General features: G+C 39.0%; 2 protein-coding genes across 2 annotated transcripts; one reads left to right on the forward strand and one right to left on the reverse strand.

Moving 5' to 3' along the window:
• Nucleotides 1–13,402: 13,402 nt before the first annotated feature.
• On the reverse strand, nucleotides 13,403–161,000 carry LOC149155753 (uncharacterized protein At4g37920-like). The gene is made up of 6 exons (XM_089445979.1): nucleotides 160,623–161,000; nucleotides 142,819–143,195; nucleotides 142,276–142,444; nucleotides 141,760–142,004; nucleotides 109,544–109,731; nucleotides 13,403–13,727 (listed from the first exon to the last, which is right to left on the reverse strand). The coding sequence occupies exons 1-6, from the start codon at nucleotides 160,807–160,809 to the stop codon at nucleotides 13,568–13,570; spliced, it is 1,326 nt and encodes a 441-aa protein (XP_089302105.1). The 5' UTR covers nucleotides 160,810–161,000; the 3' UTR covers nucleotides 13,403–13,567.
• Nucleotides 161,001–273,147: 112,147 nt separating this feature from the next.
• LOC149155754 (SUPPRESSOR OF ABI3-5-like) lies at nucleotides 273,148–283,971 on the forward strand. The gene is given in 17 exon segments (XM_089445980.1): nucleotides 273,148–273,527; nucleotides 277,020–277,144; nucleotides 277,360–277,400; nucleotides 277,905–278,829; nucleotides 278,917–278,988; nucleotides 279,217–279,309; nucleotides 279,414–279,493; nucleotides 280,081–280,240; nucleotides 280,344–280,431; nucleotides 280,531–280,622; nucleotides 280,735–280,803; nucleotides 280,920–281,058; nucleotides 281,061–281,095; nucleotides 281,369–281,588; nucleotides 281,780–282,739; nucleotides 283,124–283,308; nucleotides 283,417–283,971. Coding segments are annotated over 16 exon segments (3,387 nt in total). The 5' UTR covers nucleotides 273,148–273,527; nucleotides 277,020–277,099; the 3' UTR covers nucleotides 283,600–283,971.
• Nucleotides 283,972–288,358: the final 4,387 nt, after the last annotated feature.

A 288,358-nucleotide genomic window follows, 5' to 3' on the forward strand; every position in this document is an offset into this window, starting at 1 on the left:
AAGGCGTTCCGCGATATGGTGGACCCATCAGGATTATTAAGCGCAGCACATATGATTTTGGGTCCGAAGCCCATCGCAAATTGCAATCGGCGGAATTCAAAGCTTATACATAAGGTGCGATGCGATACAATGGACCCGACGGGACTATTAAGCATAACACATATGATTTCGGGTCCGCTCCCCAATCACAAATCACAATCGGCGAAACCCAACGTTTATACATAAAGCGCGATGCGATATGGCGGACCCACCGGGATTATTAAATGCAACACATATATTTTCGGGTCCAGCCAATCGCAAATCACAATCGGCGGGACCAGGGGTGATGTTGCATGTGACTTCCTGCTGCGATGTGTGATTGCGACTTGATCGCATCGCAACCTTGGCTGAACCAGGGGCCGATTCTTTCACACTTGTTCCTTTTGATTTTATAAAAGTTTTATTGAGGGCAAGATTTGTGTTTTTAGGCATTTCTATCATATTTTCATAAGCATAGCTAATGTTGATTATTTCTGCAGGCAAGGACCAAGAGAAGGCAAGCGAGGTCGAAGAGCAGATGTGTAAGCATCAAGAATGGCTACGGGTAAAAGATGCATGAGCGGATCCGAAGAATACATATATGCAGGTGTACTCTATTTAAGATCCAGCCTTAGGCGTTCACAGTCGGGTTTCCATGCGTTACTTGTGTATTCTGAAAGTGATGTTGTCCTGGGTTTCATCATGAGGAGATGACACGCAGTCATTCTCCTTTCCATTGGCATCCATTCATTCCCCCTAGGAAATAGAACGCTCCAGCAAATGTGACCTTGACGTGTCAGCGGTTTCACCGACCGTTCTACATCTGTATATTTTGATTTGTATATTGAAAAAGGGAGGAAGGTGGAAATTCGAGGGGAAGACGGAGGGTCAGTCTTGTTTTGCATAAATATTACCTCCAGAGATGGGAGGAGGACTTTTTTTTGGGCAGAACAGCTTTTGGATTTATTGTGCTAATAAACAAGACTGTTTGGGTCAAGAAGGAGCCTTTTTCTGATTTATCGTCCTTTTCTTTCATGTGTTTAGAATCAGGGTGTTGTTGTTGGCATAAATATAAATATGTTTTGTTTTTGTGTATATTGGTAACAAACAGTTCGTGACTAGTCTTGGTTATTCAAATATAATTTGTTACCAAGGTTAATTCATGAGTGGTTGTTGATTCGAAACCTTGTTAAACATCAGTTGCAAGTTTTATTTGTATGGAAAGGAATGTGTATTCATGTATGAGTAATCAGATTGCAAAAGCCATTGTTATGCTCCTGCAGGATAGATTAGAATAGTTAGGACTAGCATAAGTAGTTAGAATCAGTATAGATAGGATTTGATACATATAGGTTAGTTGTTTCTTTTATTGATTAAATGGAAGTCTTCCTCTGGGGAGCAATCTTTCAACACCTATAACAATTTACGGGGTCCTTTAAAACCCGTCGAAACTAGCCATTCCAAACGAAAGCAGATCTAATCGAGGCCTGCGATCGGGTTGGTTCCCTTCGTGGGCATAGCGAAATTTCACCATGTCAACAGAGTGTTAAAGACTAATTGTGATGCCTTCATGGAGGATGATATATGAATTGATTATGAGACTACCACATGTTGAAATTTGCAGATGGCATATTTGGTTGAATTGCAAAGGAACAAGCTATTTTGGGTGAAAACATTTTTCTGATAAAGAGTGAGTCTTCATTTGAGGTTACCCTAAAAGTGTTTACACAATGCTTGTGGTTGCTTCATGTGAGGTGGGGGCTTGGTGTGTTGATTACCCTTGGTTGTACTAAGATGGACCTACACATTGAGATCACTTACTCATGCAGTATTACACCTTTGACTTGATGCTTATGTGGCACATTTTCTTTGGAGCGTTAGAGACCTGTTGTGATGCCTTGATGGAGGATGATATATGCACTAATTATGAGACTACCACTTGTTTCATGTAAGGTGGGGGCATGATGTGTTGATTACCCTTAGTTGTACTAATATGGACCTACACATTAAGATCACTTACCCATGCACTATTACACCTTTGACTTGATGCTTATGTGTCACATTTTCTTTGGAGCGTTAGAGACCTATGTGCCACATTTCCTTCAAGAATTGGAGACTTGTGTGGTTTACTAACTTTCTTCATGTTTTGAACACCTGAGAGGTTTGTTCCTTTCTTGGGAGGACAACATACCATGGAGAATCATTAGACTACCACTTGTTTCATTTGAGGTGGGGGCATGGTGTGTTGATTACCCTTAGTTGTACTAAGATGGACCTACACATTAAGATCACTTACTCATGCACTATTACACCTTTGACTTGATGCTTGTTTCACATTTTATTTGGAGTGTTAAAGACCTATGTGCCACATTTCCTTCAAGAATTGGAGACTTGTGTGGTTTACTAACTTTCTTCATGTTTTGAACACCTAAAGAGGTTTGTTCCTTGCTTGGGAGGACAACATACCAAGGAGAATCATTAGGCATCTTGGAAGAAGGTGTTCATCCCTTAATGGCATAGGGACTTTGGATGGAGAATTGGACATGACTTGAAGGCACATAGGGGGAGTGATCATGTAAGTGTGGTGGACCAAGAGATAAACATGACTTCGGACATAGAGTTTAAGCATTGAAGGCCTTTAAAGGAGCACTAGACCTTTCATGAGAAGCGTTCAACCTTGGAACCTTGCATATTGGATGTGCATACCTTGCAGCTTGACATCTGTCACCTCAAGTTGGAGCACTACACATGTTAAGCCTATCTTGTGTATGGTTAGGTCGCTTATAGTGGACGAGGTCCACTTGATATTGTTGCCCTTCCTCATGTATCACATAATTGAAAGGAGAGCATCCTTTCAACATGTCCATCCTTGTCCACTCATGTAATCACATACTTTTGTTAGATATGTGAGAGCAAGAGAACAAGGGTTTCTATGTATTCATGTATGAGTACATAGAAACCCTTGTTCTGAAAAATTATTTTGCTTCAAATCTTCAAATTTATTGCAAAATATTTAATGGCTGGCCCTACAAACAAATTTCTGAGTCCAGATCTTGCCCTCCAGGGTCTAGATCTGTCCCAGATTTAAAGATGTCATTGCATAAAATTTCAGATCTATGTCTGCAAACAATCTTTGAGTCCAGATCTTGTCCTCCAAGGTCTAGATCTAACTCAGATCTGAATATTTTTTTGGCTGATTTCTCAGATCTATTCCTACAAACAATCCTTGAGCCCAGATCTTGCCCTTAAGGGTCTAGATCTAGCTTAGATCTGAAAATTTTCTTGACTGATTTCTCAGATCTATCCATGCACAAGTGAAAAGAGAAACCCCAATACACAATATGTACAAAAAAAAGAGAAAATCCCAAAAACCCAAGTGTTAAAATTCAAATTTATGTTACAAAATTTCAGATCTACACAAGTAAATAGCATATCTATACAAATAATTTACAGATCTGAGTATGAGTCCAACTCCGCTTCCAGATCTGATAATCTAAGGATCTTAATAGCCAGATCTATCAAAATTTCCACAAAATATTTAAAAGATTTTGAAATTTTAGAGAGGTACTAGCCCAAAAACACCCTGCAGAAAAAAGATTATCGTTAGATAAATCTTGAGGCTTATATGAAGTAGGTTCTTCAGAAAATATGTGTTGAGAGTTGGTTGGTCCAACCGAAGACTATCCCCAACTGCTCAATGAGAACCTAAGAGATCTTCTGCAAATACTAGATCAACCATCAAATCAAGTAGAGAAATAGAACAACAATAAAATTCTGAAAAAAATAGAAATACCTACTACTTCAATCAAAATTAAAAGTGTTACCCTAGATCCAACAAACTGAATAAGATACCTGTATTCAAATTATTCTAAGAGAACTATTAATTGATAGTATTTACATAATATTAAGCAAAAATTAAAACAATGTTACCAAAATTCATGAAGATGAACACTACAGCATGTTGAAACCCCAAAGATTTTTGCATTAATTCAAAAAAGTATACAAGAGAGCTTGAGAGCTTAGTACACGATCGAGAGATCGAATTAATTGACTAACAAATGACCTCATATTTAAAGATAAATCCTCGAACGGCTAGTTCAAGTGATCATCATCAAAGCAATCTCGACCATTGATGAAGATCAAAATTTCTTTTAATCTTATCCGTCGAAATTTTAAATTCTTGAGGAAATTTGAATTTTTCAATTAAATGCATTTTAATTAATTCAAAAATTAAATTTTTGAATTAATTTCCTCAAAATTTTGACTTTGTCTTAACCCCAGGGACTAAAGGCTTAAAATTTAGCAAAATAATTAATTTACCTTAGTCCCTGGGCCTCTTAAAATTTAATTTTTAAGAACCGACGAATTTTGCCTTCGGAGAATTTAAATTTAACTAGGACCTAGAATTAATTAAATTTCCAGCTTAGGATTTTAATTAATTTTTTGGCCAAAAAATTTAATCAATTAACTTATGAGGGGATAAATTATTTTTCCAACCCTCAAGACACTTTAAATCATGATTTTCACATTTTTTACATCTCAAAAGGGAAAACCCATTTGCAAAAGACCCTCACAGACTAGCCAATTCTGTGACACAAATATAATCCAGCAAACCAAGCAATTTGTAATAAAATAACCTAGCCAAATAGTTAGGATTATTCCCAAATCACTTTTACATAGACTCGATCTAGAACACTAGGACTCCCTTAAAATACCAGTAACAAAATCCATTCCGGCTTTGGGTAAGTCTGAAGGAAAACTCTGCCGACCATCCAAGAATGGATCGATGAGACAAAAAACCTCCTGGAATGTAGATCGTCACCAGAAAAGTAAGTTTACCTAGGTAATTATATATACGACACAGATCTGCTGAGATTATTTACATTATACACATGCAGAATGGGTTTACATTATAAGATGATGATCAAGTTGATGATGATAGTTGGATGGCACGAACATATCGATCAAGCATTATCCCTTTTGCGAAAAAAGGGGGTGTACTGCTATGGGTCTTTGACACGTAATAGTCAGCATCTGGCTCTACTTGGGGACACGTTGCTGCACTGGAGGAGTGTGAGAATCCAAAATTTGCATCCACGCAACACACAATATAATATAAGTAGCGTCCATCCAAAAAATCATCATCTAATGTTAAGCAGAGGAAAGATATAAACGCTTAATTTATTAACTATCAAAATAACATGAAAAAGATAAATCTAACTACAAAATTAAATACTGAAATAACAAGGCATAAGGTTAGAAATACAATACAAAGATGTTGCATGGCATCATATGTGTTCAATATAGTGCATACTGAGCATTTGCCTGTTTTGAGGCAAATCTGTTGGTTGTTTCTCATATGTGACATGTCCAATCCTGCACCCGGTAGGACTTTTTCCTATTTGATAGTCAAGCTGCTCGCGATCATCCAATGCATCAAATCACTTTCTCTTTCTCTTGCGTCTTTTCTTTGTGGTAGGTTGTATCACTGATGATGTGGAACATTCTACTTGAAAACTTTCAGATGAAGTATGTAAGATATGCGTGACATGCAATTCTTCATTCTACATCTTCTCTGCCAAGAATGATGGATCAGTCTCACAGGTGTCATGAGTTATAACTTGACCTTTTATGACTGGTGGATTAACCATGTGAGCATCAATCTAATTCTTATTAATTTCCATTTTATCTGAGTCACCTTCAATTAGCCACTTTTCAATGGAACGAATGACTTCATAATAAAATGGAGCTTGTCGCAGCAGATAGAGAGGCTTATGATCTATTGATGTTTCCTTGTTTTTTAATCCTCTGACTGATGCTGAAGTTTCTGTACCTGTATTGTTATGGGATCCATTTAGGTGGAGTGTTCAACCTTCATAACACTGACTTCCTTGGCATGGTTTTCATCCATGGTCAATAACTTATTATGAAGACTAGCTTCCATATTTTTTATTACTTTGTCATTATCTGTTTTTATAGTCATCAAGAGTGCATAGAATTCATTTCTTTCTCATGATTTGCTTGTATGATAGCTAACTTATTATTATAATCAAATCTCATGATAGTCATTCCTTCATCCATAGTTGACAATTTGTTCTGAATCGAACTTATTTCTTCTTGATAACTTGTTTCCATAGCAGTCATCGGATTTGAATGATTAAATTCCATGATTGTCATATTTTCCTCTAAGGTTAATAACTTGTTTTGCATAGAATTAATTTCCCTGTCATGATTGGCTTTCATGGTTTCCATTTCCTTAGCATGTTGACTCTACATGTCGGTCCTCATATCCTCCATATTCTAAGCACACTTTTTTGTGGCTACGTGATCGAAGTGTTTAATTTTCATGATTTCCATCTCCTCATCATGTTTTTCCAATTGATTGTACAAAGTTCTCATATCCTTGACATAATCAGTTATAATTTTTTCTTCATTAAGCTCCATATTTTTTACTAGCTATGTTTGACTAAACTACATGTCTTTAACCAACTTCTTTAGTTCTTCTATAAGATGCTTATCATCCTCCCTTTCACTGTCAACACTAATTTGATAACTTGAACCTACTTTTCCACTATCATGGATTCGCTCTACAACGGTACAAGTAGATAGCAGATTCTGATATGGAGAATTGTCTTGAAATCTTTCATTGACAGTTGGATCCTTTACAAGATCACTCTCATTTTGTTGCATAGTATTAGGGGCACAAGGCAAGCCACCTTAATCACCATATCTATCTGTAAAAGCATTGATGATGTCTTATAAAGAAGTGAAAGAATCTTCAGGACAATTCTGAAACCAATTCAAAGCATCACCCTCGAAAGAAAAAGAAAATAGACACATTTTGACATCTTCATGTTTATATTGGGGAGAACTACAATATTTGATTATTGTATGAGTAAACATGCATAGATGCTTTCTAACAGCCACTGAATCACCACCCGAGAACAAAGGCAGTTTATGAATGGCCTCTTCCGGTATATCATGGAGAAAATCAACGAAATGACACGGGGTAAACGAATCATTCATGATGACTTGCTTGAAGGGATAAGGAGGGACCAAATGGATGCTAAAGAGAGACCCCTGCTCAAGAAAATCAAGAGATCCACAAGAAGAGAGATTCTAGTAGAAATTCTTGTAAGAAATGAAAGAAGTGGAGTCGCCAATTGAACATGAATCTAGCTCTAAGATCCAAAAGGAAAACCACTGAATATAAGAGAGGGTTTCTTGTCTGAGAAATAATCAAGGAATAAGTGGAGTCGACACCCAAACAAGAAACGAATCAAAATGTCTAGGTGTTAAAAGTGCAGATGAAACGATTAATGAGATGACGAAAGATAAGGCGATGAAAACAACAAATGACACCAGGAAATGATGTGTCGTTTGATGGGCTAATGAATGGAGGAAAAGATGAGATGATTAAAACGATGTCGAAGAAACCAAAGACATAAAAACTCTATCCCCGACAACGGCACCAAAAAATGTTGTTGTTGCCAGCTCAAATGATAAATATGATATGAGAAGAATGAAGATAAAATGTAGTTGAAGTGTCGAGAATAAAATAACTCCGACAACGACACTAAAAAATGTTGGCATTGCCAACTAAAATGAATGATAGAAAAATGAAAGATGAATTTCGTAAGCCAAGGCCCAATAAATTGGTCCCCGGCAACTGCGCCAAAAAATGTTGTCGCATAGAGTGTCTACACACCGCGACAACGGCTCAGATCGGGGGTTGTCACCTTGATCCCCAATCTCTTCGTTTAAGTTGGCTCCCTACAACAGGGTAAGGGAGGTAAACCCTACGAAAATGGAATGAAGGAGAACTAGTTGGAAACTAGCCAATTCGAGAGACACAGTGAAGCGACCAAGTACTTGATTTAGATTTAGCAAGATTTATAGGATTTCATTAGATTTTAAGCAATCGATGATAGTGCCTTATGGAGTCAACTATCTTGCTAGGAAATTTAGGACCAAGTAATTGACTTGCAACTGCTGCTTGGATGAATGACTATCTTATATGAAGTGCATGTCCTAAAGCTAATATGAGATGCAAAAATCTTGGTTAATTTTAGTTAAGTTTCTATCTAAGTTTTAACCCTTCGATCATTTCTATATTGAGCCTGATTTCATAGTAATTGGCAGAAAGAAGATAGGGTGAAGCACACTAAGGTGTGATTAACGATACCTCTCCTGAAAATCTAACATACCCAGTGCCTCCGGCACTGCAGAGAACTGTGGCTCTAACGACTGTAAGGTCACTGTTTTAAGTACTATTAAAAACAGGTTTCTCAAGCAAAGATGGATTGATACATATCTCTCTATCGACCAAGCTTATGCTTGGAAGTAAATTTTATTTATGCAAAACTAACTTATATGCAAATGCACCAGATGATAAGAAAAAGTTAGACCCAGGGATTAAAAACACTTGTGTTGCAAAAGCCCTTGATTACCAAAATAAAATGTTCGTTTTATTGGATGAAAACTTAAAATTAAACCCCTGAAAATATTACAATTAAACCACAAGCTTATTTCAAATCTTTTTTTATATAATTATAGCTCAAAGAGAACAAAAACTTCTTTGCAATCAATGTCAATAGATACTCAAAAAATATTCAGTTTATAAAACAAAATATGTGCATCACAATTTCATGACAGAGTACTTAATTTTCAGGAATTAGTTTTTAGGACAACAGTAAGAAAAACTTTATGACATCAGCAATATGACAATCAAAACAATAAGTTATCAATGATATCTTTTATGTCAAAAAATTTCTGAAAAGTTTCCAAACTTACCCACATGAATTATAAAAAAAAAAATCAGTTTGTTATGATGTGATTTCCAGAATTATATCAAATCTGATATACTTATTACATTCAGCAATTAAAACATGAAATAAATCTACTGATGAATGCCCAACTCAAAAAATTAATTCCTTAATGTACTAGACAACTTATGAACTGATTTTAAGCTAACCCACATGAAATTTTGTCACTGTTATATTTCAGACTTCAAAAACAGAATTATTCAGAAATAAAAGTCGTTCAAATATAGATCTAGGCCAAATTCTTTATACACATCAAACATAAATGACTTATTAATATATTTAACAATTTTTTTAATTAATTTCAAACCACTTAGATATGTTTTTCACCACTATTAGAAAGGTATATGACTGTTGTAACAAACAGTGAGGAAAAAGATGGTTTAGAGATCAAACCCTTAGGCCCTAAGCCTTGAAAATCACTTGCCCAAGTTGCTAAAAAAAATTCAATACCTGAAACACAAATTTTTACCAAATTTTATGCAAAAACTCACCAATGATTAACTTCATAAAATCAAATATTCAAATAAGAAATGGAGCAAAGAGAATCTAGGGCAAATGAGTCCAGATCTTACCCTCCTGAGTCTAGATCTGGTCCAGATCTGAAAATCTCTTTGAATAAAATTTCAGATCTATCCCTGCAAACAATCTTTGAGCCCAGATCTTGCCCTGCAAGGTCGATCTAACTCAGATCTGAAGACTTTCTTGGATGATTTCTCAGATCTATTCATGCAAACAATCTTTGAGCCCAGATCTTGCCCTCCAGGGTCTAGATCTAGCTCAAATCTGAAGATTTCTTGGCCGATTTCTCAGATCTATTCCTGCACAAGTGAAAAGAGAAAAATTCAATACTCAATATGTACAAAAATAGAAAAAATCTCAAAAACCCAAGTGTTAAAATTCAAAATTATGTTACAAAATTTCAGAGCTACACAAGTAAATAACAGATCTATACAAATAATTTACAAATCTATACAAATAATTTACAGATCTATCAGATTTGAGAAGTATGAGTCCAACTCCGCTCCTAGATCTGATAATCTAAGGTTCTTAATAGCTAGATCTATTAAAATTTCCACAAAATATTTAAAAGATTTTAAAATTTTAGAGAGATACTAGCCCAAAAACACTCTGCAGAAAAAAGATTATCGTTAGATAAATCCTAAGGTTTATATGAAGTAGGCTCTTCAAAAAATGTGTTAAGAGTTGGCTGGTTCAACCGAAGACTATCCCCAACTGCTCAATGAGAATCTGAGAGATCCTCTGCAAACACTAAATCAACCATCAAATCAAGTTGAGAAATAGAACAACAATAAAATTCTGAAGAAATAGAGATACCTGCTACTTCAATCAAAATTAAAAGTGTTACCCTAGATCCAACAAACTGAATAAGATACATGTACTCAGATTATTCTAAGAGAGTTATTGGTTGATAGTTTTTACATAATATTAAGTATAAATTAAAACAATGTTATCATAAATTCATGAAGAAGAACACTACAGCACGTTGAAACCCCAAAGACTTTTGCATTAATTCAAAAAAGTATACAAGAGAGCTTCTGAGCTTAGTACACGATCTAGATATCAGAGTAATTAACTGAAAAATGACCCTGTATTTAAAGATAAATCCTCCAACGATTGGTTCGACTGATCCTCGTCAAAACAATCTCGACCGTTAATGAGGATCAAAATTTCTTTTAATCTCATCCATCGAAATTTTAATTTCTTGAGAAAATTCGAATTTTTCAATTAAATGCATTTTAATTTTTGAATTAATTTCCTCAAAATTTTGACTTTTACTTAACCCCAGAGACCAAAAGAATAAAATTTAACAAAATAATTAATTACCTTAGTCCCTGGACCTCGTAAAATTTAATTTTTAAGGACAGACGAATTTTGCCTTCAGAGAATTTAAATTTACCTAAGACCTAGAATTAATTAAATTTCTGACTTAAGATTTTAATTAATTTTTTGACGAGAAAATTTAATTAATAATTAATTAACTTATGAAGGAATAAATTATTTTTCCAACTTTCAAGACACTTTACGTTATGATTTTCACATTTTTCACATCTCAAGGGGGAAAACCCATTTGCAAAAGACCCTCACGAACTACCCAATTCTGCGACACAAATATAATTCAGCAGACCAAGCAATTTGTAATAAAATAACCTAACCAAATAGTTAGGATTATTCCCAAATCACTTTTACATAGACTCGATCTAGAACACTAAGACTCCCCTAAGATCCCAGTGACAAAATCCATTCCGGCTTTGGGGTAAGGCTAAAGGAAAACTTTGTCGACCATCCGAAAACGTATCAGTGAAACAAAAAACTTCTGGAAATATAGATCGTCACCAGAAAAGTAGGTTTACCTAGATAATTACATACACAACACGGATCTATTGAAATTATTTACATTATACACATGCAAAATGGGTTTACATTATAAGATGATGATAGCTAGATGGCACAAACACATCGATCAGGCACTATCTCTTTTGCGAAAAAATGGGGTGTACTGCTATGGGTCGGTGACACGTAGTGGTCAACAGTACCCAAGAGGGGGCATTGGACCCACAAGAAAATATCAACCTTGCCATACCAATAACCCTTCAAAACAAAACAAAGATACATAATTGAGAATTGAGAACTGTCACCTTGTTAATTAACAAGGATATTAAATTCTTCAAGTAAAGGTTGGGGAATGTCTCTCCAATTTTTACTAATTCTTTTAACATTACCATTGATTGTTTCAGTATGTTTGAGCAGTTCCAACCTATTAGAATTCATATGGAGAAAGTATAATTTTCATATCAAATGTAAAATTCAACAAAACATAGCTTTCAAGGTTGGTAGGATTATAATGCTTTCACTAAATCCTATCATGCATGAGGGCATGTGATTTTTATGAATTAGGACCACCAAGCTATGGGATTTTGCATCATGTAATCATCGTGAAACGAAATATAAACATGGGTCTCCTAAAACGGCATTTATGTGATCATTCTTATTTTCTCAAAAGATAGTGTTAATTTTATATATATATATATATCATGTCCTATTTTCCTTGCATACCCATTTTGGAGGGGTTCACATTTCCAACCATTCCCATTTTGGAAACTTGTACGTGTTTCCATATTTCATGCAACTTGTGTGTGTGTGCGCGTTCTCAATAAATTACCATGTTTATCTTCATGAGTAGATTTTAATGATTTTATACAAGTAAATTTGAGATCACTTTCAACTAAATCGATTAGGTATAGAAGATAAAGGGGACGATTTACCATTGAAGTAACCAGCGATAATAAGTATTTTCAGATCTAACATATACTTGAAAAATGTGTTCTAGGTATTAAAAGTGAGTGGTATTGAATTAAACTTAATAGCTATTATGTTTTTAAAATGCCTTGAGAATTGAGAAGAATAGGGTTAGTTGTGTTGTAAATTAATATTTCACATTCAAATCACCCAAAAAAATAAAACAAAAAAAAATCTTGAAAACCTCGAAGTCAAGATTAAATTTCAAAATTTGCATTAAAAGGCCTTTTTTCAAAATTTTCACAGCCTCAACTTTATCATGAAATGTTTCCAAAACTGAACCTTACATCTTCATCTCTTCCTGCATTATGATAATTCGTAAGAGTTAAATGGTATATGAAAAATATATAAACAATAAATAAATAGTTTACCTTTCATTGACATGAGTTCATTTAACAAGGTTAATCACAACTTTACCATGCCAATCAATAACTCACTAGGCTGACCCAAAATCAACCTTTCAAACGATGTGTTAACCAAAATTTCACTGAGTTGACAAGTAACCAACCTGGATCCATCTTAACTTTGGATCTACCAAGCGTCAAAATGAATCAAATCTCTTTTCACTCTAAAAGAGGTTTGCACCTCAAGAGATTTGATTCCTCTTGGCGCTTAGTAGATCTAGAATTAAGATAGATCTGGGTTTTCATTTAATTTATTTCATTGTAACCTAGTCAAAATATTTTAACTAATAATTATAAATTTTATTTTATTTTAATATTTTATTTACTTTTTTCATTATATTTTATTTTGATTGTTATTATGTAATTTGATTGAGTTAAAATGTTTTCATAACATAACATTACATGACCTAACCTAACCTAACCTAACCTAACCTAACCTAACCTAACCTTATAACATCTATTTCACACTGAACAACAGCGCTCCTCAACACAATCACAATTTCCCACTATATCACATTATGCAACCAACATTAATCTGGATAGAACTTTCAATATGATTTCAAATTTCCCTTTTCCTTATTTACACTCTTAGGGATTAAGGCTTTCGAAAATTATTAGTCTCTATCATTTTCCCCACAAGACATGGATATAAAATCATAAAATCGTGCATATCCAATATCTTACTTTCTATATCATTTTAATCCAAGATCTTCCTTTCTATATTACTTTAAAGGTGACGTGTAAAGCATTCCTTTCAAATGAATGCTTTCGCTTTGGATGAATACTTCTGCAATTTCCCCGGTGTTTGTCAATCAATTTTAAGATGCAAACTACACCTGCAAGCATCAAATGACCATCTTTGGAATACACAAATATAAAACACTTTGTACAACATTTTTGTGGGATTTATCTCTTTGAACAGTGTATAATAGGAAAGGAGAAAAATATTTTTCATGGCAGGTTTTGAAGCCGTATGGTATATGCTATGTAATTTTGTATAAATTACATAAATTCCTCTTCAACGACTTTCTTGAGAAACTCCATTCTTTGAATGACCAACGGATTCATCAATTGTTGGGCTTCTTTGATAAGAGTTCCTTCCTTGTTCATATAGTAAGCATCCAGTACTACAGTAATCCATTTGTGTAGTTCTCCAGGTGTCCTGAATATAGAATGAAGAATCCCAATGTTAGCCATATGAAATCAGTCTGAACATCTTATCTAAACAAGAAAGCGAATTCATAACAATAAAAAAAATCCAGATTGCCAGTACCGTAAGCCCAAATTTCAATTCTCATCTAACAAAATATACCAGGACTATTCTTATGAACTGTGGTACAAACAAGAAGTATGGATGAAGCCTAAGATTGGAGACATTTACAGATTTTATTATTATAATATTTAGCTATGTAATCAAAAGAAAGGATTATGTTAACCACCAGTATAACGGAGATTACCATGATGTTTTTAGTTTGCAACATCCAATAATTTTAGAAGAAAGAGTGATCCGAATTGGATCCTTTCCAACCTGTTGTAAAATTGTAAAAAAATGTAATTGTTTTTACTTTTAGTTGAGACAATGTCCTTCGAAGTTGGAACAAACCATTGTGATAGTTAGCCTTCCAAAGGTAGGCTGTTAAAAATGAAGACTATAGTGAAAAAGGATATCATCAACGAGAGATAAAGAGAGAACTTGGGAAGCTTTAAGGGCAGAGATGAGAACTCAAAAGAGCGTAACTTGCCTGAATATCAAAGGGCTAAGTAGTCAAGAAGCCTGTTCATGAAGAGTGAAGGTGTCTCCAAGCCATGGGCATCTGCAATTGTTTTGCTAGTGAATAACAATGCATAAGATTTCTGAGCATGCATAGCTCACCCATTGCAATGAATTTCCAAAGCATAATAAATCTCCACTGGATCTGTTGATCCTAGTACATTTAATTACTGCTATATGGTGTGTTTAATTGCTCGAATATTTCACTCTGGTAATCAGTGTTGCGAACATCTCGATAACATCCCAATATTATCTCGAAATCACGATTTTTTGGCCTAGCCGATGTTTGCCGATTTTTAAAGATATTTTTATGGTATCTTAATTTTGTCGATGTTTGCTGATTTTTTACCAATATTTTTCCAATTTTCCCCGTTTTTTGGTTTTTCGGACCCTTGCTGATTTTATCCCGATGCCGATGTTCGCAACATTGCTGGTAATTGATGCAAACTTCACCAATTCCCATCTATTCACTGCAGCATCAGAATCCTTTGATCAGTGCCATTGCTATTTGTGGCCACTACCAAAAAAAAATCAACTACAAAATTAAACTCTTCAAGAAAGCTTAAGCAACTTGGACTGGAATAGAATTAGTGATTTAGTTATCCTTTTGTTCTGTGTAAGTCGGCTGACCATTGTCTACATCCACAGGACATGTACACAATAGAGGTGATTGGACTTGGGCTCTTCCTATTGATAGGACAATGAATGATCCTTCTAGCTGTGTAATGTCCTAGGGTAAATTTTTTTGTCATAGGGTTTCTTATTTAGATGAAAGTTTCCAATAGAAGTACAACAGAAATTATTCCTTTATACTTAGCAGATATTTCTTCATATAAATCAACCACAGTATATGTGCACCATTAATATAACAATCAACAGTAGGAGCTTCCTCAAATCCACAATAGTTGGACTGACTGTCCAATAACCAAATTATCCACAGACCAATGATACTATTGCCCAAACAAACAGATCCAACTATAAAATCAAATTGAGCTAAGTCCTGTAGTAGCTAATTTACTCTATTTGTCTAAACAGAACCTGGACTACTACTTAAGCTCACTGGTCTAAGAGTCTAATCACAGCAGACTCAGTTGCTTTCCTGGGGTGCCGCAGTTTGGTCCTACAACAGTTTGGACCTGCAGCCTGGGGCCTGCAGCTTCGGACCTGTGCCTCAGAAAAAACCATGAGTTTTCACCTCAGACAAGCCACGAGTTTTTCCACAGGGATGCCACAAATTTCTGTCCTAGAAGTACCACGAATTCTTGCTGCTTTCTCAGGTCGGTGAATCCCACGATTTCCAGACCAGAATAGAAAGAAGGTAAAGAGAATTTTACTAACTAGGGAGGAATCTTTCACCACCAAAATTAGTAGAAGAAAGGGGTCTTAAAACCCTCAGAGCCTCAGCTCAAGAAAACACATGTAATTGATCCAAATCCATGATGAAAATGTGATTCCAACTCTTCTTTATTTATAGATTACCTCATGGGCGTTTCTTAAATGTGGGGAGTTGCAAGCGCAACCCCCAGTTTGGGATTTTTGCTGCAGACGACCCAAAATTTACCCAATGTTGCCCTAAACAATGGATAATTGGGTTTTCCCCCTTTATCAAGACTATAGCCTATGGAGTTGGATGGGCTACTTCATCCTCCTGTAGAAAATTAATCCATAAGGGACATTACAGTCCCCCCTTCCCGACATTGCTTGTCCTCAAGCAATGGCAACTCTGGGTGCTGTGAAATCTACCATCCTATCCTCCAGAAGGAGGACCTTTTTTTTATGGACATCCTTGTCTTGTGTGTTGTCTGGAGAAATTATGGCCGAATGGTAGAAGCAATCCACCATCCTTTTCTGTCATTATATCAGCAGATTCCTTGACCAGGAAAAATCCCAAGAATTTGCAATTCCACTCTTCTTTCTCCTTGCTAATATCTTCCCCCTCTCTCAGATCCCACCGCCCTTCATCCTTATCTGCTTTCTCCCAATGTCTGTGAATGCATTCATTTGGATAGAGAAAATCAAGTTCAACAACCTGATCTGAGAATCCTGCATTCCAAGACACACACCCCATGGACTAGCAGTTTTCATCTATGTGACATAAAATCCCTCCTCCCACTTTTTACTGATCCATTTAAAATGAAAAGAATTGTTGACTTTATAAGACTGCTGAGTATAAGGTGTTCCCTTGAACATTACAACCACAGGACTGCCATTCGTAGCACCAGCAATGGCACTGATATAATAATTATTCTCCCACTGTTTCATAATCCAATCCTTCTGCAGGAAGACAGCAGAAAGATCATATACTTGAGAAGTGAACCCTGCACCTGATAAATCTACCATATAATCTGACTGATAAAATTTTTTACTTACAGAAGAGCTGGGCTTGCAATCATCGGTAGTTATTTTGTACCTTGGAAATTTGTTAACTGGAGAGTAAGGGAGGCTTGAAAGCTCCCACACACAAAGGACAAGGTGGATCATGCTTCTGAGACTTCGGAGTAATCTGTTCCACGCATTCTGTGTGGTAAACATGGCTACAAGACAATGCCCCTGCAACAGGCATATTGCCAGTCCTTACCATCCTCTGAGAACTGTATGGTGATTTACTTTCACATAATGCACATTTAAGATCTTCATGTAAAGAGCTCGACAGTTTTGGATTCTTCATATCAGTTCTTCCAGCTTGATTAAGGCTTTCATGGTCCCATCCAAAGTCAACACTGCTCCCACTGCTCCACCTATATTGCAGTCTTTGAGAGAATTTGGCATGCTCTGCAAAACTCTGCGTTGAGCTAATTTCAGGAACACTGCCAAAGGTTTTTAACTCAGAATGATGAATGTTGCTATCAGACCATCCAGCTGAAGTCCTTCCCTCTGATAATATTAGCCTGCGGCTTCCATACTTGAGATTTGCATGGACTTTACCATCTAAGGCCTGTCCTCCAAATGTTATTGGATAAACAGGTTTTGACATGAAAGAATAGTGATCAGAAAAGTTGCGATATGAAGGTATGTGTATTATGCAACCATGTTCAGAATCTCCAGCATCTGAATGAGATGAACTAGGCTCTACATTGTGAGGAATTTTAGATGTTCCTTCCAGTCCCTCCTTGGATAATGGAAGTGGCAGACATCCCAATCTTGGTTCCGGACATAAGCAACACAATATTTTGGGAAAAGTCGCCATCTTCTTTTTACAAACAAGAAAGCCCATGTTGTCACCCTGGTAACCTTGCCAAGGCAGCCTGACCCTAAGAAGGAATATTAATGTGTATGCTAAAGACTCTAGAAAATCTTGTTTACTTCCCGTTTTCGCCAAATGTGCATGTACACTGGCATACCTAACAGTACCTCTGAAGACATCAGGCTGTTGAATATAGTCAACATGATGACCTGGTGATGAATCCTTCCACATTGAGGCCAAACCAAGATCTACCAGAAAGAGTTTTTTCTCATCAGAAGTCCAAGGCTGGCCTTCACGTCTCCATGAACAAGTCCTTTTAAATTCAGTTTCTTTTGGCATTGCCTCCACAGCAATGCATGTAACCATCTCTGTAGACATTGCTTGGCCAGAGGAATTCCATACATCCCAAAGGCTAGGTCCCAACATATCCATTACCAGAATATAGAAATCTCCCTGACACCTACTGTCTCTCTCATTACTGTGTCTACTGTTCCACAAACACTCCTGATAGAGATAAGGCTCCTCCTCAGACTGGGGCTTGTTTCCCTCCTTTCTAAGTAACAACAAAATCTTATATGTGCTATTTGATTTCTCCAAGTCACAGGGAAGTTTTCTTTGCAAAATGCTATCTAGAAGTGACACATACTCAGTATTCTTAGGTGTAGAAAACGTTTTGGGTGTTCCAGTCAAATCCCCCTCAACTGTTGAATCTGTGCTTTGATAAGTAATAGTGTAAACTTCATCCCAAAATCTCCGACTGTCATACCCAGGAAAATCTGAACCAGCATTACCTTTGTTCATATGCATCTGGTAGTGTATGATGCATCATTGCCTGGTATAATGTAGACAACCTGTCAAGCTGCTTCCCACCAATGAAGAAGTTCAATCAAGGACAGACATTTGCATTAGGAACAGTCTGGTGGTCTCTACTTCTGATAGCTCCTTTGGAACTGATAGATACATTGTCATTCATAGCAGCAGTTGTCACAGTTGTTGAAGCAAATGCACTGCAATATGACGGATACCCCAACTCTGCCTCATGCACTCGTTCTGCCAAGTAAATTTCATCCTCATCATCATCTTCTTATCCATTCTCCTTGGAAGAGTAATATTATTTCTTAGGTATAGCCTCTCCAATCTCAACAGGAGTGAGATCACGATCCTCATCCTGTTTAACTATTTCACTGGTAGGAGAATCCAATTTTCTCAGTGGGGCATTCATGGAATGAACAATGGGACCAGTATACTTGCCATTTGCAGCTCCAATTTCGGTTTCCGTTGGAACATCATTCTTTACATTAGCAGCCAAGCTTTCATCTTCATCACTGCTATTTTCCCCTTTGTCTAGCTTTACCTTAGTGCCCTGTTTTTTGCCTTTGATTAAGCATCCATACTATAAGGTCTGTCTTTCCTGCAGCTAGCCCAAAAAAACCATTCCAGTTCCTCATGACTGTTTTCCGCTGTGTGCCTTCATCCTCCAATTCAGGTGCTTGTTCAATCTTGGGCATCATGAGTGTGGTAGCCATTATATTCTGCTTAGTGGTAGCCCAAAGGTGCCCTGCCCAAAAACTGGAATTGATATTGCCATTATATTCTGCTGAGTGGTTGCCCAAAGGTGCCCTGCCCAAAAACTGGAATTGATATGCCATCAAAACAACCAGAAGGGGCACTAGATCCGTATAATGATGATCCAATAGAAGTTACATTACTAGTGCCAAAAGCTGAGGGGTACTTATGATGTCTTCTCTAATCATTTGTTTGAGCTGCAATGGAAGGTGCTGATCTGAAATCACCAGCAGCAAGACCAGTAAGGCCCTTATTATCAGCACTAAAGTTGATGTATGGTGATCATGGCCAATAATTCCACACTTGTTTTGAACCTCATCAATATTGCAAGGTGAAGATTTTGAGTTTCCGATTCCACCATGTTCAAAAGATTGATGTCCATTATTCTTTGCCTCTTCAAGTCGCATTCCTTCCAAAGCAATTTGGAGCTCCTTGATTCCCCACATTAGATTCTCCTTATAAGGGATTTCAAGAGCTCTAACCCTTAAAACTTCATTCAGAGAACATGCAACAGCAAGTCTTACCTTTCCATCTTTATGCCTCAATAGCTTGTATTCACCCAAGTTAGTCACAGCTAGAACCATAGCTCTGCTAGAGTCAACAGAGAAGGTGGTTGTCCCACCATTTGTACTTTCCTTGTCACCTCTTCCAACAAACAAAGGACATCTTTAAACGGAGATGAGAGTTGATCTCCTGCTCTAAAAAGCTCTTCCATAATTTTCCCCATCATGTTGTTGTTCTGATTGTAATAGTGTTGGTCCCTCACCCAAATGTCCTAGGGTAATTTTTGTGTCCTAGAGTTTCTTATTTAGACTAGAGTTTCCAATAGAAGTACAACAGAAATTAATCCTTTACACAGCAGATATTTCTTCATATAAATCAACAATGATATATATGCACCACTAACATCACAATTGGGAAATTTCCATAAATGCACCAACTGGAAATTATTCTCCTAACTGATAGCAGTTTATTTGTTTAAAGAAAATTTCAAATAACTCACTGATGCATTCTTCACAAATAAAATGCATTGCGGAAGTAAAATAAGGAACTGAGAAATGCATTGCACACATAATAAAAATGACACCAATATTTTTGGACTAACATCCCTAGGTCAAGTCCCACTAGCACAACCGGTTGAGGATGGGCCTCGCTAGCAAGGCAACCCAGGATCAAACCTCACAGGGGTGGTTGTTCTTGTGCTAGGGGGAGGAGACATGCTAAAAAGTCCAGTCAGCTTAGGGCTGGTGTGGCCCAGGCCAAGTTCAATCCCCGAGTGACTTTGACAGATTAAATGCCCTTGGGTCGCGGTTTCTCAAGCCACAGGTCAAGCCTGGAGGATCACAGACAACTTGACAAACAAACAAAAAAACGTCCCTGGAAAAATCCTGGCAAATATACTGGCCAAAATTATCTAGAGACACCAGATCTCCTTTGCTAAACAACTCGGCCTCTTGTGGCTTGCTCGAACCCCACACTAGCTATTCGCACAGCAGCAGCTTTGAATTCACACTATTGGCCCTGGATAACTCACACTGCCTAGAAATTGGCTCCAATTGAACCCTCTTGCCTCTGGAAGTGACTCAGTCTGCCTCCTAGAAGCTGATCTGGCCTCCAACAACTGAATCCTCTCTCTTCCATCAACTCACACTAGGGTTTTTGGCTATTCGCACTGACTTTTGTGGCCCTCTCTGCAGACAATTCGACCTCCTATCTCCTGCCAATTCAGCACTAGAGAAGTACGGGAAAATTCTCTGAAATCCTACTCTCTGGTTTTCCACTACCCCCTCTCTCTTATGCTCTCCCTCTAGCTCAAACTGTGCCCTCACTATCTATGAAATGGGTAGCTCGATTTGCCAAGAAAACTGATGCTCGATGTATCTCTCTTCATCCCTTCGATTTTCTCTTATAATCTCTCGTTGAGTCTTCAATGGCCATGATTAAATTTCCATCAACGGCTAAGATCAATTAGACTTCATCAATAGAAGTCTCTAGAGCAATCTCGAACATCCTTAATTAATTAACTTTAATTAGCCAACTTTCCTAAGTTAGACTTAGAAAATAATTAAATTATTGGCTAATTAATTTAATTAAGGTGTTTCAGAGCCATATCTCGCGAAACTATTTCTGGGTATTGGAGATCTTGTGTTCCTTAGCCTCTTAGCACCATCTAAGACTAGAACACATGTATGATGCTACCACAAATCCATAAACTAACACACCCTCTTAGTGAGGAAGGTGTTATCTCCCCATCATCTCTCCTCTACAACCTGTAGTTGGACTGACCATGCTACTGATGTCCGCAATCTGTTATACCTCCTTTCTTCACATATCACATTGATTGGAGTCCCTGCCACTGGAAATCGCTATGAAGAGGATAAATTGGTAAACATTATCCATCATGCTATTGCACATACTTTGATCTACCTCACATTGTTGTTGCCATTGCTCCACTGTTATCACTGCATTGTTGCTACAACTACTACAATAGTGAGTATGATCTCACATGATCTCCCTCTTAACAGAACTGGGAAATTTCTTCTGGATGGAAACTCCCTCACAAAATCTCACTTTGGTTGGAACTGCACCTAGGAAATTCGAACTGCCTCTTCCAATCATACGAATCTCATGCAACTACAATTGAAAACTAGATCTCTACTACTCTAATGTGTCCCTGCAACTGGATCTGCAACTATCCCTTGAGTCTTTGATTGTAACTAGCTCTGCTCTGCCTACTAAGCATCTGCTACACCACTATCTTTGCACCTCTCTAGTAACTAACTGCAACTAGATTTGCATTGTCCCTCAAGATCTTACTGCACATGCTGAACACAAATCTCTTCCTGCTACGATGTATTGTGGGCTCTCGTAGCATAGGAATTGATCCATGTGAAGAATAACGTTCTTCCCACGAACCCTGCCTAACTTAACAATCTGAAGCATCATGCTCCCCCTCCATCTGGAGGTATAGTTGCTATCAAGTAAAACTCCTCCAACCTGGAGGTCAAATCATCTATTTTTGTCAAAGTTGTTGTCTGCCCCTGCCCCTTCTTATCCTTTTTCCTCTTGGGACACTAGGTGACGTAGTGACCAAATTCACCATATTTGAAACATTTTTCTTCTCCTCACCTCCTTTTGAGTTTTGTCCTTGACTAGGACCCTTCTTCACCTTACCTATACTTGCAAGGGCCATGTTTTCATCCTACTCCTCAACTTTCGGTCCTTTTCTGCTACCACTGATAGTACCTTTTGTGAGGCCAAGTCTCAACTCCTCCTGAGCGAAGTCACTCCATAGGCGATCCCAACCTGGAATTGTGTCTTGCCCAAAAATAACCTCGACGAATGTGCACCACTCCTTGGAAAACCCATTTAAAGTTGTACGCACCAACTCATCATCAGACGGTTTCTCTCAATGGCTGCAAGTTCATCTTGGACATTCTGAAGTCTGATGAGATAGGAAGTAATGCCTTCACCCTTTTGCATCCTAGTGGTACTCAGCTTCTCCTTGAGAATCATTTTGTGATTCTTTGATGGACAACATCCCACATATCCTTTACTGTATTCTTATCTGCAATATGTGAGACGACATGATCTCAAACACCCTCCAGGACCATTCTGTTAGCTTTGGCCATCTCTTTCTTGAAGGTAGCCAACTGTTGTGGATTTGTTGGCTCTGCCATGACATTTGTCACGAACTCCTTCAAACCATGTTCATCCAATAGGAATTGCATCTGGGCCTTCCAGACACCAAAGTTAGATGCTCCGTCAAGTCTGTCTTGATCCCTAAGTCTTGTTGTGGCCATCTCTGTGAAACTCAAATAAACTAGAGATTAGTGCTAAAAATCTCCTTCTCCTTCCTGCTCGGCCTTGCTTTTTCTACTCACACTCCTTGTGGAATGCGCAGATTTGCTCACTTGCCTCTAGAAATCCTTCTTCGACACTCGCACTATCTGTTACTCCTCTCTGGCCAACTCTCTCTACCTTCCGGAAGTCCTCTGAAATCTAGCTCACAATTTGTTGCTCCTGAAGCACGTGTTGGCTAGACTAGAAACTCTACTACGACCTACTGCTACTGGAATTAACAGATCTCCTCCTGGAAGTTGGAAATTGGAAACCCTTCGGGAAATTCTAAAAATCTACTCTTTGTGCTTTTCTCTTATTTCCCTATTTAGATATGTTATTGCAACCCTTATTGCAAATCTTTTGAGCCCAGTTCTATTCTGCAAAGCAACTGATCTACTCACAAGAACTGCTTCCTAGAAAATCCACTACTTGCAAAATTTGCTATTCGAAATTTCCTCTGAACTAGATCTTGAAATCGAATCTCCTACCTCTGCAATTTGCACCCCAGGCTTGGTCCGCGCAGATCTAAACCCCTGTGCTTCAGACCTCCCTCTGAAAACTGCACAATCTCTTGATCTTTCGCCTCTGAGCCTCTGATCTGATCAATAATGCTCTGATCCCATGTGAAATTTCCTTAAATGCACCAACTGAAAATTATTCTCCTAACTGATTAGAAGTTTATTTGTTTATGGCAAATATCAAATAACTCACTGATGCATTCTTCACCAATAAAATACGTTGCGATAGTAAAATAACTGAGAAATGGATGCACACAACAAAAATGACACCAATATTTGTGGACTAACATCCCCAGAAAAACCCCAAAGGGGAAATCGGTGCAGCAGATGAGGGTTTATTTTATTATTATTATGCAGCAAATTTGAGAGTACAATAATCTAGATTCCGAACTGGCAATCCTTCGGTAAATATACTAGCCAAAATAATCTAGAGATCACAAATCTACTCTACTAAACAATTCAGCCTCCTGTAGCCTACTCGAACTCCACATTGGCTATTCGCACGACAGCCTGGAATTCGCATTGTTGGCCCAGGATAACTCGCACAGCCTGGAAATTAGCTCCAAGTGAGCCATCCTGCCTCTGGAAGTGACTCGCTCTACCTCCTACAAACTGATCTAACCTTCGGCAACTGAATCCTCTCTCTTTCGATAACTTGCAATAGGGTTTCTGGCTAGATGTATCTCTCTCCATCCCTACGAGTTGCTCTTACAATCTCTTGTTGAGTCTTCAACGACCATGATTAAATCTCCATCAATGACTAAGATCAATTAGACGTCATCAATGGAAGTCTCTATAGCAATCTCGAACATCCTTAATTAATTAACTTTAGTTAATCAACTTTCCTAAGATAGACTTAGGAAATAATTAAATTATCGGCTAATTACTTTAATTAAGGTGTTTCGGAGCCATATCTCATGAAACTATTTCTGGGTATTGATCCTGTGTTCCTTAGCCTCTTAGCACCATCTGAGACTAGAACACCTATTCGGTGCTACCACAAATCCATAAACTAACACTCCCTCTTAGCGAGGAAGGTGTTCTCTCCCCATCATCTCTCCTCTACAACTTGTAGTTGGACTGACCACAATGTTGATGTCTGACACCTGTTATAGATCCTTTCTTAACATATCACACCAATTTGACTCCCTGTCACTCGAAATCACTGTGAAGAGGGTAAACTGGTAAACATTGTCCATCATGGTACTACGCATACTATGATCTACCTCACACTATTGTTGCCATTGCATTGTTGCTGCAATTACTACAATAGTGAGTCTAATCTCACCTTATCTCCCTCTGAACATAACTGAAAAATCTCTCCTGGATGGAAACTCCCTCATGAAATCTCTCTCTGGTTGGAACTGCACCTAGGAAATCCACATTGCCTCCTCCAATGATCTGAATCTCCTACAAATGCAATTGAAACTCAATCTCTACTGCTCTATTGTGTCCCTGCAAGGCTGCAACTAGCTCTGCAATTGTCCCTTGAGTCTCTAACTGCAACTAGCTCTGCTCTTCCTACTGAGCATCTGACTACACCCAATTGTCTTTGTGCCTCTCTAGTATCTCACTCCAACTAATTCTAAACTGTCCCTTAAGATCTAACTGCGTTGTTGAACACTGATCTTCTCCCGCTACTTTGTACTATGGGCTCCCATAGCAAAGGAATTGATCTATGTGAAGAATAATGTTCTTCCCACGTTCCCTGCCTAACTTAGCAATCTAAAGCAGCATGCTCCCCCTCCGTCTAGAGGTATAGTTGCTATCAAGGCAAACTCCTCCAACTCGGAGGTCAACTCATCTATCTCTACCGAAGTTATCGTCTGCTCCTGCCCCTTCTTATCCTTCTTCCTCTTGGGAAACTGGGTGAAGTAGTGACCAAATTGACCACATATAAAACATTTGACCTTCAACAGGTCTTTTTTCTTCTTCTCGCCTCCTTTTGAGTTCAGCCCCTGACTCGAACCCTTCTTCGCCTTCCCTTCACCTATAAGGGCTCCGTTTTCCTCTTCCTCCTCAACTTTCGGTCCTTTGCTGCTACCACTGATAGTGCCTTCTATGAGGCTGAGTCTCAATTCCTCCTAAGTGAAGTCACTCCATAAGTAATCCCAACCTGGAAGTGTGTCTCGCCCAGAAATAACCTAAACGAATTTGTATCAGTCCTTGGAAAACCCATTCAGAGTTGTACACGCCAGTTCATCATTAATAATTTCTCTCCAACGACTGCAAGTTCATCTCGGACATTCTGAAGTCTGGTGAGATAGGAAGTAATGCCTTCACCCTTTTGCATCCTAGTGGTCCTCAGCTTCTCCTTGAGAATCATTTTGTGATATCTAATGGATTCTCATATAACTTTACAACGGCATCCCACATGTCCTTTGTTGTATTCTTATCTGCAATATGCGTGACGACATGATCCTGAACACCATCCAAAACAATTATGTTAGCTTTGGCCATCTCTTTCTTGAAGGTACCCCACTGTTGTGGATTTGTTGGCTCTGCCATGAAATTTGTCACGAACTTCTTCAGACCATGCTCATCCAACAAGAATTGCATCCTGGTCTTTCAGACACCAAAGTTTGATGCTTCATCAAGTATGTCTTGATCCCTGGCTCTTGTTGTGGCCATCTCTCTGAAACTCAAATAAACTGGGGACCAAAGCTTTAAAAACCAGAACCGGTGACTAGACCAACCAACCTATCAAAACAAGTTTCAAATCGGGACTTGTAAGATCTCAATGAACCGGTCTCTAAAAAATACATGAAATAATTAGTTTTTAATGAAAAAACTATTTTTAAGATTTAAAACCATGATTCCAAACCAATAGAGATAAAATATTCAAAGTTTGCACATCTATATACCAGGTAAAGGTGAATATATCAAATTGGCATCGAGTGCAATACATATAAACAACAAAATACGTAATCAACGAGGCTCTAAATGACCTTTAGAGTCCAAAAACAATAAGCTATGTTGTCACTAGCCTACTACAAGTCTACATATTAGTGATCATCATGATCACTCCTCATCATGATCAAACTCATCACCACTACTATACAAGGGATCATCAACATGAGCTACATAAATCATTTGACTGTGTGTTTGAGGACTCCTAAAACTCCTCTCAACCTTAGCAGTAGTGGTAGTAGTAACAGTGGAAATAGACATCAAAACTACAAATCACTAATGAACATGATCACTCATGAAACTCATCATTGATTCAACGCTACTAAAAATGGGATCATCAGCAAGAGATACATAAACACCATCTCAGTCAAAGTCTTTAGACTTGGATTGCTCAACCTTATAATATGATAGAAATTGAAAAAATTTAAAATGCCTAACCAGTGATTTTGGTTTGAGTAAAGGGTTCATCTCCTCAACCTTATAATGTGGTAGAAAAAGCTTAGCATGCCTAACCAATTATTTTCCTTTGAGTTAAGCGTACATTCTTGTTAAGGCCATGGTAGAGGAGTTCAACAATCAATACCACCAACATCAACAAAGTTCAAAAATCAATGCCACCAACATCAAGGTTCTTAAAGAGATTCATGCTCTTGATCAAACACCAATCTCATACCCTCATGCATGATAGAATCAAATGGAAACATTGCAAACCCCCAAACCATTAAATCTTGAAAACCATTAAGTCTATTGAATTTTGAGTGAACTCTAAAATTCTAGTTTTCTGATTCTCCATATGAAATCCAATGAGGCCGAAACCACTCCCAAACATCCTGAGTTATTTCATGGTAATGTTAAAAATTTAAGTAAAAGGATGAAAATGAAAGTAAATGTCACTTTACTTTAAGAATTTAACATTACCATTGATTGCTAGTATTGCTAGGGTTGATATGTGTGAGGGAAATGAGAGAGGAGGCATGCTTTTTTTAGAGGGGTTGTTTTTTAAGCGCAACAACCCCAAATTTCCCTCAAAACAACATCAAAACTCACAAAACTACATTTTCTGGGTCCGTAGCTAGCCTGGCAATAAACTAGCTAGATTATGGGAAAATCGCTCGATTACTTCATAAATGGATCGATTTATGGACGGTCAGACCAAAAAACCAATGGGCCACTCAAAAAACCGGGTTTTCCAACCGGTTTGATGGCCAAGGCTAATGAACGGGCCGATTTAACGTTTCCGGTACAGACCGGCCAGTTTTGAAAACTATGTAGGAGACTAGTGGTATAAATCTCTGTCTCCTTCCTGCTCGGCCTTCCTTCTGCTACTAGCACTCCCTGTGGAATGCACAGATTTGCTCCCATTTGCCTCTGGAAATCCTTTGACACTCGCACTGGGCAACTCGCATCTTTCGGAAGTCCTTCTCCGCAATCTGAGACACAATTTGTTGCTCCTGAAGCATGCACTGGTTGTACTGCCAATTTTGTTATGGCTTAATGCTATTGGAATTCACGGATCTCCTCCTGGAAGCTAGAAACTGGAAAATTGTGGAAATCTCCTTTGTGTGCTTTTCTCTTCCTGCCCTACACAGATCTGCTAATGCAACCCTTGCTACAAATCTTCTACGCCCAGATCTACTCTGTGAATCAACTGATATGCTCACTGAAATTGCTTCCCAGCAAATCAACTTCCTGCAAACTCTGCTTTGAGGCTATTCGAACTTTTCCTCCGAACTAGATCCGAAAATCAAATCTCCCGACTTTGTAATTCGCACCCAAGCTTGGCCTGCACAAATTTGAACCCTATGCTTTAGATCTCCCTTTGAAATTGCACAATCTCTTGATCTTTCACCTCTGAGCCTCTAATCTGATCAATAATGCTTTGATCCCATGTGAAATTTCAATAAATGCCCCAACTGGAAATTAATCTCTTAATTGATTAGCAATTTCTTTGTTTACGGCAAATATCAAATAACTCACTGATGAATTCTTCACAAATAAAATACGTTGCGGAAGTGAAATAAAAAACTGAGAGATAGATGCACGCACAATAAAAATGACACCAATATTTATGGACTAACGTCCATGGAAATACCCTAAAGGCAAAACCAGTGCAGTAGATGAGGGTTTATTTTATTAATATTATGTAGTGAATTTGAGAGTACAATAATCTGGATGCCCAATTGGCAATCCTCCAACAAATATGCTAGCCAAACTAATCTGGAGATCCCAGATCTCCTCTGCTAAACAACTCGGCCTCCTATAGCCTGCTCGAACCCCATAGTGGTTATTCGCATGGCAACCTAGAATTCGCACTATTGGCCCTAGGTAATTCATACTACCTAGAAATTGGATCTAAGTGAGTCGCCCTGCCTCTAGAAGTGACTCACTCTGCCTCCTGAAAGTTGACCTGGGCTATGGCAGTTAAATCCTCTCTCTTTCGACAACTCGCAGTGGGGTTTTTGGCTATTCGCATTGGCTTCTGCAGCCCTCTCTGTAGACAATTTGGCCTCCTGACTTCGGCCAATCCGACACTATAGAAGTACTGGAAAACTCTTTGGAATCATGCTCTCTGATTTTTTGCTGCTCCCTCTCCGATGTTCTCCCTTTGGCTCGAACTACACCCTCACTATCTACGAACTGGGTAGCTCGATCTGCCAAGAACACTGATGCTCAATGTATCTCTCTCCATCCCTTCGAGCTGCTCTTATAATCTCCCGTTGAGTCTTCAACGGCCATGATTAAATCTCCATCAACAACTATGATCAATTAGGCTTCATCAATAGAAGTCTCTAGAACAATCTTGAACATCTTTAATTAATTAACTTTAATTAACCAACTTTCCTAAAGACTTAGGAAACAATTAAATTATTGGCTAATTAATTTAATTAAGGTGTTTCGGAGCCATATCTCGCGAAACTATTTCTATGTATTGAAGATTTTGTGTTCCTTAGCCTTGTAGCACCATTTGAAACTAGAACACATGTTTGATGCTACCACAAATCCATAAACTAACAATAATCAACAGTAGGAGCTTCCTCAAATCCACAATAGTTGGACTAACTATCCAATAACCAAATTATCCATAAACCGATGATATTATTGCCCAAACAACTAGATCCCACTACACAATCAAGCTGAGCTAAATCATGTAATAACGAATTTACTCTATTTGCCTAAACAAAACCTGGACTACTCCTTAAGCTCATTGGTCTGAAAGTCTAATCACAGCGAACTAGAAGAGCTGGACCTTAACTAACCAGGGGCAGTGTTAGGACAGTATAAAGGAAGGGGGAAGAATATGGAAATGGAGGAAAAAGAGATAGGAGTAGCAAAGGCACCAGCATAAGGATGAAAACATGAGGACCAGTATTGAGAATCAGTCACTCGAGGCAATTGCTGCAAGGGAAGGAGGCACAAGTGCAGGTTTGTGTGAGCGGACTGGTATTGTGATTGAACCACCCGAGGCATTCGTTGCAAAGGAGGGATTCAAGTGGGCGACATCACAAAGGTAGCAGGGGAACCTGCATCATTAGAGGTTAGTTCAAGAATCTACCTAACCACTTTCTATGCTTACTAACAATAATCAACAGTAGGAGCTTCCTCAAATCCACAATAGTTGGACTAACTATCCAATAACCAAATTATCCATAAACCGATGATATTATTGCCCAAACAACTAGATCCCACTACAAAATCAAGTTGAGCTAAGTCATGTAACAACGAATTTACTCTATTTGCCTAAACAAAACCTGGACTACTCCTTAAGCTCATTGGTCTGAAGGTCTAATCACAGCGAACTAGAAGAGCTGGACCTTAACTAACCAGGGGCAGTGTTAGGACAGTATAAAGGAAGGGGGAAGAATATGGAAATGGAGGAAAAAGAGATAGGAGTAGCAAAGGCACCAGCATAAGGATGAAAACATGAGGACCAGTATTGAGAATCAGTCACTTGAGGCAATTGCTGCAAGGGAAGGAGGCACAAGTGCAGGTTTGTGTGAGCGGACTGGTATTGTGATTGAACCACCCGAGGCATTCGTTGCAAAGGAGGGATTCGAGTGGGCGACATCACAAAGGTAGCAGGGGAACCTGCATCATTAGAGGTTAGTTCAAGAATCTACCTAACCACTTTCTATGCTTACTATCCTGTGCCTAATTAATGTGTCACCCTTCAAATGAGCAGTGATATGGTGACATTCACTGTCTGCACTCATGTAATGCTTAAATGTTTAAGTGTAATCAAATAGGTAGTGCCCTGTTTGAAACTGGGGGCCGCATGGCTTGAGATATCCGAGGTGGGGTAGTAGTAATACATGTTATGCACAGAGCAGTTAGGAGAATACTATGTATGACTGTTTATCCTTAACCTTCAAAAGGGCAAAACCCTGCAATTATGCCTTTCCTACACGTAGACTCGCAGTAAAACCTGCTTGGCTATCATTACTACTCAAGAAATGAATTCCCTGCATGGAGACTAGCAGTAATACCACTGTTGGACAGTCATTACTATTTAGAAAACAAAAACAACTTGCAGCCTTGTCAGTTGACCAAATTATTCCCATCTAGTCTAGTGAAAAACACTTGGGCAATCCCTATGCCTCACACTATTGTTGTAATAGTAAATTCCATATTACCATGGATGCAATCAGGGTTTAACTTCTCTGGGATAACTAATTAACTAAGGGTGGAGATCCCATCTCTGGAGCCCCTCATTGGTTAATGGGTGGAAGCCTCTAGTTGCCCCAGGCTAGTTCTTTGCTCAGACTTAGCACACACTGGAATCCCAAAAATTGGGTGGAGTTGCTGAGCAACCTCAGGGTGGAGGTAAAATCCCTGGAATCCCTAAAATAAGCAAGGGTGGGGATTTTCATCTCTGGAACCCCTCATTGACTGAGAGGTGGAGAAGTATTTCCTATGGAATCCCTGGATAGGACATTGGGACAGGTTCCTTGATGCAGGGTGGAGGTGGTGAAGGACCTCTGGACTCCCTGGACAGGACATTGGCATGGGTTCCTAGGTGCAAGATAGAGGTGGGAGAGGACCTTTGGACTCCTTGGACAGGACATTAGGACAGGTTCCTAAAAGCAAGGTGGAGTTGGGGCAAGAACCTCTAGAATCCCTAGTCTGGACATTGGGACAGGTGGCACAAGCTAGGGGGTGGCAGCTGCACTGTTGACAACTGCCAATGGTTGGGAGGAAAATTGTAAACACTATCCCAATGCCCATTGTGAGGTATTCTATTAATATGATACCCAAAATCATCTAGACAGTCCACCACATATCAGGTACTTCCTAAATTGTATGGCATTTTGTAGCCACTTGCAGTCATAGACTTCGGTGTACAATTGAGCACTGTGGCAGACCTTATAGTCATAGACAATGCTGAACAGTTAAGCACAGTGGCTACCCCATTGATCTTAGGGAGCAGTAAACCTGAGGCAAGGTTTTAGACCTCCTTAAGACTGGGTCACCGAACACTACAATCTGTCACTTAAAATTGGCCTTTATGAAAGCAAGATAGAGCATCTCCTAATGCCTCCATTACAACTTGAGGAAAAAAACAGCCAGTGTTGTGCCCTGAGGACTTTTGGAGTAATGTTACTTATTATATGCATAAATTGGGTATGCAGGATTCTGTGGCTTGTGCAGGCTCTGTTAGCATATGCATATGATAATTCAGTCCTTGGCATCTCCTTGTACCAGCTCTGTTGCTATCGCATTTCCTAGAACTTATTTGTGTTTTCCCTCTCTAATGACTGTGAAGCTGTGGATTTTCTCATACATGAGTACACAGCACGAATAGAAGTTCATATTGAACTAGTTGAGGTAACTTTGCTGGAAATTTCCTCACCACCTACCAGAGAAACTCATGACCGTATATTGTTTCGGTGGTTTCTAATTGCAATGCTAAAACCTGTGCATGACTGTCTGAGAATTGATCATGTATATTTGGTAATCGTTAGATGTTACACCAACCTGGTTGAGCATACACTTCCATAAAGGAGAAAATATTGCCATCACTCATCGTGTTGACTCAGGTAAAAAGACCCAATGAGACAAGGAAAATTTGACACCACGCAGATGCTTAGGTGCATTTGGTTTCCTATTCACTGATAAATTCATAGACCAGGAAAATATGACCAACCCTATTAAGCAATGAGAACCTTTTGAACCCAACACTGCTACAATGCACAAAGAAACCTGAGGAGATGATTTATATCTACTTGTCGTCGGCCACCTTGACCAATACAAAGAGAAATACAGACTATTGTGGTAAAATAACTCTTGGCCAATCTCCATCCAAACCCAAACCACCCTTTCTAGCCATAACTATAACCAAGCTATGTTTGCAACCAGTGTGCACTGTGAAAAAAGGAGCATAGGAGCAAAGGAGCATCCCTATAAACCGATGATAGGTAAACTTGTTACCCTTGTGCATTCATGATTGGCTGCCAATATATAATCCTATCTGGACCTGATGAAGGTGAAAAAGGATATCAACACCAGATGTGATGCCATTCAAGGTTGGGCATGGTGTTGCTATAGGGAATGAGATATTGTTGCCAAATGTGTGGCCTGGTTTCATTACTAAACTGAGTGCCTTGCTACAACAGCAAAGGAAGTAACCTGCCCAATAACTGTCAAACAGTTATTCCACCCAAACCTCAAGGTGTTCATGTTAATGCACTGAAGGTTAATCTTGGCAAAAGACAGCTGACTCCTGAGGTTACTTCAAGTTCATAGAAACCATCCTGAGTTCCAGGAGGACCTTTAATTGGTTCTTCAACGGTTGTTGTAGCCAAGTAATGTGCAGTTTCATCCTTGGGTGTGGGTGGATGCCTTGTTTCATCAGTTATGGACACTGTTGTTCTTCTTGGGGCAATGGCTAGTAATGACTAGTAAGACTGTAAGCCTCTGTATCTGAGATGTAATGTATTTGAAATTAAAATTAGCCAGCTACAGCCTGAACTATAGTTTGGCACACTATTAAGTCAGAGATGATCAACCCTTAAAAAAAAGAACAGAGGTGTGTCACAAGCTAGTTGCTATCTATCACTAAATATTGGTTCCCTGTTTTCCTCATTCTTGAGTAGGGACCCGAAAACTTTTCCCTAAGAGGTTGATGCAGCAAAAAGAAATAAAAGAGCATGATCCACGATGAAAAAATGCAAAAGATTGGCCAGAATATAATAAAGTGCACGATTTCGAAACGTCGTGTGGTACGGCCGGCGGCGTTTTGGTTGCTACAGGCCGAGTTTCGAGGGCCAAAAAGCAAAAAATTATTTTTTTGGCCTTTTTCAGCTAGCTCAAGGAGTGGAAAAAGGGCATGGACCCCATCTAACACCCAAACACACTAATAAAACAATTTTTATGTGGTTGTTAGCTAAATTTAATAAAAAAAATTACAAATGGAATTTTTTAGAAGATGAAAAGAATATAATTCTCTAGAAACCCTATAAGCCTCTTCTTTTCTTTAAAAAGGCACTTCATTCACTCATTTCTCACACATTGTTTTGCAAGAAGAGCTTCCTATAGCAGCAGCAAGGAGTTTATTTGTGTTTTGGAGCGTGGGCAGCAAGAGGAAGGGCGTGGGCAGCAAGAGGAAGAGCATGGGCAGCAGCTAGTTGGGTGAGTTTTTCATTTCCTAATTTTGCAACATTCATGGCTTCTCAAAGTTGTGTTTCAAGTGCCCCTAAATTGGGTGAGTTTTTCATTTTGTATTATTGTAATTTTGCAGCATTCATGGCTTCTCAAAGTTGTGTTTCAAGTGCCCCTAAATCCACTCAAGCAACCAAGCAACAAGAATATTATCCTCTATGGAAGTATGTTACCAAAGTGAAGCAGATGGGTTCCGGTGGTACATGGGAATGGAAGTGCAATTTATGCAAAAATTAAAAGACCTTCAAGGGCTCTTACACAAGAGTGAAGGCTCATATTTTGCATGAAGAGATAAAGGGTGGTGTTGTGTGTGCACATACTAAAAATGCAGAGATGAGGACTAAATTCAAGAAAGAGAACGATGATGCTCAAAGGTTGAAGAATCAAAGAAGTAAAATCGGCACGAGCACTACCAATCCTTGCATGTCTGATAGCATTGAGCCAAGGATTGTTCAAGAAGCAAGAAAGATGAGGGCACTAGAAGTAGAAGCAGAGTTATCAAAGCCATCAACTCCAATTCAAGACAGCAAATTGTTCAAAATGCTTGATAGTCAAGCGAGTGAAGAAGCTGACTCAAGAGTGGCAAGGGCCATATTTTCTTGTGGCATCCCCTTTAATGTGGTTTGATCCCCATAGTGGCAGGATTTGGTGAGAGCGATTAACAAAGCTCCTTAAGGTTAAGGGCCCAAACCGCGAAAAAGTCATAACAGTTTTGCTGAAGAAAAAGAGCCAACTTCTTGATGATGTTCTAAAACCAATTCGTAACTCATGGGGTAGTACAGGGCTTTCCATTATCTCAGATGGTTGGACTGATACAAGATGTAGGCCTTTGATTAATGTCATTGCATCATCACCAAAAGGAGCCATGTTCATCAAAGCAGAAGATTGTTCGGTGAGATAAAGGATAGTAAGTTCATTGCTGATATTTTAATTTCTGCTATTGAACAAGTAGGGCCAAAAAATGTGGTGCAAGTTATCACAGATAATGCACTTGTTTGCAAAGTTGTAGGCTTGATTGTTGAGAGTAGATACAATCACATATTTTGGACTCCTTGCATTGTCCACAATTTGAATCTGATTTTAGAAGAGATTGAGGCAAAAACGGAATGGATTAAGGAGGTCACACGGCAGGCTAGGGAGATTATAAAATTCATCACCAACCACCACCGATCTCAAGCAATATATTGAGAATTCTCCAAATTGGAGTTGTTGAGACAAGGTATGCCTCAAACTTCATCATGTTGCGTCACCTTGTTGAAGTTAAAAATGCACTAATGAGTATGGTGTTGAGTCCAACTTGCGCTGAGTGGAGACAAGCAGATTCAGAGAAGGGAAGTATGGTGAGGAGGGTGTTGGTTGATGAAGATTGGTGGAGCAAGATTGATTTCTTGCTCAAGTTCACATCACCTGCATTTGATCTTCTCCGAGATGCAGACACAAAGAAACCTTTCCTAGGAGAGGTTTATGATGGCATGGATACCATGGTTGAAAAAATTGTGGAAATTATTACATAGGAGACTCCCACTCTTCTTTTGTGGATTTTGATTTTGCTGAACAAGTGAGGTCCATCATTGTTACCAGGTGGAATAGCTTCAACACTCCATTGCACACTTTGGCACATGCTTTGAATCCAAAATTTTATGATGAAGAATTCATTGTTGAAAGCAATGGGAAGAGGAAGGCTCCACATAAGGACAAGGAGGTGGCCAATGGAGTGAAGAAAGCCTTTCAGAGGATGTTTCCAACTTCTTTACAAACTGATGTAAGGCAAGAATTTCCCTGTTTTGCTGCTGGATTAGAGGATTTTGCAAACATATCAGCTTTGGATGAGAGGAGGACCATGGACCCAGTTAAGTGGTGGACTTGTCATGGGGCAAGTGGTGTTCATTTGCAAAGTCTTGCCACTCGTATTCTATCACAAGTGGCAAGCTCTTCATCAGCAGAACGGAATTGGAGCACCTACAGTCTCATTCATAGTGTGAAGCACAACAGGTTGGGATTGCAGAAGGCAAAGGACCTTGTACATGTGCATTCAAACCTACGCCTTGTGTCTCATAGGGGTGAATAATATACAAGTGGACCTTGTAAAGATTGGGATGTGGATGTAGAATGTCTAGATTTAGAGCTCTCTCTTTCTACTCTTGATATTTGTGTTAGTGGTGATGCAAGTGCAACTGGAAGTACTAGTAGAGTTCCCTCTTTCGTTAAAAAAGCATCTTGTTCTATCTTTGTTGATAATGAGGAGGAGGTTTATTAGTAATGATATGTTAATGTAGCCATGATTGTCTTTAGTTCATGTTTTATTTCAGTTTTAGCACATATAGCCTCACATATAAAGGTTGATTTTGGGGTCTTGGATGTAGAGCCTAATCTATAAAGGCTAATTTTGGATATTTGCATCATGTGATCATTTGTTGGAGTTAATATAAATTTGGATTTCCCTCTAAAATGTCATTTATATGTCTCATTCTTTCTTTTCTTGCAAAATAATGTATTATAATTTATTTAATATCGACTATTTATAATATATATATGACGTTTCAGTTGTGTTTCCATTTTCCAGATGTCGTGTTTCAGGCCATCCCCGTTTTGGAAACTTCTAGACGTTTCGACATTTTGTGCAACTTAGGTTTTCCCTCTTGTGAGATTTTTGCCCTGGCTTGGAGCCTATATCTTTATCTTCTTGTCTCTTGTGATCTTCATGTTTTTGAACTTTTAGTTATTGCTTGATCAAAGAGCATAACATAAAACTTTAATAAAGAAGCCAACAAATTCACAAGTAATTATCAAGTAAAAGAAATCAGCCCTAATCTACAAGCTTGTTGATTTCTCAACACATCCAGCATTGATGATGACTTTCTCCTCTCCTTCCAAACCCTGAAATGTTGTGCATTGAACCAAGACAGTGTTTAGAGAGATTATGTACCCCAAAAACAGCAAGACACCCCCAGGTTGGCATTGTAACTTCTTGATCGATGTTGCCTTGTTGAGTTGATTTGATGAGGATGATGGCTTGAACCCCCCTAGAGGGAATGGTGCACTTTCATAGATGATGACATCATGCCCTAGTCTTGTGATGCCCTCCTCATGTGGCTTGGAGTGATGATGTGGGCTTGGTTGATAATGATGTGTTGATGTGGATGGTTTTTCTTGTTGACAAGAAGATGGCATTTTCAGTAAGGAGCACTCTTTAACCCATCCATGGCATTGACGGAGATGTTCACTTTTGGAGGATGATGACATCCTTGGAAGCCTTTTCACTCACATGTGAGGTCAAAAAGAGGCTAATTCTTATGAATTATCATTGAAATAACTATCTTTTAGGTCCACTTGTGACCTACTTAACTTGTAATCACATATTTTATTATTTTTAAGGCTTTTAGCTAAGCTAAGGCTAAATCGATTTGGTTGCCCTCAAATAAGTAGAGGCAAATCACTCTAGCCTTGGACCAGTGTAGCACATTCATTCATGATTTAGAGAGCATGCACCAGTAACCAATTTCACAATGCAACACTGATGTAGCAAATTGTCTTGAGGAGGATATTGTGATTGGAGGGAATTTTCTCTTGGATGATGAAATGATTCTATGGTGATTTTGTGCAATTTTATTTTGAGTATCTTTTTCCATTTTGCAATTGTTGTAGAATTAGGGTTTCATTGAAATTTTCATCTTAATGTATTGAATCTTTTATGGCTCTAACATCTCTCTTTACAAAATTATCACCAAATTTCCATCAAGGAACCTTAGTATAGCTTCCTTGCTCTTAAATCTCCAATTGATTGAAAGTCGCTAGAGTTTGATGAAGAAAAACCTCTTTGAAGCATTTTCTCTGTCATACCTCATTCCAATCAGTGTTCTTCCATAGACTTCACCCTTTGACTCCAATAGCCCAAGATTAAGAAAAGGAACAATTCCATTTAGTGTGTCAATCCTTTGAATTGAAAACCCTAAATTTATTTTGTGTTTTCTAGGATAAGTTAGGGTTAGGTTACGAAAAAATATGCATTTATTAGCAAAAACTACCTTGGACCTCATAGAGCTAGGGTCAGGTTTTGCATGTACTAATTTGAAAAGAAAAAATATCAATTTTAATGCATTTTTCAGCCACCATTTTAGAGCAGACGTCTAGGGTTTCGTACTTATTTCATGCATTTTCAGCCATTGAAAAATTGGTACAACCTATTTCCTGGTTTACTCATTTAATAGCCCTTGTCTATTTATTATTTATCATCATTTCTAGGCTATTTTTTTATTGTTGTCATAAATTTTGCATGTTGTAAATTTTTCTTAAAAAGCCTAATTTATAACAGCAACTAATAATTTAATGGTAACATGTATTTGTGATCCATTTGAGCCTCTCCAGGACTATTCAGTATTCAGGCCCTCTAGATCTAGCCACAGGTTCGTTGAACTTGTTACCTTGAATTATCTCTCACCTCACCCTAAGCCCTACTTCAGTGAATATCATCTTTGGGTCTATTATTTAGTAGAACCCCTGGAGTCTATCTAACCTGAGATTTCTTAGGTTGTTTAATCTTCGAAATCTGTTGGGGAAGCCTCCCTTGTGGGGATAATATCCATCCACAGAACAGAGAGGGAATGATTACTAAAGTGACAGTGATGGTTGATCGCATTGTTGCCCTTAATCTAGAGTGTTGAATGAAGCTTTGCACTACGGCGCTAGATTTTGTGCTAACAGCGCTCTACCTCTAATTTCAATAGCCTCGTACTTTTGCTTCAGATAACAACCATCCTCACCACAAATATTTGTACTACAATTAACATGCTTGATCTTAAATTTTGAAGAGTACTTAACTGAGTTTGGGAATTATGCCTCCAATTTTGTTACCAAGTGTACCTTATTCTACTACAACTGTTGTCGAGGCATCTTCCTGGGTGTCTTCCTATAACAATTTTGTTTGGTTCTTGTAATTCAATTTTGTTTATCGTCCCTTCCTCCTAATCAATAATCCTACAATTTTTTCAAATGTGGGAACTTCATTCCAAGAAGATACATGGAATGAAATTACAAGATTCTAATATACATCGTGGAAACTATAGTACATAATGGTTATATCTTCCTAATCTTTAATTTATGTATTAATCAATAACAACTCATTCTTCAATTCCTGCAATTTTCGGAAATGATCTATAACATAATCAAATGTCACTATCTTCCAACTTAATTTATTTCAAAGAAACAAAATTTAGAAATTTGTGCCACAATTCCAAGACCAATAATACCAGTCAAACCTGGTCACGTTACAGCTAGTCAACTGCTGGTCAAAGCCTCCAATTTCAGAGAGGTCAACGACGGTCAAAGCCTCCAAATAGCAGAGAAGTCAACACTGGTCAAAGGGCCAAAATTTGGTGAGGTCAAACAGTCTGTGGTCAACTGCGTTCAAAGTGCCCAGAATTGTGGTCAACTGCAGTCAAAGTGCCCAGAATTTTGGTCAAACAGTCTGATTCTTCTGTGGTCAAATATTCAAGTCAAATCTGCCTTCTTCAATGGTCAAACTCATCCAAAATGTAGTCATACAGCAGCCCAAAACTTCAGTCAAACAGACACGTCAATGATGGTCAACGAACAGCTCTAATACTTTTGTCAAACTTCAGAAAATCTCCTCCTTAAGCTCACACATGTGAACAGAAGAACAGAAGATGACAACTGATCCGAATTGTCCAACTGGTGGAGATCGAATTTGTATTTATAGTGGTCAAAATGAGTAGGTTTTGACCGAGGGTCACACCCGTTCACAAGGTGGGGCCGACTTGTCTTTTGGGACCTACATGAAGGCCAGAAATCATAATTCTTATTTTCATTTAGTTCAATTTTCTTTGGGCAATTTAGGAGGCCTATTTGGCATGCGGGAATACCGCCTGATGCTACACAAACATCAACAATCCCGACATCTTTACTTCTCATCTCCGCTGGATACTTCCATCTGAGTCCCAGTTCCTATGCATCACTTTTGTCGATGCCAAATGAACCTGACTTTCATCTGTCATTTGAGAAGCTGCTCTCCAGTGCTACCCCCACTACACCAGATCCACCTCATCTTACCTCAAAACTAGATCTTGTCCCATGAACAAGTGGTATGACAATGAATGTGAAAGCCTCCACAATCAACTATGGCACACATTCCTTCACACTCATGCTTCTTACCCCCATCATAAGGCTTCTTACTATCATCTTCTCCACCATAAGTAGCGCTTCTTCACTTCCCAAAGAAGACGTGAGTTGTGTGCTTCCCTTCTCCACACCCCTAGAAACTTTTAGCATACCTTTCCTCATCTCATTCCTCTTCCTCCAAACCCAAATCCCAAGTTCACCCATACCTCCTCCCTTTAGGATGTTCCCAAGCAGCCCCTAATCCTAAGTTACTTCTCACCCTCCCTTTCTTGCAACCTATCCTTATATACAGAGATATCCAAGAGGTCTTTTGGATGATGAACACTAAAAAAGCAGCAAATGAGGAAGGGTTCCAAGTAGAGCTCTTCAAGTAGGGTCTTCACACTATCAACAACAACCTAGACAATGTGAAAATTCCAAATTGGAATCCTATTGCAGCAACTGATATTATTTCACCTAATCGTTAATTAATTTAACAATTTATCTGCTCCGGCAAATATCGAAAGAAAAACACTGCAACCTTCACAAATAAAATTCTGTGAAAAAATAATGCGTTGGAAACTAAGAAATGCTAGCACACACACATAAAATATGGCACAATTATTTTTGGACAAAAGTCCCCGGAAAAACCCAACTTGGGAAAACCAGTGCAGCAACTAAGGGTTTTATTATTAAGTAGCAGTGAGAAATTTTGAGTACAACTACATGCCAAAATATGACAATCCTACAGAGAAAAATACTGGCAAAAATCTAGTGAGGAATTTTCCTCACCCCACAGGCAATCTCCCCGGCACAACTTGCCTTCAGAAACTCGGCCCTCTGACCCTCTATGTCAGCCTCTACGCAACCTGTTGGACGTCAAGCCTCTGATTGGTCTTTGATGAAGTCGTTTTGCCTTCTGTTGGCTGGAAAGATGCTTCTCCAACACTCTGGGACTCCTTCCTAACCTCTGGAACTGAAGACGTCTCTCCTTCTCAACAAATCAATCTTGCCTCCAGAAGTTGTTGCGTTGCCCCTGCGTCAGCTTCTCTGTGGCTCTTCTGCCTCACTGTAAATTCACTCACTAGATCTGGAATACTTCCTCCAACCTCACTCTCTCTGCCCCTCTCACACTGTTTCGATCTCTAGCTCTCTCTAGCAACTGACTGCGGCTACTCAGGAAATCAAACTGCTCAAGTGTATTCTCCATCACCACATCAACCTCCTCTTATAATCCTCTGTTGGAGCACCAACGGCCAAGATTAAAACTTAATCAATGGCTAAGATCATTTCTGGATCGATCTGTGTGAGTTTTTAGATGATTCTCGCCTTATCTCAATTAATACTGATTAATTAACCATATTCCCTAAGTTTAGACATGGGAAATATTTAAAAAACGATTAATAATCTAATTGAGACACTTCTAGGCGGAATTTCCAGAAACGATTTCTAGGTTTTGAAGATCTCATGTATTCTAGCCTCTCCACCAAATTTCGTGGTTAGAAAGAACACATCCGATGCTACAAAAACTAACAGACAACTTGTTCAACCAAGTGGTATGTATCTATTTTCCACAACCTTGATCACCTCACATTATTCAACCAATCCACAATCAAGCTTTACTATTGATCCCAACAACTATAGGACGATCATGGTTGGCCACACCTTTTCCAAAATTTATGCTACAATCCTCCATATAAAGTTCTCTAGGGAGCTTAAGAAAAGGAAACTTAAAGCTAGAGGAAAGGTTGGATTTGACCTAAGTACTAGACTATTGATCAGATCCTTACACTCAGAGCCATCATTGTGGAGACACGCCATAGCTCTTCAAAATTGTGTTATTGTTTTATTGACTTTTGAAAAGCTTTTGATCTCATCCTAGGGGATGCTTTGTTCTAGAGACTAAGAGACATTGGCAATCCACCTTTCAACCCCTCAACTACCCAAAGTCCAAAGACTCCAAAAGGCGGAATTTTTCCAAGTCATGAATTTTTGTCGATGCACAAAAAGCCAGGAGTACCGCAAATACAGTTCGAAGGAAGTCAGTACCATACAAAGTTTCCCGACAGAGACTACCTTAAAATTAAAAGGGAATTACCTAAGTATGATGGTAAGAACCATAAAGGTGCCATTTTATGGGTAAATAAAATGGACGTCATTTTCGGAGCAAACCTGCCAATAGGTGAACAAGAGAAGGTCATGACTACCTGCTAAAAAGGTTACGTGACGAAAAAGAAGACGATGTTTACAAGAAATTCGTTTACCTCAAACAAAAAGGATCGATAAGAGAATACACCCATGAGTGGGAAGTATTAGCTCTAAGACAAAGGGGATTCTCAGACGAAGATCTACTAAAAATGTATCAATGTGACCTTAAGAAACATATTCGAGAAGAACTAAAACTATATAAACCCCAAACCATTGAAGAAGCTAGACATGCAGCAACAATTATTGAGAGAAAACATAAGCTCAGAATGTCATCATTCAGGGAAGACAAAGACCAACAACAACATTCGGGAAAAAAAGAAACTAACAAATGTAGGTATTGTGGAGACAAATGGACATTAGGATACAGATGCCTTAACAAGAAATTGTATACTTATGAAGTCGAGAAGGAATCAGACACTTCAAGTAATGAGCCAAAGAAAGAAAGAAAGAAAAAAAGATGAAAAAGAAAAATAATTGTCGCAAATGTGGAGAAAATTGGACGTCGGGCCATAAATGTGAAGACGCATCCATGCGCTACTATAAAATAGTAAATGGGAAGCAAATTGAAGTACAAGAACATGATGAAGGAATCATTGTCACACACAGTGAAGATTCAAATTCTAAGGAACCGCCATTAGCTGCAATCTCATGTGACTAGAAAAACCTTGATGAAAATAGTAACTCATCCGGAGATCAAGAACAACAAGCAACTGCAAAATATGTTCCACCACATCTTCGAAAGGAGAGCCAAATTCCAATAAGGAACATTAAACTTACTACACTGTCAACAAACATGAGGAAGAGACTATGCCCTAAAACCCTAAGGCTCAAAGGAATCATAAAAGATAGAAATGTCAATATGCTTATAGATTTTGGTAGTACTCACAATTGCATAAACATTGATCTTGCTAAACAACTTGGTCTTTGTATATGCCCAATCAAGGACATGACCATGTTTATCGCTACAGGAAAGAAAATCAAGGAAATAGGAGAATGTCAAATAGTTTCAATCCAAATACAAGAACTGGAGCTACAAACAGATCTATTTGCCCTACCACTCGAAGAAATGGATGTAGTTCTAGGTGTAGAATGGTTAATACAACTAGGGATCTATACTACAAATCTTGAAGAACAATTCATAGAGTTTAACTGGCAAGGACGACATTATAAATTATATGTTGTTAACACTCCTAGCTCCAAGGAAGGTACAATTACTCGTGAAGAATGCACCAATCAACGACAAGTTTCCATTCCATCGCAACAATGTTCAACTAGAGAAAACCCTTCTGGTTGTGCTTTGAGGACAAAGCATCTCTAAAGGGGGTGTCAATGTTATGAATAAAAATACTCATAAACATCAATTAAATAATAAATATTAAAATAACAAATATTAATAATAATTTAATTAAATTAGTTAATGTCCCATTAATTGTGAAGAGACATGGATGAAGAGTTGTGACCTTCTATCTTCGTGGCCAGTCAATGCCTATATAGGCACACTGCCACGAAGAATTGTAAGTACCATTCATATTTTTATAAATAATACAACTACTACTTACTACAATACAAGTCTACACATACGAATTCATGCTTGCATACAGGTTAATTGCTCCACCCTCACATTGTTTGGGATCTATATTAACAAGTCGAAGTCCTTCTTGCATTAGCACATCCAAGATAGAGATGGGTTCTCTCTCCACTAAGTCTCGATTTCTATCCTATTGTCTGCGGATGATGTGATCCTTCTAGCCTCATCCCCCCAAGGCTTGCAGAGATAATTGGATGCCCTAGCCCTCTTTTGTGACCTTCGCCATCTAACAATCTACCAGGTAAAACCAAGGTATGATCTTCAATAGGTCGAAGAAGATACTCTTTTGTTAAAATCTTAAAGTTCTATTTAAAAACTTAAAAATTCTTTGCAGAAACTTGAAATTTCTATGTAGAAATATGTATTTTGTAGAAAGTTGAATGTACTTCGCAAAAAACTGAATGTACTTTGCAAAAAACTAAATGTCCTATGTTGGGACTTGAAAGTACTTTTCAAAAAATTAAATGTTGTATGTTGTTACAATTACTTGGAATGCAGATTTCTTCTTCAAAAAATTTCAAATCAGTGATTGTAAATAGAACATAAACTTAAGGATCATATGAAGACAACCAAGCACAAATATAAAACACTGAGATTTAGGTCCAATGACTAGAGCAAAACCCCTCAAGGGGGGAAACCCAAATGATTCTTCTTCTATTAGATTTCTTCAATAGTTTAGCAGAGTACAGAGAGAGAGAGAATGAGAATGAATAAAATCATCAATGTCTGATCAAACTTGCAATTAAAGTGCTCTTGCTCTTTACTTGAAGATCTTCTCCTTCTCTTGATCAGATTTTGTCGTTCACACTTGCTCTAGATCTTCCCTTCTTCTTACTCTTTACGTTCTCTCACACTTCTCTTGCACACACTCAACACTTGCTCTCCTTCATAATGAACATGCTACACTCAACTCTCACTTGCTTTTGCTTAAATAGATGAGAAAGGAGAGGAGTTACAAAATGAATTCATGCCTTGAGCCAACAATAGAAGAATCGAATTCCATGAGGGAGGAATTACTTGAGGAGAAGTGTAACTCATGCCTAGAATAGAGAGAGAGGTACACTTGTCTTGAGGAATTATAATTTAAATTGGGGGGAGAGAGAGTTACACTTAGACATGAGAGAATACTTAGTGAGAGTTACAAATTGAATTGAGTGAGGGAGTTACAAGTGCATTTAATGAGGAGTTACACTTTTGCCATACATCGAATTAGTGAAGGAGAGTTACATTCTCTTAAATGTGGAGTTGCTATTTTATTCCAGGAGAGAGGTTCAATTTTTCAAGTAAGAGATTCTCAATTTAATTGACTTATTCCATGAGACTATTGAGAATTCATTTTCATTAATCCATTAAACGTTAATGACTTTAGACTATTTTATAAATAATAGTATCAAAATAATAATAATACTAGTAAAGATAAAATATTAATTCTTGACTTGTATAATCATGATTGATTTGAGTTTAAAGTGGATTCCATATGTCGAGATCATCCTTGATCATTTATGTAGGAATGTATAGGGTAAGTTCCTCAGACAGAACACCAAAGGACACCGCTCACAAACAAATCACAGATCAATACACCAATATTTTTGACATGGTTAAAACCCTCAAAGAGGGAAACAGTCCAAGGCCTGAGCCAACGCGGCCACTTCAAGCAATTTATTAATAAAAGAATGAAAATTTACATAAGCTTCTCTCATGGACAGTTACCCTACAAATGACCCTCCATGCTCTTTAAATAGAGATCATGGACCAATTGGGTGTTAAGCCACGGATCAAGTGTCGGTAATACCGAGGAGAGAATGAACCGTCGGATCACTACATATCGTGACCGTCGGATTATAAGTTACAAAATGTACATAGTAAAGAAACACACTTTACCTAACTCTATACTAGACCAAGTTATACTTAACTATTTCCTATGTGTCGGAATATCTTAACATCCCCCCTTAAGAACAACTTGGCATAGGATTGAAGGATTTACAAATATGACACAATAGGAGAAGGAAGGAGGCACTAGAGCCTAGACATGGCTTTCTACTTTTGGAAAGTCACTTCCAAATTGAGATGTGACTTACTATTTTTTGAAAGTCATATTAGAATTGTCAAAAATGAAAATTTATTATAGGTGGTTCAAACAGAACTAAAAGACACAATTTCTTTTAGGAGAAATTCATCCCTGAGCTTCCAAATTTTAACATCTTTGATCACCATTTATTTTTCAAATGAGAGGAGCTTGAGATCACCATCACGTATACTTATCTAGCAGTATTGTTCACATGACCTCACTTTAATTTGCAACATGCACTTCAGCCTCGAGTTAGTGAAAGCTATGGATCCTTGACCCTTCTTCGTAAGCAATGTTGCTATAAGCATTTTCAAGATATTTGCCCAATATGTCACTCATGGACACTCTTGTCCAACCCACATTTCTATAAAGTTTTAAGGTTTGGGGACCAGGTTTACTAGAGTTTGATTGGACTTCAACCAATAGAGTACAAATAGTCCTCCATTGCATCATTAGATACAAAAAAATAATCTCTCACACATCATCCTCGCAAAGTTCAATGTTTTCCACTTCCAACTTGAGACGATGATTGATCTCATCTCACTCCTACACTACCCTCGAAGCTTCATTGACACATTGACGGGATAGGACCAATATCCATATTCAGCCAAATACTCATCAAAGTCCATTGCATCAGCAAGTTCTTCAGTTCCGTCTAGGTGTTGGTATTGTTAATGTTTCTAGCTTGAGCAAGTACTTATTCACAGGCAAGTGTCTAGGCATGTGGACGTCACCTAATACATGTTTAACCTTACCAATTGCTTCAGTGATTAAACTAATTTCTTTTTATAAGATAAAGTGAGTTAATCAAATGAAATGTAAAGGTTATTTGCATTAGTGAATTAGATTAATGTTAACCCTCGATCTCAAGTGATATAATATCTAATCTCAATTGTCAATCACTTTGGAGATAAGGGTTCTAGATTCGATCAACAACTCAAGCTTATAAAAAAAAGCTCGGCCAAGGGAGAAGACATATCTAATGAGCACAAGAGATAGAGAGAAGAACATCCTAGTGATTGGGTTGAGGACTTCCATTCAAGTGTGTCAGGTTTTAGGAAGGTGCAAGAGGCAACAAGGGAGATCTAGATCAGCCAAGTAGATCGAAGGACAAGTCTAAGGTTTGATCATCTAGATCACATCTAGGTTCTTGTTGCATGTATTTTCCTCACTAGGCTGTTATCCCAAGAAGGGGGGCCTTGTAAGTTCTGAAGTAATTTTAATGAAGAAATGATGTGAAGGGTAGAAATTTAGTGTGCATGTGATTGTTAGATTGGTATTGAATTTACTACTACTAATTATAAATGTTAAAATTCTAGCCATGTTTTCTATTATGCAAATTTGATTTGTTAGGAAGCAATTAACCAAGTGGTAGGGTTAGGAAATTAACATGGTATCAAAGCCCAAAATCTAAAAATTGATATCCAATGTATTGCACACGAGCTAGGCTCGTACAAGCATCATAAGGGCCAAGTTCGACCAACGACCGCACAAGGCAACAAGATAAACTTTGGTCATACACATCCATACGAGTTGTGGTATAGGTGATGTGGGGGAGGCCCAGTCAAATGGCTACAAAAAATTTCAATCGTAGAATGAACTGGGATTTAGGCAGCAAAGACAAAAAACAAGGGGTGACGGCACCACAAGTCGGCAAGACAGAGTCACCTAAGTGAAAAAAGGGATGCGGTTGAAGACAATTAAATAAAAAATCAGCGCTCTTCGATAGACAATATTTGGAACCTGCTCTGCAGAAATCTTCAAGAAACTCTTATGCTAAGATTTTGGAAGGAGGAGGACTGACCTACACAAGACAATGAGAAAACCATTATGGAAAACTGGCAAATTCATCCTACTCAAGGATCTCACAAGCAAGACCATTTTGAAACCAGTACTAAAAATCAGATCACATGGAAGCCCCCACCAAAGCATACATTCAAACTCAACTTTGATGGTGCCTCCAAAGGGAATCCCGGACTCACAGGCTTTGGAGGAATAATAAGGAATCATGAAGGTGCTCCCCTGATACTGTATTTCGGAAACATTGGATGGGACACCAACAACTCAGCTGAGTTAGAGGGACTATGGCAAGGACTTCTACTTGCTGGGGAACACAACTTTCACCCTCTGGAGGTGGAAGGAGATTCTTAGATCCTCATAAACATGGCCAAAAAAATCCTAAATGGATCTCAGGCCAGGAAAATAGCCACCAGCTAGAGGCTTGAAGCAAGACTGGAAGCCATAGAACTTGAGCTCCACAGAAATAGAGCAATCACCTTCACACACACAAGACGGGAGGGCAACAAGGTTGCAGACTTCATGGCCAATGTGGGGGTGGAGAATGACCACTCTCTAATCACAGGGCAGCTGAATACTATTTTAACACATGACAAAGCTCAAGAATGCTCTCGACTGGTCCAAAAAGATGCAGTTCCCCCGGATGCGGGTGCTAAATAAGATGGGACAGGCGTGGGCGGATGGCCACATGCCGGCCACTGGCCATCACGTGGCAGACGTTGAAAACGCAGGAAAGGGACGTAGCTGGTATAAGGTGAAGCTACAAAGAATAGTTAATGCCCGGCACGGCAATTCGGCTCAAGCGGAGGTTGCAGTTATGGCGGGTGAGCTCCAAGGCAAAGCAGGTGAGATTATAAGTGATGTTGCAGCTTATGGTCAAGGAATGTTGGTGGCTCCTCTTTCAAGCAGGTCTCTGCAACTCCGATTGCCCTGCCTCTCCGTCTCCGCCGGGATATCCTCTTTGTATGTCTGGCTCATTCCACAGTCGGTTCCGGTAGCTGGGTGTTTGGATTACCCCGTGGTCTGTTGGAATTTCCTCCCCTTGCCCCCTGTGAGAATGGTGAGACCTCGACAGCGTCTGCTTAGCCGTCGAGGCACTTCTAGAGGGGGAACCTCTCGCAGTCACGAGGCAGATAATGTTGTCCACTGCTGCCATTGCAATATTGCACGCTCCACTGGAGCTAATCCCCTCCACTCCAGTCAATTCATGGATGTAGGGGCTTCGAGCTCGGCTGCCTTGCCTGCCTTCGGCTCTGCTATCTTCAATTTTAGCAGTTCCATGAATAACCCGCGGATTAGTGCGCATGTCTCGGTCCTGTTCATTGAAAATGCCCAGGAAGACAATGATTCTCTGGGTGAGCATGGGCAGAGGAAGACTGATAACAAGATGCACAAAGCACAGATTCCTGAAGCTGATCCGGAGCAGGAGGTTAAAGGTCCTGCCTCAAACCTGGAAAATGCATCGCAAAGCAAGCACGATCAGAGAGAGGGGACCGGCGAAGAGGAAGATACTTTTCCGACTGCTGCTGAAAGGGAAGCCTACGGGTGGTGCCGGGTAGAGGAAGTGCAAATGGACGATTGATGACGCCCGAGCACAAGGTTCTTTTGGCTCTTCTGTCTGGTCCTCTGGTCTCTTTAGCTATCTTGTTTTGGCTTAGTTCTAGCATCAACTCTTCTAGTCTCTTTTGATGTTTGTTTCGCTGTATATGTTTCTGAAACTTTGTTAATGGGATGGGTAAGGTTAGTCTCCCCTGCGTGGGATAAAACGGTTGGTGCCCCTGCGTGGGCTTGCTCTTTTGGACAGTCTCGCTTATATGGTTGGCGCCCCTATGTGGGCTAGTTTCCTGGTTGGCCTCAACTGCTCTCGGGTGACATACCCAGAGCCTGGTACTCTCTTGATTTATCATGATGTAATTTTTGACTCCTGTACATAATATAATAGTATAGTTTTTTACCGAGAAAAAAAAAATACAAATAAATAAATAAAAAATATAAAGGTGTTCAGCAGCCACCAAACCAATCGATAGTCACCACAAGAAAAAAGTAGCAAGAGTCACGGGGAAGCCATCGACATAAAAAATTAAAAGGAGCCACAAAAAACCATGTATAGCTACCAACAGAGGTTAAGTTGTCAAACAAGCTGACAATCAGGGGACAAAACCAGCAGATCGACAACAGGGCTTGAGCACAGGCAACAGACAGATGAGTTGTGGGGTCGATGAGAGGGGGTCTGTTAAGTTATGGTATGTTCTATGCTTATAACAGTTTACTTCTTTTCCTTATTATATTCCACAGAGTAGCAATCACATGTACATAAAGTAAAGTGCAGATAGAACATTAAACGATTGACAGAAAACAAGCCAAGGCAAGAGACACAAGATGTGGCGGCTAGCCAGGGACAAAGCCCACAATGTGTGGGGAAACCCTTTGATCAAATCTTCTTTTATCTTCAATAATTCAACAGAGAGAAATAGTACAATAAATCTGATTCATATCAGCAGTAGAAAACCCTAGATCAACAGCATCAGCATTAGCGGCTTCATCATCAAACTAGGGCAGACGATATCTCACAAACCGACTGTCGGATCGGCGTGATTCCACCACCAAAAGTTGCAGCTTCCAGAGGAGGTTAAGATGAACCTACAGCGTAGTTCAGATGAGGATATCTTCTAGTCCACGCAGGTCAAACTTTACTTCTGCAGTTGCAACTTCAGTTTTGGCAGCTTCCAGCTTCAAACTAGGGCAGTCGATATCTTGCAAACCGTCCGTCGGATTGACTTGATTCCACCACCAAAAGTTGCGACTTTCAGAGGAGGTTCAGATGAACCTACAACGTAGTTCAGATGAGGAGATCTTCTAGTCCACGCAGGTCAAACTTTACTTCTGCAGTTGCAGCTTCAGTTTCGGCAGCTTCCGACTTCAAACTAGGTGAGGGAGAGACCCTTTTCTGCGCAGTAGAGAAGAGACTCTTTTCTGTGCAGTAGAGAGAGAGAGATGTGATGAGATGAGTGAGTCCAAATGAGGAAATTCCTCCTATATTTATACACAATGTTGGTGTTTGAATAGATGCGACTGTTGGGCTTCTGAGCCTACATGAGTTGTAGGTCGGCTTGATAATAATTCCATAATCAAAATAAATTCATATCTCCATGAATACTTATCGGAATCGGATGATCTTTATATCAATCCTACACCTCTCAACGAGAGGAATCTAATAAAAATATTATCAACCATGAATAAGATGACCCACATGAAGTTTTGCCCTAGTTGCCAATTTTAACACTCCCTCTCAACTAGGGAGAACTTCATCTGCAATCTGTCTATCGGTTGTTACTATTCATCCATCAAATGCACTGCCCTGTACAGCCTGTCCCTTGCCCTGCTTTGCTCTATTCTGCCTGTTCTTCTTTGTCTTGTTCTGCCCTGTACTGATCTGTATTGTTCTGCTTTGTTCTGCTCTGCTCTTGCATTGTTCTGTTCTGCTTTGCTTTTGTCCGAATTATGAAGAAGAAGAAATGATCGAGGATGTATCATATTGACTTAAAATCAGTCTCAGAGTATGTACCATTGGTCCCAGACTAGTCTCAACCAACCCGAAGTCAGCATCATAGTGAGTACAACTCCACTAGTCCCAGACCAGTATCATCCTCCACAGGCTCAAAGTCAGTCTCAGAGTGCGTACCACTGGTCCCAGACCAGTCTCAACCGACCCGAAGTCAGCGTCATAGTAAGTACCACTCCTACCACTGGTCCCAGACCAGTATCGCAGTCTTAGAGAGTGTACCACTGGTCCTAGACCAGTCTCAACCGACCCGAAGTCAGTGTCATAGTATGTACCACTCTCACTGGTCCCAGACCAGTACTGCATTGACACGAAGTCAGTCTCAGAGTATGTACCACTGGTCAGTCTCAGAGTATGTACCACTGGTCCCAGACCAGTCTCAACCAACCCGAAGTCAGTGTCATAGTATGGTACAACTCCTACCACTGGTCCTAGACCAGTAACATTGATCCTAGATCAATGGAGGTCATCCTAGCGTGTAGGGAGTACGGTAGATACAACGATGCGTCCATCGGTACTACTATGGTCCCTAACTTCATTTCCCTGCTCATTGATTAGATGAGAGGTACTTCCCATGAGTCCCGGACTACTTGGGTAGGATGCCTCGACAGGAGAACTAATCAATCCTGTCTTCACAGGAGAACACATCAATCATGCTACAATCGCCATGGAGAACGCATCAATCCAGGCCGCCATGGAGAACACATCAATCCAGGCCTCACAGGAGAACACATCAATCCTGCTACAATCGCCATGGAGAACACATCATTCCAGGCCTCACAGGAGAACACATCAATCCTGCTACAATCGCCATGGAGAACACATCAATCCAGGCCTCACAGGAGAACTAATCATCCTGCTACACAGGGGAGCGAATCATCCTGTTCCACAAGAGAGCGAATCATCTTGTCCCACAAGAGAGCGAATCATCTTGTCCCAGTGCGCACCACCAGGGGAGGGTGAGCCGCCCTGTGGTCGTATGTTGCTCCAGTAAGAACCGCAAGCCCTCAGAGCTCCCAGAGCTCAATGTATGCAACATGCAGGACCCTTGTACAAGGGTTTCTTGACGACTCCAAGTCGTTAGAGAAAATCACAGATTATATCTTTCCTTGGGGCTTTGACAAGGTGTATCGACCTGTACATCATCTTAATGCGATGGAGCCTCCATGCTCATCGAATTACCATATCCCAGATGATGTCTATCTGCTGGAGCAACCGACGAATACGAGATTCCTCAATAATCGAATCCCACCTCTGGTTGTTACAGACAATCACAGTGGTATGTGTTCAAACAGCTCAATGAAGAGCTTCCCCAACTAGGCAGCTTCATATGAGATCATACTCATAGATATGTATCCGATCTCGACAGTGCTTATGGCAACCGACTTCTGCTTCCTGCTCATCCATTATATCGAAGCAGAATCCAAAAATAAACAGCACTAAAAATTGCTCCAGTGATCCTCCACACTACTTGCCTAATCAACATTCGAATAATCATGCAGTTTCATATTTCCGACAATGTATCTCAATCCATGAGAGATTGTGTCCTGAAGACATCTCAGAAGATTCTTGGCACCAATCTAGTGAGGCTCAACCAAATATGAGCTCACAATGCTAACTGCAAAACATATGTTCGGACGGAGGTTCACCAAGAACATCAATGCGAATGAGTTTTTGAAACTCAGAGGCATTTCCCAAATCTGGTCCGACATCACTACCATATAACTTCTGAAAGTTAAGATCCTCGAGGTAGTCACAGGCTTGCAGTCCACCATACCAAATCTTTTCAAAACCTTTACCACATATTTTCCTTGAGATAGGAAAATTTCCCTTGGCTTCTACCACACTTCAAGTCCTTGGTTCTTCATTTCAAATTTAAAAGCCAACTCCCTCTTACATTTGTGAATGAGAGGGTATGCACCTGTTAGAAAGAGGTCATCCACATACAACACTAGTGTGAGAGGCTTGTCATCTTCAACCTTAAAGGTTAGGATCAGCTTCACTCCTAGTGAATCCCAGCTTCGTCAAATAGCTATCGATCCTCTCATACCATGCTCGGGGTGCTTGCTTCAGCCCATAGAGAGCCTTCTTCAACCTGCATAAATGATATTTTCAATCATAAATCTCAAATCCTTCGGGTTGCTCCACATAGACCTCTTCTTTGATCGAGTCGTGCAAGAACGCGGTCTTGACATCCATTTGATGTAGGTTCCATCCTTGTGAAGCCACAAGGGCTATGATCAAGCAGATGGTTGTATATCTGGCAACAGGTGCAAATATCACATCATAGTCTATACCTTCCTTCTGGGAGAAACCACAAGCAACAAAACAAGCCTTATATTATTCCGTACTTCCACCTGCTACAACTTTATCTTGTAAAGCCATTTTGAAGTAACAATTGTCTTGCCCTGGGGTCTGGGAACTACTTCCCAGACATCATTCTCCATAATGGTCATTGCATCCTTCCATACTTGATGCTTGACGGCATCTGAGAATGATAAAGGCTCATTTTGTATGATTGTGCTCATACTGGTCAGGTATCCCTGATGCCTGTTGGGTTTCTTACTTTCACGGAAGGTTCCTCGGGGTGCAGCATTTCCTTCAGCATCATCAAGTAGCCCCCTAAGCCATGAAGGCCTCTTCTTGGAAGAGGAAGGCTCAGGTGGATAAATAGGATCCATCAGGTCTTCCACATCAGGCATTGTTACATCATCTATGTTAGGCCCCTATACTACTAGTGTAACCCCTTATTGTTATTAGTACAACCCACTTATTATATTGATGTACCCATGTAGTGCCCATATTGTTACTATTGTGCCCCATAGAAGCCCACTATTGTTATTATTGTGCCCTTACATTATTATTGTTATGTCGGCTCTGATTATGTTATGACCCCTTAGACTCCTATATATAGAAATGAGGTCTTTTCACTTGTATCATAAAAGAATTGTTCATTTATGTAATGTAAAGGAGGTTGCCCCCTCGAAGAGGCTAAATTCTAAGGCTTTGATCTATCTTTTCTATCTTTTCTTGAGTTGGTTCCATAACATTTGGTATCGGAGCTTTGGATTCTAGGGTTTCGCTGCTCCAAATAGGTCATCGTGGCATTTTCACTATAACTTTTTTTCTGTGACGTTTCAGAAGTCACAAAAAAAACCCATTTGAGAAGAAATCGCGTTGAACCTTGGGTCCGAATTTCAAAGCTTTTCACGCGATATTTGCGGAGATATGATCTGAGGAAGTTGGTCTTTTTGCAGACTCCTGAATTACATTCAAAACAGGTGACCTGGGGAAAATTGTCATAACTTTCTCTCAGGGGATCGGATAGAAATTTCGTAAGAAGGTACAGAAAGAGGACAGACTGTAGTTTCTTGTGTGCATGTTTCAGATCCAGAGGTCGAAGCATTGACTCGTGGCACGTCGTACAAGTTCGCTCTACTAAAATAGTCTATAAGCAAGTCACTGTGGGAGATTTCGCATAACTCTTCCTTGGAGAATCCAATTTGGGTCAGACTTGTGGCATTGGAAAGAGGTCACAGAGGGCTACTACAGCTCACAATTTCAGAACTTAAAGATTCGAAAGTACAGAGTTACAGTCATTTCAAGGTCGAGCTCCTAAAATCAAGAAAAAGCAAGATGAGGAAGTTTGATGGCAAGGATCCGGTAAATTGGATACTTTAGATGGAACAATATTTTGATCTACATGGTGTACAACTGTTACAAAAGGTATGTATTGCATCTTCATATTTTAGAACCAGATCAATTTTTATGGTACAAAGGGCTTTGTTCTCGTAAACAACTTGTTACGTGGTCAATTTTCACGGAGGAAATGATAGCACATTATGAGGATACAAAGAGCAACATCTTCTTTAGAGCAACACCACAACAATTGGAAAGAGTAAAAGGGCTTTGTGACATAGTGGAAAGCAGTATTATGGAAACCAGGAAGCATACCCCTCACAACTATAAAGATGGAAGTGTTGTTTCCCCTAGCCTTCCACAACCTACAAGGGTTACACCACAGCAATGGGAAGAAAAAAGAGAAAAAGGGCTTTGTTACAATTGTGATAGCAAATGCACTAAAGGTCATAAGTGTGTTGAGAAGAAGTTATTTTACATAGAATATGAAGAGGAGGAAGAAAAGGATCAAGAAACATCAAAAGAAGAAGATATATGCCAGGACCCCACCCTAGAGAAAGAAGAAATGAATCAAACCATATCTTGTAAAGCATTGGCAAGAATTACCACTCCTCAAACTCTCAAGATAGAAGGACATATCAAAAAGAAAAAGGTGCAAGAAGTGAAAGATCACATCAAGAAAGAAGAAATCAATCCAACCATATCTTGTAATTCATTGGTCGAAATTACCACTCCTCAAACTATCAAGATAGAAGGACATATCAAGAAGAAAAATGTTCAAGAAGTGAAAGATCACATCGAGCATCAAGAAATGAATCCGACCATATCTTGTAAAGGATTGGAAGAAATTACCACTCCTCAAACTCTAGAGATAGATGGACATATCAAGAAGAAAAAGGTTCAAGCAGTGAAAGATCACATCGAGCATCAACAACAAGTTCTCCAAATTTTAAAGGATAACGCCACTTCAGTGCAAAATCAAATGAAACAACAGGTAGATCAACATCGTAGTGAAAAATGTTTTGATGTAGGTGATTGGGTATTTTTATTGCTACATCTCAAGCAAGCTATTTATGAGAAGGAAATGTTGGCAATACTACATGCACTTAAAAAATGGCGACCTTACCGAATGGGAAGACTCTTCAAGGATGAGGATGTGGAAGCATTGTTTTGTGTTATTTCTATTATCCAACCAGATTGGATAAACGAAGCAAGGGATGAATGGAAGAAGGATGAAGAAGTATGGCCACTTATTCAAAAGTTGCAAAAGATCCCAATTCAAACAATATTGCCAGAAATTGAAGAGTAAGGAAAAATCATATTGGAACCTGGAGCAGTCACAGAAACAAGAACCTGACAGCTACGAAATCAATCAATTTCAGAGTATCTCATCAAATGGAAGAACTTACCCGCTGAAGGTTCCACATGGGAGGACAAGAATTTTATACAGAAGCATCAAGAACTACTCAAGCATTGAGGACAACGCTTTTTGAAGGAGAGGAGCATGTTAGGCCCCTATACTACTAGTGTAACCCCTTATTGTTATTAGTACAACCCACTTATTATATTGATGTACCCATGCAGTGCCCATATTGTTACTATTGTGCCCCATAGAAGCCCACTATTGTTATTATTGTGCCCTTACATTATTATTGTTATGTCGGCTCTCATTATGTTATGACCCCTTAGACTCCTATATATAGAAAGGAGGTCTTTTCATTTGTATCATAAAAGAATTGTTCATTTATGCAATGTAAAGGAGGTTGCCCCCTCGAAGAGGCTGAATTCTAACGCATTGATCTATCTTTTCTATCTTTTCTTGAGCTGGTTCCATAACAATCTACCCATAGAGACAGCTTCCATAATCATATGGTGCCACACCATTCTGCTCTGGAGTATGTGGTGTAGTAGTCTCCCTCTTAATGCCAACCTCAGGTATGCCTGAGTGAACCAACTGTAATATATCGGATGTCTTGCTTTGGCTTGAGGGGAATGGTCCCCTTTTGAGCTTTCCTTCGGCACATCCCAGACATACACCTTCTTTCTCTAGTTGGAATTCGGGCATCCTTGTTACCTTCTGTCTTACATCGGGTAGAGCTTTGTAATGAAGGTGGGCAAACCTCCGACGCCAAAGTTCGGACTAAAGAGATGTGTCATAAGACATGACACCTAGCGAACTTCCACCGACCTGATATAAAGAATCAACTCGAAACCCAACAGTGAAAGCATCTTTAACATTATTTTTCCATATGCGTACCTTGCCATCGCTGAAGGTTACCTTGTAGCCTTTGTATTCCATTGCCATGGACACCAGGTTCTTTTTGAGGTCAGGTGCATTTAATACATCCTGGAATTTCTAGCCTTCCTGAATGGTTGTCCTCTTCCTTGATTCCCAACTCTCCTCTTACCTTTGCTATTGAATTTGTCATTCCTTTGATTGCCATCAGAGGGATTTTGATCATCATCCCGGTGTGAGTCCTTTCTATCAGGACATTCCCTTGCATAGTGACCTACTTTATTGCAAATGAAACATCGTCCTTTTCTTCCACCCTTAGGTCCAGCCTTTCTTTTCGATTTAGACCCGGAATTATTTCTTTTCTTAGCATGAGAAGAAAAAACAGCAAAAGGACCTTTAGGCAAGGGCATTTCTTGCTCTTCTACCCTTGTTTCTTCTTGAATGCATCTAGCCATTAATTCCTGGAAACTAGGAATTACATTATTGTTTAGAAGAGTAGTCCTGAACACGTACCATTAGGATGGTAATCCTCCAAGAGTTGTGAGTGCCATTTCTCTGTCAGTAATAGTCTCCCCCATAGATAGGAGATCGTTCTTGATCTCGGTGATTCTTAAGAAGTATGCTTGCATACTCTCATCTTTACCCTTGTGAATTTCCTTCGGCTTATTTCTAAGAAACAAAACTTGATTTGCATCATTAACTTTAAATAAACTCACCAATCTATCGTAGATTTCCTTGGAGGTGTTCAGGTCAGAGATGTAGGCCACCAAGTGCTTGTCGATAGAGTTCCGGATGATCTTCTGTTTTGACTTCTCTGGTTTTCCATTTGTTCCAGGCAGCAGCGGATGCATTTGATGGAGGCTCAACAATATTGCCTCTTACATGGTCCAGCATTCCTTGGTCTTCTAGGGTTAGATCGATAGACATCTTCCATCCGTGATAGTCAGCGTTCTCATAGAGCTTGTCTTCGGCAGGGAAGAGTGTTGAGGACCCCATCGTTCTTTTAAGATAGCCTTGCCAAGCTTCTCTTCAGTGATTGCTCTTGCTCTTGCTCTTGCTCGAGCTTTGTCTTCACCTTAGCTCTGAAAACCATGTTAAGATATGGTATGTTCTATGCTTATAACAATTTACTTCTTTTCCTTATTATATTCCACAGATTAGCAATCACATGTACATAAAGTAAAGTGCAGATAGATCATTAAACGATCGACAAAAAACAAGCCAAGACAAGAGACAGAAGATGTGGCGGCTAGCCAAGGACAAACTTCTAGTCCACGCAGGTCAAACTTTACTTCTGCAGTTGCAGCCTCAGTTTCGGCAGCTTCCGGCTTCAAACTAGGTGAGGGAGAGATCATTTTCTCCGTAGTAGAGAAGAGACTCTTTTCTGCGCAGTAGAGAGAGAGAGATGTGATGAGATGAGTGAGTCCAAATGAGGAAAATTCCTTCTATATTTATACACAATTTTGGTGTTTGAATAGATGCGACTGTTGGGCTTCTGAGCCTACATGAGTTGTAGGTCGGCTTGATAATAATTCCATAATCAAAATAAATTCATATCTCCATGAATACTTATCGGAATCAGATTATCTTTATATCAATCCTACAGCTCTCAACGAGAGGAATCTAATAAAAATATTATCAACCATGAATAAGATGACCCACATGAAATTTTTCCCTAGTTGCCAATTTTAACAGGGTCATGTTGCCACTACCTAGGAGATAGCTACGCACAAAGTTTGTAGACCAACCGCAGCCACCAGCCACATGAACTATAAAATTTCCAACTTCCAAGCAAGAGATGGGTCAAGTCGCTCATTTCCAAAGTAGCCAAGTCACTGCGTAAGTGTGCCTGCATGGGGGACATGGTATGCACAACAGTCGCGTGAGAATAACCTAGAAGCAACAAATTGCAACCATTTTTTGCAATGTCATGGATTTGACAACAAGATTGGCAGAGGACAGCCTTCCGAGGAACACAGAGGGAGATCATACCAATCAAGGATCTGGCAGTAGATGTTTCAATGGACCAAGATATAGATCCAGAGGAGATCCTAGCAAATCTATAAACCAGCAATAGTTTATTATACTTGTGGGTGCTAGAAGGACTTAGCACAAGGATAATTATTAAATCAAAGATATGGCAGCAAATAGTTTGATATTCGAGGACCAATTGGATGGAGAATCCAACTTCATGCCCTAGAAGGCAAGGGTTACCTTGTTGCTGAAGGAGAATGTCCTTTGGGGTATTGTGGATAAGAAGATCTAATTGCCAATAGATCCAGCACAATTTGCAACCCACGAAAAGGACATTAGAGTTCAACATGTCATCATTGATGATGTGAAGGATCACTTGATTCCTCACTTGGCAGAAAAGTAAACAACCAAGGAGATGTTCAAGGCTCTAATGGACCTATTCCAAAGTGACAACATGAACAAGAATATGATCTTGAGAAACAAGCTCAGATCCATCAAAATGTCAATGTTTGATAATGTCACCAGTTACTTCATGATGATCACTCAAACACGGGATCAACTTGTAGCCATCGGGAAGAAAGTGGAGGATGTGGAGCTCATAAAGGGACCACTTGTCAAACGAATCTACGCCCGGGAGAAATTTCCAATCAATAGAGACTTTGGGATGACTACATCCTGTTGCACTCAAATTGTCAAAGTTTCGGGGAAGCGGAAGTACCAACATTTTCAACAAGGATCAGATCACACATCAGCAGTCCATGAGTCATGGTCATCCCATTCTACAAGTTATATATTGTAAATGATCTTAGTAAAAACTTGAGTCTATGTAACAACCTAGGTAAGCTTATAATTTAATGACGAATTCCATCCTAGGAGGTTCTTTAACCTCACTAATTACCTGTGTTTTTCGACACGACTAATCAGAAGAGTTTTTTCCCTCCAGCTTAAACCCCCAAAGCTAGGGTGGAATTTATTGTCGGATTATTAGGTGAGTCCTAGTGTTTTAGTCAAGTCTAATGTAAAAGTGGTTTGGGAATAATTTAAGTTAATTGGATAAGTTATTTTATTACAAATCACTTGATTTACTAGATCATATTGAGTCGTAGATGGGTTATGTGTCTTGAGGGTTTAAGACGAATGTGTATTCCCTCTTTGAGTCTTGTAAATGACAAAAACATATGTATTAAAGGGCTAGAAAAATAATTAATCCCCTCGTATAAATTAATTAATTTTTCTAACAAAATAAAATTAAATCCTAAGCTAGAAAATTAATTAGTTAGAGTCAAAATTAAATTGTCTAAGAAAATAAATTTTCAAAATGGAAAAATTCGTGGGTCTTGAAAGAATCAATTTTTAAAGGTCCACCACCCAAGGGAATATTGTATTTTTCAAGAAAATTTGGACCCTAGAGCCTTGGTGGTTAAGTCAAAGCAAATTTTTTTAGAAAATTAGCTCTAAATAATTAATTTTGAGCTAATTAAAATGGAATTAAATGATAAATTCGAAAATTCCTCAAAAATAAGAAATCAAGGGCCAAGATTAAAAGATCGTTAAGTATTTATCAACAACCAAGATTATTTTGACAAGGATCAAAGAACCTAGCCGTTATTTTTCTATTTGGAGGATTTATCTATAAATTAAATAGTCATTTGAGTCTCTAGTCATCTTGATCTCTTGCTAGAATTGCTGCTAAAGCATTTTGTAAACTATTGTCCCGCTAGAAACTTTTTTTTACTATAATAAAAGACTTTGGGGTGCAACTCGAGGTGTTATTGTCGCTGCTTTGTGGTATGTATTGACTATGGGCTTTCTATGTGGTGTTTTATATTGTTATTTTGAGATAATACATAGTGTGTGCAGGTACTTTATTGTTGGTCTCCAAGTTCACAAACTGTGGGCAAGGGTTACTTTGCTTGGATCTCTAGTTTTTATATGGTGTATGGAATCTTCGCTTGGGCTATAGTGAGCATTAAATTTTTCTGAAGCGTTTTAGCCATTCTTTCAAGGAAAAAATTATAGTAAAAATTAATCTCTCAAAATCTATTTTAAAAACTCACGTATATTTTGTAAATTATTTTTCTAACTTGGGTTGGGGTTTTTAGATTCATTTTGTATATATTTGGGGTTTGAACTTTGGGTGTTGTCAATTTTATTTTTGAAGGTTAAATCAAAGAGTCAAGTGGAAGAAGAGCTAGATCTTGGCCCTTGAAGGTAAGATTTAGTCTCTTGGAATTTTTTGCAAGGTTTCCATGGAAGAATTTTCAAAAAATCGAAGAGCTGAAGCATAAAAAATTTTGCAACAAAGCTTTTTAGGGCGTCTAGCCCTAGTTTTGTCTTCCTAGGCCTCAGTGTTAGCCTTTCTGCCCTCTACATCTTAGGGTTACGCCTTCCCTTCCTTGCCTTAGTCGCAGGCTTAAAAAGCCTTGCGGCCTCCTCTTTGGCCCTCCTAGGCCTGTCGCGCGCCTTCCCTTCCTCCTCCTCTCTCCTTCGGCCTCCCTCCTCGGCTCTCTGTTGAAAAATCAAAGATATTATATTAGGGTTTGATTCTCCTTTCTTGATAATTACTTGTGAGAGTGTTGGCTTCTTTTACTTCCTTATTATCTTAGCTTTCATCAAGCAATTACCATATTATGTGTGTATGAAGATCACAAAACAAGAGACACAAGTTATAGGCATATGCCAGGGCAAAACTCAGTCAAGATAATTCTTCCTTTCAATAGTATTCTTTGAGACTCTTTACCCTAGACCAAGACCAGACTTTCCCTCCACACCATGTCAGCCTCCCAGATCTTTGACCCCTTCCAGCAACTTCGACTAGGCAACAGCTTCCGGCAACAGCGAAATCTTAGGAGACTTCGATCTCCCAACCCAGACCACGAAACAGAGAGAGAGAGGCACCAAAATCTCGATTTTCTTCCTCTCTATAGACTTCCCCAAACTTGCACTTCTTTCGACCTCCCGGCAACAGACTTCGCACTTCTCCAGCTCTTCTTGAGATATTGAACTTGCTTGAGAGTGAATGCTTCAAATGACTTCGACCTCCTTGTATATATAGGCTTCTTGTGGGTCGAATGAGGGTCCTTAGGCCGACTTGATCTCTCTTAGGCCGACATGATGTGGAGGGTACATAATTCATATTTGACTTGATACAAAACCTTTTTACATGATTCAAAAGCCCAAGAAGGGTCTCTTTGAATGTACAATGACTCTATAAACTCAATATTAATCCTAGGAGTCCACAATGGGGACTTTGACTAATATAATGATGACCCAAGCATGAAACCCATGCTTTAATAAGTCATTGTTACAATAATTGATAGGCTTTAGTGCCTCCTTCCTTCTCCTATTGTGTTATATTTGTACATCCTTCAATCCTATCCCAAGTTGTTCTTAAGGGGGGATGTTAGGATATTCCGACACATAGGAATTAGTTAAGTATAACTTGGTCTAGTATAGAGTTAGGTAAAGTGTGTTTCTTTACTATGTACTTTTTGTAACTTACAATCCGACGGTCACGATATTTAGTGATCCAACGGTTCATTCTCTCCTCGGTATTTCCAACACTTGATCCGTGACTTAACACCCGATTGGTCCATGATCTCTATTTAAAGAGCATGGAGGGTCATTTGTAGGGTACCCGTTCATGAGAGAAGCTTATGTAAATTTTCATTCTTTTATTAATAAATTGCCTGAAAACGACTTCCGGATGAAGAAGTTATGGCTTTTTGAAGAAATTTGATGAAGATGCCGACGAAGTGCGAGAATGTGCGGAAATGAATGATAATGTTAAAAAAAAATCCGCCCCCTTTCCAAACTTAATCTAATTAGCTCAACAAAAAGAAGACTTGAACTCAAGACCTCTACTCTCGTAAAGTAGCTTTGGACCAAGTGAGCTAAACTAAAAGTTTAGTAATTTTTGGAAAAGAGGAAGGGGGTTTTTTTTTTTTTAGTCGCTGAAGCTTTGGGCTGCGTGCTTATTTGAAAAAGCTCTTTTTCCCTACAAAACAAAAAAAACACAAAACCCAACACGGACATACAAAAAAAACGAACCTTACGGCTCGAAGTTAGCTTTAGCCGGAAACTAAATATTTTCCACAATGTTTCTGATTTTCCGAGATCACACTAAGGCGCAGCGGAAAAGAGCATACGCATGAGAAAAATCCTTCCTTTCTGTTTCTGATTTGCCCAGATCGCACAGAGTCGCGGGGCAAAGAGCATACGCAGAAATCACACAATGTTTCTGATTTTCCGAGATCACACTAAGTCGCAGCGGAAAAGAGCATACGCATGAGAAAAATCCTTCCTTTCTGTTTCTGATTTGCCCAGATCGCACAGAGTCGCGGGGCAAAGAGCATACGCAGAAATGAAAGGTATAGATCCGGTAATAAAAAACAAAAGGCTAAATAAACCGAAACCGAAATAAACAGAGAGAAAATAACTGTAAACTGCAAATAAACATTGTATACCTCCAGATCTTAAAAATGACGTAGCTAGGGCTACCGGAAACCTTTTCGCGTGGAACGAAAGGGGTTCCTCACTGGAACAGATGCTCCTAACACAATAAAACAGTCCTCTCGTAGTCAGAAACAGTAGATCTAGAAAACGACAGTCAGATGCAGTGCTACCGGCTTCAGATTTGGATCACCAACGGATGCGGCCCTCAAATAGCTCTAATACCATGTAGGAATTTACAGGGTAAATTCCTCAGACAGAACACCAAAGGACACCGCTCACAAACAGATCACAGATCAATACACCAGTATTTTAGATATGGTTAAAACTCTCAAAGAGGGAAACAGTCCACGGCCTGAGCCAACGCGGCCACTTCAAGCAATATATTAATAAAAGAATGAAAATTTACATAAGCTTCTCTCATGAACGGGTACCCTACAAATGACCCTCCATGCTCTTTAAATAGAAATCATGGACCAATCGGGTGTTAAGCCACGGATCAAGTGTCGGTAATACCGAGGAGAGAATGAACCGTTGGATCACTATATATTGTGACCGTCGGATTGTAAGTTACAAAAGTTACATAGTAAAGAAGCACACTTTACCTAACTCTATACTTGACCAAGTTATACTTAACTAATTCCTACGTGTCGGAATATCCTAACAATAATAAAAATTATTTTCTTTATTCTTTTGACAAGTATATTACATAATGACTCAAGTAAATTATTGAAGACTGAACATAGTTACATTTTCTAACACCCTCCTTCCTCTCTTTCCCTAAGCCGCAGCCCTCTAAGGGCTTGCGGCCTCTCCTTTGTGGCCTTTAAGCCCTAGGCCATACACCTTAGGCCTTGCCATTAGCCCCACAACCTTCTCTTTCCCAAATGTTAGCCTCGTTAGGCCCAACTTTGGCCATATTCTTCATCCTTGTGCCCCAATCTATCGTCCTAGCCCATTTATCCCCACAAACTTGTTTCCCCTAGCCTTGTTCTCCAATCCTTGGCCTATTTTGTCCCAAAATTGACCTAAAACCCTAAATTGAAATTTTATAGCTAAATACATGGCGGTTTTCCAAAATAAAGGTCTCAAAATTCCTATTTTTCAAGCGGCAAAGTGATCCCAAAGTTTCATCAATTTTCAACGAGGGGATCTTCAAGGCCTTGGGCCTAGGGTTTGACCTCTAAACCCTTGTTTTCTACAATTTTATTTCAGAAAGCAAATTACTTCTAATTAAGCCCTAAAATCACAAACTAAATGGTCAAAGTCATTTAGTATTACAAAATCTTCATTTTCAAAAAATTTGGCCTCTTGATTGTTTGAGTTTTGGCTTAGATCTAACATTTAAGATTTTTGGATTTTTCTGCATAATCAGATTGTCAAAGACACGCAGTCTAGTCAAGAAAAATTAACAACAGATCACGCCAAAGAAATGACTTCCATAGGAAACAAGTTACAGGCAATGGAAGTTGCTCAATATAATCAAAGGATCAACTTTCAGAACATGGTTGATACCATAGAAGAGGAACATACTGAGGAGCTGAAAATCATGGAAACTAATCATTCTAATCAGATGGCCACCATGTAAGACCATTCAATCACCATGGAGGAAAATTATGCCAAGGAAATTAGTGTTATTAAGGCTAAGCATTCCAATGAAATGAATGTCATTGAGGATAGGCTACAGAGCGTGATTAAGACCATGGAGGCTAATCACATACAACAAATGAAAATTATGGAATCGGTACGTGCTGACGAAATAAATGCCTTAAGAATTGAACAGGTCACTCTTCAAAGTAAGCTACAAATGTTGGATAAACCACAACTCCAGCCAAGAACGAAGGATCCAGTACATGAACCTCCCATCCCACCCAAACAGCCTTCATCTTATTATGAAGAAGTCATTGATTCCATTGAAAAATGGTTAAACGAGGATGATCCAAGCAAGAAGGAAACTGAAGGAAATCATATCGATGATTGCAACACCGATCCAACAGCTTTGACAAAATAGGGTCACAAAGCAGGGCACAAAAATCAATGGCATTCCAAATTTTCTAGATGAACATTATCCAAATTAGATAGAAAGTTGCATGTCGATTGCGTCAACATCAACATCAACATTGCATCCTACCGAGAGCAAGCGAAAAAGGCGAAAGAGAAAAAGAAGAAGTATGATGCATTTGATGCTCGAGCGCAGCTCGATATTCAAAAAAGACAGAGTCCTAGCATTGTCAGAATTCAACGTGGCAATCCGAGAAGCAGCCCACAGACTTGCCGAAAGGTCGGCAGATGCTCAATATGAACTATGTTGAGGGCATCTAATGCCATGGGAATCCTTTTGTATAGTATCTCTAACCCTTTTCCCTTTTACTTCATGTCATTAGATATTTTATTTCACACATTTATATTATGTCTTTTATATTTCAGTTTATTTAAATAGATATTTTGTTAATTTTAGGTATGTTATATGCTAGAGAAATTTATTTCAATTTTCACAGTTAGCTCAAATATCTTTTCCAGATTAGCAATCACATCAACATTAAAGTAAACTGCAAATAGAACATAAACATAAATCGCAGAAGACAAGCCAAGACAAGAGGACACAAGATGTGGCGCTAGGCAGGGACAAGCCCCAATGTGGGGAAACCCTTGATCAATTCTTCTTATATGTTCTTCAGTAGTTCAGCAGAGAGAGAGAGAGTATGTTTACAACAGAAGTCAACACTTTGACTTATCTAGATAAGTGCATAGATCATCTCTAAGAAGATAATACATGAGATCAGTTGAAGATATGTTGCTTCAACTGATTCTCCAAGGTGACTCCTTCACCTATCGTTGTGTTGCATTTCGTCATCATGCTACACCTCACTGCGCTGCACCATGCTGCACCCATTATCACTATGTTGTATCTCATCACGCTTCATTAATCATGACGGTACCCATCACTGTACTGCATTATGTGCCATTGTTGCACCATGTTGCCATACTGACCTATGTGTTGGCTGCACCTTGCTTGCTTTTTGTCCCTTGCTTGCTTGTTTTCCCTAGGATGTTTGTTTTCCTTAACATGCTTTTTGTTGCATGCTAATTGTCCCTTGTATGCTACCTATAACATTGCATGCTTGGTGTATTTGTTGCTAAGTACCATTCAACTGTCCCAATGTTAGTTAGTTGTCCCTTGCATGCTGCTCTCCTTCGGAGGCAGATGCTCTGGCTGTTCTGACAATTCGCGGCAGTTTTGGCTGTTCCCGGCAGTTCTCGACAATTCTGGCAATTCCGGCAGTTCCAACAATTCCGGCAGTTCCGGCTGTTCCCGGCAGTTCCAGTTGTTCCGGCAGTTCTGGCTTCTGCCCTCTGCGTCAGCTTTCCCGGAAATTCCCAACAGTTCCGGCTTCTGCCCTCTGCATCAGCGTTCCCAGTTGTTCCGGCTTTTGCCCTCTGCGTCAGCTTTCCCGGCAGTTCTGGCTTCTGCTCTCTGCGTCAGCTTTCCCAGATGTTTCGGCAGTTCCGGCTTCTGCCCTCTAGATTAGGGCAGCATTATCCCTTAGGATCTCTCCTCCTACTAAAACCCAAAGACAAGTAGAGAGAAAGAGATCCCAAGTGTGTTGAAATGACTTGAAAGCCACCTCTATTTATACTAAAACGTTGAGCACAAGTGGGGTTTATTTGGTTGTTGGCCGACCTTGACGAATTGTCCCATAACACAAATAAAGTCATATCTCCATGAATACTTATCGGAATCGGATAATCTTCATATCAATCCTACACCTCTCGATGAGAGGGATCCAAGAAAAATATCAGCCTCCATTAATAAGGTGACCCACATGGAGTTTGGCCCTAGTTGCCAATTTTAACATATTTCCTACTCCAACAATATTTTCTATATATCCATAATGATTTCGATGTTGAATGGATATCTATTTGATGGACTTTTGTTTTCTTTGATGCAGGATTCTAGGGTTCTCACGTTACTTCATGGAAGCAACGTGTCCCCATATGGAGTTAGATGTTGCACTCAAATTGTCAAAGTTTTAAGGAAGAGGAAGTACCAACTTTTCCAACAAGGATCGGATCACATATCAGGCTTCAGCAGTCCATGTGTCATGGTCATCCCATTATGCAAGTTATATATTGTAAATGATCTTAGTAAAACCTTGAACTATGTAACAACCTAGATAAGTCTATAATTTGATGACGAATTCCATCCTAGAAGGTTTTCTAACCTCACTGATTACCTGTATTTTTTGACACAGCTAATTAAAAGAAGTTTTACCCTCCAGCTTAAACCCCCAAAGATAGGGTGGAATTTATTGTCGGATTATTAGGTGAGTGTTAGTGTTTTAGTCAAGTCTGATATAAAAGTGGTTTGGGAATAATTTAAGCTAATTGGCTAAATTATTTTATTACAAATCACTTTGTTTGCTAGATCATATTGATTCGCAGATAGGTTATGTATCTTGAGGCTCTAAGACGAATGTGTATTCCCTCTATGAGTTTTGTAAATGAAAAATCATATGTATTAGAGGGTTGGAAAAATAATTAATCACCTCATGTGTAAAATAATTAAATTTTCAGGCAAAATAAAATTAAATCCTAAGCTATAAAATTAATTAATTAGAGTCGAAATTAAATTGTCCAGGAAAATAAATCCTCCAAATGGAAATTTCGTGGGTCTTGAAAGAATCAATTTTTAAATGTCCTCCAACAAGGGAATATTGAATTTTTCAAGAAAATTTGGACCCTTGGACCTTGGTGGTTAAGCCAAAGTCAATTTTTTTACGAAATTAGTTCTAAATAATTAATTTTGAGCTAATTAAAATGGAATTAAATGATAAATTCAAAAATTCCTCAAAAATAAGAAATCAAGGGCCAAAATTAAAAGATCTTGAAGTATTTATCAACGATCAAGATTATTTTGATAAGAATCAAAGAAACTAACCGTTATTTTTCCATTTGGAGGATTTATCTATAACTTAGAGAGTCATTTGAGTCTCCAGTCATCTTGATCTCTAGCTAGAATTGCTGCTGAAGCATTTTGCAAACTATTGTCCCGCTAGGAACTATTTTTTCTACTATAATAAAAGACTTTGGGGTGCAACTCGAGGTGTTCTTGTCGTTGATCTGTGGTATGTATTGAATGCGGGCTTCCTATGTGGTGTTTTATATTGTTATTTTGAGATATTACATAGTGTGTACAGGTACTCAATCCTTCATCTCCAAGTTCACAAACAGTGGGCAAGGGTTACTTTGCTTGGATCTCTAGTTTTTATATGGTGGATTGAATCTTCGCTTGCGCTATAGTGAGCATTAAATTTTTGAGAAGCATTTTAGCCATTCTTTCAAGGAAAAAAAATATCATAAAAATTATTTTCTCAAAATTTATTTTTAAAACCCATGTATATTTTTAAAATTAAATTGTAAATTATTTTTCTAACTTGGGTTGAGATTTTTAGATTCATATTGTATATATTTGGGGTTTGGGCATTGTAAATTTTATTTTTGCAAGTTAGATCAAGGAGTCAAGTGGAAGAAGAGCTAGATCTAGGCCCTTGAAGGTAAGATTTAGTCTCTTGGAATTTTTTGCAGGATTTTCACATCAGAGTTTTCAGAAAATCGAAGTGCTGAAGCATAAAAAAATTTGGAGCAAGGGTTTCATGCTTTTTAGGGCTTCTAGCCCTATTTTTGCCTTCTTAGGCCTCAGTGTTAACCTTTTTCCCCTATGCGTCTTAGTTTTTAGCCTTCCTAGGGCTAGCCCCGACCCCTTAGGGTTGCGTCTTCCCTTCCTTGCCTTAGCCGTAGGCCTAAAAGACCTTGTGGCCTCCTCTTTGGCCCTCCTAGGCCTGTGGCATGCCTTCCCTTCCTCTTGTCTCCCTCAGCCTCCCTCCTCGGCCCTCCTTCTTTTCTTTCCCTAAGCAACAGCTCTCTAAGGGCTTGCGGCCTCTCCTTTGTGGCCTTTAGGCCCTAGGCCGTTGGCCTTAGGCCTTGCCATTAGCACCTCCACCCTTTCTTTCCCAAACGTTGGCCTCACTAGGCCCAAATTTGGCCCTTTGAGGCCACATTCTTCATCCTTGTGCCCCGATCTATTGTCCTAGCCCATTTATCCCTGCAAACTTGCTTCCCTTAAACTTGTTCTCCAATCCTTGACCTCTTTTGCCATGAATTGACCAAAAACACTAAACTGAAAATTTAAAGCTAAATACTTGGCGGTTTTGCAGGATTAAGGTCTCAAAATTCTTATTTTTCAAGCGGCAAAATGATCCCAAAGTTTCATCGATTTTCAACGGTGGGACCTTCAAGGCCTTGGGCCTACGGTTTGACCTCTAAACCCTTGTTTTCTGCAGTTTTATTTCAGCAAAGCAAATTACTTCTAATTAGGCCCTATAATCACAAACTAAATGGTCAAAGTCATTTAAAATTGCAAAATCTTCATTTTCAAAAATTTTGGCCTCTTGGGTGTTTGAGTTTTGGCCTAGATCTAACATTTAAGCTTGTTGGATTTTTCTACATAACTGAAATTTTCTGCAGTTCTGAAATTTCTAAATCAAATACTTAATAAGGGCTAAAAACTGAAATTTTCAATTTCTGGAAAAGAATTCTATTTTTAGCTTGATTAGTTTGTTGACCTGTGTTTAAATCACTGTTGTAATAAACATATCAGTTATGAAAATTGTTGAGTCAAACTCTCTAAAAGCCCTAAAATTGAAATTTTCAAGTTCTAGTACATTTTTCTAATTTTTGAAATATTGAGCATCTATTTTTCGCAGTGTTATCTTTGCTAATCTGTCTTTATTTACTGTTGCAAATCAAGAAATCAGATCTGAAATTTTACTGAATACATCATCTTAAAGTGATCTTAACAAGTTGAATTACATTTGTTGGTCATCAGAATTTCAGTGATTTATGTTTTGGGCAAGTTTCATCATTCGAAATGGTTTATGCATTGTTGTTACAACATTGATAAGATCTAATTTTTCTGAAAAAATACTGTTGTTATAAACTGTCATAAATTTGTGATTAGCATCTTGACTAACTATTTTTAGCATTTGGCATCTTGGGTTACTTGGTATCTTGTGGAATATTGTTGAAATTTTACACTTGTATCTCTAAACATTTTATCTTGTCTAAGATTGCAATTCATTATTGTTAAGTACTTTTAAAAAAAAATTAATTAATTACTTAAACAACTTAAGAAAAACTTAACTAAAGATAAATTTCACTCATAATCTCTTGCATAAGCATACTAGATCTAGATTTGAATTAATAATTTATCTCCTAGCATAAGCTAGGTTGATAGACATAGGACAATCCTTCTTATCTAGCTTGAGGGGCCTCGGCAACTCTTCGATGGATAACACGGTGACCTTGCAATCGTCACAGCTAGAGTCTCTGCAGTGCCGGCGACATCGGGTGATAGAAGCCTAACAGAAGGTATCGTTAATCAGGCCCTACCATGCTTTTGTTAGCGTCCTTCCCACAACCTACCTTGGAGCCCAACTTCAAAATAGTTAAAGGAAGGTTACACTTAGACTGGGCATTTAACTAAAATTTACCAAGATCACTATATATCATATAGGTCCTAGGATTTGCATATCATATAGGTTACTCAATCATTTAAGCAACGAGTGTCTATCCGATCATTTGGTTTCAAGTCATAAGAAGCAAGAATTTGTGACTCCATTAAAGCATTGGTCTCATAATAGAAAATCTAATTTAATCAATAATCTTGCTTAATTTCAACCAAGTGGCTAGGCCACTCATCTGTGTCTCCAAAGTAAGTTGATTCTCAACTTGTTTTCCTTCACTTCATTCCATAGGGACTACCCCCACTAGCCTGTTGTTGGGAGACAACTAGAACGGAGTGGGTAGGGATCAAAGTGATAGCCCCCGTCCTGAGTGTTGTTGCGGGGCCTGTACTATTGTCCCGCTGGAAACTATTTTTTCAATCATAATAAAGACTTTGGCGTGCAATTCAAGGTGTTCTTGTTTATTGATTTGTGGTATGTGTTGACTAAGGGCATCTCTATGTTGTGTTGAATATCGATAAACAAAAAAAAAAATCATTAGATGGAAATAAAACCATATTGTTGATAGTTTTGGGCTAATCTTAGTTGTTTGTTTCCCCACGGGATCTAACAAATTATTTTGAGATAAATTCATAGTGCTTGTAGGTACTTCAGTCCTTGGCCTCCAAGTTCACAAACTTGGGCAAGAACCAATGTTGCTTGGATTCCAAATATTTATATGGTGCATTAAATCTTCGCTAAAGCTATAGTATACATTGGGGTTTCTAAAGTATTTTTAGTCATATTCTTCAAAGAAAAATTTAAAAACTCCATAAAAATATTTTTCTCAAAATTTTAAAATTTTTTAAAACCCTTGTATATTTTTGTAGATCTTGTGAATAATTTTGTAGATCTAACTTGTAAATTATTTTTTCTAACTTGGGTTTTGGGGATTTTTAGTATTTTTGTATATATTTGGGGTTTTGGGGTTTTGAAACTTTGTACAGTATTTGGGGTTTCTATTTTAAATTTGTTTAAGGATTGAAGAAGAAATTGACATTGGAGACCTTAGAAACCCTAGACGTCTAGGGTTTTCAGGCTATTTTTGCAGGATGTTTAATTTCAAATCAGGGAAAAACCCCATTTTCTGAAGGCCCTAGCCCTTACCCAACTTAAAAGATTAGTGTTTGGGATCTATTTTGCAAGCATTAAGAAGGCCATAAGCCCTACAAGGGCTAGATCTCATTGTAAACAAAGGTTTGTTCAAAGGATTGGCATTTTATCTCTAACAATTTGTTTTGCAACATTTTTGGCTCAAATCTTGTGTTTTCAGGTGCCAAGTACATTAGAGAAATTTGGCAAATTTGGGCAAGTAATTGATCTGATAATCATCGTATGAGTGACATCAGTTAAAGATTTAATGAACAAAGGTATTACAAACTCATGTGCTGGTGTGTCTATGTTATTTAAGTAACGGATCGATCAGAATGCCAATACACAGACATTTGAAATGGAAAGACAGCAGAGAAATACAGTAAGCAAATACACGAACACAAGAAATTAAGGAGTTCACCCTATTCTCCAGGGCTACATCTCTGGTCCAGCTTTCAGTGGTGGCCTTATTTTATTGTGTCTTAAACAGAGAATTACAATGCAAAAGCTCAATATGAGTCACCTGAAGCAGATTTACTTGGCAGGGTGGTTCTTGGATTCCCCAAGCCACTGGAGTGCACAGACTCTGTTTGCCTACCAGCTCTGTGACCTTCTGGTCTACAATGGAGAGAGCCTAATGTGGTGCTCAGTCCGGACAAATCCTCTCTGGGATGGCTTGAATCTCTCAAGCTCTTTGGTGCTCGATGCTGCCTTTGGTCAGCTCGGCCCTCTGTCTTCTTCTGCTTTTGCTTTACTGTCTTCTTCTCTGTGTTCCTGTCCTCCTCTCGGGATTCTGGTCTCTTTGTCTCTCGTCCTCCTCTCAGGATTCTCTCTGTGTCTTTTGTCTCTGTTCATGGCTTTAGAGCCATTCGTTCCCATGTCTGTTCGGTTCCTCTTCCGCCTCCGTCGAATCACCTTCTGTAGCTGCGCTTGGAGTTCCCTGTTCGACATCATCATCGGGCTCACAAGGAGTGGCCACATGTCCTCCTGTAACTCGCGCCAGCCTGCTTCATTGGTTCAATTCTTCGGTTACGTCGTGGAGTGAGTCTTCCTCCACCGTGGCGGTCAAACGGACCTCAAATCTTTACAAACTGTGGCTTAATCCCTCGTCGATTCCGCTTTCCCCATCGGGCGCGATCTCAGCCGTCCGATCTAGATCCCCCGGATCCGACGCCATACGCACGTTTCACACAGTTGACTTGCTCAACCGTTAGCGTGGGATCAACAGCGGTTGTCTCTCTCCTCCGCTTGCCACGCGTTGATCGTTGAGTGGGATCGCTCCGCTTTCACCCAAAACTGCTTACCGTTTAAGGGCACCCCGATCAATACCGCTGATTTTTTGAAGCGCAGGTCCTGCCTTGTCCTTTAGCGCTTTTTCGCTTTTCGCCCTATGGTTCTCCGGCTCTCCACACGACCGAGTGCTCGAGGCTTCTCCATTTTGGCCCTTTTCGCCCAGCGATGAGCGCTAATCGCGCATCAAAATCCACCTCTGTTTCCCGATCCGAGGCTCCCAGGGGCTAATTTGGCCTCCCGCGCAGTCTCCATGGGCCTCGGTCAGCGCGCTTTGACCGAGGTCCTTGTCATTCCACGCTGGCTGCCATTGCCACTGGTTTAGGGTGTTTTTGATCGCTGTTTTGGAATTCTTTGATGTTTGTCCCGACCTGATACAGTCATGGTTCTTTGACAGTTCTTTATGGATCCAATTCAGATCACGGCCTTCCCACTGAAAAAAGCTTTTGGACCACCAAAAGTTGGTTTTCAAGCATTGACTAAGTGAGGGTATTGTTTTCTCACTTGTCCAATCTCAATCCACTTTGCACTGCTCGGCTTTGAACCTTTGAGCCCAAATCCTGAGATATTCCACATCTCCCCTGCGCGTTGTCCTCACCTTCCTGTCCAGCACTGTGTCTTCCTGCAATTCATTGAGATATTCAGTTAGCAAGTCATCAATAGAAGGCAATTGACTCTGGTCTTCAAAGTCCTCAATCATTGAAGGTTCAAACAATCTCAAGCAATCTGCATTTACGACTAAGTAGATGTGCATGTAAGCTGGTAAATCAAGGCGAAAAGCATTTTCACCAATCTTCTCAAGTATCTTAAAGGGTCCATACCTGATAGGCTTTACCTTTTTACCTTCACCTTGCATCCTGTCCTTGCTGATATACAGCCAGACCTGGTCTCCAACTTGAAAACTATGCTCCATCCGATGCTTGTCATGCCTAGCCTTGTACTTGGCTTGGCTCTTTTCCAGTTGTTCCTGTACTGCCTGGTGGATCTCCTGGATCTGTTCAATGAACCTAGTTGCCCTGTCCACATCACTGTGTCCATCAACCATGGTATCTTTACCAAAGACAAAATCCAAAGGAGACGTTGGAATGAAACCAAAACAGGTCTCAAAAGGAGATCTCTGTGTAGAAGAGTGTTTTGCTCTATTGTAAGCATGTTGCACATAACACAAGTGTTCATCCCAAATTTTAGGATGTTTGCTGCAATATCCTCTCAGTAACTAGATCACTGTCCTGTTAACTACTTCTGCCTGGCCATCTGTTTGTGGATGAAAAGTTGTGCTTTTCTTTAGTTTGGTGCCCATCAGTTCCCACAGACTACACCAAAACTTCCCCACAAATCGGGTGTCTCAATCAGATACAATGGAAGTGGGTAATCCAAAGTGAACCCATACATGTTCAAAGAACAATTTTGCAGTCTATTCAGATATAATCTATTTATTACAAGGTATCAAAATACATATTTTGCTGAACCTATCCACAACAACATATAAATAATCATGACCTTTCCTAGATTTAGGCAGTCCTCCAACAAAATCCATGGAAACACTTTCCCAAGGGTGAGAAGGAACTAGCAATGGAGTGTACAAGCCTAGTTTTCTGTTGCTAGCCTTGCTTTTAGCACACATAGCACGCCCTCTTACATATCTAGAAACTGTCTCATTCATTTTCGGCCAATAACAAAATCTTTGCAATTGTGCAACTGTTTTACTTACCCCAAAGTTACCTGATATCAGAGAAGTGTGTGCTTTCCTAATTATCTTTATCCTCTCAGTTTGTGGAATGCAAAGTTTCCCACAATGGTATTAGAGTCGGTCCTTCATGTGATAGTCCAATTCTTCTACTCTTTTGCCTTGACTCAAAGTTGCATATACATCCTTAAAATCCACATCCTGAGCATATTGTTCAATGTAACTTTCATGTAGTACAGAATTATGCTCAAGTATGGTAGATGCATTTATAATGGGTCTAGATAACATGTCTGCAACCTTGTTATGTATGCCCTTTTTATATCTTATGACTAAATGAAACTGTTGTAGAAAACCATCTGTAATGTCTTGATTGCTGCAACTTAGTTTGGGAGTGTAGATATTGAAGTGGTTGATGATCAGTATGTATTACTGTCTCTTTGCCCATTAAGTAATGTTTCCACTTTTTCACACTCTGAACTAATGCATACAATTCTTTATCATGTGTAGGATAGTTAACTACTGCAGGATTAAAAGTCTCAGAATGATAACATATTGGTTTATCGTGTTGTGGCAACATTGCTCCCATGGCATAGTCACTAGCATCAGTTTGGATCTCAAATGGTCTTTGCAAATCTGGCAGTGCTAGTACAGGTGTTGTACTAATCTTTTCTTTCAAAGTGTCGAAAGCTTTCTGATGTTTGCCTCCCCACTAAAACACCTTATTCAATCCTGTTAAAGCATGTAAGGGAGCTGCAATTGAGGAAAAGTTAGAAATGAACTTCCTCCAATATTGTGTTGCTCCTAAGAAGCTTCTCACTTCTGTAGCAGACCTGGGTTTAGGCCAGTTCATAATGACTGCCACTTTAGAGGGATCTATTTTCAATTCACCTCCCCCTACTATATGACCCAAGTAGTTTAGAGATGTTTTGCCAAATTCACATTTTGAGAGTTTAACATAAAGTTTTTCTCTTTTCAAAACATCTAATGTCTGCTTAACATGCTTTAAATGTTCTTCCCACGTTTTACTAAAAATCAGAATGTCATCCAGGTACACAATAACAAAATCATCAAGAAAAGGTCTGAGTACATCATTCATTAATCTCATGAAAGTAGCAAGAGCATTGGTCAAGCCAAAAGGCATAACCAGCCATTCATACAATCCCTGCTTTGTTTTGAAAGCAGTCTTCCATGCGTCTTGCTCTACAACCCTGCCCTGATGGTATCCACTGTGCAAATCCAGCTTGGTGAAATAAACAGCTTCCTTCAATTGATCTAAAAGATCATCTATGTGAGGAAGGGGATAACGATTTTTTATTGTTATCTTATTCAGTGCTCGGTAATCAATGCACATTCTCCACGAGCCATCTTTCTTTCTCAACAAAACGATAGGTGACCCACATGGTGATGTGCTAGGCCTGATGAACCCTTTCTCAAGCAACTCCTGCACCTGCTTCTTGATTTCAGCATTCTCTAAAGCAGACAATCTGTACATCCCAATGTTAGGCAATGGAACATCTTGCTGCAAAATAATATCATGTACTATTCACTTTTTGGGTGGCAGACCTTTAGGTTCTTGAAATAAGACATCATACTCTGAAACAACCTTTTCTATATCAGCTTGTTGTTCAGCATTACAGCCCTCAAATACATTGGTTTTATCAGGTTTCTTTTCCTTCACAACCATCAGTAAGAATTGTTTTCATGTATTTATCATTCTTTTCATCTGCCCTAAGTTTATAAGAGTATAATTATTCTTGAGCTTATGAGCTCTTACAAAGTATTCGATTCCATCTTTAACAAGAAAATACTTGTTCTCAGCTCTATAGAAAATGGTCTTTCTATCATACAAGTAAGGGCTTCCTAAAACAATTACACATATATCCAAAGGAATTATGTCTAACTCAACCTCATCTACAAATGTTGACCCAAAAAAAAAATTGAGTTTGCGTTGTCTAGTCACTTGTAGTTGTGTTTTATCATTCAACCATCCTAATGGGTATGGTTTCTTATGAGGTGTAGTTGCTAATCCCAATTTCTTTACAATTGCTTCAGAAATTAAATTTACTTGTGAGCCACTATCAAACAAAGTATCAATCTTTTGATTTTCGGAAATAACTCGAATATGGAAAATCTGGTCTTTTTCTCTCATTTTCTTCATCAATAACAAATTGAGCACAATTACTAGTAGATGCTTCAGAATTCTTACCTTGTATACCTGTGGCTGCAATAGTTGTTTCATCTCCCAAGTCTGACCCCAAATCTTTCTTAATAGTTGCAGCAGTCTTCTTCTTCTTGCCCCTTGAACTTCTTAGGTCTCAGCTCTAGATGCAGAATCCAACAATGCTCATCATCATGCCCATCCTTTTTACAGTGAGTGCATGAAACTTTGTTTTTCTGTGCAGTATTAGCCTTCCTTGCTTTCCACTTCTGCTTTCTTTTCTCCTTGCTCTTGCTTACAGTGGGTTGGGATGGTCCCCCAACTTCTGGATTTCCATTCTTTCCTCTAGCTTCTAGATGAGTAGCTTGTACAGATACCTCATCTAAACTAGTGGGATTAAACATGAGGATGGTATGCCTCATTTAGTTGTGTAAACCACCAATGTACTTCAAAAGAGTCTCTGGTGAGTCTAATGAGATACCCAACATCAATGCTGTCTTTCTAAATTCTTGAGTGTACCCTTGCACACTTTGCCCTTTCAACTGCCGAAGAGTTTGCCAACTCATCATGGCTTGTTGCATGTAGGCCAATGGATAGAACTGCTTCTTGATTGCAGAAACAAATTCACTCAAGACAGAGATAGTCTTACCATGTCTTTTTATATCAGCTTGGGTTCTACCTTCCCACCAAACCAAGGTAGTGCCTCCTAGGCGTAGACTTGCCAGCTGAATCTTACTCTTGTCCGAGTCTATGTTTTGTACCCTGCAATACACATAATTTGTCTAATTCAATTGTCCAACTTTTCAGCATTTAGCTCTCCGTCATATATAGGCAAATCAAACTTAACATCTAGCTTAATCAAATATGCTTTCTTATTATGCACAGGGCTATTAGGACGTGTGAGAAAGCTTTCCTCTTTCCCTTTTCCTTTGGAGTGGTCATGGAAGTGAGACTCATCTTCTTCTTTATCTTGTTTAGAACTTGAGGAGTCTTCAACCTTATGCTTTCTAAAGTCCCTATACATTTCTTCTACCATAGACTTTATAGCTAGGAAACTTTCTATGAATTGAGGGTCTGGCCCCACAAAACCTTCCTCTGACATTGTCTTCCGAAGATAGACTCTCCCAATTTCAGGATTAGTTTCCACCAACTCTCCTTCTCCTAATTTGAGCTTTGATCTAGTGAGCATTCAACAGCTAAACCAACACAAGCTTGTCTAACCTTACAGCCTAGAGCTCTGATACCACTTGATCTGATAATCACCCTATGAGTGACATTAGTTAAAGATTTAATGAACAAAGGTATTACAGACTCATGTGCTGGTGTGTGTCTATGTTATTTAAGCAACGGATCAATCAGATTGCCAATACACAGACATTTGAAATGGAAAGACAGCAAAGAAATACAATAAGCAAATACAAGAACAAAAGAAATTAATAAGGAGTTCACCCTATTCTCCAGGGCTACATCTTCGGTCCAGCGTTCAGTGGTGGCCTTATTTTATTGTGTCTTAAGCAGAGAATTACAATGCAGGAACTCAATATGAGTCACTGAAGCAGATTTGCTTGGTAGGGTGGTTCTTGGATTCCCCAAGCCACTGGAGTGTACAGACTCTATTTGCCTACCAGCTCTGTGACCTCTCCGGTTTACAATGGAGAGAGCCCAATGTGGTGCTCAATGCGGACAGATCCTCTCTGGGATGGCTTGAATCTCTCAAGCTCTTTGGTGCTCGATGCTGCCTTTGGTCAGCTCGGCCCTCTGTCTTCTTCTGCTTTTTCTTTACTGTCTTCTTCTCTGTGTTCCGTCCTCCTCTCGGGATTTTGGTCTCTCTGTCTCTCGTCCTCCTCTCGAGATTCTCTCTCTGTCTTCTGTCTCTATTCATGGCTTTAGAGCCATTCATTCCCATGTCTGTTCGGTTCCTATTCCACCTCCGTCGAATCACCTTCTGCAGCTGCGGTTCGAGTTCCCTGTTCAGCGTCATCATTGGGCTCACAGGGAGTGGCCACATGTCCTCCTGTAACTCGCGCCAGCCTGCTTCGTCGGTTTGTTTCTTTGGTTACGTCATGGAGTGAGTCTTCCTCCACCATGGCGATCAAACGGACCTCAAATCTTTACAAACTGCGGCTTAATCCCTTGTCGATTTCGCTTCCCCCATCGAGCACGATCTCAGCCGTCCGATTTGGATCCCCCAGATCCGACGCCATACGCACATTTCACGCTATTGACTTGCTCGACCTTTAGCATGCGATCAACAACGGTTTTCTCTCTCATCCGCTTGCCACGCGTCGATCGTTGAGTGGGATCGCTCCACTTTCACCCAAAACTGCTTACCGTTTGAGGGCGCCCCGATCAATACCGTCGGTTTTTCGGAGCGCAGGTCCCACCTTGTCCCTTAGCGCTTTTTCACTTTTTGCCCTACAGTTCTCCGGCTCTCTGCACGACCGAGTGCTCGAGGCTTCCCCATTTCGGCCCTTTTCGCCCAGCCACCTCTGTTTCCCGACCCGGGGCTCCCAAGGTCTAATTCGGCCTCCCGTGCAGTCTCCATGGGCCTCGGTCAACGCGCTTTGACCAAGGTCCTCGTCATTCCACGCTTGCTGCCATTGCCACTGGTTCAGGGTGTTTTTGATCGTTGTTTTGGAATTCTTTGATGTTTGTCCCAACCTGATACAGTCATGGTTCTTTAACAGTTCTTTATGGATCCAATTTGGATCAATAATCATCAAGGCCTTGGGCACAGGGTTTGACCTCTAAACCCTATTTTTATCTCTAATTTATTACATCAGTCAAATCAATAACAATTAAGCCATAAAATCATATGCTACATAGTCAAAATTGTTTAAAATTGTAAAATCTTCATTTTCATAAATTTTGGCCACTTGGGCATCCCAGATCTACCCTAGATCTAACTTTTATGCTCGCTGGAATTTACTGCATAACTGATGTTTTTTATATCTGAAATTCCTGAAGCATATACATAATAAGGGTATATAACTTGAAATTTTCAGTTTCTAGTCATTTTTTCTATTTCTAGGCAATTTTGGCAATTGATTGTAACTGCATTAGCTTGTTGATCTTTTAATTATTCATTGTTATAGTAAATAGATCAGATCTGAAATTTTCTAAATCACACTCTCTAAAAACCCTAAAAATTGATTTTTTCCAAGTTGGGTGAATTTTTCTATTTTTGGTATATTGGACATTGTCTCTGACATCTCTAGCTTGCCGATCTATCAGTCAATTTTCTACTGTAAAAACTTATTACAGGTCTGAAATATTACTGAATACATCTTCATAAAGTAAGTTAGACAGATAAATTTACTTTTGTTGGTCATTGAAAAGTTTTGTACTTCATATGTTGAGCAAATTTTATAATTTAGAGTGATTTTTTTACTGTTGTCATAACATTAATAAGCACTGAAATTTTCTGAAGTACTACTGATCTAACACTAGTGTGATTTACTCTAAGTTTGTACAATTTCTGGAATTTGACACCTAAAGCATTCCTACATTTAAGCTCTAAATCTAATCTTGTGATAATTGGAATCTAATTGACATTTTTGTCTTTGGTAATCACTATAAATCTTGGCATCTAAGTTTTCATTTGGCTATCTTGAATGGTGATTAGTTTATATGAAAGTGGTATTGAACATTGTTGAAAATTTGGCATTTTACATCTTGTGAGAATTTGTTGAAGTTTTGCACTGGTGTCTCTAAAGCAATTTATCTTGTTCAAGATTGTCATCTCATCATTGTTAAGTACTCTCGCTATAAGCTAATTCACACTAAGTACTTAAGTATAATCTCACTCATAATCTCTTACATAAGCATCCTAGATCTAGCTTGCATTAAAACTTACCTCCTAGCATAAGCTAGGTTGATAGAAATCTAGGGCAACCCTTCTCACCTAGCTTGAGGGGCTTGGCAACTCTTCAGTGGTTAACACGGTGACTTTGCAGTCGTCAGAGCCACAGTCTCTGTAGCACCGGAGGCATCGGGTGATAAGAGCACAACAGAAGATATCATTAATCAGGCCCTAGCCTGCTCCCTGTTGGCCTCCTTTCCACAACCTACCTTGGAACTCTTGATTTTTGTAGCGTGAGAGGTACTCCAAGCCTTGAGGATCAAGGGTTTGGAGGAAGTAGCTCCATAAATGGCCTTGTGGGCTTGAAACCCAAGCTTGGGGTTTTGCACCCATCAATGTTGGGGACAAAACTATGGAGAGATTTCAACATGTGATGGATGAGGATGATAGTACTCATCAAGACGAATCTGACGCATCGAAAATCATCCAATTCTGAGTTGTGGTTGAAGAGAAATGAATTTTTGAAGTTAAGATGGGTAAATTTGTCTAGTTGGGCAGGTCGGCTTGAGGTTAAAGTAGTGCCCAAAGACAAATTCGTTGGAGCCACTTGATGCCTATAAATATAGGTCAAGTGTGAGGCATTTAGACACATCCAAGAAGCATCTTTCATAGTCTACACATCAAGAAAGGCAGCGCGAGTGTAGGAATGCGCGAGTGCAGGAACACCAGTGCAGGCAACACGAGTGAGGGTTGAGCATGTAATAAACTGCACCAGGGTGACGTAGAAGTTGAGCAGGGCTAGGTATGTATTGTATTGATGTGTTAAGGTTGAATTGATGCTAGTGGATGGTGTCCTAGGAGAGGACAGTTTGGAAGTTTGTTAGCAGCCAAGAGGAAGGGTTTCCTAGGTGGTTGGATGCCCTAACCAAGAGCAGATGCTATAGCAAGGGTTGGCCACTCGTGGTCTGTTGGAGAGCAGCATGAGAGTGGACCAAGTGTGGACAGTGGATTCGGCATTTATGGTTTGTTGGAAGACAGCATGATAGTTGCTAGAGTGGTAGTCGTTAAGTTCAAGGGTCTAACCATCCAAGAGAAGTTTTGAGCAGCCCTAGACTTGTGTGTGGATAAGGACATCTATAGCAGAAGATGGGCAATCCTCCTAGCCCGTGTTCATTGTGGAAGATGGACATCTTGCAATGATAGGTGGCAGCCCTTCATACACTATTTTAGTCTTCATTGGAGCAACACAGGAAGACTATAGTGGATTGAAGTCCCTAAGTAGCTGAGAAGCAGCATGGGCAGTTGAGAGTTGTTCACAAGTGGAGTTGTGAACAACTCAACAGGAGTCTCGATGTGTTGTGCCCTTGATGGACTAAGGCACAACTAGTGAGCAGATTGGATAGCCGAGGTTCAGTGGTCAGATGGACTTGGATCGTTGATAGAGGCAGTGCTGCAAATCGGGAGACGAAGGACCGAGCAGGTACAAGGTACAACCGAGAGGAGCTGAGAGAGTCGACTACATCAACCAGATGGTCAAAGTATCGTGTTGAGGGTAGTTGGTTGTCGATGGACTAACACCAAGCCCCAGTTTTGTATTTTGTACTAGTGGATGTATGAGGGCCATTATCCCTGGTATGGGAGCCCTAGACTGTTGTATTATATGATGATTAATATAACGAAGTTCAGTCAAAAATTGTAAAATGTTGTCTATATTTTGTGCACTAGTAGATTTACTGTAGTTTGTATTCCGCTGTGCAAAGTAGTATCGTTGTGATTCTTGATTTGGTAGCGTCAGAGATTCTAAGATTCTATCCTAGACCCAGATCATGGAAAAACAACAGGAGCCTAGCTTCAATTTAGTTAAGGGGAGGCCATACTTACACTAGGCATATAATTAAAATAAACCAAGATCACTACATCTCACATAGATCCTAGGACTTGCACATCATATAGGATAGTTAATCATTCAAGCAGCAGGTGTCCATCCAGTCACTTGGTTTCAAATTACCATAAGCAAGAATTGTGACTCCATTAAGGCACTGGTCTCATACTTAAAATCTAATCTAATCATTAATCTTGCTAAATTTAACCAAGTAACTAGGCCACTCATCTGTGTCTCCCAAACAAGTTGGTTTCCAACTTGTTTTCCTTCACCTCATTCCATCAGGACTAACCCCCATAGCCTGTTGTTGGGAGATAGCTAGAATGGAGTGGGCGAGGATCAGAGTGACACCCCCCGCCCAATGTAGTTGTCGCAATGCCTGTACAATCTGAGGAAGAACTAGATCTAGGCCCTTGAGGGTAAGATTTAGTCTCTTGGAAATTTTTGCAAGGTTTCCACGGAAGAATTTCAGAAAATCAAAGAGTTAAAGCATAAAAAAAAATTGGAGCAAGGGTTTCAAGTTTTTCTAGGCTTCTAGCCCCGGTTTTGTCATCCTAGGCCTCAACATCAGCGTTTCTGCCCTCTGCATCTTAGATTTAACCTTCCTAGGGCTAGTCGTGACCCCTTAGGGTTGCGGCTTCCCTTCCTTGCCTTAGCCGCAGGCCTAAAAGGCCTTGCGGCCTCCTCTTTGGCCCTCCTAGGCCTGCCGCAGGCCTTCCCTTCCTCCTCTCTCCCTCAGCCCTCCTTCCTCTCTTTCCCTAAGCCATAGGCCTCTAAGGGCTTGCAGCCTCTGCTTTGTGGCCTTTAGGCCATAGGCCTTAGGGCTTGCCATTAGCCCCTCAACCCTCTCTTTCCCAAACGTTGGCCTCCTTAGGCCCAACTTTGGCCCTTTGAGGGCATATTCTTCATCCGTGTGCCTCGATCTATCGTCCTAGCCCATTTATCCCTGCAAACTTGCTTCCCTTAGCCTTATTCTCAAATCCTTGGCCTCTTTTGCCCCAAAATTGACTTAAAACCCTAAACTGTTTAAAGCTAAATACTTGGCGGTTTTGAAGGATTAAGGTCTCCAAATACTTGTTTTTCAAGGGGCAATGTGATCCCAAAGTTTCATCGATTTTCAATGGTGGGGTCTTCAAGGCCTTGGGCCTAGGGTTTGACCTCTGAACCCTTGTTTTTTGCAGTTTTATTTCAGCAAGCAGACTACTTCTAATTAGGCCCTAAAATCACAAACTAAATGGTCAAAGTCATTTAAAATTGCAAAATCTTCATTTTCAAAAATTTTGGCCTCTTGGGTGTTTGAGTTTTGGCCTAGAGTTAACATTTAAGCTTGGTGGATTTTTCTGCATAGCTGAAATTTTCTGTAGTTCTGAAATTTCTAAATCAAATACTTAATAAGGGCTAAAAACTGAAAAATACCAATTTCCAGTAAACAAAAAAAAAAAAATCTATTTTTGGAAATATTGGGCATTTGTTTTTAACTTGATTAGTTTGTTGATCTGTGTTTAATTCACTATTGTAATAAACATATCAATGCTGAAAATTGTTCAAACTCTCTAAAAGCCCTAAAATTGAAATTTTCAAGTTCTAGTACATTTTCTATATTTGGAAATATTGAGCATCTATTTTAAGCAGATTTATCTTGTTGATCTGTCTTTATTTACTGCTACAAATCAAGAAATCAGATCTGAAAATTTACTGAATACATTATCTTACAGCGATATAAACAAGTTGAATTATATTTGTGGGTCATCAGAGTTTCAGTGTTTTGTGTTGGACAAGTTTCATCATTTGAAGTGGTTTATGCACTGCTGTTACAACATTGATAAGATCTGATTTTTCTGAAGTAATATTGCTAGTATAAACTGTCATAAATTTGTGATCAACATCTTGATTGACTATTGTTAGCATTTGGCATCTTGGGTTACTTGGTATCTTGTGGAATATTGTTGAAATTTACACTTGTATCTCTAAGCATTTTATCTTGTCTAAGATTGCAATTCATTATTGTTAAGTACTCTTAAAAATATTCTAATTAAGTACTTAAACAACTAAAGAAAATCTTAACTCAAGATAAATCTCACTCATAATCTCTTGCATAAGCATACTAGATCTAGATTTGCATTAATAATTTACCTCCTAGCATAACCTAGGTTGATAAAGACATAGGACAAAGGGCCTCGACAACTCTTCGGTGGTTAACACGGTGACCTTGCGGTCGTTTCTGTAGTGCCCGAGGCATCGGGTGATAGAAGCTTAATAGAAGGTATCGTTAAGTAAGCCCTAGTCTCCTTCCTGTTAGCCTCCTTCCCACAACCTACCTTGGAGCCCAGCTTCAAAATAGTTAAAGGAAGGTTACACTTAGACTAGGCATTTAAGTAAAATTTACCAAGATCACTGCATATCACATAGGTCCTAGGATTTGTATATCATATAGGTTACTCAATCATTCAAGTACCAGGCATCCATTTGGTCATTTGGTTCCAATTCATAAGAAGCAAGAATTTGCGACTCCATTAAGGCACTGGTCTCATAATAAAAAAAATAATTTAATCAATAATCTTGCTTAATTTCAACCAAGTGGCTAGCCCACTCACCCATGTCTCCCAAGTAAGTTGATTCTCAACTTGCTTTCCTTCACTTCATTCCACAAGGACTACCACCCATAGCCTGTTGTTGGGAGACAACTAGAACGGAGTGGGCGGGGATCAGAGTGACAGCCCCCGTCCTGAGCGTTGTTACTGTGCCTGTGTAATCCAGGTAACAACACATCCAAGAAGAGACTCTCGATGAATCTAAAGCCAGGAACAAGGGAGATGGAGAGGAGAACCGAGGCCTGATTAGTGTGGCCAAGAAGGTCAAAGGAAAGGGTTCCAAAGGTAACAGTGGGAGGCCAATACCTCAACCAAGGAAGAAGAAGGACTTGAGTAAGCTCAAGTGCTTCTTTTGACACAAGAGTGGGCACTATGCATCACAGTGTTCGAAGAAGTAGGAGAAGGGGAAGTCACAGCAAATAGCAACATTAACAAAGGTTCAGCTTGATTAGTTTGTAACGAAGTTTGAGGAGGACTTCTCATTTGCCTCTTTGTCTATCTACTAACATCATGACAAGGAGTTCTTGGTACTTGGATAGTTGTGCATCATGTCATATGAAAGGGGCACAAGAATTATTTAGTAGTTTGATGAAGAGTGATTTAGATTTATCTGTGGAGATTAGAAATGACGTCATCTATGCAATGAAGGGGGTTGGAACCATTAAGTTCCAACTAGAGTCAGGAAGGACATTGGAAGCCAAGGATGTGCTATTTGGACTAGGGCTAAAAAAGAACTTGCTCTCAATCTGAATGATCGAGGATAGAAGATATGAGGTTATGTCCAAGGAGGGGCAAGTGCTCATTCATCCAGAGGAGTCTAACCCAAACACACTAGTGGCCATTGTGGTTAGAGAGAGAAACTTATATGGGTTGACAGAAAAACATGTTCTAGCCTTAGTACGTAACAATGACATCTTGTGTGAGCTAGGGCATATGAGGTTGGGACACCTACACTACACGGCCTTCCTGATTCTGAGGGAGATTGTCACTAGTCTCCCAGAGTTCGGCATTGAGCAACAAGGCATATGCAAAGGGTGTGCACTTGGAAAGAATGACAAAGACTACCTTTCTGAGCAACAAGAATAGGTGATCTTGGATCTCGTTTATTCAAATGTATGTGAGACAATGCCAATGACATGAGTACAGGAAGCACAGTACCATGTCATATTCATTGATAATTGTTCTAGGAAAACCCAGATCTTCTTCATGAAGACCAAGGAAGAGGTCTTCAGTCAATTCTGGGAGTTCAAGACTGAGGTGGAGAACCAGGCATGCAAAAAGATCCAAGTCTTGAGGTCAAATAATGGGGGAGAGTACACTTACAACGACTTCAAGGATTTATTTAAGTAGGCAGGCATCAAGAGGGAGATGACAATCCCGTACAACCCTCAACAAAATGGGGTCACTGAGAGAAAAAATCAGCCCATCATCAGTCATGTCAAGGCTATGCTACATGAACGGGAGTTGCCTATGTTTCTTTGGGATGAGGCATGTAACACTGCAATTTATGTGTAGAAAAGGAGTCCTTAGAGGTTATAGGGGGACAAGGCACCTGAGGATGCATTCACAGGGTTGAAGCTAGAGATAAGGCACCTGCACATCTTTTGTTGTTCAGTTTACATCCATGTTCCTACAAAGAAGATTACAAAGTTGGAGACCTCAGGACAAAAGGGGATATTTGCTATGAACAACAAGACCTCAAAGCCTTACAAGACCTTCACACCAACACAGAGGAAGACAATTGTGAGCAAGGATATTAGGTTCAAGGAGAATTTGGCATACAAGAAGTCTCATGAATTTCTACCAATAGTGACAGAGGACAAGGGGCAAGAGACTCCAAAAGTAAAGCAGCATGCAAAGGCATCCAATTTAGGAGTTAACGTTCAGATGGGGAGGAGTCAACAGCACCTTCCCGTTCTATTAAGAGACCCGAGTGGTTTGAGCATACATTGAGCAATGAGGAATTCTCAAGAACGTGTGGAGGCTCCTAGGAGCACATTAAGGGAGAACAGGCCCTCGAAAAAGTTTCTAAACCACATGGCACCAACAAGCAGAGTCCTTAAAGAGGGATCACAAGGCTTGGAGGAAAGCCATGGTGAAGGATGATGTGTGGAACATTGTGCCAAGACTAGCGGGACAACCAATTCTAAGTGACTCTTCAAAAAGTACCTCTCTCACTAAGAGGGAGTGTTGATGTTTGTGGCTCAGGCAAGTGCTTCCACACAAGCCTAAGTGTCTAGGCATGTGGAAGAAGTTGCCTAATACATCCTTGACCTTAGCAATTGCATTAGTGATCAGAGTAATCTCTTTTTATAAGATAAAGGGAGTTCATCTATTGAAATGCAAAGGTTATTTGCATTAGTGAATTAGATGAATATCAACATCGTTCTCAAGTGATGCTAAGATCTAATCTCAATTGTTAATCACTTTGGAGATTAGGGTGTGGATTTAGTCAACTCAAGCTTATAAAAGAAAGGCCATGCTATAAGGGAGAAGACACATCTAGTGAGCAAAAGACATTGACAAAAGGATATCTCAATGATTGAGTGGAGAAAGACTTCCATTCAAGTGTGAGAGATCCAGATCAGCCAAGCAGATCAAAGGAAAAATCTAGGGTTTGATCAGCTAGATCAAATCCACGTTCTTATTATATGTATTTTCCTTGATGGGCCATTATCCTAGGAAAGGAGCCCTTGTAAGTTATGAAGTTATTTGAATGAATAATTGATTTGAAGGGAAAAAAAATTGTACATTTGATTGTGAGATTGGTATTTAATTTGCTTCCACTGATTATAATTGTTAAAATTATAGCCATGTTTTTTATTCAATATATCTTATCTACTAGAAAGTAATTAACCAATTGCTAGGGTTAGGAAATTAATAGGTAAATAGGGGTCTTCGCTCTCATAGCATCATGGTATTACGATGGACAGACTCCCTCCATTCAAATACTCCCCAAGTGCATTCGACCATCTCTTACCAACAAGACGAGATAAATATAATCATCCATGAGAATATCTATAAGCAATTTGCACGGGTCACCTAGATAAACCCTCGAGGTGGGTTATGTTTGAAGTTGGCCTTCTATGCTAAGCACTTCATGGTCATGACCAATGGACTCATTCTTTGATCCCATTACACACTTCACCATTGGATGCACGCTCATTAAATCCCACAAGGCTAGTTCATAGTTGGCCCTCATCGATTTCCAATTGTGATTGACCATAAGACTAAGAAGCATTTAATCTTCTATTTCCCAATTTACTACAAGATCTAAGGATGGTTCCACTATCTTTTCAAAGATCTACAGATGCTTAGCAACTTCTATAGGTGCCCCAACTAGAGGTGTTCGGCTTTATACATGCAAGAGGCCCTCCATCTCTAAACTTCTATCCTCCGGCCACATTTACATCCTAGACCAGCTCCCACTCAACAAATCACTTCCTTTTTATGGCGCTTCTTACTAGGGGTAGCAAGCAGCAAACGGATAGAGTTGATACCAAATCAATGAGGAGATGGGGCATTATTTCTACCTGCTTGAGACTTAGCAGCACCGCCAAACCAAACAGCATATTAGTAGACAAACTAGTCGCTAAATAAGATCTTCCAAAGCACAAAACACGATCCTCCTTCCAAACAATGACATGACACTCACTACAGCTTCTCTTCCAACCCTTCTTCCAAACAGATATCCATTTTGAGTTTTCTTTATTCAGCCTCAAATGCTAGGAGAAATAGTTTTAATGGACCAAAGTAATCTCATACCATTGAAGCCATATATTTGAGACACACTTACTTTGTACATCTCTCTCCTAGACCACCTCTGCATTTTTGGAGTTTGTTAGCCTCCTATTGCAATAAGTTTCATATTTCATGATTGACTGTTTTACATGCCAAATATGTCATCTTGTCATGCTACAAGGTTCCATATTTCCAAGAAGTTCCATTTCGAAGAATTATACCATTTTTGAAGAGCTTTACAGATAAGGGAAAGCCAAACAGCTTAATCTTGGCTTCCCTAGGTTTAAATTGCTTGTTTTAGAAGATAGAGAATGAATATCTGTCCAAACAGCTTAAGCTTGGCAAATAAGTAGCTAGGTAGAGAAATGAAGGAGCCCAACTGCTTAATCTGGGCCCTTGGAAGAGATAAGGGTTGATTTAGATAGGAGGGCAGTTAAAAGAAAAGAAGACAATCAGCGTCTGCAAGTCTAAGTGCACCCATGCAAAAAGAAGAAAAAATTCTAGGTAAGTAGACTGGGTAAGTAGTTTTGTGGTTGCAGAATCAAGCTATGTGATCCATTTCATGTTTTCAAGTGTTATATCTATTCAGATCACAATTATGAGGCAGTTTTTCATTTGGAGGAGCTCAAGCGAGGCATGTCTAACCCCCCTTCTTCTTATTTCCCCAAATCATTCACTAACCTCCCCAAAGAGGTCAAGATCTGCTTGATATCTCTTAAGTTTCATCATCTGTCATATATTTGGCCTAAGTAAAGGTTTGCTTTGCTTAGGAGTACTCTTATTCACTCTATAAGTCATTTTTCCCTTTTAAAGTAGCCTAAGATCTCCAAACTTAGCGCTTTCTGGTCATTTTCATATTAACTTCTAAACATTATTATGTAAATCCCTATCTATTTTCCCTTCCCCTTACTAAAAAGCACTAAATAGCTCCCCTATGTACATATCCCCTCCCTCTAGTTGAAAGATAATCATGACTATACTTGGGAATTGCTAAGTTTGCCTGAAACCTAGCAAGAACCCTCGGTTTCCTCTCAAACCATCTTCTAAATGCATTAGGACTCATTCCTATGCATAAAATTCCCCTCCAAATGTATAAAATCCATCTTTGGTCGTGTTTTACCTTTCCCAAGGCATAAACCCCTTTTTTTTTGCCATAAACCCTTCACAAAGCACATAAAAACCCCTCTCAAGTGCCTTTGAACTCCTCCAAGGCGTGAAATTCCTTTTTTAGGTTATCGGACCCCTTCCAAGGCCTTAAAAACCCATATTACCCAAAGTTTTGACCCCCCCGCACATAAATAAATCAATCGAATATATAGCGGGCCCCCGCACATAAACCTGCCGCTAGCTCCGCACTCCGTCAACCCTCCGATCCGCCCTCCCAAATCCGACGGCTCTCGGCAATTTCAGAGCCGCCCCAACATTCGACGATTAGCCTCCGATAGGCTAGCGGTTTCCCCACCGTACAATGGACATGTGTCCGCCCTTGATTGCATCGGAGCTCCTCTGACAATTACCGCTCTTGTACAGAAGGCGGTCCGATGAAACCACAAATCGCCTTCTGTCTCTCCGCCCCCTGACGTCAACACCACGTCACCTCTGCGTCGACCCCCCACTACTACGTGTCACTGCCACCGCATCTGCCTCCGTCCCTACCCCGCCACCGTGTCTTGTGCCACGTCACCCTGTCGTACTGCCACGTCACTATCGTACCGGGACCCACCGCTGACGTCATCACCGAAAAAGGCGCGAAGGGCGAAAATCACAGCAAAGGATGCCCGGAATGAAAAACTGAGGCAGTTTTTGATGCGCGATTAGCGCTTACATCGCTAAGAAAAAATGATCAAAATGGAGGGCTTCTCATGGCTCGGCTACCTGCAAAACCCAAAAATTCGCGAGATGCAACAAGATTTCTTCATGTATGTTCATATTCAATCGGCCAGCGCCGATAGCATTCTAGAGGCCACGAAAAGCATTTGCAGCAGCCATTTTTGCCTTGAAAGGGCAGAAAAGGGGCGATTTGACAGTTTCAAGCACATCAAGGGAGAGAAAGTGGCCCGATTCAACTGTAAAAGAGTATCAGAGGAAAGATAAAGCCCAGATTAAATTAAAGAGTATCAGTGAAGTGGCAAAGAGTATTAGATCGGCAATATCAAAGCAGGTGAACATTAAAGGCCCCCAAGCAAAGTCAAAGAAAGCGGTGAAGCCATTTAAGGCTCTCAGATCACAGTTAATGCACATCAAACCACTCAAGAGCAGGGGATCAAAGCCCAAAGCACAGTTATGGCTAAATGAACAGCACAGAGCCATAAGGATAGATATTAACTCATTTTGATGCAGCTGCCTCCAGCGCAGCTCAAAAAGATATTTTCCTGCATTAATTTCAGGACAAGATTAGGTTAAAAGAACTCATTTCCCTCATACCTGTTTTAGGTCTGCTGTAGTAGATATTTTTGGATATTTTCTCTATACAAACCACCCTAATTCATTGTTTAAAGGGTTGGTTGGTTGATAATCCCCGTTCGAGACTTGCGCTGTATATTTTTGAGAGCTCTATAATCAAAGACTGCTGGAATGCTTTGGATGAAGAACTGACTGTTGTGTTATTTAATGGCCAAAGAGTGACTGTGGAATTCCTATGCTACTACATGGCTCAATAAGTGTTTTCCTACCTCTATTTACAGTTTTCATATGTTTATGCCACAATTGTGTTACCATCTAAATAGCAAGAAAGAAGAATAGCTTAGGTTTTGCTTGACTGCACCCTATCCTCAGTTCTTGTTATTTCTATATGTTTTCTTCAGAAATGGTTATGAATATGCATACTTAAATGATCATGTTTACCCTGTTTCTTTCACATGACTGTTATTTAGGAATTCTTGACTGCTCCTAGACAAACTTCCATTCACCTTCCCTCTCTGTTAGATAATGAAAGATTCTTAGTTGTCTTTCATCTCTGACCTTCATTCCATCTTTATTCCAGCTTGATATTGTTCTATGTGTAGCTATCCTGCTCTGTACTCCTCTTGTGACCAAGAAAACGCAACAACAAGCCCTAATCCATGACTCCATGCCCAATGGTTTGAACTTCTCACACTATGCATCCCAACTCTGCTTGAAAACATCTCCTTCCCACCAAAATCAAAACAAAACCCATGTACAAGATAACTAGCCTAAAATCAACCCAAAACAAAGATAAATTTTAAAGAGAGAGCCCTCTCTGACTGCAGGTAGGCTAGGACCTGCAACCCAAAGATTGGTTTGTGGTTACCTTGGTCGTATCCCTTAAGGAGCCAAGGGACAACCTGAGTGATAACATCATTGGCGACTCCGCTGGGGACCTTATTCAGAAAATTCCAAAAAACAAGTTAGAAGTTGGCTCCCAAGAAGAAAACACATAATACTAGGTCAAAACCAGACCCAAATCCACCAGCTGTTTTTGGAAATCCCAATTTAATCTCTAGAAACCTTAGCAACAAAAACAAGAAGAGTTTGTTGATTCTAGTCCTGAAACAGTTCAGCCAAGCTGTTTTCCAACCACTGTTAAAGTTTTGTTTCGTTCAACCCCTACTTCCCCTTGTTCATCATCCACCTCTCCAAGCACCCTTTCCACACCTCCATTCACTGCACATACTACCACTACCACCACTGTTATTACAGCTCTTCCAGTTGTTCCACTTATCCCTGTAAATCTGGCTAACAGATATGCACCTTTACAGTTACCTACAAATCCAGGGGCTATGCCTCAGGATTATCAAACTAAAATCACATACTTTGATGGTACTGGTTCTGGCACAGCCCTGCAACATACCAAGAAAATGCAGGACTATTTTGAGAGTTATGACATAGATGATGATAGTGTAAGAATGAAGATTTTTGTCCAAAGTTTAACAGGAGATGTAAGGCCCTGGTTTAGAGCTCTTACTACAAATTCTATAGCCAACCCAGAGGCCCTTTACCAAACATTTCTTAACAGATGGGAGAAGAAGAAGGACCCTCTGCACATATTATCCGAGTATGACACTATCAAAAGAGGCCCTCAAGAAGTTGTCTTAGACTATTGTGCCAGGTTTAACAATGTTTACAACGCTATTCCACAAAACCTTAGACCTCCACCTGATCTTGCTTTATACAAATTCCCTGATGGATTTGATTCAGACATGGCTTATCAGTTAAGGGAAAGAGCCCCTCAAACCTTAGCAGACATGCAGAATGTAGCTGTTAGTGTGGAGGCAAATCTGATTGCCAAGCGAAATAGAGCAAGAGCTGAGAGAAGAACCACTTTCAAAGATGAACCTTCAGCCTTTGAGCAAAAATTGGACACAATCATCAAAGGCATGGACAGCTTTGAAAATAGAATGGGAACTATTGAAAGAAAAGCCTCATGGGAAGGACAACAAAACAATCCTATCAGAAATCCAAACTTTAGAAAAAATCAGAACCCAAACGTTGGAAGGGCAAGTCCTGACCATGATATAAGACCTCCTTTTCATGAAAACTATGCTGAAGCATCCACATCTAGTGAGCAAATAGAGGACACTCACATAAACTTGATGGGTTTGAAAAGTGAACAACAAGTATTTCTAACCCAAGAAGACCAAGATGACCATGATATAAATCAATTTCAGACCAAGTCTGGAGAGTCATTTGACTTCAAACAAGGCTATGATTCAACTGTCTACGAAGTCCATAAACAATACAAATTGAGAACAAGAACCATTGATGTGTCTGATCCCATCAAGCCAAAGGATGCCAAGCAAGCTAAGAAAGTAAAGGACAAGGCCGCTATCACAGAACCTGCTGACAAAACAGACCCAAAATTAAAGGAAGTGACCATAGAGGATGTATCTGACATGCAGCCCTCTAATAACCAGCCTTTTGTATCATTTCCCTCAAAAGACAATGTAAATAGCACTCCTCAAAGCCTTCCCAAAACAGAACAATCTCAAGAAGTCACTCATAACCAAGAGAAGATCACTGAAGATACAATTGAAAAGGGAAAATCTACCAGTCACAATACTAAAACACAGTCAGAAAAACCATTTGATTTAGAAGCAGAAATTGGTAAATTAAAGATATCTATTCCTCTCTCTGAGCTTGCCAAACATGATGTGTACAGACAGCAAATCAAAAGATCACTGCAAATGCTAGAGAACAGGGATGATGTTAATGTCTTAGATAATCAACCTGAATTACTGTTTGGTCCTGAAGTCAATAGTAAATCAGGACATGGAGCTGCTCTACCCTTTTATGTTAGTTTGCACATTCATGATAAAGTGTTGCACAATGCTATGTTTGATTCAGGTGCTTCACACAATCTAATGCCCAAAGCTGTAATGGAGAAGCTAAACCTTGATGTCACTAGACCCTACAAAGACTTATTCTCATTTGATTCTAGTCAGGTCGAGTGTTTAGGCTTAATCAAAGACCTTTGTGTGTCTTTAGTCCAATTTCCCAACAAAACGATCCTAATGGACGTGGTGGTTGCTGACATTCCACCAAAGTATGGCATGCTCTTATCAAGATCTTGGGGAGCAAAACTCCAAGGATCTCTCCAACTAGACCTCTCCTATGCCACTATTTCAGTCTTTGGGCAACCAAAGAGACTATATAGAGAAACACTGATGAAGTATGTGGTAAGTAGTGAGGAAAAACCCCAAAACTTTCCCATTTACTCAATCCATTCGGATATGGATTCCTTTATATTGTTCAATGATGATAGCTGCTCTCCCACTGATGAGAAGCCTTTGCCTTTAGAACAAGAAACATGCATCAATCAAGAGTCGGTTGCCCATACCTGTGAAACTGTTAAAACAATTAGTGCAACTAGCATACAAGAAGAACCACATGAAGCACAAAACCTAGGTCCGCCCAATCCTAAAATGACTGAAACTCTTAATACTAACCACAAGCAAGAAATCACATGGTATTTAGAGTTTGATGGTTCTGTTAATAAGCTAGGAGCAGGGGCAGGAATATGGATTCACAATACACATAACAGCCATGCAGAGGGTCATGCTTACAAACTAAACTTCAAATGCACCAACAACATGGCAGAGTATGAGGCTCTCTTTTTAGGCCTTAAACTGCTCAAAGCTCTAGGAGCTGCAAAAGTGTCCATTCTAGGTGACTCCGATTTGATCATTCAACAGATGAAAGGTAACTTTGTTACTAATGACAATAGGCTAAGAGCTTATAGGTCTGCTACCACAGAAATACTCAATTCCTTCACCGAATCCAAGCTTGCTAAGATTTCTAGAAACCATAACATGCATGCTCATAGTCTAGCTACTTTCGCTAGCACTTGCAAGCTGCCCTTTGAGCCCAATTACCACTTTACTGCTGAGATAAAGCACAGGCCCGTTGTCCCTAACAATATCAAAGATTGTCAAGTGTTTGAGGATGATGCTCAAATTCACAATTTTCTTACCTTACAGCAAGAATTCTCAAGCTCAAGCATTGATGAAGATGCCATGAATGACCCACAACAGCAAATGAGCCAAAATGAGCAAACTATAACAGCTGAAGCAGCAAATCAAATGTTGCACCCAACCATTTTTTATGAGAAAAACATGCAAGAGCTGAGGCAAATGCATTTAGATGAAATAGCTGAAGCAGAGACCGAAATGATTGATTTAAAAGACAATTTTCTACCTGCTGGCCTCACTCCATTAGAAGACATATTTGATTCAAACGATGTCCCCAAAAAGCCAAAGATGCAGCCCTTAAACGCTTGCTGTGGAACACTGTAATATTGGGCCAACAGAGAAGCCCAAAATGATTAAACTGTCCAAGTCTTTGCCTCCCGATCAAAAACCAAAATATGTTGATTTATTTAAAGAGTTTCAAGATGTATTTGCCTGGAGTTATGAGGACCTTAAGTCCTATGACACCTCTGTTATTCAACATACCATTCCCTTAAAGCCAAATCAAAAGCCCTTCAAACAGAAACTGAGGAGAATCAATCCTGTGCTTCTCCCTTTGATTGAGAAAGAAGTGAAAAGAATGTTTGAGGCTGGTATCATAGCACCCATTAGATTTTCAGAATGGGTATCCAATCTTGTTCCCACAAGGAAGAAAATAGGGGAGATTAGACTATGTGTGGACCTAAGAAATCTGAACCAAGTCTCCCTTAAAGATCACTACCCACTGCCAAAAATGGACCACATTCTACAAAGAGTAGTGGGGTCTTCAAGAATTTCTTTGCTAGATGGCTTTTCAGGTTTTAATCAAATACTTGTTCACCCAGATGACCAAGACAAGACAGCCTTTACAACACCGTGGGGAACATTTAAGTATGTGAAGATGCCTTTCAGACTAAAGAATGCAGGTGCTACCTTTCAAAGGGCCATGGACATTGCATTTGCCAAGGAAATCCATGATTTCCTAGTGGTTTACTTTGATGACCTTACTCCTTTCTCAAAATATGATCAAGAGCACCTAAAACATTTAAGACAAGTGTTCCTAACCTGTAGGAAATATGGCATTTCCTTAAATCCTAAGAAGTCTTTATTTGGCCTTGAAGAAGGCAAATTATTAGGCCATATCATTTCAAAAGATGGGATTAGAATTGATCCTGAAAGAATTCAAGCCATCCTTCAAATCCCTTATCCAAGAAACATCAAAGAGTTGCAAGCATTCCTAGGAAAGATCAATTTCCTAAGGAGATTTATTCCAAACTTGGCCGAGCTTATACGAATGCGAAATAAAATGTTAAAGAAGGATTCCAAGGTAAAATGGACTTTAGAAGCCAGGCAAGCCTTTGAGGGCATAAAATCTGCCTTAACCCAAGCCCCAGTCCTCACAAGTCCTCAATTTGATAAAGATTTCATCATTTTTTCATTTGCATCTGAACACACCATTGTTGTTGTTCTTTTGCAGAAAGATGATCAGGGAAATGAAAAGCCAATTGCATTTTTCAACCGAGCCCTTAGAGATGCACCCTTGAAGTACCAAATCATGGAGAAGCAAGCATATGCCCTTGTTAAAGCAATCAAAGATTTCAGAATTTACATTTTATATTCACATGTGATTGCTTATGTACCAAATGTTGTTGTAAAAGACATATTAACTCAAGAGGGCATAGAAGGCAAAAGAGGCAAATGGATTGCCAATATCCTTGAGTATGACATTGAGATAAAACCCACTAAGCTGATAAAGGGACAAGGTTTAGCCAAACTGATGTCCGAAACCAATTTTCAAGCCTTAGACATTAATCAACTGGACAATGAAACGGAGCTGGCGACTCCATAGATCAGTCAAACTTTTTTACAATCCCCATGGTATGCTGATATATGTTTTATATTGTTAAAGCTGTGTGCTCCTCTAGGGTTGTCCAGAACCAAAAAGAGATTTTTAAAGATGAAAGCATCAAAGTTTTGTGTCTTAAATAGTGCCCTGTTTTGGAAAAATCATGAAGGAATATTGTTGAATTGTCTAACTATGAATGAAACTGACCGTGTCATGAAAGAATTCCATGCAGGGGACTGTGGAGGGCACTTATATTGGAAGTCCACTACTGATAAGATACTAAGGGTTGGTTTCTATTGGCCCTCATTGTTTGCTGATGTGAGAAAGTTTGTTGTTTCATGCCACAAATGCCAAATCTTTGAAGGCAAAAGAAAGCTTCTGCCCATACCCCTTAAGCCCATTTCAACCGAGAAGCCTTTTCAACAATGGGGTCTTGACTTCATTGGAGAAATCCATCCATCCTCTTCTGGCCAGCACAAGTAGATTCTAACAGCCACAGATTACTTTACCAAGTGGATTGAAGCCATCCCATGTAGGCAAGCCAATGACTCCACCATCATCCAATTCCTTGAAACCAACATTTTGTCCAGATTTGGCTGTCCTGAGAAGATCATTACAGATAAGGCTGCTGCCTTCAAATCCAAGAAAATGATCAGTTTTTGCCACAAATTCCACATTACCTTAGGTCACTCCACAGCCTATTACCCTCAAGGTAATGGCTTGGCCGAATCATCCAACAAGAGTCTGATTGGCATCATTAAGAAAGTCTTGGAGGAGAGCAAGAAGAACTGGCACAAAAAGCTTGTAAATGCCCTATGGGTAGACAGATTGTCAACCAAGAGATCCATTGGGATGAGCCCATATGAGTTAGTCTATGACATGGAGGCCAAGTTCCCCTCTTCTTTAGGAAACCCTATTATCAAATTGCTGCAAGAGATGCAGGCAGAGCCAAATGATATCCAAAGAAGAATAAACCAAACCATCCATTTGCAGCAAACAAGAGAGCAAGTGTACGACAGAGCTCAGATTTTACAAGAGAAGCTCAAGAAAATGTTTGACAAAAGAAACAAGGCTGAAGATTTCTACATAGGCAACAAAGTCTTGAGATGGGATTCAAGAAGAGAGGACAAAGGAAAGCATGGCAAGTTTGATTTCCTGTGGAAAGGCCCCTTTATTATTTTTGTTGTTCAAGGCAACAACACATATTTTCTGAAGAGTTTGGATGGCAGCACAGCTGAAGAAGGCCTTGTCAATGGCCGAATGCTAAAGCACTATCATGATCCCATTTGTTGAACGCAGCACAGCTTTGTATACTATCTGTACATTAATATTTGTATTTTTAGCACTTTTTATTATAGCAGGCCAATAAGAGGGAACAACACAGCAAATTTTGAAGGAAAGATCGTGGGAAGCTCTATTTCAGATCTCTGTTTTTGAAATAATTCCAAAGAAGTGCCAAGCAAATTTCAATATGTTTACAAGCACCCAAAAGGAAAGAAGCAGAGCTGTAATTTTTCTGCAATTCAGCTCAAAAGGATACTGCATATCAGCTTATAAGAATTCAGTCAAAGGCATTAAAAAGAAGGAGAATTTCAATTTACAGCAACAATTGAAGATCAAGGCATTCTGACCTGTTGTTCTTGGCCTTTCATTTTGAAAAACCATCCCCAAGTGGAGCCACTATTAGCCTCCTATTGCAATAGGTTTCATATTTCATGATTGACTGTTTTACATGCCAAATATGTAATCTTGTCATGCTGCAAGGTTCCATATTTCCAAGAAGTTCCATTTTGAAGAATTATACCATTTTTGAAAAGCTTTACAGATAAGGGAAAGCCAAACAGCTTAATCTTGGCTTCCCTAGGTTTAAATTGCTTGTTTTAGAAGATAGAGAATGAATATCTGGCCAAACAGCTTAAGCTTGGCAGATAAGTAGCTAGGTAGAGAAATGAAGAAGCCCAACTGCTTAATCTGGGCCCTTGGAAGAGATAAGGGTTGATTTAAATAGGTGGGCAGTTAAAAGAAAAGAAGACAATCAGCGTCTGCAAGTCTAAGTGCACCCATGCAAAAAGAAGAAAAAATTCTAGGTAAGTAGGCTGGGTAAGTAGTTTTGTGGTTGCAGAATCAAGCTATGTGATCCATTTCATGTTTTCAAGTGTTATATCTATTCAGATCACAATTATGAGGCAGTTTTTCATTTGGAGGAGCTCAAGCGAGGCATGTCTAACCCCCCCTTCTTCTTATTTCCCCAAATCATTCACTAACCTCCCCAAAGAGGTCAAGATCTGCTTGATATCTCTTAAGTTTCATCATTTGTCATATCTTTGGCCTAAGTTAAGGTTTGCTTTGCTTAGGAGTACTCTTATTCACTCTACAAGTCATTTTTCCCTTTTAAAGTAGCCTAAGATCTCCAAACTTAGTGCTTTCTGGTCATTTTCATATTAATTTCTAACATTATTATGTAAATCCTTATCTATTTTCCCTTTCCCTTACTAAAAAGCACTAAATAGCTCCCCTATGTACATATCCCCTCCCTCTAGTTGAAAGATAATCATGACTATACTTGGGAATTGCTAAGTTTGCCTGAAACCTAGCAAGAACCCTTGGTTGCCTCTCAAACCATCTTCTAAATGCATTAGGACTCATTCCTATGCATAAAATTCCCCTCCAAATGTATAAAATCCATCTTTGGTCGTGCTTTACCTTTCCCAAGGCATAAACCCCTTTTTTTTGGCCATAAACCCTTCACAAAGCACATAAAAACCCCTCTCAAGTGCCTTTGAACTCCTCCAAGGCGTGAAATTCCTTTTTTAGGTTATCGGACCCCTTCCGAGGCCTTAAAAACCCATATTACCCAAAGTTTTGACCCCTCTGTACATAAATAAATCAATCGAATATACAATGGGCCCCCGCACATAAACCTGCCGCCAGCTCCACATTCTGTCAGCCCTCCGATCCGCCCTCCCAGATCCGACTGCTCTCGGCGATTTCGGAGCCGCCACGACATTCGACGGTTAGCCTCCGTTAGGCTAGGGGTTTCCCCACCGTACAATGGACGCGTGTCCGCCCTTGATTGCATCGGAGCTCCTCTGACAATTACCGTTCTCGTACAGAAGGCGGTTCGATGAAACCACAAACCGCCTTCTGTCTCTCCGCCAGCTCCACACTCTGTCAGCCCTCCGATCCGCCCTCCCAGATCCGACTGCTCTCAGCGATTTCGGAGCCGCCACGACATTCGACGGTTAGCTTCCATTAGGGTAGGGGTTTCCCCACCGTACAATGGACGCGTGTCCGCCCTTGATTGCATCGGAGCTCCTCTGACAATTACCGCTCTCGTACAGAAGGCGGTCTGATGAAACCACAAACCGCCTTTTGTCTCTCCGCCCCCTGACGTCAGCACCACGTCAGTGCTACGTCACCTCTGCGTCGACCCCCCACTGCTACGTGTCACTGCCACCGCATCTGCCTCCGTCCCTACCCCGCCACCGTGTCTTGTGCCACATCACCCTGTCGTACTGCCACGTCACTGCCGTACCGGGACCCACCGCTGACGTCATCACCGAAAAGGGCGCGAAGGGCGAAAATTGCAGCAAAGGAAGCCCGAAATGAAAAAGTGAGGCAGTTTTTGATGCGCGATTAGCGCTCACATCGCTAAGAGAAAATGATCAAAATGGAGGGCTTCTCATGGCTCGGCTACCTGCAAAACCCAAAAATTCGCGAGATGCAACAAGATTTCTTCATGTATGTTCATATTCAATCAGCCAGCGCCGATAGCATTCTAGAAGCCACGAAAAGCATTTGCAGCAGCCATTTTTGCCTTGAAAGGGCAGAAAAGGGGCGATTTGACAGTTTCAAGTACATCAAGGGAGAGAAAGTGGTCCAATTCAACTGTAAAAGACTATCAGAGGAAAGATAAAGCCCAGATTAAATTAAAGAGTATTAGTGAAGCGGCAAAGAGTATCAGATCGGCAATACCAAAGCAGGTGAACATTAAAGGCCCCCAAGCAAAGTCAAAGAAAGCGGTGAAGCCATTTAAGGCTCTCAGATCACAGTTAATGCACATCAAAACCACTCAAGAGCAGGGGATCAAAGCCCAAAGCACAGGTATGGCTAAATGAACAGTAGATATTAACTCATTTTGATGCAGCTGCCTCCAGCGCAGCTCAAAAAGATATTTTCCTGCATTAATTTCAGGACAAGATTAGGTTAAAAGAACTCATTTCCCTCATACCTATTTTAGGTCTGTTGTAGTAGATATTTTTGGATATTTTCTCTATATAAACCACCCTAATTCATTGTTTAAAGGGTTGGTTGGTTGATAATCCTCATTCGAGACTTGCGCTGTATATTTTTTGAGAACTCTATAATCAAAGACTGCTGGAATGCTTTGGATGAAGAACTGACTGTTGTGTTATTTAATGGCCAAAGAGTGACTGTGGAATTCCTGTGCTACTACATGGCTCAATAAGTGTTTTCCTAACTCTGTTTACTCTTTTCATATGTTTATGCCACAATTGTGTTACCATCTAAATAGCAAGAAAGAAGAATAGCTTAGGTTTTGCTTGACTACACCCTATGCTCAGTTCTTGTTATTTCTATATGTTTTCTTCAGAAATGGTTATGAATATGCATACTTAAATGATCATGTTTACCCTGTTTCTTTTACATATGGTTGTTATGTAGAAATTCTTGACTACTCCTAGACAAACTTTCATTCACCTTCCCTCTCCGTTAGATAATGAAAGATTCTTAGTTGCCTTTCATCTCTGACCTTCATTCCATCTTTATTCCAGCTTGATATTGTTCTATGTGTAGCTATCCTGCTCTGTACTCCTCTTATGACCAAGAAAACGCAACAGCAAGCCCTAATCCATGACTCCCTGCCCAATGGTTTGAACTTCTCACACTATGCATCCCAACTCTGCTTGAAAACATCTCCTTCCCACCAAAATCAAAACAAAACCCATGTACACCATAACTAGCCTAAAATCAACCCAAAACAAAGATAAATTTTAAAGAGAGAGCCCTCTCTGACTGCAGGTAGGCTAGGACCTGCAGCCCAAAGATTGGTTTGTGGTTACCTCGACCGTATCCCTTAAGGAGCCAAGGGACAACCTGAGTGATAACAGAGTTCACTCAAAACGTTTTAGATTTGGGATTTTACTTTTGACCTCTTGCTTTTTCATAGGAGCCACTTTAACACCCTTGCTTTTCATGGACATCATTGTACCTAATAGTCCCATTGACCAACTTCAGTGGTCATTTGTTGAACATTAATACATTTATCTTATCTTATCTAATCCTAAGTATTTGCCCAAAAAAGGGGGCCTTGATACTGTTCAGAAATTCAATTTAAATAAAATCAACCTGCTGCAAAATTCAAAAAGGAACACTAGAAATCAAGGGTAAAAAAAAAGTCACAAGGCAACGACAACTCGAAAGAGAGCCACCAATGGTTATTTAACTATTGAATTGAAGTGCAATTATCTGCTTCCATTTTCATGATGTCGACTCAAAGCTCATAACACATTTCAGTCAAAAATCATAACACATTATCGAAGAAGAACAATTTCACCAACCCTAATCATTGCGCAATACGCCATCCTTGTTGTAAGTCTTTCCCATTAAACAAATCATGACTACTAGAAAAATATGCGACATATTAAAGAAAGATTAAGTCAACCAGTTGAGGACATTAATAAGTCATCAAACTAAGCCATTAGGATATGATATCAAGGTTGAGAGACAAAACAGTAAACACTCATTATAGACCCTGTCACGAGAACAAGGAACATCAGGTGCATTTTCAATGGTTATAGGTTCCTGCACCTTGAATTTATAGACAATGTTGCAAACATTGGCATTGGGATCAAATTGGCAAGGGTCCAAAAAACCAAAATATCATAAAATATCAATAAAAATCGGCAAACATCAGCAAATTAAGATGCCACCAAAACAGTAAACACTCATTATAGACCTATCACAAGAACAAGGAACATCAAGTGCATTTTCAATGGTTATAGCTTCCTGTACCTTGAATTTATAGACAATGTTGCAAACATCGGCATTGGGATAAAATTGGCAAGGGTCCAAAAAACCAAAATATCGTAAAAAAAAGAGAAAAATATCTATAAAAATTGGCAAACATCGGCAAAATTAAGATGCCACCAAAATATCGGAAAACATCGGATAGACCAAAAAATCATGATTTTGGGATTTTATCGTGATAAAATCAAGATGTTTGCAATACTGATAGTCATTATGCCACATAGGTTGTGTTGTGGTTAAAGTCAGATAATAGTTGTAAATGGTGTTGTGACAAAATTCATTCAACCAAGCAGGAATACAAGCCATAATTTTGAAACAACTAGCCACAATTAAATATCTACTTCTTGTCATTACCATCATCATAAGTATCTAGGATGCATGGGAGTTGACCTCTTTATTAATCAAAACCTATAGTCAAAGTTTTCAATCCAAGTATTAAAACAAAAGGATAAATTAAAAGGGGCTAAGAAAAATATAATATAAAATCAAGGTGTTATTTAATTCACGAGAAGAAAAAAGGATTAATTAATTATAGTATTTTTGCAAAAAATTGACCGAAGGTTAATGCAATAAGGATAACAGCATTAAAATATTGTGTTCCAAGTTCATATTGATTATAAATGTAACCCCCTTTATATGTTAAGCTTAATATCATTAAGCCTAGAAACAAGGAAATTAAATAAATAAACGCATATAACAAAAAAATATTGGTACATTTCAAACAAAGTGTCGAGTCTCAAGTGTTTAGGCATATCAAGAAAGTCATTAAAGTGTGTCAGTTTCATGGACTCTTAATTTTGTGTACCCACTAATTATCAAAGAAGACAGCAGCAAACAATGAATTCCATATATAAGTGAGAATTGGGATTACATGTCCCAGCAAAATGGGGTTCGAGTATATGAAGTTTTTAAAAAAAATGTGATCATTTTTGTCCAATGTGTGGTATATCATTTATTATGAAAGAGTATCAAGCTGATCCACAAAAACAAATAAAAATGGATTAGCAAAACATCAACAAAAAATAAAATATTAGAGGACAAACTAGTTAAACAAGGAGAAAAATAAAATGATCTCGAAAATATAATTGGAGATGAATTATTAGAAAAAGATGAAAAATTTTCTCACCTAAACATAAGTCAAAAAATATTTGGACAAATCAAGAACTCAAAGAATATGAAGCAATGCAATCAAAAATTAGAACAACAGAATCAAGATCTCGAGATGAAATTATCAGAAAAAGATGAAGAAAGTTTTCGCACAAGGAATCTCAATCAATGGTTGCTTGAACAAATTAAAGGGTTCAAAAAGATAAGCCAATGAAAAATGAAGAATTTGCATGCTTAAGGATCAGGATCAAATCTTACACAAATTAAAAAACTAAAGAATGATAAGAAACTGGTACATAACAAGTTAGAACAACTTACCAAGAAAGAAGTATTGATTAATAAAGAAACATTGTCCGAATCTATGTAACTAGAGAAGTCTTTGGGTGTAAAATTTCAAATTGTGGAGAAGGGAACCAATACAAATCCAATCAACTTCACAGCTCAAGAAGATGCAAACCCAGTTGAAGTAAGGATATATTTAGATGTTGAAGTACAAACAATGGAAAATCCAAGTGTACTTACTAATAGAAATTTAGTGATCAAAAAAGGACTCAGGTATATGAAGAAGACATAATACCAAAAGTTAATCAAAAAAACACTACAAGTGTTAGAAGAAAAGATCAAGTTACAAAGCAACCTAATCAACATCTTAATCACAAAAGTCAATACCTTAACCAATCAATGTATCAACGTCACTCTAATCAAACAGAATTGGCCTATATTCCAAAGAATACTGATGTATGTACAGTTGAATCTCAAAATAAAAGTTCATCTCGAGAATCCTATAAGCACAATGTTCCACAAAAAAACAAATTAGGGCAGTAAGACCACCTTACAATTCGATAATTCTGCTCAATTCTTAGAAGATCATTTCGTCTCATATCCTCAACCATCACCAACTCAAGAATGAAGAACCATGGGAAAGCAGTTCTAGTCAAAAGAAAGGCATAACTTTCTTATGCTTTCATGATAAAGCATTTCTAAAAGGGAAGGAATTGTAATAAACACAAATAAATAACAACAACAAGAACAATCCCCCGATCGGGGTGGACAGAAGGATGAAGCGTGGGATTATGATGGAGGTAGGAAGGTGGCAATACAGCCCACCTCTCAATTTAATCATCCCACAGGACGCTGAGACGGCTTGTAGGTATGATAGAAACCCGAGGCGAGGAGGCGGCAGAATAATGAAGGAAGAAGGAGTAGGGATCGGCGGCGTTCAGATGATGGGACGTCGGGTAAGTGGCAACAGAACAATAAAAGTAGGTAAGGGCAGAGCGGAAGGCAGTATGATGCGAAGGAGGACGACGAAGGAAGTGAGCAGCTGGCAGGTAATCCCTGCTATTCATTTCAGAAAGCGGCAGAAGGCAATGGCAGGGAGAATGAGAAGGGTTGCAGTCGACGGGAATAAGACAGGCAGGCAGATGAGACAGGATAAAGGCATGCAAGGATCACAGGCCAACACAGAGAAGGGTCAGTTGGAGACAGAAAATCTGAGGGCCTGGGAGGAAGAGAGACCCCCTGCGCATAAAGACCAATTTCTTTCCAGGAAAGGAGGAGTGGGGATGGCCAAAACGCCTGAGAAAGAGCAACAGGGAGAAGAAATAGATCGGGATAGGAAAGTCAAGGAGTCTGGCAGAGAGGAATTTACAGAGAACATCTCATTCGAGGTTGGGCAGGGGAGCCAGGCAGCTACCAGGGGCAGACAGCTTCGCTCAGGCAGAGGAACAGGTCGCAGGGGCAGAGGGAGAGCACGACAACCCGGCAATCAAGATTTTAAAGCACCTTCGCCAGCTCGACAGAGACAGGGACGAAAAACAATGAAGCGTATGGTGCAGGAGGCAGAGAAGGCCTATAAAGAAGGCACCGACGCAGACATACGCAGACTCATTCAGGAATTGGAGAATAATGCCATGCAGGATGATTCGGACCCAGAGATGGAGGATTGGGGTCACCTGATCCCTGACCCAGGCAATACAAGGGGACGCATGTCCTTATACAAACAGGCCCTTCATGTATACTGGGTGGTGAAGCGGTTATTGGCGAAAGCAATGGAGCAGGTAGCAGTGGAGATGGCAGAAATGGCTCAAGGAATACCAAATCTGAGGAGGGAGATGAAAAACCTCCAAATTACTTTGCTGATGCAGGACAGTAAGCTGGAGGATATACAACAACAACTGAAGAAGATAGCAAAAGCGGCCCGAGAAGAGATCAAGCCTAAGATCATGGTAGACTAAACCTTCCAGATTATGAAAATGGTTTTCTTTGTTAGTCCTCTGAGAACTAGTTCTCCTTTTTGCTCTGTTTCAAGTAGATTATGTCGATAGGAAACCAGATCAGCTATTTTGAAAATGAAGTGTATTTGGAATGGATTTGCAGACTTAGCCTTTTTTGTTTTTGGTCGGTGCATAAAGCCTTAAGGTGGCCAACAGACCCGATTTCCCTTCTGGGCAGGTTGAGATCACCAAACTTATGTATTTTTTTCAACCCGGTTAAATAGAAAATCAAAGGCCCCACATTAGCTTACAAAAAAAAACAACAAGAAGAACAATAATAATAAACAAGTAAATGAAGTTATACATCCCAAAGTTACTTGGGAGGGGGAGCAAAAGCGAGGAGCGGAAGTGGGACCAACATTTTCAAAAACTCCCAGTTCAGAAGCGAATCGGGAGCAAATTTTATACAATATATATTTTTATATATTTTGATGCATATATGTCAACAAAAGCATGTGGAATGATTAATAAGATATAAAAAGCATAAAAACATATATTGAACCATATAACATCAATCATCTATAAGTTATAATCTTCATCAACCATGTCCACAAGTTGGTGACATACAACATATCGAGTCTCATGATTCATCAGTCTTAAAGTTTCAAGCTTTCAAAATTCAATACATAACATTTATCATCATTGATCACCAAAATTATATAAAAATTCTAACATGAAATGCAATGTGATAAAATGAAATGAAATGAAACAACTTTCAACTTTCAGGAAGCATCATATTCATAATTCATTACCAATGAGTTATAATTGCCAAATTCAAACTTCAAACTTAAATTGCCATATATTGTTTACAAAAAATATCATAATAAATATGAAAGAGTCAACCGTTATAAAAACTACTAGAAACTAGAAAAGACAAGTAAATCTATTATAATTCTTGGGCCTCTTGCCGCCACAAAAAATGTCTAATTTCTGAGTCTTGTTGGAAAATAAGGATCTTTGTCATTAATGTCAACCCTCTAAGCATTAATATCCAGAGGTATCTTCGTCATTACCTCTGGATCTGTATAGGGATCTTTGTCATTAATATCACCGTCTAAGCATTAACATAAGATAAAAAAAACATAGCATGTCAAGTCAAGATTTTGTTTGAGTGATGGGTACATTTTTAGTAGGGTCATGATAAAGGACTTCAACAACCAATGTCACTAACATCAAGGTACATAGAGGGATTGATGCTCTTGATTAAATACGAGTTTCATATCCTAGTACATGACAAAATCCAATGGAAATATTGCAATCCCCCCAATCTTGAAAAACTAATAAGTCTGTATGATTTTGAATGAGATCTAAAAATCTACTTTCTCCATATGAAATTGAATGAGGTTGGAACCACTCTCAAACATCCCAAGTCATTTCATGGTAATGTTAAAAATTTAAGTAAAAGGGTCTCATCCTTTTACTTTAAGAATTTAACATTACCATGAATCGCATATCAATTTTAGGGCCATAGGCTTGATCATTAGGCTGCCCCACTCAAAAATTATTGTTTCTTTGAAAAAAAAAAGTGTTAGGAATGTTTTTGCAACAACAACAAAAAAAAAAAATTGCAAAAAAGACTAGGAGTGAAAGAAAAAAATAAAAATTAAAAAAATAAAATTTAGCGAGCTCGCTCCCGAAATTCGCTCCCTGCGGAAGCACGCTCCGGAAGCGGGTTCAAGGGGGGGAGCAAGTCCCCCGCAACCCTGATACATCCTAACTAAGAACATTACCTAATAAAAAGACATCACCTATGAACCTCGGAATCCATCAATGTGGATATATATTGTCACATAGGACATTGTATATCATATCAATAATTCATATCTTACTCTCTATTTTACATATATTTGTCCTTTATGGATTTCTATCTATTGTCGTCATGTTGGATTTTTTTTCAATAAATGAACTTTGCCCATTACAAGTAACATTTTTCGTTACCCAAAATCCCACAAATACTGCAGAGGACATAAAAGGCCAAATTATCATGTCAATTGCTATACATATTAGACACTAATGTGTGTGTATGTAGACACATATGCATGTATCATGATCAACAAGTAAGTTTAAACAAATACAAAAATGATACAGTTTTCCCCTAACAAGCGCAGATATAAGAGTAGAATTTCCGGAACATTGGGTAAAAGACAAATGTTCCAAACTTCCAATTAGCTTGGGAACAACCCAAGACAAAAAAACTAGAAACAAAACCCTCTCGGCTTTGTACCTTTTAACAAAGCTAAAGGTGATGCTTATTTAATATTGATTCTAGTGTTGTCTTAACATTGAAAAATACAGAGAGGACAAGGGGAGAAGCCAGCAACAGAATTAAAATACATATGATATATACATGTAGTTCTCACTTCTATCAAGGTAGATTAGTTCAAGCAGCAAGAAAGCATGTCTTACGTGTATAACATATCCACATGCTTTCCCTGGGTTTCAGGTCCAGGAGAAAAAGCAGCTGCCAATGCTGCAGAGCGCTCTTGTGGATCTTCCAGTGATAGAAGATGTTTGATTATTCGGACTTCTTTTGGGACAAGTCGCTGAAGACTCTCTCTTGCAACCATATATAAGTGGTACATGATATCTTTTGCCTGCAGAAGCAAGATTATGAAACAGAAAATTTTAAACTGTCACATTTGATTGAAGCTCTTAGCAGTAAATAATCTATTACAAGCTTCAAATTTTCAATGCATAAAAAATGATTGCCCACTAGTTGATTGGATTTGATAAACACATCATAGAAAGCAAGAATATTAATATCCACAAGTGACAAAGGTAATTACTAGGAATGAAAAGCAGTTGAAACTTGAAAGCTTGACATGTAATAAGTGTTTTGATTCAAAAGAAGCACCAATCCTCCATATACCTAAATAGTAATTAGTTCCTGGAACTTAATATGCTAATAAATGGAGCCAATGGAAAAACAAACCTAATCAAAGAAAACAAGATTGTTAAGGAAATTAGAGGCAGTGTCCAGAGCAAATGCAATCGTTCAAAATAATAATACTCCAGACAAGAATTGATCAGTTGCCTTTAATATATTGTTTAAGAAGAGTTTCAAATGGCCTAGGAAAAAGCACTCATAAACACTAATACGCCTTTAAGTTGGTTGAAGGTAACTGAAAACAAGCAACACTCCCTCACTCACTTGTAAACTCTGTTTGATCAATGGCAATGTATTTCCATAAGTTTGGACAAATTTCTATCTATTGACACAGCAAATTTTATGTAATTTAATAATGACTAGAGCAATGATCCATGAAATTCAAACAAGCTGAGACTTACATGTCAAACAAATATCTATATGATTGCAAACCTATTATATGCAATGGTTATATAGCACAAACAAGTTACTACTATGATTTTGTTGTCATTATTTTTTGTTATAGTGGAGTTTATTTAATAAGTGACTCGTATGCCCAAAGAAACTACACCAAAAATATGCAACAGCAAAGGTGGAGCCTCCAGCTTCAAAAACAGGGTCCAAGATTTATAGTTAACTTCACAGAGTTCGAAAGAGCACTTGCCCAAAAGACAAAATTATAATGCAAAAATAGATCAAATCATCACCTTTGTGAAACCAAGAAAGGAAACTCACAGAATAACAGAAAGAAACCACATGCCATAATGTCGTGTGGAAAGAAGAAAGAGAGTTAAGTTAATAGAAAGATGTTCTCATATGGCTATAAACAATGTACACACATATCACAACTTCAACAAGATAGTAAAGGAAAAGCTCAGACACAGAAAAAAAAACACATCCGCGTGCTCCAAAATGTCCAAAGGCCCAGACATATTAATGATTGGTCAGATATAATATGTCAATACACGAAGACAGAGGTCTGTAATCATCAAAAGTAAAATTAGAATGCGACGAAATGGAGATGACCTTTAAGGCTATATTGTATGATTGCAGCTACAATCTTCATTATCTTCAACTCTAGAAGCTAAAACACAAGACACTAATTCACTTGGTGGAGGTAGAGTCCGGAAGAAAATGGTGAGGTTGAAAAAAAGAATTCATGAACAGGACAGACTTACAACATATCAGAACAGCACCACAATAATCACGTAACACTAATGCAAAGAGAATATGATGTAGTGAACCAACAGTAAAAATGGCAAAAAAGTTACTGCTTCTGAGGATAGAATCCTCAAACTGCAACCCTTTCTTCATGGATTGCAACTATATGTATAATTTTTCTAATGATGGGCAGTTGCAAATTGTTGTTGACACTTTTAGAATTGCTTAAACTGCTCCAATCTTTGACAGGCAAATGCATGTCAACACTGGATGTTGTAGACACCCACCTACTGGCTACAGTAGTTTTGTCATTGAGATTCCCGGTAAAACTAATGTTGCTCTCAGATGGACCATGCTCCAGTGTATAGGTTATATACAATTTCCCAAGAAATCACAAACTGAAAATATTTTATAGAAATCCCAGCAGCAGCACAAGACTCGAGCTTTGGAAAGATTTATCTTTAAAAAAGTTTCATCTGAAGCTAGGTCTCATATATTCAAAATCCGAGGCAGTCAGAGTTTATTTCTAAAGATAACTCTATAAAATACGGTTGAAACCTGAACCAGAGGATCCTACAACATTCTGTTTTATTTATATTTGCAACACTTGTAAACCGAATCTGATACAACATTGTTGGTGGGAGATCCAAGATACAACATTGTTGGTGGGATATGGTGCAGGTAACGTTGGTGTGGAAGGTGGAATCCACAGTGGAGATAGTCGAGATAAAAGTGAGTGCATTGGAAAAATAATGGAATAGGAAGAGGTTATGAACTGCAGCGGGCATGTAGGAGAAGGGATGGGGGCTGATCAAATGGTCCACACTGCAGAGGTAAAAGAGAGCATGTCACTGTTATGATAATCATCATGTTAATGATAAGCCTCACTGATTTGAGCATAAATGCAAGAGTTACCAGAAGTCTTCATATGTCAACATGTCAATGTTGAAATGTCTCTCAAATTCCCAAAACAAGATTATGTGACATGAGGAGGTACCCATCAAACTAGCAATGACATCCCACAATTCTAATAAGGTTTAGGTGATCATGTGTATGGTGTAGCACGGCACGAAGACCAGCTAACTATAGGTGGGTTCCACCAAGCTCTAGTACCTCTAAGTCTTCCACAATAATGAGCATATTCCAAAAATTCCTGTAGCAAAAAAATTAGTGTCCAAAATGTTACAAGAAGCAAATGCTACCTGTTACCCACCCAAGTGTGTAACACCTAGGAGAAAATCACCCCCCCCAAATTGTTCCAGCTTTCTAGCGAGTAGCCCTATGATGATTCACAGATAGCTAGCCACAAATGCCTCCCATCCATGCTCTGATCAGTGCTTTATTCCATCTAGTCTACTTATCTGATGAAGACGGATTAACCATATTTATAATCAAGTGCTTTCATTTATTGTTTAAGGTCATTCTAGTATGGATCACAGGTTGAATTGCATGATTGATGCTTTTGGTTGTATCCTTGATCCCATGCTTCACCTTGGTAATTATCACTTTCCTCTAGTGCAATGTGACCCTCCTTGAAGCTTTTCTTTCCTCTCTAGGAGGGGAACAAATAGGAGGCTCTGATTGATGTTGTGTTTCCATGATAACCCATGCTTAACATTTTCCATTTATCCCGTATCCTGTCTTCAGGTTGATTGTTATTTGTCACCAGTGTTGGTTCCATGCTTTCCTCATTCTTGAGTAAGGGCCCGAAAATTTTGTTGGATGAAAGTTGTCATTGATGTCAAAGGGTGAATGGGTCATTGTTGAGTAACGTTGTCATTGATGTTGAAGCCCTAATCTTAGGGATGATGCCCTAGCATTGGGATGTACCAAGCATATGATAATAATTCAAGAAGCCCAAAAAAGCAAAAGGGTTTAAGCCCTCAAATGCAAAACTAACAATCAAAAGAAAATGAAGGAAAAAGTGGTTAAAGCCAAAGCAAATTCAAAGAAGAACTATATCATCATGTAGTTGTTAGTTTTTGTAGCATCGGATGTGTTCTAGCCACAAAATTTGGTGGAGAGGCTAGAATACATGAGATCTCCAAAACCCAAAAATCGTTTCTGGAAATTCCGCCTAGAAATGACTTAATTAGATTATTAGCAAATTTTTAATTAAGTCAAGGCGTGAATCATCTAGAAACTCACACGGATCGATCCAGAGATGATCCTAGCCATTGATTATGTTTTAATCTTTGTCGTTGGTGCTACAACAAAGGATTATAAGAGGAGGTCGACATGGTGATTGAGAAGACATTTGAGCAGTTCAATTTCATGAGCAGATCGATTTCCTGAGTAGTAGCAGTCAGTTGTCACAGAGAGAGCTAGTGAGATCAAAGCAGTGAGAGAGGAGTAGAGAGTGAAGCCGAAGGAAGGCTTCCAGATTCGGTGAGTGCATTTGCAGAGAGGCAAGAGAGCCACAAAGAGGCTGACGCTGGGGCAGCGCAGTAGCCTCTAGAGGCAAAGTTGATTTGCTGGGAGATTGACGTTTTCAGTTCCAAAGGCCGGGAAGGAGTCCTAGAGTGCCAGAGAAGTGTCTTTCTGGTCAGCAGAACGCAGAACAACTTCGTCAGAGTCCAGTTCGAGGCTAGACGTCCAACCAGCTACGCGAAGCAGCGTAGAGGCTCAGAGGGCCGAAATTTTGAAGGCAAGTTGTGTTGGGAGCCTGTGGGGTGAGGAAAACTCCTCTTTAGATTTTTGCCAATATTTCTCTGTAGGATCGCTAGTTTCGGCATCCAATTGCACTCTGATTATTTCGCTGCTACATAATAATAAAACCCTCAGTTGTTACACCAATTTTCCCAAGTTGGGTTTTTTCGGGTACATTTGTCCAAAAATAATTGTGTTATTTTTGTGTGTGTGCTAGCATTTCTTCCAGTGTTTATTCTTCTGCAGTTTTATTTGTGTAGGTTGCAGTGTGATTTATTCAATATTTGCCATAGCAAACAGCAAATAAATTGTTAAATTAAATTAACAATTAGAAGAATAATTTCCAGTTGTTGCAATAGGATTCCAGTTTTAGGAATTTTCACATGGTATCAGAGTGCAATTGACCAGTCGGAGAGATCAGAGGCGAAGAGAGAAGGAATTTCGATGTTCAGTGTGAGCAGCAAAATTAAATACTCAAGGACAATATGGTCACTTTGCCAAGAGGCTGAGTTACTTGAGGAGATACAATTTTTTTGAGTGAGGAACAGAAAAATTCGATCTCTCCAGATCAAGTGATTCCAAAGGCAGAGGAAGCAACTCAATATTTTCGTGGAGCAAATCTCTAGTTGGACGCAATGGTTTTTGTAACAATTTACTAGAGCAAAGCCAGCGTCGGGTGGAAGGAAGAAGAGCAAACACAGAGGGAAGATTTTCCTCAAGGAACTTCAGCCTCAAGAAGTTCGATTTTTCCTTGCAGATCAGCAATCATTATGAGCAAATCTTCTCACTCTAGAAGGGAATGCGAATAGCAGAGGAGCAACTAAGCAGAAGAAAAGAGGAGGTTTTCAACATTTGTTGAGAAGGCCACTGCTAGGCTTTGTGATCAAGACAGGTTGGATGGGGCTTCCAAATATGTGATCTGGAAGGCAAGGATGTCCTTCCCTCTAGATGAATATGGCCTGAAGACCTATATTGATGCAGTGCTAGCAGTTCCCATGGATGCAGATCAACTAAAAGAGTACAGAAAGGAGATGGCACGGATGAAGAGGTTGATCCAAGACAGAGTCAAGGATCATATTGTTTCACATATAGCGGGCAAAGGAATGACCAAAGAGATGTGGGAGACCCTCTCTACACTATATCAAGGTACTTCGGAGCAACGAAAGATGTACTTAAAGGAGAAGTTGAGATGCATTAGGATGTAGAAAGGGGAAGGCATAGACCCCTTCCTCACCAGGATTCAGGAGGTCCAGGACTAGTTGTCAACTATTGGGGCAGTGCCTCAACCCATGGAGCTAGTGTGATTGGCACTCAACAGTGTCTCAGAGGAGTGGCAGGTATTCATCAAAAGTATCTTGGGCAGAGACACCTTGCCAAGGTGGGACAGGATGTGGGCCGATTTGCAGCAGGAGGAGTTGAGACGAGCTCTATTAAAGAGTTTTATCAGTGGCAGCAGCAGCGTATCGAAGCAGGTGAAGTGATCTCAGTTAAGATTTATTAAATAAAGGTATTACAGACTCATGTGCTGGTGTGTGTCTATGTTATTTAGGCCTCAGTTAAGATTTATTAAATAAAGGTTTTACAGACTCATGTGCTAGTGTGTGTCTATGTTATTTAGGCAACGGATCGATCAGATTGCAAATACACGGACACTTGAAATGGAAAGCAACAGCGAAATACAGTAAGCAAATATAAGAACACAAGAATTTAATAAGGAGTTCACCCTATCCTCCAGGGCTACGTCTCTGGTCCAGCTCTCAGTGGTGGCCTTCTTAAATTGTGTCTTAAAGCAGAGAATTACAATGAAAGAGCTCAATGTGAGTCTCCTGAACAAAATTTGCTTGGCAAGGTGGTTCTTGGATTCCCCAAGCCACTGGGGTGCACAGAGTTTTTTCCTCACCAGCGCTTTGACCTCTCTGGTCTTTGATGGAAAGAGCCCAGTGTGGTGCTCAGTCCTGACAGTTCCTCTCAGGGATGGCTTGAATCTCTCAAGCTCGCGGGTGCTCGACACTGCCTTTGGTCAGCTCGACCCTCTGTCTTCTTTCTTCTGCTTTTGCTTCACTGTCTTCCTTCACTTTCTCTGTCTTTTGTCTTCTTTCTTCGGTGTTTCGTCCTCTCTTTTTTTTTTTGCTTTGCCTGTGCATGGCTTTAAGGCCATTCGAGCTCATGGTTGTTCGCTTCCCCTTCCACTTCCATCGGTTCGCCTGCTACAGCTTCGCTTGGAGTTCCCTGTTCCGACGTCATCATCAGACTCACAGGGAGTGGCCACATGTCCTCCTGCAGCTGCGCCAACTCACTTCGTCAGTTCAGTTTTTCCGTTACGTCGTGGAATGAGTCTTCTGCCACCTTGGCAGTCAAATCGGACGTCAAATTCTTATAAATCGCGGCTTAATCCCTTGTCGATTCCGCTTTTCCCATCGGGCGTGATCTCAGTCGTTAGATCTGGGGCCTCCAGATCCAACGCCATTCGCACGTTTCGCGCGATTGACTTGCTCGACCGTTAGCGTGCAATCAGCAGCAGTTTTCTCTCTCCTCCACTTGCCACGCGTCGGGCGTTGAGTGGAATCGCTCTGTTTTCGCCAATTCCGCTTACTGCTTGAGGGTGCCCTTGATCAATATCGCCAGTTTTCGAAGCGCGGGTCCCGCCTTGACCTTTAGCCTTTTCCCCACGGTTTTCCCAACTCTCCATGCAACCGAGCGCTTGGGGCCTCTCCTTCTCGAGGGGTTTTGCCCAACGAATCGCGCATCAAAATCTGCCTCTGTTTCCCAATTCGGGCTTCCCAGGGGCTAGTTTCACCTCCTACGCAGTCTCCATGGGCCTCGATCAGCGTGCTTTGACCGAGGTCCTCGTCGCTCCACGCTGGCTGCTAACTACCACTGTTCAGAGGTGTTTTTGATCGTTGTTTCTTAATTCTTTGATGTCTGTCCCAACCTGATACAGTCATGGTCCTTCTAACAATTCTTCATGGATCCAATTCAAATCAGGTCCCAGTTAGGGAAAGGGGGACCAGAGGAAGAAGAAGGAGGAGGACATGTCGAAGGTCAAGTGCTTCAGATGTGGTAAGCTTGGTCACTACAGTACCCAGTGTCCTCTCAGGAAGAAGGACAAGGAGGAGAAACAGGACTAGCAGGCAGATTTAGTAAAGATCAATAGGCTTTCCTCCAGGTTGGAGGAAGACTTCGCCATGTTTGTTGGCATACCTCCAAGAGCGAGGTGGGGTGACTTGTTGTTGTAGCCCCAGAGTGCTACAGATGGACAGGATCCTTGACGAGTCCACCTCACGGATCATTACCTTGTTGATTTGGAGTAGTATCGAATGTGCTCTAGCCTTGAAATTTGGTGGAGAGGCTAAAGCACATGAGATCTCCAAGACCCAGAAATGGTTTGGGCAGAATCTAACCAGTTTGGGAGATATTAAAATAATTAATATTTTTAATGGAGTCCCTAAATCTAAACTTAGGGAAAATAAAATATTAACGTGAATTAATATAAAACTGAGTTAGAATGGTTCAAAAGTCATGGATCAAGCTAGATCTAATCTTAGCCATTGATTAAGTACTTAATCTCGATCGTTGAATTGTCAATGAGAAAAGTATAAGAGGAGGCTTGAGGGTCACTTGGAGAATACATTGAGTTGATCAAGAATTCAATTTTGTGGGGCAGGGCTTGCTGAGGAAATCGAAGGAGTGATTAGAGTTGCAGCTGAGGGGCAGTGAATACAGTAGCAGGGAGGCAGAGATAGTACCGGGAGCATCAGCGCAGAAGCTAGAAGAGGGTTGACACAAAGCCACCTAGAGGCCACACAGAGGCAGCCAGGCGCTATGCAGAGTTTGAGGAGGACCAACGTGTGAGATGCAGAGGCTCCAGAGGTTGACACAGAGCCCTGAGAGGCTGACGCTGGGCCAAGTAGGCTGACAGACATTGGGCCAAATAGGCTGACGCTGGGCCAGAGAGGCTGACACAGACCCTAGAGGCTAACGCTGGGAGATTTCGTGGGGCAGATTGGGGCTGATATCTATCTCCGACTGAGAGGTACTACTGTCGAGGGCATTCTCTGTTGGGTGAGCCATTTCTGGCACCCAGATTGTATTCTGAAACTGCTTAACAATAAAACCCTCTGATAGTTGCACCAGTTTTGCCACATTGGGTTTTTCTGGGGACATTAGTCCAAAAATAACTGTGTCACTTGTGTTCTTGTTTCTTTCAGTTGATGATCTGTATGTGTTGATATTGTACTTGTATTTATTTTCAGTATTTACATGGTAAATAACTTGTTAAGTAAATGAACAAGTAGGCAGAAATAAATCAGATAGTACAGGAAGAATTTCTGACGGGTTAAACTTAGAAATTCCAACATGGTATCAGTGCGTGGTTGCAAATCATAAGATAAGTGAGGGCATCAGCCGAGCAGAGCAAGCAGCAACAAAAACAGTTGTCCCCGAGTGACAGATGATGTTCCTATCGGAAAACAGCAAGGAAGGGGTGACGCAGTGCCTGCGTCATCAGTTCAAGCCAAGAGGAGGATCAGCGCAGTGGTAGAAAGGAGTAGACCTGACCTACGCAGTGCCCGGTCATCTTTCTCAGTGAGGAAGGATTGACGCCCATGGCCAGGAGGTGCGGATTTTGCTGGTGCTGGGATTGTGTACAGCCTAGAGGCTCTAACCTTCAATTTGTTGGGGCATAGGACGTTGTGCGTAAGTTGCGGAGTGAAGCAAGTGGGGTACTATGGTCAGAACAATACCTAACAGGGCAAGACCAAGGAGGAGGGAGTTGCTGCCGAGGATTTCTAGCCAATAAATCCGGATAAGTGGTGCAGCTGCACTAATGATCAAAGTGGGGGCATCTCAACATTGGCAGAGGGGTTTCCAGAAAGAAAATCGAGGCTCAGAGGGAGTCACACCAAGAACTTCCAGGAGGGAAGTAGAGAGACTCAGAAGAGTTGAAAGAGGAGCAGCGAAATGGCAGCGAATGGGGTAAGAGATCAGAACAGAATAGACGGAGCCTCAAACTTCATAGTCTGGAAAGCCAGGATCTTGTTCGTTCTAGACATGAATCGTCTCAAGAACTTCGCCTTGAAAACGATAATGATCCCAGTTGACCCGGCTGAGAACGAAAAGTACGAGGAGGCAATGGCGAGGGCCAAGAGCATCATCCTTGACGGGGTCAAGGACCATGTAGTACCACATATTGCCGAAAAGGACATTACAAATGCGATGTGGGAGGCCCTAACGAAATTGTATTAGCATACTTTTGTGCAGAGGAAGATGCTACTAGAAATTCAGTTGTGGCCATACCAGATGCAGAAGGGAGAACAGATAGACACCTTCCTCGGTCAATTGAAGGAGATCTGGGATCAGCTGACTTCCATAGGGGCCATGCCAAATGAAAAGATGTTGGTGAGGACCGCATTGAACGCAGTTTCAGAGGATTGAGAGGTATTTGTCCAGAGCATACTGGGCAAGTCGACCCTTCCAAATTGGGAGGAACTGTGGGTGGCTCTTCGTCAAGAAGAGATCAGAAGGCTAACCAAGGTGGGAAGCAGCGGCAAGGGGGTCAGAATCAAGAAGGAGGAAGAGGAGGATGTTGCCCTAGCATCTGAGGGAAAGCAGGAGAAACGGAAGAAAAAGGACCTCTCCAAGGTCAAATGCTTACACTGTGGGGAACTGTGTCACTATGCAAGCCAGTGTCCGAGGAAGAAGAGCAAGGGAGAGGCTTCTGAGAACAAGGCTGCGCCAGCAAGGGCGGAGAAAAAAATGGAGACAAATGATGATTGTGCCACGAGTGCTCATGCGCCACTTGAGAGGAAGTGGGGTGACATCGAGTTGTAGTCAGACGGACTACAGGTGATGTAGGGGTAGGATCCTCGAGGTACCCAACCTCTTGGATTATACCTTGCTACGGGAGCCCCGAAGAGGAGTAGCAAGACTGGCAGATGTCGGTAGAGACAAATGCGGATGGAGCGACAGAGGGAGCTACAGTGCAGGAGTCCCAGGACAGCGTGAGGTAGCAGTGCGAGATGCACAGAGTTGTTGCAGCAGCGCAGAGGTCAGAGAGGGAGCACTTGTCAGTGACAGAGGGAGCTTCAGCATCGGGAGTGTTTCTAGCCTGACGAAGATGTCAAAGTTGGGAGATCAGTTACTTACTTCTCAGTAACTGAGTTGCAGTGTAGCAGTTAGCAGTGGCAGTGTTATGAGCAGCATGATGAGAGGGGATGCAGTGCAGATGTAGCAGTGGCAGTCGCAAGGCCATGAGCAACAGCACGGATGCAAAAGGAGTTGTCGTACGGATGCAGCAATGGCAGGGCCATGGCTAGCAGTGCATGATGCAACAGTGCAGAGGATGTTGGGTAGTAGGCCTAGCATCAGCACAGGGACCGATGCCAAATGATCAGGGTGATACTCAATGAGGAGTATTACTAGAGCACAGTCCTCGCTAAGAGGGAGTGTTGATTTGGGGTAGCATCAGATGTGCTCTAGCCTTGAAAATTGGTGGAGAGGCTAAAGCACATGAGATCTCCAAGACCCAAAAATGGTTTGGGCAAAATCTAACCAATTTGGGAGATATTAAAATAATTAATATTTTTAATGGAGTCCCTAAGTCTAAACTTAGGGAAAATAAAATATTAATGTGAATTAATATAAAACTGAGTTAGAATGGTCCAAAAGTCATGGATCAAGCCAGATCTAATCTTAGTCGTTGATTAGGGACTTAATCTCGACCATTGAATTGTCAAGGAGAAAAGTATAAGAGGAGGCTTAAGGGTCACTTGGAAAATACATTGAGTTGATCAAGAATTCAATTTTTTGGGGCAGGGCTTGCTGAGGAAATTGAAGGAGTGATCAGAGTTGTAGTTGAGGGGCAGTGAATACAGTAGCAGAGAGGCAGAGATAGTACCGGGAGCATCAGCGCAGAAGTCGAGAGAGGGTTGACGCAAAGCCAACTAGAGGCCATGCAAAGGCAGCCAGGAGCTGCACGGAACCTGAGGAGGGCCAGCGTCGCTGACGCTGGGCCAAAGAGGCTGACGCAGACCCTAGAGGCTGACGCTAGGAGATTTCGTGGGGCAGATTGGGGCTGATATCTGTCTCCGACTAAGAGGTACTACTACCGAGGGCATTCTCTATTGGGTGAGCCATTTCTGGCACCCAGATTGTATTCTGAAACTGCTTAATAATAAAACCCTCTGATAGTTGCACCGGTTTTCCCGCATTGAGTTTTTCCGAGGACATTAGTCCAAAAATAACTGTCACTTGTGTTCTTGCTTCTTTCAGTTGATGATCTGTATGTGTTGATATTGTATTTGTATTTATTTTTTGTATTTACATGGTAAATATCTTGTTAAGTAAATGAACAAGTAGGCAGAAATAAATTAGATAGTACAAGAAGAATTTCTAAGGAGTTAAACATAGAAATTCCAACATACCTCGCTACGGCGACCCACAATTTTCAATAGTAGGATGGATCAGTGACAAGTTATGCAGTCAGTATCAGAGTGACAGTTGCAGACTAGTAGCAGTCAGATGCTGAGGAGCGCAGTGCATAGTGGCACAGTGCAGAGTCAGCAGCAGCGCAAATTCTTCAGTGACAGTGCAGAGGCTACGAGTCAGAGACTCCGGAGACAGATACATCATACTGATCACAGTTGATTCAATGTTTTGGATGCTTTTCAGTTGCAAATGTTGCAGTTGCAGCAGCAACAGATGAGAGGGAGTTGAAGTGAAAATGCAGTGTTGGCAACAGTTCAACAAGGTCAGCAGCAGCATAAATGCAACGTATATCAAAGTTGTGCAGTGGTTGGTGGGTAGTATGGCCAGACATCAACAGCGTGACAAGAGATGATGCAGAGACAGGGTGTTGCTATAGGGTGTGCAGTAGCACTAGAACACATTCCTCGCTAAGAGGGAGTGTTAGTTTTTGTAGCATCAGATGTGTTCTAGCCACGAAATTTGGTGGAGAGGCTAGAATACAGGATATCTCCAAAACACAGAAATCGTTTCTGCAAATTCCGCCTAGAAATGACTTAATTAGATTATTAGCCAGTTTTTAAATATTTCCTAAGTCTAAACTTAGGGAATATGGTTAATTAATCAAAATTAATTAAGTCAAGGCGTGAATCACCTAGAAACTCACATGGATCAATCCAAAGATGATCCTAGCCATTGATTATGTTTTAATCGTGGTCGTTGGTGCTACAACAAAGGATTATAAGAGGAGGTCGAAGTGGTGATGAAGAAGATACTTGAGCAGTTCAATTTCATGAGCAGATCAATTTCCTGAGTAGCAGCATTTAGTTGCCGAAGAGAGAGCTAATGAAATCGAAGCAGTGAGACGGGCAGATATAGTGAAGTTGGAGGAAGGTTTCCAAATCCGGTGAGTGCATTTGCAGAGAGGCAAGAGAGCCACAGAGAGGTTGACACTAGGGAAGCACAGTAGCCTCTAGAGGCAAAGTCAATTTGCTGGGAGAGATTGACGTTTTCAGTTCCGAAGGCCGAGAAGGAGTCCTGGAGCGTCGGAGAAGCATCTTTCTGGTCAGTAAAAGGCAAAACGGCTTCATCAAAGTCCAGTTCGAGGCTAGACGTCCAGCCATCTACGCAGAGCAGCACAAAGGCTAACGCAGAGGCTCAAAGGGCCGAAATTCTGAAGGCGAGTTGTGCCAGGAGATTGCCTGTGGGGTGAGGAAAATTCATCTCCAAATTTTTGCCAGTATTTCTCTGTAGGATTTCCAATTTTGGCATCCAGTTGTACCCTGATTATTTCACTGCTGCATAATAATAAAACCCTCAGTTGTTGCACCGGTTTTCCCAAGTTGGGTTTCTCTGGGGACATTTGTCCAAAAATAATTGTGTTATTTTTAAGTGTGTGCTAGCATCTATTCTTCCGCAGTTTTATTTGTGTAGGTTGCAGTGTGATTTATTCAATATTTGTCATAGCAAACAGTAAATAAATTGTTAAATTAAATTAACAATTAGGAGAATAATTTCCAGTCGCTGGAATAGGATTCCAGTTTTGGGAATTTTCACAGTAGCCCTCATCAAGACCTTTCCAATGGTATATGGCACTCCCTCTAACTCCTCGCAATTGAAGAGAAATGATTTTTGATTTTTTTATGCTCCATTTGGATACCCTATCTTTGAATGCATTTTTACTCCATTTACCTAGCTCAAATGGAAGTATAACATACATGGTTCGAAAGCTTATTTCAAGACCTTTCCAATGGCATATGGAACTCCCTCTAACTCCTCACAGTTGAAGAGAAATTATTTTTTGAATATTCACTATACATTCTACCAGTTGCACAAGCCAATCCAGCAAGTGGACAAGTCGGCCCCGTCTCAAACTCGAATGCACTATATATAGGCGTGAGAAGGAGGCATTTTAGCAATTCGCTCAAGGAAAATTCAGATATGTTGAAACAAGCAAAGAAAATAAGTGTTATGGGGTTCATATCTCATACACTGGAACTAAGGAGAGACCTGATTGGGGAGGCCATGTATGAAAGAACTTTTGGAACAATTTTTTAAGATCTTTTTGGCATCAATCTTGTAGAAGCTTGGAGCATATCTTGAAGTTATTCTTGTAGAATGTTGCAGTAGATCTTGAAGTTATTCTTGTATAAGTTTGGAGCAGATCTTGAAGTCATTCTTGTAGAAGTTTGGAGCAGACCTTGATGTCATCCTTGTAGAAGTCTTGAACCAGATCTGAGTTACCTTTTGAGGTAGATCAACAACCTTTTCTGAGGCATAGTTTCTAAGGGAGATCTGAGCTACTAAAAGCATAATCCAAGATTTATTCTAAGGCATATCTAAAGCAGTTGATTGAAGGTATGAATTAGAATCTATTTTGTTGCATTGGAGGTCAGAGTTACAGTGACATACTTATTGGAGCAGATCTAAAGTTGAATATGTTTAGGCAGAGATAGCAGTGATTGTATATTATTGTATTTGGGTCACTATCCCTAGTACGGGAGCCCAAGATTTTTTTCTTTTATTGTTGAGGGTGGCAGGGTGGTGTTAGGAAAGGAAGTTGTAGGTTCCTTGAGGAGGTCCTTGCCTCCTTCTAGTGGAAGCTAGTAAGTATGGGGTTGTATCCCTTCCAATCGTAGGTGGTAAACTTAAAGATGTAGCTTCCCTCAAATAAAAATAAATTGTTTATATATACAGATATTGTGTTGCTTTGATATGATGTTATTGGTTAATGTTCTTGATACTATATTGTAAGAAAAAGTAAAATATTGATTCACACCCCAACCCTCTCAGTGTTTCCAACAAAATTTACCGTAAGAGATTGATGCAATAGAAAGAAAAGAAAATGCATGTGTCTTAACTGTTAAAATGTAAACAATTGGCAATGATAAATGAAAAGTGTATGGACAAAAGCATACCCTCAACTTTACCCCCCTCATTAGCCCTCACCTAGTTCCTACTTAAAACGTGAGCTATCTTAATAAAATAAACTTTGATTATCCCAAACCTAATGAACAATGAAACGTTTCATCTTTAAGAGGTCAATGATGAGTAAAATAAAGCTTGTAACCCACGTTGAAGATGCAAAAGAAAATGAAAATCAATAAAAAAAATCGGGCAGAAGAGGGGTAGTAAAAATAGTCATGTCCCATGATTGCTCCCCATTCACATCATAACGCACAAGGATGATGGAATTTCATAATTGGTACAAATACTATGGCATCCTCCATGAAGTGAGCCCCTACCATGTCATTGACCAGTTGCACCTACTAATTGATGGGTCAGTTTAGGAATTTTTCATCCCTCTAGTGTTGGAAGCACCTAATAGGGCTTTGTGACAACCCTGCCATATCTAATCATGGTAAAAAGTTTACAAATCATAAGCTAGAAATACATTTGAAGATAATGCTTGTGTGAAGTACTTTGATGTCTTTCACATTAAATATAGTCCACTTTAATACCTTTATGTTTCATACACCAATGATATTGGTCTCACTTGATTCCACGAGTATGTTTTAGATGCCTACTCCTAGGTACACTTGCCACCCCTTGAGGGTCTACATGATGCTTCTCCAACACTTCAGAGAGGATGTCCAACTCCATTTGATCACTGATCTAACCACCAAAGCCAGGACATTGACCACTTTTTAAAGAGCGTTAACTTTGGTATGCATCCTACACAGTTAAATACACTCTTCTCTTCCTATGGGACATGAAACATTGTTCATCTGAGATAGGGCATTGCATAGAAAGTTGATGTACCCCAGAGACAACAGGACCCCCCAGGCTAGCATTGCACCTTCTTGATGGACATTGCCCTATTCTTGGGATGTTTTGATGATGATGATGATGATGACTTGAGACCCCCCCTAGAGAAGATGATATGCTTCTATAGAAGATGATGTCTTGCCCTAGCTTCACGACGTCCACTTCATGTCGCTTGGATTAATGGTGTGGTCTTTGTTTGATGATGACGTCTTGTTGAGAAGACGTTTGCTTGATGATGGGTCACCTTCGATGAAGAGATGTGGCTTTTGAGTGAGGAGCACTTTATTGAGTCATCCATGGTATATTTTGATGAGAGATGCATATTTTGGAGGACGATGACACCTTTGTAGGCATTTTTGCTCACCTGTGTGGGTTAAAAGAGGCTAGGTTTATGTTTTATCATTGAGATAGTTATCTTTGAGGTCGGTTTGTGACCTACTTAACTTATAATCACATATTTTATTATTTTTAGGGTTTTTAGTCAATTTTAAGGTTAAAACGACTTAGTTTCGCACATATAAGTAGAAGGCACCAATCTAGCCTTCGATGATTGTCACACACACTCATGAGAGTATGTGTTAGCTATCTATTTTCTCTTAGTTGCTATGGAGTATTAAAAGAGCAAATTGTCTTGGGGAGGTGTAGTAGCGGCTACAACCACCCTCCAAAATTTTGCCCTGCACCTAATTTCAGAGCCTCCCTTGGGAGTTTCACTTGATGACTGTGCACCCTCAAGTTCACTTCACGAGCCCATGGGAGTCTTTGCATCCGCCTTGCTTGTTCATTCCACCCAAGTTTCTGCATGTTGATGTCTAAGTCATGCTTGCGACCATGTTCTGGTTATGCTCAAGGTCTTTGCTTCGTGTGTACTTGTTGTGTTCACTATGAAAACATTTGTCGCACTCATACACGAAGTCACATTCACTACGGCACAAGCGTCGTCATGGTCGATCAACGATCAATCACGAGTGTCGCGCTTGCTGCTTGCACCGTCGGTCAGTCATGTTGAACATGTGCCTGGATGTTTTGAGTTGTTTCATCGTCGAGTCATGTAAGTGTGTGTTTGAATGATCATCTATGCATCTTTCGATCGTTCACACACTTAGTCATTTTGTTGAAGTTCTGACAACCAGACTCCCCTCTGACAACCGGACCATCACCCTGACATCGACTCAATCGACTGTCACCCAGAACAGCGTAGAAGCACTAAGCAAGTCTTTCCAAGTTGCGATGATCGCAAGCAATCCAATCAGCTTTCATGCTAACCACCCGGAGAGTCGGACCTGGTAGCCACCCCGGGACTGACTCCCCTCAAAAATTGCGCAGAGGCTACTGACCTTGCCCACTCTCCTGACTGAGGAAATTGCGCAGACAGGTCAGACAAACACCAAGTGCCCGTCCCTGTCTCTCAGAAAATTGCGCAGTTTTCCCAGTCAATCCTCCCGATAGTCGACTGGTTGCTCATCCAAGAAATTGCGCAGTTTTCATGAGCAAGCCTTCTGCTGGACAGCAGTCCGCTCAACTCAGAAACTGCGTAGAGATGATCAGCATGCTAGCCTGTCAACCTCAATGCAGTTTTCCTCACCAAAAACTCCTAGCAGCAGACTGCCAGTTCCCTCCAAGAATTATGCAGTTTCTATTGCTAAGCTCCCAACGGCTGACTGCCTGTTCCCCTTGGGAATTGCGCAGTTTCTGCTGACAGTGACCCAGCATCCAACTATCAGGCTCCCAACCACTTCCTCCCAAAAACTGCACAATTTCTGCCTGTTGATCCTCCTTGCAGCTCGGCCTGTTCCTCCAGAAAATTGCGCAAATTTTGCCTTCCAGCCCCTGTTGCCCGCTCATTCCAGAAACTGCACAGATTCTGCCTACCTTGCCTTCCTGCAGCCCGAATTGTCCCTCCCAAAATTTGTGCAATTTTGCCTTCCAGCGAACCTCGTGGACAGTCACTGTCGACTTGGATTGCCCATCTTCATCACTCAGTGACTCTTGCGTAGTTTTCATCAGCAGTGCTCGAAGCCATCATCCCGCTTTACAACTTTGTTGCCTCTCCCGGTCACCTGCATCTAAAACGATCATGTGTCATGGTAGACTAGGAGGCTTTTGGATTTGATGTCGACTCGTCATGAGTGACTGCAGGCACAAGTACACTAACAAACATGGCGCGACAATGAAAGGGATGAACAAAGGGAGCACATGCAGAAGGACAGGTTCACCAACGGACGAACGAATGATGCATGCGAAGAGATGTGCTCGCGAACGAATAATCATGCAAAGATGTGTTCGCGGACGGACGAATGAGAAAACATGCGAGATGTGTTCACAGACAGACGAACGGACGAACATGCACCTTTCGCCAACAAAGGAGCCTGTTAAGTGTTCCAGCATGCAAGCAAAGAACAACGTGTCAAAGCATCATCAAGCAAACCAATGACCATCGAAGACTCGGCGCACTTTGCCATGCGAAGGTGAAGTTGTGCTACACCATGAAGACATCCATCACCTAGCAGCACTGTAGCTTGACATTCACTCCAACAGCGGCACGAATGATCCAGCACTGTCATGTCGAGTCACGTCATGAGTCATGTCGCCCACATCTCTACTATGGGCTATGTTGTCAATCAATGTAATGTAACGTGGAAGTCCAAGAGACCCACTTGTTGTACAAAGATTCATGCAAAGTTAAAAAGTCATGGAAGTCAAACAATCATGAGGGTAGTCGAACAGCCACAAGGGTCAGTTTCACCCTTGGCTATAAATACCCCCCTCATTTGTACATGAGAGGACTTTTCACCTTAGCTCCTCCCACATAGCCAAGAGAGTTTGTAATCTTTTCTTTGAGGAGTAAGTAGTGGCTCCAACGCCCCGCTCACGAGGTTAGTGATGTATGGTGTAACGATGTGTCTTGGAACTTTCGCTTAATTCAGAAGCCTGCTAACAGGCCAGCACGTTTTCACACATGTATTGTAACTGTTGTAAGACTAATCTTGAACACTTGTAATGCATGTTGCTTTAACCTGTGTTGAACACTTGAACTATTTCACTTGTTGTAATACATAATCTGTTAATGGAAATGTGTTGTATATGTTGTTAATGTTGTCTCGCCCGTGGTGGCTATCTCCCCGGACATCAGACAAACCTTTCACATAAAGCTTGTTGTAACAACCGTTGCACTCGTTCGGACTCATTCGTTGAGTGTTGTACATGTTATCTTACCTTGTGTGTTGTGACTGTCGCATCCGTGTGGACTGCTCCTCCGAACGCTGTGCACGTCCTGTTGTGTTGTGTGTTCCTAGCCGAGTTGGGATGAGTTATCTTACCTTGTGTGTTGTGACTGTCGCATCCGTGTGGATTGCTCCTCCGGAAGCTATGCACATCCTGTTGTGTTGTGTGTTCCTAGCTGAGTTGGGACTTCATCCCAACCAACTTGGGACTCACTCTCACCCTCTCCCCTTACAGTGAAAGAACCATTGACACAAGTACACTAGCATTCACCAGGCATGCGAACCTCACTTCTCGAAGGCAAAGTAAACCACTCTCTTGTGCTGACAAGCAAGAGTTGAGGCAAATCCTTAAGACAATGGCAACCAGGCCATCATACCGGATGGGACTCCCAGGTCTAGTTGGGACTTCATACCAAGGTGATCCCCTGAATGTTGGCGGGTTTATCACCGTCAACATTTCTGGCGCTAGAAAGAGGGCAACCAGTTGTATATGGCTAAACATCCCTTCACACTCATTCATCAACCATCTGGTCAAGGCAGTAACTCGCACTCCCTCTCACCTACATGCGACTCTACAATTGGTTACTCCTCACCTCCCAGGATTGAACACGAGATTCTGTATCATCAACTTCACTCCGTCCGTCCCATCACTCGCCAGTTCGCAAAAGCAGTCGAACTAATCCCAAGCATATATTATCTTCCATACGCATCAAGGAAGCCAAAAGCCACTCCCACAGGAGTTGTTGTATCATCGGTGGAAGAAGCAGTCCTTGCCACACTTGAAGGTCTGGTAGAAGCTATTGAAGACGAAGAGGAGCCTCCGGTCTTCCGGCAAGGCGAACAAGACACTCTTGTGATCTTGGGATCGAACTCTGGTATAGGAGGCGGAGGGGAAGGCAACGGAGGAGGCGGAGGCGAAGACAAACCAACAAACTCAGAGCCGGAACCATCAAACTCTGAAAGAGAGGAAGAGGACGAAGAAGAAGAAGAGATGGCTGACCCAAATCTTGAATGGATGACTCAAGGACCATTGGCTCTCCCGGTTGTTCTGCACAAGATGCCGAAGCGAGCGGAGAGAATGAACATCAAGTTCAACCCTGACAATACGGTGAAGGCGAAAGACCACCTAGACAACTTCTACCTACAGCTGCAGACCCTTGAGGTACAGTTTGACGATGTAGCATGTAGATTGTTCCCATGTACCTTGGATGGTCGCGCAGCTGCATGGTATCACAGCCTTCCACTGAACTCTATACAAAACTGGGGTGCATTCAAATGCATGTTCCTTGAGAAGTTTGTTGACGACAAAACCCCAGCCATGCTACTCAAAGAGTTGGGAAGCCTCAAGATGGAGGGAAAAGAAAAAGTAAAAGACTTCAATCAGAGGTTTACACGTATTCTGAACAAGTTTACAGCAGACACTAAACCTCATGACTCCATCACTGTTGATTACTACACGTCTACACTGCCAACCAGCATTGCGCAGTTCGTCAAGCGAGCTGCGAAACCAACACTCTTGGAAAGTTGCGAAGAGGCTATTGTTGTTGAGAAAGACCTGCACACGATCGGAGTCATCAAGGATGACGAATCAACGAAGGACTCCAAGGATGCGAGCAGGAAGCCCCAAGCAATGGTGAGCAAGGGCAGAGACAAGGAAGCAACCGATATTGAGACCCTCACTCGCCTTGTCAAGAACTTGACCACGGAAGTGTCTGAGCTCAAGCAACAGAAAACGAACACATTTGCAAGTAGCCATCTGCCCAGACAGAGACAGGCAAATAGCTCATCGAGCGGCTCATCAAGCAGCAACCGGTTCGCTTCAAAAAATGCGCAGAAGCCTGTGTTCCAACTCGAACAGTGTGCAGATCCTACGTTTTGTTCCTTAGCAAAATAAATGAGCTAACAGATCAACTGGAGATAAGCAGAATTCTAGAGAGGCATTTGAAGAAAGAGAACAAAATGTACAAGAAAAATAATGCAAAATTTGTCAAGGAAAATGAAAAGTTAAATGAGGAAGTTGGAAAATTGAAAACAAAGAATGATCTTCTTTGCAGGCAAGCTTTCAGGTGGCTCAAAGACAAAAACTTATTGAAGAACAAGTATGAAAAACAAAAGGTCAAGGCTACAATCTACAAGGAAGAGCAGTACAAGGGAATTGATTGTCTACTACAAGCAGCACAGCAGGAAGCATCTGGATCAGGTACAGGGTTTACATCAGAGCTCAGAAGGTCCAAGAGAAGGAAGCAAGCATGAAGACATGCTTGTACATTAGCAAGGGGGAAATGTTGGCCCTCGTTTTAATCTAATTTTGTTTAATTAAATACATTTAATTTCCATGTTATCCATCCATTTACCATCATATACACTCCATTTTGACCAATTTATGCATATTCAAGTATACAAATTAAGTTTTGCAATGTTTAGATGTTTTTATAAAAATTGGATTTTAAGTGCATTTTTTGATAGGATCAGAAATTCTCATAATGGCTTCATTGATGTCATATTTGCAGGACACATGGGCATGAGCTGAGCACATTTCTAGAAACCTTGGGAACTAAGATTGAGTGAATTCCTATTGGTCCGGTTAAACCGAGTTTAAATAGGCCCGGTCAAAGCTGGTCAAACAGGACCAGTCATTTAGGAAATCCCTAAGAAATAGGTCAATTTTAGGATTTCATGGGATTTTTCAGATTTTGAGTGATTGGATGGATGAGCTTGACTTGAATAGATAGGATATGGATAGACATAGTTGTTAGAGACATTTCAGATCAGTGTGTTTCATATTTCTCTATTTAAGCTTAAACATTGAAGGCTTATGTATGTAGAAATTGTATAATTTCATATTGAGACTTCTTAATATTTTGAGTTAATTTGAGGAACCTGTTCCGTCTTCTTTTTGTTGTTCAATGTTGTAGATGATTGACTGAGTTTGCAGTAGTTGATAATCTCTTCAAGTGTGCAAAGCAAGGGTGGAGGGCCCCCACACCAAGCTAAGTACACTTCATGGTTAATTTAGCTTAATTTTCATAAACTAGTTTTGCTTCAGATTTGTTTATTCAATTAGATGTATGATGATTTATTATGTTTGTTGATGAATCTTAGTTTACTTCTAATGTGTATATGAAGGAACAAACCAGTGTTTAAGTTAAACTCTCCTTCTATCTGATCAATGAATAGAAACTAAAATTCATCTATCTTTCTTTCAAAAGATTTTCTGAATTTCCAATTTTCTAACAATGACATTAATGATGAATGAATTTGTAACGAAGAACAGCAAGGACCTCCTTAGTTAGGAGCCCCTTCAATTATTCTGTTATGCATCTTAAGTTATTGTTCATTAGTAGTTTTTTATTTCTATTCGTAAATTAGTATTGTAGAAAAAGGTCAATCTGGGTCTCCTAAGTTAGGAGCCACTTCCCCTACTTATTACATATTGAATTAGAAATTATTTAGTTGAATTTTATATTTGTAATATGCACTTTTAATTAGTTTATAATTGCATTTGCTTCAGTTTCCATAACTTATCTTCTAAAGCTGATTATAGTTGATATCCATATATTTTGGACATACTTCTAAGTTCTACAAACCTGGATTGATATTTAAAATACTTGTGTTAATTTACTCAATAAATTGACCCAACAGTGAGCCCATGGATTGTTGGAGTTCTCATAAACTTCTTGTTTAGCCTATGGATCATGTGTTGCAGGATGAGCTCATGTCCTATTTAGAGCCAGATGTTACCCACCAAAATGGGTAACCCTATAGGAGAAAATTTTCTCCCATTCATCTACTTCTAGTCGGCCAGCCAGCAGCCTTGAAAGCCATACTAGTTTATGACACGTCATTTTATATCTCTGCCACCTAAATCAGCAATATGACTTCTCCCCCATCTCTCATGAGCACATGGATGAAGGTGGGCCTCCAATCAAAAGGTATTTTATTCATTTTACAATCAGGTGCTTATGCTTGTTTGTACTTTGGCATTTGACATGGAATATCGGGTAACCTGGAAGAAGGAAGAGTTTTGACTATCATTTTCTTCCCTCACCTCAAATGAGGGTTAATCTTCGACCCTAGTACAGTGGGAACTCCCCTAATGGCCCAATGGGTATAGGATGGGCACTACTGAGGAAGCCCTGATTGAGATAGTGTAGTTCCATCTATCCCTATTCCATACTTACCACTTTCCATCATACATTAAAATCCCTATTTCCACCTCCAATCCTCGGGGTCAATTAACCATTGGTTCTCTCGGATCTGGCACACCCCCTTCCACATCCACATACCTGAGTAGGGCCTGGAAATTTGTCATGGGAAGTTGTGCAGATAAAAGTAAAAAAAAAAAAAGAGCATAAGATGGCTTCAAAAGAAAAACAAAGAAAAGAATATTAAAATGAAAAAAATGGTCGAGACATACAAATTAGCACGTGAGCAAAAGCCTAGTATGAGCTCTACCTCATATGGCCATCCCCTGGTTCCTGGGCACATGTTTGCCCTGTCCCATTAAAGAAAAGGAATCCTTGCATGTCCCAACCATGATAGGCGATGAACTACCCCATCATTAAGGGGTAAATCAACTACTATATATCATTCAAAGCAAGCTCTAACCCATTGAGCTAAGAGCAGTAATATAAAGAAAAATCAAACAAAAGTAAAAGGTACACAAGAGGGGTGGAAAAACAATAGTCGATTTTGTAACTCATGCATCCAGAATTGCTCCCCCCTCACATCTATACACTCGGGATGTGGAATTCTCCCTTATTGTTGATCTCTTTAACCATGGCACTTAGCCATGAAGTTTTCTCCCATATGTCTCATTATTATCTTTCACTAACACCTATCAATTGAAGGGTAAATTGAGGAACTATTACTTTCCCTTAAGGGTTGAAAGCACCTGATAAGGTTGTATATTAGCCACTCCTACCTAGGGAGGAAACGCTATGGCGAATTCAATACCCCAAATTTGGAAGGGAGAACTTATTTGAAATTTTAAAATTCCGTTACTTGTTTCACTTAGATGCAAAAATGATTATTGTGCCTAATGATTTGTTGCTTTCACCAGACTCTATGATGTGATGCTTAGGTGGTTCCCCTCTATGACCTAGGAAACTTAACTTGGACCCATAGGTGAGGCGTTGAGAGCCATGGGACTCCAAGTGGCAACAAAGCATCACATACACCATCGGGCACCTCCAACCCCCAGGATATCCTGCCACTTTTCCCAAAATTTGATAACTTTTGGGATGATGCCCCTAGACTGAGCATGCCTCCAAGCCAGCCTTAGCACTTCGAGAGGGATTATAGTTGATCTAGGGCCCAGATAAGGATTGTCTCACCCCTTGAGACATGAGAGGTCTAGCAAGCCCTTGGAATCCCTCAACGTTGGAGCAGAGACAGACATTTGGCCATTTGGAGACCCATGATACCACCTCTTGAGACCCAATTTGGATTTTGGGGTCCCTAGGTGGTTAGTGACAAAGACTTAAGGGCCAACCCTTAGGAGGCTTCTACATCGAGTTTGGCACCCAAGAGCCTCAACGCATGCCCTAGGGAGCTCCACGCATGGATGACATCAGCAAAAGGTGCCCTATGATTCACACGTGTAGGCAGTTTTTTATGTTTTGCTTGAGCTACTAGGTCATCTTGTGACCTAACTTGTCATTGTAGCATTATTTTGTTGTTTTAGGGGCTATTAGGCTAGAAATAACATTTGTACTCCTCATATAAATAGAGGAGATGACAATTGTATTTCTCGTCATCACTTGGGCTAGTTAACTCGACCTTCTTAGAATTGCAACCTCTTTCTGTTGCGGAGAAAATCGAATCTATGAATGCATTTTGATATATGGAGCCAATTGTTGGTCTTTGGAGCTATTGTTTTGGATGAATGGATGGAATTATTGGAAATTCTGAGAGGGGGGTGAATCAAGATTTCACTTCAATTAGTCAATTTTTAGTCTTTAGATCATAAAATAACATAAGCATCATATCAAACTATAAATCAACAACACCATTCAACAATGCACAATATCAAAAGCAGTAAACATGAGATTTTTAGGTGGAAACCCTTCCAAGAGAAAACCACCGAACGCTTCTTAATATAGGTCTTTAAAGATTTACATTAATAGGAAGCTCCAACTTCTAAGATTCTCCAGCTACAACTAGAAGGAGGCTCAAACCCCTTGATTTATCAGCTCCAGCGAAAAGGATGCTTCAAAGCCCTAGTTTATCAGCTCCAACTGGAAGGATGCTCCAATGCCCAGGTTTACCAACTCCAACTGGAAGGACGCTACAATGCCCTGCATAGACTCCACCCCGCCATAGCACCACCATGTTGCCTTCAAGTGTTCTCAGACTCCAACCTAAAGGAGAGTCCAATCTCCACCTTGCGCCACCCTGCCACCCTACTCAGCAAGCTGCCACTTGCCCTGAAGGCTCCAACAAAACAATAATTTCATTGCAACATAATCCTCTTATGTCAGTCCTCTAGCAGCATCAGCAACTATACTTCTTTAGTAGTAATCACTATATCAACACAATCCTATAAGACAAACAAACTCATTCAATCATGGCAGCAGGCCCTGATCTCCACTTGCAAAACAAACATACCTTAGTAATTTGTAGTATTGTGTTGTCATAAACAACTTATACTATCACTGCTGCCAAAATACTATTGCACTATCGTTGCCTCTGCTTCTATCAGTCAATAACTAATCTGATCCAAGTTGTCACAGCCACAAGTCCCAATACTGAATTCAATAAACAACACGATACAAATCCTCTCTGCAACATGCACCTCTTTCTGTTGATGTAAGCCTCATACTGTTGATGTATACCTTGGATGTACAATCCCTGCTCAACAACAAAACTGCCCCTTGTGTACTGAGGATGATGAGTATATGCCTGAAGATGTATGCCACTAATTTGACTTTTAACATCCCACACAAGCTCAAACATTTCTAACAAACTCTAGCATCAGTAGCATAATTGTTAAAATTGGCAACTAGGGCCAAACTCCATGCGGGTCATCTTATTTATGACAGCTGATATTTTTCTTGGATTCCTCTCGTCGAGAGGTGTAGGATTGATCTAACGATCATCTGATTCCAACATGTATTCATGGAGATATGAACTTATTTGTATTTCTTGACAATTTGTCAAGGTCGGCCAGCAAGATAAAGTGTGTGGCACACCCCCAGCTAAACCTCAACATTGCATATAAAGGAAAGAGACATTGTGCCTCATTTGACCATCACTCATCTCTTCATCTTCTCTCTCCTAATCTGATTGGGCAAGCGTAGGAGCAACTGATCTCACACGTGCTAGGAGGATGGATTTATGTTTTAACAGCTACATTGACTGAGGTGCAGGGCTGCTGACAGTTGACTGAGCTGCTAAGTAGTGCGTTGACCCTGCGTTGACCAGATCTGAACTATGCATTTCTGTTTTGGGTGGTACATTGACCAGCATTGACCAAACATTGACCAGTGTTGACTGGTTAGGGCCGACCGCAGGCTGTGCTGATCATTGGCTGCTGTTTGACTATTGACCGAGGGCTATTTTGAGCTGCCTATCCTTGTTGTTGAAGACCGAGTTCTTCAAGGTTGACTAGAGGTCAAATTGGAGCTGTTTGACCAGCTTTGACTTTGCTGGTTGGTGTTGTATTGCTGCTGATATAAAATCACAGATTTGTGATATTGTACTATCTCTCTCTCTCTACTGAATTATTGAAGAATATAGAAGAATTGATCAAAGGGTTTCCCTGCATTGGGGTTTGTCCCTGGCTAGCCGCCACATCTTGTGTCTCTTGTCTTGGCTTGTCTTATGTCGATTTTATTTATGTTCTATCAGCATTTTACTTATATGTTAATGTGATTGCTATACTGAGAATTGACATTGGGCTAATAAGAAGAAATTGAAGTAAATTGCTCTAAGCATAGAACATACCATAATCTAACAATAATATTGTACTAGCAACCTAGACACATTCCTCTATATGTTTTGCATCAGATCCTAAAGATGCCTCAAGGTCTACTGTCCAAATCTCGTCTCACTGGAAAGCAACTAAGCCTAAAAGTAACGTGCGGTTGCCCGAGGGTTGATATGGAGTCTAGAGTTTGGACAAAGCACGCGCTAGCTTGGAGTCTAGAGTCTGGACAGAGGCTCACGCTGGCAGCTGCACGATATGGAGTCGACTATGTAATGAACAATCGGTTGTGTAATGAACAATCAACTGTGTAATGAACAACTGGTTGCACGATATGTATTATGGAATCAATTGTGTAATGAACTACCGACTGTGTAACGGACAGAGGCTCACACAGGTGGTTGCACAATATGGTATCGACATATTTGTTGTGGGCCTGAAGTTCGAAACATTTGAAATGAACAATAGGTGTTTAAAACCCTAAACCCATGAAACCCGTGCTTGCCGAGTCAATCGAATCAATCTGGAAAAATTACAGGAATTGGCGATTCGCAAGTCAGACTCACGTTGACCACGAGTCAAACTCAGTAAACGTGAGTTTGACTCACGGAGTCTTGACGTAGAACGTTTGGCAGGCGAGCAGAGTGTGACTCGCAATTACTCACGGCTGATCGGCGGGTCTTGTTTCACTGGTAATGACCATGCTTTTGACAAATGAAGCACTTGATTTTACTCAAGTCCTTCTTCCTTGACTATGAGGTTACTTCCTCACTCTTTCCCTTACCCTTGCTGATTTCTTTAACTCTACTCTTATTTGACCAAACAAATACAGCTAGGTTCTCATCACTAGCCTCCTTGTCAATCTTCGACTCCATTCGAGTCTCCTCCTGGAAACAATCATCCCAAAGCATCTCAAAGTCAATCATGTTTTCCTTAGAGAAAATACTTTTGAAAAATTGGTTCCCATGAAGTTGGAAGACCATTCATTGCCATGCTCCCTAGCTCTACATCTTCAACCTTTGCAAGCTAATCATGAATTTGTGTGATCTACTTAAGGCAGCCGGTGACTATGTCTAATATGGTCATCTCTATGAATCTAAGATTGTTCCATGATATCATCTCCCTGTTTATGCTCCAACTCTGGAAAATACTAACTAGAGCATCAAACATCTCCTTCTCTGTAGTCTCCTCAGATACATGTGAGATCAGATGGTAATTTATGGCATCCAAGATCATCTGTTTGGCCCTCATTTCGTCTCGTTATGAGCTACCAACTGTTGTGGATCTGTAGGTGAAGTCACATCTTTGACAATATCTCAATGATAATCCACATAGGATCTCAATCAGAGTTCAAGCTCTGATACAATGTTAGAATTTCAAGTCCTAGGTAACTAATGTCCTTATGATCTCAATCAAACAAGTAGATCATTGAATTTAATTAATGCTGAAATTAAATTTCAGACCATAATATCAATCACACATAGCTAGAAATTAAACAGTGGAAGCATAAAAACTAATTTCTCACACACAGATAAACACTACCTCAAATCCGCTTTCATTCCTTCGAAAAAAACTTACAACAAAACCTCTACACACTACCCCAAAAAACAGTGTATGGATACCAAAAATGCCCTGCACTTAGCTTGTACAGCCTACTTAAAATTCCACAAACAACAGAAAACAGTTGCATGACCTGCATGGCAACCTGTATGGTCTCTCTGTACATGTACAGACTCAAACAAACAGCCGTCTCATTATCATACTATGTGCTGCCTGAGTATGCCTCTTCTCTGGCTGTCTGCTGTCTCTCTCATGCTCAACTGCTCAAATGTGTGTGTAAAATCCTCTACTGCACCCTGTATTTATAGTTCTAGCAGAGAATATATTTTTAAGATTACCCATAGTCTTGGTATAATTTTAGACTCAACTACTAAAAAGGATACTCACTTTTTTACTAAAGTGAATTACAAAGTTAATTATCTTTCTCAAAAATAAAATTCCTTTTAAAAAATACTTTTTCAAAAATATCTTGAACTACTTCTCGCATATTAATGTCTTTGAGATGTCATTGGAATTTATATATAAGCTAACGGATAATTTTAAAACAAATTACTTTTTTGCACGTCATTTTAACCAAATTTTCAGTGTTTCCATCTGAAAGCCTCTTTCATTACACACACCTTCCTTCAATATGTGAACACACTTCTTTCTTTTATTCAAACTAGATAAGTTCCTTAGAACCAATTTTAACTTGAAAGTAATGAAACACAATACCTGCATAAACTTCTAATAAACTAACTATTAGCTCTCTATTTGACATCATAGCATTTATAGTTTCATAAAGGACAACTTAAGTTCATCCCATGCAAACAAGTACAAGCTGTGACTCCATGAAGGGAAGAGAGTGGCAGTACATAAAAAATCTGCTTGATGTTTTAAAAAACCCAACAAATCGAAGGGCAGTTTTTATTTCCCTGTGCATTCATCCAAGTAATTGCTTTTAGTTATAACTTGAGTAAATAAGTGATTTTTTGTCAGCTAGGCATATCTATAAGATAAGAATGAGAAAGCAAGAAAGAAACTTTAAGATCAGAATGAGAAAGAAAGAAACTGTGTTCATGTCAACAAGTGACCAAATTTAGAACTTAGGTCATGGGACTTAAACATGCATCCAGTCTTAATAGCCAAACAGTCTGTGCTTAGGGATATCCACTCTAGGGAATGAGCAAAAATTGCAGGAATGTATGTAAAAGCAAGGATGAACCCTCAATCCCCCCACAACATGTGTCTAGACCCAACATCTGTCAGAAGGCGATCACGGCTGAGCAAATTTAACAGCCACTTGGCTAGCATGCTTCGCTCATTAATTCCATGGCACGCCTGGTATAGTTGTGATATGACACTCACATTAATCCAATCTTGGGCATTGTACAACAGATCTAGCTCGACCTGTGGGAAAATTATGACGATGAATGATGATGTACAATAGTTCCTTCCTGAGCCAGACGAGGGCGGTTTCATTGCAAGCAAGCGTCCTCTCTCTGGCACATTTTTATCTTTAAGGTCCTGTCCTGCTCATTGTTCATTACTGAAAAAGATGATATCGGCTCTGTCATCAAAGAGTAACCATGCCTATCGTGCTTATTCTCTCCTCACATTCTCTAATTGGTCCACTCATGAGCATTTAAGGCTCTCCCAGCGCTAGACTGTATGCCTTACTCTTGGATTTGCCTTCGGCCACCCTCGGACTCCTCTGCTTGCAAGATGGATAGGGATTCTCAATTGGCCACTCAGCTTCACCGTCATGGTGCAGCCCTCTCAGAGTATCATCTGCTTCATCACCATTCGCAGGCACCAATAATGCAGAGTTAGGGCACCTCCAGGACTTGCCATCTCTGGCTAGGTGGTCTCTTCTTTTTGTTGCACTCGGTTCTGGAAGTTGGTATAAGCATGCAAGTTGTGACCCTCCTCAACCATCAGAGCAATTCTCACGTGCAGCATCAGGAGGGTGGGCTCAGAATTCAGATTCCTCGTGTATGCAACCTCAGGTCTTTGGCCTGCTCCAGCCTACGCTTTGTCATTTGCAGCTCAGGAATACAACAATCAGCTTCTCCGTGGCAAATAGCAGGTGGCTTCACGGGACTCTGTGGGAGGTGTGGTTGGGAATGGATGACTTCGCTTCTGGAAAAATTCATGACTCGGAACTGGTGGCTAACAAGCAGACTGTCAAGCGTATTGCCCCGCGGATTTTTCTTTCACGTCTGGAGGTTCAGGGCCCCGGCTCTAGGTGGCTTCACAAACTGTGGTTTGTGGCTCAAAGCAGGTCTACCACCCGTGGTTCATCGAAAACTCATGGTTCATGCTTCCCTGGTTGGTGGTGCGCAGCGCCTTGTAGGATAAAGGCTCATGATTCATGGCTAAAGGATAGCTCAAGGTTCCTTGTTTGTGGCTCCTTGCGGAACAGCAGCTCTGTAGCCTCCCGATACTACACCTTTTCATCCTGTTTTAGTTGGGAATCAATAGTGTCTTGCAATTTTGGCATTGTATAGGTGGCTCTGTAGAATAGAGCCAGATCTTTTGTATCTCGTGGCATAGTAATAGGCATCTTAGCCACTCTTTCATTTTGTCTGAAAAACTCATCAGAAAGAACACTTGTAATCTGAAGAAACTCAATCTGTGGTATTGGGTCAGTTTCCCTTCAGGGCTGCCAATAACACAGAGTCATATTTAATGTAATTTTCCCAAGCAATAATACAAAGTCGAGCTTTAAACAAAAAAAGGATGAACCCTCAATCAGAGAGTAAGGAAAGCACCTATAAATAAAGCCTCTTCATTACACTCATACCTACCTTCAATATGTCAACACCCTTCGTCCTTTGATTCAAACTACAAAAGCTCCTTAAAATCAATTCCAATTTCCCAGTATTGAATACCTGCATAGTAGCATACACTTTTGTTGACTAACTACGAGCTCTCTATTTGGCATCATAGTGGTTATAGTTTCAAAAAGGATCTCTCAAGTTCAACCCATGCAAGCAAGTAAAAGCTATGATTCCACGAAGGACAGGGAGTGGCTGCTTGATGTTTGTAAAAAAAATTCAACAAATCTTATGTCATTTATTATTTTCCATGTGCATTCATCCAAGTAATTGCGTTTAGTTAAGACTTACATAAATAAGCATATTTTAGTTAGCTAGGCATATCTACAAGATGAGAATGGGAAAGATAGAAAGAAATTATATTCATGCCCACAGGTGACTAAAGTTCTGTCAATGGGACTAAGTGTTTAGTTATGATATATCCTCACTAGGGAATGACCAAACAATGCAGGATTGTATGTATATTCATGCCCACAGGTGACTAAAGTTCTGTCAATGGGACTAAGTGTTTAGTTATGATATATCCTCTCTAGGGAATGACCAAACAATGCAGGATTGTATGTAAACAGTAAAAGTATGTAAAAAGAAGGATGAACCCTTAATCACACAGTAAAGAACGCCCATATAAATCAGGAAAGAGAGACATAGGCAGTTGGGCGCTCTGCAGACAAGCTTTCCAAGGTCGCCAAGCATCCAGCTGGGGAGGTGGAATCAGGCAATAAGATCCCGAGAGATTGTTTCCATAAGAAACCTTTCCAGCTCGAGAATAAACCATTGTAGCTCAGTAATCGATTTATTTCAATAATGAAAGAATGTCGGTCATAGAAGTAACACAAAACCATGGCATATACAAATATCAAGTATCAATAAAATGCATGTCTAGATAACTAAAACCACAAGGTAGATCATGCAAGAAATGAGACCTTTTAGAATGACAAGTACAGAACTAATTTATAACTCAACCTTGGCCACTAACAAACTAACTATGACTTATCGCAGTAGTTAACCAGCTTGTTATATTTCCATTACAATTTAGGTGACAAATTACTATATAATCCAGGAGGGAAATAGCTCATGTTACTTAAGTATTAGTGACGAATAATTTCTTATATAAATAGAGTTTCAAGGACTACTTCAAAATGTCACCATCAAAATATTAACAAGACTTAAAAAAAAACCTTTCATACCTCATCCTTCATCATTGTTGAATCTTTTGCAGATGCCCATGCTTTAGTGATATACAACATTAATGTCGAATCAAGTTGATTTGCCTTTGCCAGGTTATCTATCTTTTTGCATGCGGCATCTAATGATGGTGAACTGAGTATATCATCAAACTTGAGCTGTGCCAAGCTCAATGCCTCACTATCTGCAGCTGCATTATCATATGCTTGCACTGCTGCCAAGCATTTAGCTGCTAACCTAGCTAGTTCTATGCAAACCAAAAACAACCAATGCTATTAGAAATTGCCAGTAGAACTACAATATTAAATACTTCATAATTTCAATTTCTCATCACAATCCTCCTCAAAGCATAACTGTGCAGTATCAACAATGGACCTTAGTACACAATAATGCCCAAGATAGCAGTGGTGATATTATGGGAAAATATGACATCCTCATCCGGAACAGAATAAGAAGTTTATAAGACTGGTCAGAATTACAGAAAACACTCCAAACTCACTCCAGAAAGTGATGCGTACCATCCCTCGACTCCAGGCTGTCATAATATGTGTTGGCAACTAATTTAAGATGTTCAAAGAAGTCTCCAGTAAAATCTTTGCGGCGTCTAGCAACAATGGCATCAACCTCCAATGGATTTTCTTGAATTTCTTTTAAAAGTTCATCATGCCTCTGCATATTCTCATCAACCTGCAATCCAAACTTTCAATATGATGAAACTAAATAACTCTAATTTTGATTAAGAAAAACATGTCATAGGAAAATGATACGAGGGGTCACTACAGTATATTTGAGTTCGCTCATTCTCCAAACAGTCGGACTACAATTATTTATAAAATGAACTTGAGTGTCTGTAACTCTTATTGTACAGACACCAAGTAAACGAGACAATAAGTGCTTGTACAAATAGTGCTATATTTCTTCCAGACAAGTACATTCTGTGTTGTTATGATACAGGCAAGCTTGTGAGTCATGACAGCGAATTGTGGAAAATAATAATATAAAGCATGTGCATACAACAAGTGTACAACCACACAAAGTTGAAATCTACAGATGGAAGTTACCTCCTTTAGTTTTCTACCAAGCTTGAGTAACTTCTGTTTCTTTTCAGGGTCAGTTTCTGCATCTGCCCGCACTTTACACCGTTTGAAAAAGTGAGGCCTGATTTTGCTCCATTCCTTACTGAATGCCAACAACTTCCTCCATTCACTTGTCTTCGGTTTCTCAATCATGAAAACCTCAATTAGTCTGTCACACACATTGATCATTTTATAGCCTTTCTCTAGCTCAAGATCTTCGTCCTCATCATTGCTTGATGCAACCCCTTGAGCATTTTCAGTGCCTGGAGTATTCCTGGGAGCAGATGTCCTATCTCCTGAGTTGGCTATTGAAGAGGATTGGTGTGCTTCTATTGAACTACATGACCAATTCCGATGCAAATCTGTTACAATTGCAATTGAAAGTAGTTTTTATTAAAATATGATTGATTTATTTTTCTCTAAATTTCATGAACTTTCACCAAATTGTTACTTCAAGTGAGACTATACTATAGTAACTAGTTCATATAGACCACCAATATCGTTTAATAATTAAGCAATGAAAATAGATCCGAAAATAAAAGAAAAGAAGAGTTACACAAGCTACTAAAAGACAATAAAACGAAAAATATATTAGTAAGCATTCTAAAGAAAAAATTTAGTTCAATCATAGAGCAACCACATCACCACCCATTAGTTGAATAACTTGATTCCTTAAAATGCAAGAAATTACTTGAGAAAATGGCACCTTGAATAAGCCCACCTAGCAGAAAAGAAGATAAGCATAGACAAAGCAGTGAAAATTTCAAATTAAAGTATGCATTGGAGGATAAAAAGAACCATTAAAAATAAATGGGACAAACTCAATATATAGAGCATGGAAAAAGTGATTTCTTTGCTAGGTTGATGATAAAGAGTGACCCCCACAGCAAGCATATTCTACTCCATGTGTGAAGCTAATATAAGCACAATAAAGGTACAGGTTGTCCGAGCTAACACCCGCATATATCCTTTTTATCACAAGATCTATCAAGCACCAAGAGGGATCAAATCCCTTAAAGTGTAGATTTCTTTGATCATCCAAGATGGATCTAGGTTAGTTGTAGTCTCAACCAAACTCTGTAGAACTCGGAACTCATAACTTATCCATATATAAATATGTAAAAATACAATTTTGATTATTGTTAAGATATTTATATTTGCATTGTAACAATATTTCTATGTAAATATCATATTTATAGTATTTTTATTTATGTGTACATCTAGTATCTCTCTTTTTTCAATTTGTATCTATATTTAATTAATATATAGTATTTTACTATTATTATTTGTTATGAGTATTATATTTTGTGTTAAGCCAACATATGATGATGTAAGCATTGTCTACCTAACAACAACTCTAGCTTGTAGAAGTGACTTTGAGGGCAACAAATATTAATACATATGCAACAGCAAAAATAATAATCAACCAAATGCACAACTAAAAAAATTATTAACTTGTAATTATGACATTTGAAGGAAAAAAACAATGCACCTAAGCATGAAACACTTTACAAGGATAAGGGCAAGAATATGATACGGATTCATGTACTGAAGATAATGTACTATGTTAAACTATATGGATACATGTATGGATATCGAAACAAAATCTGGTATGGATGCGTGTATGGATATGGGCACAATATCTGATATCGATATGGCAAATCTTTAGAACAGCTGGGACACAATAAATATTTGAATATTACAATTAGAATGTTTGTGTGTCCAAACAGAAACCATGAAATATAGGAAATTCGATATACCATTCATGAATTTGGAAGTAAAGCCAAAAAGGGAGTTCACAATGGAATTAGTCTTTAACACATGAGATGTAAACAATACATACAAAAAGAATGTTTTGACACTCTCCAATCTAGTGTCTACATATCAGATTCATTACAAGTTACATATCATCAAAAAAAGTGTTCATCATAGTATTGAAGCTCAACATCATTAACATCCTCTAGAGGACTACAAATGTTGTACCCAGATGCAATGATATGAAGTACAGTTGAAGAGGCTAATCTTGATGCATTGTCATCCAACCAAATTTAGGTTTAGACATGTTGTTCATGACATCTCCATGTCATATACCTCTAGCTCTACATCCTGTTGGAGAATGTAACTAGCATCGGTCTTCATAATGAAAGATATTTATTAATGAATTTATTTTTATTGTTTTATCAAGCATGTTCTTCATGCTTTAGAAGTCAAACAGAGTCAAAATAATATGTATTTAAGTCATGTCATTTTACATTTTGAAAAGATAAAAGATTTTTATTTTGGTCTATCAATCAAGAGTCAAGAGGGGTCAAATCCCTTAAGGTGCAAACCTGTCATGTCTTTGCATCATCAAAAATATTTGCACCTCAATGGATTTGATCCCACTCGACGCTTGGTAGATCCCAGGTCAAGATGAATCTACATTGATAGTAATCACAAAGAAATTAAGTACCAAAAATGTTTCATGAAAGAACAAAACACATAAACATCCGACATCTTCTGTGAGAGAAAAAGTTTCTAGAAAATAAGTTGAACTTACTATTGCACTTCAGAAAGAATGGTACCAAGATATTGTTTGAAAGGCACTTGCTTGAATTAAATTTCAATGGCATAGAGATACAATGAATTTGTGAAGCGGGTGTTCTATATATACATATTGGCTAGGTAGGACTCAGGAGTGTTAAATGGATAGCCTACATCTAGACAGGCTTCTACCTAAGAGTCCCAATTTCCATATGGTTGCCAACAAGAATAAATAGCTATAAATGGTAGAGAAGTTTTGTGCTCCGAACTTAAACAGGAGCGCAACAAATTACATATATAACCATAATTACAGAGATGCAGCAGAAATAACACTTCATTTCATTAATATCAAATACTGAAATATGCTTACAAACAGAATGAAAATAAACTAGCTCGGGCGATGGTAGCTTATCTCTGAGAAGAGATGTGGCAGCTACATGCCTCTGAACTGTGTTACAGTAAGTCTCAAGGGCCTATTTATTATTCAACAATAAGGGAAAGCCCTAAACAACCAAAACCCTAACCCCAAGAGATGGAACCCCAAGAGTTTGCGGGCCCCGTTGGGGTTAGTTAGGCAGCCAACTTCCCAAGGTCGTAACTTGGTCATATTATCTTTGTTTGCTACGTGTGATACCTTGTTGGAAAGATCTCTTTGAGTACGACAGGATTTGCGGTAGGCCCTGCCTATGGCTATGGACCTGCTGCGGACCTCAAAAAACGTCGTTTAGGGGGTCAAAACTGCTCTGGAAGTTCAAGATCAGAAAAACAACTAAAAATAGTAAATGTTGCAATAAACAAGGAAACATGTGAAATTGACTGGAGGTCTAGGTGGAATAGGCCGGTGGCCACCAATATCCACCTGGATCAGTCCTCCGTTATTAGGAAGCAATGGTCCCCATTGTGTGCAAAGCCTCCATGAGGTGAGGAATTTTTTGTTGAACCTATTCCCCGGTGAACCACTTGCCCTGGGAAGGAGTTGGCCTATTTCGACAACTTGATATAGCTAGATCCTCTGTTGGCGAGTGTTCTTGATCTGCGTGTCCATGATCTAATCAGTTGTGGTCTGTTCCATGCAATCTAGGTTCAGCGATGTTGGTGTGAGTTGTTATGCAATGTCGAATGTGTCCAGCAACGGTGGAAAGTATGGCCAAAGGCAGTCTACATTGAACACTGGGTGTAGACCAAGAAATGGTGGCATGTTGAGCTCGAAGGCATTGTCCCCTACAGCATTGGTGATGGTGTATGTCCCATAACGGAGCGGGTGAAGGTTGCGGTGGGGTCCAACGAGGCGCTCCTTCTGCAAATGTAGCCAAACTTTGTCGCCCACCTGGAATTTGTGCGACACCCGATGTTGATCATGGCGCTGCTTGTACTTAGCATTGGCTTTGTCCAATATATCATGGATCTCTTGGCGGACGTGTTGAATGCACTCAATATTGAGTTGTTAACCCTGTCGACTTCGGACTGGATGTGAGCCAAATCTGCTTGAGTAGCTGCAAACTGTATGGCCACAATGGGACATAATGGTTGAAATCCCATCCCTACCTGAAAAGGGTTATGGCCCGTCGAGCTATGGAGAGCTCTGTTGTAGTTGTGTTGGACATAGGGGAGGCTTTCATCCCATGTGCGTGGATGCTTCGAATTATACATGCATAGAATGTGTATGATCATCCTATTGACGACCTCTGTTTGGCCATCAGTTTGGGGGTGGAAAGTCGTGGACTTAGTAAGTTTGGTATCCAACATCGACCAGAGACTTGACCAAAATGCACTTAGGAATCTACTGTCTCAATCTGAGACAATGAACTGTGGGATCCCAAAGTGTACCCACACTCGCTTAAAGAAGAGCTTAACAGTGGTCTCTATTGTGATACTCTTCTTGCAGGCCGCCATAATGGCCATCTTAGAGAATCTGTCAACGACCACGAAAACATAGTCGTTGTCATGCTTAGTAGAAGGAAGGCTCAACATGTAATCCATGGAGATGGATTCCCAAGGTCGACTAGGAGTAGGTAGAGGAGTATATAGGCCTTGCTTCTTGATGGTTGGTTTGGCAATGGCGCAGGCAGTGCAGGATCTAATGTACTTCCCAACATCCTGACGAAGGTTCGGCCAATAAAAATACTTCTGCAGTACTGCCACTATTTTCTCTACTCTGAAATGTCCAGCGACCCGACTGTAGTGCGCCTCCCAAATCATCTTGGCACGCTCGCTTGAAGGAACACAGATGTGTCCTAGGTGGCATAACAGTGCATCATGGAGGTGAAAATTTGGAACTTGCTTACCTTCTAGGAGTGTTTGGTATGTGTTGCCGAATTTTGGATTGCTCTTGTAAAGATGCAGCCACCCCAAAGTATCGTGCCCACAGGATTCGAGCATAGTGATCAGCGCCATGACTGGTGGTTGGTTGAGGTAGTCTGCAAAATTATTGGTGTTGCCCTTCTTATACTTAATGTTCAAATGGAATTGTTGCGGTATGTGGACCATTTTTTATGGCGATTGTTCTGCAACTTCCCTTGTGTCTGTATGAACTGTAGGGGTCAGTGGTCTGTGTGGATGACTGTTTCCTTCCCCATAATGTAATGCTTCCATTAACGGTAGGCCTGCACAATGGAATACATTTCTTTGTCATAGGTGGGATACTTTCAGACTGTCTGAAAGTGTCTCACTATGGTAAGCCTCTCACTATGGTAAGCCACTGGATGCCACTGCTGAGTAAGAACTGCACCAATAGCATAGTCAAAGGCATCTGTCTCAATCTCAAATGGTTGTTGTAGGTCTGGTAATGTGAGCACTGGTGCATAGTAGAGGCGATGCTTCAACTTGGCAAATGCCTTTTGTTGGGTTTCAGACCAAAAGAAGTTGACTTTCGCTCCACCCCTAGTGACTTGACTTAAAGGCCAACTGATATGAGAGAACCCCAACACGAACCTACGATAGAAATTGGCAAGACCCAGAAAGTTGCGGAGCTCTGTTAGAGTGGTTGGGGCTGGCCAATCCCGAATGACTTGTATCTTGGCTGGGTCCACATGCACACCTTGCTCATCAATGATGTACCCCATATATTGAACTTGGGTCATGCCAAAAGTGAATTTCTCCAGATTGGCACACAGCTTGTGTTGTCGCAGGGTTTGGAGGACCTGTCGAATATGGTGGAGGTGCTCTTCCCAACTCTGGCTGAAGATCAAGATGTCATCTAAATACACCACCACGAATGCATTGGTGAAGGGTCGCAAGATGTCGTCCATCAATCTCATGAAGGTTGTGGGGGCATTTGTCAACCCGAAAGGCATGACCAACCATTCGAAAAGGCCCTCCTTGGATTTGAAGGCAATCTTCCACACATCAGAGGGTTTGATAGGCACCTGGTGATAACCGAACTTCAAGTCAATCTTGCTGAAATATTTGGCCCCCTTGAGCTGGTCCAGAAGGTCATCAATCTGTGGGATTGGGTACCTATTCTGGACAGTGATCTTGTTCAGCGCTCGATAGTCAATACAGAGTCTCCAGGTCCCGTCCTTCTTCTGTACTAATACAATCGGTCCCCACAGGGTGATGAGCTTGGCCTGATGTGCCCTTTCTGCAACAGCTCCTGAATCTGCCTCTTGATCTCATCGTTCTCTAGAACAGAGCGTCGATAGATCGGTCCATTGGGTAGTGGCGCACCCGAGGTCAAATTGATGGAGTGCTTGACCTAACAGTGCAGAAGTACCCCCACGGGTGAGGCGAAAATGTCCCTGTACTCCTCCACGACCGTCCAACTGTTGTTGTGCGGAGGAGTCCTGTCTGGAAGCCATGGCCACAATCTTCTTCTTGCCCTGAGGGCGAATCATAAGGAAAACAAATTTCATGGTCTGTGAAATGATCCTACTGCATTGCTTTGCAGAGATCAATGAGATGGCGGTAGGCAGGGCTACCTCCGATATCTTGTACAACTTATTGCCCAAAGTAATAATCACAGAGAGAGGTCTAGACTCATATACAACATGTCGTTTCCACAAATATGGTTGTCCAAATAATACATCACAAACTTCAAGAGGAGCAACATCACATAGTACCTCATCCATGAAGGGCTTGATGTTGTAGGGAAGGCGACACTACTAGTTGACGCGGAGATCTCGTCCCTAGTGAAGCCACCCAATTGTGTACGGCTACAGATGTGTTGTAGTCGTTAGCCCAACCGCTTCACGACCTCTACTGAAATGAGGTTCTTTTAGCTCCCGTTATCGACAATGAACTACAGCACAGAACCCTTCACCCACATTTGTGAGTGGAAGAGGTGTTCCCCCTCCTCTGGATCTTCAGGCTCATTCTTCTGGATCTTGGTGGTGGCCACAATGGCACTGGGCTCCGTGCCAATGGTCTACTTCCCTTTCTCATTCCCCTTGTCAAGTTCTGACTCAGAGTCGGAACATGCGTCTGACTCAAAAACCTTCAACTCGACCACCAGTGATTGCTTGGCCCAACACTCACTTGTGCTGTGAGTGGAGCTCACACCACTTTCCCGTATCATTCTTTGTCTCCGTGGTGTTGTTCTTTACTTGTGGCTTCGGCAGGTTATCCTGGGTTGCCCCGCCCTGGCTTTGTCCTTTGCTCTGCAGTTTGGGGGCGCCTTTCCCCTGCTTCGGATTCGCAGATCCAAAGTCTCGCTTCTTCTGTTTAAACTTCTGCTTAATCTTGACAGCATATCGATACGTCATGCCGAGCGAGGAGATGTCCAGGAACTCCATCTCATCTTGGATGTACCTGTGTAGACAATCGCGGTACTTGAGTACGAAATGTTGCTCAAAATCCTTATTACCCAACTTCTTGGGAGCAGTCCCTTTGTTGCCGCAACGTGGTCCACTTTATGTATTTATCCTCATAGCTCCCAACAGGGTAGTACTGCTCAATGATGGCGTCCAGAAACGAATTCCAAGTGGGCGCAGTTGAAAATAGTGAGGGTGTACTTTCGTCCTTCTTCCCACAATAGGTTTCCCACCAACCCTTGACGTGGGGGACGGACTTTGAGAAGTACAAAAGTAATATTTTCCCAACTGGAAAAATCATGAACAAAAAAATATCCTTCTAGCAAATTTAACCATTTATCTACAGCATATGTATCTATCTAACCTTCAAATATGGGGATGTCAAAGTTAACTTGTACCTTAAAGGGTGTGGCACTTCTAGAGTGGCTGCTGGAAGGAGATGTGTCGCCTCTGGGTAGCCACTAAAGGATCTGCGCAAAGTTGTCCATCATCGCATTCCTTTGTAGCTCAAGAGCTTCTTCGAGCAAGATTTTGAAAGAATCTATTGCCCCCTCGTCTTTCTTCTCTTTCGCCATGAAAGGCCATGGGGATTTGCGAGGCTGGTCTTGCAAAGGTTCGACCAGTTTAAGCCCTAACTCCTTATATCCCGACCTCGTTGGGGACATGCAAAGAAAAACAGAGAAAGAGCAGACCGCTCTGATACCACTGATTCGAACTTAAACAAGAAGGCAAAAATTTACAAATATAACCAAAAATACAGAGATGCAGTTGAAATAACACTTCATTTCATTAATATCAAATACTGAAATATGCTTACAAACGGAATGGAAATAAACTAGCTTGGGCGATGGTAGCGACCTTCAAATATGGGGATGTCAAAGTTAACTTGTACCTTAAAGGGTGTGGCGCTTCCAGAGTAGCTGCTGGAAGGAGATGCGTCGCCTTTGGGTAGCCACTAAAGGATCTGGGCAAAGTTGTCCATCATCGCATTCCTCTGTCGTTCGAGAGCTTCTTCGAGCAAGATTTTGAAAGGATCTCTTGCCCCCTCGTCTTTCTTCTCTTCCGCCATGAAAGGCCATGGGGATTTGCGAGGTTGGTCTTGCAAAGGTTCGACCAGTTCAAGCCCTAACTCCTTATATCCCGACCTCGTTGGGGACATGCAAAGAAAAACAGAGAAAGAGCAGACCACTCTGATACCATTGATCTGAACTTAAACAAGAACGCAATAAATTACAAATATAACCATAAAATACAGATATGCAGCTGAAATAACACTTCATTTCATTAATATCAAATACTGAAATATGCTTACAAATGGAATGGAAATAAACTAGCTTGGGCGATGGTAGCTTGTCTCTGAGAAGAGATGTGGCGGCTACATGCCCCTGAACTGCGTTACAATGTGGCTCAAGGACATATTTATTATTCAACAACAAGGGGAAACCCTAAACAACCAAAACCCTAACCCTAGGAGATGGAACGCCAAGAGTTTGCGGACCCCATTGGGGTTAGTTGGGCAACCAACTTCCCAGGGTCGTAACTTGGTCATATTATCTTTGTTTGGCGTGTGTGATACCTTGTTGGAAAGATCTCTCTGAGTACTACAAGGTTTGAAAGATCTCTCTCAGCTTTCTGCGGACCTCTAAAAAACGTCGTTTAGGGGATCAAAACTACTCTTGAAGTGCAGGACCTAAAAAATTGCTAAAAATAGTAAATGTTGCAATAAACAAGAAAATGGATGAAAACGACTGGAGGTCTACGTGGAATAGGCGGGTGGCCACCAATATCCACTTGGATCATTTCGTGTCTATAACCTTCTATATTTACATTAAGGTTATAGCTTACTAATGAATAAAATAAATGTATTTGACTTCTCCCTTTTCATTTGTTCTTCATTCTCTATGTTGTAAAGCTTTTAACGCTAATGAATCTCAATAAATCATACATGGTGCAAGCAAGTGCCATGCAAGAACTTTGATCAATGAACAAATGAATTAATATGTATAAAATCCATGAAAATGTGCAACTACTCTAATGAACAATCTAAAAGCTAGTTTCTTTTCATTAGGACACAGATTTTCTCTACTTATTTTACAGCGGAATAGGAACAGAATAACACAGTCACCATTTTCCTAAGGAACCCAACTGGGAAACCCTCTGCTTGATTGAGAATTTTATTGATAGAAGAATGAGCAATAGATCTCTTACAAAAACTATCTTGTTCCAATAGAAACCAATCTAGTTTTCTCTGCTTGTACCAAGCTGAAACACCTACAAGACTTTGATCCCTACTTCCTTATTTCCTTGCGCAAATCCCAAGGAAATTCTCCTATAAATTTGTGCACAAGCCTCTCTTGGTACGTTGATCCTATCAAAAGCTCACACACAAACACAAATTTGTGTTCTCTATTGCCTTGTCTCACCAACTCGTGCTCACAAGACAATGAATAACAATGTGCCTTCATCCTCCTTTTAAGCTTTTCAAATAGGCTAAATCTGGCAAGTCTTTATTTTAGGAAATTGCACTGTTGGTTGTTGTAACTCGTCCTACCTCAATTTAGAGAATTTATATTGATTTTGGATCTTTAAATATATATATATATTTCACTTTTTGATATTCAAATATATATGTGTGTGTGTGTGTTAAACTCTATCTTAACGAGAGTAGAAATTTCTCAGGTGTCTGACTGACCCCACATATAAGTCAGGAAAATTACTACCCCAAACAACTATAAATTTGTTAAAGGACTACACTTGGATAATATTTTACTTACCCTTGCTAATTGGATTGCATAAGCCATCTAACACCACAACAATTTGTATAAATTAGATAATATTTTCTTGTAAATATGTTATGTCATATATCTTCCCTAGTTTAGAATAGCCTAAATTTACTCATGCTAGAAGATGTTGGAAAATACATAGAGATAGCAATTAAACGATTTTCCTTATTATGACATTATCTTGTGATGTTTACGTTATTATTATTAGATCTTTCAATCAAGACTAATGCCAAACAACAAATAGAAGAGGACACAAGATGTAGGCACAATGCCAGGGGAAAACCCCACTCTTTGGGGAAAAACCGGTCAAAGTTCTTCCTTCAATAGATTCAAGATGAGACAGCCAAGACCCTTACAATCTAGACTCGAGACTTCCTCCATCCAACAAGTCAACCTTCTCATCTTCAATTCAATAGCTCCTGTAACAATCAATCTTCTTCATACTTAGATCCTTGCAATGGCACTGAACTAGTATCACTGTAATAGCACCAAAACACCTAAGAACAAAGACTTCATCACTGTGATAACATCACGACATTCACTGTAGTAGCAATATGACAGCACAGAGATACATCACTGTAATGTAGAAGCTTCGAACTGTGGTAACCTTGAACTTGATGGAGCACCGAACTGTGATCCTTGTACCCTATTCGAGCCCTTGCAAATGCACCGAAAATTTTTCCTGAAATACCTTCTATGATCATCAAAAAAGATCCTCTGAAATCCGCAAGTGTCTCTAAGATTCACGAGTACCTGTTTTGTGTTTTTGATCGAAGGTCACACTCCTATATATAGTTGTTCGTACATCTTTAATGAGCAGACATGAAAGTATGAAGGGTTGTGTCACTAATTTTGAGCCGACATGTTGATGTATATTTTTGAGGCCGACTTGAAGAGGTTTCTTTCAGCAGGAGACATCGATGAATGGAGGAGTCTTCTCAAAATAATTTTGGCAATAACCTAAAGCCTTCAATGGAGGCTTGACCTATACATTTGACCCAAGCATGAAACCCATGCTTTAACAAGTCAAATAAAATAATAATAAAATTCTTTTTGTTTTTATTTTGACAAAAGATATTACATTTCACTCATGTACAATAATGAAGACCGAACCTTCAACACTCCCTCTTAACTAGGGAGGTATTCATATATTCAAAGAGGTACATGGAAGATCTCAAAACACATCATCTATGAAGAAGTTTAGGCACCGCAATGCCATGGACTAGATTCCTAACCAGGGCAATCTATCTGTTGGGCTCTCAACAATTTAGGCATCATAATACCACGGACTAGATTCCTGACCAGGGCAATCTATCCAGGTGGGACTAAGATGGACTTAAGCTTCCAGCCCCTCTGGGTACCATCAGGCTTAATTACTAACCATCAACCCATAAATCCAGGTGCGTGTCAGAGCTCAATGACCAACACCACCCTTCCAACTTCAAGACCTAGACATCAACACAAAGTGTCGGCCATATGTCCTCCCAGGCAATGCTTCACTCACAAAGCCTCAACACTCCTTGATCCAGCAGATCAAGGACAACAAATCTCTCCTGATCAAACTGATCAGTAACCAGCATGCTATCAAAACCTTCGAGAGATTTACCTGTACAAACACAACCCCAATCAATAATATACTTTCACATGTACATAATCAAATACAAACCTCTGAGGTCTTCCAGACAACTTGATGTTGCTTCTCAACTTTCCATAGTAGGACTATCAACCGAATCTTTGACAGAAGATTCCTCAATCATACACTTTTTCTTTCCTACTTCATATGCAACAACATATTCTTCATTCTCTAATCAAAACTATGCTCTCCCTCTCAACCAGGGAGATTTCCTTTATCCAGGCTCCCTCTTAATTCAGGGAGATTTCTTCTATCCACGCTCCCTCTTAACTTAGGGAGATCAGCTTCTTCTTTTCGTCATCGGAGATATTTCATGGCCTCCATCCTTCCTATTAGAGTCATTCATATATCATGCCTATCACATCAATTTTACTTACGATCATCTTCACCAATTTGAAGATGATGTATCTACACAACTTACAAACATAATCAGCAAGAGACTATACTTCAACTTCTTGCCTATGTTCAGTTACAAACCCTAAATCACATTCATAGCTCATCACGATTTCAAACTCATTATTCTAAGGTTTCAATATTCTTTCAACGACAAGTTCCTTCATATAGAAAACCCTAGAAACAAATCAAATCAATGGATCTCTTTTAAAATTCATATGTTAGGCTCCTCACTAAGATTTCATACATGAGTCTCAACAATCAAAATCAATCACAGCTTAATAGACACCATGACAAGCATCTACTAGATTTCCATTTACAAATTCTCAGCAATCACTATATAAATTCATAGATTCCAAATTGTCATATCACACATACCAGAGAATTTAATTACTACTAGGGCTTAGATGCAAAACCCTAGATTTACCAAACATCGTCATCTTAGAACATCAAACCTTGACTAGGGCTTGTTTCCAAACCCTAGGACTCATGACAATTAACACTTAAGTCAACACATATATCTAGGAATTCATCAGCATATCATAAGCACATCATAGGCCAGGCAATGTTAGACATATATCGACCTAGACCATGCCAGGGTTTCAACCAAATGAACACATACCTAGGGTTTCATTCCTAAGACTCTAAATACATAACAAGGGATTTCCTTATAGACCCAACCAAACCCTAAAGATCTAGGGTTTCATAGCAAAGAAAACCCTATTATTCCAAAAATTTCAAAGGTTCGGGATCTTAGACAAACATCATTCAACCCTAACAAGTTAAGATTTCATGATCATACCGAAATCCAAAACATAACATCATCAAAAACTTCAAATAGCATTTCACAATCACCCTAAGCAAGTTAGGGTTTCACACATTGTCAGCATACCCTTAGGTTAGGGTTTTTCCAGAGAACCTGTCTAGGGTTCTATAAAATCAATTAAGAATATGAGGAGGGGTAGATTTATCAAGTGATGAATCACCCAGAAGAAGAATCATTATGATTCAAGGCTAGACATAACGATGTTAGTCATGTAATGCAGAATTTCAAAAATAAGATGATCATACTTTTAAGAGAATCTTGTAAGGTGTATGGTTTGAGACATACCTGGAGATGTTCCTTGGCAAACCTGGTAAGGATTCCTTGAAGTGTTAAGCCATCATCTTTTATACCTGTAGTACATACTAACAAAGCACAGCATGTGATACTAAGGACATAATTTAGTTTCTTAAGTTAGATCTTCTACATAATCATGGAGGAGGGAATCTTATGACAAGTTGTTCATTCTTTCAAACATTAGTAGGACCTTTTATTTGACATCCTAGATTACATGTAAACCCTAGAAGATAAGGATGCAAGATATCTTAGGGATTACAATCTTTATCCTAGTCTAATTATAACCAAGGATCATATGGACCATTTAAGATAATAGAAATTTAAAAGCTCATAGATATACATACCTTGTGTTTATGTACCTTGATGGAAAGTGACAATACTTGATTTCTTTTTCCATAGGCCAGACTTCAAATAGTCTTCAAATAAACACTTTTGCCTTAGCAAATCCTCCTTTCGATGCATTCAAATGCATGACTAGATTATTTGGTTAGGGCTTCTATAATCTTAGAGTATGTTGAATAGGCTTCTTAGACTTCGGATAACTTAGTCCATTGTTTCTTCAACGAGTGGAAGAATGTACTGTTTCGACCTTGCACATATCAATGACCATAGCACTGTTTTTCTGAGCCTGAACTTTCTTTTATGACATGAATGTGATTAATACCAAACTTCATATTGAACTTGCTACACAAATTTATTACTGAGGTTGATCTGAAACAGAGATTGCATCTAGACTGTAATAGGCACCGAAATCAAGGTAGCACCAAAACTGTGATACTGAGTCACTGTAATACATAAAAGAATTGTCACCACTGCAACTCTCCATTGTAATACATAACAGAACTGAACCCAAACTTCAACGCAACCTTCTCTGAGATCCGAGATAGTAATCTCAGTCATATCACCGAAACAGCTCTCTGAAATCCTTACCTGAATCCCTGTGATTGCATCGAGAGTATATTTTGTGGCATCTGAACTTCGATTTTGGAGATAATCTGAGCTTTTGTAATTGCACCTTGTTCCTTGTCTGAACTCCTGTAGTGACCCCAAAATACATGTCTCTTCTTTTGAACTTATATCACTGAAATTGCACCGAAATGATGTCACCGAGAATTTAACATAGAGACCTCATCGTTGTAGTTGCATTGTGACCTTCTCCCTGTGATAGCATTGAGACTTTCTCACTGTGGTGACATCGAACTGAAGTAGCACTCAGCTGTGGGAGCCTAATACCGAACTGTGGAAGCACAATAGCAAACTGTGGGAGCATGGGAGCATGACACCGAACTGTTAGAGCATTGCACCGAAATACTAATACAGTCTCTTCACGAAATGCCAAGACTGTGCCTTTACCGAAATGATAAGACTGTATTTTCACCGAAATACTTAGAACCCAATCTCTGGAAGGATCCGAACTGACTCACTGTGTAGGTACCGAAACTTCTTCTTTGAGAGAGCTTCAAAATTGTAAAACTGCCTTTGACCTTGACCATAGCTCTGATACCATGTTGGAAAATCCATAGAGATGGCAGTTAAACGATTTTCCTTATTATGACATTATCTTGTGATGTTTACATTATTATTAATAGATCTTTCAATCAAGACTAATGCCAAACAACAAATAGAAGAGGACACAAGATGTAGGCACAATGCCAAGGCAAAACCCCAATCTTTGGGGAAAACACAGTCAAAATTATTCCTTCAATAGATTCAAGATGAGACAACCAAGACCCTTACAATCTAGACTCGAGACTTCCTCCATCCATCAAGTCAACCTTGTCATTCTTCAGTTCAATAGCTCCTGTAGCAGTCAATCTTCTTCATACTTAGATCCTTGCAATGGCACTGAACTAGTATCACTGTAATAGCACTGAAACACTGGAGAACAAAGACTTCATCATTGTGATAACATCATGACATTCACTGTAGTAGCAATGTGACAGCACAGAGATACATCATTGCAACGTAGAAGCTCCGAACTGTGGTAACCCTGAACTTGATGGAGCACCGAACTGTGATCCTTGTACCCTATCCGAGCCCTTGCAAATGCACTGAAACATTTTCCTGAAATACCTTTTGTGATCACCAAAAAAGATCCTCTGAAATCCGCAAGTGTCTCTGAGATTCACAAGTTCTTGTTCTGTGTTTTTGAGCGAAGGTCACACTCCTATATATAGTTGTTCGTCCATCTTTAATGAGCCGACATGAAAGTATGAAGAGTTGTGTCACTGAATTTGAGCCGACATGCTGATGTATATTTTTGAGGCCGACTTGAAGAGGTTTCTTTTAGCAAGGAGACTTCGATGGATGGAGGAGTCTTCTCAAATTAATTTTGACAATAACCTAAAGCCTTCAATGGAGGCTTGACCTATACATTTGACCCAAGCATGAAACCCATCCTTTAACAAGTCAAATAAAATAATAATAAAATTATTTTTGCTTTTCTTTTGACAAAATATATTACATTTGACTCAAGTACAATAATGAAGACTGAACCGAGTTACATTTTCCAACAGAAGACAACAACTAAGCCTTCCATATCTGCAATAGTCAAATTGCTTCATGCACACATCCTAACTTTTAGGAATTTGCCCTAAATTTTAGGAACTCGTCCTAATTTTTAGGAATTAACTCCTAACTTATAAGAATTGGTTCCTAACTTATAGGAACTTGTGCATGCTAAGAAAGAAATTGCTTCTGGTCTCATTGACTAAGGCACAAGTCAAAGAAGGACCTTTCTCACTGCTATTTTGAACATAACATCCTCTTAAACTGCTTAGCTCTAACAAACCTTCAATACATGTTAAGCAAGCAAGCTTTTGTCCAGTGATTAAAATCAAAGCATTTTCAGTGCTCAAACTCAAGTTAAAAACACCTCAAAGACACGCAATGTATTGGAACTGACAAGGCAAATGTAAGTCTTGAATGAATTTAATGGGACCCCTACTGTGGCATCTAAGTCAAAGGTAAATCCCACTTCATTAACAATAGGCCATTTTCCAACCAAGAAAGAAGAAAACGCTATCAAACCTTAATTATGTAGATTTAGTCTTCTTTATTAGTTGGTTACTATAATGTGGACATCACGTGTCAAAGCATCTTGTTGTATACTCAATGGGGTATTTTTTCAATTGCATTGGTCACCACTTTTGTGTTCTTGAATAGGTTAGTTTTGGTTGCTTCAAATTTGCTCTCCATTCTCCTTCAACTATACAAGCACTTAACACATAAGGAGCACTTAGCTTGGGGGAAAAGCACTTCATAGGAGAGAGTCTCAATCATGCTCCTTAGCTTGGGGGAAAAGCACTTCATAGGAGAGAGCCTCAATCAAGAGTGTTTTGTCTTGTAGCCTACCTTTTATCTATTTTGATTTTTGTAATTTGGACTCTAAGGAAACAGTTGTTGCATACAAATATGTAGTGTTGCATAAATATTAAAATATGTGGAGTGGGTGAGTTGGCATTTATGGGTGCATAAAAATGGGTGAAGTAGGTGAATTGACACTTGTGGGCATGTACCTAGCTACTTTATAACATACAAAGTGCTCCACTTGTGGACCCATTCTCCATTTATGAAACTATTCTAGGGCTAGGGTTTTACCTAACTTGTAAGTCACTTCTCTTACTTTATAAATGGAAGGAGAAGCATGTTGTTTCATCAATATTAGCAAAAGATAAGAGGAGAAAGAAAAGAGAAAATGTAAGCTCTTGCTGTGTGATTCTTCATCTGGGTTGATGTAGCTTTTGGAGAATGAATTGAAGCTATGGTTTGCTAGTGATTAGCATGTGGTGTCCTAGCTAGGGTTTAATCTGTTTGTGTTAAGCTTTGCTTGGAATAAAATAATTTGGAAGTTTGAATAGGGTTTCGGAGAAATTCGATTCAACTGAGGCGTAAAACATCTTTTGATGTATATCTGTGGCATTTTGTGAGGTGAAATTTTTCATTATAACTCAATTTCAACAATTTTGAAATTGGCATGGAAATTGGAACACACCAAACAGAGGCAGAAGCAATTGATTCAACACTCCCAGATGCTTGAACAATGGGCATCAATGATAGTTCCTAAAATACCATCCCCGATGAGATGAACCAGCCTGGATGTTCATTTGTTTGTCTGCTAACTATCTTTATTGCACCTTCGTGATATCTCACAATTGTAATCTTATTTTTCCATTATGATACCACCTAAGTGTCGTCATTTCAACCTTATTGCAGGTAACCCGTTCATATTTTCCCCTAGATTAAGACCAACCAGTATCCTCTCTAGTCATATTGGCATATACTGTTTAAAAGACCTCGAGACTGTTTAAGTGACCTAAAAATTGACAGGCAGCGGAAACCTTGCACGCCACTTTCCGCCTGCTTTTAACATACCATTGGACAATTGTTCCAATTAAATACAAAACCAAGCATTTTCACAAACCCTGAAAACCATGCCACCTCAATTCGAAATCCTGAAAAAATGCGTAATTGAACCTATTATAAACAGCTGAAATCGTGTCAAGTTTACACAGCAGCGATTGTTTAGACGCGACGAAAGCGATAAAAAAAATTAAAATTTCATGAAGCAGAGGGATGAAAGACAATACCATTGAAAGGCGCATGCCTCCGGGAGGTGTTTAAACCCCGGAACGCAGTACGTGGCCGAGTTCTCAGATCAATCAGCAACAAATTTGAACAGGTTGAGCCTAGGAATTTCTGTGGAGATGAAAAATTCGTGTGCGCAAAAGCGCCAAGTGTTTGAAGATTTGACGAAGCCGAAACAACTCTCGCCATAGCTGTAGCGGTGAAGTTCTTCCTAAAATCTCCTCGGTTTGATTCAATAAACCCCGAGCCACCTACCGGAGTGCATGATAAGCAAGGAGTCGCCCTCAAAAAGGAGTGGTTACAGAGTAAAGGGAAGAGATTCTCCAAACGGTCTGTGAATCTTAATTTCTAACCTTTGTAAGAGGGTAATGAGGAGAAATGCATGCAGCACGTGCCATTGATTCTAATTCATTCATTCTAGAATTTTTTTTCCAATAAAACATATCTTTTGTTATTCCGTGGAATGAATAAATACAAGCAACAGGCTAAACAAAATTCTAGAAAAACACTAGTAATTTAGTTTATGTTTAGACACCATGATGAAGAGGCTGACTCTAGAAATAGAAAAAGGTTAAATAGAGAGCAATATAGAAACATAATTTCAAGTAACCGCTATATTTGAAGAATAATATTTAAATTATGATATTAATTTATTAATATATTAAAAACAAATATTATTATGAAATGATGTTATCAAAGTGCATTTTATTGAAAATTGAAAATTGAAATATTTGTTGTGGTAAATGGAATAATGTTATCCATGTTTATTTTATTGAAATTTGTTATGAATATGTTGGTATTATAATGTGTTAATTTATATATGCAGCATATTGTGTAAGTTTATAATCTTGAGTTGGATGTATACATTTATTTATTTTTTGCAAATTTATCTTGTAGTATGTTTTTTATATATTTTTTCATTTGGACTCCAAAGGCACATTTATTGCATACAAATATGTAGTGTTACATAAATATTAAAAATATGTGGAGTGGCTCAGTGAGCACATATGGGTGTTTAAAATGGGTTTAGTAAACAAGTTTACACTTGTGGGCATGTACCTACCTACTTAATACATATAGAGTGCTCTACTTGTGGACCCATTTGCCATTTGTGAACCTATTCTAAGGTTAGGGTTTTACCTAACTTTTAAGTCACTCCTCTTACTCTATAAATGGAACGAGAAGGACATCACTTCATTGATATTAAGAAAAGATAGAAGAGAGAACATAGGGAGGATGTAACCTCTTGTCGTGTTATTCTTCATTTAGGTTGATGTAGCTTTTAGAGAATGAAGTGAAGTTATGATTTGTTAATGACTTGTATGTGATGTCCTAAGTAGAGTTTGATATGTTTGTGATAAGCTTTGCTTAGAATAAAACAATTTGGAAGTTTGGATAGGGTTTCTATAGAAATCAGGTTCAGATGAAGGTTGAAACAACTTTTGATGTATATTTATGGCATTTTGTGAGGTGAAATTTTTCATTGACACTAAAAAATTCAACAATTTTGAACTTGGCATGAAGATTAGAACACATCAGATAAATGGAGAAACAATTGATTCAATGCTCTTGTGTGCTTGAACAATGGGCATCAATGATAGTTCCAAAGAATACCATCCTCGATGATGAGATAACAAAAGATAGAAGAGAAAACATAGAGAGAGTGCAACCTCTTATTGTGTTATTCTTCATCTAGGTTGATGTAGCTTTTAGAGAATGAAGTGAATCTATGATTTGTTAATGACTACCATGTGGTTCCCTAGCAAGGGTTTGATATGTTTGTGAAAAGCTTTGCTTAGAATAAAACAATTTGGAAGTTTGGATAGGGTTTTCAAAGAAATCAAATTTAGCTGAGGGTTGAAACAACTTTTGATGTATATTTATGACATTTTGTGAGGTGAAATTTTTCATTGACACTTGAAAATTCAACAATTTTGAAATTGGCATGAAGATTGGAACACACCAAACAGAGAGAGAAGAAAATGATTCAATGCTCTTGTATGCTGAAACAATGGGCATTAATGATAGTTCCAAAGAATACCATCCCTGATGATGAGATAAACCATCCGAGATGTTCATTTGTTTGTCTACCATTTATCCTTATTACACCTTAGTGATATCTCAAGATTGTGATCTTATTTTTCTATTATGATACCACCTAAGTGTTGTTGTTTCAACCTTAATGTAGATAACATGTTCACATTTCCCCCCTAGATTTAGACCCCTTGTTGTCCTCTATATTCATACTAACATATACTATAGAGACTATTCCAAAAGCCTGCAATGTTAAGAACTCTATCCAATAATGAAATTATTAAAGGCATAATAATTTCACTTAAAGAAGAAAGGAGCCTTCTATGGGTTAGGTGAAGGTGAGGTTAAGCCATGGATTATGTGCACGTCTAGGTCTTCATTGCATTAAGACTAGATTGCATAAGCACTAGTTACAACACTTCTCAGCCTATCACCAAAATATGTCTATCTGTTGGGTTTGAGCATGAGTATCTACCAAGATAGCTCAAGATTTTCACCAAGAGACTCCAAGAGAACATTCCAAAAGCCTGTGATGTTAAATTTGAACTCCATCGAACAATGAAACTATGAAAGGTAGAATAATTGCATGGAAAGAAGTGAGGAGCATTCTCTAGGTTGGGTGCGGGTGGGGTTGATCCATGGAATGTGAGTGTAGGTGTTCAACACATTGACTCTAGACTGCACTAGTTATGACACTTCTCAACCTCATCACATAAACATGTCTATCCATGGTGTTTGAACTTGAGTATCTACCTAGATAACTTAAGACTTTCCCCAAGTGACCTGATTCATATTGACATAAGTAGTGAAAACCGTGTGCACCACTTTAGGCAAATTTTAACATACTATTAGAAAATTATCACAACTAAATACAAACCTGAGCATTCTTTCACAAACCCTTGAAACTAGGCCAATTCAAATCAAAATCTTGAGAAAATAAATAATTGAACCTATTTTAAGTAGTTGAAAGTGTGCCAAGTTTAGAGGGCATTGACTATTTGAATGCCATAAAAAAAGGAAAGTAATAAAATTCCAACTAATAGAGTGATGAAAGAGAATTCCATTAAAAGGTGTAATCCTTGAGGTGAGATTTATACCTTGGGAAAGAGGTTTGTGGCCAAGTTCTCAAATCAATCAATAACAAATTTGAATGGGGTGAGTCTAAAAATTTCAGTAGAGATGAAGAATTTGTGTGTGAAAAAGCATAAAGCATTTGAAGATTTGTTGAAACTAAAGCCACTCTCATCGTAGTTCTATCATTGAAGTCCTTCCTAAAATCTCATAAGAATTATTAGGTAAACCCCATAAGCTATTATTTGCATTTTCTAGATTGTTAATCTGGCTTTTGGCTTTTCCGTTGTGCACTTGAGGAATTTGTGGTGTTATAATGTGCAACATAATTTTATTCTAAAAAAAAAGCAAATAATGTGAATCTTGATTTCCCTGGATGGGGTGCTCAAATCAAGAGATGGTGGGGGGAAGGTTGTCGTCATCCCATCAGGCCACATCCCAATGGGACATGACTGTGTGCTCCCATTATGGTTCAAGTGAAGGCATGCAAGGGGATCAAGGGAGTCATTCAAACCACCATTTTACAATCAGCACGACATATCGATTCATCCTCTAGAAATGTTATTCAATGGATTCTCTTGTAGTTAGGGAAAATATCGCCTTCCCTAAGGATACTTTTCCACCCACCGCACCTGTCACTTAGATGTGGCTTAATAAGGATACATTCAATGATTATCAAGTGGAGAAGGAATGTAACGACTGAGGACTCAAATTATTTAATTTGCATTATTACCTCAGTGGATCTCCACCCAAAAGCAAGCTACAACGCATTCACATGGGGACAAGGTTTCAACAACTCGCCCACAGTGGGAGCACTTTATTTATTCTTCTCATGTAGAATGTGAAAATGCCTCTTAGGCAATTCGATAGGCCTATATTATGGAATGTAGTCTTCTTTGGCACTTACTTAAGGGGGTCACGATGGAAAAGAAAGCAAGTCAATGGTGTTTCCCTCTCCCCCTTGGCCACCAATCTCCTCCATTGACTTCTACAGGTCTTTCATGTGCCTTAGATGAGCTTGGGTAAAAAATTTATTGGTTAGACACATTCCTTACAAGATTTATGTGTGTGGTCAAGCATATGACTATAAACGGTCCTAGAAGTAAACAATTTAGGTTTGAACCCACTCTTTCGGAACAATTTTTTAAATTTCTCATAATTATAGGTTTGGTTTCAATTGTTATTATATGTAAAGGTGATGGAATCAGTTTCTCTTTCAAAAGAGAGTCTTTGCTCCATCACAAGGTTGTTAGATTATTATTTTAAGTGAAAATTTATTGGCTTCCCTTAGTGGGAAAGGCTTTCCCTTACAACCACACTTCACAAAGGCTCATCATTTTCTCAAGGATCAACCCCAAACATGGGGGAACCCTTGTCTTCCATTGGGCTCAAATCTCATCTAGGACAATTTGAGTTCACCACGGGGCAACATGTCATCAAGAACGATGGTGCACTCAAGCACAATTGAGAGTTAAAAGCCCTGCAACATGATTTAAAGAGATCACTCCTCGACCTTTCCAAGAGGAAATTGCTTAAGTTGAACAAGAATTGGTAAACCAAACGCATACCCTCATGGACACTTAAGTATTAACAGAAGTAGTAGACTAGGTTCCTAATGCATAACACACTCAAGGGTGTTATAATCAATAGATTTGAATTGTGGATACATATTAGCACCTCAAGCTCCTGCTTAGCAGAGCCTTGGTGGACGAAAATGAAAGTAGGGAGGACATTCTCCTATTTTTGGATCACATTTAGTGACAAATGATAGTTTCGAATCACATGTTAGGCCATATCGAGAAACACATGGGCATCCCTCTTGAACCAAGTTGTTCCCTAGGTAGCAACAAGGAGACCATACATGTTGAAGCCACAGATTAAGATAATTTCTCTTAATTGTCTCCCAGTTTCCTATCTTTACCTTTCTATGTTTCAAATATGTAATTCTCATTTTAAAAATGGCCTAGGAGGCCCTACTTCTAGCACATGTTTTGTGGTTTTTTCAACTATGTACAAATTCTTATCTTCTATAGTTTTTTAAAGGCTGATTTTTTTTGTCTCGTTAAGCCTTCCTAGTGGTCGAAAAGGTCAGGATTTGGAGACTTAGAATGTAATCCTTTGTTTTTAGCCAATGCAAATCATTTACTTCACAAAAGAAAGTGAATATGTGTGTGTGTGCACTAGTTGGTTTATGTGAGGAGAAGTTCCCGTCAGGTTTCAAGTTCCAACTTCACGAGGAGGGGCAGAAGCTAAGTGGGTATTAAAAATTGTCTCACTACTGGGTAGATCTTAGCATTAAGTCATTAAAAAATCCCACAGGTCGCCCCTTAAGGCCAGTTTGATTTTACATATTCTTTAATGTCATGTTGTTTTAAGTCTTATTTATAGCCTTATTTTATTATGAAGCTCATGAAATTTGTTTTTATTTTTGTAATTTTTTTCTTTAATCTTCTAATCTATAGTTATTGATTTCTTTCGTATCTAATTTAATGTTCTTTATTCTCAATTTCTCTATCACTTCAAATTTTCTTTTTAAACTTAATCGAGATGGATTTTATAATGTTGATGTTGACTATCTGCCTTTCTTTGATATTTGAAGCAGTGATGGAAAACTTCTTATTCTTTATGTTGAGTATCTTTTGCTTGTATGTTAAGTGCATTGTATCACTAAGTATCTCTATAAGTACAATAGTAGTTACTACATATTCATAATAATCTAGGGTTGATGTATTTGGATGGTCATTCTTACAATGATACATTGAAATTGATCATGGCATTTGCTAGTGTACCGTCCCAAAAGATAAAATGCAATCTAATGTAACATTGACAACATTTACTTGTGTAATGGTATGACATTGCAATTTATTTTTTTGTAAACTAAGGAGGGACCATTCTTTTTCCATTACTTCGAGTTGAAACCATTACATTTTCGTGGTGGCCTCAACCCGCCCCGAGGGGAAACCGGGTCTGTTGGCCACCTTAAGTTTTTTACAGCCATCTAGAAACAAAAAATACTGATTCTTCTTGTCCAAGCTATGTAAACTATACATTCAAAAAGATTACTACTGTCTCTTGTTTGCATTCTTAACTAAAAATAGAAACTAGACTATTCAACCATTTTCACAATAAAACTTCAGACAATATACATATCTTTCAGCATTAGTTCGCCATGGCTTCCTGCTGCTCCTCTTCCTTCTTTATGCCCGGGTTGGTTTCCTTGATCAGTTGTTGAATCTCCTCCAGTTTTTTATCCTGCATTATCAAAGTGACCTGCATGTTTTGCAATTCTTTCTTCAAGTTTGGGATTCCCTGTGACAGCTCAGCCATCTCCATGGCCACTTGCTCCATCGCCTTCGCCAGCAGCCTTTTCATGACCTAGTAAACATGCAAGGCCTGTTTATACAGAGTCATGCGGCCTCTCGTATTCCCTGGGTCCGGGAGGAGGTATTCCCAGTCTTACATTTCAAACCCTGATTGTCCCTGTGTTACCTCTTCCTCCAGATGTTGGATTATCCTTCTGATATCTTTATTGGTGTTCTCACAGTAAGCTTCCTCCGCGAACTGAATTCTCTTCTTTAATGTTTTCCTGTATTTTCTTGCTGGTGTAGGTTCATTCTCTGCCCGACTCCCTGCCGATCCTCCTCTTCCTCTGCTTCGATGCCCCCGTCCCCGTCCTGCTCTTCCTCTGCTTCGATGCCCCCGTCCCCGTCCTGCTCTTCCTCTGCTTCGATGCCCCCGTCCCCGTCCTGCTCTTCCTCTGCTCCTGTAATTTCCCCTGCCTCCCCGACTCTTCGTGCCTGAGGTGCTCCCGAATTCCCCTCTCTCCTCTCGCCATTTGTTACTCCTGTCTTCCTGCTCCCTGTTCTCCTGTCTTTTATCCCTTGCTAACCCCGCATTCTTCCATATCTTCGTGTGCGGTTGTTCCTTTCTGTCCTGGTCTGAGTTGAACGTTTCTATTTCTTCTTCTGTGTCGTCTTGGATCATCTGGTACTCCTCTGTCGCTTCTCCCTCTTCGATTTCTTTCCCCTTCTTTCCCTGGCTTCTCCGTTCTCTACTGTCTTCACCCTCATCGCTCCTCGTTCTCCTCCTTGTCGCCATTCGATAACTCTTACCGGCGTTGTCCGCTTGTCTTCTCCGCCTTCCATGCCTTGCTATTACCCTGCTCAGAGCTTTCACTGCTTTGTCTCTTCGCTAATCCTTGGCACCTTTGTTTAACGTTCTCCTTTGCTTATCTCTCCTTCCTTTATGATGTCTCCTCTGACGATTCTCCTCGTCTCTCGTCGCTCGCTTTCCCTGCCACCTGCCTATTTCATCACCTCCTTTCATACTTCACCTGTGCGGTCATTCCCACGTCCGAGCTCTGCCGCATTACCTCCACTGGTTTCTTCCCTCATTGCCTTGGCGCCGTCCCTTCTCGATATGATACCTGTGCTGGTAATCCCTCTGTCCTCCTTCATCATTACCTGACTGTCTTCTGCCTCGTCACCCACTCTTGCTTGATCCGTATTAATTGCACTGATCGCCGCCGATATCACCCCGATCGGGGGTATGACATTGCAATTTGAATGATATGGCAATGTTGCATTAATGATGGATGCTAGGCACTAGATTTACAATTTTAATACTAAATTAGGAAATTACTTAGTTAACTTCAATAATTTTGAACACTCTTAATACCCAATCATAGAGTCAACTAGGCATATAAGCTAGCGTAGAAGCTTAATTAACATAAATCTTTATATGCACAAGAGAGAACTTAAATAATAGACAATAAACAATGGCATTTTTAGATTGTGAGTGCCTACACAAAGTTTGAGACCATATTGTTATGAGTTGTAATCCTTATCCTCACGAGATGTAGTTATGATCCACTAATGAGTTTTCAGTGAGATCTAGATCTAAAAGGTCTAGAAGGTCAAATTAATGTATTATAAATTCATATCCTGGGATGAATACAATGTAAGCAACATAACATGGATCCTCCCCATGATCTACTTAATGAACAACCCATGTATTTACCCAACAAGTTGATCTTGTGTCTCCTCAATGGATCTATGACTAAGCTAGTGAAATTATGCTCTCAGGTGATTGACATAATATCAAGATCCTATTGGTAAACATTTCACTTTGGTTTTATGCTCCATTTTTGTTGGTCACTTATGAAAAAATAAATTTTAATTTGTTGTAAGAACTTGTTTGCTCGTTTTCGTTGTGGTGGAGCAATTGTGAGCTGAGATTTCACCTGATATATTATGGTGGTTACAAATAGTTCCAGTTTTAACCTGCATCATATGTTTAATAATTGTGGTAGTTTGTACTTTTTTTAATGATGTGAAAACACTTGTACTTGTTGGTAATTCCCGTATAATCTTCTAATTCGTTGATGAGAGAAAGATTTGCAAGACATGAGGATAACTACTTATGCTTACCAAGTGAAAATTGGTTGCCCCCTTAGTAGTGTTTGTAGATCTACACATGCTACTATAAGTGATGTTCCAATATTTCTCAACTGGCTCGCCCTTATATAATAATAGGGTAATCTTATCCCCACTCATTTTGGATTTCTTACTCGTCCCATCTAAACAAGTAAACTTCCTTGTGGTCATATCCCTTGATTCTCACTCTAGTGGTCTTAATATACTCCAAGTGTAATTTATTCTAGATCAAAGATTTACCATGCAATTAATTTAGTGATGGTGTAGCAATATTGTGGGAAAGTTAAAGGTTTGATGGTGCAACCCTAAGGCTGCCACACAAATATACCTTTCGGGGCTTAATATCCCCTCAATGACCCTTATTAAGCTTTATACCCACATATATGCATGTCGAAAGCGTTTGTACGCATTCAGCCTTAAAATCCCAATGGATCAAAAAATGGTCCATTCAATCACCCCGCCGAACACCCCTGTTCCTTTGATAACTAAGCCTTTTCATATCGGGAATGAAAAGCCTTCGAAAAAGCTTAAAACCATGCCTTTTCCCTTTCGGGACCGAATACTCTCCAAAACGCCGAAACAAAGCTTTTTCCGCCTTTTTATACAATTATATGTGCTTTTGTTGCGAATCGAGATCTAGCCGATCGAATGGCCCAAATTCAATTGTTGTCTCAACAATCGGTAGTCCCAATAGTTTTCAATATCGGCGCTAGCCCCAGCGGAGTTTCAATGCGATATCGCTATCGGCTATCGCGATTACAACAACACTTAACAATATATAACCCCCACCTCAAAAACCTCTGATGCGATAACCTCGCGGACCCGACAAGCCATCCAATCACCTCTATACTGTTTCGGGTCTGGTTATGTTGCGCTATCGGGATTCAACAATTACAAGTCGGTCCCCTTCCTTGCAGCGATGCAATTATAGTTCAGACTCGATAGGGTCCAAAAGCGCGCTTGATAATATTTCAAGTCCGCTTCTTGAATCCGCTAAGTGTTTTTGCACTGTTTCTCTATGTAAATGGGTTTTTTTTGCCGGCGGCCCAAGTTACATGAAAACTCCGCCTAAATAATCTCCACCGTCAATCTTTCAGATCCGACGGTCCCTGAGTCTCACTTCTTCAACCTTGTGTTCCTCTGTCTTGAAACCTTTTCCTCGCTTCCACTATGTTGTGAACAATCTCGTTTATGAAAGCTTTTCGCCTCTTTGGTCACACTAAATTCCACCTGCAAGAATATATGCATACAGAGAAGCTATAATTCGGATTAATTGCAGTCTTTCAACCATTCGAAGTCATAGACACATAATTTCTTAATTGGACTTGCGCTTAAAGAAAAACAAAGGAACACGACAAGTGTTTTATTTTAGACTCAAACTCTTTCTGTGGTTCTCCCTTACAGTCTGCCCATAGGCTTACAACTTCTCTCCATTTGGCCAACCCCTGACTCTACATTATTGTGTCCTTTTTAACACATCGGTGGCAGTTCCTCTTGCAGTTCGAGGAACTGTTTTTCCAGTTTTGAGACAGTTTTCTCAACTAATTCTCATCTAAGCCTATCTTGTCTAAATCAAAGCTAACAATGGTTGATTTAGCCTTTATTTACAATAACACAAAATGAAACTAAATAAACTAGAATTTTGAGATGTTTCCCTCTCTATTTGTCAAAATAGAACGGGAAAACAAACAACAAACAAAAACCAACTCCCAATTGTTGCCTCTTCATTTGGGTGCTCCTGCATCAGGCTCCCGGGGTGAATGAAATTCATGGCTCCTGTCCATGAGCTCTTCAATAGAGTACCCAGCATTCTGAATCTGGCCAGCATCTAACCAAGAACTGTCTTCAATAGGATGACCCTTCCACTTGACTAGGTACTGCAGATATTCCTTCCGTCGAGTCCGTCTAGCCACCTGGGTATCTAGGATCTGTTCGATCTCTAGAGGCTTTGCTGGGGGCATTTGTTTAATCCACATGTCACTCTCTTCCTGGGTGTCCCGTGTTCGTCTTTCCGAACTGTCTTCATCCTCTGCTGCAATGTAGTGGTACAGGTCCGATACATTGAAAATGGGTGAAATTCCAATACCTAGAGGTAACTGCAATTCGTAAGCATTTGCGGGAAATTTCTGAAGAATCTTGCAAGGCACAATCTTTTTGCATTTCAATTTGTTGTACTCGCCTTTAGGAAACCTCTCCTTGCGTATGTGTGCTAATACCAGGTCTCCTATGTTGAAGTTCACCTCCCGCCTCTTCAAATCTGCCTTCTGCTTGTACTTTTGGTTGTTGTTCTATAATTTTAATTTCACCTGTTCATGAAGATCACTAATTGCCTTTACGAAGTCTTCACCATCAGCACTTCTACGCTCCAACTGTCCCAAATCCCGTAACTCATGTACTCCCCGTGGGTGCATTCCGTATAGGATCTGGAAAGGACTACTGCCTATACTCCAGTTGGGCGAATCATTATAAGCAAATTCCACTTGTGCAAGCACATGATCCCACTGTCGAGAATTTTCTCCAACCAAACTCCTCAAAAAAATTCCTAGACTCCAGTTCACCACTTCGGGTTGGCCATCGGTCTGTGGATGATAAGTTGAGCTGAAGTTTAGTTTGGTGTCTAACTTCTTCCATAAGGTTCGCCAAAAATGCCCTATAAAATTAACATCGCGATCCGAAACAATAGACTTTGGCCAACCATGTAAACTGACTATCTCGGTAAAGAACAAATGTGCTACATGTGTGGCATCACTGGTTTTCCTGCAAGGAATGAAATGTGCCATTTTAGTGAAATGATCCACCACCACCATGATGGAATCGAATCCCCGTTATGTCTTTGGTAGGCCTAAGACAAAGTCTAAACTGACTGAGTCCCATGGTCTGCTCAGAATAGGTAAGGGTGCATACAACCTTGTGTTTTGGCTGTGTCCCTTCGCAAGCTCACACATTTTGCATCTAGTTACAAATATTTGTACATCTCTGCGCATCCTCGGCCAATAGTAAAAATGGCTTAACTGATCCAAGGTCTTGTCTATGCCAAAATGCCCAGCTAAACCTCCACTATACTTTTCCTGGATTAAGTTCTCTCTCATAGAACATTCCGGAATACATAACTGCCCTCTTTTGAACAACAATCCTTCTTGCATGTTATAGTCCAGCCACGAACTGCTATCTCTCAATAAAGGATTTTGGCAAGCTTCATAAGCTTCTTTAAAATTTGCACATGTCCCGTACAGGTCCTTAAGGTGTTCAAATCCTAACACTTGTATGGTACTTTCCTGTAGGATCAAATTTCTCCTACTTAATGCATCTACCACTTTGTTGGCTTGACCGCTGATATGTTTCAACACAAATGTAAAACTCTGTAAGTACTCCACCCACTTTGCATGCTTATGGTTCAGCTTATGTTGTTGCATAATGTACTGCAACGCTGAATTGTCGGAAAATAAGACAAATTCATTTGCCAACAGATAATGCCTCCAATGTTTTAGTGCCTGAACCACCGCATAAAATTCCTTGTCATAGGACGTGTATTTTTGCCTACTTTCATTTAATTTCTCACTGAAATAGGCTACCGGCTTGTCCTCTTGGCTGAGTACTGCACCAATGGCTGTCCCACTAGCATCACAACGAACTTGGAAAAGTTTGTTAAAGTCCAGCAATATTAAAATTGGTCTTTCAATAATTTTCTTTTTGAGCAGCTGAAAGCTCTTCTCTGCCACTTCTGTCCAATGGAAAGGTTGATTTGTTTTCTTAATAGTATCTAATATGGGTGCACAAATCCCACTGAAATTTTTAATAAATTTCTGATAAAACTCGCTAGTCCATGAAAACTCTACACTTCAAACAAACTCTTGGGGGATGGCCAGCTAACTATAGCTGCAACCTTTTCCGAATCCATTTTTAATTCATTCTCATCAATCACAAATCCTAGATAAATTAACTCTTTCTTGAAAAAAGAACATTTTTTCAAATCTATCAACAATTTATTCTGTTGCAATCTTTCTAATACATACCTCATGTGTAAAAAATGTTCCTCCTTTGTCTTGTTGAATATCAGTATATCATCTAGATACACAATCACAAATTTTCCAAAGAATTCATTAAGCATCTCGTTCATCAACCGCATGAACGTACTAGGAGCATTGCTCAATCCAAATGGCATAACCAGCCATTCGTATAAGCCTTCCTTTGTCTTTAAAGTTTTCTTCCACTCGTCACCTTCTCGAATTCTGATTTGGTGGTAGCTGCCTTTCATGTTTATCTTTGAAAAGTATGTTGCTCCACTCAGACAATCCATCATATCATCCATTCGAGGTAATGGGAATCTTTACCTGGTAGTAATCTTATTAATGGCCTGGGAATCCATACACATTTTCCACTCACCTCCTTTCTTGCGAGCTAAAACGGTCAGAACTACACAAGGGCTTAAACTCTCCCGAATCAGTCCTTTATCCAACAACTCCTACACCTGCTTCTGGATTTATTCACTATCCTTTGGACTCATCCAGTAGGCAGCCTTGTTTGGCCAACTGGCTCCAGGAATAAAATCAATATGGTGACTGATGCTCCTCTTTGGTGTTAATTTGTTTGGTAGATCATCCACCACAATATCACTAAATTCTTGCAGCATGTTCTGTATCTCTTCTGGTAAATCAGTAAGGTCGATATGTACTAATATTGTTCTTGGTCTTCTTACAACCGCATAACCCATTTCGCTCTCTTCAATCTGTTGCAAAAACTCCTTTCCTCCCAACAGTAATGCCTTCGTTCCGCTTGTTTTTGTTATCTCCTCTCCTTCCTTGGCTTCTTTCATAGGTACCAAGGTATGCTTTATCCCATCCTTGACAAATCTGTAACAATTTTCCACTCCATCATGGACTACCTTTCTATCATATTGCCATGGTCTGCCCAACAGAATATGGCACACATCCATCGGCATGATGTCGCAAATCACTTTATCCTTGTACTTGCCTATCTGAAAATCCACCTCGCATTGTTCATCAACTAATAATTGGTGTCCCTTCTGCAACCACGACACCTTGTATGGAGTTGGGTGTCTTATTCTCTTCAAACCCAATTTCTCCACCATCTCCGTAGCTACCAAATTATCGGTACTCCCGCTGTCAATAATCAACTTACAACATTTTCTGTGTGACTTGCATACAGTCCGGAATAATGCTTTCCTCTGTGTCTGATCAGCTACTTCCTTGGCTGGTTTTAATAACACCTTGTTCAATACCAAGGCTTCCCCGGTCTCTAGCATATTCTCCACCTCCTGTGGTGGTGCCTCCGCTTCATTGGGCTGAGCAATATATGCTCCCCTCTGCCTAGTTTGCTCGTTTTCAGGACATTCAAAGGACCTGTGTCCCCACTTGTGACACTTGTAACACTGATAGGCATTTCCTCTGCCACTACCTCTTCCTCGCTGGTATGGCCTTCCTCCTCTAGTGTTACCTTCCCTTCCACTCTATCCGAAGTCTTCGAACTACTACCCTCTTCATTGTTGCTGGCAGTCTTACCTCTGCCAAAGGTCTATCCTCGATCTCTACCAGAACCACGTCCTCTCCTAGCATTCTGTTTCCTAGCAATCTTTTCTTCTGCCTTTAGAGCACTCTGATAAGCTTCATCTATGGTTTTTGGGGAAAGAATGCTAATTTCATCTAAGATTTCATTCCACAGGCCATTTACAAACCTCCATGTCTTCTCAGGAGTATCTTCAACATAACCAGATCTCAAGTTAATTTTATAAAAAACTTCGGTATATTCTTTCATAGTCATCGTTCTCTGTTTCAGGTTCTGCACCTGTCTGTAAAGGACAATCTGATAGTCTTTGGGCAGAAACTTGCTCTTCATCTTCACAACCATCCTGTCCCACCTTCTAATCAAGGGTTTGTTTAATCTCCTCCTTTCTGCCTGTACACTATCCCACCATAATGTTGCATGTCCCTTCAATTTGGTGACAACAAACCTGACCCTCTTATCTTCACCGATTTCTTCATACTCAAAATATTTATCCAATTCATTTATCCAGTCTAACAGTGCCTCTGTGGACAAACTGTCGTCGTAATTAGAGAGCTCTGGCTTTGGCTTGCTGCTAGCCAACAAAACTGGCTTTAAGAGCTTAATTTCTGGCCCTTCATCATCTGAACCATCTGTCATAACCGCATTTTCCTCTTCACTATCATCTCCACCTTTCGGCTCTCTGCACCTCCTTGCTTCCAATGCTGCCAAACGTGCAGTTAGGTTTCTGAGCTCTTCTCTTAATTCCCCATCTGCTGCTCTTCTGACGGCTCTTCCTCGACCTCTTCTTCCTACCTCCATCTTTACTAATAGAAGGTAAAACCTGCTCTGATACCAAAAATGGTGCAACCCTAAGGCTGCCACACAAATATACCTTTCGGGACTTAATTTCCCCTTAACGACCCTTATTAAGCTTTATACCCACATATATGCATGCCGGAAGCGTTTGTATGCATTCAGCCTTAAAATCCCAAATGGATCAAAAAATGGTCCATTCAATCACCCCGTGGAACACCCCTGTTCCTTTCATAACCGGGACTTTTTATATCAAGAATGAAAAGCCTTCGAAAAAGCTTAAAACCATGCCTTTTCCCTTTCGAGACCAAATACTCTCCAAAACGCCGAAACAAAGCTTTTTCTGCCTTTTTATACAGTTATATGTGCTTTTGCCACGGATTGAGATCTGGCCGATCGGACGGCCCAGATTCAATCGTTGTATCGGCGTTCGGCAGTCCCAATAGTTTGCAATATCGGCGCTAGTCCCCAGCGGAGTTCCGATGCGATATCGCTATCAGTTATCGGCGATTACAACAACGCTTAACAATATATAACCCCCGCCTCGAAAACATCCGATGCGATAACCTCGTGGACTCGACATACCATCCAATCGCCCCTATATTGTTTCGGGTCCAGTTATGTTGTGCTATCGGGATTCGGCGATTACAAGCCGGTCCCCTTCCTTGCAGCAATGCGATTATAGTTCGGACCCGATAGGGTCCAAAAGCGCGCTTGATAATATTTCAAGTCCGCTTCTTGAATCCACTAAGTGTTTTTGCACTGTTTCTCTATGTAAATGGGTTTTTTTCACCCGCGGCCCAAGTTACATAAAAACTCCGCCTAAATAATCTCCACCGTCGATCTTTTAGATCCGACGGTCCCTGAGTCTCACTTCTTCAACCTTGCGTTCCTCTGTCTTGAAACCTTTTCCTTGCTTCTGCTGTGTTGTGAACAGTCTCGTTTATGAAATCTTTTCGCCTCTTTGGTCATGCCGAATTCCACCTACAAGAATATATGCATACAGAGAAGCTATAATTCAGATTAATTTCAGTTTTTCAACCATTTCAAGTCATAGACACAAAATTTCTGAATTGGACTTGCGCTTAAAGAAAAACAAAGGAACACGACAAGTGTTTTATTTTAGACTCAGACTCTTTTTGTGGTTCTCCCTTACAGTCTGCCCATAGGCTTACAACTTCTCTCCATTCGGCCAACCCCTGACTCTACATTATTGTGTCCTTTTTAACACATCGGTGGCAGTTCCTCTTGCAGTTCGAGGAAATGTTTTTCCAGTTTTGAGACAGTTTTCTCAACTAATTCTCATCTAAGCCTATCTTGTCTAAATCAAAGCTAACAATGGCTAATTTAGCCTTTATTTACAATAACACAAAATGAAACTAAATAAACTAGAATTTTGAGATGTTTCCCTCTCTATTTGTCAAAATAAAACGAGAAAACAAACAACAAATAAAAACCAACTCCCAACTGTTGCCTCTTCATTCGGGTGCTCTTGCGTCATTTGAGATCGAGGTCCAAGATTCAACCATGTGAGAGCAGTTCTAAGAAAAACACTATAAGTCCATGATCCATGTTTTGATTCATATGAGACCATCATAGGACTATCATTACTCTGAGAAACAACATTGAATCAACTATTTCTTGTGTATCATGATGGCTAACACAAATAACGTCTTTTTCACCCATTGTGAAGTGTCCATTTGCAAAATAACAGATCAATACATTGATGATCTACCCAAAATAAATGATTCACCAAATCTCTCTCCATAGCCCCCATCTTCTTTGTTATCCTTCATCTTGGTCTTGATTTGTACATTAATGCACAAATCTATACACTTACTAGATATGTAATCAAGCGATCCACTCTTTGTTTCCTTTTTCACGAAACCCGGGTGTGCTCCACAACTTGTTGAGGCTGCTTCTGGGGCTGCATGTCAAGAGGTAATTTATGCTCCCTCTCAACCACCAAATCTCTAACCTTTACCTTTCTCCTGAAGGCTTTGCATGCCCAAGATAAATCTGATCTACTCATACTGTTGCTGCTACTACTCTATTGTTGCTTCCACATTGTTGCTACAATCACTGCAATAATGAGTCAGATCTCCCCATATCCTGAAGTACTAGCTCCCATAGGGTTGCTCCCTCTAAAACTAGACTTCCTCTGAGTTTCGATCTCCCTGTGGGAAATCTCGTTGCTCCTCAATCTACTAATATCAATGATCACAACTCCCTTTTGTGTCACTAAACATTGGCTCATTGATATGCCCACTAGCAACCTTCTATCTCCATTAAGAAGTCTGCACATAGGGTCTTTTGGATCTGCCCTGAACTAGAGCTCCATCAATCTGCAAGGACAAATTCAAATTATTCTCTTCTATTGTGATTTCAGCTTCGATACCATGTAGATATTTCTACAAATCTAGCTTTGATACCATGTAGATATTTCTACAAATCTAGCTCTTATACCATGTAGAAGTTTCTACAAATCCAGCTTTGATACCATGTAGAAATTTCTACAAATCTTGCTCTGGTACCATGTAGAGATTTCCACAAATCTAGCTCTAATACCATGTAGAAATTTCTACAAATCTAGCTCTGATACCATGTAGAAATTCCTTGTATATTCAAACTGGTAATTGTAATATGCTAAAACAATAGACTTGAATCTATTCTACTCATCAACGGAAACAATAAATGATCGATGAAATCACGAAGCATAAAAGAGAAAGAATTATATCACAAATAACGCAATGATTTTCTGGGAGAGCCATAGCTAAAAACTCTTCCTCTATGTATATTGCATTAATGAGAAAATATGAGAAGATTACAATGCTTTGCTCAAGCCCAAGCAACCTCTGCACTATCTCTATCTATCTCACTGCTTCCTAGGCAAGCCTTGGATTAATACAATATGCTCTGCTTAACCTTGAGCTCAACATGCACAAGTATTTTCTATCATCTACCTGACTGATTGCCTTTGGCCAATACTTAACCAAATTCCTAGCCTTCCAGGCTCCTACTTCCTTACCCTCACAAGATCCATGCACAAACTTGTGCTTCTTATTGCTTGGTCTCACCAACTCGTACTCACCAAAATAATGATTAAACTTGTGCCTTCATTCCTCCTTTTAAAGACAATTTGAATGGTTAAAATTAGTGAGTTTTCTAAAGGAATGATTTATTTTAGGCCTTCTTTTGATTACATGCACCATCTGTTTAATTTAGAGGATTTTACAACTGATAGTACATTGTCCCTGAACTCCAATATCAACTGGGTCTTTCTCTTATCTGATATGCATGAGTTAATTATGAGTGAATCTTTAGTTTACTGGTTGATCACTACAAGCAACACCCCACTGTTCGACACGCAACACCCCACTACTAAACCTTCCACTATTTCCTCCTTTAGTTGGAACTAGTTTTACTGACTTTAACTCAGTTAGACTGAATTAAATAATTACAACTCAAAATAAACTCAAGTAGTGCTCCTAATTGTAGGAGACACTCTACATGACTCTAGTTAGACCCTCAACTTGAATTAACTAAGCTAAGTAAGTCAAATTAACTTAGTTAACTATTACAATTTGTCATGAGATGTGGAATTACAATTTAATTCAAGGATAAATTAAATTAGGATTTTTATTGATGTTATTTTTAACATTTCTTATTGCTATTTTCAACAGTTGAATTATGTGAGTGTTATCCTAGACTATAATGCACATTTGGTTTCTAGTAATAAATCGGTGGAAGGAAAACCATGCCTCAACTTATTGTGCCTTAGGACTAAGGACTATTAAATTCCATTGCATATTGCGCATGAGTGTGTAATTAGATGAGATTGTATTCAAATTTGTTGCAATCATTTTGTGACCGTCGTGGATGAGCTTCACACCCTATATGTCCCCAAAATGTTCTAGTCGAGTTTTCTTTTTTGCAATTTGAAAACTGTTGTAGATCTTATGGCCACAATGAGTTGTATTTTAATGGGATTGACATGTATTTTTCTCTAATATGCATGGATAAAGCTATATATTTATGATTCAATGACATGGAGGATATTATTTGGAGATAATTTCCATATTTTCTTTCATGAAAACATTGTTAATAAAAAGTATGTCAAGACAGGTGGTAATATGATCGACCCCTAGCCTTTTATTAAACTATGCGACTTTCCCTCTCTTTGGTTTGATGTTGATTAAGTCCAAACTCGTTATGAGGTTGACTATTTCTCTAAATTGATCTATGACTATACTTCCACCTTTCTTCTCCTCTTTGGTGTACACTAGATTAGAATTTGTTGCTATGATAATGCTTTCTGAGCCAATTGAATCTTTCATTTCCTCAAACAAGTTTATTTCTCTTGATAATGCATAGGAGCATAACTATTGGTGGTCTTAATATGCTTACCAGTATAACTACATTTCACATCTGTATATATCCATTGTGTGCTTTGGAATTATTTGGAATATCCAGTGTTGTGTGCTTTGGAATTGTTCAGAATATCCACTGTTGTGTGCTTTGGAATTGTTCAAAATTTTTCTAATTGAAGGATTTTCTTGTTCCATAAAGTGCAAATTCCATCCAAGGTTCCCTTAGAGCTTACAGATATTCCTTCGCCAGCTTTCCATTGTTTTCCTTTGTTATTTTTTCATTGCTTTATACCTGCTTCTAGTGTTTCCTTCTATTAGAATATTATCTCGTGGATTAGGAGAATGGTAGGGTGTTTATACTTCAGAATGTCTATCTTGTTGCACAACAGATACACCATCTGATATGACTCACTAGATCATGATTCAAGATCATGTTTCTTTCACCATATATTTCCTTTTTTCCTTCTAAAGCTAGGCCATATTTCCTTCAATAAGTCTCAAGTTCCGTATTCAAAGCCTTCAATTGCAACTTGATGGTGTTGTTTGAGGATATAGGAGCTAATTCCTAAAAAATATCTTTCCTGACGAGATTTGTTAAAATCATTTGTGCACAAATCTCTGAAGCCAGTCCTCCATCTTCTCATTTATGGAAGAAGCTAGGAACAATGCCAAAAAATGCAAAGTTGAGGCTTCAACTTGAATTCCTCTCAGGTAAGTGGATTTCCTCCATATAATTTGCAAGCTTTGGTAATCCTTAAAGAGAATGAATTGTTTGTATAACCATCTCACTCGAATAAATTGCTCCAAGTGTTAAGAGCCAAAGGTATCACGTATTGAATAAAAGGATCATTTATCTAGTGGTGATTTTCTCCTAGATCACCTAGAAATTGAATAAGGGGGCCTAAGGATAGTTTTTCTTGTGTACAATTGTGTAAATATTTTGCATGCACGTCACTTTATTTTATGTCTAATGAGCCAATCATTGTAAAAAACACTTTCTACTACATGTTCAGTAGTACCCGATGCCCTAAGGTGACATATATTAAGTGAGCTTGAGATAAAAGAACCAAGTACAAGCAAGTGTGAGAAAAATGGGCAAAGGAGGAAACCATTTACAAAATGCATCTCAAGAAATCAAAGATTTGAAGAGTACAACCATGAGTTGCAAGATCAAATTAAAGTACTTGAGTGGAACTTACGCAAGAAACAAATCATAACTTATCAAATGGTTGATACACTACACTAAGCAAATAATCTTCAAAGTGGTATAGATACGAAGGATCAATTGATTGATGCACTTTAGAAAAAATCAAGAAAAATCAAGACCAACTTGATGATATGCTTGATGCATAATCTATAGCAAACATAGATACAATTTGTGACACAAAAGATCTCATATAGACAGTGATTGCAATTTGTGATACATATGAACTCATCCACACAGTTGATGAAAGTTGTGACACAAGTGGAGCTAGAAAATCAACACAACATGTGATATAAAGGAAATTATCCAAATGTTTGATGCATCATGTGATACAGATTAAATAATGACAAAAGTTTGTGCAACATATGATACCCAACACATAACATAAGTGATTAATGCTTGATGTGATACTGAAGACTTGATGGAATCAATGAATTAAGCACATAATAACAACAATAGAAAAAGAAAACATGAAGAAGAAAAATAATAACAAAATGGTCTCTCTAGGATGTTTATCTCACCCTAATACGATATATCACAACAAAAATCAACATGGGATGGGATATGACAAAGGAAACAACTTTCATATTCTAGATTACTCCAAACTAGTTTACTTTGTGAGAACAAGTTTTCTTGAAAACAAATGGCATCATTGTCATAGGTTTAGTCATATGGAGAGCTAGTGTTTTGATTTCCATCATTTTCTTCGTTGTAGGAAGAAAAATCAATTATACGAAAAATGTTGAAAGCAAAAGTAAGTTAAAAAAAAATCAATTATGAATGATAAATTCTTAGAGATGGAATCAAGAAGTGAAGCAACTACATTGGTCGTACCGCCTAACAAAATAGAGGGAAAAGAGAGATAGAGAATCAAAGATGGTACTCTCCACGCCTTAAGGGGGAGCACAATGGTGAAAGAAATTGTCCTACACGTTTGAATGTGGGGGGGAGTAAATTGATGAAGTGAAGACGATTAGTGGTCATTCAAAAACCACCACATTCAAAGCTGAGTGAGGTGGTCTATGAAAAAGAAAACAAGGCCTAGGAATCCCTGGATCAAAGAAGGTGGGATTGCGGTAAAGCCAGATTTTGTGTACCTTGGTGGGCCTATGAATCCTTGACCGATGAGTGCTAGGATATATGGTAAATCCTAAATGTGTGTGCCCTTGATCAGACCTAGGAATCTTCGACTGGTGAATGGCAGGATATACGGTGAATCCTGGAGGGTGGAGTCTTGATCAGGCCTAGGAGTCCTCAACAAGTGAATGGTGGGATATAAGGTAAATCCTGGAGACTGGAGTCTCGATTAAGCCTGGGAATCCTTAGTCGGTGAATGGTGGGATATACAGTAAATCCTAGAGACTAGGAGGCATCCATATTCCTCACGTTGTAGGTGGAGAGATTTGGAGGCATCCATGCTTATTTAGGGCCTAGTGATTCTTTGGTGATTGTGGTAAAGCCTAGTTGTATTGATGAGGGTTCAGGCCTAGTGATCATGTGGGGATTGCGATAAAACCTGAGGAAGCTATGATTGGTTTTGTTGTGAGTCCCACATCCATGCTTGGAATATGGCATGGGGGTGATTGGTTGAAAGAAAATTTTGGTTCAACCCAATCTATGGACGGGTGGTACGTGAAAGTCCTAGACTTGGTTGCATTTTGCATATGTTAATAAGAGCTCCTTCTCCTTGGTATTTCATGTGTAAATGTACTGATTCATATGTTGTTCTTGCGGTTGTTATATCCTTATTATTTATGTTAGTTATATGTTGGTTCTAGAATGTTTTATGATAGACTTGATGTATGGATCTTATCATATTTTGATTAGCAAATGAATGAGCAAAGAATGTATGAATTAATAGATGATAATGCAACTATTGTGATAAGGCATCAATGCTTCTTTACGAATATCTGATAAGTATGAGACCCCTATGCTCGGGTCTGCTGTTATGACTTGTATATTTTTCATGTTCATGATATGTTTGACGAAATGTATGTCATGGTTAGGCCTTGTTAGGTCAAGCTCTTGTCTAAGATTTGAATGGAAGGCTTTGTCCTTGTGTTATTCACGATTATGGAAAGTTTCATTAAGTTATAGGCAGAGGTCTAGATCTTAGCCTGAAAAGTGGCTTAAATCTCGCGGTCCCAAGCATAGAACTAGGTGAAAAAGACTGCAGTTTCTCCCTTGTAGGCATCATTCATGCAACTGGAGGGTTTCAGTCGAAATCAAGTATTGTTGTGCCATCGTCTGGGAGATCAAGGCACTAAAAAAAGAGGTTTAATTTAGGGTCTGGGTACCTCGAAGGGTGGTTTAGCCCTTGGGGATCCTATAACACCTAATCAGAGAGTCAGTAAGGCTTTTGCTTTGTCGATTCCACTTCCTTAAGGTGATATATGACGTTGAATCATATCATAGTAACTCTTCGTTACATGTTTACCCCGAGAGGCTGGTAACTTGGGTAAATGTGGGAGGAGGTTGTTACAGAGTGGTATCAAAGCATGGTTCAACACTTAGACTGGATGGGCAGAATTTGTTTGTCATGCATGCATGAAGGATGTATATGTGCTTGTTATGTATGCATGGTGATTGTCATTCTTACAGTTGTGTTATCATGTAAGAGTTGATGATGTTGTTGTTGGGATGCTTTAGTCATAAATGCATGCCAGTTATATATGCATTTGTTATGCATGTCAATGTCTATATGTTGTTATGCAAGCATTTTCATGGTCATGGTTATGCATGAATAGTAGGTAAGAGATGCATTGTGATGGTCAATGTTGTGGTCTTGTGTCATCATGATGCTATTGGTATGTTATGATGTTGATGTGTTGGCTGAGATAGAGCAGGAGATGTAGATCACTAGAGCGAGGTTGCAGCACTAGACCTCGGGGTAAGAGCAGATCACCGTACAGGTTTGTATGTTGGGTATGCAAGTATGTTGGTTAATGATTGTTATACACATTAGTTTTATGTACATGCTTGCCATTCTATTGTTGTTATGGTTACATGTACGATAGATGTTAGTTAATCAGTGTGATTATATGCATATGCATTGGATAGTCATGAATGATAGTAACTTCTTGTTGTATGCATTGTGCTCATATGCATGATGAGTATGGTTATTGCATTAAGTTCTTGATTTTATGTGTACCATGCTAATCTATATTGGCTTGTACAGACAGTTATGGTCACGATATTCAAGTATGAGCTGACATATTTGTGATATTATGTCATACTAATCTAGATTGATTGTGCATATGTGATTGTTATGCATGAATGACAATTGGTTATGAGCTTATGACGTGAACATGTTAGCTAGTTACTGTTATGGATATCATGATCTTATTTAAGTTTGAGTTGATACGTTGTGAAGTTATATCGTACTAATCTAGATTGATTGTGCAGAGAAGATAGCCTCCCCTGAGATACATCAAGGTATGAGTTTCATTATGTCATCTAGTCGATGTATTTAACACGGTATGTTTGCAAGTTGTTTGAATGTTTGATTAATCGCATGATATGAGTATGTGCATGTAATATTGCACGATTAAATGGTCTTGTTTTAAGATGGTTTTACTAACACATTATGTGCTGACACAACTGATATGTACTTGAGTGTAAGTGTGTGCTAGTTGTAGTATTATAATTTTGACTATCAGTTGATTAGGACATGGTTGGTTAGTCTTGGTAAAGGTTCATTTTAAAGTAATAAATATAGTTTCTTGATCTTCAGAGCATGTGACTAACATGTGTCAACAATTTCAGGGCAACATATGTGACATTATGTGGATGTGTGCTATATTCATGAACATGTATTTGATAGGTATAACAATTGGTTTCTAGTTATAGCTAGATTTGTCAAGGGAATTGGAGTCCCTTGAGAGATGGCATGGATGTGTATAGTTACAAGGCAATGTGCTTGGCACAACAAGGTAAGGTAAATAGTATGTTGTTATGTTTATTTATGCACTGACAGTTATGTATTTACGACAATATGATGCAGGGAATTGCATGGCAAAAGAGACTGCTATGAAATCTTGAAAAAGGCTCAGGTTGAGCTTTCCCTTGGAGGCAATGGGAACCGTGGGGTTGAGAAATGACATCTATTGAGAGTTTCATGCTTTTGGTCTTTTGTGACTTGGTTGTGTCTTGTGCATGACCATGCCACTTGTTTGTGGTGTCGTATTGCTATTGGTTTTTCATGGTTTTTTTCTTATTGGATTTCTTGTTCTTGCCTTTTATGTTTTGAGGGACTTGGGAATTGGTTTGGGAAAGAGAAAGTTAATGGAGCTCGATGCATGTATAAGGACAATTGAAGGCAAGAGTATGACAACTAGTTGGATTGGTTGGGTCCGTTGAGGTAAATGGACAGTGACAATACATTCATGAAAAAGGTAACCGAAAAGGTAAAGTAAATGGATTTGAGGCGTCAGATACCTTGACTAAGTTGGGAATTGTTGTTCTCAATGTTGTGCATGAATAAAGGGAGCTCTCTTAACTTTGACCTTATGCTATTTGGTAATTATGTTGTGATCATGATTATGCTAATGTTTATATGTATATATGTATGTATGTATGTCATTGTCTGACATGATCATAATCGTTTTATGTTAATGTTTATATATATGTATGTATCTATGTCACTATCTAACAGGGTTTTCAGGGATCATTCTTGTGGAGGAATGATTTCTTATGCAGGTGAATGGCATGAAAGAGGTTCCTGGTCTTATGGGGAACCAAGTGGGGGGAGTAACCTTGACAGATCTATGAGGTTAGTATCTTGCGGATATGGTTGATATTATGTGTTTGTACTATGTCTATGTTTATGTTATGGACATGCTATGCTGAGGGATACATCAACAGAGTGAAAGTAGTGTGACATGCGATAGGTTGGGACAAGCATGGGCAGTGGAAACACATTAGAAGTAAGGTTGCTTGGTAAAGACAATGTGGTTCTAGGTGTGCGGTACTAGTGTTGTGTATATGTTGTACATGATGTACCTATGGTGTTGTGTGCATGTTGCATATATAGTGTTGTGTGCATGTTGCATATGTGGTGATGTGTACATATAGTGTTGCATGCATGTTGCATATATTGTACTGTGTACGTATAGTGTTGTGTGTGTGTGTATGTGCGGTGCTAGGTACATATGGTGTTGTGTACGTATAGTATATGTAGTGCTATGTACATGTTGTATATGTAGTATTATGTACATATGATGTTGTGTGCCTATTGTATATATGGTGTTGTGTGTATATTGCATATGCAGTGTTGGGTATAGATGGTGCTATGTACATGTTGGATGTGCAGTGTTGTGTACATATTGTACAGTGTGCATGTTGGATATGCAATGTTGTGTACATATGGTAGTGGTGTACATGTGGTATTGTGTGCATGTTGTACATGTTGTGTTGTGTACATGTGGTACTATGTATGTGCATTGTGTAGTCATGGCATCATGACATGTGTATTCATTGTGTTGTACTATGTGTATTATGTTATACACCGGATGTAGGAGTATGTATTGCATTATGTTTTACATCGGGTGTAGGTGTATGTGTCATGATGTATATCAGATGTAGGTGTATGTATTGTGTGGTGTTGTACACTTTGAGTGGATGCATGTGTTGTGATGTACAATGTGTATGTGTACGTGATTGAAGAAAAGAAAAAGGCACTAGGTGTTTGTTAGGTGTGGCAACTGATCCGGTGTGTGTATGAAAAGGACAAAGGATAAAGGTAGAAGCGAAGGATCAATTAAAGCATTAACATGTTTTATTTTAATTTTATTATGCATGTGATCTACGATTCTAATTTATGATGGTTACATGAGATCTATGATTATGGTTTATGATGATTGCATGTGACTCATGATTTTGATCTATGATGGTTGTGTTTTTACCTAACCTAATGTGATATGTTTATACATGATGATTTTGTCAAGAGCTAGTTTGACTTGTTGTGACAGGAAGTGAACAAAATTGCAAGTGTACCTTGTTGACGAGCTACCAGTGAGGTATGATTTGGATTTATTTCAATTCAATTTGAGTCTAATGGAAATTATGTGCTTGATACAGGAAAGCATGGAAATGCCGAGTTTGGGTGGTTGAGATTGATTGCAAGAATTAGCAACAGTGGCAAAAGGAATTAGAACAGGTAGAATATGTTGATAAAGCACTTCAGGAGCAGGGCCATTGTGGGACACTGGTACCCAATAGTGTCCATTGATTATCATGAGCATGCTATGACCAGTATGATGGTTTTGAGGCAAGGATATGCCCCGGTTTTGGACCTTCCAATGTGAGGAAGCCTTTCCATCGCCCGGAAAAGGGGGTGTCGGGGAACTTGAAAGGTGAGTGATTGCACGGAGGGGGTGGCCGGATTGCCAGAGGGACTGTGTAGTAGAGAAGGAAAGGTGAAGGATGAATTTTTTTTGGTCATAAGCATTATCAGATGGAATCAAATGCACATTGGGAGTGTGCCCTGGAACAATGAGCCAATAGTTGTTCACTAAGGGGACATGTAGCACGGGATTGTAATGCTGGACATTGGATGCGACTTTTACTTTGGCAGTGGATTCTGGACTTCCTGGGATGGAGGTGAATCTTGGTATTACTTTGAGGGTGGGTGTGTGAGCCTTTGGATTCCCTTGTTGCTGATGTAGGTATTGTATCCTTTTATTTGTTGGTTGAGCAAATGTGTATATGTGTATATTATTGTAAATATTGTATTGTGTTGGATTTATAAAGATTCATGAACAATATGATTATTTGTTGGTTGAAGCAAATGTGCATAAGTATATGTGGTTGTTATTGTAAATACCATAATGAGTTGTGTTATAAAGCTCTAGTAAACGATGTGGTTGTCATGTTTTCAACAGTGGTCATTGTAAATACTACAACGAGCTGGGTTATAAAGCTCCATAGGTAATATGTTTTGTTTTCAATGGTTTGTTGGTTTATAGGTATCAATGAACACCGAGGACGGTGTTCCCCCAAGGGCGAGGGTTCTATAATAAAGTAATAAAGGCAAAATAAGACCAAGTTCATGGGACACGTAATATAAGCTGAATGTTGGGAAAAACATCCTAGTGGGTGTTCATGATTTCGGTTATTATGGCTAAAGGAAATTGGCAAAGGCAATGGCAAAGTGGCATTAGTTGGAATTTTATTTATGAAAATAAAGGAAATTAGGAGAAAAGGAAGGTGAAAGGTCATAGGTTGCATGTGAGGAGGAAAATGAAAGAAAATAATGGAAATTGAAGAAAATAGAGGCCTCATTAATAAAAAGGCTTATGAGGTTCAGTTCACACGCTTTTGACAGTTCAATGGTGGAACTCTCTCTTTATTCTCTTTCTCTCACACTCTTGGACACTTCGAGTTTTCTTGGAGCACTTCAACATTGGACCAATAAAAGAAAAGAAGGCAAACAGAAGCAAAGATCAAGCAAGGAAGAGTAGGATCAATCATATACAATGGGATTACTTGCAGGTATGGATTATCATGTGCGATTTCCTTGCTATATTTGGCATGCATGGTACATGCATGTGTGTATTTGGTTCTCTTACTATCATTGGCACGGGTTTTGTCAGGTGTGACAGTTATCTTCAGCCTTGCCTTGCCATTTATGGATAGCCATGGTGTGATGGTGGTTTCTCTTATTTGGTTGAGTTGGATTTTCGGATGGTATCAAAGCTGAGTGAGGCAGTCCTCTGAAAAAGAACACAAGGCCTAGGAATCCCTAGACCAAAGAAGGTGGGATTGCGGTAAAGCTAGATTTTGTGTACCTCGATGGGCCTAGGAATCCTCGACCGGTGAATGGTGGGATATACGGTAAAGCCTGGAGGGTGGAGTCTCGATCAGGCCTAAGGATCCTCGACCGGTGAATGGCGGGATATATGGTAATCTTGGATACTGGAGTCTCGATTAGGCCTAGGAATCCTCAATCTATGAATGGTGAGATATACGGTAAATCCTAGAGACTAGGAGGCATCCGTATTCCTCACGATGTAGGTGGGGAGATCTGGAGGCATCCATGCTTGTTTAGAGCCTAGTGATCCAGTGGTGATTGTGGTAAAGCTTAGTTGTATTGATGAGGGTTCGGGCCTAGTGATCCTTTGGGGATTGCAGTAAAGCTTGAGGAAGCTATGATTGGCTTTGTTGTGAGTCCCACATTCATGCTTGGAATATGGCACGGGGGTGATTGGCTAAAAGAAAATTTTGGTTCAACCTAATCTATGGCCAGGTGGTACATGGAAGTTCTAGACCTGATTGCATTTTGCATATGTTAATAAGAGCTCCTTCTCCTTGGTATATCATGTGTAAATGTATTGGTTCATATGTTGTTCTTACAGTTGTATATCCTTACTATTTATGTTAGTTATATGTTAGTTATATGTTGGTTATTAGAATGTTTTATGACAGGCTTGATGTATGGCTCTTATCATATTTTGATTAGCAAATGAATGAGAAAAGAATGGATGAACTAATAGATGATAATGCAACTATTGTGATAAGGCATCAATGCTCCTTTACGAATATTAGATAAGTATGAGACCCCTATGCTCAGGTCTGTTGTTATGACCTGTATATTTTTCATGTTCATGATATTTTTGACGAAATGTACGTCATGGCTAGGCCTTGTTAGGTCAAGCTCTTGTCTAAAATTTGTATGGAAGGCTTTGTCCTTGTGTTATTCACGGTTATGGAAAGTTTCACTAAGTTCTAGGCAGAGGTCTAGATCTTAGCCTAAAAAGTGGTTTAAACCTCACGGTCGCAAGCATAGAACTGGGTGAAAAAAACTGCAGTCGCTCCCTTGTAGGCATCGTACGTGCAACTGGAGGGTTTCAGTCGAAATCAGGCAGTGTTGTGCGAACGTTTGGGAGATAAGGGCACTAAAAAAAGATGTTTAATTCAGGGTCTTGGCACATGGAAGGGTGGTTTAGCCCTTGGGGGTCCTATAGCACCTAATGGGGGAGTCATTAAGGACTTTGGTTTGTCGATTCCACTTCCTTAATGTGATATAGAAGGTTGAATCATGTCATAGTAATTCTTCATCACATGTTTACCCTGAGAGGCTGGTAGCTTGGGTAAAGATGAGAGGAGGGGGTTACAAGTAAGTGGTAAACCATGAACCACAAATTTTCATGGAAGATGGTTGGTGATCAACCAACAAAACCACCACCTAAGGAATCCAAAGTCATTGTTTGGATCATTTCCATAATGAACTATTCAAAAATTTCTCACCTTGCAGCTCACTGGGGGGGATATCACATATTAGGATTAAAATTTCAAAGTTTTATCAATTAAATTTCAATCAACAACTAGGAATTCTAGCATAGCAACTAGTCTCCTCAACAAAAAATCTACAATCATTTCAATTATTCAATGGAAGTGTTTAGACAATGTAGTTGTTCACTTTCAAATATTCAGATATTGGTGGTTTATCAGGAAAATCTGCATCGAAGCTTAGTTCAACAGTTTCATATTGAATATGACAAAAGTTATTGGTATAGATGTTGTAAAATTATTCAAACTTGTGATTGAGGAGGGGAATGTTATGCTATGAGTCCCTAGATAATCATAAAATTCAAGAACATATTGTCATGAGTTGTAATCCCTATGTTGATGAGGTGTAGCCTTGATCCACTAATGAGTTGTCGGTGAGATCTAGATATAGATTTAGAATATCTAAAAGGTCAAATTGATGTATTATAAATTCAATATTGGAATCAATACACTGTGTAAGTAATAGAATGGCTTAAGACCTTTTTTTCGCCACTTTGTTTGTCTTGTCTCACTTACCTAATTCTTAATATACATGACATAAAATTTCACATAGTACACAAAGGTTTCACCCTAGAAACCCTTAACCGAGAAAACTAGCCACCCTTTGAGCTTCATCGATGTTATATTCTTGACTAAGTATTTAGCTAATGTTCATTAAACATCAACCTCGATCCACACCTTAGACCAATGCACCCAACATCACTTGAACTCTACCAATTGTGAATTTCTCATTAACCTCTAACCTCACATTATATTCTTTTTATACGCAAAGAAACCCCTAATTTTTAGCTCCTTAATCAACTACACATGGTTGAGTCCTATTGGCCAAGATCTCAGGATTTTTGAGATCCCTAACTATTCCTAACATATTTCAACTATAGTTGATTACCCTTCAACCACAAACCTTGGTTGACTATGCTCATGCTTGTTGTGAATGGACTTGACTACTCTAGATATGACTATCGACTTACGTCAACTGCTCAATCACATATTAACTTTGATTTCAATTCATGTCTTCAACTCGACCGATGACTTGTTCTTGACTTAACCCTCGACCTATTGACTTGACAAAACCATTTGATTTATTCTTCACCTAGTATATTCTCCCTAACTAGACTGTTAAGGCTCATCCATAGTTGATCCACCCAACTATCCAGTCGACCATCTAAGCTCTAGTTCACTGAATTTCCATTGCAAATAATATGACACATCAACAACTAATATGTCCACATTATATTGACAATAGAGACAAACTATAAATTATTTATGTATCATCTTTTGAATGCAACTTTATCTTATACACACAATATCTACTCACTTTGATTATGTTCTAAACCTAAAAACTTAAAACGAATATTCGTTTAATAGTATGTATTTTCCAAAATGTAGATTTTATCACTAAATGTGATGGGTGGCTCCTCTTCACTTCCATATGAGGCTAAGGTTATTCTTTTAGGATATAAACTTCTATGGTAATTTAGTTACTTATGCAGGGTGTCAGATGCAGGGTCTGGACATGGATAGGCCATGGCCTATTGCATGTTTGGAAACAAAAAACCAAGCAATCACCACATTGTTAGAGAAGGTCAAAACTAGGGGAGGTTCCCCAATGGGGGTGTTAACTAGCACACTATCCAAGGTAGAGGGAAATGTGGCATGCACCAGACAACACTCTCTTCAACTCATACACGTGTAAGGTAAGTATGATGGGAATAGAATCCCATCATTTGGCAGCGCTTCCTCCTCAACAGGCGAAGGTGGTGGATGACGAAAACCATAATTTCATGCAATTCTTAAGCACACTTACCTTAGGTCTCCCAGTGTTGATTAGGTGTGTTTTAATTGGCCTAGAAAGCTCCACAATGGGAGCTTATATAGCGAGTATGAAATGCATTAATGGTGCCTCACAGTGCAAAGAGAATGTATGTCTTAAGACATGTGCCATACAACCCACTTGTCCTCCCTTAGCCTTTCCTGGGTAGAGTAACAATCCTTTGAATGCATGTGGGTTTTCTACCTCGTGCGATTATAAAGGGAAGGGATGAAAAGGGTGGTGATGATGATAGTACGTGGTATCCTATAACATCGTAATGCATTTGGTTTCATTTTATTTTGACATGATAGGTACAACATTCTTTGTGCATCGATCTTTTTCCATCTAAGCTCGATTAAGGGAAGAACTAGAGACTAGGGGTTCTCTTTATTTACAACCGATTCCAAGTCAATGTTTTTTTATATTTTTCTTACGCAATGTAGCCTCTGGGTCAGTGTTTGAACTTGTGGTCGTGCTCCCCTCCTCAGCGTTGCAGGACCTCAATTCCCCAGCGATTTTCCTTTAACTATTTGGTTTTGGTGTGCAGGTTCTGGTACCCGAGCAATTTTTCGTTTTGGTTTTAGCAGTTTAGTCATCACTGGTTCCTTAAAGTCACAAGGGGGCTTATTATACTTTCTGGGTTGTAATTTCAGATGGGTTCATTTCCATTTTAAGTTTACCCATGACTTTCCCTTGTGTTGGTCTCATGAAGGCTACAAAACCCTTGGTTTATGCTTAATTTTTTATTATCATCTTACTCTCCTGCTACAAGTACGTGTCTATTATATCCATGTTACTTCTTGATTCTCTCTATTGTCTACTACAGTCTATTATGGTGTGCTCCCTCTATCATGACTTGGCTTGGTTCTTCCCAGAGTGTAAGTTCTAATTCCTTTTGTCATTCTATCCAGTAGATTTTTAAGAAGGTGGGGCTTATCCCTAGCTCTGTGCATTTTGTTTTTTAGTGACGACAACGTCCTCTTTCGAAGCCCATCATATCCATCATTTTTTAACTTTCTCCTTAGTTTGATCAGTCATAAGGGTAGTTTTGAATCTTATATTTATTTTATTTCTTGTGCACTTTTCTACGTGACTATGCCACCTCGTTAGAGAATGGAAAGTCGTAGGGGAGGTTCCAGTTCGACGTTTAATTCTCACTCCAGACGCCTATTTGAATGGACCTCTGTGGCATCGTTGTTTGATACAATACCCCTAGAAGTTTGAAAGGAGATTCAAAATATGGAATCTCGGGAATTTGGGGAGAAAGCTTATTTTTCATATTCTAAAGCCAGAAATTAGGAACTCATGTGGATTCCCGACCTTGGTAAATTTTGAAAATGAAATTTGCACTTCCTACATTCTGTTGTGGGTTATCAACAACTTGACTCCCTACTCTGTTTGGTCATCCGTGGTAAACAAGTTGATCATTATAAGATATTTGCAGGGCAAGAGGATTTGAAATGCCTTCTCAGAAGCATTCAATACTACTTGGATGATATTCGTGTACACCTACAAAAGGTGCAAAGAGATGTTGTGTCAAAGTCAAACTCTAACTTGGGAAACATCTTTGATGCTCCTATGGTGATTAATACTCCACTGCTCAACATTTCTCCCCCTGTCAACTTGGTCCCTGTAGTGAATGGAGACCCATTGTCTCTGATGGTCATTTCTAACTAAGTAGTATATTCTTTACTATTGTTTTTGGTTTTGGTATTTTGTCTCAGTATGGTTGGCTCTCTCACGCCCTGGTGGATTTCACAACTACTCGCATCGAGCATTAGAGCAGTCATGCACTTCTGCACCTGCCAACTCTTCGGTCACCTTGGTCCTCCCCTATGGTTTTGCTTTTTGATCTTTTTGTATTCAGAGAATAGAGCTTTATAGTGTATATATCTGTTAGAGCTTGATAGTGTGCATGTTTGATGCAGTTGTTATGATAAATTTAGTTTTCTGAAGCACAATTTCTCTCAGGGTAGTCAAAATTATTATGGTTAGGAGAGTTATGCACTTGTAGAGAAACTAGTTAATATCCACATATATGTGGCAAACATCTTTTGATTAATGGACATTTTGTATCGATTTACAAAAAAAAATGGTTACTTATGAGGTGGAGGTTGATCAAAATTAAAATATTTGTTTTAGTAAATTTAATGTTGTCATCAAAGTTCATCCTATTGAAATTTTTTCATGAATATGTTGGTATTATAATGTTCTAATTTATATAGGTAGCATATAGTATATTTTTATAATATTGAGTCGGATATGGTACATTTGTTTATCTTTTGGAGTTTTGTCTCATATCCTACTTTTTATATATTTTGTTATTTGGACTTAAAGGGCACACGCCTTGTATACAAATATGCAATGTTGCATAACTATTAAAAATGTGTGCAATGGGTGAGTTGGCACTTATGCGCGCATAAAAATGGGTGGAGTAGATGAGTTGACATTGGTGGGCATGTACCTACCTACTTATCACATATAAGGTGCTCCACTTATGGACCCACTCTTCGTTTGTGAAACTATTCTAGGGTTAGGGTATTACCTAACTTATAAGTGACCCCTCTCACTTTATAAATGGAAGGAGGAGCACATTGTTTCATTAATATTAACATAAGATAGAGGAGAAAACATAGAGAGAATGTAACCTCTTGTTGTGCGATTCTTCATTTGTTTTAATGTAGCTTTTGGAGAGTGAAGCGAAGTTAGTGTTTGTAAGTGATTAACAAGTAGTGTTTGAACTAGGGTTTGATATGTTTGTGATAAGGTTTGTTTAGAATAAAATAATTTGGAAGTTTGAACGAGGCTTTCAAAGAAAGCAAATTCAACCGAGGGTTCGAAACATGTTTTGATGCATATCAATGGCATCTTGTGAGGTTAAAATTTTCATTGACATTTATAATTTCAACAATTTTGGAATTCACATGAAGATTGGAACACAGTAGACAGAGGCAAAAGCAATTGGTTCAACACTCTCATGTTCTTGAACAATGGGTTGCAATGATAGTTCCTAAGAATAACATCCTTGGTGATAAGATCAACCAACTTGGATGTTCATTGTTTGTCTACTAACTACCTTTACCGCACCTTAGTGATATATCACATTTGTAATTGTTGGAACGCAAAATTGACATCTTTTTGCACCTATTTTCCCTACTTTTGCTTACCATTTTTGTTGAAAAAATGTAGCAATAAACTCTCAAGTTGACTTTAGCCTTCGTCAAATTGAGTAAATCGAATTTCCACATCAGTAGGACAACTTGGAGGCAGTTAACTAGTGTGACATGGTTTATGTCACTCAGTTTACTCAGTAAATTTGAGTTAGAGGACTTGGAGTTCAATTAGACATGTGTGATTGGTAAATTTTAGTAATTTAGTTCAGTTATTTTCAACTGTAATCAGTTAATTAACCTCTAACTATTGTTAGAGTTAGTTGAAGGTCAATTATGCAGTGGGACAATAGTATAACTCAAATATTTGTTAGTTAACTCATTAATCAACCTAAAAGAGCTAGTGCATGTAGACAATTCAAGTTCCTCACCTGAAGTGGAGATGATAAGGCAATGTAACAAGGAGGTGTAAACTAGTTTGAGTGTACAGGTGTTTCATGCAGTCAGATGATCAATTTTTGGGAATTGCACAATTGACTAGAGGAAAATTCCTAAATAATAGGGGCTAATTTCCTCAGGAATTGTGCAAGGAAATAAGAGCGTTGGTGAGCTAATATTTGGCTAAGTGTTGGCCAGAGTCTGTCATTGAGCAAGAGAACAATTATTCTTTTGCAAGTTGAGCTCAAAGTTGGAGCTAGCAATTGTAGTAGTTTCTCAATTCAACTGTTTAATGCAAAGAGGCTTGAGGGGTTTTTCCTAATTAGGTTCCGCTATAAATCACTGTGTATTTGTGGTTTTGCTTATTGCATGTCTATGCATGTTGTTCTAAATTGTGAATTTCATTTTGCAGATTAATAGAGTAGAATTGTGTCTCATGATTTTCAGTTAGAATTCTTGAGCAGTTGCAATTTCTATCAGATTTGTACATGGTATAAGATCCTAAGATTTACATTAGAACCAACATTTTGAACTTGTCTCTCAAGAATTTCGAATTTGTAGACTTCTTGCAACAACCTTTTCTTAAGGATCAAGAGAATGTCTTTCAATGAACTAAGATTGGAGTATGCCCTGGAGGGTAGCTCGAATTTCATATCCTGGAAGGATCGAAAGGAAGAAGTGTTTGATGACACTGGTGTGTTAGAATATGTTAAAACTAAAATTGGAAAACTTCCATAGTCAGATGCACAACAATTAGCCCAATGGAAGAAGGATGTTGCAAAGACCAAGAGAATTCTTCTGGAAGGTGTGAGGGACCATGTGGTCTCAAATATCCATGGAAAAGAAACACCATTTTCTATGTGGAAGGAACTGACTAAGCTATTCAAAAATAACAGTGACCATAGAAAATTGGCCCTGAAAGACAAACTTCAAAACATTGAGATGCAGAAGAATGATACCATTATGCAGTACCTCACTAGATTTACACAAGTTCGGGATGAGCTTGGAGGGGTTGGTGTGATTGTTGTAGAAGATTACCTCGTGATCCTAGCTCTTTTAAACCTTCCAAAATCCTGACACAGCTACCAGAACTCTATGAATGGAAGAGAAAAAAAATACCGAATTGGGAAAGGTTGTGGTTCGATTTGGTTCAAGAAGAGTTCAGGAGAAATAAACGAGATAGAACTTCATCTAAAGCACAGGATGAAGAAAAATTTACCTTGGTTGGAAAGGGGAAGAAGGGGAAAGCGAAGAAGAACTAGAGAAATCCTAAATCTAGCCAAAATAATGGCAAGAAGAAAGACTTGAGAAAGATCAAGTGCTTCCACTGCCATGAGTCTAGGCACTATGCAACAAAATGTCCACACAAAAAGTCTACAAAGAAGCCTTCAAGAGGAGAAACAGGTAAAGAATTGGCTTCACAATTCAAATTAGACTTCACCCTAATAGCATGCATGACCAACATTGATATAGGGAGTGTTTGGTACCTTGATTCTGGTGCCTCATTCCATATGACAGGGTGCAAGGAGTTTTTTAGTAGCCTAGAGGAGAAGGGTCTCTAGATTCATATCGAAATGGGGTATGATGGGAGGTACAATTCTATAGGAATTTGTACTGTCACCTTTGAGAGGGAGAAAGCCTCTTCTCTTCGCCTCAAAGATGTTATGATTTTACCCGGGCTGAAAAAGAACTTGATCTCTGTAGTAGTTTTGGAGGATCATGGCTATGATGTAATTTTCAAGAAAGGGAAAGCCTTTCTGAGACACATAGCTACGAGGCAGGTGAAGCAAATCAAGGTTTAAGTGAAGAACCTATACAAACTAGAGGTGGGAGATTGCACTACATTGAGCAGCAAAGCTGAAAAAGCGCCGTGTAGAGATGTTGGTAACTCTGGCACAGGAGATTGGGTCATCTACACCATGGTGCCTTGTTGATCATGCAACAAATTACCACCATCCTTCCTAAAGGCTCCCTTGACCATCGGGATGTCTGTAAGGGTTGTACATTAGGGAAATATGTTTAATCCACTTTCCATGATCGTGAGAGCAGAGCAGATGCAATCGTGGAGTGAGTCCATTCTAGTGCTTGTGGACCCTTTTCTACAGCCTCCACAATAAGACATAAGTACTATGTTATTTTTATTGATGATTTCTTCAGAAAGTGTTGGATCTTCTTCATGTAGAAGAAGGATGAAGTTTTCTCCAAGTTTGTTGAATTTAGGGCACTAGTGGAGAAGGAGACTGGGCAGAAGGTGAAGTCTCTCAAGAGTGATAATGGAGGTGAATTTGTTTCACAAGCCTTCAAATATTTATGTGCGAAAGAAAGCATTCGAAGAGATTTCACAACACCCCATAACCCACAACAAAATGGGGTAGTTGAGAGGAAGAATGGGAGAATAGTGGGAGCAACAAGGGTCATGTTACATGATTAAGGGTTGTCATTGCATCTTTGGGCATAATCATGTAATATCGAAGTCTACTTGCAGAACCATAGTCCTCATAGGATTCTTGGCATGATCACACCAGAGGAAGCTTTCTTTGGGAGAAAGCCTCATGTGCCTCATTTCATAATTTTTGGACCTTCATTTTATTGCCATGTCTCCAAGGATTTGATGTAAAAAGCTGAGCCTATAGCAGAGTTGGGAGTTTTTTAGGATACACCAAAACTTCACACAATTTCCGGGTGTATCTTCCTTCACTAAGGATGACAGTTGTGAGGAGATATTTCAAGTTCGATGAGGACAAGGCTATGAGATGTCCTTTGGAACGAGAGTTGAGTATCCCACCAAAGCAAGGGCTTCTAGCTCCAAAGGAGGAGCTTCCAGGAGGTGTGGAGTAGCCACATGCGGAGGAGCGGACAAGAGGCACCTTGTGAAAGCCCCACCTAAGGTTCTCATATGAGACACATAGTAAATATGATGTAAATTTTACGTAATGTTGAAATCAAAAGAAAAGAGGACTCAGTCAAAGGGACAAAGATTCCAGAGCTGGGAGAGGAGGATTGTTGCTTGGGATGTTATGGTTTCTTGTGCAATGAATAAACTTGAATTCACATGAAAACCGTTGAAGGTTGGCTGGTGCATGAAGTTAATGAATTGGTTCTAGAAATTAAATGGGTTGAGGAAAAGTACTTAGACTATGCTTGCTTGAAAGAACACAACAATCAAAGAGGACAAAAATTTAGGAAGGGTTGCAAACAATAAGGACGCATCAGTAAATCCTATTGACGGAAATGAATGCCAAGACTAAGCAAGAAAAAAGAGGAGGAGCAATTTGAAGAAGGGATTCAAATGGGAGTTGAGGGGGCATTCAAAGAGGAGCATTTGAAGGAAGTGTTAGTACTCTGTAGTTTTCTCTAGGCTGAAAGGAGAAAGCTCAGAGGTAACCAAAAACCTCTTTGGGTTGAAAGACTGGTCTTCTTCAACCGGAGGGGGCTCCCTCAACTTATGAAAACTAAAGGTTTCGACTATATGGCATACAGAGACTAGATCTGAAAAGGAATTTGAAAAGTTTGGTTGAAGTGTGAATGGTCGAAGAGAATGGAAATATGTGATCAATTCAACTTGCTACCCATTTTACTTATGCAAGTAAAATCAATATCACCCACAAAGGCTTGTCAAGCATAAAATTTGGAGAAAGATAAGTTGTAGTATAGAGGAGAGAACAAAAACACAAATCCTTTCCTTGTACACAACAATGCTGCTTATACATCAGAAAGAAATTGAGAAGAAATAACAACATGCACAGGTATGTAATATTTCATTTGCAACTGAAATATGGACAACAATTGTTTAGAGCAGTATAAACTGAATTCCAACACAATTGAGATCACTATACCTATGCACAAGAAACTATAAAGAAGAAACTGATTGAATAACTGAGAAATACATAAAAATAACTCCAAAGTATCATACCATAAGTATCCTTGCAGACAATTAATTGATAACCCTCAAGTCATAAGCATTCCATACATGAAATTGATCACAATCACATAAACTCGAATACTAGTCCACAATAATGTTGAACCGACAACAACCTTTTCCATATCCATTAATCAACTTATATAGACCATACATAATATATCATAATGTATAAATTCAATGCATCTTTGATCCAACAGAGGATCGATCCTAAAATTCAAAAGGAGGAAAAATGTTGTTTTTAAAAGTCCTTTTCCTCGAAAACAAAAGCAGAAAAGTGGTTTTTGTTTTTTTTTTTGTAAATAAAAATTTTCAAGAAAGAAACAATATTATCTTCAACAATGATCAGCACGAAGTGAAAATAGCAAAAAGCACAATGGTTGATTGTTGAGTGTGCAAAAGGTTGCGTAGCTGCTGCACAACGACTGGTACTTTGTGCTTTCGAAACTGACACGTGGTAGACTACTGAGGAGGTGAGATAGCTGCCACACGTGCTCCATGTCAACCCCTTGAAAACCTGACAGGTTTCTTCCCTCCAGCATGCATGTAATAGTATGGGCATGTCCTGCACAGTGGATTTCCAAATTTGTTTGTTCAATGCCTTCCAGTATTCCTCTTCCTCTTGCTTGAAGTATTGTTGTTGGAGGCTTGTGTCTTTGAGGCTTGAGGAGTGGGGTCATTTTGTTCAATGAGTGATGACAAAGCAAATTCTGTTTCAGGTGAATCCTTAGATTTCAGCCTTGACACTTTTCCAAAAAATTGCAGAATTCTGTCAACAGAAACTATGAAAATGGGCCACCAATTGACGTGTGTAACTCCCGAACTATAGCACCTGTGTAAAATACGAGATAGGTTTTTGTATATGAACTTGTTTTTGAATAAAAACCTCTCTCGATTTATTTAAATCCTTCCCCATCTCCTCAGAAACTACTCTACAAAACTATGACTAAAACAAATTATTTGTGTAGTTCGAAAAATAGGATTTGAAGATGCAATCAAAGCTCCCGATCTGTTACACCTGTGAAAAATATGGAAGAGGTTATTTTTCTTTGTCCTATCCTCAAGAAAAACCTCTTTCAGTTTCCCAAAATTCTCTTTCATGTGGTCGGAAGATGTTTTGCAAAATAGTGACTAAAACATAGTCCTTCATTTGTTGTATCCATCCCTGTTTCAACTTTGTTGCTCTTGTAGTAGGCCTGCTATAATCCATCTCAAGCTTCTTGGGTTGTTCTTCAACTGCAACCTGCTTACCTTTTTCTTGTTGTGTGATGTCATACAATGCCTTCTTTTGCAAAATATGATGTTTTGTGTGTGATAATCATTAGAAGGCTTGATTGGCATAGGGCTTGAAGTGGTGGGAGGATTATATGGGTAGTCATATATGATAGGCAATCATAGATTTTGGGGGAAATATGGAATGGGAGTTATGATAATTATATGTTTTAGGAGTGAAGAATGATTATATGCATAGGGGAATAAGATAGGGGATTTAAAACATAGGGAATGGGAAATGCAGAATGTAGAATGTAGGTTATAGTGTTTGGGAAAATGAATAGACTAGGAGGGAAAAGAAAGGTGGTATTTTCAATAGCTATATTGCTTTGGAGCAGTAGGATTTTCAAATATCATTGACTCAAGTAAACCTCCTTACAAACCCATTATTGACACATACCCCAAGACTCAATTACTCAAGATTTTTGGACAATGTTTCCCAATAACTTGTGACAACTTCATGTTTTTGACCAAACCTCTTGATGACCACACCCATGGCAACATTCTGGATAGTGACACTCGAACTTATGACAACATGTATGACATTAAGTTCAACTTTATTTAAACTAACCATTGAGTCATTTGGAGACATTTGACAAATGCAAACTTATTGACCCTAACAGGAAGCATTCAAACAACTGAGAGCATTCGAACAACAAAAGACATTTAGACAAAGAGGAGGCACACAATATTGGAATAAGAGAGACCCATTTGAACAGAGGAGACTTTTTCTTTAGGAGAGGCCCATTCAAACTCCTTGTAGAAATAGAACATAAACCTTGTTTTTGGAGGTAGATCGAGAAGGGGACTGGAATCGAACCTATAGTAGAAGCTTTTGGCAAACAGTGCTGAATAGAAGAGAAGGGGATCAGTCCTTTGTCTTTGGAAGTTATGGGTTGAGTTGCCAGTCTTTGGAGCCTTGTAACAACTTGGGGTCCCTAGAGGCTGTGGGTTGAGACAAAGGTCTTTGGAGCCCTGTAATAGTTGGGTCCCTAGAGGCTGTGGGTTAGGATGGAATCTCTAGAGCCCTGTGACATCTTGGAAAGAGGCCATCCTGAAGCAAAAGCATAGGAAGACTTGATCACATATTTTTTAATATTGCCATGTCGGTACAATGGATTTTGAACTCCCTAGAAGGGGGTGAATCACTGCGTGTGCACTTGGGGTGAGGTGGGCACTTCTGGAGTCCCCGTGTTATCAAAGAAAGAAGCAATCAACTAATAGGATTGAGGAAGGAGGCCCTCTAGGGTTCGTGTATCAATTGGCAACTCGTGTGTAGTACCAAAAGCAAGCATCCCCCCTCAAACTCTGGAATATGGCTTGGGGGTGATAGTTGCAAGTAAACGTGGCTACAATTGTCTATGGTTGGGTGGACATTCCTTGTCCCATAGTCAATTTCCCTACAAACTTAAATATAAGAATTTACATATGTTTGCTTACCTTAAATGAGACGTGTTGCATTGTTGTTAATAATAGTTATGGATAATGGTTTGCAGATTTATGTGGTGTGGTTTTTGAGATTCTGAATTCAGATATTCCACGGTCTTCATTTTCAAGTTGTCTACGTTTCGAGTCTAGAAAAGACTCGTCATCAGGACTGATTTACAAAGAAGAGAAACATGAGCTATAAATATGATCAAGTGTGTTGTAAAGTTGGGAAGCCGACGAGTTCAAGATTGATTTTTATTTCAATTCTTTATTATTATCTTGTTATTAATAAATTATTTATTTATTTTTATTTTATAAATTTCTCTATAATATTTACTTTGTTATAATAATGATTTAATGGAATATTGCATTCTTTATTGTTAACCTATTTTTATTAATATATTTATAATGGTTATAATATACTTAATAATATAATTCATGATGTTATTAATTACATTCCTACGTTTATGTTTATTGTAATAAGTTTAGATTCTTTAATTATTAATTATTAATTATTAATTATATTTTAATTAAATTTCAATAGTTTTTGTTTATAGGTAAAGTGATAATATATTATTTTAATATTTTGATTTTAGATTTATTTAAGTTTATGTTGTTGGCTTATTTCTAAGGTATTTTTAATTTGAATCTTAATTTTGTTTAATATAAAGTCAATTTATTGTAATAAGATTTGATTTTAAAAATTGTGTTTTTTTGTTTTATTTTATTTTATTCTAATTAAATTACAATTTAATAGTTTATGTTTGTAGAGAAGTGTTAATATATTATTATACTAATATTTTGCTTCTTGATTTTTATGCCTATGTTATTGGCTTATTGTTAATGTATTCTAAATTGAATCTTGATTATACTTAATATAAAGTCATGATGCTATAATATAAACGTATTATTTCTTCAAGATGCTTAATATTATTTTTATGGTTAGGAGAGGGGTGGAGCTGGTTTAACCGGGTCAAAGAAGTGAGGGGTTTCAAAAAAGGGGTGAGGGGGTTGAATTCCAAGGGAGGGTGGGGAGGCATGAGAGGGTGATAAGGAAATTTAAGAGGAGAGGAGAATGCAATAAGGGGATAATTGTGAGGGTTAGGGGACAGAGGACAGGAATGATGAAGAATGGTAAGGGTGATGTGAAAGGGAGAGCCTTCTATTCAATGGGGGTGAGAAGGGAAATCCAATTTCTGCTAACTTCCAAGCCTCCATCCCTATTGAGGTTATGCAGGTGTTTGATGATTTCAAGTGCCTCCCGCACTTTACGCTTAAAGTGATGTTTTTCATTGTCAATGATCATTGTGTCCTCAAGGCAGATGTGGTGGTTTTTCTTGCCTGCATGCTCAGCTAAAGCTAAAGAACGAGTGTTCTCATTATGGATATTTGCACCATGCTCTTTGAGCCTTATCTTGACCAACCTGCCTGTTTCCCCAATATAGTGTTCCCCACAAGAACAATTGATCATATAAACACCTTTCTGCTGGAGGTGCTCTGGGTTGTCCTTGACAGATTTCATTCTTTGTTTAATAGTCGTCATGGGTTTGAATGAAGTTTTGATATCTTTCTTCATGAGAACTTTAGCTAGCTTGTCAGTGACTCCATGAATATATGGAAGGTAAGCATTAGCAGTTGGGGGGTTATTTGATTTATATTTTTTGTTTCCGGATCTAGCTTTCTAGATGGCTTTGAAGATGTCTTTATTATTATATCCTAAGCTTGTAAATATTTTTCTTAAGTAAGTAATCTCCTCTTCGGTGTGGATCTCATCTGATATTCTACATGCTCTAGTAAAGAGGGTTTGAAGAACACCCATCTTTTGAGCTGGGTGGTGGTGGTGTGAATCAGCATGTAGGTAATTATCAGTATGTGCCTTCTTTCTAAACACTTTGTGCCCTAGGGATCTATTCTTGTTTCTTAGGGCACAAAGTGTTTAGAAATAAGGCACATACTCATAATTACCTACATGATGATTTACACCACCACCCAGCTCAAAGTATGGGTGTTCCTCAAACCCTCTTTACTAGAGCATGTAGAATATCAAATGAGATCCACACCGAAGAGGAGATTACTTACTTAAGAAAAATATTTACAAGCTTAGGATACAATAATAAAGACATCTTCAAGGCCATCCAGAAAGCCAGATCTGGAAGCAAAAAAGTTAAATCAAATAACCCCCCAACTGCTAATGCTTACCTTCCATATATTCATGGAGTCACTGACAAGCTAGCTAAAGTTCTCATGAAGAAAGATATCAAAACTTCATTCAAACCCATGACGACTATTAAACAAAGATTGAAATATGTCAAGGACAACCCGGAGCACCTCTAGCAGAAAGGTGTTTATATGATCAATTGTTCTTGTGGGGAACACTATATTGGGGAAACAGGCAAGTCGATCAAGATAAGGCTCAAAGAGCATGGTGCAGATATCTGTAATGAGAGAACTCGTTCTTCAGCTTTAGCTGAGCATGCAGGCAAGACAAACCACCACATCTGCCTTGAAGACACAAAGGTCATTGCCAATGAAAAACATCATTTTAAGCGTAAAGTGCAGGAGGCACTTGAAATCATCAAACACCCGCATAACCTCAATAGGGATGGAGGCTTGGAAGTTAGCAGAAATTGGATTTCCCTTCTCACCCCCATTGAATAGAAGTCTCTCCCTTTCACATCACCCTTACCATTCTTCATCATTCTCGTCCTCTGTCCCCTAACCCTCACAATTATCCCCTTATCACATTCCCCTCTCCTCTTAAATTTCCCTATCACCCTCTCATGCCCCCCCTCGAAATTTTAACCCCCTCACCCCTTTTTTGAAACCCTCCCTTCGTAGGTTAAACCAGCTCTACCCCTCTCCTAACCATAGAAATAATATTAAGCATCTTGAAGAAATAATACGTTTATAATATAGCAACATAACTTTATATTAAGTATAATTAAGATTCGATTTAGAATACATTAGCAAATTGTAATTTAATTTGAATAAAATAAAATAAAACAGAAAAAAAACAATTTTTTTGTTTGTAAGCTAAAGTAGGACCTTTGTTTTACTATTTAACCAGGTTGAAATAAGTACAAGCATTTGGTGGCCTCAACCCGCCTCGAAGGGAAACGGGGTCTGTTGGCCACCTTAAATCTTTATAAGCCGACCAGTAACAAAAAATAATTAGTCTGCATATCCATGCCAAATAAACCTTACTGCCAAAATTACTAATCTGATTTCCTATCGACATTAGAAACTATAAACAGAAAAAAAGGAGAGCTTGTTCTCAGAGAACTAACAAGGAAAACCATTGGAACAACTAGAAGGATTAATCTACCATGATTTCAGGTGGACTGTCTTCGTCTTTTGTCACTGGAACTAGCTTCTTTAGCTGTTGTTGAATCTCCTCCAACTTACTGTCCTGCATGAGCATAGTTATTTGGAGATTTTTCATTTCTCGCCTTAAATTAGGTATGCCCTGAGCCATCTCTATCATTTCCACTGCCACTTGCTCCATTGCCTTTACCAGTAATCACTTCAACACCCAATATACATGTAAAGCCTGCTTGTATATGGACAGGCATCTCCTGTTATTGCCAGGGTCAGGGATCAAGTTACTCCAGTCTTCCATATTTGGTTCTAAGTCTTCCTGCATTGCATTTGCTTCTAGTTCTTGAATTATCTTGCAGATATCGATGTCAGTTCCTTCGTTGTAAGCTTTTTCTGCCTCCTGCACCATATGCCTCATGGTTTTCCGACCTCGTCTCTGACAAAATGGAGATGGGGGTCTTAACTCCTGTTTGTCGGATTGTCGACTTCTTCCTCTGCCCCTACGCCCTCTTCCACAACCTGGCGAGCTGGTTTGTTCCGGTTGCTGCCTGACTCCCCTACCCAACATCGAAGGATGCATTCCCTGTGAATTCCTCGCCTCCAGGCACCTTAGCTTTCTTTTCTAGATTCGTTCCCTCCCCTTGCTGCTCTTTTTCAGGAATTTTGACCTTCCCCGCCCCTCCTTTCTTGGAATGAAATTGGTAAGTCTGCATGGGGGTTTTCTCTTTCTCCCAAACCATCTACTTTTTTGTCTCCGACTGCCCCTTATCAGTATCTAAAGAAGAATCTTGCATGCATTTGTCCTAACCTGTCCGGCTCCCTGCCTTGCTAGTTTCGACCCCAGCCTTTCTCATTCTCCCGCCCACTGTCTTCTGACTAGTAGTAATATGGATGACTTTCACGTCCCTTTCCCTTCATTGACATTCTGCAGCGGCTAACCCTCTTCCATTTTCCTTAATATTACTGGGAATTGCAGAGAAAGCAATGGATGGTTTTACGAATTCATACCCCTTTCTATGACGAGTTTCAGAGAGTGTCGACTAGCCTCAAACTCCCTTCGTCTCCTTCCTTTGCAGCATGCTACCTTCGGTTCTGCCCTCTCCTGTCCTTATTAATCTTCTGCCACCTACTCAACGTCCCATCGTCCGTTTGCCGTCGTTCTTTCCTCCTTCTTCCTCCACTTCTCTGTCGCCTCTACTCCTCGGAATTTTGCCTAACCTGCAGGCCGTCCCTACGTCCTGTGTAATTATAATGTTGTGTGGTGGCCTGCATTGGCCCCTTCCTAACTTCATTATATTTCCACACGTCGCCACCTTGTCCACCCCGATCAAGGGCCAAAAAAAAAAAACAATTTTTAAAATATATTAAAGTAATATATTAACACTTTACCTATAAACAAAAACTATTGAAATTTAATTAAAATATAATTAAAGAATCTAAACTTATTACAATAAACATAAAGGTAGGAATGTAATTAATAACATGAGGAATTATATTTTTAAGTATATTAGAACCATTATAAATATATTAATAAAAATAGGTTAACAATAAAGAATGCAATATTCCATTAAATCATTATTATAACAATGTATGTATTATAGAGAAATTTATAAAATAAAAGAAACAAATAATTTATTAATAACAAGATAATAATAAAGAATTGAAATAAAAATCAATCTTGAACTCGTCGACTTCCCAACTTTACAACACACCTGATCATATTTATAGCTCCCGTTTCTCTTCTTTGTAAATCAGTGCTGATGATGAGTCTTGTTCTAGACTCGAAACGTAGACAACTTGAAAATTAAGACCGTGGAATATCCGAATTCAGAATCTCAATAGTTATGGATTTAAGGATTGAATTTGTGCTATTGATGCTTGCGTATATGGTGCATCTTTGTGGGGATACTCCATTGATATATGTGTGTTTGTGCTTGGATCTGGAAGCAAAATGTGTGTGATAAATTGTTGATGGCAAACACACTATATCTAACGCATAAGAGGTGCAATAAACCACATGATAATAATGTCTAAGCTATAAAGCTGAGTTGAACCTTAATCTGAATGAAATGCTTAATTGTGTTAAGAATAACACATTAATAAAATTAAAAGAACTCCATGATATGATACAGGCCATAGCCAAAGCCATGAGATCTTGAAATGAACCTTGAAAAGCAGTGGGCTCCGAGACCATTTTATTAATATATAATTTACATGGAAGACCCTCTACTAGGCAGAGTCAGTATTGGTTTGCAATTTATGTATTTGCTTACAAGTTATTGTGTCGCCAGAGAAGCAATGTATGAGTCTTAAGGTGAGTTTCCCCGGGGCCAGTTGTGCCTGTCAACTTTACCTAAATAGCCCCAACCTTGCATTTTACGCAGGCCAAATATCTGTAAGTGTCATCTTCCCATTGTTGGTGAGGCAGCAAAAGGTGTGGTATAGAGCTAAGGAGTTGCTCGCAAAGAGTGTGGATTCTGGAACTATTGACATGTGGCAGATGAGGTGGGAACCTCTCGAAAGCTCGCACCAAACCTGTGGTAGGTAATAAATGCAAGAGTGCTTATGACGCCATGCGAGGAATTCCCTACCTGAAGGCAGGGAAGGCCCATGGGCTGGGAATCCATTAATGAAGCTATCACCCAAGCTCAGGAGGGGTAACGTCGTGGAACACCTTAGATTGACATTAGCATAGTGGCAAAATCTTGATGTAGATCTTGGGGTCTACCAGACCTCTGAGACAGAACCGCGGTCTAGAAGACTAGCTCGAGGAAGCCTGTGCAGTTGTAGAGCATGTCTTTAGGGAGATTGCAAAAATCCTTACCTAAGACATTGAATGATGTAGAGCCGAAGCCCCATGATTGAGTCATGGCAAAAATGAAAGGAAAGGATTCGTTGCCACTCAAAGGAGAGAAGCATTAATTTTATAGAAATGATTTGGATAACCTTATCCTTTGCAGACCATAACACTAGGCGGGAAGGCTTCCTATTGGTGGAGCCAGATTTTCCCTTCGTGTGATTGGATGGGAAAATGATGATGTGGCTACAAAAGTCCTAGAAGGGTAGGATCCCATAAACTGATTTAATTAATCACCAGGAATGTTGTCACTTAATGGACCCAAGATTGTAAATCAACAAATCCTATAACAACAAAACGATGTTGGAGAATCTCTGTTTAGGTCAGAATCCGAAATCCTATAACCATAGAGTTTAGGCTTCTGTGATCCATATCAAGTTAGAGAAAGATTCTTCGGCGAAAATCACATGGAATCTCATTTGTCGACGCGTTTCGAACCAACTAGTGTGGTTCATCGTCAGGACAAGTTGAAGAAACAGATCTAGCTCATCATGCTAAATAGTCTGAGCGGAGCCTCCAACAGCTATCATTTCTAACAGCTAGTTTGACTCAAGGACAGGGGTCAAAATTATTATAATAGTTTAATTCGTAAAAATAAATAAATTATTATTAAGGTAAATGGTACGAGACCTAATAATTAAAAATTATAAGTTAATTAATAATAAGTCAAATAAATGACCTTGAAATGCCTAAAAAATATAAATAATTTTATTTAAAAGTATTAAAAATAAAAGGTAATAAAGAAAAACAAAGTTAATAATTAAAAATTATAATTTAATTAATAATTTAAAAGGAAAATTAGTTAATTAAATGACCTAAAGGAACCACACTAGTTGGTTCGAAATGCGTCGACAAATGAGATTCCATGTGATTTTCGCCGAAGAATCTTTATCCTACAACCAATTATGAATTTGGAAATAAATTAGAGCATCGAGATCCGAGAAAGGAAAATATCGTAAGGTCAAAAATCATGGGAGTCTCGAACTCTAGAATCCCATAACTAAATGCGAATTGAATTTAATTGGAGAGCCTCGATCCGGGATTGAGGTATTCCAGGGGGATAGGTGGTAATACATTATTGTTTGAAGGTGACGTCAGCTTGGTGTGTTTGTAAACACATGGAAAGTAGAGTTGGGGTTTTCAGGTACTCAAACGCCCATATGTGGGTGACATGTGGACCTCCCACAGGTTGACACATGCAATTGATGATGTCAGCATGATATCACCCTATCAGTAGAGAATTACAGAGGTCGGATTCCCGTAACATGGTATTAATTGGATTGTTTTAGAGGATAGAGCATTAAGGATTGTTAGTTGACGGCGTGCGAGACGATGAAGAATTTCTCTGTCGTCTGGGACAGTTGACTTGGAAGCCCGAAGGGCCCAAAATATCGTAACCAATTTGAAATGAATTGTTGAGAAGTTTCTAGGAACCCAAGAACGCAATATTATGAGATGGAACTGTTGGGACTACATTCAAGCGGTAATCTCACTATGATTCTAAGATTTCGTTTCGGATTTGATCTTGATGGGTTGTGGGAAGCACTGAGTTAAAGGTTGTCGGAAAAGGGGAGAAAAAAAATCATACCCCATTAGAGTATGTTACAAATCGGTGTGAGAATGGTACGTATCAGAGTGGTTTGGTACCCCATTCCTTCAATTAATAAAGAAGGTATTGGGTATGTTACAGAGTGGTAGTAGAGCAAATTTTGGAAAGTCCCGTGCCTTGCTCGAACTCCATTAATGCAGACATTGAGGTGGAAGACGTGAGGTGGTCGGGTTGCTGGGACACCTAAAAATCTATGTTGGACCTTGATGGAGATTCTCAAACCCAATGAGAGTAGTTACCTGGTGATGCCGGTGAGTAGTTGACCTCGCGGAGTTGATAGCACATGGGTCCTGGGTGATTTTTGAAAACCACACATGATTTTTTCTTGAAACCAAGGAGAGTACCCTTGTAATAGATATGAGTCATCAATTAAAGTATGAACAGTTTTATGAAACCGCCTCTCGGGACCACCTTGCCCGTTAAAGTTCGACAAGTAATGTTATGTCGACTACTGTTAGATGCATCGGGAACTACTTTGAACCATCGATCTTGTTCGACAATTACGAGCACATGTGACCACCTAATTTTTAATGTATATTTCCCAATTTGTGTGCCATTGCATTGTTGGTTTATACCTTCTGCATGTTTGTCATTAATCTATTGTGCTAAACTGTTGATTTCGGCCTATTGACAGACTGAATAAGATCAAACAGACAGTCAGCTTCAGATTTAAAAATAATAATAATAATAATAATTAAAAATGGAGAAAATAATTCTCACTAATTAACTATCTAGTGTTAAAAGTCGTATTAATTTATTGATCATTGTTTTGCGGGTAAACGAGCATTAATGTAAGTTGTCTGAGAGTAGGACCCTGGTCATGCAGTTTGGTTTTGTTGATCTTAAATCATGAATATGTTGTTTGTTTTCTACTGTCATAAATATGTTGTTAGTTTTTTATTATCATGATGAAGGGATTGAAGGATCAATGCATATGATTTGTAAATGTGTTGGCACAGTAACATGATTGTTTTGTCACAACATAAATCTCCATGGTGAATCATTACCTTGAGTTTGTGTTATTTATTATTTTGAAATTCCTAACAATGTGTCTAATTGACAACACAACAACAACAAGTCATGTCTAGTTTGATTGATCTAGGTTCTAATTATAGCTATATCAGCCCAGAACTTGTTGAGAAGTGTGAATTGGGCAAGGAATTGCATTAAGAATCTTGGCTGGTTCAATTGGCAACAGGGACAAGGAGAAGAATCAACCATTGGGTAAAGTCATGTGCAATTGAGCTCAGTGGCATGCCCACAAAAACCCACTTGAATGTGTTGCCATTGGGTGGGTATGGCATATTATTGGGCATGGATTGGTTGTACTTACACCAGACCAAGGTAGATTGCTATGAGAAAGTGATAGAATGCTTGGATGAGCAAGGAACAAAACAAGTGTTGCAAGGAAAGAAGAAGAACATATCAGTCACAACGATCATTGTTATGCAAGCCAAATGCAACAGCAGCACGAAATGATGTATGCTGTTGCACTGCAAGTTTCCAAGAATGAGGAAGCTGAAGCAAAAGATAAGGAAGTTCAATTGCTTCAAAAGTACCATGCTTTGCAACAATATGTAGATGTCTTTCTAGTAGAGGTTCTTGGATTACCTCCTCACAGAGAGAGATATTTTTCTATCGAGCTAGTACCAGGAGTAGCACCAACATCTAAGGCTCCATATAGGATGAGCACCATAGAGTTGGTTGAGCTAAAATTACAGCTGAAGGAAATGCTTGAAAAGGGTTACATAAGGCCAAGTGTGTCTCCTTGGGGAGCACCAGTATTATTTGTAAAGAAGAAAGATGGAACCCTTAGATTATGAATTGATTATAGACAATTGAATAAGGTAACCATCAAGAATAGGTACCCATTACCAAGGATCGATGATCTCTTTGACCAGTTAAGGGGAGCAACAATTTTCTCCAAAAATGACTTGGGGTCAGGTTACCATTAGCTAACAATCAAGGAGGAAGATATTAATAAAACTACTTTCAGAACAAGACATGGACACGATGAATTCGTAGTGGTAGCCATAGGGCTTACTAACACCCTTGCCACATTTATGTGCCTCATGAACAGAGTGTTACGTCTTTAATTAGACAAGTTCGTCATTATGTTTGTTGATGACATCTTGGTTTATTAAAAAATGTAAGAAGAACTTGAACGACATTTGGACGTAGTTTTACAACTGTTGAGAGAACGGAAGCTCTATGCAAAGCTTAGCAAGTGTGACTTCTTCCAATCATAGATACATTACCTAGGGCACATTGTCTCTAAGGAAGGCATATCAGTCGACCCTAAAAAGATCAAATCCATAAGGGAGTGGCCAACTCCAAAGAACATGGATGAGGTTAGATCATTCATGGGATTAGAAGGATACTACAAGAGATTTATTTAGAATTTCTCCAAAATTGGTCATCCCGTTAACAGCCTTGCAGAAAAATAGGAGAAGATTTGAGTGGACTGTACAATGTGTAGAAAGCTTTGAACAGTTAAAATGATTTCTCACCAGTGCGCCAATGCTGAGAATCACAGATCCTGACAAGGATTTCGTGGTGTGTACAAATGCATGCAAAGAGGGACTCGATGGAGTCTTAATGTAGGAAGGGCAAGTAGTGTGCTATGAATCTAGAAAGTTGAATAATCATGAGGAAAATTATGTGACACATGATTTATAATTGACTGTTATCATTCATGCCTTAAAAATGTGGAGGCACTACCTTCTTAGCAGGAAGTTCACACTCATGTTAGACCATAGTGGACTCAAATATTTGTTTGGACAACCAAAGTTGAATGTTAGGCAAGCAAGATGGCTAGCCACACTCAGTGAGTTTGACTTTGAAATTAAGTACATAAAAGGTAAGGAAAACAAGGTTGTTGATGCCTTGAGCAGAAGAATCCAAGTAAATCACTTGGCAATTGTATGTTTGTATGAAACAGATCTGGAAGAAAGAATAAAAGGTGTTGGACAACAAGATGAAAAACATTAGCAAATGAAAGAAAAGTTGCGACAAACCGGTGAGGATGAAGGATATTGCTTCACTGAGCACAACTTATTTAAGGCAAAATTTATGTGCTTAACAATGATTAAATAAAAAGGATAATAATGAAAGAATTCCGTGTTGAGCCTTAATCAAGCCACCCAGGGCATCAAAAGACCATCATAGCCATTAAAGTGTACTATCACTAGCCAAATCTAAAGAAAGAAGTGGCAGATTTCATAACAATATGCATAGAAGGCTAGAAGGTAAAGGTTGAATGCAAACACCCGACGAGTTTTTTACAACCTATCCCTATTCCACAATGGAAGTGGGAGGTAATTTCTATGGATTTCATTACAATATTTCCCAAAACATTTAAGTAACGAGATGCAATCATGGTAGTGGTGGATAAACTTAGCAAGGTTGTTCATTTTGTGGTAGTCAAATCCACCAATTCCGCTAATGATATAGCACAAATCTTCATAAAGGATATTGTGAGGCTACATGGCATTCCCAAGAAGATTGTGTCAAACAAAGATGCTAGATTCACCTTTAGGTTTTGGAAGGAATTTTTGAATGATTGGGAATAATATTAACATTTAGTATAGCCTATCATCCACAAGAAGATGGGAAAATAGAGAGGATAAATCAGATCCTTGAGGACATGTTAAGGATGTATGTGATGCATCAACCCAAGAAATGGGAATAATATCTTCCACTTGTGGAATTTGCATATAATAATGGACACCAAGAGTCCATAAAGATGAGCCCCTTTGAGGCATTGTATGGTAGGAGTTGTAATACTCCTATTAGCTGGAGTGATCCAATTAACATAGTTCATGTGGGACCTAATATGCTTAAGGACATGGAACAACAACTTCAAATCATTAAAAAAAAATTGAAAGTGGCACATGATAGACAAAAAAGCTATGCATATAAGCATAGGATACACAAAGAGTTCCAAGTGGGATAAAAAGTTTACCTAAGAATTAAACCCAAGAAAAGTTCCCTAAAAATGGGGACATGTGGCAAGTTGGTACCATGTTATTGTGGGCCATTTGATATTCTTGAAAGGATTGGAATTATAGCATATAGGCTAGCTTTACCTCCATTAGAGTCCATGTTGTTTTTCATGTTTCTTTACTTAAAAGGTATATACATGGTTCTCGTCATGTGATTGGTTGGTCTATGCTATAGGTGGAACTAGAGGGAGAGTTCCAACTAGATCCATTGTACATTCTAGACCGGAGCAGTCTCATGCTTCGAAATCGAGCCATGGAGCAATTCAAGGTGCAATGGAAGCACTTTGGGCCAAAGGAGGCCACATGAGAGATGGATGATGTCATGAAAGTTACTTATCCTTGTTTGATGGTTAAAGTAAATACTATATAGAGTTGTGTCTATAAAGCTCCATGAAACAATATGTGTCTTACTTTAATTTTGGCATTGTATATGTGTAAATGAACACCGAGGGTGGTGTTCCCTCAAGGGGGAGGGGAATGTGACAACCCCACCCAAGGTTCTCGTATGAGCCACATTGTAAATATGATGTAAATTTTACGCAATGTTGAAATCAAAAGAAAAGGGGACTGAGTCAAAGGGACACGAATTCCAAAGCTGGGGGAGGAGGATTGTTGCTTGGGATGTTATGGTTTCTTGTGCAAAGAAGAAACTTGAATTTGCAGGACAACCATTGAAGGTTAGTTGGTGCATGAAGTTAATGAACTGGTTCTTGAAATTAAATGGGCTGAGGAAAAGTACTCAGGCCCATGCTTGCTTGAAAGAACACAACAAGCAAAGAGGAAAAAAAATTATGAAGGGCTGCAAACAACAAGGATGCAACAATAAATAATGTTGACAAAAATGCAGGTCATAACTAAGCAAACAAAAAAGAGGAGGAGCCATTCGAAGAAGAGATTCGAATGGGAGAAGAAGGGGCATTCATTGAGGAAAATTTGAAGGAATCATTCAAACAACAAAGAGCATTCGAAAAGCATAAGGCATTCGAACTGAGAGGAGGCACACAACATTCGAATAGGAGAGACCCATTCGAGCATAGGAGACTTTGATTTGGGAGAGACCCATTCGAACTCCTCGCATAAAGGGAACAAAGACCTTTGTTTTGGAGGTAGGTCGTGTTATCGTTCTGTGATTTTGAAGATTGGCAAGACAAAAGTCACAAAATATACATCAAATCGCTTATGAGTCTAGGACCTAGCCTTCCTAGACTCAGAGAGGGCTCTCTCTGTATATTTATGATTTAACTTTGATTTCAGTGTTTTAATGTATTAGGCTAGATATTAAAAATAAAGAGATTGCTTGATTGATTGTTTGTTTGTTCATTTGGTTGGGGAAGATCATTCTTGAATATTTTCCATTGGGCTATGGAGTCACAAGCTAGGTGGTAACATCAATTTTCTAGAGCATTTACAAGGCAAGCTAACTGTCTTTACTAGATCTTAAAAGCAGAGTGAGAAATGGAATGACAGAAAAATGATATCAATCAGGATTAAAAAGCATTTAAGTATTTTTTAATCATACTTCATAGGAAAACATTTAGATTGTAAACACAAATAGTAGTAAGGTGTTCCAACAACATATCTTAAACTATAATTTCTGCTTTACAATAAGAATCAAAGATGCATGAATGGATAAAAAGAGATACAGTTAACATAGAAAGAAAGACATCACCAGGTCAAAACAAGTCAAGTATCCTGCAAACGGTCCTTTTTATTGATGCTCCAGCTTCAAATTACAATGCTCCAAACAAACAAGATAGTTCCAATGACTTGGGTCCAACCCTTAATACTCCCAATACATCTAGTATTTAAACAAAAAAACTAGAATGATTTTCCTTGTACACTTGGAAATCTATTATTTATTACAATGAAAGGAAAAATGACTAATGTAACCACAAAGTGGCCACGTTGAGAAAAATGGGACAGGTGGTCCTCTTTTTCAGGGATGATGTTGCCTGAAATATTAATTTGACTGTAGTGGTTCTCTTGATGTGGCTGGTGTTGACTCAGGTCTATGTTGTCACTCTAATCATCCTTGTATCTTTCCTCCTGATAATCACATAGCTCACTCCATGCTTCCTCATCTAGAACTTTGATTTTAGTTAATCTTCTGTATATTTCATCAGCCTCAATTTACTTAGCAAATGTCTGTTTGACCAAAAATACGTGCTTCAGTTCATGCTCAATGTAAATTAAATTGTTGATAGCTTCCAACAATGCCTTTCCTGTTATGCTGCCTTTGATGTTGGAAAGATTTGCAGCATCTGTGGCTATGCCTTGGATTTTCTTGACATAATCCCCTTTGTCCATGAGTTTGTCATTTATGACAAACAGAGAGGGGAGACCTTTCTGATGTAAAGGCTGCATTTTTTTAAAGAACATGTTGACTATCAGCTCCAGAATTTGACATTTTTCTTCTAGTTGCACATTTAAGCTCTTCTTTGTCAGCACCTTCTTGACTTGTAGTATAGTCTATTCTATCTGCCACTCCCAACTCTTCCAACTCATACTTGTTCCTTGCATTCAAAAATTTGATTATCCTGTTAGTTGTTGCTGGCATGTCTCCCAATTCTACATTAGTAGCTGAAATGGCTTCTCTAGCCTTCTCCACTAATTCTTTCTGCTCAAAGATAATTTGGATGCTAGGCCAAATTTCATTCATACCATTGATTATATTGTGCCAAATAATCTCCTTAACTCTCCCTAGAGTGTTTCCAATAGATGATTCTTTCTCTGATTTTTGTAGTGCTTCAATTAATGCCTTTGCCCTTTGCATTTCCACCAAGTGATTGCTTTCAGCTCTTTTGATTTGATCTTGCAGCACACTGACTTGGGTTTCCAGTCTTTTTATCTCCTTAGTTTGCAGATTCATGCCTTCTAATGATTTGACTAGTTGTTCTGTATTGCTTCCTACTCTTGTGGTTGTACTTGCTGGAGTGGTTATGGGAGGGGCTATTAGAGGAAGGGCCTCCATTGTTGTGTTGGCCATCTGTGCTACCTTTTCTTTCTCTTGCACCATTTTTTCCATCTCTACTTCCATTTGTTTGATCTGGAGAGACTTCTCCACTATTAATTTCATCATATCAGCCTTTTGGCTTTCTGTTTCCTCTATCTCCTTGGTTAGTGGGTCATGTGTAGCAGGCATCTTGAGCTGCTTCTTCAAAGCTACAATATCTATCTCTTTTTTCTTTATTACTTCTTCAGCTGCTTTTATATCTGAGGGATCATACCCAATCTTCACTACCAAGTCTTCCAAAGACTTAATTTTATTGTCCTTTGACTGTGATGAAATCCTTTCCATCTTCAACTGGGATTGAGTGTTTGATAGAGCCACCTGCATTTTGAACAAGTTCATAGAAGTGTTGGTTAGAGTGGATGAAATCATTTCACCTGTTTGCTTGTGCATTTCTAGTTGATCAATTGGATGGACATTTCTGGCATCAAACTCAAAAGAAGTTTGCTTGTAATCTGTTGGGGTTTTAGGCTCTGTTGTTTGTGCTTCCAAAAATGCCATATGCATTTTTCCCTTTTCTGAATCAAAGGCAGAGAGAAGTCTACCTTGTGCAGTTGCACTCTGCTTCCAAAACTGAGCATAGGTGCTCTTTTTCAATATTTCATTTTTGATTTTGATCTCTTTGAATGTATCAAAGACTGTCTCTTCTTTTTCTCCAGTCACATTTGTAGATGAGGACACTTGAAGAGACTGTTGCCTTTCTGAAATCGGAGTGGCAGGAAAAGATTGTCCTCCAGCTGGGGATGAATCTGGAATATCAATTATGTTGATCACTATTTGTTGTGGTGATCCTTTGTCTATGTCCATATGTTTTCTAGGCTTCTTCCTGTATTTCAACCTGAATTCCTTCATAGAAGTATCAGTCCCTGGTGACTGATCTTCTCTAGATCTTTTCCCTGTTATTCCTTGTTCTTGTTCTTTTCCTTTTTTAGTCCTATCTTTAGTAGTTTGTTTTTCCTGTTGTCTTGGAGTCTGTGCACTGGAAGAAGAGACCACTTGTTCTTCGGCCTCCTACAACGTATCAGGCATCCACTCAATCTGGTTCATGTATTTTTCAATCTCAGGCCTTTGAGTGTGGATATAGGTCATTGACTTGTTTTCTACCCTCTTCTTGGAAATGATACTCCATGGGTCATAAGACCATGTGAAACTGTGGGTAAAATTCATTTCCTTCAATCTTCTATCTGCATCCTCCCCTGTTGTTCTATTGTTACAAATGAAGGGACCAATCTGAGATTTGATCCTGAACTGGGACTTTTTCTTAGCTGATACAAAATGCACTTCATCTGCATTAATCATTTGTCTAATGTATTCTAGTGCAAAGATCCTCATGGGGAGGAACTTTGGTAGCTTGTATGGGGCCAACTCACAGCCATACACTCTTAATTCAGTGTAATTTTGGTACAAGTACCAATCACCTGTTCTAGCTTGGTATGATAGCTGCATAATTCTCCTTATTTCTTCACTGATCCTAGGTTCTACAGTCCCACTGAGGAGGCTCATTGCTAGGTGAACAAACATCTCCACAAATATTTTGTAGCTGAAGTCTTTAGAGTCCTTCATCACTAATGTTGTCCAGAATATCATTGACTAGGGTTCACCTTATTCATTCATTTTGATCATTGAAAACTGGAACCTGTTTGCCTGAAAATGCATAAACATATATACCAACACTGAGGAATAATGAAACACTTCATCTGTGAAGAAATTGACAAGCTTCTCATGGATGACATCTGCTAAAAATTGGTTGAAATTGAAGAGGATAGAGGGCTTGGATTATGTTGACAAATAGACAAGAAAGCTATGATAGCTTCATCAAGCCATTGATCTAAATAATATCCAAGTAAATAGGAAAGAACAGTGACAATGTGTCTAGTTCTGTTAGGGAAAATAGAGGAGGAATAAGGAGGATTCTTGTTTGGTAGATGTGTGTTCTTAGTCATGAAAATTTCTAATGTTCTCGCTCTCTTAGAAAAATCAAGCTTTTGATACATTTCAGTGAGGCCTCATGGGAAAGGGGAGTAGTTCCTTCAATAATCGGGGCCTGTTCATCTGCATAATGGACTTGGCATCAATTGTAAACAAAATATGTCTTGTTGGGGCCATCACTACCCTTTGTTGTGGATTATAACATGAATGACATTTCCTGATTAGTTTTGGACAATTGTGTGTTTTAGGAAAAATATAAAAAGGCAGATTAGTGTCCCAGAGGCCTATGTCATCCATCTCCTCTACAAATTTGTCCTCCCACCAACAATATATATCAAACAAATCAAACTCTAAGAGTGTTTCATGGATCTTGAAATCCCTATCTGCAAGTGGTAGGTGATCCAAATCCAATGGTGGGTGCACCATTGGATTAAATACTTCTGGTTCCTTTTTCTTTGGTGCCATGGCTTTCTTCTCTGAAACTGTTCTCTGAAAGTTGTCTTGTGTTGAATTTGTAATAGAAGGGGATAAGAAGAAATGGGAATTCAGTGAGGGAGAAAGAAAAGGGATTAATCAAAATCGGGATTCGAGAAAGGGAAATTGTTATCACTGTAGAAAATAAGTTCTCCTGCAACTGCACTGTTGTTCTTTGTCTGCACTGCGCACTCTCTATGTATGACTGAATGGAATTTGCACCTGATAGCAGAAAACAACAGTTAAAATTCGAAAAATGGCGTGAACTGGTGCTTTTATGGATTTGGAATGATGTCGTTGGATTGGCTTGACTTGGTGCGGGTCCGTTGGCTAACGGTCCAACCCATTGATTACTCAATGGAGGGAATGGACGTGATAGGGCAGATGGGGTGGGTTTGCCTCGTGAGGTGGAAAAAGCGAAAACGGTCATACATCAAAGTGGTTTGAGTATTGGGATAAACCACTTTTCAGGGGGGGGGGACTCATAAGGGCGTGGCACGTAAGCGGTTGGAAACCGCTGACTTCGGACGACCCCCCCCCCCCACCCGGGATTAACTTTCGGAGGGTAAGGGGGGGCCAGAAAAGAACGAGGGTCGTTGGATCAGATGGAGTGAGTAGGGATGTGGTGATAGATGGTGGGTAGATTAGATAGGATGTGACATGTGAGCGCGCGGTGGGGTAGGGAATAAATGAGGGGTGCAGACTATAGGAAAATATGGGTATAGAGTAAAGTTAGGGGGTAATGATGTCATAAGACCCATCGTTTTTTATTTCTTCCCCCGGCTTTAGAAAAACAATAGGATATTTCTTCCAACCTTAGGAAAACATTGGGATATGTCTTCCAATCTTTAAAAGAAATTTTCATGTCTTTCTCTTTCCTTGAATTTTCTTCAATCTACCTACCCTTATTCCCCTAATCTAGCATTTTTTCTTTTTCATTTGCAGGGTGCACTTGGACTTGCAGACCCTTTCTCTTTTTATCTCTTTCTTCTTTTTAAATTCTAACCTACTCTATCACTTATTTCTCCCCTTGGTCTAGATTAAACAATTGAACCAATTTTATTTCTACCTAGCTACTGATTTGCCAAGATTAAACTGTTTGGCAGATCTTTATTTTCTAACCTATCAACAGAAATTGAAATTTGTTCAATCATGCTTAAACTGTATGATTGGAACAACATTTGGGGTTTTCTTTTTCCTTTTTTTCTTGTTTTTATATACCCTCTTTTCATTTCTTTCTTTTCTCTTTTTTTTTTTGTGAAATCAATTGAATATTGGAATCTATGAACAATTTGAAATCTGCAAACTGTGAAATACTCAATCACCTTGAGATCCTATAAATTATAGGACCCTAACAGTGGCTCCAGCTAGGGATGGCACTTCTCAGCTTGAAGTGTCAAGAACACATGACCAATAGCCTTGAGTCCTTCAAATCTACATTGTCTTCAGTCTGATTTCTTTTTGTCAAATGAACTAACCAACTAAAAATCTGAAAACTGTGATATTTACAATGGAGTGAGGAAATCTATGTACTCAAGAAAAGTAATGCTTCAGCATCCTGCCATTAAGAGGACCTCCTAACAATTTTGTTCCATCTAACTCCTTGAGAAAGAATGCATTATTTCCTTTGAAAGCTGAAATAATATATGGACCTTTCCAAAGATTTTCAAATTTACCATGCTTTCCTTTGTCTTCTCTTCTTGAGTCCCATTTTAACACTTTGTCTCCCATGTTGAAATCATCAGCTTTGGTTCTTTTGTCAAAAATCTTCTTTATATTTTCCTGGACAACTTGAGTTCTATTGTATACCTCTTCTCTGGACTGTTGCAATTGGATTGTCTGATATATCCTTCTTTGAATATCATTTGGTTCACTTTGTACCTCCTGAATAATATTCATAACTGGCACTCCCATGGAAGAAGGGAAAACTGCATCTATTCCATAAACTAGTTGAAATGGGGACATGCCAATGGATTTCTTTGTAGTCAATCTATCAACCCATAATGCATAGATCAATTTGTTGTGCCATGACTTTTTATTGTCCTCCAGAATCTTCTTAATGATGTTTACCAAACTCTTGTTGGAAGATTCAACCAACCCATTACCTTGAGGGTAATAAGTTGTTGAATGACCCAAAGAAATATGGTACTTATGACAGAAATCCACCATATTTTTTGATTTGAAAGCTACAGCATTATCAGTGATCAGTTTCCTAGGGCAGCCAAATCTAGAAAGGATATTGGTTTCAAGGAATTTTATAATAACAAAATCTGTAGCAGCTCTTGAAGGAGTGGTTTCTATCCATTTGGTAAAGTAGTTTGTAGCAGTTAGGATCCATTTGTGCTGGGCAGAGGATGGAGGATGAATTTCACCAATGAAATCCAATCCTCACTGTTGGAAAGGATTTTCAACAGAGATGGGTTTCAGGGGCAAAGGTAGTAATTTTCTCTTCCCTTCAAAGATTTGGCACTTCTGGCAAGCAGTGACCATCTTATGGATGTCTTGGAATAGTGTAGGCCAATAGTAACCTCCTCTAAGGATTCTATTAGCAGTTGTTTTCCAATAAAGATGGCCTTCACAATCACCTTCATGGAATTCCTGCATAACTTTGTCAGCATCATGCTTTAACAAACATCTGAGTAAAACACCTCCAACATCTTTCCAATATAATATACCATCAACAATGCAAAATTTGACTACTTTCAATTTAAGAAATCTAGCTTTTGTTTTGGATAATCTAGGAGGAGCATTTAAATTGAAAAGAACATATAAAAGGTCTGCATACCAGGGAGAATTTAGATATGCCTCATCTATTGGTGGAGTCACCAGTTCCTCAAGATCATCCAAAGCAAACACCATGTTGATGTCTAATGCATTGAAATTTGATTCAGCCATCAATTTGGCTAATCCCTATCCTTTGATCAACTTGGTGGGCTTGATTTCTATATCATATTCCAATATCACAACTATCCATTTGCCTCTCTTCCCATTTGGTCCATTTTGAGTGAGAATATCTTTGACCACTACATTAGGCACATAAGCAATGATATGAGAATGTAAAATGTAAACCTTGAAATTTTTATTGCTTTGACTAGAGCAAATGCTTGTTTTTCTATGATATTGTACTTCAGAGAAGCATCTGTCAGAGCTTTGCTAAAGAATGCTATTGGTTGTTCATGTCCTTCATTGTTTTTTTGTAATAACACAACAACAATAGTATGTTCAGATGCAAAAGAAAAGATAATGAAGTCTTTAGTGAAATTTGGGCTGATTAAAACTGGTGCTTTTGTTAATGCATGCTTGACTAGATCAAAAGATTGTTTGGCTTCAACATTCCTTTTATGTGTCTTTCTTGGGCATATTTGTTATATTCCTGAGTAGTTCAACAAGATTTGGTATGAATCTTCTTAAAAAATTGATCTTTCCAATAAAAGACTGAAGTTCTTTCATGTTTCTTGGATGAATGATTTTTAGGATGCCTTCAATCCTACTGGGGTCAATTATGATTCCATCCTTGGAGATGATATGGCCTAAAAGTTTTCCTTCTTCAAGACCAAACAATGATTTCTTAGGATTGTGAGAAATACCATTTTTTTTGCATTTTTCAAATACTTCCCTTAGATGTGCGAGGTGTTCTTCATCATTTTTTGAAAATACAGTGATGTCATCAAGATAAATCACAATGAAATGTCCAATTTCATCTGAAAAAGCAATGTCTATTGCTCTCTGGAAAGTATCACCTACATTCATTAACCCGAAAGGCATTTTTATACATGAAAGTTCCCTAAGGAGTAGTAAAAGAAGTTTTATCTTGATCATCAGGATGCACCAAAACTTCATTATACCCTGAAAAACCATCTAACAAGGAAATCCTACAAGAACTCACTACCCTTTGTAGTATGTGATCCAACTTTGGTAAGGGATAGTTGTCTTTCAGGGAAACCTTGTTTAAATTCCTAAAGTCAATGCATAGTCGTATCTCACCGCTTTTCTTTCTTGTGGGCACAATATTGGATACCCATTTAGAATATCTAATTGGGACTATGATCTTAGCCTCATACATTTTCTTGATTTTTTTTCCACCAAAGGCATTAGGACATGGTTTATCCTACGCAATTTCTATTTGAATGGTTTTTTATCTTCTTTGATTGGAATTTTGTGTTGTATAATGCTAGTATCATAGGCTTTTAAATCCTCATAGCTCCAGGCAAATACATTTATGAATTCTTTGAACAGAGCTATATACTTTCTTTTAGCCATTAGAGGTAGTGATTTTGACAATTTTATAGTTTGGGGTTTTGCTCCCTGCCTATGTTGCATTCCTCAATGTTTTTTCATGTTGGTTCCATTTTTGGCTTTCTAGCAACATCATTAAAGTCAAACAACTCTTCCAAAGGGGCAAGCCCTCTAGGTAAAACATTATCTTTGAGTTGTAATACTTTGAATTCTTCTTTTTCTGGATCTTTATGTATTTCAGTTTTATGTATAGTCTTATTTACAGAATTTTTTCATCAGAAATAGCAAGTTGATTTATACTAATATGTACATCAGTTTGACTATCTAGTTCATCATCCAGATCTATGCTGCTATCCTCAAATTCATCCTTTGATTGCAGAAAACTCTCAATCTATTTATCACTTCTAAAAACTTGCCAATATCTCATGTTATCAAGCACTGTAGGACGATGCTTCACTTCAATTGTGTATTGTTTATTTGGATGAGGTAATTTGCAAGTGTTGGCTGAAAAAGCTAATCCATTTTCCAGGGCATTTTGGAGCCTAGGGATCACAGCAAGGTCATACTCTTCAAAGGTTTTAAGAAAATCAATCACAACATTCTGATATTCTCTTAATCTAGGATGTTTTGCTGAGTATTGTCCTTTAATTTGTTTGATGATGAGTTCAGAGTCTCCCTGGACAGAAATTCTTTTAGCACCTACTTTTTTAAGCAACTTCAAGCCTAATAGTAATACCTCATATTCTACTATGTTATTTGTACACAGAAAATTCAGTTTATAAGAATGACCTTCAGCCTGATTAATTTTTGAATTATACAGCCAAACTCCTGCTCCTGCTCCTGTTTTACCACATGAGCCATCAAAATTCATATTCCAGAGGGGTTCTGTTTCAGGATCCTGTTGGATAATGGGTGTTTGAGTGTCAAGTCCTTCACTGAGATCATTTTCTGCCTGCTTGACCTATGTATCTATGTCTCCATCATTGTCATTGTACAGTATGAAGGAATCAAGATCAATATGGATAGAGTAGAGGGGATAGTTGTCTGGCCTTTCTTGGCTACTCACCATGTATTTCATTAAGGTTTCTCTATAAAGTCTCCTTGGTTGGCCAAATACTGGTATTGTGGCATATGTCATATCCATTTGAAGTGTTCCTTGTAACTTAGCTCCCCAAGATCTTGATAATAGCATACCATACTTAGGAGGAATGTCAGCTACTACTATATCCATCACTAAACTTTTTGCTGGTATCTGGGCTAGCATGACACAAAGGTCCTTAATGAGACCTAGACATCTAACCTTGCTAGAATCAAATGAATATAGATCTTTGTATGGTCTAGTGACTTCAAGTCCAAGTTTCTCCATAACAATATTTGGCATGAGATTATGTGATGCACCTGAATCCAACATTGCATTATGAAGGATCTTGTCATGAATGTTAAGGCTGACATAGAATGGAGGAACACCCCCTTCTTGAGGCTTGCCATCAACTTCTAGTCCAAACAAAAGTTCAGGTTGGTCATCATTCAAATCCACTGTATGAGTGTTTTCTCCTACATTGAGTGCTTTTAGAACCTGGGACCTATACACATTTTTGTTTACCAATTCAGTAAGAGGAATAGAGATTTTGTTATAATATGATTTAATGGAATATTGCATTCTTTATTGTTAACCTATTTTTATTAATATATTTATAATGGTTATAATATACTTAATAAAATAATTCATGATTTAATTTAGGCTTCTATGATCCATATCAATATTTTGAGAAGATTTTTCGGCAGAAATCACATTATAATTCATTTGTCGACGCGTTTCGAACCAAGTGGTTCATCGTCGGGACAAGTTGAAGAACCAAATCATGGCTGCATGCTAAATAGAGAGAGCAGATCATCCAACGGCTATTTTTGACTAGGAAACGACTATATTTTACTGGACTAGACCAAGCCATAGGGATAGGGAGAAATCAGTTCGGTAATTTATAAGTTAGTTATGTTATATTTATTACAATAATGGAATAAAAGTAATTTATTGTATTTAATTATATAGATAAATAAAAACTTATAATATTAATAGTATATGAAATAATAAAAATTAATAAAGGATTATTAAAAGCATGGCTAATTTTTATTTTTATTTTTATTTTATTTTATTTTATTTTTTATTTTTTTTTCGAAGAAAAGAACGCGTAATTTCCATTAATTTCAGAAAATTACATGTTGTAGATGCTGAAACGCATATGCAGTAGTGTGGGTAAACCACTTACAATAACCAATACTTCAGGGAAGTATGCTGATAAAGCCCTCAGACAGGGCATCCATAAACAGGGTATGTAAACCCCAACAGGAGTATACTCCTACCCTAACAAGCTAATAAAAACAGTAAATAAACGAAAGCTCCTGTGTAATGTGCAGAAATAATTCAAATGGCAGCCCAAAGACAGTGGGGAGAGGCACGAAATGGTAGAGGCCACACCTCCCCCATCCCCTCAACTCTCCACCAAAACCCGCAGAAGCCAGTGAAAGAAAGCCACCCATATATCCAGAGAAGCCAGAAAATAAACTAACCAGCAACAGCCATAGACGAGCGGCACGAATCGATGCAGAGACAGACTCTACATCTCAGATCCCTCAACACTCTCCATAGCTGCAGTGGTAACTAGCAGAGGACCAAAAAAGTACCCAGCATCAGCAAAGGAGCCCAACAGGTCCCGAAACGAGCTGAGGCGGGTCGGTTCCGGGGGCAGAGGCGGCTAGGGCAGCCACCTCGCCCCCATGAAGAAAGTCAGGAGCCCAAAAACCCTTGGCCCCTTCTGCGGCGCAGTACAAAACGCAAAGGCCAAAACCCCTTGTTAAACCGCAAGTCAGAAGGACTGTCGGTGCGCAGAGAGCCGCCGAGGCACCAGAGGAACGCCGCCGCCGCTCAGCCCAAAGCCCGAGTCTCGCAGAGGAATAATGAAAAAACACCGCGCGAGAGAAAAAGCAGGAGATAGGGGAGCCGAGGTCGAGATCACGCCGCAGGCAAAACTGGACCGCAGAACCTCCAGATGCACGAGCCCCGGATCCGCAGAAACCACCAGAAGCCGAGCCCCGGCACTGATATCAGGCGATGGTAGCCGGAAGGGCGACCAGAACCCCCACCAGCAGGTAGCCCCGCCGCCGCAGGCTCAGGCAGCAGCCAGAGCCGAGTAAACCCTAGGTTCGCCGCCCAAGTTCCGCTCACCAAAAAATCTTTCCCTCCTTGAAGAAGAAGCTGATAAAGTGATTCTCACCGCATGGCTAATTTAGTTAGTTAATTAATGTAACGATTTCTTCCAATTAAAAGTAATTTATTGTATTTAATTATATAGATAAATAAAGGCTAATTCCTTGAGGAACAACATAAGGAAATAGGGACTTGGGCAAACAAGAATTATGCTAAGTATTGGCTTGCGCTTGTCTCGGAAGCAATGAGATAGATAAAGATAGTGCAAAGGTTGCTCGGGCTTGAGAAAAGCATTGTAATATTCTCATATTTTCTAATTAATGCAATATACAGATAGGAGGGGTTTTTAGTCATGGCTTTCCCTAGGAAATCATTTTGTAATGTGTTGATTGAATTATCTCTCTTGTATGCTTAGTGTTTTCGTGTTCGTTTAATTGTTTCTGCTGATGAGTAGAGTATATTCAAGTCTATTGTTTTAGTAAATTACAATATGCAGTTTGAATCTACAAGGAATTTCTACATGTCTTTCTAGTAGAAGTTCTTGGATTACCTCCTAACACAAAGAGATGTTTTTCTATCGAATTGGTATTAGGAGCAGCACCAACATCTAAGGCTCCATTTAAGATAAGGACCCAGAGTTTGTTGAGCTAAAATTACAACTGAAGGAAATGCTTGACAGGCCAAGTGTGTCCCCTTGGAGAGCACCAATATTATTTGTAAAGAAGAAAGATGGAACCCTTAGATTATGCATTGATTACAAACAACTGAATAAGGTAACCATCAAGAATAGGTACCCATTACTAAGGATCGATTATCTCTTTGACCAGTTAAGGGAAGCAACAAATTTCTCCAAAATTGACTTGAGGTCAGGTTACCATAAAGTAACAATAAAGGAGTAAGATATTCAAAAAATTGTTTTTAGAACAAGAAAGAAAACTGCACTGAGTTTCACCTAATACACAAGAAAATTGCACTTAGTCACATTGTCATAAAAGCACAAGTGTGATGGGTCGGATACACATGAAAAGCGAGGAAAAAACCCTAACCAAGCTTGAAATATAGTTTTCTAAAGTCAACTTATAGTCTGAACAAGACTAAAAAGGTTGAATACAGAGGTCTTAAAAGGCCACACAAAGAAAATAATCGAAGAACAACTCACTCCCCAGTGGAGTTGCCATGTTGTTTTCTAGAGAAATCCCTTCTACGGACAGAAGCGATATCCCTAGGTTTAGTGGCTTAACCTAGAAACGACCAAACAAACTTACTTGATGTTCACAAGCTTTCCTCTCCTCTTTACTCACTCACTCTTGTTCCAATTTTAACTCCCAAAAGAAAAACCTGCAAATTAGCCAAGATAAGCAAAGAGATCGAGATAACTCTAAATAAGAGATCAAGGAACCTTATTCTACACATGTATAATCAAAGACATGATGTATGGGAAAAACAATGCAATTTGTATTAATGATAACAAAGAAAGATTACAATCCTTGTTGAGGCCTTGATGTTGTGAATCTCTTCCAGCCTTCTCATCCTTTCTTTGCCACAATGATAAAGCCTTCAATCTCACTAATGCATAAAGATGGATTATGGACCTCCAAAGTCAAATGGAAAACACAAGGGCATAATCTGAGTCTCCAAAAGCCAACCCAAACTCTATAACAAGTATTGCTTTTATATGGAAAATGAGGTAGTTTTAGATCCACAATATTAGGGCTATATCCACTTTGAAAGGAGGTAAATTGCATGAGATAAGGTATAAAGCCTCATTAATAGGAATTCAAGTTCATATTCAATAGAAAATGGATGAATCAGCTCCCAAAGCTTCTAGAGAAGGAAGCTTCGAAATTCTATTTTATTTTTCCTCATTTCCAGGTGTCATCTCACTTTTAGTAAAGGAAACTTGGGCTGACCAACACAAGTTGCATGCGGGCAACATGCGCCATCGCAAGTTCAAATGAAGCTAAGTTTGATAGAGTCTTAAATTATGGCTTTGAGCCAATGCAATCCAAGATTCTTATAACTTTTGGGAATTGTTTTGCTTTTTGCCTTGCAGGGGATTGATGCAAAGTGTAACAGATGACGAGAGGTCTATAACAGCCCCTTGTTAAATGTTCATGTAATAAAGTTAATAAAGGCAAAATAAGACCAAGGTTATGGGGCACGTATTCCAAGTTGAATGTTGGGAAAAACTTCCTAGTGGGTGTTCATTTAGTTTATTATGGACAAGGAATTTGACAAAGGCTTTGGAAAGGCAAAGAGGCATTAACTGGTATTTTATTTATGAAAATAAAGGAAAATAATAGAAAAGGAAGGTGAAAGGTCGCAAAATTATACGAGGAGGAAATTAAAGGGAGAATAGTGGAAATTGAAGAAAATAGATGCCTCAATGATAAAAAGGATTATGAGGATCAGTCCATAGCTTTTGCTAATTAACCTTTTATCAGTTTTAGCTTGGAGCTCTCTCTATTCTCTCATACACTTAGAGCATCCTTGGAGCACTCTAGCATTGGAGAAAGGAAGGCAAAGGAAGGACAATAAAGTTGATCCGAATTTAAACAGGAACACAACCACTTACAGAGATACAACAAAAATAATACTTCATTTCATTAATGTAAAATACTGAAATATGCTTACAAACAAAAATGGAAATAAACTAGCTCGGGTGATGATAGCTTATCTGTGAGGAGAGATGTGGCAGCTATATGCCTCTGAATTGTCTTACAAGGAGGCTCGAAGGCCTATTTTGTTGGGTGTGGAGCATGATTATTTAGAGGTCTTTGTTTCAGCCGGATGTATACCCCAGGAAGTTTGTACACTCCTCCACGCGGGGGGTTGCGGATGATCTGACGATATAACTTATGTTTAGTTTAGGGTTTTTTGCCCTAGAAGGCAACCCCTCTCTTTGTATGAGGGCATTATATTGAGGTTGTGATATAGATGTGTATTCTCCGAGCGAGAAACAGAGAGGCGAGACTGTGAGAGAAAATAGAGGATATTACAACGAATCTGCTGTAGGTTGTGTCTCTTCATTTTGCTGGATAATAAAAAGGAAGGACTGGTTGTTCGGAGTGGACGTAGCCCAAACTGGGTGAACCACGTATATCTGTGTCTCTCTGGTTTTATGCGTTTTTTGTGTTTATATTTCTGCCATATTATATGTGTTCCATTGCTCTGTAATTTTTAATTTTCTAACATATTTATTGTTGAGAAACAATGGAAAACCCTAAACATCCAAAACCCTAACCCTATGAGATGAAGCGTCAAACTATGGGCCCCGTTTTGGGTAAATTGGTACATCAACTTCCCAGGGTCGTAACTTTGGCATACGATCTCCGTTTGACGCGCACAATATATCGTTAGAAATATCTATCTGAGGAATACAACTTTGGGAGCAGTAGATTAGTGTTGCTCCCATTTTTCCCAAAAAAACGTCGTTTAGGGCCTCAAAACGGCTCCAAAAGTTCAAGACCCGAAAAAACTGCCAAAAATAGTAAATTGTGCTACAAATAAGGAAACTGAAAAACTAAAAGAAACAATGGTGGGGTCCAAGTGGAATTGGCGGGTGGCCACCAATATTAACCTGGATCATTCCTCCCCCCTTCGGAAGTAATGGTCCCCATTGCATTGAGTTCCTCCATGAGATGAGGAAACTTCTGTTGAACTTGGTCCCTGGTGAGCCACTTGCCGTGGTGAAGGAGGTGGTCTGCTTTGATAACTTGATATAGTTGGATCTTTTGATGGCGAGTGTGCTTGATCTGTGTGTCCATGATCCGATCAGTTGTAGCTTGTTCCATGCAATATGGATTTAACTCTGTTGGTGTGAGTTGTTCTGTAATGTTGGATGTGTCTAGTAATGGTGGAAAGTATGGTCGAAGGTGGTCCACATTGAACACTGGGTACAAGCCAATGGGGGAATGCTGATCTCAAATGCATTGTCTCCCACAACTTGGGTAACGGTGTAAGAACCATATCGGAGTGGTCTAAGTTTCCGATAGGCTCCAGTAAGGCATTCCTTTTGCAAATGCAACTAGACTTTATCGCCCACCTGAAACTTTTGTGGCACCCGATGTTGATCATGTCACTGCTTGTACTTGGCATTTGATTTCTCCAGAATGTCATGGACCTGCTGCCAGATATGTTGGATGTGCTCAATGAAGTTGTTTGCCTTATTTGTTTCCGATTGGACATGAGCCAAATCTGCCTGAGTAGCTCAAATGGCATGGCCACATCGATGGGACATAGTGGCTGGAATCCCAAGCCCACCTGAAAAGGGTTATGGCTAGTCGAGTTGTGGAGAGCTTGGTTATAGCTGTGCTAAACATAGGGGAGGCTCTCATCCCATGTGCATGGATGCTTTGAGTTGTACATGCGTAGAATGTGTACGATCATCTTGTTGACAACCTCTGTTTGGCCATAAGTTTGGGGATGAAAGGTTGTGGACTTAGTGAGTTTGGTGTCCAGCATCGACCAGAGACTGGACCAGAATGTACTGAGGAACCTGCTGTCCCGATATGAGATGATAGACTGTGGGATCCCAAAGTGTACCCACACTCGTTCAGAGAAGAGTTTAGCAGTGACTTCTACTGTGATATTCTTCTTGCAGGCTGCCATAATGGCCATCTTTGAGAACCTGTTAACGACCACAAAAACACAGTCGGTCCATGCTTAGTAGAAGTAAGGCCCAACATATAATCTATGGAGATGGAGTACCAAGGTCGACTAGGGGTAGTCAACGAAGTATAGAGGCCTTGCTTCTTGATGGTCGGTTTGGCAATGTCACAGGCATCGCAGGATCTTATATACTTCCCGACATCTTGTCGAAGATTTGGCCAATAGAAATACTTCTGTAGTACTTCCACCGTTTTCTCGACCTATTGATGCCTCGAAAATCGCTGCAACAACATTGGGGGATAACCACCCGGTTCGGACCTTAATACAGCTCCTTTTCCGTTTGGAATGGTGGCTCCGACTGGGGATAATGGGACCAGTTTCCCAGTAATGAATAAAAGGGGTGGATGAATGATTGATTATCTAATCTAACGATAAGTGAATAATTTAATCTATCAGCAAAATAAAAGAACTACTACTAATCCCGGGAACTATTATTCTTTGAAATGTAGCGCTTGATGATCTTTGTCTATTGACAAGCATATAGATGACTCTATCTAATAAACATAGACATTTATTCATTCAATGATTACTTTGTTTAAATATTTAAACAAAGTGATTAACACAATATTGCTACACTAATAATTTATATCATCGATACATGTATGATCAAAAGAAAAGCATACTGTAAACATCCAATAGTGGAAGGAATAAAGAACGTTGTTAAAACACATACATATATCCGATAATAGCAAAAGCAATCAAATGACAATTCATATAAAAAGAATGAATTCAGACATAGATAATAGTACCATATGAGCTGCTAATCACTCCCAATATCAATCGTTATTTGAAATTCTTCTTCCAACGCAGAAATACTTTCAAACAAAGACAGTAGTGCACATTCGCATAAAAGCTTCTTTGCCAAAATCAGAATGATTGGTCCAGTTTTATAAAAGAATATGCCTGAAGTACAGTAGTGCAACTTCAAGCTTTAAGTCATGTACAAAACTTTACGACCCTTTCCAAATACAATGAAAGGGTCTATAAATACTTAATTAAGCTAACTACCTATGAAACTGAAATCCTACTTAATTGGTATCAATTGATTCTGAATATCTCTTTCACAGCAATCTGGCAGTCGGCGGCATGAATCATCATTTAGGTTGTTTGCCTTTAAACCTGAGCTGGCATATCGCAAGCATTGGCTCCACTTCGGGTGGTCTGTTGAGGCGAGAATTGAGTTGGGCAACATAGGTGGCATCCTGTATATCGGGAATGATATACCCGATTGCATCTGTAAGGCATTTGAGGGCGGCTCTCTGGCTGTATGGTTTGACTAAGAAGAACCAATAGGTGTCCCATGTCAAACTGTTAATTCCTGCGATTAATCTCCCATTTTTCTCTAGTTCCGGATAACATGACTGCTCCAATGTTTTAGCCGCTGTCAATTTACGTGGAGTACATTGAGAAATCATGTTAGACAAGTAGAGAGTATTATTAACCAATTCAACCAAATTACTTGTGGTTGATTTGCATCTTGAAATTGCTCTCTCTGGTTTCATTAACTGGGACTGCCATTCTGTAAATAATATCTCCTTATGTGATTCTAAAATCTTTGGTAAATTAGCCGCCTGTCCCTGATCGGTATCTTTCCACTCAAGAAAATTAGTTAATGTTTCATCGGCTTGATCCAAGTCTGTTCTAGCTTTTTCTGATTTTTCACTTATTAATGTCGTCAACTCGCATAAAGGTTCCGCCTGGGCGATTTGTTGACATAAAAGCTTTATCTGTGTTATCAATGCCTTGTTTATTTGTAATGCCTCTGCTCTGAATTCAGTTAGCTATGGAAGATTCTTTGTTTTCTCTAGCTGGGCTGATAGTTGAGCAATTTTCTCATCTTTTGACTTCAGCATTTGTTCATTCGCTGCTTTCAGTTGTGCCAATGCCTCAGACAGCTCTTTTTGCTTTTGGACTGCACTGTGATCAATCCTCTGTTTCTCTTCCTGCAATTGTTTAGTCAATTGATTATTTATTTGCTGTTGTGTAGACAATTGTCGTTCTTCTTGCTTCGCTTTCTGCTGTGTCTCTGATAGTTGTGCTTGTAGTGAAAAGATCTCCTGGTCTTTTGCTTTTAATAAATTACTCACCTCTGATGCCTTATCTATTGTTGCTACCGAATAGGCTCCAGCATATTGGGATAGTTTTGTGAGGTCATCAGAGGGGTCAAATTCCTCTTTCCAAACCACATTGCCCGTCACTGTTTGTTCTGGGAATAGGGAAGGTTGATCAGTCCTTCTCCTCTTCCTCTGTCGTTTTACCACAACCTTGTGTCTTGGGCTATAGAAGACATCTAAGGGAGGAATTTCTTCTATTTGCAAAATAATCTGATCGGAGGGATCCTTTGGGATTATCTCTACTTCTTTAGAACTGGGTAGGCCGCTTGTTCCACTTGGAACCTGTTTTGAAGTGGTCTCCTGTGTGTCTGCCGCTTTTGATGTTTCGGTGTCCTTCAAGCACTCAAGATTGCTGATGATTGAGTCGAATTTCTGCCATTCCTGGAGCAATTTTGGGTCAATCTGAGTATCTACATTCACCTCTATGCTGCTCTGTTCCTGTTCTTTCGTCTGGGTTTCCTCTTGATTTTTCATATGCACTTCCTCCTGTTGTTTTGATGTAACAGGAGGTTCCTTAGTTAGTCGTTGCTCAGGCTCGCTTGATTCTGTTGTTGGGGTTGTTGCTAACAGATCTAGAGGCAGAGTTTGCAACCTTTGTTCTCTAAGTCTGTTGAATTCAACTAACCCATCATCTTTGTATTCCATTCTGGCCAGCGATTTAACTTGGGACATTGACTCGGCCAAGGAGAACAGGTCATCGAACTTATCTTCTTTATGATCAAACTTTGTCAATTTGGCATGTTCAAGTGCATTATATGCGATTTTGTTTGGATCAAATCGCCTATTAGGGAGAGTTGCTAGAGTTAATGCCTTCATCTTTTCAGCTTCTTTCTCGGCATGTTTGAAATCATGCAAAGTGTAGACACCACATCTCAGAGGAAAAGAGGGCCAGACCTGCTTCTCATTTTTCTTCAGAGTTTGTGTAACTCCTTCGGACATAATCTGATAGGCTATCTCCCTAGCCAACAGTTTATCAGGTATGTACAAAGGAAGGACATGAGGTTTAGCTTGGTTGCCGAAAATTCTTATATAAGTAAACTTTTCCTCTCCGAACCATCGTCCTATGGATGTCAAATCAACCCTTGCTTGGTAGGAAATCTTAGGAGCAGGTTTATCAAAAATAGAGTAATGAATGGGTAACATAAAGCCATTGCAGACTTGGTATAAATGGTGCTTGTAGTAAGTTTTCCACAACTTCTGATGGTATATGTGAATGGGCATGGGGTCTTGTGAAGTCCACCTCCATCCGAGCATGGGAAATTCAGAATTAAAACACAAGGTGTCCAGGATATAAGCACTGTAGTAGAATGGGGGAATAAGCCTTTCAGTGACGCGGGTTTTGCTTCTAAAATCAAGAACTGTTGTTGCTAGCTTATCTGACAGTATAGTTGCCCAATCCATTATTTCACTATTACACGCCGCTTCCATCAAGGGAACCATTTCTATAGTGAAATTAGCGGAATCATGCAACCCCCACAATCTACACATCATTATCCCAGCATAACAATAAGGAGAACATAGAGAATCAACATAGTACTTACCCGAAGATTCATGCTTGTGTTTTGCCGGATTTTGCCTCCAATCCCGAATGGGTTCGGATTCAATTTTGTTCTCATCTCGGAATTTCTCCAGAAATGCCTTGTTGTACTTCTTCTCTGGTACAGGCAAATGATACATTTGCCTCAAATCATTAGATTGAAATGAACCGAAGATTCTCCCATCTCTGGTGCAAAAGGTTCTATCTGTGATTGAGATTTCCTCAATTGCCCACCTCACTACATCCGTATATGGGAGAATTTGTTCCCGAGCTGCTATCCGATGAAGGAAAGAGTCGGTTAAGTCCTTTAGAGTAGCATCAGATTTTCGAGTGGTATCTATTGTGGCTTGTACTGCTATCACCTCGGGTTCTTCGGCCTCAATCAAATTATAAGTACTTTGCCAAGTCCTAGACATGTAGTGTCAGATATTAATCCTTTTATTTTAGCTCCTGGATCAGCGGTGAGTTGTCCTGTGGCCGGCGAAGCGGAAACGATTGCAGTTTTCTTAGACTTCTTCCCCATTCTGCTTAAATCTACTGCTTCGAAAGAGTTCTGCACAGGAGCGAAAGTGAACGTAATACAGAGAATTGGTAGCGCAAACCAAATATGAGCGAGATATATTGATCAATGCATGGTGAAGGATTAACTTAAAGTGGCCACGAATACAATCTGTGAAAAGATTTTTTAGACTTACTATTTCATTAAATGGCCGTTAAAACCTGCCAATCCTTTAAATGCCCATCATATCGTTTATTGGCCGAATGATTTGTTTAAGCGTGCCTTGGATGTTTTGGCGGTTGAGCACAGGTGAATCGTTGTTGGGAAGATAAGGCCTTTAATATGAATTAATCGTAAAATCCCTGCTTTAACAATTCTTTCAAATTCGCGCTTTTGGCTTTATCGCAATCGGCCGTCTGGGAAGACTTAAATCGTTATATTGGTTCCTTTTGGAATCCCCGATTGTCGATAGCGAAATCGCATCGGGAGTATTAAATGAGCACTTTGAAAAGCATGCATGGTACATCCCCGATCGCCGATAGCGATATCGCATCGCATTGGGGCGAAAGGGACTTTATCGCATTGCATCGGAGCGAAAGGAACTTTATCGCATCGCATCGAAGCGAAAGGTGCTTTTGTTATGCTAACTTGTTATTGTCGATATCCGATAGCCTATTGCGTGTTGTCGCGTCGGAGAAAACCAATGGGTCTTTACGTTATGCCTCCTTTGTCATTGCGACATGCGATCTGGTGATCGCTTTATCGCAATGATAAAAGATTAATCATTTATATATTATAAGACCAAATAATTGGTTTATCAAAAAGGTTTTGTAATGTTTTCATTTTGTTTTCGGACCTTTTTGAATACTTCTAAGTTGATACCAATTAAAATAGAAAGGGACCCATTTCATATTATAGTTTTGAGAATAAACTATGATATGAAATGGGGGGTTGTTGTAGAGCACAACAATTGGCGATTCGCTGGATGAAGCAGTTATCTCTAAAAAGTACTGAAATACTTAAACTTTTTCAAAATAGAGATTTCATCAAAGGTGAAAATTCTAATATAACTAGGTATATATGCATTCCAAATAAAATGAAACTTTCTTTGCTAATTTCCTCTCTTGTTTAAAATTAGATACATTCTAATTTTTAAATTGGTCTCTATTGGTTGATAATGATAAAACATAAAACCTTTCCAAATCAGCTTTTAGAATTGACTCCTTTGTCATAGGTAGAGCCTCTGCTGCCAGGAAACGTTCATAGTTTCGACAGGGATACCTTTTAACCATGTTATTGTCCATTATCCCATTCATTTCACAGTATGATTAACAGAATGAATTCAAAAAATGCTTTCCACATTTTGCATTTCTTTTCTACTTTTCTGTTATTTTGTAAGATAAAAAGCCATTGTCCTGGTTTGGTGACCAGCTGAGTGACAATGCCATTCATTGGTAGTAATTTAACCGAACAAGCTGGCTCGTGATGAGACCCCTTGTCTTATAATTCTAAGCCATTACCCTGTTTTGGTATGCAGTATTGGTAATGTCGGTCAAACTATTTCCCTATGATCATGGTAAGCAGGCTTATAATAAGACCTCTTATCTTTTATATCAAATATTTTAGAATTACACTCTGAGTAATCATAAGCTTTGGTGAGTGGGATGGACAATTTTCTCCTTAAGAGTAAATGGATGACAAGGTAAGAGTTAAAGATGTTGAAGTTGGATTAGTTCCTATTTTGATATTGATAACCCTTTTATGACCAATTTGAAAACATAAAATGATTTACAATACTTCTAAACTTTGAGAAGAGTTCACAAAAATTGAAGTGTGGTTTCAGAATGCAATTATACCTGGTTTCTTAGAAATTATCCCTTTTGTTTAAGACTTCTATTATTTTAAAAGCAAATATCAACACTAGTTCTTTTAAACAACTTTTCAATACAGCAAAGGTCAATGGAAGATACTTTACAACTTTATTTTCTAACGGTCCTACAAACTACAAAATTCTATTAAACTAAAAAGGAGAAGGGGTTACCTCCTCAATTGAAGAATTTTTTTAAGATAAGGCCATTAACAGGGAGAGAATCTCTCAAACCTGATAAATCTTGTAATATGAAGGTCGAATGGCCTATCTTCTCACAGATTTGAAATGGCCCAAGCCACATCTTCTGGAACTTGGTGTGTTTTCCCTTATCTTCATGGGCTTTGTCCCATTTCAGAACTAAATCACCAACTTGAAATTGTTTTGAACCGGATGAGACTAAATCAAAGGATGACTTGATGATTTGCTGATGTTTTGCATGAATAACCTTGGCTTTTTCTCTTTCCTCTTCTAATTTTAGAATTTGGTCATGTCTAAGTTGAATAGAAGAAGAAGGGCTTTCCTCAATAAACTAAACTAGGGCTAGAGAAGGAAGGACAAGATTTGTTGGTAGCACTGCTTCTTTTCCATACACGAGATTGAACGGAGAAGAACCTATGGAAGCCTTTTGCGTTATCCTATCAGACCATAGTGCAAATATTAAGGATTTGTGCCATTTTTTATGATTCTGTTCGATAGTTCGCTTAATAAATTTAATCAGATTTTTATTTGTAGACTCTGCTAAACCATTACCCTGGGGATAGTAATTAGCAGAATATTTCAATTTAAATCCTCTTTTAATAGCGAAATCAAACATAGCATTGCCTTAGAAATAAGATGCATTATCAAAAACAAGAGCATTTGGGACACCAAACCTGGTAATGATGAATTGATCTATGAATTCTATAATTGCCTCAGAATTTGTTGTCTTTAAAGGAATTGCTTCAACCCACTTAGTAAAATAATCAGTAGCGGTAAGGATATACTTATGCTGTTTGGAAGAATGTGGAGTAATTTCTCCAATGATGTCCAATCCCCATTACTCAAATGGTTGTTCAATGTTGACTGGTTGCAAAGGGAAAGCTGACTTTCTTTGTCTTCCACTAGAAGTTTGACAGTTTCGGCATTTCCTTACATATTCATGAGCATCTCTAAATAGAGTGGGCCAATAATATCCAGCATGAATGATTTTGTGGGCTGTTGTGTCAGCTCCAAAATGTCCTCCTGCTGGTCCATCATGTAATTCCTGCAAAACCTTTTGTGCTTCAGGTTTTTCTAGGCATCTTAATAAGATTGAATCATAATTTTGCCTAAAAAGCACATCATCAATAATTGTGAAATTTTTTGCTTTTAATCTAATGGCCCTTTTGTTTTTGTAAGACAGGTTAGTAGGTGCATATCCATTTTTCAAATAAAAGATTAAGTCAGGATATTGTGATTCAGAATCAGTAATACTTATCTGGTTCATCTCTTCGGTTTGATCTGTATCACCTGAGTCTTGAATGTGGGATGCTCATGCCAATAACCTGCAAAAACCTTGGCCTCTAACAATCTTTGCTGGTTTAATTTCTAAGTCATATTCTTGAAGTGTTGTAACCCAATTTGCCCTTTTTTCACCTAATTCCCTTTGGATTAATAGTTGCCTTACTGCAGGGAAAGGAACTATAACTTTTGTATGGGCTTTTAAAAGGAAGGGTCTATAATGTTTGACGACTTTATATACAACAAAGGCTTGTTTTTCTACTTCGGAATAATTCAATTCAGCACCCTGAAGATTTTAACTATAGAATGAAATGGGTGCTTCTAAGTTGTGATTGTTAATCTGTGTGAGTACTGCTGCATAAGACAAATCGGATGCGATAGTATACAATGTGAAATGATTAGAAAAATTAGGAGTATTTAAAGCGGGGGCATTGATTATTGATTGTTTGATTAAATCAAACGCTTCCTTTTCTGCTGATCCCCATCTAAAGACTGAATTTTTCTTAATCATGGTTTGAAGTGGCAATATGATCTGAGAAAAGTCTGGAACGAATCTTTTGACAAAATTGATTTGGCCTAAAAATGACTGCATAGATTTTTTATTATGAGGGAAAGGGATTTCAGAGATTTCTTTGATCCTGTCCGGATCAATATAAATGCCATCTTTAGAAACAATAAAGCCTAAGAGCTTTCCTTGGTCAAGAGCGAAGAAGGATTTTTTAGGGTTAAGTGAAATACCGTACCTTTTGCAGCGTTGAAAGATTTGATTTAAATCATGCAAATGATTGGATTTCTTTTTAGAAAATACAGTAATATCGTCTAAGTAGACAACTACTGTTTTGTTAATCAACCCTTTAAAAGCTATATCCATCGCTCTTTGGAACGTGGCTCCTGCATTAATAAGTCCGAAAGGCATTTTTCGATACACATACGTTCCCCATTTTGTTTTGAATGTGGTTTTGAGTCGGTCATCGGGATGGACCAAAACTTGGTTATATCCTGAAAAACCGTCTAAAAAGGACATCAACTCAAAACCTGCCACTGATTGGAGTATCTGCTCCATAGTAGGTAATGGGAAATTATCTTTTAGACTCGCCTTATTCAAATTTCTGAAATCTATGCAAATCCTGATGTCGCCATTTTTCTTTCTGACAGACACCATATTGGAGACCTAGTTTGAGTGCCGCACGGGAAAAATAATCTTAGCTTTCAAGAGTTTATTGAGTTCTGATTTTATTTGACTCTCTAAGTTCGGATGTATTTTTCTCAACTTCTGCTGAATTGGTTTTTGTTCGGGAAGCATCGAAATGGTAAGCTGGATGATGGATGTATCATATGTCTTTAAATCGTCATATTTCCAAGCAAAAACATGTTTATTTTTTCGTAACAGTCTAATGAATGCTTCCTTTTCTTCTACGGAAAGTCCTAATCGTAGATTAATGTTTTGAGGACTTTGCTAAGTGCCAAGGTTTATCAATTCAAACCTTAAGGTAGAACTTTGGAGCTTTGTATTGGTCACAGGTTTAAACCTGTCTTTAATATCATAAAGATCCTCAAGCTTCACCACAGGCTTTGGGAATGAATTTTCCTCGTGTTTACCTCGCATTTGAAGGTCATGCTCGTTTTCCTCAATGATTTGATCATCATAGGATTTTTCAGAAGTTAAAAATTGTAAAATGTCTTCATCGTGGTTGAATACTCTCCAATTAGTGACATTGTCAGGAATCGATGGCCTAAAAAGTAATTCTACTGAAAATCTATCTGGGCTATAATCTACGGAAGGTAGGAGCTTGGAAGCAACATTGGCTAGCAAGTCGGCTGCTGAATTTTGAGACCTGGGGATGGAAGAAATATTGAATGCCGAAAAGTGGGAGGTGAGTTCCTGTACCAGTGACTGATAATGTTTGAGATGGCTAGAAAGACAATGAATTGTATTCCTTACCTATTTAATAATAATTTCAGAATCTCCAAACACTTTCAAATATTGGACCTTGAGGCCAATCGCTTTATATAGTCCTTGGACTAAGGCTTCATACTCAGCTGTATTATTCGTGCATTCAAACTCTAGTCTACAGGACAACATTGTTTTTTCTCCCTGTGGGCTAACCAAAATACATCCTGCTCCTGAGCCCTCGCTAGACTTAGACCCATCAAAATATAACGACCAAAATAAAGAAGTATTAACAATTTTATTTATAGTTTCCTCAGTGTCATTAAAACATCTTCACCTATCTGTTTGTGAATAATTTTCGATCTGAGATGTAGAATTGTTTACTGAGAAAGGAGATGGTTGGGCAGTGAAGTTGCCAAAGAATGACTCAGATGAATAATTCCCCAAAATGTTGTTATTTAATGCTATTGGTTGGTTTTCTTGTTCAAATTCTGTAACTGTATGGGTCATGTGTTTCTCTCGATCGATTTTTATTTGATTTGGCTTTCCCTTGTAGGGAAGCCACATATGGGACCAATCGGTAGAAATATACCCATGGAGTTTTTCAGACCAATCCCTACTCAAGATCAAACCATAAAATTCAGGTATATCGGCGATCAAAATATCGATTCTTTGAACTACTCTAGGATCAGCTGATAGCCTGATAGTTACTGAGTTGATTTCCCCTAAAACCTGTACTTTGGTCCTGTCCAACTGCACAATATGAATAGCGGACTTTTGGGGTTCAATGTTCAGTTTGGAACAAACTGAAGCTGGCATTATATTAGAAGATGCCCCTGAGTCAATCAAACAGTTGTGCAGGTTTCTATTGTAGATCTCATAGGTTAGAAGGAAAGGTGGAGTATGAGAATTTGATCTATCTCCAATCAGAACTGCGTCTGTAGCTTCAACAATACCAGAAGGTGGTTGACCTGCATCATTTGCAGCTTTAGCACTGGGAACGGGTGAAGTAGGAACAACATTTAATTCTTTGAGAAGCAATTTTTGTTGATGTTTCAATTTACTAAGTTCAAACATGGTAATGTTTGCCTTAGTCTTTTTCATGTCATCAACAATATTGTAATCCATTGAATCAGACACTACCAATGTCTTAGATGTTGACGGAATATTTGAGGTTGAAGGTTGGTTTTGTGGAATTGTTACAGGTGGCTTCTTTGGGGATACCTTTTCCTTTGTTGTAGTAGCACCTGCACTCCTTTTATTTGAAGTTGTCTGAACAGGTTCGAAGGTACTTTTACTCCTAGTAGTGACAGGAAACGCTTCTTCTTCATTTTCTGTATCGGAGTTAGGTAATATAAAATACCACATTCCATGACATTCAACAACTTCCTCTTCTTCATCAGTCGGTGAAGTTGTTTCTTCTTCTCCTTCTTCAAGATCTGAATCTGCATTAGATATAACATTTGGTGGTTTTGATTCAGTTTTCTTGTAATTCTTAAAGGGCCTTTTGGTTGAGGTTTCAGCTACTTGTTTTTTAATTTCAACCATTTCATTTGACATAGTCTTGAGGACCTTTTGTAGACCCTCCATGTCATATGGATCTTTAGGGGTTTTCTTCTTTGAATCATCTTTAAAAGAAACTTTTTTGGTTTTTCTATCTTCAAGAGCAGTTTTCTTCTCTAGAGCATTAATACATTTCTCCACAGCAAGTGCTTCTTTCATGTTTTCAGCTAAAGTTGGTTTTCCAGCCCTGTCTACAAAAATAGCTATATTGGCAGGTAGGGCAGTTATATACCACTCACTTCGGATTTGCTCACTTGGTTTGGAGGCCGTTGGGATTTTATTCAAGAGTTTATTGAATCGCGCATTAAATTCTTTAATTGGTTCCCTATGCTCTATCCTAAGATTGGAGAGATCATTTATTAATGTAGCTAAAGACCTATCATCTCCATACTTAGTAAGAAACTGTTCTTGGCATGTCGTCCAACTGGTAATTGAACCAAAAGGCAAGGAAAAATACCAGGATCCTGTTGATCCTTGCAAAGTATAAGGGAAAAGCCTAACGACAACATCCTGCTCCGTTACTCCTTTCAAATTAACCGCTAACATGAAGTTATTAATGTGTTCCTCAGCTTTTGTTCCATCATCTGGATTAAACTTGGGTAGCCACTTCTCAGGAGCATCAGGTAATGCATGCAATGGTGCAGGCATGTTGACTGCACCAGGCCTGGTCCATGGATCTGCCATCGTAACCGCAGTAGTGGATGATACTACTGTTGAACTTCCAAATGTTTGGGAAGGAGTTGATATTGACGATTGCGCAGGTTGGGAAGCTGAAGTTGCTAATCCCTGATGAACAACAATGTGTGATGAGGGAGTGGATGGTTGACTTCGCACTAGGGAAGGTGAGATGGAGGATGCGGATGAAAGTTCTTCACTATCAGATCCTTCAGTGTTTTTCTTCGCCTTTTTCCTTTTGGGTAAAGGGAACTCAGTAGGTTCAATACCGAGCTTTCCACTCTGAAGTCTGGTGAGAGGGTGAGGTAAATTGAATTGCGAAGTTGCACTGCTTTGAGATACCTCAGATTTTTGTGGTGATATCAAAAAGCTCTGAAGTTTATGGATGAGAGACTGAACTTCAGGAGATTCAAGACTTAATTGTTCTGGAGTATTGTGGGTTTGAGCAGTGGTAGTTGATTCCTCTTCTTCTTGTTTGGATACTGGAGAACCAGCATGCAATTGGGAAGTACGAGGTGATGTGGAGGGAGAATTACTCTTAGAATGGTCTGTAGATTTGGGTTTGCTTGCCATTCACAATTGATAGCCCTCCTTCTAGCGCCAAAAATGTTGATGCCTCGAAAATCGCTGCAACAACATTGGGGGATAACCACCCGGTCCGGACCTTAATACAGCTCCTTTTCCGTTTGGAATGGTGGCTCCGACTGGGGATAATGGGACCAGTTTCCCAGTAATGAATAAAAGGGGTGGATGAATGATTGATTATCTAATCTAACGATAGGTGAATAATTTAATCTATCAGCAAAATAAAAGAACTACTACTAATCCCGGGAACTATTATTCTTTGAAATGTAGCACTTGATGATCTTTGTCTATTGACAGGCATATAGATGACTCTATCTAATAAACATAGACATTTATTCATTCAATGATTACTTTGTTTAAATAGTTAAACAAAGTGATTAACACAATATTGCTACACTTATCATTTATATCATCGATACATATATGATCAAAAGAAAAGCATACTATAAACATCCAATAGTGGAAGGAATAAAGAATGCTGTTAAAACACATACATATATCCGATAATAGCAAAAGCAATCAAATGACAATTCATATAAAAAGAATGAATTCAGACGTAGATAATAGTACCATATGAGCTGCTAATCACTCCCAATATCAATCACTATTTGAAATTCTTCTTCCAACGCATAAATACTTTCAAACAAAGACAGTAGTGCACATTCGCATAAAAGCTTCTTTGCCAAAATCAGAATGATTGGTCCAGTTTTATAAAAGAATATGCCTGAAGTACAGTAGTGCAACTTTAGGCTTTAAGTCGTGTACAAAACTTTACGACCCTTTCCAAATACAATGAAAGGGTCTATAAATACTTAATTAAGCTAACTACCTATGAAACTGAAATCCTACTTAATTGGTATCAATTGATTCTGAATATCTCTTTCACAGCAATCTGGCAGTTGGCGGCATGAATCATCATTTAGGCTGTTTGCCTTTAAACCTGAGCTGGCATATCGCAAGCATTGGCTCCACTTCGGGTGGTCTGTTGAGGCGAGAATTGAGTTGGGCAGCATAGGTGGCATCCTGTATATCGGGAATGATATACCCGATTGCATCTGTAAGGCATTTGAGGGCGGCTCTCTGGCTGTATGGTTTGACTAAGAAGAACCAATAGGTGTCCCATGTCAAACTGTTAATTCCTGTGATTAATCTCCCATTTTTCTCTAGTTCTGAATAACATGACTGCTCCAATGTTTTAGCCACTGTCAATTTACCTGGAGTACATTGAGAAATCATGTTAGACAAGTAGAGAGTATTATTAACCAATTCAACCAAATTACTTGTGGTTGATTTGCATCTTGAAATTGCTCTCTCTGCTTTCATTAACTGGGACTGCCATTCTGTAAATAATATCTCCTTATGTGATTCTAAAATCTTTGGTAAATTAGCCGCCTGTCCCTGATCGGTATCTTGCCACTCAAGAAAATTAGTTAATGTTTCATCGGCTTGATCCAAGTCTGTTCTAGCTTTTTTCGATTTTTCACTTATTGATGTCGTCAAATCGCATAACGGTTCCGCCTGGGCGATTTGTTGACATAAAAGCTTTATCTGTGTTATCAATGCCTTGTTTATTTGTAATGCCTCTGCTCTGAATTCAGTTAGTTGTGGAAGATTCTTTGTTTTCTCTAGCTGGGCTGATAGTTGAGCAATTTGATCATCGTTTGACTTCAACATTTGTTCATTCGCTTCTTTCAGTTGTGCCAATGCCTTAGACAGCTCTTTTTGCTTTTGGACTGCACTGTGATCAATCCTCTGTTTCTCTTCCTGCAATTGTTTAGTCAATTGATTATTTATTTGCTGTTGTGTAAACAATTGCCGTTCTGCTTGCTCCGCTTTTTGCTGTGTCTCTGATAGTTGTGCTTGTATTGAAAAGATCTCCTGGTCTTTTGCTTTTAATAAATTACTCACCTCTGATGCCTTGTCTATTGTTGCTGCCGAATAGGCTCCAGCATATTGGGATAGTTTTGTGAGGTCATCAGAGGGGTCAAATTCCTCTTTCCAAACCACGTTGCCCGTCACTGTTTGTTCTGGGAATAGGGAAGGTTGATCAGTCCTTCTCCTCTTCCTTTGTCGTTTTACCACAACCTTGTGTCTTGGGCTATAGAAGACATCTAAGGGAGGAATTTCTTCTATTTGCAAAATAATCTGATCGGAGGGATCCTTTGGGATTATCTCTACTTCTTTAGAACTGGGTAGGCCGCTGGTTCCACTTGGAACCTGTTTTGAAGTGGTCTCCTGTGTGTCTGCCGCTTTTGATGTTTCGGTGTCCTTCGAGCACTCAAGATTGCTGATGATTGAGTCGAATTGCTGCCATTCCTGGAGAAATTTCGGGTCAATCTGAGTATCTACATTCACCTCTATGCTGCTCTGTTCCTGCTCTTTCGTCTGGGTTTCCTCTTGATTTTTCATATGCACTTCCTCCTGTTCTTTTGATGTAACAGGAGGTTCCTTAGTTAGTCGTTGCTCAGGCTCGCTTGATTCTGTTGTTGGGGTTGTTGCTAACAGATCTAGAGGCAGAGTTTGCAACCTCTGTTCTCTAAGTCTGTTGAATTCAACTAACCCATCATCTTTGTATTCCATTCTGGCCAGCGATTTAACTTGGGACATTGACTCGGCTGAGGAGAACAGGTCATCGAACTTATCTTCTTTATGATCAAACTTTGTCAATTTGGCCTGTTCAAGTGCATTATAGGCGATTTTGTTTGGATCAAATCGCCTATTAGGGAGAGTTGCTAGAGTTAATGCCTTCATCTTTTCAGCTTCTTTCTCGGCATGTTTGAAATCATGCAAAGTGTAGACACCACATCTCAGAGGAAAAGAGGGCCAGACCTGCTTCTTATTTTTCTTCAGAGTTTGTGTAACTCCTTCGGACATAATCTGATAGGCTATCTCCCTAGCCAACAGTTTATCAGGTATGTACAAAGGAAGGACATGAGGTTTAGCTTGGCTGCCGAAAATTCTTATATAAGTAAACTTTTCCTCTCCGAACCATCGTCCTATGGATGTCAAATCAACCCCTGCTTGGTAGGAAATCTTAGGAGCAGGTTTATCAAAAATAGAGTAATGAATGGGTAACATAAAGCCATTGCAGACTTGGTATAAATGGTGCTTGTAGTAAGTTTTCCACAACTTCTGATGGTATATGTGAATGGGCATTGGGTCTTGTGAAGTCCACCTCCATCCGAGCACGGGAAATTCAGAATTAAAACACAAGGTGTCCAGGATATAAGCACTGTAGTAGAATGGGGGAATAAGCCTTTTAGTGACGCGGGTTTTGCTTCTAAAATCAAGAACTACTGTTCCTAGCTTATCTGACAGTATAGTTGCCCAATCCATTATTTCACTATTACACGCCGCTTCCAACAAAGGAACCATTTCTATAGTGAAATTAGCGGAATCATGCAACCCCCACAATCTACACATCATTATCCCAGCATAACAATAAGGAGAACATAGAGAATCAACAGAGTACTTACCCGAAGATTCATGCTTGTGTTTTGCCGGATTTTGCCTCCAATCCTGAATGGGTTCGGATTCATTTTTGTTCTCATCTCGGAATTTCTCCAGAAATGCTTTGTTGTACTTCTTCTCTGGTACAGGCAAATGATACATTTGCCTCAAATCATTAGATTGAAATGAACCGAAGATTCTCCCATCTCTGGTGCAAAAGGTTCTGTCTGTGATTGGGATTTCCTCAATTGCCCACCTCACTACATCCGTATATGGGAGAATTTGTTCCCGAGCTGCTATCCGATGAAGGAAAGAGTCGGCTAAGTCCTTTAGAGTAGCATCAGATTTTCGAGTGGTATCTACTGTGGCTTGTACTGCTGTCACCTCGGGTTCTTCGGCCTCAATCAAATTATAAGTACTTTGCGAGTCCTAGACATGTAGCGTCGGATATTAATCCTTTTCTTTTAGCTCCTGGATCAGCGGTGAGTTTTCCTGTGGCCGGCGAAGCGGAAGCGATTGCAGTTTTCTTAGACTTCTTCCCCATTCTGCTTAAATATACTGCTTCGGAAGAGTTCTGCACAGTAGTGAAAGTGAACGTAATACAGAGAATTGGTAGCACAAACCAAATATGAGCGAGATATATTGATCAATGCATGGTGAAGGATTAACTTAAAGTGGCTGCGGATACAATTTGTGAAAAGATTTTTTAGACTTACTATTTCATTAAATGGCCGTTAAAACCTGCCAATCCTTTAAATGCCCATCATATCGTTTATTGGCTGAATGATTTGTTTAAGCGTGCCTTGGATGTTTTGGCAGTTGAGCGCAGGTGAATCGCTGTTGGGAAGATAAGGCCTTTAATATGAATTAATCGTAAAATCCCTGCTTTAACAATTATTTGAAATTCGCACTTTTGGCTTTATCGCAATTGGCCGTCGGGGAAGACTTAAATCGTTATATTGGTTCCTTTTGGAATCCCCGATTGCTGATAGCGAAATCGCATCAGGAGTATTAACTGAGCACTTTGAAAAGCATGCATGGTACATTCCCGATCGCCGATAGTGATATCGCATCGCATTGGGGCGAAAGGGACTTTATCGCATCGCATCGGAGCGAAAGGCACTTTATCGCATCGCATCGGAGCGAAAGGGGCTTTTGTTATGCTAACTTGTTATTGTCGATATCTGATAGCCTATTGCGTGTTTTCGCGTCGGAGAAAACCAATGTGTCTTTACGTTATGCCTCCTTTGTCATTGCGACATGCGATCTGGTGATCGCTTTATCACAATGATAAAAGATTAATCATTTATATATTATAAGACCAAATAATTGGTTTATCAAAAAGGTTTTGTAATGTTTTCATTTTGTTTTTGGACCTTTTTGAATACTTCTAAGTTGATACCAATTAAAATAAAAAGGGACCCATTTCATATTATAGTTTTGAGAATAAACTATGATATGAAATGGGGGGTTGTTGTAGAGCACAACACGACCCTGAAATGCCATGCAGCCCAACTGTAGTGTGCTTTCCAAATCATCTTGGCATGCTCGTTTGAAGGAACGTAAAGGTGACCCAGGTGGCATAACAGGGCATCCTGGAGGTGAAAATCTGGAACATTCTGACCCTCCAAGAGTTTTTGGTATGTGTGGCAAAATTTTGGGTCGCTTTTGTAGAGCAGTGGCCAATTAGAAGTCTCGTGCCCACAAGAGTTGAGCACAGTGGTTAACGCCATGATCGGTGGTTGACTGAGGCAATCTGCAACATCATTGGTGTTGCCCTTCTTATACTTGATATTCAAATGGAACCGTTGCAGGTATGTGGACCACTTCTGATGGCGATCATTCTGCAACTTCCCTTGTGTTTGTATGAATTGCAGGGGCCGGTGGTCTGTGTGGATGACCATTTCCTTCCCCAAAATGTAATGCTTCCATTGGTAGCAGGCCTACACACTAGAATACATCTCTTTGTCATAAGCGGGATACTTCCAGAGTATATCTGAAAGTGTCTCACTGTGATATGCCATTGGATGCGCGTGTTGAGTAAGGACTGCCCCAATAGCATAGTCAGAGGCATCTGTCTCGATCTCAAATGGTTTTTGCAAGTCTCGTAATGCGAGCACTGGTGCCGAGCAGAGGCGATGTTTCAACTCTATGAATGCCTTCTGTTGAGATTCAGACCAAAAGAATTTTGCTTTCACTCCTTCCTTGGTGACTTGACTCAAGGGCCAAGTGATATGAGAAAATCCCAACACGAACCTGTGGTAGAAGTTGGCAAGACCTAGAAAGCTACGGAGCTCTGTCAGAGTGGTTGGAGATGGCGAATCCTGAATGACTTGGATCTTGGCTGGATCCACATGTGCCCCTTGTTCATCAATAATGTATCCCAGTTACTGAACTTGGGTCATGCCAAAAGTGAATTTCTCCAAATTGGCACATAACTTGTGTTTCCACAGTGTTTGGAGAACCTGTCGGATGTGGTGGAGGTGCTCTTCTCAACTCTGGCTGAAGATCAGGATGTCATCCAAGTATACCACTACAAATGAGTTGGTGAATGGCCGCAAGATGTCATCCATTAGCCTCATGAAGGTTGGAGGAGCATTCATCAACCCGAAAGGCATAACCAACCATTAGAAAAGGCCCTCCTTGGCTTTGAAGGCTGCCTTCCACACATCGGAGGGTTCGATTGGTATCTGGTGATATCCCAACTTCAAATCGTTCTTGCTGAAATATTTTGCCCCCTTTAGTTGGTCCAGAAGGTCATCAATCTATGGGATCGGGTACTTATTCCGGACAGTGATCTTGTTTAGGGCCCGATAGTCAATATAGAGTCTCCAAGTCCCATCCTTCCTCTGTACCAACACAATTGGGTTCCCATAGGGCGATGAAATCGATCGGATGTGACCTTTTTTGCATCAGCTCCTAAATCTGCCTCTTAATTTCATCGTTCTCCAGAACAGAGCGCCAATCGAATTGTCCATTGGGCAGCAGCACACCTGGGGTCAGAACGATGGAGTGCTTGACCTGACAGTGCAGAGGAACCCGTGCAGGGGAGGTGAAGATGTCCTCATACTCCTCCACAACTGTTATGAGGAATTTTGCATCTACGGATAAATACGAATTCCCTAGGTAGGTAGCTATACCTAGAACAACATATTTAAAGTGCTTATCCTTTTTCTATAGACGATAAATAAGACAAAGGGAATCAAAGGACCTACTTGTTCTTTGTCTCCTTTGTATGACTCTCGTCGCTCCTTCTTGAACTTAAATCGCTCAAAAAGTACCTGCAAGCATAAACAAAAGACAGAGAACCAATCAAAGCAAGTGATCTATCGACTATAAGTAAATAGAATCAGATACATTCACACATATAAACATCATATATCAAGATAAGCATATGGAAAAAGGTGTAAACAACTTTATTAAGTAGAAGGAAGAATAGCAACCATGAAGTCCGATCCATTGTCACTCTTCCAGCTTGGGTTCCAACCAACATCACATCAATTGCACAATACTCTGGCAACATAACAATACTTGCTTATAATCTCAATCCTCACACCAATTGTATCTCCTTACAAATTCTCAAAGTCTAGCCCCTGATCACTTAGATGAATGTTCAATTTATAGGAAAATGGAGGAGGTTTGGTCATAAATAAGGGTATTGAATGGCCTTCCAAACTTGGAGTTAGTTTCCATGCAGAAAGGGATGAGAGGATAGGAGGTTACTTAGCTCATTCCCTATCCATTTTCAAGCTCATAGGAGATGATAAGTGTGGGAATCTTCTAGATGGCTCCAGAAGATAAGAATATTCCCAGAACCCTATGTTGAATTTGCTCAATCTTGCCTAGCGCAGGTCAAAGTGGGCCTAAGTGCTTTGCAGAGGACCCTTGCATGTGCCTGCCTACGCTAGTCCTTCAAGGAGTCATTTTAGGATGTCTTCAAGCCATGGAATTGTTAGGGAAGGAGGCATTGAAAGTGTTGACTTGTCTAGGGCATGTAGCAACTGCATTAGGGTTTGATGAGCCCTAATAGCACTGATCTGATGATGGGAGTTATGTGCCCAAATGGATCTGTAACAACTGCCCCCTAAAGCATGAAGTCGAAAATGTTAATGTCGAGTGATATGCTTTACGATGTGATGAGGAGGTTCCAAAGCAGATGGTGACTTGCATCGATTACGATACATAATATCATGATATTTTGATTTTTTCTCATGAATCACTGAGGGAAGGCATACCCATGCTCAGCATATAAACTTTCATTGCAAGTACATAGATAGTCGTCTACAGATATAGACCCATGATCGAATGACCATCAATGTAAATCCATTGTACGGATGATTTGCTACATTTCCTAAAATTGCAGCTCGGATGGATGAAACTAGATCCAGGGTCTTCTATCTCGTTCAATCGTTCGCTCAAGTACAAGTCTAACCATGCGAATATGTGATTTGAAGTCAAACACGGGAAGACACCATCAGATTACCAGCCAATAATGTAAGCCATTAATAAACACGAGAGAAATCATTGATAATGATAATGATCCTTAAGGTACATTTTGCATGGTGTGAATGGATTTTTTGATGTCGAACATTATACAAAGTCTTTCTGTCGAAGGCTAGTGATATCAACCTATTGCCGAAAGCGAGAAACCTGCCATTGAAGTATGCAAGCTTCAAGGTACCAGAAGGGTGTTTCTAAGTCAACTTCTTGGATAATGTGCTGATGTCGACAAGAAGTGGTTCATCGCAGGAGGGCCTTGATGTTAGGCCCCTAGACTACTAGTGTAACCCCTTATTGTTATTAGTACAACCCACTTATTATATTGATGTACCCATGTAGTGCCCATATTGTTACTATTGTGCCCCATAGAAGCCCACTATTGTTATTATTTTGCCCTTACATTATGATTGTTATGTCGGCATTAATTATGTTATGACCCCTTAGACTCCTATATATAGAAAGGAGGTCTTTTCATTTGTATCATCCAAGAATTGTTCATTTATGTAATGTAAAGGAGGTTTCCCTCTCGAAGAGGCTGAATTCTAAGGCGTTGATCTATCTTTTCTATCTTTTCTTGAGCTGGTTTCATAACATTTGGTATCAGAGCTTTGGATTCTAGGGTTTTGCTGCTCCAAACAGGTCATCGTGGAATTTTCACTATAATTTTTTTTCTGCGATGTTTCAGAAGCTAAAAAAAAAACCCATTTGAGAAGAAATCACGCTGAATCTTGGGTCTGAATTTCAGAGCTTTTCGCGCTATATTTGCGGAGATATGATCTGAGGAAGTTGGTCTTTTTGCAGACTCCTGAATTTCATTCCAAACAGGTGACCTGGGGAAAATCATCATAGCTTTCTCTCTGAGCATCGGATTGAAATTTCATAAGAAGGTACAGAAAGAGGACAGATTTTATCTTCTTGTATATTTTTTTTAGATCCAGAGGTCGAAACAGTGACTCGTGGCATGTCATACAAGTTCCCTCTACTGAACTAGTCTATAATCAGGTCATCTTGGGAGATTGTGCATAACTCTTTCTTGGAGAATCCAATTTGGATCAGACTGGTGGCATTGGAAAGAGGAAATAGAGGGCTACTACAGGTTGCAATTTCAGAACTTAAAGATCCAAAAGTACAGAGTTACAGTCGTTTCAAGATCGAGCTCCTAAAATCAAGAAAAAGCAAGATGAGGAAGTTTGATGGCAAGGATCCGGTAAATTGGATACTTCAGATGGAGCAATATTTTGATCTACATGGTGTACCACTGTTACAAAAGGTATGTATTGCATCTTCATATTTAGAACGAGATCAATTTTTATGGTATGAAGGGCTTTGTTCTCGTAAACAACTTGTTACGTGGTCAATTTTCACGAAGGAAATGATAGCACATTATGAGGATACAAAGAGCAACACCCTCTTTAAAGCAACACCACAACAATTGGAAAGAGTAAAAGGGCTTTGTGACATATTGGAAAGCAACATTATGGAAACTAGGAAGCATACCCCTCACAACTATAAATATGGAAGTGTTGTTTCTCCTAGCCTTCCACAACCTACAAGGGTTACACCACAACAATTGGAAGAAAAAAGAGAAAAAGGGCTTTGTTACAATTGTGATAGCAAATGCACTAAAGGTCATAAGTGTGCTGAGAAGAAATTATTTTACATAGAATATGAAGAGGAGGAAGAAAAGGATCAAGAAACATCAAAAGAAGAAGATATACGCCAGGACCCCACCCCAGAGAAAGAAGAAATGAATCCAACCATATCTTGTAATTCATTGGTCGAAATTACCACTCCTCAAACTATCAAGATAGAAGGACATATCAAGAAGAAAAATGTTCAAGAAGTGAAAGATTACATCGAGCATCAAGAAATGAATCTGACCATATCTTGTAAAGGATTGGAAGAAATTACCACTCCTGAAACTCTAGAGATAGAAAGACATATCAAGAAGAAGAAGTTTCAAGCAGTGAAAGATCACATCGAGCATCAACAACAAGTTCTCCAACTTTTAAAGGATAACGTCACTTCGGTGCAAAATCAAACGAAACAACAGGTAGATCAACATCGTAGTGAAAAATGTTTTGATGTAGGTGACTGGGTATTTTTACTGCTACATCTCAATAAAGCTATTTATGAGAAGGAAATGCTGGAAATACTACATGCATTTAAAAAATGGCGACCTTACCAAATGGGAAGACTCTTCAAGGATGAGGATGTGGAAGCATTGTTTTGTGCTATTTCTATTATCCAACTAGATTGGATAAACAAAGCAAGGGATGAATGGAAGAAGGACGAAGAAGTATGGCCACTTATTCAAAAGTTGCAAAAGATCCCAATTCAAACAATATTTCCAGAAATTGAAGAGGAGGGAAAAATCATATTCGAACCTAGAGCAGTCACAGAAACAAGAACCCGACAGCTACGAAATCGATCAATTTCAGAGTATCTCATCAAGTGGAAGAACTTACCCACTGAAGATTCCACATGGGAGGACAAGAATTTTATACAAAAGCATCAAGAACTACTCAAGCGTTGAGGACAATGCTTTTTGAAGGAGAGGGGCATGTTAGGCCCCTAGACTACTAGTGTAACCCCTTATTGTTATTAGTACAACCCACTTATTATATTGATGTACCCATGTAGTGCCCATATTGTTACTATTGTGCCCCATAGAAGCCCACTATTGTTATTATTGTGCCCTTACATTATTATTGTTATGTCGGCTCTGATTATGTTATGTCCCCTTAGACTCCTATATATAGAAAGGAGGTATTTTCATTTGTATCATCCAAGAATTGTTCATTTATGTAATGTAAAGGAGGTTTCCCCCTCGAAGAGGTTGAATTCTAAGGCGTTGATCTATCTTTTTTATCTTTTCTTGAGCTGGTTTCATAACACTTTATGTATCCCACATCAACGACACGAAACGAATGTAATGATTTTGGAGACGGAATTTCACTGATGACACAAGGTTCAGGAATGGCGGTCATGAAAATGAAGGTTTATGAGTATTTCAAAGGATGAATTTTAACTGAGTGACTTATCTTGAACATGTTGGCGACACTGAATGGATTGGCAACATTGACCCAAAACAAAAGTAATGGATGGTATGATAGACCAAGGTATGATGACCATCAAGCAGATAACCTAACCTAAATAGTCACAATGATGAAGTGAAAGTGTCATGTTCAAGAGCAACCTGTTGCCATAAAGTGTTTTACCCCCTTTTCCATTTCCCCCAGTGATTGCTGACTAGTACCTCTTTATTTTTATCAAGCTTGAGGAGGATAACATATGCTTGTTGTATAATTCCACCCTTCGAGTGAATCCATCGCTATGTGACGTTTTAACGTGTCTAGCAAAGCTGAAACTCGGTCTTGTCATGATGGACAAGTTTGTCGCTATTTGATGTTTTAATGAGTCTAACAACAATGATAACTCGGTCCTTTTCATGATTAGAGAGTTTGAAAAGGGAGAAAAAGAAAACTCCACAAGTTCTTTTCGTATATTTGTCTCTCAAGTCTGAAAAAGTGCAAACCAATACAAGAGAGAACCTATTGACCATGCTCGATCAACGTATTCTTTTTTCGTAAATAATCTATCTCAGCCTGAAAAAGGGTTAAACTTATACTGAGTAGATGTCATTTCAAATCTGTTAACAAGCTGAAAAGGACAAGCGCTCAACAATCTTTTCATATTTCGAGAGTCTAAAAAAAGCTTAAAGAGGACTCTACTTAGAGGAATGAATGGTGTCTAGGATAGCAATTGGTTCCGATGATGTTGGAACTCCTCAAAACATGTTGATTTATGTGAAGAGGCTGGCTAATAAGACCACTCATTGCAACTGTTCCTCAAAAAAGGGTAAAACAACCAAGTGAAAGCGTATGATCGGCCAAGCAGATAGTGACGATGGAAGGTGGAAAACCAAGGCTGATTTGACGAAAGAGGCTGATAAAATATCAATCACGAGGGTTAAAATGGAGATGGGTTCATTTTTACATAATCATGAAAAAATATGCTTGAGATTGGTTTACATGCCCCTAGCACGATGACTTGATTCTAGGTGCATGCCCCCCAAGCTTCATTACATTCACCTAAGTAGACTACTCGTGGCTATCAGGTGGATGGAATGAAGGTTCATTTACGAGATCAAGTGAAAGACTCGACTGGCTTTTTACGAGATCTAGCCAAATACTCGACTTGGAACTTTGCTCTAGGGGACCTTGTTTCAGTTTTTAATGAGCTTGACACAAGACAAGCAGCTTTGCTTAGATTCCTTGTTTCATTTTTTAACGAGCTTGACACAAGACAAGGAACTATGCTCTGGACTTGTTTCATTTTTTAATGAGGTTGACATAGTAAAAGAACTATCCTCATATTCCTTGTTTCATTTTTTAATGATCTTGACACAAGACAAGGAACTATGCTCATATTCCTTGTTTCATTTTTTAACGAGTTTGACACAAGACAATGAACTATGCTCATATTCCTTTGTTTCATTTTTTAACGAGCTTGACAAAATATAAGGAACTATGCTCATATTCGTTTATTTCATTTTTTAATGAGGTTGACACAAGACAAGGAACTGTCCTCATATTCCTTGTTTCATTTTTTAACGAGGTTGACACAAGACAAGGAACTATCCTTGTATTCCTTGTTTCATTTTTTAATGAGGTTGACACAAGACAAAGAACTATCCTCATCCTCCTTGTTCATGACTCATAAGAGGTCATGAGTTCCAAGAGGTTCTCATCAGATCGGAGAACGATGCTCTAGAAGGGATCTTTAACAAGGAATCCGAAATTTGGTTCCAATGCCCCTAGTACATAATGTACAATATCACGGAATTGATCATTAGTTGATGTAGGCATGGAACGGGCTGCCACATAATTAACCCGTGGTGGGGAAGATACCATTGGGACAAAATGACCATTTGGGGAAGATGGTTGACTGGAAGCCATGTTTGGACCGGGAAATGAAATCTAGTCAATAGTGACAATTCTTCCTTCATGTGGGAAACACATCACTTGAAAGAGTTTTGAAACAATAGCTCCCATGTCATAAACATAGTCGCGCCCAAGAAGTAAATTGTAATCTAAAGGGCCTGGGACTACCATCACATTAAGATAAACAATTTTTCCTCCCAAAGTAATAGGCAAATGAGGAAGGATCCCTAATGGTTGACTGGTTCCTCTATTAAAAGCCAACAAATTCTGGGTAATAGGCACAAGTGGCGGCGAACCGAGCGCTTGCCAAGCAGTGGAGGAAAGGATACTCACAAATGCACCTTCATCTATAATAGTGCCGGGTACAATCATATTACAAACTTGAACTATGATCTAGAAAGACACATAAGAAGGAAGACGACATCCTGCTAGTCGATTCCAATCAAAGGAAGTGACCAGACTACTTGGAGGGGGTACCGTAAAAACGGAAGAATTATCCCCTTGAGTTATGGGAACGGGAGGATTTTCCTCCTGCCTTGATGGAACAATAGGATTGCTCCCAAGCTCATTGGAATATGAAGAAATGAAAATAACCTGAGTGGTATCATACTCACTCTCTGTGGGAAATGTACGATTAGCTTAAGGTGAAATCAGGTCAACTGTTTTCTCGACCTGTGATGGGTCAGGTGTAGACTCATGGGATTCAATTTCAGAGAGAGTGGATTTGATCGACGATTGATTTGGGTCAGTCACTTCATCAACTAGTGAAGGATTGAGGGAGAGTCTCCTATAACTAGATGGAATTCTTTTCGGAAAAGCAGGACGGTTATCCACTACTTTTTTGGCTTCATCCAGATAGGGACAAAGGTGAATGGGGTGATTCCCTTTACATAACCTACAAGGAAACTTAACTTTACCCTTCTTTCCATGCACTTTACTACCACTAGTCGATGGTGTGTCACCAGCATGATCTCCAAAAGTTGATGACACAAGATGATGTAAACGAGAAGACCATTCTTCTAAGATCTGAGGAATACCAGGACATTTTCAAAGAAGATGGTCTCCTGTACAAAGTTTGCATGGATATCTAACTTTGTGAGGCTTATCGAATGGTTTCTCATCATAAATCGAATTTGAATCAATGGTTGCTTGGTTGCCCCCTGTTGAATTTGCTTCTTCTTCTTCTTAGCCACCTAGTTACTAGTGTCAATACTTTCACCAGGCGAAGAAGAAGAAGGGGAGGAAGAAACAACCGACGAAGAAGGCAAAGGGTCAACTAGAGGTCGATTTTTTTCTAGTTGGAGGAATACTCGATTGCGGAGAAATCATGATATTTTGAACCAAGGAGGTTGAAACATCCATACTAGCAAGCCAATGGTAAATCCTGGAAGGGATAATGTAGCCATATGAGGAGCACCAATATTTCCGAAAGGAGAAAAAGGACTAGGATTCCCATCAAAAGGAATTCCTTGATTGGTGGACTTCGGATTTGTCGCCATATGTCTCAACCTAAGATCAACTAAGGAGTGAGCATGGAGGATGTTATCCGCGGTCAATTAAATTTATTTTAATCAAAATAACAAAACAAAACAAAAGAGGGATGATCTAGGAAAAAGGATTACCAAGTAACTGTGAACTGCAGAATACCTCCCGGCGAATCGAGAAGTACGAGCAGGTAATCTCCCCAAATGTTGTGTTTGGTGTATCACAGTGTACAAGGCAGCCGACTCGGTTACCTAAGGATGGATAACAACCTAGTGTTTTCCTCCCATATATACTCGAAAGTACGTGGAGGCCCAATCTGTATTAGCGTTGTCTAATGTGAAACCGCACAATGAGAGCATTCTCATATACTTTACGTATTGTAACACTGCCCTATATACCTGAAAGTATGTGGACGAGCTATGATATACTCACGTACGTGGAATGAGGTATCACACTCGGAATGTATCGTAGAAAAGTTAGCGACAACTTCTATGTTTTACGACACCGAAACACGTCTCTAGCCTAGAACCTCTAAATGTTTTGCGTTAGGTGACAATGCTCCATTAGGTTAATTCAGATGAATTTTAAGTTGATCTTCTTAACAATTTGCCTTTCAAGGTTCACCACTTGATGTATGTTTGCAATTCCTATAATGCAACTAATATGATAAGCATTATTTCCATTCAATTTAACAATGAAAACCTTAGCTAATAGGGATAGAGCAATCAAATTCTTTTAATCAAAGAACAAAGAACACATCTAATGCAATTTCCCTAAACTATTCCTATGAGCACACACAAAATTTTCAATGCACGATGCATGTTTTTCTTTTCAATTCCCTTAATGTTAAAATGAATAAAAGGAAACTAATGCACATACAATCAATCAATCTTTTTGCAAGAACGAAGACTTTACGACAGTTCTTTTTCGAAAGAAATGAAGACTTTTACGACACTTTCTTTTGAACAAATATTAATCGACTATAATCTAACTTTGACAATGAATCGATAATGATAAAGAAATCATTTAAGAAACATTAATCAATCAAGTCAAAGTAGGGCTAGGAAAGGAAATACAATGTTGATTTCAGAGACATAACATTCATTGATCATTCAACAAGCAGAAACAAAAGGAAATTTGGTGAAAAAACCCAATCCAAAGGTGGAAATTTGACCTAAGGTGGATCAACACAGGTCTGAATGGGAGACAATGCGCTAAAATGCACTGTCTCTAAGCCAAGGGTGCACTGATTAGCGCACTGTACCTTGAACAAGGGTGCACTAATTCCAGCACATTCCCAAAGTAGGCATTCTAGTGCAAATTTTGACTAAAAAACGTTAGAAAGGCTGAAATAAGATCAATGAAGGCAAGCAAGGTCTACTAGGGTGTCCTAGGATGTGGATAAACTACTTGAACGATGATCATTCCCCAGTGGAATTGTCAATTTGATACGAGGAATTTTGCATCTACGGATAAATACTAATTCCCTAGGTGGGTAGCTATACCTAGAACAATAGATTTAAAGTGCTTATCCTTTTTCTATAGACGATAAATAAGACAAAGGGAATCAAAGGACCTACTTGTTCTTTCGCTTTCCTTTTGTCTCCTTTGTATGACTCCCGTCACTCCTTCTTGAACTTAACTTGCTCAAAAAGTACCTGCAAGCATAAACAGAAGACAGAGAACCCACCAAAGCAAGAGATCTATCGACTATAAGAAAATGGAATCAGATACATTCACACATATAAACATCATATATCAAGATAAGCATATGGAAAAAGGTGTAAACAACTTTATTAAGTAGAAGGAAGAATTACAACCACGAAGTCCGATCCATTGTCACTATTTCAGCTTGGGTTCCAACCAACATCACATCAATAGCACAGCACTCTGGCAACATAACAATACTTGCTTATAATCTCAATCCTCACACCAACAGTATCTCCTTACAAATTCTCAAATTCTAGCCCCTGATCACTTAGACGAGTGTTGAATTTATAGGCAAATGGAGGAGGTTTAGTCATAAATGAGGGTATTGAATGGCCTTCCAAACTTAGAGTTAGTTCCCATGGAGGAAGGGATGAGAGGATAGGAGGTTATTTAACTCATTCCCTATCCATTTTCGAGCTCATAGGAGATGATAAGTGTGGGAATATTCTAGATGGCTCCAAAAGATAAAAATATTCCCAGAACCCTATGTTGAATTTGTTCAATCTCGCCAAGCACAGGTCAAAGTGGACCTAAGTGCTTTGCAGAGCACCCTTGCATGGGCCTAAGTGCTCTATAGAGCACCCTTGCATGGGCCTACCCGCGCTGGTCCTTCAAGGAGTCATTTCAGGATGTCTTCAAGCCATGAAATTGTTAGGGAAGGAGGCATTCAAAGTGTTGACTTATCTAGGGCATGTAGCAACTGAATTAGGGTTTGATGAGCCCTAATAGTATTGATCTAGATGATGGGAGTGATGTACCCAAATGGATCTATAACAATGACCTTGTCCATCTGTAGTTGTCGTGCGGAGGGGCCCTGTCTAGAGGTTATGGTCACCGTCTTCTTTCCTTGAGGGCGTATGATCAGGAAAACAAATTTCCCGATTTGGAAATGAGCTTACTGCATTATTTTGTAGTAACTAAAGAGATGGTGGTAGGCGGTGCTACCTCCGGTATATTGTACAACTTATTTCCCAAAGTAACAATCACAACACGAGGCCTTGACTCATATACAACATGTCTCTTCCACAAGTATGGTTGGCCTAATAATACATCACAAACATTAATGGGAGCAACGTCACACAATACCTCAGCCGTGAAGGGCTTGATGTTGTATGGAAGGCGACACTACTGGCTCACGTGAAGATCCTGTCCTTGGTGAATCCACCTGATGGTGTACGGTTGTCGATGTGCTATGGTCGGTAAGTCCAGTCGCTTCACAACCTCTGCTGAAATGAGGTTCTTTTGGCTCCTGTTGTCGACAATGAACTGTAGCGGGGAGCCCTTTACCCACATTTGGGAGCGAAAGAGGCGCTCCTCCTCCTCTGGATCTTCAGGTTCCTCCTTCTGGATATTCATGGTGGCAACGGTGGCGTTGGGCTCTGCATCGATAATCTGCTTCCCTTTGTCATTCCCATCGGGTTTTGACTTAGAGTCTGAACATGCATCTAATTCTGAAGACTTTAGCTCGACCACCAGTGACTGCTTAGCCCGACACTCACTGGTGTTGTGAGTGGAGCTCTTATGGAACTCACACCACTTTCTCGTTTCCTTCTTCAGCTTCGTGGTGTTGTTCTTTGCTTGCAGCTTTGGCGGCTTGTCCTAGGCCACCCCACCTTAGCTTTATCATTTGTTCAGCAGTTTGGGGGCGCCTTTCCCTTGCTTCAGATTTGTAGATCCAAAGTCTCACTTCTTCTGTTTAAACTTCTGCTTGATCTTGAGAGCGTATCGGTACACCGTGCCGAGTGAGGAGATATCCAGTAACTACATCTTGTCCTGGATGTACTTGTTTAGGTAGCCGCGATATTTGAGTACCAAATGCAGCTCTGAATCCTTGATACCCAACTTTGTGTGAAGGGTATGAAAAATATTGGTAAACTTCGGCACGTCTTGGTCCCTTCCTGCCGAAGCGTGGTCCACTTTATGTATTTATCCTTATAGCTTCTAACATGGTAGTACTGCTCCTTGATAGTGTTCCAGAATGGTGTGGTTGAAAATAATGAGGTCGTACTTTCATCCTTCTGCTCACAATAGGTTTCCCACCAGTCCTTGACGTGGGGGGCGACTTTGAGAAGAGCGAAAGTAATCTTTTCTCGGCCGACAAAATCATGAACAAAAAAATACCCTTCTAGCAGATTTAACCATTTATCTATAGCGTCTGCATTTATCTGACCCTCAAATATGAGAATGTCATAGTTAACTTCTACCTTAAAGGGTGTGGCACTTCTAGAGTAGCTGTTGGAAGTAGACGTGTCGCCCCTGGGTAGCCGCTAAAGGATCTGGGCAAAGTTGCCCATCATCATGTTCCTTTGTCGCTCTAGGGCCTCTTAAAGCAAGATTTTGATAGGACCTCCTACCCCCTCATCTTTATTTTCATCTGCAATGGGAGGCCGTCAGGATTTGTGAGACTGGTCTTGCAAAGGTTCAACTAGTTCAAGCCCTAACTCCTTATATCCCGACCTTGTTGGGGACATGCAAAGAAAAACAGAGAAAGAACAAACCGCTCTGATACCACTGATCTAGATTTAAATAGGAACGCAACACATTACAGAGATAACCATAAATATAGAGATACAACAGAAATAATACTTCATTTCATTAATGTAGAATACTGAAATATGCTTACAAACAGAAATGGAAATAAATTAGCTTGGGCGATGGTAGCTTATCTCTGAGGAGAGATGTGGCAACTACATGCCTTTGAATTGTCTTAAAATGAGGCTCGAAGGCCTATTTATTGTTGAGAAACAATGGAAAACCCTAAACATCCCAAACCCTAACCCTAGGAGATGAAGCACCAAACTATGGGCCCATTTTTGGGTAAATTGGTACATCAACTTCCCGGGGTCGTAACTTTGGCATACGATCTCCGTTTGATGTGCACAATACTTCGTTAGGAAGATCTATCCGAGGACTACAACTTTGGGATGAGCAACATCAATCCATGGACCCATGTTGTTCCTAGTTTTCCAAAAAAAAATGTCGTTTAGGGCCTCAAAACGGCTCTAGAAGTTCAAGACCCGAAAAACTGCCAAAAATAATAAATTGTACTACAAATAAGGAAACTTAAAAACTGAAAGAAACAATGGTGGGGGTCCAAGTGGAATTGGTGGGTGGCCACCAATATCCACTTGGATCAAAAGCAAAGGAAAACAAGGGACAAACAAGGAAGAGTTGGATCAAGAAGCTTGAGTAGGAATACTTGCAGGTAACAGGTTGAATGTCTGATTTCCTAGTTGGTTTGTGAATTCATGCTACATGCATGTGGGTATTTGGTTCTCTTGTTGTCATTGGCATGTGTTTTTCCAAGTGTAACAATGGTTTCAGACTTCCCTTGCCATTTCTGGATAACCATGGTGTGATGGGGTTCTTCATTTGGTTGAGCTTTGGATTGCCAGATGGTTTTGGAATTGGGTGAGGTGGTCTTCGGAAAATTCAGAAGGGCCTAGGAATCCCTTGACCGGTTTTGGCGAAATTGTGGTAAATTATGGGGTGGATATGGGAAAACTCCTCAAGGTATTGGTGAAAACAATGTAAACTTTGAAACGAGAATTGATATGATTACCCTTTTTTTTGAGGTAGCAAAAAAATCAACCGATTTTGAAAAGTATTGACGTAGAAATATATATATATATATATATATATATATATATATATATATATATATTGTACATTATTTTTTAGAATGTTAGTGATTTGCGGGATGGTTTTAAAAAATGTTGATTCTACATGAGGCCTTTTTTTTAAAACGCTTATTTTTTTACTTTAAATTTTCTAATGCATTAATGTGAATACTTATTTTTTAAATTTAACAATTTTTGAAGTAGTCCTCTTCTTCATATAATTTTTTTTGTAGTGAGTTTTTTTTTTTTTTTTTTAGTTAAAGAAAAATGTCGATATTTTTAAAGTTTCGATATTTTACATATTTATATATCGTTAATTAATTTTTCATTACACATCAAATAATTCTCTCTAAAAAAAATTAAATTTTAACATTTGACATAAAAACAAACGTTTTTAACATAAATATAACACAAAAATTACACATTTTGATCATATTTTGCTAGAAATGACATGTCAAAACCACAATTTTTATAGGAAAAATTTAACAAAAAATGGTTAAATAATATATATATATATATATATATATATATATATGAATTTCATGTAAAATAATAATAATAATCACAGTTTTTTTTCAAAAAATAATGATTCACATAAAAACTAAAGTGAAAATCACATAATACAAATATTGAACATATAACAACATTAATTGAATACGTATTCTTCTCATAAAATGTCAAAATCAAAACATTATAAGTATAACTAATTAATAGTTACAAAAAATGAGTTTGATTTCCAAACATAACTTAAATTTAATCAATAATATCATGTAATCCAAACTCTTCATCTTTTAGAGTTTTATCATTGTCTTATTCCACAATATTTTCTGCTTCAGTTTGCTCATTTTCCTCTTCTGATGGATCTTTGATGTCTGCGAATCTCCCAATGTATGCCTTTCTAATCATTCCATCTAATGGTGGTTAAGGTTCAATTTTTTTTTTTTGCACAAGTGATTCATTAAAATCCCCTTTCCTCAACCCAAATTCTTGCATTGCATTTAGAAGAAATTGAAGAGCATTAATTCTTTACTGAATAAATTTGAACTGTATTGAGTCTTTTTCAATAGCAATGCAATTTCTTCCTTTTTATAGGCAACATGCTAGTGTTGTACCTAATTATCAAGCGCAAAAGAAATAATGAAGTAAATTAATATAATCACATATAAATTAAGAAATAAGATATTGAAATTCAATTTTATACAATAAAACTTACGTGAGCCTGAGAATAAATCCAAAACCCAATCTTCTTCATTTGAACATAAGTCTATAAGATAGTTAATCAATGACCATGGTTTTTGATAAATGTTAACTATCTCTCATATTGCTTCTTTATCTTCATATGCTAGTTTTTTTACAACAACATCATAAACCAGTACTTGGCTATGACTCTTTCCATCTACCTGATTACAAAGCATAGCTTATAGCTATTGTCTTTTGTCCAATTTTCAACATGGATGAACTCACAATCACTTATAATTGGTTGATCTTCATGGTTAATAAGATCTGACTTTTGCCTGTAACATGAAATAGTAAAAGTTCAATTAACTTTTTTCAGAAAGAAAAAGCATGATGTATTATATAAGATATATAATGAGAATTAACTTGTACATAAATGAATATTTTAACGTTAATCAAACATACAAGTTCAAAGTCTTACCATCTAAGCTGCATCTTTGAGTTCGCTTTCCCCTTTAAGCTTGCCAATAACATTGCCAATTGTGTGTGTGAATGAAATGTCACAAATCTCCATAATGGTGATGATGTGACTTCTATAAATTCTACAACCACTTTACTAAGAGCTTGGTAAGTACAAGGGTCACTATCATAGTCAATGTTTGAGATATTGAAACCATGGGGAATATCTGCAATAATTAGGGAATAATCCCTTTTAGGTATCAATTTAGCAATGTCCTCACAATCATCTTGCATTATTTGATATTGAATAGTGTCAAGCCCATTCCAAATGAAATGAGTAAGAGTTGGATCAAGTTCAACATTGCTAAGACACTGCTTTCTTAGTCTTTCAATTTTAATTTTTTCAATAAAGCTTTGAAACTATCTCGTGCTCCATTTGCATCCTTCCTCATTTTAAATAAAATAAACAAATATATGTATAAGTTATAAAATAAAAATAGTGTACAAATGAATAAAAATGAATTTATAAATCAACATACCTTTTTAAATGCAAGATATATATATATATTTTTTTCGTGTTGATGTAGAACTTGAATATAGGTAGTTGCGTACAATATCATCCCAAGTATCTTCGTTCAATAATTTAACCATTTGTTCTTGTATTTTCATGTAAACTTTGTGATTGAATAGATAAAGTAAAAAAATTAATATAATGATATGTATAACAAATATATATATATATATATATATATATATATATTTTTTTTTTTTTTTTTTTTTTTCTGAATTTGACTAATTCTATTATCATACAAAACAAATATACAAAATAGAGTACAAAGGGCAAGGCTTAAGAAGATTTGCCTGTCAGCCCTGGCCTTGCCCACTTATCAGCTCCAAAATTGAAAGGATTCAAAATTGGGAATGTTGCTGAACCACTGCCGACACTGTTACATAACATAGATGGACTGAACATAGATGGACATAACATAGATGGACACCAAGACACCAGGGCCGTAGGATGACCCGGACAAAGACACACAAACAACTGGACAATGACAATTGACACTTGGACAATTACAGGTGACACTTGAACATTATAGCCGACACATTGACAAAGATAAGGCTGCCACTTAGTCGATTTACACATCGAAATCCCAACAAAAACAGAGATTACCAGGGCGAGTTCAATCTTCATCAGTAGTCTGGAGCGCCTCTGCAATTCGGCACCCGAAATGGAGCTTATCCTCTGAATCTGAAAGCTGGATGACCTTATCTGGGCTACCCTTTCGGGCTGGCTTGCTCGGACCGGCCAGTGAAGCAGCAGCGTGCATAGAAGGGCCAGCATCTGGGTGAAGATTGGTAGCGGGGCGTTCCAGGCCCATCCCATGTGCGCGACGAGGCTCCATCCATCCTGGCCCAGGATCACGCTCAGGCGGCAACCAACCAATTCCTGCTCCGACCGGAAGGCAAGCAATTGGAGAGTCTTCTCTGCTAGAGCGCTGCCCTTCTGGCAGAGGCTCGACCTCCATGTTCGAATTAACTCCAGGTTCAGCAGTAATGGACACAACCAAAGTGGAATTGACTTGTGGGCAGGGGAGTCGATACCTGAGCATGGGGAGCTCCCTCTGCCTTTCTTCAGCAGTTGGGCTTCTTTCATTATGCCCCCCCTCCTCATCGTTGCTGTCCTGAAACCACTGAGGCCGCGAGGTTACCTCAATGGGAGAAGAGGGGGAATAATAGTCATCCTGCGGTGGAGCTCTGCCCTGAATTCCACCTCTCCGGCTGCCCATTCTCGGCCTTTCCCGCCGCATTGCTATTCTCCTTCCAATTCCAGTGCTCTGAGCTTCGACAATGGCTAGAGCGACCACCCGAGTCAGGAACCAACGCCAGCACCAGGACCCGACTCCAGCCCCAAGAACCAACCCCGGCAACAAGAACCAGCACCAAGAACCAACCCCGGCAACACGAACCAGCACCCAGAACCAACCCCGGCAACAAGAATCAGCACCAAGAGCCAATCCCGGCAACGAGAACCAGCACCAGCTCCAGAGACCAACACCAGTCTCGCAAACCCAGCTCCAAGAACCCACACCAGTCTCGCAATCACAGCTCCAAGAGCTAACACCCCTCAGCTCTGCAATCGCATTGCTGTCTGGGCGGAGCAGGGTCTCCTTACTAAGCTCGCAAATCTCCCTCCGTCGTGCCATCCTTCGCTGTTTAAACTTCATCTCCACCCCGTCGCTCAACTGCCTCCCTCGAGCCGAGTAGACAGGCATTAATGCCTTCTCCTCTTCGCCTTCAAACAGTTTAATGTAACCCAGCGCGTGGTACCGCCAGACACCGTGAGCATGCCACCCGCCCACGTGATGGCGCGTGCCATTCTCCCTCCCCCTATGCACCCGCATCCGGGAGATATGTATAACAAATATTACCAACCACAATATGTTATATTAAAAAAATATATATATAATATAGAAATAAGTAAAAATAATTCAACAAACTTGCTTTTGAAATTCTTTACACATTTCGTCCAATAATAATTCCCTCGACTTCACATGAGATAATATTGTTTTGACAAATTTTTCATCGTTCACTCCTTGAAATGCTCTCCAAGGTGTGATAGTCATATCTTCTGAAAGCAGCTTCATTTCAGAATCTGATTTATTGTTGCTACATATCAATGGTTTAGACTTTTTGACCTTCTGATTTTTAATGCCAATGTACTCCCACATGCTAAAAATCTCATTAATCAATTTACATATATCTCCAATTTTAAATGCCATTTGGAAAATGTTATCAATACCTCTAAATATATCAGAATGTACGTTGCCGCCTTTCGAATTGTTTTTTCCTCAATTTGATAGCCTATTTCCATACAACATTCCTTCCAAAATTTTAGACTAACCTTTTTCTTATCCCCACCACATTTTTCTTCAAATTCATTATGAATACATCTAACTCATTGGATCAAAGTCATAGATATTCTATACTCATTATCTGTATTATGATCACATGCCAATAACTTTGCTTCTGTATTTGATAAACCAACATAAATGATACATTTCGTTGCTTCAAAACGTGGGTTAATGGGATCCATATGCATGTCTAAGTTGTGAACATGCAAGTGGCGTGGCTTTATAATTTGATATTTAAATTGTCCTTCACTTGGCTTATAGATTTGTCTGACATTAAGCTGAAATGTATGACCACCCTCAATTAAGTTTGTCTTTGTCAAGTTATGTCGAATGACATTTTGTTTTGTTTTAATAATGCCATCCTCTAAATCAACTCCTGGTGTAATGAATTCCCTGTTTTCTTTTGAATTTTCACTAGGATCTTCATTGCTGGCCTTGACTTTTTAAGAATGATCAAATTTTATTTTCTTCCTCCTCTTTTCTTCTAGATAAGTAACATCCTCATCATCAACTAGAACAGAGACATTCTTGGGCATTTTTACTTTTGGTCTTTTATGGCTCTTCTCCTTTCTAACATCAGTTCTAATCTCATCCTTAGTAATGGCAACAGATTCTTCAACTTTAGTTTCGATTTCATCCTCTTGAAAAGTAACATGTCTAGCTTTGCTAGATTTATTCACTATATGCATTCTTTGTTGATCCTTTGGATGTAGTTTTGTAGCATCATGAATTACTTTTTTTGCTTGTTTGCCATATCTTCTTCTGGCCCTAAATAGAAATTGCTGACAAAATTTATAATATCTTGCTCTATAAAATAAATGTCTCTGAACATAATTGAAAGATTTTCAATAAAATTCTGTCAAACAAAATATCATATGTCAAAAACTAAGTTATAAAAGATATAATGATACAGTTACAATAATGCAAAACAGATAAATATAATTATCAATATTTATGATATCTTGTGCAATCTCATTTATGATTTGTTTACACATCTTTGTAGATTCATTTGTCGTGTCATACATTGACAATGCAAACTGATATCTAATCTTGTCATGTGACTTGGCCGATTTTGTAAGTACATAAACAACTTCAGTTTCCAGTATCAAACACATGTCTAGTACTTTTCCATGCATCTCATAACTTCCACTATCGTTAAGGATATCAACACACACACACACACACACACACACACATATATATATCTCTACAAAGGTTGTTCGCCTTCTCTATCTTTCACAAACCATATATGTTGTGTATGCTTCACTTCTTGTGATTTCTTCAAGTGAGAAATCGACTTCTTATCCTTTGAGACACTTGATAAATTTGTAGTTATTAGCCAAGGTTTGGTTCGTTTAACAATTTTTTTTGAGGATCCACCTCTAGTTTTAGTAGTCTTTGGTCTAGAAAGATTCACATAAATATTCATTGATGCCATTTTCCTACAAAAAAATATACTCATATATAAATCAGTGAATTATAAAAAAACCAATAGCTTAAGTAAACAAAAAAATGTATCATTGGACAATTTTTTTTGAGGATCCACCTCTAGTTTTAGTAGTCTTTGGTCTAGAAAGATTCACATAAATATTCATTGATGCCATTTTCCTACAAAAAAATATACACATATATAAATCAGTGAATGGGTTATGAATGCATTAGCTAACACGTGTTATTGCAACTATGATAAGAGGACATTAGACCTTCTTGATGATTCTCAGATAAATATCTGACCCCTATGTTCATATATCAATTCATGCCTTGTAGATTACATGTTCTCAATATGTTTGGCGAAATGGTTGTCATGGTTAGGCTTCATTAGGTCAAGTATCTGACTCAAATTTAAATGTTTAACTTTGTTTTCATGTCATTTATGCATCTGAGAAGTTACAAGAAGTTCTGTGTAGTGGCCTGGAGGTTGACTTGGAATTTAGGCTCAAAATCTGGGACCACATGCTCCTAACTGGAAAGTTTGGGTTTCAACCTCATGGATGTAGGCTTGTGCATGTGGTTGGAGGCCTTGTTGTGGGCGCAGTTGAGGGCCCAAGGTAGAGAAGGAGGGGTTTAGCTCAGGGTTTGGCCACTTAGGATGGTTTCTTAACCCTTGAGTGTCCTGTAGCCCCTGTAGGATGTTGTGAAAGGTCATTTTGTCATCTATAGTCGGCCCCACTTCCTTAATGGGACTTAGGAGGTCAGGTAATGTCGTAGTAGCTCTTCGTCTCATGTTTACCCTGGTAGCGCGGTGAAATTGGGTAAATGTGGAAGGGGTGGTTACAAGATCTGGGTTTGGGGCCTTTTGACTAAGCGCGACAAAATGGTCTGTAACAATTCTATTATGGATCGAAGTTGGTTTCGAAAAATCTGGAAGTGGAACATCCCCCTTAAACTCAAATGTTTTGGATGGTTGGTGTGGAAAAATAGAATATTAACATGGGACAAATTATGTAAGAGAGGCTACATAGGACCTGAGAGACATGTCATGTGTAAATCAGAGCCTGGAAACATGTTACACCTTTTCCTTAATTGTCCTTTTGTGATTTTGATCTGGTATGGTGTATTGAATATTCTTCATATTACTACTGAGTGGATTCATACTTCTTTGGAGGCTTGTTTATTAGAATGGTTCTTGAATTATAAGGTTTTTCGTGCTCTCGTTTTTCACATCTTCTTGGGCATATGGAGGTGTCAGAATGCTTTTATATTCAAGGATGTTCAACAGACATCATGAATACTTGTATGAAGATTGCTGCATTTTACAATAAAATTGGGCTTATATCTGAGAAGGGTTCACCAAGATGTATTAAACCCATGCATATATGGTGCATATATCCAGTTGGTTTCTTTGATGCAGTGGCATGCAATAATGTTTGTGGCAGTGGGGTATATATCGTCATAAAGTCAGGTACTTATTATCACTTTTGTTGGAATAGCGAGAAAGGTTCCAACACCCAAGTTTAGATCATTCCTTTGCGGGGGGTTTTTTTCTGAGCAAAGTGGTTGTCCATCGAGTCTATGGAGACTCCAAAGTAGTTATCGACTAGTTGATTATGAGATCTACATTTGAACCTCCCATGCTTATATTTACAGGGAGCATAATGCTGTTGCTGATGCTTTATCCAAACAGGGGTGCAACAAACTTTATGGGGAAATCACATTCTCTGCTTTATGCAATGATTCTCTTCAAATGTAAGGGAAAATACCTATTACATAGCCTATCTTAATAAAATATGGTACAACTGATATTTCTGTCAATAATTTTGTGTGATTAAGGTGATGTTGGGCAACATAATATGTCAACAGTTAGAATACTTTTTATGAGAGTTCTTAAAAATCTTGACTGTGTATTTTTGGATGTACATAGACACTACACAGAGTAATGTGTGTGGTCATCTTTTATTACTATGAAGTACAAGTTTAAACATGTTGTAGGCTATACAGGATATGGCGTATATTTTGTCATATTTTGGGGTATATCTCGACACATTTTGCATATGTAAACAACTTTTTATTTAGAGAAAGTTTGTTGGTTTTTTTCTCTTTGATCGTAATTCTCTATTTTGTAAAATTATTTAAAGAGCAAGATGATTTTGAACTAGGAATTTTGATTTTTCCAAGAAAATAGACTTTGTATTATTGAAAAATTCATATTTGCTTATTTATTTATGAACAATCCTGACACTATATAATTCAAATTAGTTAGTACTCACTAATTACTTTTGTTCCAATTGAACCATTAAGACAAAAATTGAATGTTGTATGTGAGTGAATTATATGTTCTTCCAATTAAATGATTAATGTGAATTTAGATCAAATTTACTACTTTTGGCTTCATATTCATGTCGCATGGTTTTCACGTATATGTTATGTTTATTTTTGTATGCATCATGCTTTCATGTATATGTTATGTTTATTTTTGTATGCATCATGCTTTAGATCCATATACTCTATAACAAAATTTGTAACTAGTCCATTGTGGACAAATTGTAGCATAATTTTGTTTCTTCATGTTGACCTTCAAAACAAAATTAGAAAAATCATGTATAAAAATAGAAAATAATTGCTTTATAACTATTTTCCTTGTTTTTTATTATTTTAAAATCTAATTCTTCATTTCAACATCTCCAATAGAAAACTTTTCAATATAATAACAAATTCACTCAATATTTAATAAATATAAATATAAAATATATTTATATTAATTAACTTAATTTATATTTAATATATTTATATCAATTAATTTATTAAATTTAAGATGTATATGTATTTTATTTCCAACTTTTTCCTTTATATTATATTTTTTGAAAAGTGAAATATACACTTTCTTTAGAATTTAACCATTTCATAATTCAAATAAAAACTAATAATTATTTATAAATATGTTTTATTATTCTTTTTAATATGAAATTTGAAAGGCAAATTGTTTGTTATGGGGTGAGGTGATTTGCTTATGGTTTAAAAATGTGCAAAAACATAAAAATGTTTCTTTGAAATTGTGAATATGAGTTAGAGAAAATGCTTCCTTGAAATTGTGAATATAGGTTAGAGAAGTGTTAAAACCTTCAAATTTGACAATTTGACAAGTAAATCTATTTTGAAATTCTAACCTTAACTTTTTAATCTAGATTAAAATCTACCAAAAACATCTCTAGACTTTCTATCTATAATTTTTTATACAAGTATTTACATCTAAATTTTAATATATATGACCTATCTACTTAGAATGTAGAGTTGTCATGCAAATAAATTTAAATTTAAATAATTTAAATAATTACGGTACGAATAACTAAATGATGGTATTTTGTATTTTGAACCCTAAACTTTTTCCACCATAGTTAGAAATAATTAACTCATCAAATTAATCTAAATCAACATAATAAATCTTTTTACAAACCTTACCCAAAACATAACAAAAAAATAACTCCATCCTCATGGTCCTGGTCCTAAAAATTATCATGGTCCCTCTGGTCATATGACCACACGCTAGTCGGTCGTTGATCATCCTAGGCTTCTATCACCACAATAAAGGAATAAATCGCATGTGTACCTCATCAATACCTCGGCTATATGTAACCTCTGTATGGTCTCCGGTGTTCTACTTTTTTGCGTGCAAATCTTGACATAAAACTAGGCCTCTAGTCAGTCCGATTCGTTATCGCAGGCAAAGTGCCTATTCCTGTCTTGGTCTTTCCAGGTATCTTCCTGGTTATTTACAGATCTTCAAAAGAAGCATTTTCTTTATCAAAAAAATGTTCGCCGCAAACCCAACTACCTCCTATACTGCTATTATCCCCCAAAACTGCCCTTGATCGTTATTATTATTATTTCTTCCTGTAAGCTTATTTTTCGGCGGTTTTATCTCGGCGTTTTAGGCGGTTTCATCAGCGGAGGAAGCAGAGGAGCCGAGGACGAATCTCCCGCAGATAGTAAGTACTGCAAAAGGCAAAACCCTTTTCTTATTGTTTATTTTTTGTTGCTTGATAGGGATTTATTACGCGGTTTGCAGTGAGGCATTACGACAGCATTGCAATAAAAAAAACATTTTTCTGAAATTGCTTGGATTTGATTTCTAGGGTTTCCAATGGGTAAATCCTCTACAGCTTTCTAGGCACCGATTCTGGGTTATTTTTCAGAGTGAACCGATTCTGGGTTATTTACATACATATGCAGACCCATTTGTTTGTAGTCGATTGATTACTAAAATTTCATGGGATGTTACCCATTACCCTAATAATTACAGATTGATATTTGATGCCTGAATGCTTGATTATCCTGGGCATCTTTCTATTTTTTATTGTTGATTTTTTTCGTCGGCAGCACCACAAGTAGCAGAGCTTCTTCTGCTTAGGTGATATGTCCTAGGGGTAGGTATTCTGTCACAATTGCCAGGAGCTTTCACGAGGCTTTGTATCGATAAAATTCAGCGAGCATTAGAGTGCATTAGAGCCTTTTAGAGTTGAATAATGGTTTACCTCTCTTGTGTGATAGATTGTGTCACATTACAGCTTTCTGGATTCGCATATAAGGTTGACCCCTATAGTCTGATTGTAGTGGTGCCACCTCAAGCTTTCTGGATTCGAGTATTGGTCTGAACCCTATAGTGTGATTATAGTTGTGTCACATTAAAGCTTTATGGATCTGAATATTGGTTTGACCCCCTATAGTCAGATTGTAATTGTGTCAATTGTGGGTGTTTCTTTTGTGTTACATTAAAATATTGGTTTGAAACTTTGAATCCTATAGTCAGATTGCAATTGTGTAAATTGTAGGCGTTTCTTTTCTGTTTGGTTCCTAGCTGGTTTTGTTTGCTGATTTGTTTAGTCTGGATTTTTCTACTTAAAAGCATAACTGTAATTTTATGAATTGTTGATGCCCTATATCACCCGATCTCTCTTAACATTCTCATTCTCCTTAGATACTAGTAGAGCTACTTTGGTGTCCCCTCTACTCCCAATCTCTATCCAGCAGAAACTCTTTAGTCCAGCCCATTCCCCAGAAGAGATTATCAGACACATTATTGATGATTTCATAATGATTGATTATTCAGGCTCCTCATCTGGTCCATATAATGGTGAGAGACTGTTCAACTGATTTGAACTTTTTGTGTTTTGATTGCACTTGCTATTTTTGTCTTTCTTTACAGGGGCTTTCATTACTGCATGAGTGAAGTCTTTTACAGTTTAGTCTCTGACCTGTCTTTGGTCACTAGTGGACCGTAAGTCTTTTTTTCTGTCATCTTTTGTGCCTGGTGGTCTGATTTACATTTCTCACTTTTCCCAGAATAACTATATGTTGATGAATGTAATTTTGACAAGTTGGCTAATCTTGTTTTAAATCTAGGCTTTACTCTCCACCTGCAGAATGATTATGCAATCTCACTCTCTCGATGGATGTACTTTTATTGGCAACAGAGCCTCATATTTCATGTGTACTATTTTCATTTAATTATTTGAGTAGGTGCGGGTGGGAATTTGTGAATTTTGGATTTTGGACTAGGAACTTATATACAATGCAGGCCAAAGCACAGAAATGTCATACCATCTCTAGAAATTTCTGCTGCGAGCTGATTTTGCATTGAGTTTTAGATGCATACCTTATATAAGTTTTATGAAATATTAAAGAGTTAAATTTTAGGTGCAAAATTTTGAGAAAATATATATCTAGCTGTAGACTCATTTTACTAAAATTCAGATGTAAACTTCCTGAGGACATATCATGAAGCACATGGACAGCATCTCCTTTCTAAATGGCTTAGGGATCCAAGGATTATTTATTTGAAGGATTTTCTAATATATATGAAAATTTAGAACAGATGTCCAAACCTATTACAATATGACATCCTTTTTTAAACAAGAGAGATGGAATTGTCTTTCTAGGCCCAGAGTTATACAGCTAATTAATGTACTAGAGAGCTGTAATATTTTGATGTCATTAACAATTAGACTGGAGGATTCAAGCTTATGCGTATATTGCCTATTGGTGTCATTCAGTTGCAATAGGTGAATTTATAATTTTATACAAATATGAAATTAGATATGTTATGTTTTGAAGCCTGATGGGATTGTCCCATGGTCCCAACATTATGCAGCCATGTTAAGTATTGGCAAGCTGTACTTTTTTAATATGTTAAGTTAAAGTTGAGTGCTAATAAACTGTAATATTCATAATGCTACAAAGTTAAAGGGACATGTGTACAAAATTGAAATTCAAAATATATATTCCAATCTAGTAAAATATGGCATCCTTTCAAATATTAGGCAGATAACAATGTTTTGTAGGCCCAAATTCAACAGCGAATTAATGTATTAGAGAGCTGATATTCTGATGTTTTTAACAATTAGGCAGGAGGGTCAAGCTATGTGTATCACCCTTGCCATTCAGGCTTCCTGTAATCTAACACCAGCATGCCTAAGTTGCAATAATTGTATATATATAAAGATGAAATTAGATATGTTCTGTTTTGAATCCAGATGGGATTGCCCTCATAGGTATCAGAAAGCTGTACTTTTTTAATCTGTTAAAGTTGAGTGTTAATGAACTGTAATAATCCCAACGCTACAAAGTGAAAGGGAAATATGTAGCAACTGATGGGACCGAACATGAAAATAAGACACATCTCATTCTATTCCTTGGATACTTTAGATTTGTAGCGTTTTATGAGTACTGGATTATATTGTCATACTTAATTGCATGAGAAGTCCTTTTACTCGGTTTCACTATAGCCATGGGATACAGTAACACCTAAGGCCTCAATCAAGATCATGATGACTCAATATTGTAAGTCATCCACTCAATGTACTAGTTGGCAAGAGTATTTGACATTTTTAAATTCTTCACACTTAATTCACCTTGTATTGTTGTTACTGTTACTTAGTTATTGTAATCTGGATTCTGATCCTGTCTTGCTGAAGAAATGACCATTTTGAAGTTCATTTTACAGCTTACAGAAGATGGAGCAATTTTGCTGGCAATCATTATGTTCTTTCATTTCTTTTATAACAATGGCAGTAACTTAAAGAGCTCCTATGCATAAGTTATTTGATCTTTGCATTTATCATACAATTCATGTTCTAGCAGTTTGAGAAAATGGAGAGATTGGGATTTTTATGTATTCTCAGCTACTTTCATAATTTCCTACTACCAGCTTTTCAGTAGGGTTGAACCGTGACATGAATGTGTGTTAACCCTGACATGAATTTATAGCATATAGCCTTAAGCATATTGCTAGTTTAAGGAATGCATCATATTAAACCTAAGTCAGTACTTGTATTTGAGAATTTATAGAATGATTGAAGGAGGGTGAAGTTGAGGGAAGAATTCTATCTTTGAGGATCCAGTAAAGGATGACCCAGTCAGACTACATTCTTGATTGACATTGATGATTGGTGTAACAGTATCTGTTTGTGCATCCATTACAGGATAGGATTGAGACAGCCTGCATCTGAAGTTTCCTGAAGATCAAGAACCTTAACAGGGGTTTCGGAAGATATTTCAAGTAATGGATCCTGGGCGCTATGTTCTTCAGCAAGGATGGGATAACAGTGTATGACCCACACGATCAATATGGTTTTCTCCTTAGTCTCCTATGGGGCTGATTTCCAAGATAATTGGGTCATGTGATTCTCCTCCATATTTACATCCATCCTCATAACAGCAAGCAAGGAAGCCCACCCCCATTGAGGATAATGGATTTCTCTGCTGAGAGCTCACTCATAACAATATTAGTTGCTGACTTCCCTTATTCTGTTGGATGAACAGGCTTTGGAGGGCTATGCTGGAGTTCGTGAGCCAGAGTTCAGGTGAGTGCCTTGGCATTTGCTATAAATTGCTGTAGCAGGTATATTGGGTATTGCTTCTTGAGGCATTGGAATAATGAGGTTGTGAATATTCAGGGTTTTCTATTTATTGCTTTTCTACATACTACATAATTTTGGATGCTGTTTTCTAGACAATCTCATTTATTACTTGCAATGCTGTTCTCTATTTTTCATGTCCTGAGGATGAGTATAAGGTTCACTTGTAATGTGTTGGTGTGAGAATTGTGCACACAGTTAAACATCAAAAGGCAATGACAAAATGTTGAGCTGCTAAGATTCCATTATAACATGCTGTTAAAATTCCATGCATCAATAAGCTTTTCATTAGTGTCCTAGTTGGACTGATATAAAAGTTACCTCTTTGCTTTGTGCAACATGGTTTACTTTTTCAAATTATTTCATCAGATGAATGAAGAGGTCTGTTTTGCAGCTTTCCTATGTTGTGGGTCAGTGGGATTGCATCATGTTGGATTCATGTTGTTGCAGGGTTGGTGGGTCATATGGAGGTAGAAGGTATTTGGATGAAGGCTTCTCACGAGAACCTATCTTTCCAAGAGCACCTTTTCATCGGGAGCTGTTAGAGAGAGACAATTTTCCTCCTGCCCCTCCTCCTGTTCTTGGGCTTTGGCCTCAATTGAGGAGGAGGAATTTAGAAGATGATATCGCCCTTCTAAGAGAAGTGCGTCGGCATGAAAAGGTTCCATACCTTGACAACTTTCGGGATGTGGACAATTTTCGGGATGTGGACAATTTCCGGGATGTAGACAGCTATCGTGAAGTAGACAAGTATCGTGAAGTAGACAACTTTCGGGACATTGATAAGTTTCGGGACATTGACAAGTTTCGAGGGGTTGACAGTTATCGTGATCTTGATAGTTTTCGAGATTATGGGTTTGACAGGGCTGCACGGTTTAGTGGACGTGATCGTGAAAATTTCGATGTAGATGAATATGATTATAGGCATCGCCTGTTACAACCAAATAGAGAGGAAAGTCGTGAAAGAGATTTTGAATTTTCCAGGCATGTTGATTATGATTCTGATCATGATCGGGGCAGGAGAGAGAGTAGTAACTGGCGTAGGAGGGAGAGAGAGAGAGAGAAGAAAGCCTCAAGCAGGGATAGGATCCAAACACCTGAGAAGAGGCAGCATGATAGATCTCGATCCCGTGGTCATGATGAACGCCAGAGGTCACGCTCCCCTCGGGGCCGCAGCCATGGAAGAAGCCACAAGGAAGAAAGCCGCAAGGAAGAAAGCCGCAAGGCAGAAACCCACAAGGAAGAAAGCCGCAAGGAAGAAAGTCGCAAGGGAGAAAGCCACAAGACAGAAAACCAGGAGGATACACGTCATGAAACTAAAACTGAAAAACGCAGGGACCGTGATGAGAAACGTCACCAAGAGCGCACACCAGTGGTATGCTACATTTGGGAGATGGTCATCTTGTTTTTTTTTATTAGTGCATTTTGTTATTGTTTTTCCCAACTATTCTATTACCTGCAGGCACCATCAGCCACACTAGTTGTTAAAGGCTTATCACAGAAGACTACAGAGGATGATCTTTATCAGGCTCTGGTATGGCTTAACTGCAAATCCTATACATTCAAATTGTTACATGTTCTAGTTTATGTGAAGTGTAAAAAATTCTTCATCCTTTGATTTTACTTAGAACATATGCTTTTTTCATTTATTATATGTTTCTTGTGCTCTCTGCGCTGTTTATATGGATATCTTGATTACAGTCGTTGCCTTGTTTTTAATTATAGTATATGCTGAACCAATGTGCTAAATGTGTCTTTGCAGGCACAGTGGGGTCCTCTACGCCATGTTCGGGTCATTAAGGAGAGGAACTCTGGCATATCACGGGGATTTGCCTTTATTGATTTCCCCTCTATTGTAAGAGATTTCAGTTTTCTGTTTGTGTTTGTTACCTGCTTGTTTTGATGGAAGTATTGTTAATTTATTGCCCATGTCATTTAATTTTTGTACTCATCTAACAGGAGGCTGCACGTAACATGTTGGATGGTATTGGAGATGATGGCCTGGTTGTTGATGGACGGCGCCTTTTCTTTGAATACAGGTCAGTGACGTGTTACAACATGCTTTGATAACTGCCTCATATAAAGAAACGGTTTGGATTTGGTCTGAGTAATGATGAATCTATGTTAAAGAAAGGCAATTCATTTGCATGCAAAGATGGGTCTTTATGGTTTATTACTAAGTATGCTTGGTTATAACTAAGCATGCTGGTATTGCTATAAGTTTAAGGCCAAAGATTGTGGTTGTAGGTTGTAAACAAAACCAACTTGCAAACATACCTTCTCCTACGTTTGTCAGTTTATATGTTTTAACATATTATTATAACAGAAAACATTAGATGCCAAATACCTATTATTAATACAGAAAATGTCTTTTGCAGTGTATTTTTAAATGCAAAGTAGGCATCTTATGCTATGTTATGTCATTCCATCTTATGTTTCTGGACATATTAATTAATCTCATGTTATTTTGTGTCATTTTAACATTTAATTTGAACAAGTGGTAAAAATCTAGATATTTTGAGTCGCTTCCTTTTAAAATTTTGCATGTGATCAACTCTAGAAAATTGAATATTATATCTTGTGTTTGCTTCTTACTTTCTTAGTGTGCACCATTTCCCTTTTGCAGTAGCAAGCCAACTGGAGGTATAGGTGCACCGCAAACAGGACATGAAAGCACATCAAAAGGTCCCATTCAAGGAGGTTCTAAAGGTGTGGCTGCTGCAGCTGACTGGATGTGCACTGTCTGTGGTTGTGTCAACTTTGCTCGTCGCACATCATGTTTTCAGGTTAGTTTTCACTTTCTTATGGTTTATCATTTATGACTTTAGAAATAATTATGGTCTATTGCTTGTATATGAATGTCTCAGGTTTCATTTATTTTTTGTACAGTGCAATGAAGGGCGAACTGAGGATGCCCCTGCAGCTGATGTAGCTTCTTCTAATCCAGTGCCAACTGGAAAAAAGGCATCAGAAGCTGGTGAGGCATATTTGCTTCTCTTCAGAGGCATCTAGAATGAAGCTGAAGCACTGTGTTTGTGAACTATCTGATAGATCTTACAAGATTTCTCTCTTTCAGGACCAACACATGTTCTAGTTGTTCGTGGGTTAGATGAGAATGTTGATGAAGAGATGCTACATTATGAATTTTCCAAGCATGCTCCTATAAAGGTAACCATGATAGATTTGATTACTCTGCTTCATGTGATTAATGAATAAGTTAAATATCTTTTTTAAGTTACTCTTTCCAGATGATAAGTGTCACAAACTAACTTTTTTGCAGGACCTTCGACTTGTTCGTGACAAATTTACTCATGTTTCAAGGGGCTTTGCATTTGTACATTTTCATTCGGTATTGACTTTCATACATTTATTTACGAAATCTCCAAAGCTGATTCCCATTCTTTGCTGCTAATTTTCTTTTTTCATATGCATACTTTGTTTTTATATGGATGAGTATCCTTCTAGGTGGAAGAAGCAACAAAGGCATTGGAGGCAACTAATGGACAAAATTTGGAAAGGAATGGTCAAGTCTTGAGGGTTGCATATGCAAATAGTATTCATGGTCCAGGCTCCTCTGCTGGTACTTCTCAGTCCAGCAGCCTTGCGGTGCTGCAATTGAAGCTGCAACCTTTGCACATCAGGTTTGCTATTATATCATCATGTTTTCTGAACATCATTTAAGCTTTCAAGGAAAACAATTTTTTTCTTCTTTCCCGTGCTTAAGAATTTTGATGCAACTGGCTTTTGAGACAACAAATTAGTTCTCTTTGTAATGTGCATAAGTTTATAGGTGCTACTGCTTGATGCAATACATTGCTAAATAAGAAACTGGTTGCTAGGAAATTGTGCCAGATTCTACCTCCATTGTCTAAAGTATCATTATTTTTACATTGTTCATTTATTTCTTTTTGCAGTATGACTCTGTTGGATGGGCACCTAAGGAGTACAACCCAGATGATAAACAACACACTGAAGGCAAAATAATGGGCACAAATGTTGAAGGTTACAATGCAGGAAATTTAGCTATTGAACCTTCTGAAGGAGGCACAGGTCCTCAGTCTGGGTTTGTTTGGGATGAAGCATCTGGTTATTATTATGATGCTGCATCTGGGTTTTACTATGATGGTCATACTGGTATGCATTTATTTTGTCTCATATTACCCTTCTTTTGCTAGGTTTTTTTCACGAGTTCATGCCCTTCTAATGCTAGATATTATCATTGAGCACTAGTTGTGTAGTTTGGCACATGCTTATTGTGGATGAGACTTGCAACACCAAACACTAGTCCTATGTTCCTTACCTTAATTGTTTGGACAATCATGTAGGGCTCTATTATGATGCTAATAATGGTACCTGGTATTCCTATGACCAAGAGACACAACAGTATGTGCCTTATGTGGATCAAGCTAGTGACACGAATAAGACATCAAGCAAGTCTACAGAGGGGGCAACTAATCATCGAAAAGTGGTCATTTAAGCTCCGGCTGCAACAATCACTGCTAATAATGAAGCTTCAGATAAAAAACCCTCTTTACCAGATGCAGTCCAGGCTGCTGCGGCTGCTGCACAAGCAGCTGCAAAGAAAGAGAAGGAAAAATTAAAAGAAATTAAGCTGGCCTCTAAAGGCAATATATTGGCTAGTAAGAAGAAAATCAACAATGTCTTGACAATGTGGAAGCAACGTAATCATGAAGGGCAGGCTGCTCGTATTGTCCTAGATGATGATTCCTCTCCAGCAACATTACCTACCTCTTCAGATGAGAAGCATAATAATACTAATAATGGAAATATGTCTGGTAAAGGTGTAAGTGCTCCAAAATTTAAGTCTGACACAGTAAATGCCAAAGAAGCTAATCAGGGATTGTCATCTCTTGGACGTGGAGCAGGAAATCCATTTGGTGGTAATTATAATCCATCTGATAGTGCAGTAAAGCCAAAGCATGTGCCTGTTAGTAATAGTGCTGGTGGTACAATAAGGGGTGTGATTAGAGAATCAACAAGAGGAGTGGTGAGAACAGATGTGAACTTTTCAGGATCTACTGGAGCTGCACTATCTGGATCGTCAATGGCTGGACCAAGCGTGGTTCCTGAGGCTAGTACAGTTTCAACTCCTTTCAAGACAGATGCATCTGCGTTAGGCTCTTATGGACCAATGGCTGGAACAAAACGCAGGTTTTCTGAAACTCCCCAATCAGTTTATAGAGATAGAGCAGCAGAAAGGCGTATTCTTTATGGATCATCGTCTGCTGCAGACAGTCTATTAGACTTAGAGCCTGCAGAGAAAAGTGAGATTTAATTGCTTGTATTTTTATATTTTATCAATGTTTCTTAGCGTTAGTTTTTATTTTAGAATTTAGTTTTATTTAGGTTAATTATACAGTTCTAGAAGACTGTTCATGTTATATTACTGTATTTGGACGTCTATCTCACCAGAAATGCGTCTACAGTTCTGTCATTGTATCATCCATTGAGAGTTAGTTTTGCTTTAGCACACATAAAACGTGACTGTATATATATTACCATAGTTGCATTTCTAACTCACCAGAAATGCGATTTACAGTTTTATCATTGTATCATTCATTGTGAGTTAGTTTCGGTTGCTGCATAGAAACGTGACTGTAAGATATGGCTTCTGTGATTTTCCATACTGAGAAATTCCATTGTTTCAGGTCTTGGAAGTAGAGGAAAAGGCTCTGACATGCCCTTTCCCCCAGGTGTTGGTGGAGTGAAGTCTGGGTCAGTGCTGCCAGGAGCTGAAGCTCAAAGTTATGAGGTCATTACCCCCGATAAAGCTATTGATGGAAGTAATGTGGGGAATCGCATGTTGAGAAACATGGGCTGGCAAGAGGGCTCGGTATGTGAGACTGATTTTTGAGTGCACAATATGCATTAATTTATTTTTTAACCCTGGCTGGTTTGCTCCTAAATGTTGATCCTGTAATGATATGGATTATTGGTTCAGGGACTCGGCAAGGATGGCACCGGGATTGTAGAGCCCGTACAAGCGCAAGTTACAGAAGATAGAGCTGGTCTTGGTAGTCAGACACAGCGGAAGGTTGATCCTCGGTTTGAGACTCATTCTGGAGACAGTTATCGAGTTGTTATACAGAAGAAAGCTCTGGCTAGATTTCATGAAATGGCCTAGACGTAGACTGGCCAATGACCCTCTGATTTTCTTTGCTTGTGGCAACTGTTAATGTTACCCGCCAAATTTAAACAGGAAGTTCCTTTGGGGACATGTGCTTTTCAAATGTCAAGGTGCCATGTCTATTCTGGATGATTTGTTCAGTGCCAAAGTGGGTTAGCTTGTATTTGTCCCAGCTATTTCTAGATTACATGAATGATGGAAAGCCAGTGGGCAATTCTGTCAATATGTTGTACAAATTATATATTTGATATTTGCCAACATTCCGTTTCTCGCTTCACAGTTATAAGCTGTTGGAGATGAGCTGAACGTGGACAGTGTCATGTAACCACGATTTGAGAAATTGAGAATTCCGAGTTTGATTCACTTTTATTGTCCTGTAATTTATCAATCCTGTAATTTGTTGATCTGCAATTTACGAATTCTATGTTACTTCGTTGAAGTTTGAGATGTAAAACATGTGAATGGGTGAAGTTATTATCAAAGTATTTAAAAAGACAAATTTTTATCCAACTAAGCTGCTTTGTATGTTGGTCTCCAGAGTAAAGGAAAAAAATGAATGCTGTTTTATAGGAACAAGCAGGGGCAGTACAAGCTCACCTGTCAACACTTGTGCCAGATATATGAACCTGTGACTTCTCACTGGCAGTGCCAGATATCTGCACCTGTGACTTCTCACTGGCAATGTGTGGTTACCATTTGAGCTAACGCTTAGGGCTAAAGCTGGGTTTCGTTATCATGAAACATACTGATGATTTGTTGCAATTTTGGTGAAATTGGGGGATCGTTATCATGAAACATACTGATGATTCCCCCAATTTTGGTGAAATTGGGGAATGGTTATCATGAACATACTGATAATTTGTTGCAATTTTGGTGAAGTTGATGGAATGTTGTCATGAAACACTGGTGATTTGCTTCAATCTGGGTGTAGTTGTGATTATGTGAACTAGCATTTTCCAATTATAGGTCCATGGGGAGTGATGGTCTGGACTCTGAACCAGTATTACCAAGACAATAAATTATTCTGTTAATTTGTCCATGAAGTACAAATTGATGTTTTACCAAGACAATGAATTATTCTGTTAATTTGTTCATGAAGTACAAATTGACATGGTCATATACATTAAATTGATGTTTGACCAAGACAATGAATTATTCTGTTAATTTGTTCATGAAGTACAAATTGACATGGTCATATACATTAAATAGCTGGTACAAAACCATAAAAATTAACTAAATTATAACTTTATTTTAAAATATTATTATTAATTATAAAGATAATAAAGAGTTAAACATAACTCATTTAAAAAAAACATGATTTTTAATCATGAGATATTTTTCCTGGATATTTTCAATCATCTATTCTCTGGATATTTTGCAATCATCTATTCCCTGGATATTAAATTCTTACCATTCATCTATTAATTATTGATATTTACATTAAAGATTTTGAAAGCCCTATTTCAATATAGAAATACTCTTTGATAATTTTTCAAATTCAAATTTACAACCAACTAACCTGTAAATTGTATGTACATTTAAATCTAGACCATTGTAAATTGTATGTACATTTAAATCTAGAACATTGTAATGTGCATTTCAAGTTGGAGTGCAGTGATCTCGTATGTTTTTTTGGTTTAAATTATTAATTTTACAATTAATGACAATGAGAGCTAAAATTGTATCTTGCTGTGAGTTTAGTTTCACAGCTTGGTCATAGAAGTGATTTCAACTTGTTGCTCAGCGAAACTAATGATGTGTTTCCAAACCTAGTTTTCGCATGCATACAATTAACCTTATTCGAAATCCAGAAAAAGCTTAAAAGGTTGATAACCTTTTTCCCTCTTCACAATTAAATCTTAATTTCTACATGAATGCATTATATAGGCCTATTCTTTGATAACAAAATATTGTAATTTATGTATTCAAACGCAACATAATGTCTTGTCTTTTCTGTTATGTAATTATATTTAAACACAATATATTGCCTTTTCTGTCATGTAATTATATTTAAACACAATATATTGCCTTTTCTGTCATGTAATTATATTTAAACACTATATTACCTTTCTTTTCATATAATTATATCTTAACATACAATTCAATTGTTAAACATGATCATAGAACTCTAAAGGCCAAATGCCTTGTATCATTCAATTCCCTCTTTCACAATTAAATCCTAATTTCTGCATGAAAGCATTATATAGGCCTATGCTTTGATAACAAAATGTTGTAAGATTTATGATTCTATATCTTTGCCATTCTAGCATGCTTCATTTTCTTGTAACCTGCTTGGTTGTTTTTGTTCAAGGGAAATTGTGCGATCCTCTTATCTTCCCTAGAACATTGGATTGAGGATGGGTTGTTGGCAACTTATATGGATTGAATTGGATTTGAACTTGTGGTAGATGACCTCCACGTCAGTAGTCCACAATAAGAGAGTGAAAATCAAGTGGATTGATCATCGATGCCATAAAAGATCATTCATTCTTCATATATTTGAAAACATTGTTGAGGAGAGGCTTGATGTTCTGGTTGGCCTCTAGTAGAGTGAAAACATAAACTTAAAGATGATATTGCAGAACAAATTTAGAGCCATAGAAATGAGGAGACCAAATTTAGTCACTAGTTACTTCATAAAGCTTAGTAAGATTCCAAGCAACATTTTCTTTTTTCTTTTATTTTTTATTTTTATTTTTTATCAAGAGAAAATCAAACGCTGATTTATATATGTAACGCAGGTTTACATATATATTTAATACACTGGATTCATACCCTCATAGTCCTCTGTATTCAACAACAAAGAATGGGCCTAGAAAAAAGCACAATACTCTATATTTTGTATCCAAAAACAAGAAAAAAACTTATTAAGAACACGATAAAAAATAAAGAGAAACCATCAAAAGGATCATATTAGCATCCATATGTATATTTGGGCACAAAATGTAGTTGCAGCCAAGAGCTTATATTCCCCCGCCATTCCTGAAATGTGCAACAAAGTTCAATCTCGAGTCTTGTAGATGACCCGATCGAAAGGATTGGAACGTGATGCACCTTGGGTTCATATATAGACTTTCCTTGGATAGATCATCCACATATTGGTTGAGCTCACGATGTATATGGGAAAAAGTCACCGATTGGAACAAATCCCTTTATCTTGTGAATCCGTTACATCCAATGTCCCATAAGGGGAGGGGCAAAAGATGTTTGTTTGTTGATCTAGTCGATTGAGACTCGTGAATCACCAAAAATGGGCACCTCATTGAGATTCAACCACCTAACACATTGTAGGGATCCCCAAAGGGCAATGACCGCCATCCCGTTATTTGCACTGACACTTGCATTCCAACAAAATTTCCAAGAGTATTTTGTGTTTATGTGGATCACAACACCACATCCACAGATAGCATTTTGAGTAGCCCCATCAAAATGACTCGATGGCAGAGAAAAAAAACATCCTTATATATAATCGCTGTTGGAGGTTTGTGTGTTGGGAGTTTTTTGTATCCCATAAAAATAGGCACTATGTTCCAATACAATCTATCTTAAAAGGTATACTCTAAAAAAATTGGGTGTTCCGACCATTCCATATGTCCCAACAAATGTAGAAAGGAAGAAATCTGCAATCCTTAGGCCCATCAAACAAATGTTTGAAATAGGAGACAATGGAAATGTAGTTCCGATCTACATTAATCCGCAACATCTGCATAACATATTTCCAAGTTTCATTAGCCATTGGACATTCAATGAATAGGTGCATGATAATCTCACCTGTACAATGACACAAGGAACATCTCCCAGGGCCCTAGAACCCTCTCTTGCATAGGTTGTCCCACATCAAAATTTATTCCTTCAAACAAGCCATCCAAATTGCAGGATTTTTTTTGGTAAGTGCCAAGTCCAAGCTATGGAAAACTAGCATTTGTATCCCGATTCTTTGTAAGAGGAGGAAATATGATTAAGATTCAATAAAGTTAGAGTTAAAGGAAAGGTGACAAAATCAATTTTGGGGGTCTATCATTTTCAATCTTTTCACTGGTCTCGATCTTAGGACTTCTGGGTTATGTGCCACGAATTTGTTCGCAATCTTGCAAATCCTCCATCATGCACAACTGTATGTATAGTCTCACATCAGTCTACACGCGACGTTAATTTCTAGATCTCTTACATCATGGTTTTGGTCATACTTTCACTTGTAAAGTGAATGCGGCCCCTAAAACACATATGCAATTCTCCTGCTCTTGGAAAACACACTAACTAGGTCATGCGAACATAATTTATATATAATAATTAATGCATGCAGAGATAAAATATGCACACACATTTACATCAGGTAAGAATCTAATTTCATTACATTAACTATTACATAACATCTATTTATGCCTTGGCTGGCCAAATCTTCATTCTAATTACTCCCTTCATACACACAAGTTTACAATTTATATTATAAAATTATAATATCGTGGATTATTTCAAGATCCACTATCTTCTCCATAAAGATCTCAACATGATCCTCTCCACAAAGTTCTCAACCTAATCTTCTCCACAAAGCTCTCAATGAATTCCTAAGATCCATCATGGATTTGATTTTTCTCTTTTAATCCTTTACAAAATAGATATCACCCTACCTTTTTGATAGTTGCACCTAGATCAAGAAAGAAATGCTCCTGGGTTCTGCAAGAATGGATCGCAGTGATACGATTAACCCACAACACAAAAATGAAAAGGCACATCAACACTACAGACATCACGAAGA

Source organism: Pinus tabuliformis, chromosome 9 (assembly GCF_031772625.1).
Source record: "Pinus tabuliformis cultivar Carrire ecotype Pingquan chromosome 9, CPIR1, whole genome shotgun sequence".
NCBI lineage: Eukaryota > Viridiplantae > Streptophyta > Pinopsida > Pinales > Pinaceae > Pinus > Pinus tabuliformis.

What these genes read in the sequence shown, in the direction of transcription:
- LOC149155753 (XM_089445979.1), bottom strand. Translation starts at nt 160,809, where the DNA reads ATGGCGAGAGTTGTTTCGGCTTCGTCAAATCTTCAAACACTTGGCGCT. An exon ending in CAGCCTGGAGTCGAGGGATG is followed by an intron (nt 142,005 to 142,275) that starts GTACGCATCACT and finishes TGGTTTGCATAG; the next exon opens with AACTAGCTAGGTTAGCAGCT. An exon ending in CATGTGGATATGTTATACAC is followed by an intron (nt 13,728 to 109,543) that starts GTAAGACATGCT and finishes TTCTATATTCAG; the next exon opens with GACACCTGGAGAACTACACA.